Source organism: Bos taurus, chromosome 9, assembly GCF_002263795.3.
Source record: "Bos taurus isolate L1 Dominette 01449 registration number 42190680 breed Hereford chromosome 9, ARS-UCD2.0, whole genome shotgun sequence".
Taxonomy (NCBI): Eukaryota; Metazoa; Chordata; class Mammalia; order Artiodactyla; family Bovidae; genus Bos; species Bos taurus.
In genome coordinates this window covers 22739101-22962390 of record NC_037336.1, presented here as the reverse complement: position 1 = coordinate 22962390, position 223290 = coordinate 22739101, and the positions used below count along the sequence as shown (strand labels likewise).

General features: G+C 40.0%; 1 protein-coding gene across 7 annotated transcripts; it reads left to right on the top strand.

The window, feature by feature from the left end:
* The first annotated feature begins 3806 nt into the window (after positions 1 to 3806).
* On the top strand, positions 3807 to 183507 carry UBE3D (ubiquitin protein ligase E3D). Of its 7 annotated transcripts, none has more exons than XR_003036229.2 (11): positions 3807 to 3964; positions 14333 to 14529; positions 18439 to 18529; positions 30425 to 30656; positions 36437 to 36506; positions 44779 to 44848; positions 46149 to 46257; positions 50040 to 50203; positions 100998 to 101136; positions 180327 to 180428; positions 182869 to 183507. XR_003036229.2 is itself a non-coding variant. In XM_059889652.1 (11 exons), exons 1-11 carry the CDS (start codon positions 3888 to 3890, stop codon positions 170509 to 170511), a joined length of 1359 nt encoding a protein of 452 aa, XP_059745635.1. In that variant the 5' UTR covers positions 3807 to 3887; the 3' UTR covers positions 170512 to 170927. The 7 variants fall into 7 exon arrangements, 6 of the variants coding, with proteins under 6 accessions (XP_059745635.1, XP_059745634.1, XP_059745636.1 ...); XM_059889652.1 differs by lacking the exons at positions 180327 to 180428; positions 182869 to 183507 and adding exons at positions 170043 to 170106; positions 170366 to 170927; XM_059889651.1 differs by lacking the exons at positions 180327 to 180428; positions 182869 to 183507 and adding exons at positions 137007 to 137294; positions 170366 to 170453.
* The last annotated feature ends 39783 nt before the right edge of the window (positions 183508 to 223290 follow it).

Genomic DNA, 223290 nt, shown 5'->3' with positions numbered 1-223290 from the left:
TTTGGGTTAGCCTAAAGTTCCAGTTAAATCATGTATAAGCCAGCATGTTTCTTAATATGTGAAATTTTCTTCCATCAAAACCATCATCTTTTGTCACCATGGAGATGAAATAGCAGTAAACTTCTTTTAACTGCGCTTTTACCTTCATCCATGATTTTGAATTATTCTGATGGATACAGGAATTTGTGAGGCAAAACAATAAACTTTAATAACTCTAAATATGGATTTTAGAAAAAAATGTCTTGAACTAGTATCTTTAGGAACATGACTTTATTATTTGCTTACAAAATATTCAAATTAACCTGTTCAGTGTAATAATTATGACTTCAAAATGATAAAATGGAAAATCAATAAACATATTAATACAATTTTCTACATACAAGTAATCATTGTTTCTGTTTTTTTTTTTTTTTTTTTAAGCCTCTTGTTTTAAAATAATCGTTATAATTCTACCTTGGCCTTACATTTTAATATTTTCCCATGATAAGTACTTACATTATACTGGATCCTTTACTGGGTCAAACGTTCCAAAATCATCTGCCAGTAGTGAGACAGGCCTCGGACCCGGGACCCTTTGCTGCAGTGCTGCAATGCTTGCTCCTGGACACACCTCTCCTCCAGCAACAAAATACAAACAAACTATATGGGACTAAAAGTAGCTGTGTGCATGTGCAGTTAGGGCAAATTCTGGACAAGAGATACAAAGAGACCAAAAAGTGGGAGACCACTCCCTCTTCCTGCAACAGGGGGCCCAATAAAGCCTTGCCTGGATTTCTTGTCTGGCTTCAGGTCAATTTCTATTCAGTAAGGATACCAAGGGGAGAAGGCAATGGCACCCCACTCCAGTACTTTGCCTGGAAAATCCTGTGGATGGAGGAGCCTGATGGGCTACAGTCCATGGGGTGGTTAGGAGTCGGACACGACTGAATGACTTCACTTTCACTTTTCACTTTCATGCATTGGAGAAGGAAATGGCAACCCACTCCAGTGTTCTTGCCCGGAGAATCCCAGGGACGGGGGAGCCTGGTGGGCTGCCGTCTCTGGGGTTGCACAGAGTCGGACACGACTGAAGCGACTTAGCAGCAGCAGCAAGGATGCCAAGAACCCTAGCCAGTAACAGTAACAATGAGATTACAGATTTCCCTGAGTCCGTTTTTACTTTTGCAAAAGTGAAGAGTAGAAATGTACATATAGAGTCATTCTCATCTTCCTCTTTTCAAAAGTTATAGGAATGCTTATGGAGAGAGTGTGGAGAGAAGAGAACTCTTGCATTCTTGGAGGGAATACAAATTGATACAATCACCATGGAGAACAATTAAAGTTCCTTAAAAAACTAAAAACTACCAAATGACCTAACAATCCCACTACTAGGCATATATCCTGAGAAAACCATGTATCCTAATGTTCACTGCTGCTGCTGCTAAGTCACTTCAGTCGTGTCCAACTCTGTGTAACCCCATAGACGGCAGCCCACCAGGCTCCCCTGTCCCTGGGATTCTCCAGGCAAGAACACTGGAGTGGGTTGCCATTTCCTTCTCCAATGCATGAAAGTGAAAAGTGAAAGTGAAGTCACTCAGTCGTGTCCAACCCTCAGCGACCCCATGGACTGAAGCCTTCCAGGCTCCTCCATCCATGGGATTTTCCAGGCAGGAGTACTGGAGTGGGTGCCATTGCCTTCTCCTGCATCACTATTTACAAAAGCCAGAACACAGAAGCAATCTAAAAGTCCATCTACAGATGAATGGATAAAGAAGATATAGTATACATATATGATGGAATATTGCTCAACCATAAAAAGGAACGAAAGTGGGTCATTTGTAGTGATGTGGATGAACCTAAAGTCTGTCATATAGCATGGAGTCAGAAAAATACTGTGTATTAACGCATACATATGAAATCTAGAAAAATAGTACTGATTAGACTATTTGTAGGGCAGGATAGAGAGGCAGACATAGAGAACAAACTTGTAGATATATGTGTGTGTGTGTGTGTGTGTATATATATATATATATATACATATAATGTAAGGGCTTCCCTGGTAGCTCAGCTGGTAAAGAATCCGCTTGTAATGCAGGAGATTCTGCTTCGATTCCTGCGTCAGGAAGATTCCCTGGAGAAGGGCTAGGCTACCTAACTCCAGTATTCTTGGGTTTCCCTGGTGGCTCAGATGGTGAAGAATCTGCCTGCAATGTGGGAGACCTGGGTTCAATGTCTGGGTTGGGAAGATCTCTGGAGGGGGGCATGGCAACCCACTCCAGTATTCTTGCCTGGAGAATCCCCATGGACAGAGGAGCCTGGTGGATTACAGTCGATGGTGTCACATTAGAGTCGGACAGGACTGAGCAACTAAGCACAGCACCGCATATATTATGTAAATACTACTCTCTCTCTCTCTATATATATGTATGTATGTATGTGGAGAAGGAAATGGCAGCCCACTCCAGTGTTCTTGCCTGGAGAATCCCAGGGACGGGGGAGCCTGGTGGGCTGCCGTCTCTGGGGTCGCACAGAGTCGGACACGACTGAAGCAACTTAGCAGCAGCAGCAGCATGTATGTATGTATGTATGTATGTATGTATGTATGTATATGGGGCTTCCTGGGTGGCTTAGTGGTAAAGAATCCTCCTGCAATACAGAAAATGCAGGAGACGCCACAGGTTTGATCCCTGGTTCAGGAAGATCCTCTGGAGGAAGGCATGGCAACCCACTCCAGTATTCTTGCCTGGAGAATCCCAGGGACAGAGGAACCTGGCAGGCTACAGTCCATAGGGTCACACAGAGTCGGACAAGCCTGAAGCCACGGAGCATGCATGCACACATGCATGTATATTTCGTGGGATTGCAAAGAGTCGGACAGAACTGAGCGACTAACACACACACACACATATATGCTATCTTGTTTTTGAAGATATACACTACCATGTGTAAAACAGATAGCTAGTGGGAAGCAGCTGTATAGCACAGGGAACTTGGCTTAGTTCTCTGTTATGACCTAGAGGGGTAGGACTGGGGGAGACTCAAGAGGGAAGAGATACATATATATAGATAGATAGATAGATACACTGACACACACATAGCTAATTCAGGTTGTTGTTCAGCAGAAACAAACACAACATTATAAAGCAATTATACTCTAATCAAAAAAATAAAACATCAGAAACAAAATAACACAGGTTATGGGAATGCTTAATCCTGTGCTTCATGATACTGGACTTAACCATACTCTCTCTTGTGCAGACAACAGAGAACTTCTCAAAGTTTTGCAACCCTTTCCATTCTGGAGCCTTCTGGTCTAAATTGGGAAGCGGCAGCTAAGTCAGTCCTGGCCATTTGTTGCCTCAAGACAGAGGAGAACTATCAAACACAGACCAGGATTTATAAAAACAAAACAAAAAACCAAAGAGACTATAGTTCATTAAAACAAAACCAAATTGAAGGTAAAGTGCATCTGGGGTGAGGAATTGGGCTCTAGACCCTGCTGGGGATAAATGCTTGCCTACCCCTCTCGTCCAGTCTCATCTCTCCCCAAGCTACCCAAAGCAGTGTTCTGCGGTCCGACCTTGAAGGTCATTTACAGGGAGCCTGGTGCATCAGGTCGCGCCCTTAAGAAGCGGAGTGGAAGAACAGTTTGGCTTCCCCGTTGCCACCTTTTCTCTGAGCTCTGACCCAAAGGCCGGCTTTGAAAGCGCTCACTCTCACTGATGGAATCCACGCGGCGGCGCGCTCTCCGCCCGGCAGGTGGCGCTGTGGGCTGGCGGGCACCCGAGCTCCAGGTCCTAGAGGCCCGCGCGGCCGCCACCGCGGCCGCGGTTCCTGCTCAAGCCGCACGTGCAGCCGCTTTCCGGCCCCGGTGGCCGGGTCTCCAGAGCTCTCGGCTGAGCGTCCGCATGGCGGCGGTTGCAGCGGAGGCGCGCGTGTTCCTGGAGGTGCGGAGACGGCTGCAGAGCGCGCTGCTGATTCTGGGGTAAGGCGGGCGGTGGAGTCTGGCCTCCCAGGCGCAGCCGTCCTCGCTTTAACGCCGCCCCGGCCGGCTCCGCCTCTCTCGGAAGGATAGGGTTTTGAATTTCTTTTTTCCAGTTGCTTAGAGCGAGCCTCTGGGTTCCTTAAAGTGGAGTACCCTCTCCACACATGCAAACCGCGCGCCCCGGTTGCCCACCCCGCCTCACCTTCTTCCCAGTTAGCATCACCCGGGGGCTTTCTAGAAATGCATGGTCTCAACCCCATAGCCGACCTGCTGAATCGGAACTTCACGATTCCCGGGATTCAGATGCACATTAAAGTTTGAGGATCCCTAATGTGCAACACTTTTGACAGTGCCCCATGCTTCCAACAAAACAGTGCAAAAAATACGTTGCCCCTTTGGGATCCTCGTTATCTGTTCTAATATGAGAATTTCCTATTTTGTAAATATACTCCTTTTGTTGTTGGTTTGGTTTCTGCACAAGCTGTTCTCTATGCAGAGGAACGCACGCACCCGTTCAATAAATGTGTCTTCCGTGAACAGCTAGCAAGGGTTTCAGGCTTCTTTTTGGAGCTGTTTCTTTCTTTCATATTCGTAGTTCCAAGAAGAAATCTGCAATAACTTGCTGTTCATTACACAGACATAAAACTTTCAGGAAAAGTGTTCTCCTGTTTGGTTTGGTGATGTATGGTACCTCGACTGTTCACTGTGACCACTGTTTCAAGTAGAGTGAGTTAGATGTTAAAATCCTGAGAAGTTGATTACACAGAACCACTCTGAAGGTAGACTTCACTCTGATGCTTAGCCTTCTCTTTCCCTGACACCAGCCAGGTACCCGGTGTAGTGGTTTTGCATTTGGCATGAGCACTGGTTTCAATCCTAGCTTTACTTCACCAGAGTAGAATCCTTTAATTTGATTTTTTTCAATTGTAAAATAGGGATTCTTTCTTTCTCTTTTTCTGCTGTGTCTTCCCTTTCTCAAATCATGAGTTCAAAGAAGTGCTTCATGTCCAATTCAAATTCACCTTGTAAAGTTATTCTGAGCCCAAAACCTTAGGCAAAAGGAAACAAGACAACATCCTTACTTCCCCTCATCAAAGGAACCCTTCATGCTTCCCCTGGATAACTCTTCCTTCTTTAAGCTAGTTAAGAAACCTAACGTTTCATTGTCCCTAGTGTTCTTTGGCTGTTGAGCTTTACCACCAGTCAATTGCTCCAACCCAAAAAGTAACTACTATTCTAATTTCATTCAGCAAAGATCAGTTTGCCATTTCTTGAATCATGCATAAATGGATTCATATAGTATGTACTTGTTTGTTTCTGGTTTCTTCTACTGTGTTTCTGAGATTCATGTTTCATCTATTAATATGTTATCACATGGCTCAATAGTCCGTTCATTTTTTTCCTGCCAAGTAGTTTTCCACTGTATGAATATATGACAATTCATTATTCATTCTTCTATTGATGGATATTTTGTGTGATTCTCAAGCCAGCTTATTATGAATAAAACTTGTACATTGTTGTATTTGTGCTGGGTCATACGGTATGTGCTCAGCCATGTCTGACTCTTTGCGGCCCCATTGACTGTAGCCCACCAGCCCCCTCTGCCCATGGAGCTTTCCAGGCAGAAATACTGGAGTGGGTTGCCACTTCCTACTCCAGGAGATCTTCCTGACCCAGGGATCAAATCCATATCTCTTGTGTCTCCTGCACTGGCAGGCAGATTCTTTATAACTAGTGCCATCTAGATGACTTTACTTAATGGGAAACTGCTGAAGGAAGTGTTCTCCAAAGCTGTTTATACCAGTTTATACTCTAGCCAGGGGGAAAAAAAAAAAAAAAGAATTCCAACACATTCACTTTCTAGTCCGCATTGAGTGTTGTCAGTTTTGGATTTTAGCTAATCTAGTGGATTAAAGTCGGAGAAGGCGATGGCACCCCACTCCAGTACTCTTGCCTGGAAAATCCCATGGATGGAGGAGTCTGGTGGGCTGCAGTCCATGGGGTCGCTAGGAGTTAGACACGACTGAGCGACTTCACTTTCACTTTTCACTTTCCTGCATTGGAGAAGGAAATGGCAGCCCACTCCAGTGTTCTTGCCTGGAGAATCCCAGGGACGCGGGAGCCTGGTGGGCTGCCGTCTCTGGGGTTGCACAGAGTTGGACACAACTGAATCGACTTAGCAGCAGCAGCAGCAGTGGATTAAAGTAGTATCTCATTGTCATTTTAATTTGTATTAATTAAATACAAGATTTATTAATTAAATACAAGATTAATAATGTTGGGCACCTTTTCATTTGCTTTTTGGTCATTCATATATGTTCTTTTGTCAAGTGTCTTCTAATATCCGGTTGTCTTATTGTTGAATTTTAAAGAGTTCTTTGTATAGTCTGGAAATAAGATCTTTTTTGTTTGTGCCTGTGAGTATGAGACTATTCTCTCCTTATCTGTAGCTTTTCTTTTAATTTTCTTAATAGTGCCTTTTAATGAACAGAAAGTCTTAAGCATAGTGAAGTCCAGTGTACTGCACCTTTTTTTCTTTAACAATTGGTGTTTTTTGTGTCTTAAGAAATCTTTGCCTACCTCCAAGTCGTAAGACTTTTTCCTATGTCTATTTTCTAGGAATTGCATTGTTTTACCATTTACATTTAGGTCTGTGATCATGTCAAATTACTTTTTGCATTTGGCATCAGGTAGGTGCCAAAGTTTTTTTTTTTAAGAATATCTCCATTTGTTCCATCACCGTTAATTAAATACCTGTCATTTCTTTCATTGAAATAACTCAGTATATTTGTCAGAAATCAGCTAACTACACTGTTTTCATGTTATGTCTTTTTTACCCTTTTACTCTCAACCTGTGTCTTTATATGTAAAATTTTAAAAGCTTGTACTAAGTGGAGTTTAAAAAAAAAAATCCATTCTGACAGTCTCTTTATTTTAATTGGAATTTTTAGTCTATTTACAGTTAGTGTAAATGATATTATTATTCTTTTCCTAATCCTAAAAGAAATACTTCTAGCATCTCATCATTAAGTGTGATAATTTTGACTTTTTGGAAAAAGTCTGTTTGGTACATTGCATAGTCCCTTTCTGCTGCTGCTGCTGCTGCTAAGTCGCTTCAGTCATGTCCGACTCTGTGCAACCCCAGAGACGGCAGCCCACCAGGCTCCCGAGTCCCTGGGATTCTCCAGGCAAGAACACTGGAGTGGGTTGCTATTTCCTTCTCCAATGCAGGAAAGTGAAAAGTGAAAGTGAAGTCGCTCAGTCGTGTCCAACTCCTAGCGACCCCATGGACTGTAGCCTACCAGGCTCCTCCGTCCATGGGATATTCCTAGTTTACTAAAGGTTTTCATCATGAATAGACATTGTGTTTTCTGTAATGATTTCTGCACGTATTGTGATGGTCCTATTTTTTTCCCTTTATTCTTTATATATGTGAATTGCATTAGGAAAATCTATTTATGTTAAACCATCTTATCATTCCTGGGATAAACCTTGGCCATTCATTAAATCCAAGATGTTTACAGAGTTCCTGTTCTAGGGCCCAAACTAAGATTCTAGGTGCTAGGTATACAGCTAGATGAAAATACAGCAAAGATGAAAGTATTTGCTCTCAATGAGCTTATAGTCTAATGGTGGCAAGAGGTGGGCCGAAAACACACAAATATAAACACACAAGGCTTTAGGAAAAGTAAAACAGGAAAAGGGATAGGGAAAAAAAATTCCAACCCTTTATTCCAAATGAAAAACTAACATTGGAACAATAAACTGAAAGGGGTGATGTTTGGAAATGTACGATACCTAGTGAAAGACTGTCACCCTCCGAGAGAACAGAAATAGGAAGGGGTGCTTGGTTCAGAGAGATGTGGATGGGCCGGTGGAGCACATAGTAAAGGCTATTACAGTGATGTGCTCTCCAGGAAATGGAAATAACCACCAGGAAATGACCTACTCCAGGAAAACCAATGACCTTCCTCCAGGAAAACCAACCAAACAAAAATCCTTTCTGATCTGCAGCATTTATTGATTCCTGAGGTGTAAATACTTTCACCGTAGATGATGTCAAACTACCAAAGTGAGGTCAGTTGGTTTGCATAATACCTGGAATTTTAACAACTGCCTCTAGCATATCACTGGGTCTTAGAGACCATTGAAAGGACCCTAGCTTGGACTCAGTGAGATGCGAAGTCATTAGGTAGGTTCAAGCAGTTTCTGAAAAAACACAAGAGAATAGTGACAAAAGCCTCACAGGTAAAAAGTGTGGGCAATTAGGGTCTCAAAAACTTTGTTTTGAAACAATCGTGAACTTGAGGGTAAGTTGCTGTCACTCTTGAATATTTTTTTTTACTCTGAATTTTCCTACAAATGAGAACATTCTCCTACACAACCAGCATGCAACTCTCAAAACTGGGAAATGTGTTACTGCTGTCTTACAGTCTGACCTTATTCTGGTGTTTCCAGTTGTCTACTTAATATCTGTAAAAGCGAAGGAATCCAGTTCAGAGTGATGCCCTGCATCCCCATGTTTTCTTCATCTCTTTCAGTCTAGAAGACGTCCTCGGTTTTCCTTGACTTTAATGATACAGCTTTGAAGATTCCAGCCCAATTATTTTGTAGAATATCCCTCCATTTGGTTTTGTCTTATGTTTCCTCAAGATTAGATTCAGGTTGTACATCTTTGGCAGGAATATCACAAAATTGATGCTGTGTTCTCATTGCATCCTGTGGCACATGATTTTGATTTATTCAATTAAAGTTCATGTTAACTTTGAGAACTTAAATAAGGTGGTATCTGCCAGGCTTCTTCACCATAAATTACCCTTTTTCTTTTCATTATCAATAAGTATTAATTGGAGAGCTGCTTTGAGAGTTTGGGAATGCCCTATTCCTCCTCATACTTTCATTTTATTCAGATTTATTTATTTATTATTATTTTTAGTTAAGGTACAGTCACTCAGTTATTTACACCCATCTCAGTATGGTGGTTGTGTTTCATTCAGTGGGTTACTTTTTTTTTTTCCTCAAATTACAACCAGATATGGCCAGGGAAGTCCCTTCAAGATGATGTCTGTTTCTTTGCTTGCGTTTTTTTTTTTTTTTTTTAGTCTTTGATTTCTTCTTTACTTAGTTTCGGAGAAGGCAATGGCACCCCACTCCAGTACTTTGCCTGGAAAATCCCACGGATGGAGGAGCCTAGTGGGCTGCAGTCCATGGGGTCACTAAGAGTCAGACACGACTGAGCAACTTCCCTTTCACTTTTCAGTTTCATGCACTGGAGAAGGAAATGGCAACCCACTCCAGTGTTCTTGCCTGGAGAATCCCAGGGACGGGGGAGCCTGGTGGGCTGCCGTCTATGGGGTCGCACAGAGTCGGACACGACTGAAGTGACTTAGCTTAGCTTACTTAGTTTCACAGTAAGATATTCCAGACTCAGGCTCATCTCATTCTTTTCTTGTCCCAATCCTGGATGTAGTTATTTTTTCCAAGGAACTCTGTTTTGTTTCTTTTTTTTTTTTTCCATTTGTTTTTAAGTAGAAAATGACCTTTAGAAACCAAGATCTGGGTATAGAGTGTGCTCATTACTATTGGAGTGTCACTTCTCCCAGACCCTCTACTAGACAGAACTAGTCTGTGTATGGCATATGTATTATGCTTATGTATTCATGTATAGTGTGTGTTTGTAAATATATCATAATACACCTATATTTATTAACTTTATTTATTACTTTGGTGCAAATGTAATTTTGGTTTTGAATTATGAATTTTATATCAAGTTGCTCAGTGGTGTCTGACTCTGTGACCCCACAAACTATACAGTCCATGGAATTCTCCAGGCCAGAATACTGGAGTGGGTAGCCTTTCCCTTCTCCAGGGGATCTTCTCAACCAAGGGATCAAAGCCAGGTCTCCTGCATTGCAGGTGGACTCTACCAACTGAGCCACCAGGGAAGCCCTAAGAATACTGGAGTGGGTAGCCTATCCCTTCTCCAGTGGATCTTCCCAACCCAGGAATCAAACCAGGTTCTCCTGCATTGCAGGTGAATTCTTTACCAGCTGAGATACCAGGGAAGCCCTAGGAACCATTACAATCAATGCATTTTTGCCAATGAGAAATAAGTTTGTTTATACCTATAGCATAAAAATCTGTGCTTGGGGATTGGACAAACTCTTGGAAAGCATTTTCTGCCTCCTGCTGGTTGTGGAAGCATTTTCCCTGCAAAAAATGTATTGGCAAGAGTTCATGGGAATATGGCAGATGAGGCAAAACTTCAAAGACCAATCTGTTCAACTTTGAAGCATTGATTGTGTGATGTGCAGTCAGGCCTTGTTGTGGAGAAGAATAGGGCCCTTTTTGCTGACCCCTCCCTTTTGCAGGCATCCATCAGTTTGCTAAGCATAGTTCTCAGATGTAATGGTTTTGCCAGAGTTCAGAAAGCTGTAGTGGATCGAATGGGCAGCAGATCACCAAACAGTGGTGACCACTACCTTTTTTTTAGTGCAAGTTTGGCTTTGGGAAGTAGTTTGTAGCTTCTTCTCTGTCCAGCCATTGAGCTAGTTATTACCAGTTGTATAAAATCCATTTTTTGTTGCATGTCACAGTCCGATGAAGAAATGGTTCATTGTTGTGTAGAATAAGAGAAGACAGCACTTCAAAACAATGATTTCTTTGATGTTCAGTCAGCTCATGAGGCACTCACTTACCAAGCTTTTTCACCTTTCCACTTTGCTTCAAATGCTGAATGACTGTAGAATGCTTGATGTCCAGTTGTTCAGCAACTTCTCCTGAGGTTGTAAGAGGATCAGTTTCGATGATGCTCTCAGTTGGTTGTTGTCAACTTCTGATGCCCAGCCACTGCGCTCCTCGTCTTCAAGGCTCATCTCCTTTGCAAAACTTCTTGAACCACCAGTGCGCCGCATGATCATGAGTAGTTCCTGGGCCATGTGTGGTGTTGGTGTTGCAAGTTGTTTCCACTGCTTTACAAACCATTTTGAATTCAAATAAGAAAATCACTGGAATTTGCTTTTTCTGTAGCATCATTTCCATAGTCTAAAATAAAATAAATAGCAAGTAATAAATCATTGGCAAAAAATTGGGAATGTGCATTAAAATGATATATAACATAATCACATTTATTTAGAATGTAATCCAATATCAAATAGCAAATTTCAGCACTTGCAAAAGTGCAGGTACTTTTGTGCTAACCTAAAATATGCATTGGAAATCATGATTTTGCCCAAGTGTTTCAGATTCTAGTCTACTACCACAGGATCCATTGTGGTTTTCTCCCTTGCCCTCTTTGTAGCTGTTCTCCCCCCGTGCGAATCCTGGCTTCCACTATCCTCATGCCGTGTATTAGTATACTCGGTAAGTTTCACTCTGTGTAGAGTTTTCCACTGGCATTCTTTCCTACTTCCCTTCCCTCCACTCTTTATTGACACCTACCTCATCTGCTTGGCTCTGTTATAGACTGAATGTTTTGGTTCCCTAAGAATTCAGGGAATGCTGAAGCCCTAAATCCCAATGCCAGGGTGTTAGGAGATGGGGCCTGTGGGAGATAATCAGTTTTCAATGAGGTCATGAGGGTGGAGCCACTATGATGGGATTCCTGTCCTTAGAGGAAGACACACCAGAGTTTCCTATGCCTGCCATATGAGGAGACAGAAGGCCAAGATGGAGGCCCTCTCCAAGAGCGGAGTCTGTCAGCTTCTTGATCTTGAACTTCCCAGACTCTGGAACCATAAGAAATCAATGTTGTTTAAGCCGTCCATTCTGTGGTGTGTTGTTATGGCCACCTGAGCAGACCAAGACGGGCCCAGAAACTCCATGGTGAGACGGGGCATCCTCGCTGGGCGGCCCTCCTGGCTGCCACTCTCCTCCCCCTGTGGGGTTTCTCACGTCTACCCCAGGCCACGGTGGTGCTCCTGCCCTTGGTCAGGTGCCTACCTTTCTCTGCCCTGTGTAACTGAGTCTTTCGGGAAGGGGCAGGGATAGGGGCAAGTGTGGTAAGCCAGGGATAGGGGGCCGGAGACCTGGGAACCTGGTGGTTTCCTTTGAGACACTTCCAATTGCCAACTGCACGGTTCAGCTTGAAAGTCACTGAAGTAACCAACTGGACAAATGGTGTCTGTAGAGCCGTGGTTGGCAAACATGGCCCATGAGCCAGATCTAATCTGTGGCCTGCTTTGGAACAGCCTGTGAGCTAAGAATAGATTTTATATTTTTTAAAGGGTTGTTAAGAAAAAGAAAAAGTAGACTGTGCCTCGGAGACCATATATGATCTATAAAACCTGAATATTCACCATCTGGCCTTTAATATAGAAAGTTTTCTGACATCTGCTTTAGAGGATTATTTCTTCAACATCATTTCTGAAGACTAGACTTTTGACTAAGTTTGATATTGTCTTCTCTGGAAAAGACTCAGGTTTTTTTTTTGTTTGTTTTGTTTTTTGTTTCTTAAATAATTTCTTGTTTAATTTCTTTTTAAAGTTTCTTGACCTTGCCAAGCACGGTGCGGGATCTGACTAGGGAACAGACCCTCGGCCGTGGCAGCAAAAGCTCAGAGTCCTAACCATTGGACTGCCAGGAAATTCCCAAGACTCTAGTTCTTGATTCTGTATTGCCAATTAAGTGCAGGTCCACATGCTTCAAAAAGGAACTAGCCATAAAATAATCTTACACCTTCCTAAGGCAAAATAGGAAGCCTGGCCAAGATTCACACATGAACACAGGGTGTGACCTCTCTACTTGGATGACGTTCAGGCAGGTGGCCCACCTTCTGCACTCCAGTGACACTGAGCAGATGGGCTGCTGCTGTGCTTTGCTGCTCTGGTCCAATGCTAAGCATGTTCCAGCTTCACAGGGGGATCATTTCTAGATGTCTTTATCCCCTTGTATACTTTTGGTGCTTGGTAGACAGCAGCTGTATTTTACTCTGTTACTACATCAAGTGATCTGTGTTTGTAGTGGGTTGGATCCTTTCTTGCCTGGTATTCGTACATCACTAGATTGTTCTCTTCATTCTTTTTTTATTCTTAAAATTGACAGAGTTTTTTTTTTTTTTTTCTCCTGTGCCTTTTGTTTTACGTACTCCTGGCCTCCTTATCGGAGAAGGCAATGGCACCCCACTCCAGTACTCTTGCCTGGAAAATCCCATGGTTGGAGGAGCCTGGTAGGCTGCAGTCCATGGGATTGCTAAGAGTCGGACACGACTAAGTGACTTCATTTTCACTTTTCACTTTCATGCATTGGAGAAGGAAATGGCAACCCACTCCAGTATTCTTGCCTGGAGAATCCCAGGGACGGGGGAGCCTGGTGGGCTGTCGTCTATGGGGTCACACAGAGTCGGACACGACTGAAGCGAATTAGCAGCAGCAGCAGCAGCAGGCCTCCTTATCAAAATCCTGTATATCAAATACCAATGCTTTACCCTAATTTACTATAAATAACATAAAACATCATTGAAATGCTGGTCTCAGAAACAATATGTCACTGACTCATCCGTTCATTATTTACATAACATTTATTTAGTGCTTAGGCCTGGGAGAGTCCCTGCCCTTCTCCACTGCTTCCATAGTCCCCTATGTTTATCATGAGTAAGTACAGCGTCATTTTAATGCTGTCTTGATCATTCCTATTTTTCTTGCCTGTCCCCTACTTGGGGTGGGGGCAGCGTACAGAGAGAATGCCCTGTTAGTCGTTGTCCTATTCCCAGTACCTAGCACATTGTAGAACCCAAAAAAGGGGTGTTGAGTAAGTGAATAAATGTCCAAACCACGCTAGGGTCAAGGGAAACAAAGGTGAATAAGCCACTGTCTTAGGCAACCTTGTTGAATTTTCTGGCCAGAAGTACTCTGATGAACTAGGGAGTGATGTCTGACCGACCAGCATTCCGCTGTGCTGGTTCACAGAAGCTGAAGACAGAAAGAGTGGTGAGACAGGAGAGGGGGTGTCCGGAAAGGAAGTGGCCTGCTGTGCAACAGAATGGCTGGAGGCGGCGAGGGGGCGGTGTTCAGGCTTCAGTACAGGGAGGAAGCCCAGGGTTAGAGGAGAGATTGGCACTCAGGATCATTAGCAAGGGAAAAAAGTGCATGCTTTAAATGCATGGTTAACATTAAAAAAAAAAGAATAGAAAAGAATGAAAAATGTGTCTGTGAACTTTAATGTTACATTGACAGAAGAAAGTACTCTGACCTCATTTAATAGATCCGTTTCTTTTATGACAGGTTCACTGCTGTTTTTTTATCCTGGGACAGTGACTAGACTCAGGGCCCTGATTGAAGAACAGAGGGCTCCTTGGCCATTTTAGTTTCTTTCATCGTCTGGTTTTCATCCATGTGAAATCATCTCTCGCCTGTTATTTCTAATTCCCAGGGATTCCAAGGAAGGAGGTCTGCCCATGGCTGTTTCGGTAACGCCGTCCTCGCTCCGGATGCAGAGCCCCGGCGGCTGCACGGAGCTCCGGCTGCCGGCAGGGGTCAGGCTCGCGCCGTCCACCTGCCGCGGGCTGCAGCACGTGCCCGGGGACGGGCTGCACCTGCGGCTACACGCGCGGGCCGAGAGCCGCCCCGGTGAGTAGCGCTGGCCTTTCTGTCTCTGCATTTGCTTTTTCATTATAAATCAAAGGTGATTTTTTTTTGGGGGGGGGGAGTTGAACTTTTCCCAAGTGAAGGGATCAGGCTCATCACCTGCAGGAAAGAGCTGAGGGTCCAAAAGATCTAAGTTTGTTTTTTTTGTTTGTTTTTTTGCCAACTCTGCTCATTATTAACTGCATGCAGTTGAACAGGTCAGTTTGTTTCTTTCAGCCTTTTTTAAGAGTCTTTTTTTTTTTCTTTTTCCTATGAGACTGTGTTTTTTAAGAGCAATTTCAGGTTCACAGCACAATGAAGCAAAAGGTACAGAGGTTTTCCTGTGTCCTCCCTGCTTTGTTTCTTTAACTGTAAAATAACCTGGCTCACAGAGTTGATAGGAAGATGAAATCAGAGGGCGAGTGTGCCAGACCTGGTTGATTTTAAAGCCTTGTATGAAGGCATTCATTCATCCAGCAAATATGAACTTTTGATCTAGGTGCTGGGGTATGCAAGTAGATAAGCTAGACGATCTCTGCCCTCATAGGGCTTACATTCTAATGGTGGAAACAAATATTGAACACACAAGTTACTTGGATACAGACTTAGGAGGAGGAGTGCCGTAGGAGGAGTAAAACAGAATAACAGTGTAGGGCATGACTAGGGGCAGATGAGAGTCAGGGAAGGTCACTCTGGGAGAGTGATATCTGACCAGAGAATGCAATGATGGGAAGAATCCCATACACGTAGAGACATTTCCAACTAGAGAGAGTAGGACATTGGGTTGGCCAAAGAGTTCTTTTGGATTTTTCCAGAAGATGTTAGGGGAAAACCCAAGCAAGGGTTTTGGCCAGCCCAGTAGAAAGATTCCGAATTGAAGTTTGATGCATATTGTTGTTGTGCCTGTTAGATTTCCAGTATTCTGTTATTGGCGTATGGATTCAGTAAGACCATAGAATCGTTTCTGAAAATAATTTAATGACCTTTTTGGTACATTTCCTCTCTTGCCATTTGAGTACTGTGCTTCAGAGGATTGAAAATGCTGTAAAAAGGGGAAGCGGAGGCTGTAATAAATGGCTGTGATGCTCATTCTCTGAGAAGGATTAAAGTTCTTAACAGCTGCATTTGGGATTTCTCTGTTGCCATGTGGATATGAAGCCTTTCATCTGAGCTGCAAGGAGCCCTGAGGCAGAGTCAGCAAGATGGTAACCAAGAGCTCTTGGGGAGATGTCAGGCATTCCTGGAGCCTCTGTCCTGGCGTTTGAAAAGAAAGAGAAGTAGAGGGAGTTTCACTTTTTTTTTTTGCTAGAGAGTGATTTTTGCTCAAGTCCTGGATGAGTGAAAAATCAGTCTGAGTTGAGCAGGGTTGGTTATAGGAAAGAAATGTCCTAGAGCTGAAGTGGCATAGGATAAATCTAAGAATGACTGTTGGAATAACCGTGGAAGGAGGGATGGGCCTTTGAGATGGGACACAGACTAACAGATGCTCTGAGAGTACCTGATGATGGGCAGGGGGAGGGTGGTTTCAGGAAAGAGGCCTTGGGAATCAGACTCCTGTGACATCCTTGCCTTTCTTTAGCGATGATGAACAGTAACCACTGCAGGAATCAGGGGTCACATCTGGAAACTGGGGACAAGCAGGCGTGAAAGCCACAGTGGAGTGTTTTCAAATCTGCTGGTTTTCTGGGACCATGATTTTAGGTCCCATACCAAGGAGGCATGGAAACCTTCCAGAGACAGAATTAGTTTGTTGCCTGTGCATATTCTGTAACAGTTATTAGACAAATAGCAAAACTTGAACTATTTTTTTTTTAATTTAAATAAGCAAACATTATTGTTTGGTTTTAACTGTCAGACGAAGTAAATTGACTGCTGTGTGTTGGTTTGCATATTGTTTGGATCTCCAGTTTCTCTACATTTTTAACATATATTTTGCTTAACCATCTGAAAAGGGAAAACATTCAAAGTCCTGTTCTGCAGTGCATTAAGGGGTATTCAAAATAGATTCCTCAGTGCTTAATTGCTTTAGTGCTTTCCACATAATAGGTGGTGAATAAACTTTGATGCTGGGAGGGATTGGGGGCAGGAGAAGGGGACGACAGAGGATAAGATGGCTGGATGGCATCACCGACTCGATGGACGTGAATTTGAGAGAACTCCGGGAGTTGGTGATGGACAGGGAGGCCTGGCGTGCTGCGATTCATGGGGTCGCAAAGAGTCGGACACAACTGAGCGACTGAACTGAACTGAACTGAACTGAAACCATTGCTCAATGAATAAATATCAGATAGGTACAAAATATCAGATAGGTGCATACTATTGTAAACGTAAATCAAAATCTGTGGTAGGAAGCAAACAGTTTTAGCATTCAATCTTATGTTTCGAAATTTTTGCAAAGTAAACTTTTCGACTATAAGAATACTCTTTTAAGGACTACAGTAGACATACTGTTACACGGTTCTGAACACATAGGTCAGACGTGACCCTTGACCCAGAACTGGCTGCAGTAAAATTTGATGGAGCATCAGCATTGGATTCATCCCCAGGCAGCAGTACTTCCCAGGATGCCCCTGTATCAGAAGGTTCTGACTTGATCCTGAGCCTGCATCCCGCTGGGCGAGCAGCAGAGGGCAGTGTGTCGTTGAAAATTTGTTTATCCATCCTGAAAGGAAAATCTGGGGTGTCTTATTTTCTGCTCAGAGTTAAAGAATACTGTTGGGTTCACTTTAGTGCTACAGGGCAGTCTTAGAAATTAAACAGAATTTTTAACTCTCAAGGCTTAAACTTTCTAGCATGGATGTTTTTTAAAAGATCTTAAGATACAAAGTAACAACAAAATTCAAATGGCTTGATTCTAATGGATATAACCTCATTTCTTCAGACTTTTTCTTTTAATCTAATTTTTTTTAAGTTATTTTTTATTTTATTGATTCTTGGCTGCACAGAGCCTTCGTTGCTGCATGCGGACTTTCTCTAGTCGCAGTGAGCTGGGTCTACTCTCTGTGTGTGGGCGTCTCACTGTGGTGTTGCAGAGCACGGGATCTAGGCACATGAGCGCAGTTGCCCCGTGGCATGTGGAATCTTCCCAGATCAGGGCTTGAACCTGTGTCCTCTGCGTTGGCAGGGGGATTCTTAACCATTGGACTACCAGGGACGCCTCAGACTTTTTTAACAGATATTTTTGTGGATTGGGTTTTTTGTTCTTTGGGGTTTTTTGGAAATGAAAGTTTCCTTTCTTTGTGAATGAAATAGCAGAAACTAAGGGAACATTCTGTCTTACATTGCTCTTTCATATACTGTGGGAAATAATTTGTTTTCCCACAGCTTTAATCAGAAATTGAGTTTTGCTCTTGTAAGATGAAACTGTTCTTAGGAGCTATTTCATTCCCAGAGACCTGCCCAATAAAGACCAATTTCAAGATTGATATTGTTTGTACAGACTGATACGATCCAGACCGGACATCAGCTTTGTTTAAATCGAATTAAATTTAAGAACTCTGTTTACCAGCAGTCTCAGTGATGAAAAACTGTCCCTAAGTCTAGCAGAAGAAAGCTAAGGAAGGAGAAGCTGTGTGTAGTTAGCTCGATGTGGAAGAAATAGCTCCTTCTCTCTCACCTTTAGTATTGGTATTTCTAGAATGAGGGAGATAACTCAGTGCTATGTTACATACATAATTTTTAGGGCAATACCTAGCTGTGAAACATGTAGCAGAATCTGGTGTTTTTTTAAAAACATTCCCAATATTTGCTTGGCGTTGAGTCATCAGATAATACTAATTAAGTGTGTACTTCTGGGTAGATCATAAACAGTGTTTATTGGTGATAATTTATTGCAGCTATTAAACTCTTTAAGTATGTCAATATATTTATCCCAAACCTCTTAAGACACGCTGTTTCCTTGATTTCCTCTAGAACTGATTTCAGTGTTTAATCAAAGCTCACAAGACCAAGAATGTTGCACGTTTTATTGCCAGTCCTGTGGTGAAGTCATCATAAGGGACAGGTAAGGAGCACGATTAGCACTGACTTATTCTGCGCCTGGCAGTGGCTGTTCTCTTTTCCCATCAGAATTTTTGAAGGAACTGCCAAGAGGGCAGTCTGTAGCCTTCAGATGAGAGCCAGCTCAATGTCACTTTTTGAACCAGAGCAGCCCCCAGACTCCAGCAATCACGGGGCAGCTAGGTCTCCTCCAGCTGACAAAGGGGGACAGCAGGCTGCTGGCTTTGAGGGAGGGAGGCTTGTCTTGGGTGCAGAAGTCGGTGCAGACCAGCCCCGCTCCTCTGAAATCAGACACGACAGCTATCACACGTTGTAGGCGTCATCCTGGTGAATGAGCTTTTCCACATGAAGTGCGTTTTCTAAATAACAGAAGCTTTTGCAGCACGATTTTTTTTTTTTTACTTGAGCTATTTTTATTAGTGCCTCTCTAAAATCTGTTTCCTATTTCCCTGCTTATTAAAACAGCGTATAGAGCACAAATTAACCTTTTCTTGCTGCTTAGGTTAATCTTGTAGCCTGTTCTCGTGGTGTGCAATGATTTCCCCATCGTGATGGGGAGGGCCCTTTGCTGTACTCTTTGCATTCCCACGTTGTCTCTTTTATTTTTCCATCTTCTCCTCCTTCTGTCAGCCTCCTTATTGCCTGGGCATGAACCGTTCTCCCTGAATTTTCTATTCACTCATAGGCTAGAAAGACGGAGCAACCCTTATTACTGTTAACAGTACTATAAAGGAAAAGTTCAGAGCTCTTTGTTAGTGTTTCCTTAGAAATTTAGATGGGAGTGGACGCCTGTCCATACCTGAGACCCGCTCTGGCATTCAGGGTCTTGGTGGAGGGAAGACACCAGTCCTCTCTATCCCTGTGTGCCGGGAGGTGGCCAGTCACTGGGACTGATACTCCTTTGTTCTCCATACCCCTCCACTTCTTCCACCTCTTAGTCAAGGCCACGGTCCTCTCACCAAAGAGCACTTCCCAAAGGCAGCTGGGTTCCCCATTCAGAGCCTCCCCAAGCCTCCCATTTCTTCCAGGATAGATTCCACTAGCCCTCAGCATACCACACGGGGTGCTGGAGGAGCTGAACTCTGTTTACTACCGCACCCTCCTGTTTCAGTCTCCTTCCCCCAGCCCCTTCCTCCCTCACCCGCAAAACCACACACCGTTATTTACACACGTTCTGTGCACAGCTCTGGTGATGGGCTTGCAGTCCCACAGTCTTTTCACAGGCAGCCCCACCGCAGTCCTTAGTGAAACGTACCTCCTCTCTGAGAACATGCCCATCTCCCTCTGAATAGCTTCTCTCTAGAGTCAGCATATTCATTAGACTGAATATTCATTGGAAGGACTGATGCTGAAGCTGAAACTCCAATACTTTGGCCACCTGATGCGAAGAACTGACTCTTTTGAAAAGACCCTGAAGCTGGGAAAGATTGAAGGCGGGAGGAGAAGGGGACGACAGAGGATGAGATGGTTGGATGGCATCACTGACTCAATGGACATGAGTTTGAGTAAACTCTGGGAGTTGGTGATGGACCGGGAGGCCTGGTGTGCTGCAGTCCATGGGGTCGCAGAGTTGGACAATACTGAGCGACTAAACTGAACTGAAACTCATCAGACTGAGCATCTCCTGCCGGGAGCCTCCCCTGAGCCCTAGGTTGGTCTGTGTACCCCTTGGAGGTTTATGTGTTGTCTTCCCAATTAAACTGTAGGCTTTGGGTGTGGGGACAGTCTTACTCACATATCTCCCCACTCCTATTGAGAGTGCAGTGTGGTGTAACAGAGACCAGGAAGCCAGACCATCTGGGTTTGTGCCCACCATTTACTAGCTGTGACCCTGGGGAAGTTACTTAACTACTCTGTGCATTCATATTTTCTTTTTTGGTATTATTATTACAAAAATCTAGATAACAATATAAGCTACCTCCTTAGGGTTTTGGGGAGGCTCGAGTGAGTTTAACTGGGAAGCTTTCAGGATGTGACAGCTACTGCTGTGATTCTTACCCTCACCACCGTCTTCATCGTCATCACCAGCGGCAGCAGGCTCAGTGCGTTCTCTGTAAATTCTTACCGGTTTGAATGAGATAAATGTTAGGGTGCTTATCCTGGCCTTCCATCAGTCTGTCTCACTTGCTCTCTGATTCCTGGGTAGATAAGATCGCGGAAGGTCATGCTCGTGTAAGTGCGGGGTCCTGAGCAGAGCACAGTCCGAGTGGTGATCGTGGGGAAGCCACGGCGTTGCTCTGAGTCTGCAGAGGAAGGAGACGTCCTCGCTCAGATTTTCCAAAGCTGAAGTGGCTGCAGAGCGTGCTGTCGGGGACAGGCCTGCTTGACCCAGGAAGGTTCAGAGGATTCCAGGTTGCCCTGGTATTTAGTTGGGAAAGTTTTCCTCCTCTCTGTCTTTTTCAGGCTTCGGTTTAACTGTCATTCACAGTCTCTGACACTTGCGTGCCTCTGCAACAGTGAGAGACCTGGGAGTTACAGAGGAGCTTCCCTGGTGGCTTAGAGGGTAAAGCATCTGCTTGCAATACAGGAGACCTGGGTTCGATCCCTGGATCGGGAAGATCCCCTAGAGAAGGAAATGGCAACCCACTCCGGTATTCTTGCCTGGAAAATCCCATGGACAGAGAAGCCTGGTAAGCTGTAGTCTGTGGGATCTCAAAGAGTCGGACACGACTGAGCAACTTCAAAAAAGTTCACCAGAGGATTAGAGTTTCCTGGTCTGCCTGTCTTAAAGAACTAAGTTTGTTCTTTGTCAGTTGATACTGCATCTTCTGCCTTGTGTCAGTCCCGTTTATGACCTTGAGACCGTGGAACTGGGAACAAGGGCTGAGAAGCTGACGCTGATGGACCATACTCACTGTCCCAATTCTGACCTTTGGAAGCTGTGGACTGAGAAGCAGAGGGGAGAACGGGACCTGGGTTTGAACTCCAGCTCTACCCTCAGAGGCTGGGGAACCTTGTCCACATCACCTCACCTCAACCGTGTAGTTGTAAGATGGCCTATTTTCCTAACTTGTGAAGAGCGTTTAGAAAGTGAAAGTGAAGTCACTCAGTCACGTCTGACTCTTTGACCCCATGGACTGTAGCCTGTCAGGCTCCTCCGTCCATGGGATTTTCCAGACAAGAGTGCTGGAGTGGATTGCCATTTCCTTCTCCAGGGATCTTCCCGACCCAGGAATCGAACCCGGGTCTCCTGCATTGCAGGCAGATGCTTTACCGTCTGAGCCACCAGGGAAGCCCTTGTGAAGAGCGTTTAAGGCTATAACATAAATTGGAGTGAATACTTGGCAAGCTCTTTTTAATTGTCTTTACAGACTCGTTCTACCCCCTTTTCCGTAATTGGCCTTATCAGCAAACCAGCACATTAACCCAGTACAGTGTTTCAAACCTTTTTGATTCAGGACTCCAAATTTTTTAGGCATGCCAGGGAAATGACCCCCTCTTTCCCCTTTTCTTTCTGAGAAGATCCACAATGGATGTAACTCGCCCTTGCTTAACAGAAAGGCTTCCCTGGACGCCTTCGTGTGTCACAGCTGTGGGTCTGACACGTGGAGGCCTCTTGGGTAATGTGGAGAGATCCTTAGTGGGCAACTGAAAGCTTTGCTTCCATCTCAGTCGTAGGCAGCCGGCCCTTTGATGGAAAACCACGCTTCCTCCTGTGTCTGCACAAGGACGTCAGGCCGACCGATTGCATTAAGCCCCGTGGTCTTCTCATTTCTCCCTCAGTTACCTGTTCTGTGCAGGTGGAAAGGACAGCTGTGCTTATTAAGTAGATAGTGAAGCTGAAGGTATTTCAAAGCAGGCTTGTAATCACAATCAACTCATTGTTGGCATCCTTTTCAGAAAGGCATCTTGGAATATGGTGGTTTATCTTGGCAAGAGCTCTCGTGTTGGGAGAAATGGAGCCAAGTTAAATATCTGCTTGCTGGCTAATCTTTCTATCTGGGAACAAGTCACTTTGATTCTCAGTTTCCTCATCTGAAACATTGGGAGGTTCAGTTAGATAGACAGGGGACAGTCCTGCCAGCATGAAAATTCTGTGATTAGTGAATCTCAAAAAATTGCACCTTGGCTTCTGTGAATTATGACTATTTGGCTAGTACAAAACTCATGCTTGTTCTTTTTTTTAATGTAAAAGATTCTCATCAAGCAAATTATAGGTGCAGAAGACTGTTTAACCTATTAAGACTCATTAATGGCTTTTAATACTTACTAGCACCAGGGTGCACAAAATCTGCTAATCACAGCCATCTTTTTTTCTTCATTCAGAATCACACATTCCTAGCTGTTTGTTTTGGTTATTTACAAACAAAGAATGTCTTGTTTCTTTACAGTGAAATTCTCCAATTTGTATTCTTATCAGTTCAGCAGAGTTGTTTTGTAAAAATGATCCGAACATACACAATTTTTGATTATGCTCTTGTTGAGAGTGAAAGTCCCTAATACCAGGCAAGAACAATAATAAAATTTACTTCATTGTGATTAGTCTCAGAACCAGCTAAATGATCACTGTGTTTGGAATTTGGTGTGTCTTTTAGAAATAAATGCATGTCAGACTTGAGTTATATTGGTTGGCTAAGCAGATGACTTTGAAACCTAAGCCTGCTTTTCAGTCATTTTTGAGGTCTCCTGAGGTCTCTGGAAAGGCCCTCCCTGTTCTATCTGCACCACCAGAGCTGGGTGGCAGCCCAGCAGCTCTGAGGGCATTGAAACTCTAGCAGGTAACAAGCAGAATAGACTTACTGCCACATAAGAGATGTCAGAATATGCACCTAGTTGATTGGTCACCTTGACAGACAAGCTATTATTGCAGTCTGAAAATAACTACTCCTATGAATAGTCACAATTCTATGAAGGAGAACAAAGAAGTGAAAAGAGAGTACAGGCACACACTGAATTGGTTCAGTTCAGTTCAGTTGTTCAGTCGTGTCCAACTCTTTGTGACCCCATGGACTGCAGCATGCCAGGCTTCCCTGTCCATCACCAACTCCTGGAGCTTACTCAATTCATGTCCATCGAGTCGGTGATGCCATCCAACCATCTCATCTTCTGTCCTTTTCTTCTCCTCCTGCCTTAATCTTTCCCAGCATCAGAGTCTTTTCCAGAGGCAGTTCTTTGCATCAGATGGCCGAAGTATTGGAGTTTCAGCTTCAGCATCAATCCTTCCAATGAATATTCAGGATTGATAATACATTAAATATGTACATAATGATAATAAAATGCAAAGCTAGTTTCGTAGTATTTGTAGGCCATCAGTTAAATAATGCCAGCTAAATTTATCTAAATTCCAGCAGCTATGTTTTGAGCTTTAGATACTTGATGGCTTCTTTAAAATTTTTATCGTCCACTTGCTTCTAATCCAATGTGAAAGGTCTGTATTATTACCATTGTTATTATCAGTGATTAATGGTCACTTTTAAAGCTAAGGCATTTCATTTTCTTCTTTATGTTTAAGTTTTAAATAAGCACCATCAGTCAGTAACATTTATTAAAATTGTGCATTTTAAGTTCTTTTCCCCAAAAGCTTTATGCTTAAGATGCATTAAAAATAACTAGCACATTTATTTTTATTTTTAATTGGAGGAAAATTGCTTTATAATGTTGCATTGATTTCTATCATACAACATTGTGAATGAGCCATAAGTATACATATGTTCCCTCCCTCTTGAACCTTCCTCCCACAGCTTACTGCCCCCTATCCCACCCCCCTAGGTCATCACAGAGCGCTGGGTTGTGCTTCCCGTGTTATACAGTAACTTCCCACTAGCTATCTGTTTTATATATGGTAATGTATATATTTAAATATAACTAGCACATTTTAGGAGAAGGCAATGGCACCCCACTCCAGTACTCTTGCCTGGAGAATCCCAGGGACGGGGGAGCCTGATAGGCTACCGTCTATGGGGTTGCACAGAGTCGGACACGACTGAATCGACTTCACTTTTAATTTTCACTTTCATGCATTAGAGAAGGAAATGGCAACCCACTCCAGTATTCTTGCCTAGAGAATCCCAGGGACGGGGGAACCTGGTGGGCTGCCGTCTATGGGGTCACACAGAGTCGGACACGACTGAAGTGACTTAGCAGCAGCAGCAGCACATTTTAATTACTTATAATTATGTGTTGCTGTTCATCCTAGAATCTTAAACTGAGAGAAAGTTTAAGAAATTATTTCACTCTTTTTCTGAGCTTCAGCAGATTTTTACCTAAAAACTACCTTGAAAAAAATACGATATCTATTTTCTTCAGAAAGTTCTCTTGGGAAGTAAATCCTATCAAAGTCTTAGGGTTTTCAGTAGATATACTTTCAGGAGAGCTGTGATTTAAATACATCTTTTGTTCTTAAAGGATTTATGTTTTTTCCAAACATCAGAAAATTTCCTTCTGCTGTAAAAACACTTTTGTCTTTGCCATGACTTGTGAATTGGGTGTTTTCTTGCTCGATGTCTTACATAGGTAGCTATGGGATTACGTAGAACTTTTATTCACTGTGATTCCAGGTCAAGTTTGAAATACCACATTTTGGGTGAATGTGTGTGAAGTCCCCCAGATCTCTGTAAATCTCGGTGCAGTTTCATTTCTGATGACGTATGAGGTCTTGACATCGCTGCCTTGAGCACTGCACTGAGGATCTTGTTTATTGGCACTATGTGCAGAATGGCTGGGGACAGAGAATCTTAGCGAGCTTGTCCAGATCTAGAAGCCTGTCCAGGCCCCCCTGTTATTCTAAGCGGGCACCTTTGTTTGTCTTCCTCCTCTTTGTTAAAATCTGACCTGTAGGGTGGGATGATTTGGGAGAATGGCATTGAAACAGGTATAATATCATATATGAAACAAATCGCCAGTCCAGGTTCGATGCAGGATACAGGATGCTTGGGGCTGGTGCACTGGGATGACCCAGAGGGATGGTACGGGGAGGGAGGTGGGAGGGGGGTTCAGGATGGGGAACATGTGTACACCTGTGGCGGATTCATATTGATGTATGGCAAAACCAATACAATATTGTAAAGTAATTAGCCTCCAATTAAAATAAATAAATTTATATATATAAAAAAATCTGACCTGTCACTTCCCCACCTTCAATTCTGTGATGCTCCCCAACTGTCTGGAGAACCAGGTCCGCAGCCCTTAGACTGTTGTGTCACACCCCATGTGGTCTGTACCATCCCACCTTCCCTGTCGCCTTTACTGACATGTGTGACCAGGAGAGGGAGTATATTCCAAGGGAAAGAGTTTGGTACCTGGAAAAAAGTGGAAGTGTTAGTCACAGTCATGTCCAACTCTGCGACCCCATGGACTGTAGCCCGCCAGGCTCCTCTGTCCTAGGGATTGGTGCCTGGAAGACCTGGGCTAAGATCCGGCCTTCATTTATCATCTTTGACTCTGCGAACTTGTACAGATTAGTTAACATGTCTGAGCCTCCCTTTCCTTCTTTGTAACAAGAAAATGGAGATTCTCATCTCAAGAAATTGTAATGGGCATCACATGCAATAAAGTGTGAGTAGTGCCTACCTGAGGTTTTCCTAAGTTCAGCTGACCTTGTGGACTCACAGCACTACCCGGCCAGACCGTGTTTCTTGCCTGCAGACAGGGCAGTTGTCTGCAGCAGTTCAAGCAAATGGCAAGTCACGTACCCTCTGGGGACCCTTGTCTCCCCGTATGACACGGTTCCAGGTATGAAGTATAAGATTTATATCAGCAGGGGCAGGGGCTATCCTGAGAAGAAGCCTCATACCCTAGGCAGGGATCTCAGGATTCAAAGGGATCTTATGACAATTCTTTTCCATTGTTTTTAATTTTTAAAACTTATTTATTTTTATTTGGCTGCGCTGGGTCTTAGTTGTGGCATGCAGGATCTAGTTTTCTGACCAGAAATTGAACCTGGACTCCCTGCATTGGGAACACAGAGTCTTAGCCACTGAACTCCCAGGGAAGTCGCACCTTATGACAGTTCTTCGGCATAGTTTCTAGGGTTCCCTACAAAGGCCTGCATTCAGAGAAGTCCAAAGCATGACATCCTCATTGGATATTTACAGATCATTCAGACTTGCTCCTGGTCCAGATGCAATATGCCAATCAATGATCATTTTTATTACAGTTGGTCTTGACTAGCAATATATTCAATGCCTACCATCTACCTGGTTTCCATGGTAGCAGGTCTAGGTGGTTAAACTAAAGGTCACATCCTCAAGCAAGGAAAAGGTTTGGTAATGCTCTCAATTTGAGTATGCTGCAGTAACTGCCTCACATGTTACAGTTATCAACGTATGCTGTTAATATGTTTGCACCAACCTCATAGTTCATTCCTTTGACAAGTGAGAGCTTACACGGTGAGTCAGCCACTGTGGCTGGTGCTAGGACTACAGTGGCAAGTTAAGCATATATGGCACCTCTGTTCATATCGTTTCCTATGCTTGTTATGTGCTTGCTTAGTTCCTTTCATTGTCTGGAGAACTCCTATTCATCCTTCAAAGGTCAGCTCACATTTTACTTCTTCTCTGAAGCCTGTGTATACTCAACTCCCCTAACACTTGGTACATATTTCCCTGAGTTTGTTGATTGGTTTTGCAAATGCACAGATCCCCTAAGGTAATATACACATTTTATGTGCAGGTGGGAATGTACATTTGAAGAAAGAGGTGAAAAAGGGGATCTGAGCCATCCCGTACCTTTCCCCCCTCAACTCCTGAGAATTTAGAACTAGGACTCTGTTATGAGCACCTGTTATATTCTGGTTCTGTTATTCCTTTCTAGATATATATTTGCTCCTGGAATGTGAATACCTTGACAATGGGGCTATATGTATTGCCGCTGATATTTTGTGTCAGCAGAATACCTGACTCCTAGTAGGCTTTTAGAAAGTATATGTTGAAAGAATTGCTTCTTAATCTCCTTAACAGACTCAGCACTTTGAATGATGCTAGTGCTGAAGTATTGCTTAATTTGAAAGGGAATGTTCTTGCTCCTCTTAAACTAAAATCGGCCTTTCTTGTTCCTATTTCTGTCTTCTGGAATTATAAATTAAATGTCTGCCCTCCTCCATGATATGATTGCCCTTTTATGAGACTCAGAATTGATTGGGAAAATCAAAGAAAAAGAATTCACACATGGGAATCATTTAAAAATGATGCATTTGCATCTTAAATATTTTCATTTAACACATGCAAATGTACTTTAACTTAACTAGTCTTTTATTATGAAACTAATATCATTATGTTGAATGTGAGTCTGCTGCTGTGGACTCTTTTAGCTTTTTTCACTTATGCTATCCTAAATTCATTATCCAGAGTTTCCAGTTTAGGTTCTTTAAAGTCGAATGAGAAGTTAAACACTGAAGCAGTCTGATTGCAGAATTCTAGGTTTTTACTCTCCCTCACCTCAGTTTTTTAGAGTTGTGTTTCCCACATTTCACCAGTGATGTTTTTTAATAACTGACTTTCCTTTACTCTGAAATGTGTAGTTTTTAGAGGAATAGCAACTCATATTCCCTTGGTGTATGTGTTTGATTAAATTATATAAGTAAAATAACGTGTATAAGTGGCATAAACAGGTCTGTGATCAAATACAGTTGATCCTTAGCGGATAAATGGTCCAGCTGATTGGAGCTGAAGTGAACAAGTATTCAGGGTGCTTTAAGCTTTCACAGTATTCAGAAGCATTAGGAAGACCAGGAGCATGTTTGTTTTCTCTTTTTTTCAGGATAAGTTATTTTGAAATGTCCTCATCATCTTGCCACATTTCTTCTCCCCTTAGACTCTTCCCAATTTAGAATAGAATAGAGGTAAACCAGGCAAAAGTCTCAGATGTCTATATTTGTACAAGAAAAATATAAAACAAAAATAGTAGCAAATATAAGGGGCTTCTTAATTGTAAGGATGTTCTAAGTGTAAAAATAATGCCGGAGTGGAGCTTTGTTTCTCTCCCCTTGCGTGGGGCCTAGACTTCATGACTCACTTCCAAACAACAGAGTGTGCAAAGGCAGAAGTAGGAGCTTTTCTAGTGGAGGAGCATAGCAGATGCCACCTTAACCCAGTGATGGAGGTTGACATCCCCAGGGATAAGTCGTATTGACAAAGGGTCCCCTGTGGTGTGCTGTGGTAAGAAGAGTGCTTTACCTCAGGGGCAGACTCCCCCCAAACCCGTAGCCCCAGTCTGATCTCGAGAAAATATCAGACAAACTCAAGTGAGGGGTATTCTGTAAAATACACAACCGGTATTGGTGCTAGTGGTGAAGAACCCACCGGCCAGTGCAGATAGAGGTAAGAGACACAGGTTCGATCTCTGGATTGGGAAGATTCCCTGGAGGAGGGCACGGCAACCCACTCCAGTGTTTTTGCCTGGAGAATCCCATGGACAGAGGAGCCTGGCAGCCTATAGTCCATAGGGTTGCACAGAGTTGGACATGACCGAAGTGACCTAGCAGGCATTACTCTTCAGAAATCTCAAGGCCCTGAAAATCAAGGAAGGACTGCCCCAGAGCAGAGGAGATGAGAGCAACATGATGTTTCAATACAATGTGTTGGAGACTTCCCTGGCAGTCCAGTGGTTAAAACTTTGCCTTCCAGTGCAGGGGCCACAGGTTTGATCCCTGGCCAGGGAACTAAGATCCCACATGTCGTGTGGCGTGGTCGAAAATTTTTTTTTAATTTTGTTTAAATAAATAAAAATAAACACAATGTGTTGTCATGAATCAGATTCTGAAACAGAAAAAGGGGACATTAGTAGAAAACCTGGGGAAATCCAGATAAAAATAGTAGTTTTGGCAAATCTTCCCTAGTTAAATAAGCTGTTAACATCAGGGAAAGCTGGATGAGGTATATATGAGAACTGTGTGCACTATCTTTGTAACTTTTTTGTAAATGTAAAATTATGCTAAAATAGAAAGTTTATTAAAAAGTAGTAATGAGAGAAATCACAGAAGAAAGGGTTGGGTGATTTGAAATTTAAGGCATGGTGACGAAATGAAAGTCAACATCCCTGAAACAATATTTGTCACAGATTTTAGACCAAGGACTTATATTCTTAATGCAGAATATACTTGTACAGCTTAATAAGAACATAGTAATACCTCACCGGAAAACAGCCATTGATCATAATTTACAGAAAAGATACAGTGGTGAATAAATATAAAAGCTGGTTCAATCTCACCAGTAATTAAAGAATTGCCAATTATAGCAGTTTTGAAAATATTTTTATTTTCACCCATTACATAGAAAAATGATAATATTCAGTTCTGGAAAAGGTAAGTGGAAGAATTATAGATTGGAATAGCCTTTCTGGAGAGCACTTTGTCCATAGGGGAATTGGATTTAAAAATATGTGTATCATTTGTGCTTATACTCTCCCACTTAAAAGATTTCTTTCCCAAGAAAATAGTCAGATGTGTATACAGATTTTCTAAAAAGACTGTTCATCATAATAATTGTTATGTTGTTAATAATGCAACACTCAAAACCCAAATATCTAACAGTGAGGGAATGACCTAAAAAGTTTTGGCATACCTGTGGAATAGAATAGAGTCATTAAGTAGTCTGATATAGTTTAAAAAAAAAAAAAGCAGCAATGCAAGCAGGATACAGTTTGTGTATTTCCTTTGCTCTCAGACGGTGTGCATATGTGTACAGCTGTCTCTCTTGAAAGGCTGGCAAGGAGATAAACAATCATGTAAAAAAGCAGTTACCTGTCCTTGAGTGGTAAGGAAAAGATGGATTTTATTTGCTTTATACCTCTCTGTATTTTCACAATTGTCTATATTGAGTATATATTACTGTTGTCATCAAGGGGAAAAATAACACTGCAAGCAATACGGTTAATGAGTTTCTTTCATCTTGTATGCTGATTTAATTTTGAGATCACAGTTCCATTTTGTTCTGTAAACCATGATCTTTCCTCTTTCCGCTAGGATGCTCCTGAGAGTGCTCCCCCTGCCAGGCGATAACTGGGGCGCTCTGGTTGACGAGTGGTGTTGTCATCCTGACCCCTTTGCTAATAAGCCACTTCATCCACGAGAGAATGACTGTTTCACCGGAGACTGTTTCTACCTGGTGAATTTAAAGAGTGATTTGTGGCAGCCAAGACCTGAAGGAGCTCCAGTGGAGACACACCATCTTTCTTCTGAGAACCATCTAAAATTGGTAAAATATCTTTTAAAATAAATGCTTATTTAGAGATGGGTTTAGAAACTGGTTTCTCCAGTCTTTTCTTCATTCAGGGCATGTGAAACAGGCAGTCCTAAAGGCCAAAATCTTTGATTTTTCAACTGCTTCTATCAAGCCCTGCTCTTTTGATATATAGAAAGGGCTTGTACAGGCCTTAAACCAAAATAGTCACAGGGGCTGGAGGAAGAAGGGAAAGAGGCTTCTTTGTGCGTAGATTTGGGAATGTTAGTGTTTTACAAACCAAAGTGCCCTATTTCCTTGCTTTTAGGACAATATTCCATAATCCATGTGCATTTTATCCTCAGAGTCTGATTTAAATGGAAATTGTTCTTTGGTTGTAGGATATCTACTGTCCTGTGAGGTCCAGGTATTTCCCTGTGTCTTTCTGTAGTCTAGACTTCTGCGGGTGTCGTACGAGCGAATGCCATCAAGCAACAGAGGAAGTGCAGGAGTGTGGAAAGTAAGCTCAGGCCATAGGCTCCATGTTGATGCCTGACAAGTGAGATCAGGTGCTCCTGCTCTCAAAGTTGCTGGAGGGAGAAGGCTGTTTCCTCTCACTGCAGAGAGCAAGTGGTTTACCTTATTTTAAAAGAAAATCAATGGCATTGACTCGGCCCTTGTGAGAAATCGTTCCCCGGATGGCAGGTCAATACAGATGTGATTTAAAATGTTAAGAAAATCATTGCCAGAGAACCTTCCTTTTAACATCTGATTATTGGTGGGAACCAAGGCATTGTGTGTTAAATTTCATTTAGAGCTCCTGTAAATTTTATAGTAAGAACTAGACCACTCTAGGATATATGCAGCAGTCCAGAAGATCTTAGTTTGTCAGCTAGTTTATAGAACTGTTTCATAATTCAAGAAGGCAATGGCACCCCACTCCAGTACTGTTGCCTGGAAAATCCCATGGACGGAGGAGCCTGGTAGGCTGCAGTCCATGGGGTCGGTAAGAGTCGGACACGACTGAGCGACTCCACTTTCACTTTTCACTTTCATGCATTGGAGAAGGACATGGCAACCCACTCCAGTGTTCTTGCCTGGAGAATCCCATGGACGGAGAAGCCTGGTAGGCTGCAGTCCATGGGGTCGCACAGAGTCGGACACGACTGAAGTGACTTAGCAGCAGTAGCAGCAGCATAATTCGAGGGAGATTAAGCAAGTTTGACAAATGTTGAGGTTATCAGTTTAAATTATGTAAGTGTCTCAACTTTCACCATAAAGACAAGTCCCTTTAACTTTAGGTTCCATTTAAAATCATAATACTTGACTCTCTCTCCCCTCTCTCACCCCAACTCTCTGTAAGTATCTTAAGCTTTCATAAAGTCATAACCGTTTGTATTTCCTTTGATCTCCACTGGTTTTTGGGCTTCCCTGGTGGCTCAGAGGTTAAAGCATCTGCATCCAATGTGGGAGACCTGGGTTCGATCCCTGGGTTGGGAAGATCCCCTGGAGAAGGAAATGGTAACCCACTCCAGTATTCTTGCCTGGAAAATCCCGTGGATGGAGAAGCCTGGTAGAAGCCTGGTAGGCTACAGTCCACGGGGTCGCAGAGAGTCGGACACGACTGAGCGACTTCACCTTCACCACTGCTTTTCAGTGTATGTATGTGTGTCTATTATACAATATATATTAGATGAAGTATATGTATTCTAATATATGCATATATTAGAATACATATATATATATATTAGAATACCTCCATAATTATAGTGCTTTAGCCATCTATAGTTTTCAAAGATACATGGTAAGCACTTAATGTAAATCTGTTATAGTTAATATGGTTGCGGTAAAATTATATTTTAATCTAAATATACAAATGCTTTACTCTTTTACGTATATTTACTTTCATTTTTATGATTAACTATACATTTTAAAAATATTTGGAAGATGTGAGTAGAAGAGAAATGGGGAAAGATTAAATCAACAAAACCATGAGTTTCCCTTTTTAGATGAACTCTGTATTCTATATGAAAACAAGCTCCTCACATTTGCATCTTTATCAGTTATGATGCCACTTACAAGAATTTCTCTTAATTGTGAACAGCCATCCTATGAGTTGTGTCATAGTCACATATTGTGTTTTTTAAGTAACAAGGAGATGATGGGAAATTACTGTCATGACAAGCTACTGTTGACAAGATTGTTTTCAAGTTAGCTTGGATGGAAGTTTCACTTTAATTGCATATTGCAGCAGTTGAAAGAATATGCCTGTGACCAAAATAGTAACATAAATTTGGAGGGACTTCTTACACAGTGCTCTCATGGCTCCTGTGGGAACAAGGCTTCTCTGTGCTGTTGAAAACCTATTTCTCATATCGCCCCGTCTAGCCATCTAGCAGGGTTTTGAAATGTCACATGGTGACACAGCATCCTAATGGTATCTCTTGGGAAACATTTTTTTGGTGAGACAGTATCAAGGGTCCTTAGAATGGAAGCCACACAAAGGAAAGTAAAAATGAGGACAGAAGGCTAATCCACCTCTCGTAGCAGCAGTGCCATCGTGCAGATATATTGATTTAATTAGTCCACAACAATGTCTGTCTTTGATGTTTGCTCTGTAGAGTTCCTACACTGCTAGGCTGCTGCTCTGCACAACTTGCTTGATTATTTCCATGAAGCATAGGTCAAGAAAAATGCACTGCAAAGCAGAGTTTCTCTTTCACAAAATTGAAAGCGTTATAATATGTTAATTTCAAAGATCAAGACTAGTTGAGCTTATCGGACATGAATGATGCATTCTGTGTGTTATCTGAGTATTTGGTAGAAGTAATTTTTTTATCTCTACTTGTAGGAGATTATAAAAACGTATTTTATGAGGAGCCCACGTGGAACAGGAATTTATTTTTAAAATAAATGCTACTGGGACTGGGAACAAGTGAACCTTTATTTTAAAAAAATGTATTTTAACTGTGGGAAAAAATTTTAAGAGATAACTCACCTCAGCATTAGGAATGTATATTTTAATTCTGTTTAAGGCATCCTCTGCAATGAATTACTCAAAGCATATCTCTTGAATTACAAAATTCATAAATGACCAAAAAAAGAGCATAAACAAATGTAAAGTTCAACTCTTACTCCTTTCCTTCAATACCCCTGTGTGTGTAGCATTTTTTTGTGTGCCTCTGTGAATATGGCAGTATACCTTTTCTTTTCAAAAGATATCTATTGAAGATTTCCCTATTCTTAGATCTATTATCTCTTGTGATATTTTTTATGCCTGCCAATGAAATGAAAATTTTGCATCTGATAAGCAGATTGATAAAGGTGGCATCTCAACTTTCAGTAAGATTCATAATATTGTTCTAGACTTAGAAAGTAGCCACACATATGACTTCATCCTATATTTTAAAGAACAAATGAAATTGAACATTGCTATTTTTGCCAGTAAGTATGACTAACAGTTTTACCTTTTTTTTTTTTTTCTTTTTTGGTTGTTTGTTTTGTTAAGTTCATGAGGATTTCTTTTTTCTTAAAATAATGTGTTGAACTTTATAAACATTTGCAAATGTAAAAAAATAGAATTATGAACTTCCATCAGTCATCTTGATTCATATAGAATGCTTCATCTACCCCTTTTATTTTTAGTTTTTTGCTCAAGTGCTTTAAAGCAAATTCTAAACATTATGTCAATTCACTCCTATATAGATTATTCTTTTTTGCATGACCACAGTGTCATTTTCACACCAGACAAAATACACAATTATTACTCAGTGACACAATAGCAGGCCTTTAGCATCTGATGGGCATACGATCCTATCACTTCATGGCAAATAAAAGGGGAAGAAGTGGAAACAGTGACAGATTTTATTTTCTTGGGCTCCAAGATCACTGAGGACAGTGAGTGCAACCATGAAATTAAAAAACACTTGCTCCTTGAAAGGAAAGCTATGACAAACCTATACAGTGCATTAAAAAGCAGAGACATCACTTTGCTGACAAAGGTCCATATAGTCAAAGCTTGGTTTTTCCAGTAGTCATGTATGGATGTGAGAGTTAGATCATAAAGAGGGCTGAGCACCAAAGAATTGATGTTTTCGAATTGTGGTGCTGGAGAAGACTCTTGAGAGTCCGTTGGACAGCACAGAGATCAAACTAGTCAATCCTAAAGAGAATCAACCCTGAATATTTATTGGAAGGACTGTTGCTGAAGCTGAAGGTCCAATATTTTGGTCACCTGATGTGAAGAGCCAGCTGATTAGAAAAGGCCCTGATGCTGGGGAAGATTGAAGGCAAGAGGAGAAGGGGACAGCAGAGGATAAGATGGTTAGGTAGCATAATCAACTCAGTGAACACGAACCTGAGCAAACTCGGGGAGATAGTGAAGGACAGGGAAGCCTGGCATGTTGCAGTCTTTGGGGTTGCAGAGTCGGACACAACTTAGCAGCTGAACAACAACAACCAGAATTCCCTGGTGGTCCAGTGGTTAAGAGTCCACCTGGCAATGCAGGGGACACGGGTTCAGTCCCTGGTCTAGGAAGATTTCAGAAGCTGTGAGGCGACTAAGCCTCTGCACCTAGAGCCTGTGCTCTACCAAGAGAAGCCACCACAATGAGAAGCCCACACACCTCAAGAAGAGAAGGCCCATGCGTAGCAATGAAGATTCAGCACAGCCAAAATAAATAAATAAAAATTTAAAACAAACTGTAAAAAAAACAGTACCTCATGCATTCAATTGTGTGAATTTTGATTCAAAAAACCTGACACTAGATGATACTTCTAACAGAATTGGTAAAATCTGTATAATGGAGGACAAAGGAGCCTGGCGTGGTGCCATCCATGGGGTGGCAAAGAATCAGACATGACTCAGCAACTGAGCAACAACACCTTTTGACCACCTTCACCCATTTTTGCCCATCCCTGCAACCTCTAATAGCCACAGATCTGTTCTCTGTGTTTAAAAGTTTAGTCTTTTGTTTTCTTAATAATTAGAAAGAATTATTCTAATAATTCTAGAATTATTCTAGAAAAACTGCCTGCTGTTTTAATCTGTATCCCTATTGATAAAGTTGGATTTTTTAAGTTTAACAATGTTCCAGGAATTTGTTCTAGCACACTGTCTCTGTCTTTTCAGGTATAGTACATATATTAAATGGAAAAATAGAATTATATGAGTGGGTTAAGTATTTTTAATTTCTCGTGGTGGTTATGAATTATAGATTACTTTTACATAAGTTGCCCTGGACTGGGAGTCAGAATAATATGAGTTCAAGTTCTCATTCTTCTGTTTTCTAAACATATGAGTTGGGGCAAGTCACCTACCTTTCTACCTTTGTTGCCTGCCTATTTTATTCTAAATCCCCTGGAGGAGGGCACGACAACCCACTCCAGTTTTCTTGCCTGGAGAATCCCTTGAACAGAGGAGCCTGGCAGGCTGGCAGGCTGTAGTTCACAGGGTCGCAGAGTCAGACACAACTGAAGTGACTTAGAACGCACCCATACGCATTCTAATCAAGAATATTGAGGTGCTTTTTAGAATTTTTAAGATGCTTCTTGTTCAAATTACTTGGCACATGTAGATTATAAGGAAGTGATTTGGTTTGGAATAATTGTTCTGTTCATTATTTTGTCTCTAGACTTGAAAAAGAAAGATCTCTGTGCATGTGGTTTATGCATACAAGCTAAGTGTATTCCCAGTATTTAGTAGATGGCAAAATAAAATGTAAAGTTCAATGTATACTCGAGAGATCATGTTAAAATTATATATTCCTTTTAAGAAAAGCTGAATGACATTTAAATGACATTTTTCTATTCTACAGAAACCAAAGGCAAATACCAAAGTAATTTGTAAGCGTTGCAAGGTAATGTTGGGAGAGACTGTGTCATCAGGTAAGAATTTCATAATACAAAAAAGCCCAAATGACTGCCTTCTTGTTATGTATAAAAAAAAAACAAAACAGGGGATTTTATGGGACATATATATGAAAGAGATGACTAATACATGTTATAGAATTGAGAATTGATGCTTTTAAAAATAGAAATCAACTAATATATCATCAATATGCCAAGAAGTTTGTGTATTTTGACCTTGATAAGTACATCGTAATGAGTCTTAAGTATTCAGAATTTGGGTCGTTTCAATATTGTATATCTTCTTTTAGATAAAAAGTAGTGTAAAGTTTGTTTCTCAAAGAAGGTGGAAGCTTTTTTTTTAAATACAACTCCTCAGTCAGAGGAATTGGTTACCAGGGATAATGGAGGAGATGCTTTTCTTGGTTGTTGTCTGCCTTAGGGCTGTGTTTTGAGGCTTGGGAATGGGGAGGGGGTGGGGGGGTACACAGAAGTTGTTGAAATGGAAGAAGACACATTCTGAGTTGTATCCTCTGTTCCTTGTTCTTTTTCCCAGTAGTGTTAATTATATTTTGTGTAAAATCTGTGTTATGCCACTATAAAGTTTAATAATGAAAATCCTGATAATTAAAATTCATCACTCTTTATAGATGTGGTTTAAAAATGTCTAGAGAGCTCCAGCACATGTTAGCTTCATGGGTGAAGAATAAGTGTTTTTAATATAATTAATTAGAAGATGTGATTTAAGTGAAACTGCCACCCTCAAGGGAAAGCAGATGGTGGCATTTTTTGTTTGTTTTTTAAGATCATCAGACTCTCATAAGTAGTCACTTGCTCAGAGTGAACAGAAAAGGAATCATGAGTAGCAGTATAGCGTGCCACCCTCAATGTCATTTTTGGAGAATGAAAGCAAGTCCCTTAGCAACAGTTTAGAAAATCTTAAGGCTTCCAGCTAAATAAGGTGAATTGACTTTTTTCATGCTTTTCTCTCCTCCCTGAAGCCCAGTTAAAAAGTCAGTTAAGGAATTTAAAAAAAAAAAAAAAAGGACATCCATGGAGGCAAAAGAGAAGTGGAGAGGAGACAACAGTGATGTGAACCGGAGGTATAAGCAGACGTCTTTGGAAGCTGTAAAGCTGAGAGCGGGGTGGGAACACACTTGGCTGTGTGGAGGAGGCTGCAGCCATGGTGTCTGCAGAAGACTGATCATCTTATCACGAGGGAGCCAGAACTCAGCTGTGGAATCCCAGAAATGGACAGAATTGAGAGATAGCAGTTATCACGGACAAGGGGCTGAAAGCAGGAAGTTTTAATTCAAAGTTTGTGTAGGAGCCGTTAGATTCCTGAGACTCTTTCTCTCTTTGCAACTTGCTTGTACATTAACGGTAGGAGATTGGAGCAGCCTTTCTTGGAATAATGGAAGTGGACTAACCAGAGAAAAGATCTGCAGACACTGATTCTTAGGGATCATTCAGCAACAACAACAAAAATGAGCTTATATTCAGCCATTCTACTGTCAACAAGCCTTATAACCACCCAAGAGCTTTCTCTTAGCATTTTATTACTTTACATTTAAATATGAACAGATTGCTGAGAATCAATAAATGTTAAAGACAGTCCAAAGCAAATAAATAATCAAGTGCACGGGGCAGGGGCATTGAAAAGAAACAAATTATGTATAAAACAGAAAAAAAAAAAAAATCTCTTAAAAAACCATAATAAATGTCCTTGGAGAAATGAAATAATACTGCCTCTACAATTCAGAGAATGTCACATTAAAGATGTAATAGCTTAAAAAAAAAAACTAACCAAAAGAAGATAAAATTAAGGAATTATTTCAGAAATCAGGATCAAAAGACAGAGATTGAAAATTGGAAAGGAAATTAAAAAGAAAAAAGATCATGTAAGTTTCCTAAGGATAGGAATATTGTCTATCTCATTTATCACAATGAGTTTAGCCCTTAGAACAATATTTGACATCTAGTGGGTACCCAGTAAATATTTGTTGAATGAGTGAATGAAATGAGCCTTTTAGGACATCCAGCACCTAGCTGAAAATTCTAGAAAGAGAATAGAAACAACAAGGTGTGGGAAATCCATCATAACAAATAAAATATAAATAATATATTTATAATATATTATATATATATAAAATATTATATATATAAAAAATAACAAAAATCCATCAAGAACAAAAATACTAAAAACACACTAAAAAGATATTTCCTAGAACGAGGACTTATGGGCCCCAGCTGAAAACTGAAAGTATACACTAACTGTCTTAAACAATTAATGAAGGATGATGAGGAAGCTGCTTAAAGCCACATCACAGAGTAATCTCTGAACACCAAGGACGAAGCTTCTAGAGAGCAAAAAGCAGGTAATGTACAAAGGATTAGGAATTAGAATGGCACTGAACTTCTTAACAGCAGCATTGAAAGCTAGAAGATGATGAAAAATGCCCTCATAATTTAGAAGGAAAAAGATTTTCAACCCAAAATTCAGCAGATAGTCAAGCGTGAAGATTATAAATACATTTTTGGAGCTATAGGGCCTAAAAACATGGACCTCAAAGTTATATTTTCCTTAGGGAATCTACCATAGGGTTATGCATCAGCAAAAGTAGGAACTGAACCTCAAAAGAAAAAATGTGGGATTTGGGGAGCAGATTATTCAACACAGGAGAATGAGTTAAGGAATCCCACTGGGAGGGGTGTACAGCAGGCCCAGAGAATAACAGTCTGGATTGAAGCAAGCACAGAGAAGATTGTAAAAGAAAGATTTTTTTCAGTTATACACCGAAACTGATAGTCATTGAATTGTTTGACCACATATAACAAATAATCTGGAGATAAGCCATTTTGTCATATGGGCAAAGTTAGCTAAACGTGTTTGGAAAACAAAACACATGAAAAAGCAAGCAGTTATGCACTGTGGGAAACAGAAGATTGAACAAAAAAGGAGCAATCCCGGGGTATGATTATGGTTACAATCATGTGAACACTGAATAGCAATTTAACCAAAAACCTTTATGATGTGATACCTAAGTATATTAGGAGGTCATTGTATGTGAGCGTGTGTCAGGGGGTAATGTAAGAAAACGTTACCCACATCTACTCTAAAAGTAAATTAGTGGATCCCCAGTGGAGCTCCCCAGGTGGCACAGTGGTAAAGAACCTGCCTGTCAGTGCAGGAGACGCAAGAGACTCGAGTTTGATCCCTGGGTCAGGAAGGTCCCCTGGAGTAAGAAATGATAACCTGCTCCAATATTCTTGCCTGGAAAATTCCACTGATGGAGGAGCCTGGCAGACTACAGTCCATGGGGTCCCAAAGAGTTGGACGTGACTGAGCGACTGAGCACACCCATAGTTTCAAAAATGGTGGCATAAAGAGAATGCATAGTTCCCCTCTGAAGGAATCAAGTACAGAACTGTACAAGTTCAGAAGAACAGCTATTAGAAAATAACCGAAATGAAGCAATGATTTGAGAAATGTTCCGTTATCAAAAACTGCTACTGCTTTGGGCTAAAATGGCAAATTTGTGGCTTTTTTGCTTGAGGTCATTGCCATATTTTCCCTAGCCCCTGAATTTGGGAAGGAGAAAAAACACAGCTTTATTATTTATAGGTGGTTAAACATTTGGTTCAGGGTAGGCAAAGGAGAAAGTAGAAATTTAAGAGGGGATATTTTGAAAGCAAGAATGTCCTGGAAGGGCTGAGCTAGCATAGCTCTGACTGATTGCTAAACTCTACATACATACAATAGATGTCAAGGAGTCCATTAGGAACTGAAAGCTTAGAGAGACGTGAACATTTATTGTGCCTTTGGTTCATTCCTTAGTCCATATACAATTTGGGTAGCAGAAGGTGGAAGCCTTAGTGGTTTGAAGTATTTGAGAAGAACCTTGCCCTAGATTTGCTGATAGCCAAACTATGTAGAGATAGCAAATACTCTCTAGGGAGTCAAGCTAAGCAAAAGACAACTGAGCATAGACACGGTGACTACATACTGTGGCAAGGCATATTTTGTGGTTTTTTAGTCCAAGCTTATTAATTGACCTATAAACCAACAACCCTTCAAAGGATAAAAGAAAATCCAGAATTACTACAGTTCGATGGACATGAATTTGGGTGAACTCCAGGAGCTGGTGATGGACAGGGAGGCCTGGCGTGCTGCAATTCATGGGGTCGCAAAGAGTCGGACACAACTGAGTGACTGAACTGACTGACTGATTACAATAATATCCTATTTCCTTTTAGAAATTATTAGCCATGCAAAGAAAGAGACAGGAGTGGTTCATACTCAAGGAAAAAGCAGGACTCAACGGATGCTGAAGAAGTACAAATATTAAATTAGCAGGCAAAGATGTCAAAATAACTAATTATAAATATGGCAAAGAATTAAAAAGACAAATTAATAGCAAATCTCAACAAATTAGAAACTTCAGAGAAACACCCAGTTGGTAATTACAGAGCTGAAAAGCACAGTAACTAAAGAAAAATTCACTGGATTAACTAAAACCTCGTATTTGAGATGATAGAAACAAACAAAAATTATTGAAGATAATGAAAGTGTTAGTCACTTAGCTGTGTCCAACTCTGCAAACCCATGAACTGTAGCCTGCGAGGCTCCTCTGTCCATGGAATTCTCCAGGCAAGAATACTGGAGTGGGTTGCCATTCCTTTCTCCAGCGGATCTTCCCGACCCAGGGATCGAACCCAGGTCTCCTGCACTGCAGGCAGACTCTTTACTATCTGAGCTACCAGGGAAGATAGGTGAATAGAAATTAATCAATCCAAAGAACAGGCAGGAAAAAAGTCTCAAAATGAAGAGAATATCAGACTTGTGGAACGATGTTAAGTGTTTTAGTAAATGTGTAAGTGGAGCTTTAGAAGGTGAGGAGAAAAAACATCAGGGAAAAAAATGGGTGAAATGTTGTGAAATTTGGTGAAATATTTTAACTTTTGGATCCAACAACTGCAGTGAATCTCAAGTAGGATAAACACAAAGAACATTTCACCCAGGCATATTGTAGTCAAACTGATAAAAGCAAGAGATGAAGAGAGAATCTTGAAATTCAAAATATTGGGGGAGAAAACAGTAACACCTCTCAATTAATAATTCTATATCCAGTAAAGCACTACCTCAAAACTGAAGGCAAAACAAGGACTTTTTTAATAAATAGGTGGAAATAATGCATTACTAGCAGACAATACTAAGGACAGTTCTTCAGGCTAAGTGAAAGATAAGCAGATGCTAATTGGAATCCACAGGAAGGAATGAAGAGCAAGATAAATGGAAAATATGTAGATTACCACAAAAGCACACTCAACAGAGGTTAGCATAAAATTAAAAACCATCTTTTCCTTGCATTTGCTAGTGCTCTAAAATTAGAATTTTGATATCGAAGACTACACAAAGTGAGAATCTAACAGGTGACTGCACAAAAATATGAGACCCTGAATGACTACATGGCACAGTGAAGGCAAATCACAAGTGAATACAAGCCTGTGAAATTACAGACAAATATCAATCCTTTGAGACTGTAGGAATTTCAGATCTTGAACGTGGTTAGTCTGCTTAGAACTAGACATAATGCCACGGGCCTGGGAAAATCAATTGCAAGTCATCTCTGGAGGAAAATACCTCATTGTGAAAACTTATATTATTCCCACAAAGAATTTCTCAAGTACAGTGTGTACCATACAACCAAACATAAATAGTCACATAAGTAAACTAGACTTCTATCAGTGAGAAATAACAAAAACAGCAAATAGAAACAGACACCTGTTACTAGAATTATCAGATATAAACTGTAAAATGACCGTGCTTACTGTTGCTGCTGCCAAGTTGCTTCAGTCGTGTCCGACTCTGTGCGACCCCATGGACTGCAGCCTACCAGGCTTCTCCGTCCCTGGGATTCTCCAGGCAAGAACACTGGAGTGGGTTGCCCTTTCTCCAATGCATGAAAGTGGAAAGTGAAAGTGAAGTCGCTCAGTCATGTCCGACTCTTAGCGACCCCATGGACTGCAGCCTACCAGGCTCCTCCATCCATGGGATTTTCTGGGCAACAGTACTGGAGTGGGGTGCCATTGCCTTCTCCCATGCTTACTGTATTTAACAGCATAAAAGACAGGTTTGAAATAATCAAAGGGTAAAGGCAACTAAAACAGTAAGCATATTTGGAGAAGATCTGCAACAGAATTTCTTAAAAATATAATTGAAATTTAAAACTCAGTGGGTAGCTTAACAGCAGATTAAGCACAGCATGGAGCAAGAATTAGTGAACAGAAGATAGATGAGAAGAAAAATCTGTAATTCAGCACAGAGAGACAAGAAGGTAAAAAATACAGGAGAAAGGGTAAGAGACATAAAACGCAGAGGAGATCTAATGCATGTTTGATCGTGCTTCTAGAAGAAAGAAATAGACTAGAGCATAGTATTTACAGAGAGAATTGCTGAGGATTTTGCAAAAGTGACGAAGAACTACAATTTGTAGTCTGAAGTCCAGTGAATTCTAAGTGTATGAGGCCCAAATGAGAGAAATACATAGAAGTATATAGCTAGATACGTCACAGTGATACTGAGGGAAAATTAAAAAAATGGAAAACGAAAAATTCTAAAGTAACAAAGGAAAAAGACATTACCTTCAAAGGGACAGCAGAAATAGAGATCTGAAGACAGGAGAATGATAGTGTGCACAAAGGTTAAAAACTGTTAACCTAGGATTTTATATCAGGAGAAAATGTCCAAATACGAAAGAATCAAGACAAGGATAAATATATTCTCTGTCAAGCAAAAACTAGGATAATTCAATTCTAGTGATTTGGTTTCTTATGAAAAGAAATTTTACCAGTATATTAAGCAAAAGAAATGACTCCAGAAAGAGGGTCTAAGTTCTTGAAGGATTGGTCAAGAAAGTGGCCAATATGTTGGTGACACTAAGTGAATGTTAATTTTGTAAATTAGTACTACCTTGTGGGATTAAAATTGTGGAATTAAACTATAGTTTCGACAACAACTGGGACAAAAGGATCACTTTAGAATGTTAAAAAGTTCAATTCTGCATCTAATAGCATGATTTTAAATAGTAAAGTGAAAAATTGAACTTCAAGGGGAAATACATAAAGTCATCATAATGATTCAAAAAAAATAATCCTGTTTTTTTTTTGCCTTTTTCTGTGTGTTGCCTTGAGCAGTTGTAAACGTTTACAGAAGATCTACAAGGAACAATTTTTCATCTTATTAAAACAATTAAAAATTTGTTGGCACACCACTTTTAATGACTATAAAATTCTGTTGCTGAAATATATAGATGTTTATTTAATTCAACCATCCTCAATTTTTAGAAATTTAATTTTGTAGTATTTTCTATTAATATTATTGTAAGCACCTTAATAGATAAACGTTTACAGATATCTGTGAGTATTTCTTTGAGATAAGGCATTTAATTATGGTGTTAAAAATGTATGCATATTTTTTTTTCACTTTGATTTTCTCAACCAATTCTCAGCCAAAATGTATATATATTTTTAATGCCTTCACCAAGTGGCTTTCCAAAAATCTGTTATTTGCAATCCTGACAGCAGGAGGAGAATAAGTGTAACTGTTTCTCCATATCATCATTGCTGCTACAATTTATTTTTCAAAAACATTTTTCTATTTGATACTAAAAATATTTCATTTTAATTTCCATTTCATTACTAGTGAGTGAACATTTTTCATGGATTTTTTAAAAAAATCAAAAATGGTTATGTTTATGTTCATTTCTGTTAAACATTTAGTTTAAATTTTTCTGTAAATGAAGTAATCTGATAACCAGATTTGGTAAAAATTGGATATTAATACACTCATTGAGATTCTGGGTATATATTAATGTAAGGTTCACAGCTTCTGTGCTTGGGCTTTAGAATACTACGATTAAAGAGGCTTTTTCAGTGACTCCTAGGACTGTGGCTACTCTACAGAAATGAGGAAACCAAAAGACTGAGTTTTAGATGAGTGGACTATGGTTGTGATGTGCCTAGTTTTTATAACAATGCATATTTGTGAACAGAGTCTTGCTGCACCAGACTCATCTAGGGCATGCTCTTCTGAAACAACACTGAGCTATCTGAAGTCTCAGGGCTGTCATTTATAGTTTCATCAATCTTTGTCTTCTGAAGCTAAGTCACTTTTAGAAAAGTTTTACTGAATATTCATTGTACCAGTATATCAGATATTTATTTTGAAATGTCATAATTTGAGACCAACATGCCCACAATAGAAATACTAATTGTGGAGCTTTTAAACATTCTTATTTTTTGTTTCTAGAAACCACTAAGTTTTATATGACGGAGATAATTATTCTGCCATCTGAAAGAAATTTTCCCATCATACCAAGGTACAAATAGCAAATTGTTTGTTCTGTAATTTCACATGTAAAGAAAGATGGAAACAATTGATTATTTAGGAATTCATTTTTATTTTTGTTTGCTTGGAAAGGAAAAATGAAAGCCTTTGGAAGGGCTTTTAGGTAGTACAATGAAAGCACAGATATGAAAGATTTGAAGATTTATTTATGGTTTGTTTACATAATGATATAAACAAGTGTGCTCTTATAAATCTAGTTCTGAAATTTTTTTGTGCCCTTTCTATGTGCTAGATAGCCAAGGTCTTATAATCATCCATAGGTTTTTGAGTAATTATTTCTGGTTTTAGTTTAACTTACTTGCAACGTGGGTTAGTTTTCAAATGACTTCTGTGTTTTTAAAAGGAATATTGCATATCCACTAAATTCATTAGTATTTCTTTTCTTTGAATCTTTTTAGTTTTGCAAACGAAAGTTAACTGTAGCGTGTCTTTCAGTTCATTTATTGATGTCTAAAAATTATGGCCCTCTGACTATAACCTTGAACTGCGTCTTCTTATAAATACTTTGATTATGCATCTCAGATCTGACGCTCTGAGGGGAAGCAAATCGAAAACATTGGACATAATACTGTCTAATGTTTGGAAGGAAATTTCTCATCTTCTTTTATAACCTAGTTATTCACTGTTTAATTTACCACAGCTTAAATGGAATATTGACTAATCTGACAGTGTATTTTTTTAATTTCATGGAGGAAATACTTAGGTTAGGCTTCCCTGGTGACTCAGATGGTAAAGAATCTGCCTGCAATGCAGGAGACCTGGGTTCAATCCCTGGGTCAGGAAGATCCCCTGGAGAAGGGAATGGCTACCCACTCCAGTATTCTTGCCTGGAGAATCCCATGGACAGAGTAGCCTGGCAGGCTACAGTCCATGGGGTCACAAAGAGTCGGACACAACTGAGCAAGTAATACTTCTTACTTTTCACGTAGATAGGTTGGGGTGGAAAATGTATTAATGATTGAAGAATAGGGTATAGAAAGACTGGCTCAAGAACTTCTCTGGCGGTTCAGTGATTAGGACTTCATGCTTCTACTTCAGGGAACATGGGTTTGATCCCTGTTTGGGGAACTAAGATCTCACAAAGACGGGTACAAATACCAAATACGTTAAAAATAGATTAAAATGAGCGCAGATTGTGAGGGAATGGGCAGCATACAGAAAAATCTGGCATGCAGCCACCTCTGCTTCTTCGGTACCCTGTGGGTATTTGGGGCTCTTCTTGTTAGTTATTATGAGAGGCTCATTATGAAAATTGGTTTCTGTTCAAACAGGTCTCAGTTTGTACAGAGCGTTCTCGCCCAGTGTGTGGTGGAACTCTCCTCTGCTAGAAGCACTTTTAGATTCACTATTCAAGGTCATGATGACAAAGTGTACATTCTGGTAAGAAGTGATTTTTGCCCAGTTTTTTGTAGCCTACTAGTTCAGGGGCTCAGAAGTTCTTTGGGTTTTGTTATTCTTAATTCTCAGGTCTAGAAAATAAGTGATCAAAATTTTTAAAATTTTAATGTCAGCTTAATTCACAAATCAAGTGCCTTTAATTGAATAACAAATGATTTACCTGCTACTGTGTAGAAATCCCATGCACAGAGGAGCCTGGTGGGCTGTAGTCATGGGTTCGCAAAAAGAGCTGGACGTGACTTAGCGACTAAACAACAACAGTAATGTGCTAGGTACTAGGAATTCACAGAGAAATAAAACCTAATTCCTGTTCTGGAGAAGCTCATGCCACAAAATAAAGTTTTTCTGCTTTCAGTTTTTAATGGCTTTGTCAGTGTAACACAATTCTCTTTTTCACTTTTTACCTCTTTATTTGATACTCTTATGCTTAAAATATGTTCTATTGATCTTGCTTTTATCATTTTGTGTGTGTGTGTGTGTGTGTGTGTGGTAAGAACACCTAACGTAATCTACCCTCTTTACAGATTTTTGTACTATAAAAATATTATTTTATATGTTATATTCCAGCGTTGTTAATTATAGGCACAATGTTGTACAGCAAGTCTCTGGAACTTACTCATCTTTCCCAGCCATAACCTTATATGCTTTGATTAGCCACTCCCTGTTTCTCCCTCCCTCCAGCACCTGGCAACCACCATTCTACTCTCCACCTCTATGAGTCCAGTCAGTTCAGTTCAGTCACTCAGTCATGTCCGACTCTTTGCGACCCCATGAATCGCAGCACGCCAGGCCTCCCTGTCCATCACCAACTCCCGGAGTTCACTCAGACTCATGTCCATCGAGTCAGTGATGCCATCCAGCCATCTCATCCTCTGTTGTCCCCTTCTCCTCCTGTCCCCAATCCCTTGCACCATCAGAGTTAGACTATTGTAAATTCTTCATGTAAATGGAATCATGAAGTATTATCCTGCTGTGTCTTATTTTATTTATCATAATGTCCTCAGGGTTCATTTGTATTGTCACATATTACAAGATTTCCTTCTTTTTAAATGCTACTATTCCACTGGGTGTGTATAGCGCATTTTCTTAATCCATACATCGTTGGTGGGCATTTACATTGCTTCTGCATCTTAGCTATTGTAAACAGTGCTGCAGTGAATATGGAAGTGCAGAGATGTCTTCAGGATCCTGATTTCAACACTTTGATGTTTGAGAAGTAGTGGCAAGTTTTGGAGAAGAGGCTTCACAGCTAGCAGAATCATCCCCTACATAAAACACAGGCGTCTAATACTAAACTGCAGAAAAGAGTTTAGGACATTATGTAAAAATCCAAGACTGCGGGCCCAAGTCTCTTGTCTGCCTCCACATCAGTTTTATTCAACCAGTAAACATATATTGAGCACTTCTTATTTGAAAGACATTGTCCTAGATGCTCAGGATAGAACAAAAATGCCTTCAAGGACCACACGCTAATACGGGAGCATGGTAGCTAAAAGGAGGGAGGGAATTGAAGTTGTTACTTCATACTGCTTTGTGACTGATGATCCATCACAGGGACTTCATGCTTCTCTAATTCCAGATAATTTTTATTCAAGGTTAAAATATTTTCTAAGTAAGGGTGACACTAAGTCATAGTCTGAAATCAGCTTTAATTTTCTTTTTTCCACCATTTTTTTTCCTTTGGCCCCACCTCGAGTCTTGCAGGATCTTAGTCCTCCAACCAGGGATCGTGCCCCTGCAGTGGAAGCAGAGAGTCCTAAGCACTGGACTGCCAGGGAATTCCCTCAATTTTCTTTTCATCTTTTCAAGTTGAAAATCAGGAAGAGGAATTTTTTTAAACTTACTACTAGTGTATATTTAAGTTAAAATTTTTTTCTTTCTTATAAAAGTAATACATTCTCGAAATACATTCTGACAACATGGAGAACATAAAAGAAGGGCTCCTTCCTTCCATTTTGTCCCCTCTTCTGCCCTGCTGTGTCATACCATCCAGAGGTAATCATTAACAGTCCATTTTCCCCCTGTTTATATGTAATACACCCACAAGTATTTGTAAAAATAACACAATGCTGTGATTAGCATCATTCTTCAACATGTGTACTTGACTCAACCATGTATCATGAGTCCTGTTTCTTGTTAGTGTAAATATGGACTCTTATTAATGATTAGAATTCCACTGTATGGCTGGTAAAGACAGTGCTTCAGGGAAAATCATCTTTGCATGTGTATTTTAGTCCGTTAGAAACAGATTTTTCTCATCACTCTTGGAACTTGTGTATTTTAAACTCTGATAATTATTGCCTCCAAAGAGTTGGACTAATTTATCTTTTACAAACCTCCTTTATCCTCTACAGACATTCTTGGTACCCCACCCAGGTCCCCTCTCCTTGGCTGGTCCCCCGTTTCCCAGGGATGAGAGTTGCCTGCTCATGGCTCACAGCTGCCCTAGTTCAGAGACTTGTCCCATCTGGACAGATGAAGCCTGGCCTGGGGAGTTTCTTGTCCTCTCTCACCCCCACCCCTGTCCTGCTCAGCCTACTGCCTGTGACTTGACCCTGGGCTACAAAACTTGCCATCTCCTGTCTCAAAATGGGACTGATTCTGTGGGTGGGATTCAGGTTCCAGGGCTCCCTGTGAGATTAGGTTGAGTCCACATCACTGGCCAACTCCTTCCCCTGCCTTCTTCTCTTTCCCTTCCACCCTTTCTCCTGAGAGTAAATCCTCAACTAATCAACTGAATCCAAATCCAGAAGCAGTCTCCCACAAGCAGTGTGTGGGAAGACCTGCTCCAAACCCTTCTTCTGAGCTCGATGTTGTCAGTCTTTTTGTATTTGCCAATCTGATAAGTGAAAAGGAGTGGCACAAAAATTTTGTATTTCCTTACTAGTTAGAGTGACATTTTAATATATTTATTACTTATTTCTTCTGTTTAATTATTTTCTTATTCCTCACCTATATCTCTCTTGGTCTGTTTTTCCCACTTGCTGATTGCTGCTGCTGCTAAGTCGCTTCAGTCATGTCCAACTCTGTGCGACCCCATAGACAGCAGCCCACTAGGCTTCCCCGTCCCTGGGATTCTCCAGGCAAGAACACTGGAGTAGATTGCCATTTCCTTCTCCAATGCATGAAAGTGAAAAGTGAAAGTGAAGTCACTCAGTCGTGTCCAACTCTTAGCGACTCCATGGACTGCATCCTACCAGGCTCCTCAGTCATTGCTAGGAGCTCTATAAATTGTGGATAATAACTTTGTGTTACATATTTTCTCCTAAGCAATTGTCTTTAGAAACTATGTTATCATCGGCTCTGTAAACATTGTACTTTTCAAGTCTTACCCTACTTCAAAGTTGCATACATGATTTTTCAATTTTTCTTTTTTTGGTGTTTTATAGTTTTATCTTCTTTTAAAATAGGTTTTTCTTTTTTTTTTTTTTTTTCTTTTTTGAGTGGTGGTATGAGATATGGATAGGATTTCCCTGGTGGCTCAGACAGTAAAGTGTCTGCCTACTATGCGGGAGACCCAGGTTCCATCCCTGGGTCAGGAAGGTCCTCTGGAGAAGGGAATAGCAACCCACTCCAGTACTCTTGCCTGGAGAATCCCATGGACAGAGGAGCCTGGTAGGCTACAGTCCAGGGGTCGAAAAGAGTTGGACACGACTAAGCGACTTCACTTACTCACTTACGAGATATGGATAGGGTGGAGATAATTCTTTTTTTTTTTTTTTTTAAATACGCTTATGCTTAGACTTTTCTCTTCATTTCTTTAGCTATGGCTTTTAAACTCAGACAGTTTGGTGATTGAATCTTTGGGACAGTACACAAATATCAAAAAATTCCCTGTGTTGGAAGATGTATTGAAGCCCGATTCCAATTCTGCCTGCAATGCAGTCAAGGTCCTCTACCAGCCATGCATCAAAAGCCGGAATGCAGAGTAAGTCATGCTTTCGTATGCTCCCTCCACTTTGTGTTTTCCTTTCTGCTGCCATGTTAGTATTAAGAAATTAAGGAATTCAATGGGACTGTGCCACTTCCCTACTGGATGCTGCTAGCAATCATACTGCTACATATTGTGCTCTCAAAATAGATTGGATCATTATAGATTATTTATGCTAATATGCAGAAAGCTTACTTTTACTGAAAATAATTGCCCCCCCCCCCCTTTTTTTTTGGTAATCTCAGCTGTCTGTGCATATGGCTGCAGTACTAAATCAGGCTTCGACAGCTATGAATATTTACTGATAAACGCTTTCCAGGCATTTGGGATACAGTCGTGAACAAAACGCAGTGCCGGTTTCCTAGGGTTGTCATTCTCATAGGGGGAAGGCAGACTGTAAACAAAACAGACAAAACATCAAAGACTGATAGAGCTCTTACTGTAAGTCAGGTGCTCATCTGAGGGCTCCTAGCTCATTCAAAGCCTAACAGTAATCCTGTGGGGTAGGTGCATGTATCAGTTCAGTCCAGTTGCTCAGTCACGTCCGACTCTTTGCAACCTAGTGGACTACAGCACGCCAGGCTTCCTTGTCCATCACTAACTCCTGGAGCTTGCTCAAACTCATGTCCATCAAGTCGGTGATGCCATCCAACCATCTCATCCCCTGTTGTCCCCTTCTCCTTCTGCCTTCAATCTTTCCCAGCATCAGGGTCTTTTCCAGTGAGTACACGTATCACCCTGTGTTAAAGACAAGGACACTGAGACACAGGCATTAAGTTACTCTAGTGAACTATAAAGCAAGTTAAGATAGTTGGGGAGAGGAGGTGTGGGTGTAGGAGGTTGGCATTTTATACTGAAAAGTCTTCCTCAGATAAAATGACATTTAAGTGGAAACCGTGAAGGCAGTGAGGGGAGTGAACCGTCTCTGAGGAAGAGCATTCCTGGCAGAGGGAACAGAAAATGTTCTTATTTGAACAGATTGGAAGCTTATACTTGTCCTGTACTCGCTGATGGGTTTGATCAAATTTGTACTAAGAACAGAAAGATCCCAGTCTTCTGGGAAGTAAGTAAGAAATTCTTAAAAATTATTGCTTGTCTTTTCTTTGAATTATACAAGCAGTACAAGTCATAAAATATTCAAACAGTAGAGACTTACATAAAGTAAAATATGAAGGTTCTCCATCATGTCCCTCTTTAGAAGAAAAAAGTATGTTCTGTATTTTTCCACTTTGTTTTTTCTTTTTTGCATCTTAACGTAATTTGAATGATACATGTGTATTTTTTCACACTTACAACAACAACAACACTGTGTCTTGGAGATTCTTTCCATGTCAATGCTTGGCACTTTATGAAATGAATGTACTGTAAGTATTTAACCATATTTCTGTTGATAATATTATGTTTTTGCTGCTTTAAGTAGTATTGCGCTGTGTGTGTTGTACATTTGTTTTGTGATTATGTATAGTTTTTATGAGTTATTTCTAAAAGTAGAATTACCAAGTCAAAGAGTATGACTTTTAAAATTTTGATGGTAATATCAAATTATTTTGCAAAAAGGCATTGCAAGCTTGTCCTCCTACATAAAGTTTCTATAAATATCCTTTTCTCTATACCCACACCCAAGCTGCCACATAGATTTTATTTTTGCCCATCTGATGCCAGTCTAAATGAAACAGACAGTTGACTATCCTTGTGTTTTATTGAGGCATGATCAGAGAATATGGCTTATGTATTTGATGCCTTGGGGACTTTGTTGAAGAATGTGTGTATGTGTGTATTTTTGTTGTTATTTAGAACTTCAGTTGTGTCCGACTCTTTTGCGACCCCATGGATTGTAGCGGGCTCCTCTGTCCATAAGATTTCCCAGGCAGGAATACTGGAGTGGGTTGCCATTTCCTTTTCCAGAGGATCTTCCTGACCCAGGGATGGAACCAGAGTTTCCTGCATTGCAAGCAGATTCTTTACCACTGAGCTAGCAGGGGAGCTGCACGCGTGTGTGGGCGCCCGTGTGTGTGTGTGTGTGTGTGTGTACCTTTATATGTTTAGGTTTATATAGTCAAGTTTATTACAACTTTTTAGTTCACCCTTTTTATTTATTTGAAATGTGGCTCTTTTGCGAAGGGCATGTTAAATCTCACTATGGTTATGGAAAAGTCGTTTTCTTCTGGTTTTGATGCCTTTTTCTGCATAACATGTTTTGAAGCTACGTAATTAGGTACGTAAAAGGTTTGTGCCGTAACAACTTGACTGATTGCATGTTTTATCAGTAAGATTTTTCTCTCCTTTCACTTGATACTCTTTTTCTTTAATTCTGGTTTGCCTGATGTTATTATCACTATATTTACTTCCTTTTTTAAAAAATTATTGATTTGTTATCTTGTTTTTCATTTGTTTCTTTTCAGCTGTCCAATGTTATCTTAGGTCTATATCTTGTAAACATATACCTGGTAAGCAGCATGTAGCTGGATATTTTAAAACTGCAGTGTGACAGTCTGTTTATTTTAATAGTGAACTTAATTCTTGTTTATTGTGATTACTGATGTAGTTGAACTTAGTCTGCTTTTACACTGGTGGCCTTCTCTGTGTCATTGCTTTCCTTTGATGATTTGAAAGTAAAAAATGTCTAAAAAAATTTCAAAAAAAATTTGAAAGTAAAAATGTTTTTTAGTGGTTAATGTTAAATTTTTATTACACATCCTTAAACTTGTTTTTAACATTGGTTATCAATACCTATATCTATTTAGTATCCATTCTCTTCACCAAAATAAGAAACTACTCTTAAAAAAAAATTTTTTTTGTATATTCTTTTCCATTAGGTTTATCACAGGGTATTGAATATAGTTCTCTGTGCTTTACAGTAGAACTTTGTTATCTGCTAATTACAAGCTCCCAGTTCTCCCCTCCCCGACTCTCTTTCTTAACAAGGCTTCACGTTCAGTCTCTCCCTCCTAAGATACTTTCTCTCCTTTGGTGAGATCATTTATGATTCTGAATTCTGATGATGGAGGTTGCTTCTCCTTTTTTTAAAATATTTTATCTATTTATTTGGCTGCGTCAGGTCTTCATCGTGGTGCTTAATTGCTCCATGCCATGTGGGATCCTAGTTCCTCAACCAGGGATGGAACCCATGTCCCCTGCAGGGCAAGGCAGACTCTTAAGCACTGGACCACCAGGGAAGTCCCATGGTTGTTTCTTCTTAAGGAAGTATCAAGCCAAAGCTCTACCCCATTTGCTTACTTCTCACTTGTACTCCTGCATAATGGCTATAAATGGCTTTATATTTTTATTGTATAAGTGTGTTACCATAAAGGAGAAGGCAGTGGCACCCCACTCCAGTACTCTTGCCTGGAAAATCCCATGGACGGAGGAGCTTGGTAGGCTGCAGTCCATGGGGTCGCTAAGAGTCGGACACGAAATGTGCAGGATTATTTGATGGTTTTAAAAATATTTACAAATAGCATTATATTGTATGTGTATTTTTGCAGTGTTTTTAAAGTCATGATTCTTTGTTCCAGTTGTTTGATTTGATAAGTCTAATACTTCTTTTAAACTTGGAATATAGTCAATCCTTGAATATCTGAAACTGGCTTATACCTCTTTTTGTCTCTTGGAAAACCTTAGGATTTTTCTCTTTATCTTTGGTTTCTAAGATTTCATTCAAAGGTCCAGATGTAAGTGTTTATTCAGAATTTTCTCTAATGTCATAAACTATTCCTGCCTTACAGATGCAGTGTTCCCTCAGTCTCTGTGAGAATAATAATTAAAGTCTTCTGTTTTTTTATTAACTCTTTTTCCTTGAATATTATTAACTTTTCTCTTTCTGAAAAGAGACCTTGTGTTTGGTAGGGGCTTCCCTGATAGCTCAGTTGGTAAAGAATCTGGAATTTAGAAAGATGGTAACAATAACCCTGTGTACGAGACAGCAAAAGAGACACTGATGTATAGATCAGTCTTATGGACTCTGTGGGAGAGGGAGAGGGTGGGGAGATGTGGGAGAATAGCACTGAAACATGTATAATATCATATATGAAACGAGTCGCCAGTCCAGGTTTGATGCACGATACTGGATGCTTTGGGGCTGGTGCACTGGGACGACCCAGAGGGAGGGTATGGGGAGGGAGGATGGAGGAGGGTTCAGGATGGGAAACACAGGTATACCTGTGGCAGATTCATTTCGATATTTGGCAAAACTAATAGAATATTGTAAAGTTTAAAAAAAAAAAAAAAAAAGAATCTGCCTGCAATGTGGGAGACCCCGGTTTGATTCCTGGGTCGGGAAGATCCACTGGAGAAGAGATAGGCTACCCACTCCAGTATTCTTGGGTTTCCCTTGTGGCTCAGCTGGTAAAGAATCCACCTGCAATGTGGGAGACCTGGGTTCGATCCCTGGATTGGGACAGTCCCCTGGAGAAGGGAAAGGCTATCCACTCCAGTATTCTGGCCTGGAGAATTCCATGGACTGTATATGTATAGTCCATGGGGTCGCAAACAGTCGGACACAACTGAGCGACTTTCGATTGTGTTTGGTACTACCTTTCATGGTGTTGCTTTTGCCAAATGTTTGATAATTTTACTGAAATTCCTGCACTAGGATGTAAACTCCAGGAGAGCCAGGACCTTGATTGTCTCACTCTTTACCCCATCTAGATGAGTGCTCGAAGAAGTGCTCCAAACATGCAGTCTATGTTTACATCTAATGCAACCCATGTGAAATGAATCACACGTGGTTTTCTGTTTGTCCTCGTATTTCATAATCACTCTTTTAGCTATTGATGACTGTCGGTTTTCATTACCTTAGCCTGCCTTTTTGGACTAGGGAACGAGAACTCAGGAGATCCTAGTCCGGATGTGCCCATTTTTGGATAACTTTTGACTATTATGAAGAAGGAAGTAGTTCAGATTTATGTTATGGTGGTACATCTTGACTTCATCGTGATGAAGACTTTTTGTACTGCCTTTCTTTGGGAGGGTTAAACAAGGACTCAGTGCACCTGTCTCATCATTTCATGTGTTCTAACTGGAAATGTAGTGACTATAGTCCATTGTATTCTGTTGTATTTATTAGTGGACTTAAAACTTCAATCTTGGGGATAAGTTGACATCCAATAAATGAGCTTATTACTTTAGTTTGCCTATTCTGTAGAAGTACATTTGTTGTGCTTTTCCTCTGGCTAGTTTGCCTCAATGCCAAAGGTGGGGAGGAAAGTTCACAGGTTGGTAAACATCCTGTGAATTATTTACTTTTATCTTTTAAGGACATTAGTATCTCTGTTGGGGCATGACTGAGTAAATTGTAGACTCCCTGGCATATTTTTGGCACTTGGGGTGGTATATTAACTATTTTAGTCAAATTGGCTAGAATTTTTTTCTAGTGGAAGTGTGGATTGCCAGATGGCAGTCTAAAAGAGGAAAATAGCAAATGTAACTATGGTTTTATTTCCTTGAGCACATATAAAAAAGTAGCATGTAATATTTTTAGAATGTTCTTTCTAGCAATAGACACACATGTCTCTTAACATTTTGAAGTCTATTTTTTTTTTTTTTTTAATCTCTTTACCCCTGCCCACTCTCAGCCAGAGTTATCTTACAACTCACACTCCTTAGTTTGCATGTCAAAGTTTAGATCTGAAATACTAACTTTTTAGCTTTGGACTCTTAAGTTCACTTCTGCAGTTTAATTTTGTTAATTCATTATTTCACCTGTTACCTCCTATTCTTTAGATTGGGGGTAATTTTTTCCCTCAAGGGACATTTGGTAATGTCTGGGGTTATTTTTGGTTGTCACAACTGGAAGGACTAATGGCATCTAGAAGTAGGTGGCAGTGGGGTTGCTCTTAAATGTTCTGGAGCCCTTAAAACAAAGAATTATTTGGTCCCAAAATTCCAGTTGTGCCAAAGTTGAGAAATACTGTTCTTGATGATTTCCTGAAACCAGGCTGTGTCTACCTTTCCACTCTGGGTGTCACAGCCAGAACTTTTCTTGAAATGGTATTTAGTCCAGTGAATACAAGAAATTTTACTGTGGCGTTATAATAGAGCCAGGCAAGAGAAGCCCTTAGCATGTGTTTGTTGCTGTTACTGTGGGCCGTTACCCTGCTGCACGTTTCTAGGTAACGGTTACCACGGGGACCGTTAGTGGTCTTGCTCAGCCATTGGTTGGTGCCACAGTGGGCCCCTCCCCAAAGTAAGCCACTGTCAGTGAGTGACCCTTAGTGGTCCTGCTCAGCTATTGGTTGGTGCCACAGTGGGCCCCTCCTCCAAGCGACCAACTGTCACTGATTGACCGTTAGTGGGGCTTTCAGCCAATGGCTGGTGGAATGGTGGTCCTCAGGTGGAAAGTGAGGTAAGAGGTGGATCCTGGCTTTCTCCACAGGGCCCTCTTGCTTACCCAGCCTCTGGCCAGTCAGTGAGCTGGCGTGTCCAGGGAACAGGCTGGGAGCTGTGTCTTGTAAGACTCCAGAGCCCTCACCAAAGCTGCCCCATTGGCCTTGGCCCCGCAGTGAACGTCTCCCCCGTCCCTGTCTCTGCAGCATAACGGCAATGGCCGTCTGCATGGAACACAGTCTTTCTCTTTCTCCCCATCCCCAGTTTGCGCAGCCTGAGGGCCAGTTGGGTTGGGCCAGGCCAGTTGGCCTGGCTCCCTCAGCGATGACAATGGGCGAGGTCTAGGGCCCTGGTTCTGAGGGAGCCGCCTGCCCCTGAGATCTGCGTCCCCTTAGCCAGGACTGGACCTCCGAGGGTGAAAGTTATTCCTTTGGTATACATTTACAGCAACATTGTTACCTGACTGTTGACCACAAGAACAAAGGACCTGACAAGTTTGCAACAACTAACCACACCCCTCCCTCACCTTTCCTCGAAAAGGGCTTTGCTGAAAGCTTTTGGGGAGTTTTAGATATTTTAAGGTAGAAGCCACCCGTCTCGTTGCATGGCCCTCAATAAACCTTTCAGTTTGCTCTAAACTGACGTTTTGATGTTGTTTGGCCTCACTGTGCGACTGGCCAGACTTACATTTCAGTAACATCATGAGTCCAAAATCTCTGTAATCCCACGTGTTTATTTTATTTTTCCACATGTTAACTTTGTTAGAATAAATAGGCTAAATGGTAAAATAGTGTAACTATTGTTATACTGATTTCTGTTTCTTTGGGGCAGACATGAAGAATAGATATATTTTTGTTAAACAGGAAGGATTTCACAGGTATCAGGTTCTTTGTTCTCATATTTGTAAGAGAATAGATCTTAGGGGAATGTAATCATTAAGAGAAAATAAAGACTTTTTAAAGCTAAGTTGAATTCTCTTTTGTATAAGTTATATGAGTCCTACTGTTGGTAGTGGTTCTTTCCACCTTTTCAAAAGATACAATATCTGACTTAGGCATCTGGAAAATTTGAACTGAGAACTGTTCTATTTTCTCCTGTTAATAGCATTTTCTTGCAAAAGATATTGAGGGTTGAAATGTTGATGTGTTATATTCACCCCTAATGTTAGAGTTTAGAGGTTAAATTTTACAGACTAAGATTTCTCTCTGTTGGCTAAATTGGTAAATATTGGTTCTAAATTAGAAGTGTTATTTTTACCTTAAGATAGTTATCATTATTGCTTTTCCTAATGAAGTAAAGACACATATAAATCACACCCATATGCATTTCATATACATAAAATAGTATTACTAGTTGTTTATATTCGTGAAATGTGTCTTTATTCACGTTTTCTCCTTTATTTCAGAAGGAAATTTGAAATTCTGCTTAATTTTTCTTTCTTGTGGTAAAAATCACATTAAATTTACCATCTTAATCCTTTTTAAGTGTACAGTTTAGAAATGTTAAGTGCAGTTGCCCTTTGAACAACATAGGGGTTAGGGACACCAACTGTGCAGTAAAAAATCCACTTGTAATTTATAATCAGGTGTCTGTGTTTGTGGAGAAGGCAATGGCACCCCACTCCAGTGTTCTTGCCTGGAGAATCCCAGGGACGGGGGAGCCTGGTGGGCTGTCATCTCTGGGGTCGCACAGAGTCGGACATGACTGAAGCGACTTAGCAGCAGTCTGTGTTTGAGGTTCCTCTGTATCTGCAGTCATGAATTCAACCAACCACGGATTGTATAGTACTGTAGTACTTAACTATTGGAAAAAATCTGCATATAGGAGGACCCACACAGTTCAAACTCTCATTGTTCAGGGGTCAGCTGTATATTCGCATCATTGTAAAACCCATCTCCAGGACTTTATTATCTTACAAATCTGAAACTATAATATTTTTCTGCTTCCCCTAGCCTGTGGTAATCACCATTCAATTTTCTGTTTTTATGGGTTTGCTTTAGTGTCCTAGGGCTGCCATAAGAGAATGCCACAGACTGTATGGTTTAAACAACAGAAATGGCTTTCCTTATAATTCTGGAGGCTAGACATCCAAGATCAAAGTGCCATTAGGATCAGTTTCTCTTCCTGGTTTCCAAGTGAATGGTCATCATCTTGCCTGTGTCCTCATATGTAGAGAGAGAAGGAGGGGGAGGGATGGATCTTGCATCACTTCCTTCTCTGATGAGGCCTCATTCTTTTGACCTCCTTTAATTTAAATACTTCCTTAAAGGCCCTATCTCCAGACACAGTCACATTGAGGGTTAGAGCTCTAACTTCATATTCAGCATACGAATTTTGGGGAAGCCACAGTTCAGTTGATCACATTGGCTACTTCAGATGCTTCATGTAAGTGGAATCATAATAGTATTTATCTTTTTGTAACTGGCTTAATTCACTTAGCGTTCCTCAAGCTTCATCCATGTTGTAGCATGTAACAAGATTGCTTTTCAAGGCTCAATACTATTCTGTTATATGCATAGACCACTTTTTGTTTATCCATCCATTCCTTAATGGACATTTGGGTTGCTTCCACCTCTTGGATATTATGAATAGTTCTGCTATGAACTTGGGTGTGTAAATAACTGAGACCCTGCTTTCAGTATTTTGGATGGATACCCAGAAATGAGATTGTTGGATCATATAGTAGTTCTGTTATAATTTTTTGAGGAACCTCTGTAGTATTTTCCATGGTGGTTGCAGCATTTTATGCTCCCACCAGCAGTGTACAAGGGTTCTGATGTCTCCATATCTTCATCAGTATTGTCAATCTTGTTATCTTTTTTTTTTTTTTTTTTTAATAGTAGCCTTTCTAGTGGATATGAGGTATTATTGTGGTTTTGATTTTCATGTCTCTGATGATTGGCCTTCTTTTTATATACTTGTTGGCCATTTGTATATCTTCTTTGGAGAAGTGTTCAGGTTCTTTGCCCATTTTTTAATCTTTTTTTTTTTTTTTGATATTTTGGTGTTGAATTGTAGAGTTCTTCATTTATTTTGATATTAACCCCTCTTCAGACATATGACCTGAAAATATTTTTTTTATTCTGTAGGTTGCCTTTTTACTCTGTTGATTGTATCTTTTGATGCACAAAAATTTTAAGTTTGATATAGTTCCATTTATCTAATTTTGCTTTCTTCGTCTGTGGTTTTGGTGTCGTATTTGACAAATCATTGCCAAATTCTCCTTAATTTTGAAGCTCTGTATCTAGTGTGATAGAGACTATCATTGCCTGAAATACTTTGGAGTTAAAATTAAGTGATTTTGTGTTTTAACTGAGTTTGTATTTTTTACTGATAAAAACATAGATATTAGTTGATGCTAATTTTCTGTTCAACAGAACATCCAAGTTTGTTACTTACTAATTGCGTAGCCTGCTAAAACACTACACATGAACTTATTTGGATAGTATGTGAATACAATGCTGGAATGAATAAATAAACGAGCAAGTGAATGAAGGAATTGATATGTGTCACCAGCCCCTTAAGAGCACTTTATCATACCATCTCAAGTGGACATCTTCTGCTTCCCCACATAGGAGTCATGTGATCATGTCAGCGCACCCCAGTTAGGGACACTGACTCTGCAGAGTAGGTGAAACCTACACTTCAGAAATGAATGTCAAGTCTTACCTTTTATAAGTAAGGAAACTGAGGAGCAGTAAGAGAAATGAGTACAATTAAGTTTGTTAGGCAGTGAGAAAGCCACAATTAAAGACACATTATGATTCCAAATTCAGTGCTTTGTCATTACATTCTATAGTCCATCACCATAACATTTTAGGAGATGCAAAAATGTCACTCTAAATGTGTACTCTTTCTCAAGAACTGTTTTGTCCCTTGGTAGTTTAGAATATGTCAGCATTTTGATTACTCCTCAAAATACACTGCTTTCCCTACTATACTCAGTGAATATTTATGCATGTTAATATATAACTTCGGTAGCAAAAACTTCTGATTTATAATGTGTTCATATCTGATCTTATAGGTCAAAATTTAAGGTTACAAATGTAACTTTTTCAGATGTCCCTTGCCTTACCTTCTTAGGACAGGAAATCAATTGAAAGAAAGTTAATCCAAAAATATAGAAAAATAATTAGGTACCTCCAGGAAATATAAATGCTTCTCTGGAAAGGACTTTTTACACATTTTATCTTACCATATCATCACTAAGACTTACCCATCTAGAGACCACTCTTCATTATAAAGCAAGTTAAACACCCACTTTTTTGATCTATAATTGGAAAAATTCCTCTTCTGAGTGGACAGTGTTTTGTAAGGTGGCCTAAATTCAGGCTTGTTTTATTTGGAATTTGTGTATTATCTATGAATTTATTTATAATCATTAAAGAAGATACAGGAATACAGGAAATAAGGTAATAATTTATAATAAAAATGAACTTTTTTTACCTGGAGATTCTAACCAACCAGGTTTCCTATGAAAAGTAGTTCATCTCTTGGGATTTCTTTCTTAGGGGAAAATCTGGTTTCCTTCTTCTGGTGTAAGAACATGAGCCAGGTATTGTTCTGACCTTTGGAGGTAAGCAGGAGGTATGGGGTGACTGGGACTGGATAAAGGAAGGAAGGGGAATGTGTATATGAAATTGTTTCTTCACTTTTCTGTATTTTCTAATCATGTGTTAGGTTTTTTTTTTTTTTTTTTTAATCAAATCTGAGATAGTTATCTTAAACTTTCACATCTGAAGGGTTTTGAGTTTTTCTTTTTCCTCTTTTTTATTACCTCCTACTCTGTGCTCCACAGTAAGAACATAGCGATTTCTGCCATAGAGGAACTTGCAGTAAAGTTAAGGCAACATGGTAAACGTATCCCCTGCCTCAAATTCTTAAAAAAAAAAAAAAGAAAACTGCATACATGTTGAGGGACAGGAAATAGTATTCACTAGCTGTATTAAAGAAAAATGGGGAAAAGTTAAGAAATGTTTTCCTCCACTCCACCCCTATCCCAGTAAAAGCTGAAAAGGGCTGGCTGGTGACTGTGGTGGGTCCTCGGGAGCTCAGTGGCTGCTGCTGCTGGGGGTCCTTTGCTCACAGAGGGGCTGGGGTGGAGGGGTGGTCATCTGCCCCCAGAGATGCTCCCATTTCCTTGCTTAGCCTGTTAGAGTCTCCTCAGAAGTTCTCATTTGAAGAAAAGATTCCACAGCTGGTACAAAAATGTTTGAGAACAGCTGTTCTTTGGGCTATGCATTTCTCCAGACCCTGCTTCACTAGATCATGCCTTAGAAAAGGGACCCTATTTTAATTGTTAGAATGGCCTTCCTTTTTGGGGACTGAAACCTACTTGCCAGAAACTCTCATCCAGAGCTACCAAAAATTAATCTGCTAATTTTTCAACATCACAACTGTTGTAATATTTTAGATCATCTGACCCTCATTCCTAGCTTTTCTCTCCTCCAAGCTAGACCTTCCCAGATGGAATGGTTTGAAGCTTTCCTTTCCTCGTGCAGTCTCTCTTTTCACTTGGTCCCCTTTCCTGTTACCGTCTTGATTGCCCCTAAGATGTTGCCACAGCATCTTATCAGATTTACATAGACTGGGTGAAATGGGGAAAAGCTAGAGCTGGGAGTTTATTCTCTGTGGCTGTTTTAGGTAATTTTAGGTACAAAGAGGAACTAGACAGGAAAGACTGACTTTCAAGAATCCATTTGGATTTGGACATTAAAAGTTTCCAATGCACGGTGTTGAAAATGGTCATTTATTCAAGAAATACTACTGTGTTGTGTACTGCGAGGGCAATATTGAGCTAAAAGAGATCTGATGCCTTGCATGATAGACTTATTAGAGTCTAGTGGAAAATGCAAAGGTGTAACCTGATCAGTGCTATGAAAAAGATAAATGGTACTCTGAGAGAAAACTATAGGGAGACCAGGTTCAGATTCCATGAAGAATTCCATGAAGAATTGATGCTTAACTGCTGTCTATGTGAAGATTCTCTGGGCAGTGGGGAAAAGTCCATGAAAAAGGACCTGTGATGGGAGAGAGCACAGTGAGTCCAGGAGATAGGAAGAAGGCAGAGGTGGCTCTGCTGGAGAGAGAAACAGGGACAGGTAGGGAGGAGGCAGACCAACCCAGGATCCTGAAGGGCATTGTATAGAGTTTTATCTTTGTGTTTATCCTAATATCAATAAGAATTTTATCCACAGAGAAAGTGGTTTTAAGTTACCCTTCCAAGAATTTTCTGACAACCATCTAGAGAATAGTTGGATATGATAGATCAGATAGAAAGCTATGGCAGAAACTCAAAAGAAATGATGATAGTGGGTGATAGTAGGTAAGATAGAGTTGAGTTAGTAATGTTGCAGCACCTGGTGATTGATTGAATGTGGGAGATGAAATTTACTGAGATAGATAACACTGGGAGAAGATTGTGACATTCAGTTTTACACATGTTGAATTTGAGGTACACTTGGTGTTGGAGAAGACTCTTGAGAGTCCCTTGGACTGCAAGGAGATCCAACCAGTCCATTCTAAAGGAGATCAGTCCTGGGTGTTCTTTGGAAGGAATGATGCTAAAGCTGAAACTCCAGTACTTTGGCCACCTGATGTGAAGAGTTGACTCATTGGAAAAGACTCTGATGCTGGGAGGGATTGGGGGCAGGAGGAGAAGGGGACGACAGAGGATGATATGGCTGGACGGCATCCCCGACTCGATGGACATGAGTTTGGGTGAACTCCGGGAGTTGGTGATGGACAGGGAGGCCTGGCGTGCTGCAATTCATGGGGTCGCAAAGAGTCGGACACGACTGAGCAACTGAACTGAACTGAACTGATTCATCATAGAGGAAACAGCACATAGAAAGTTAATATATAGACCTGGAGTTCAGATGAAAGGTTTGAGCTGGATTTGTAAATGGGTGAGTCACCTGCATATTGGTCATAATTGAAGCCAAGGGCATAGATGAGATTGTTTAGGAAGAGAAGATAGAAGGACTGAGCTATGAAAGACTACTGCATTTCTGGGCCAGATAAAGGAGAATGAGCCTGCAAAGGAGACAGAGGAGTGGCCAGAGAAGGAGAAAAGCTGAAAAGTGTTGTTTCATAGACGCTCATGGTGGAAAGTACTTTAAGAAGGTGAGAGTGGTCAGATGCGGTTCAGAGACCAGGTAAGATGTTGAATCGTAGATATACATCTGGGTTGGAATGTGTGAGCAGTGAGTGTGAGGTGATGAAACAAAGACTACACGTGAGCAACTATTTCAAGGAGTTGGCTTTGAAGGGAAGGAGGAATAAGGGGATAGGGAGCTGACTGAAAGCAGGCAGGTTGGGGTCAGGCCCTCTTGAGCCTGTTTAAAAGCCAATAGATAGGATCCTGTTGAGAAGAAGAAATTGACTAGATAAGAGAAAGACGTTATGCCTGCTATGCTAAAATTCTGACAAGATGGGGATGGTACCCCAGGCTCAGATGTAGCCTCCAGCCTTAGAGGCAGGAATGGTTCTCTTTCTGTGATAGGAAGGAAGATGAAAACTGTGGAGGGTGGAACAGATTTGCATATTGGGTTTTGGAAAAATGAGAGAGACTCTTCTGATGGCCTCTGTTTTATTTGTAACATAGGAGTGATGAGGAACGGGCATGAGGGAAAGAGGTGGGGTCACAGACAGTGGAAGTAGAAGGAGAATGTTGTCGTTTAGTCACTAAGTCATATCTGACTCTTTGTGACCCCTTGGACTGTTGCCCACCAGGCTCTTCTGTCCATAGGATTTCCCAGACAAGAATGCTGGAGTAGGTTGACATTTCCTTCTCCAATGGAGGAGAACGGAGAAGATTAAAAATGGTCCTTTGGAGCAGATGAGGGTTTGGTAGGCATTGTTCATTGCCCATTTGAGTTTTGGGACCATGAATTCCTGGTGATATGAATCTTCCCCTCTGTGTGACTTTCTTCAACTTATCATCTACTCGAGAGTAAATTCCAAAGACAGAGTTAGGTTCACCAGCATTAAAGTCTATGCTAAGAGTATTGTGTTATTAGCAAAATATTAATATGACGGACCACAGAATGTACATGACCTGTTTTAACAAAGATCAAGTGTTGGAAAGTGGCTGTAGCTTCCAATCATTCACTGAGACTTAGTTGTTGTAAAGAAGAAATTTACTTTTAATTATATATTTAAAGCTTCTAAAGTCTTATGTTAAAGACCACCAGATTATTGATGGGAAAAGAACTCTTAAAATATATTAAGGAAAACTGTATACTTTTAAATAGAGCTCTTGCATTATTTAAGTATATACTCTGAGTTAAATTGTCCTCAAGATTTTCCATAGGATTTTTGTAATCCTACTTTGTGAGGAAATGTATTGGCCTTGGGATGATAATAAGGAAAGAGGTATATATACCTCTTCACATCTGCCAAAGTTTTAGTTGACATTTATCATGTAAAGTGACAGCAGTGGTCCTGGTTGCTTCTGCTCTTATTCTAGGCATCTGGGGTGAAAAATGAACCTTGGATTCTAAAATCATCTGGAGTAGAGGGAAAATGTCAGTTTCAGGATCACTTGGGGCCTTTTTTTTTTTTTAAATCCTGATGGCTGCAGGAGCCCTCTGGGTGCTTGCACCTATGTTGAAAACCAAGATAAATTGCACATTCCATTGTCAGCCTCCCTGTTGTTAAGGCCTGCTGCTGCCGTGACATCCACCCTACAGCAAGTGCTTGTCTCAGGACCCAGGCAGGGTTTCAGGCCGTGGGTCTCGGGCAGTACTGCTGGTCATGGAATGCCTTCCCACCACTGCACCAGGTTAACTGCCAGAACCCTCCTCTAGCCATTTTCTGTCCTGTCCTCGCACCTTATAGATCATTAGTGATTCCCCAGGTCAATGACGGAGAAGGCAATGGCACCCCATTCCAGTACTCTTGCCTGGAAACTCCCATGGACAGAGGAGCCTGGTGGGCTGCAATCCATGGGGTCGCAAAGAGTTGGACACGACTGAGCGACTTCACTTTCACTTTTCACTTTCATGCATTGGAGAAGGAAATGGCAACCCACTCCAGTGTTCTTGCCTGGAGAATGCTAGGGACGGGGGAGCCTGGTGGGCTCCTGTCTATGGGGTCGCACAGAGTCGGGCACAACTGAAGCTACTTAGCAGCAGCAGCAGGTAAATGAGGAAGCCATCATCCTTGAGAAATAAATTTCAGCATCATAGGATAAAACTCACATGTCCTCCGCTACCATCTCCAATTCCAGCCCCCTGACCCGACAATGAGTCACCACTGTAACCAGGTTGCTGTGTATTTTGCCAGACTATCTAAACATAGACATGTATGTATGTATGCCCTAGAAATACATGTGGAAATATTTTGTCTTCTCTTTTTTCTTATCATATAATATCTTTCTGCAATTTATTTTTTCTCTCAACATTATATATTCTCAGTGCATGTAGATACATATCATTTTTTTAAACTGCAGTCTGATATTCCATCTTGCAGATATTTTATGATTTCTTAAGACATTTATAACAATTATTTAAAATCTTTCCCTGATACAGTTCTGTAGTGAAGACTGTATTCATGCATCTTTATGCACTTCTGTAAGGATTTCTTTCAAGTGAATAGAACTGCAGTTGCTGCTCCTGGAATATATTTATTTTACATTTTTAAAAATAAACTTTTTATTGGAGTAGCCTTAGATTTATATGAAAGTTGCAAAGATAGTACAGATGGTTCTTGTGTACATAGCTTTCACCCATTTTCAGTTTCCCCTGATGTTATCTTAGGTTTCCATGGCACCTCTGTCAAAACTAGGAAACCAACATTGGTACATTGCTGTTAACTAAACTTTAGGCTTTATTTGGATTTCACCAGGTCTTCCACTAACATCTTCTTTCTATTCCAGGATCCAGTCCATGATATCACATTGCATTGATTTGTTGCATTTCCTTTGCCTCCTCTGGTCTGTATCAGCTCTGCAGACTTTCCCTATCTTTCATGACCATGACTGTTTAAAGAAGTACTGCTTAAGCATTTTCTAGAATGTCTCTTAGTTTGGGTTGTCTGATTTTTTTTCTCTTGCTTAGATTGAGGTTATAGATTTTGAAAAGAATACAGTTGTATCACATCATATCAGGGGGTACATGGAATCCACAGGCATCACTGACAGTGTTCACTTTGGTTACCTGGCTAAGGTAAGGCTGCCCAGTCTTCCTCACTGTGAACTGACTGTTTTTCCTTTTCCATGTTCTTTTCTTTGGGATTGAGTCACTAAATCTAGCCCACACTGAAAGAGGAGGGGGGACGATAAGCTTCACCCCCAGGAAGGGTGTACTATCTACATATATTATTTGAAATTTTCACTTAAGGAAGATTTGCGGTTTTTTCTTCTGTTTATTTATTTAGTTATTTTTATCTGGTGGACTCATATATTTTTATTTCGTACCTTAGGTTATAAACCAACATTATGTTGTTTATTTATATTTTCATATTCATAGCAGTTTTATTTTTAATAGCCCTAAACTGGAAATAACTCAAATATCCATCAATAGATAAGTGAACAAACATACTGTAGTGCCATGCAGTGGAATACTACTGAGCATTTAAAAATGAATGACTTCCTAGTCTACACAACAACACGAATACTTCTTTTTCCTTGTGAATTATTTGTTTTTAACTGAATTAAAGTTGATTTATAATATTGTTAGTTTCAGGTGTACAACATAGTGATTCAGTATTTTTACATATTATACTCCATTTAAAGTTATTATTGGCTCTATTCCCTGTGTTATATAGTATGGTATTTATTTATTTGCTGTTTATTTATTTTGTTGCTGAGGTTGTTCCAGCTTTGGCCATTGGGAGTCCTTTTCAGCTGGCTCCTGTGTACTTTGACATGTCCTCAGACTTTTTAATTTTTGATCACTTTCTTACTTTCTGATACTGCAAAGTGCTGCAGACTCATCTCATATTTTCCCTGCTGCAACCCTTGGATTAGCTGTAAAAGAAGCCCTGGTTCTTTTTATTGAAAAATGGAATTGATCCTTACTGCTGGTATTTTACATTTTAATAGATAGTGCTCAGTTGTTCTCCCAGGGGCTATTCTTTTTGTCACTTTTACTTCTCATACCTGTTCCAATACTTTATAATATCAGGGTTATTCATTTTGGCCAATCTGATAGAATTGTATCTTTTTTAAGTGAGTGTTTCCCTGATTCTGTGGTTGAACATGTTTGTATATGTTTACTATCCATTTGAGTTTTTTCCATGAATAGCCTGTTCATCTTCCTTTGCCTGCCTAAGCTGATGTCTATGAGTCTGGGTGGTTTTGTGTGTGTCTTTGGTATTAGAAGTTCTTATAGATTGTGGATATTAATTATGTATCTGTTGAAAATATTTTTCCACCCTGTAACTTAATTTTAAACTTGATTTATGATGCCTTGTGAAACAGAAGTTTACATTTTGATCATATCTAAATTAAAATTATAATTGGAAGTCTTTCAGTATCACCCTTAAGGAGATCTTCTTTTGTGTAACACAGCCAATCATGCTTTTACTCAAATCATCTACTGAAACTGCTCATCTAAAGATCTCAAGTGGTCACCTGCTGAGCAAAAGTCATTTGCTTTATCTCAATCCTTAGCACTGAACAGTGTTCACCATTTCTTATTGGAAATGGTTGCCTTGGCATCCTCTTGTTTTCATTCTGACCTCTTTGACCTCTTCCCTATACTCCTTTGACCTCTTCTCATCTTCTCCTGCCACATCTGCTTTGTCTTATACTTTACTGACAGTGATCTCCCTAATGCCGTCTTCCCCTTTGCAAAGCTCATCTGCTCTCATGGTAGAAGCTAATTTCAGCTGAGTAAAACCTTTCATGTCTACATTCTCAGTCCTCCCTTTTACTTAAGTTCAGTGCTTACATCTCCTCTTGTCTAGACTGTCTCTGCCAGAGATCCCTCTGATCTCATATCTCAGATTGAATATGGCCAAGGTTAACTCGTTAGCACTAGCATTCCTGGGGAATCTATGCTCCCTCTTGTTTGTGCCTCTGTCAGTGGCCACATGACTTTCCTAGTCAGCCAGGCTCAAATCCTAAAGTTGGCCTTTGATTGTGTCCTGTTCCCCCAACACCTAACCACTTATAAAGTCACATCCATTCTACCTTCAAAACCTCCTTCATATCTATCCTTTCTTTTCTCTTTATAATTACTATCAACCTAATTCAAGACTGTCACTCTTCATGTGAAGTTTATAAATGTTTCTTCAACCTATTTAAACTCTCTATATCAGTCTATATTCTGCAGCCAGAGCTGGTCATGCCAATCACACCACTCCCTTGTTCTCTTTCACGTACCCAGTCTTCATCTCTTTGGATTAGTGTATGAGGTCTGCTACAGCCGACTCTTCTCTCAAACTAAATGGCTCAGATGGTAAAGTGTCTGTCTGCAATGCAAGAGACCTGGGTTCAATCCCTGGGTTGGGAAGATCCCCTGGAGAAGGAAACGGCAGCCCACTCCAGTACTCTTGCCTGGAAAATCCCATGGATGGAGAAGCCTGGTAGGCTACTGTCCACGGGGTCGCAAAGAGTCGGACACGACTGAGCGACTTCACTTTCACAGCCAACTCTAACCACCTCAGCCCTGTCTTCTCCTTGCCTGTCACATGTTCTGTGTTGTCCAGTTACAATGGAATTCTACAACTTCTCCAATATTTATTCATTTGTGCAGATCATATAAAGTTCAGTGTGTTTGTTGTTGTTTAGTCACTAAGTTGTATGTGGGCTCAGTCACTCAAGTTGGGTCTGACTCTCTTGTGACCCCATGGACTGTAGCCCACCAGGCTCCTCTGTCTTTGGGATTCTCCAGGCAAAAATAGTGGAGTGGGTTGCCATTTCCTTCTTCAGGATATCTTCCTGACCCAGGGATTGAACCTGTATTTCCTGCATTGGCAGGCAAATTCTTTACCAGTGAGCCACTTGGGAAGCCAAGTATGTTTGTTAAGATACGTAATTACCCATAGGACTCTAAACTTTCCATTTCAACCTATATACATATTATTTTTGTAATATTCCTATAAGAAAGGAATTTATATGGAAATTGATATCTTGTTTATAAGTATCATTGCATGGGTAAGGTCTTCATTAACAAACCTGTAAATATTTTTTCTCTTATTATCCATGGTTCATAAACTATTTTTACATCTTAGGAAATTATATAAAAAATACATAGAAACTTGTTCTAGGTCCTGTGAATTTGGGGATTTTTTAAAAAGTTTTATTTCCATAGCTTCTTTTTTTTCCCATCCTTTTTTCTCATTTTAGCTGCATACAATCATAATTCCTTGACGGGTGAAGTGGCTTAACCTTACTAATTTTATCACAGAGTTTGTTTCTAAATCAATAAGGCCAAGAGGGGAAGATTGGGAGGCGTAGCTGACATTTTATAGGCTATGTTGTTCCAGTTATCTCTGAAAAGGGTTTTGGACATAGTTAAGTTTTCTGAATAGAATTGCCTCTAAGTTCAAGTAAGATTTATATAGATACTGTACATTACATTCTGACTTTTCCTTGGGGTTAATATTTTTTGTGGTTTCTATGCATTAGGTACTCTTATTTTTTGCAAACTTGATATAAATCCCTTCCTATTTAAAGTGTTTAAGGATAAATATAGTTTTAATGATCTAATAATAATAATATTACCCTCACTGATTGAAATTTTATTATATGCCAGACTGGTCCTAAGCTTTTCAATACATTATATCATTGAATCTTCATATCATCTCTGTGTAGAAGTGCTATGCGTGCATGTTAAATCGCTTCAGTTGTGACCAACTCTTTATGACTCCGTGGACTGGAGCCCACCAGGCTCCTCTGTCCATGGAATTCTCCAGGCAAGAATACTGGAGTGGGTTGCCATTTCCTCCTCCAGGAGATCTTTCTTCCCAACCCAGGGATTGAACCCATGTCTCTTATGTCTCCTGCATTGGTAGGCAGGTTCTTTACCTCTAGCGCCACCTGGGAAGTCCTGAAGTACTATGGGTATCATTATTTATAGAAACCAAGGTTACTTGCCCAGTGAGGCACAGCCAAGATGTATTAGACTTAGGATTCAAAAACAGAGCTGTCTTGAAAACCTTTGACTGTGCCTGCCATGTATCCTTCTTATATCAATATTAACAGACCAGCATCTAAAAAAAAATAGTGGTGGAAATGGATTTATTTACTTAGCACTGCTTTTGAATTCTTTAAATTTATACCCTCAAGCCTTGTTTAAACCCATAAGTAAGAGTAACTAATTCACTCTTTTTATCTACCTAATAAAGCCTAAACCTGGCTACTGTCTTTAAACCTGATTTCAATACATACTCTTTTTTTCCCTCCTGGTTGCAAACAGCAGCTTTAATTGGCTGCCCCTGAGCCCATCCAGGTTTATTTCTGCATTACCATTGACTCACTAATGGCTTCAGACTGTCTTGGTGATTTGGGGGCTGACCTCCTTCCCCTTCTTTTCCATATTTGACTCACAGGCAGGACTTCTCAGCAGATACTTTGTTTTTCCAGTATTCTCCACAGTGAGCCCTCATTTAGGTCTCCTGCTACATTTCCTTACCCTGGCCTTTGAACCTAATTCCAATAGCTACTTGTATATTCACCTCACTCTTTTCTCATCAAGGTAACTGACTTATTAGGCACTGTAACACCTGTAGATCCACCTTGGTCTATCAGCTACTTTTTACCTCTTTGGTGAAACCATTCAGTCTGTGTTTAAAAACAACTGCAACAAAAGTAGAACTTTAGGATAGGAGATGGTTTAGAAATGCTTTGTTTTTATCAAAACTCTTACCTAAATAATGCTTTAGATGGTTATGGATGTATTCAGGTAATTAGTTAAACTTACATATAACCCTGCAATGTGTTCTTAAAAAGTAGTATGAACTAGAACAGAGTAAAGTAGTGATCAGTTCAGTCGCTCAGTCATGTCCGACCCTGCAACCCCATGGACTGCACTAATGGCTTCAGACTAATGGCCAGGCCTCCCTGTCCATCACCAACTCCCACCCACTCAAACTTATGTCCATCAAGTCAGTGATGCCACCCAACCATCTCATCCTCTGTCATCCCCTTCTCCTCCTGCCTTCAATCTTTCCCAGGATCAGGGTCTTTTCCAATGAGTCAGTTCTTTGAATCAGATGGCTAGAGTATTGGAGTTTCAGCTTCAGCATCAGTCCTTTCAATGAATATTCAGGACTGATTTCCTGTTCTAATTTAAAAAGCTGGGCCTGGGGCTTCCTGATGCAGTTGTAGACATGTATTTCTTTCTTCTTTTTAGATTTGTAGATATTGTAGATTTTACTTAAAATTTTTAGCCATGTGTCAAGTGCAGTAATACAAAACTCAAAAGATTCACTGATTCAAAATTGTGGTGCTGGGAGACAGACTAAGTTAATATTACTTGTTTAGATGGCTAAAGCTTTCTATTAACTTTTTTCCATATAAAAATTCTTTTAATGAAGCTATTTTTGGAATCATTTTGTCTTTTAGAAGCTTCTGCATACAAATGAAAGAATGAATTCTGTTGCCTCCAGAGTTTCTGAAATTCTCTGTTTTTCTGGGCATTTTTCAGTTTAATCTTATCTGGTATGAGACTTCAGCATTCTGAAGTAGGACAGCCTACTTCACAGGAGAGATTCCCCCACCTATAGTTGGGGATGCTTGTTAGGGTGTTTGATATTGAGATGGCCTGAAATATTTGGGGTACTCAGGAGTTGTAGGAGGAGGGCATTTGACATTTTACAATGCGAAAAATATGGGATTGGAGTCAGACATGAAATCTAGTCCCAGATTTTCCAGTGACTAGCTGCAGTGACAGGACAAGTGACAGTCTCCTCCATGGCCTTTGTTTCCTCATCTTTTGGGGTGGGCATACTTCAACATTCTGCAATGCCACGACTTTTGGACACACACAAATGTTTTAAAGAGTGTGATCTCAAACTCTTTATTGTGTGTCCTTTTTTAAATAAACTGAACACTTAGTTTTCCTTGCTTATGATTGCAGTGTGTAGCCTCAGATTCATTTCAATAGGCATTCACTTAGGTTTCCTGTGTGTAAAACTTTCTGCTTAGAGGCATAGAAAATAAACATATAAATAAGACAGAATTTTAACTTCTAGACAAATTTCATAGAAGATACACGTGTTATGTCCTATGATAGACAAACAAGGGGCTTTCTGATTGCTTCTAATTAAGGAAAATTTCATGGAGAAGGTAGCATCTGATCTGAAAATGAAGAAATAGAAAGATAATGGGAACAAGAGGTTGAAGAGGAAAAGAGGCTGATCAAAATTGGGAAATTACAGGATATATTTCTCAAAATATATTTCAAAAGATATTAATAGGTATTTTGGGGAGAGAAAATGATGCCAAAGTCCAATAATACTAACACTAAATGAGAGTGTTACTGTGCAGTAATTGTTGCCTATTATTACTACCCTAACCATTTTGTTATTAAACAAATTTGTTAATCAGTGACTCAGTGAAACTGTGTATATAGATAGTTTTAACTGCTATCCTGCTCAGCACCCTAATATTCTAAAGGTAAATATGAGTTACTAAGAGTAACTTAAAGTACTTACTATTTATGAATCTTACATGTTCCATGGGAACACTGGGTCCAAAGAATATATTTTTGAGACACTGTGTAAGAAGATCCTATGTATCAATGGAGCAAAATAAATATAGAAAGCAAGATTTCCTGATATAAACTGAACCAAAGTTTGAAAATAGGAGTTTAAGGAAGTAAGAGATTAAAACCGAAGAATGCATATATGCACACATGCCATTTTCTTGTCAGCCAGTTGGTGTCAGTGTGTGCCAAGGGTAGCTTGGTTACATCCAGCAAGGGGAAGAGATTGGAGGGCAGTCACAGGTCTGTAATTTCCAGCAATGCCTGTTTACCAAAGGGAGACAATTCATAAAAGAATTTATATCTGTTTACACTTTTAAAATGAATATATTTTAAACCACTTAAATAATGAGTTGTACTTTGCTAACACACACTTGCAAGAACCCTACCCCACTGTACACACAGAGAAGATGGAAGATTTATTTATTTGTTTGTTCATGAATTCATCAAATAGATAGTATGTCAGGTGATAGGTACACATTAGCAAATAAAAACTACAAAACTGTTGCTCCTGTAGAATATGCAGTCTAGGAGTGGAACTAACCTGTATCTAGCTTTGTGTGTTTTGAAGAATATCACTACTTACCTGGTGACTACATGGAAGAGACCCAGAAGGCTAAGTTAGTTCTTAGTAAAGGACTCAAATAGAAGTAATCTCAAGAATGGTTCACAAGACAGAATGTGTCCAACAGTACTTCTGTGCCCACTAGCCTCTTGAATTGGACTCTGCCCAGTGTGCTGGCTTCCCAGGATTATAGCTACAGGTAAACTAGCTTGTGTAGAATTAAAACCACTGGGTTCGTTATGCAAGTATACACACACGGCTAGTGTTATTCACTCTAGTGCCCATGGCCCACAGAGTGGACAGATAACCAGCTGGCCCCAAACTGTCATCCCACTTCCAGCTCTCACTTCCATTGGAAAACTGAGTTTCTCCCACTTTATCTTCCCTTCCCTAAAGAATGCAGGTGTTTTTACAGAGACAAACTACAGATCCCATTTCTTTACCTTGGAGACACGACCTATAAATGTCAGAGGGCTTATTTGACATCTTAGCATATTTATATAGACTCTCTGTGTTTGTACTGAAATCTATGGCAACAAAAGAAAATTTAATAAAATTTTTTAATTTACTTTTTTTTTTAGCATGAAGATCTTGACTTTTTTTTAATTGATGCACTTAAAACTTTTGCAGGTGACACTAATTAATGCTACTGTGACTTGTATATTTAATTCTCTGGAACCATAGTGATTGTGCCTGGTAGCTCTGTTTCCTGAGGCTGTGCGCTTGGCAGATTTATGGCTAATCAGAACTTTGGTTTTAAAAAAAAAAACAAACCTTAAGGGAAAATTCCAAAAGTTGGGAATTCAGGAAATACTCAGGGGAAGATAGTTTTTGTTCAGCCAGTTTAGCAGGTAAATGTTAATTGATTATGGATTGCTCTGCTTGTGTTCTCTTTATTTTTAATCTTTAAAATGATAACTTTTTATGAGTAGAATTTATCCTTTTTACTTTCTTACATAAGATCTTCCTCAGCAAAAATTTTGGGGGATGGCAGATTTACTTATAAGCACTGAGGGCATAGTTTAGAATCATCATCCATTCTTCACTATATACTTTAACTCACTGTGAAAGCTAAATAAAGGGTCTATTTAGATACTTGTAAAAATGGTTTGTTATCCAATTCACAAGATTGTTATGAAAAAACTACCTAATCCTTACCTAACTCAATATATTAATAAACCAGTGCCATGTATTCATTTAATAACCATGGTACTAGGAAAAATGAGTTATTGCTGGCAAGTTAAATATAAAACACCACCTTCTTGGTATCATTTGGATTACTTGATGGTGTGTGATGATTTTAAAATGTCTACCCGTTCTTTATCCCTCCTTTTAAGAGATGAAGCTTAATTTTCTTGTCTCTTGGATGTAAGCTGATCTTAGGAACTCATTTCTAATGAGGAGAACAAAATGGATGTGCCTGGGGACCTCCCTGGTGGTCCAGTGGTTGAGAATCTGCCTGCCAATGCAGAGGACTCAGGTTTGATCCCTGGTCCAGGAAGATCGCACGTGCTTCAGAGCAGCTAAGCCCCTGCACCACAACTACTGAGCCCACACGTCACAGTGCCCTAATGGCTGGAGCCTAGGCTTCACAAGAGAAGCCACCTCAATGAGAAACCTGCACACTGTGAGAAAAGAGTAGCCCCTGCTTGCCACAACTAGAGAAAGCCTGCGCTCCCCAAAAGACCCAGCTTAGCCAGAGTAAATAAGTAAATAAATAAAATAAGAGAGACCAAATTCCATTAAAAAAAAATCAAAAAAAACAAAGTGGGTGTACCCAAGAGTGGATTCTGAGAGTAGGTTATGAAAGGCACAGAGGATTCCTCCTTGCTGTGGGTCTCAAATAACTGTCTCTGGGGGAATCCAGATGCCAGCTGTCAGATGACTGTCTTCCCTGCTGGCATCTTGGCTACCAGCTCGTGAGAGATCCTGAATCAGAGCCACTCAGCTCAGCCCTTCCCAGATTCCTGTCGCACAGAAACCATCAGGTATTTGTTTTAGCTGCCAAGTTTTGGAGTGGTTATTATGCAGCAGCAGATGACTAACTGCAGGGATAAGACAGAAACCTGGAGTCCCAGGACATACTGCCCTCACCTCCAGCAAATTTCAGGGGCTGTGAATCCCATGAAATTGGATAAAAAAATTTGTGTGTATTATGCATGGGTATTTCTCTTGGCAAGTATTCAAAGCTTTCATCCATTTCTAAGAGGAGACTTTAATCTCTGATAGGCTCCAAGTCTGTTTTTATTCAGAGGAAATAGAGCAGTGGGACCCAGAGAAAGATAGAAAGGTTTCGTTGTGGGAAACATCTCTTACGTGTAAGTAATTGATGGGTATTTGCTGACGAAAGCTGGACTGAATCAGGCTTTAAAAAGTGAAAAGAACTTACACAGCCACGTGGGATGGTTCTCTTTCAAAATGTGCTTGGTTTTTAGATCAGGGTGGGCAGCTTCCAGCTAGCAGGACAAGTTCAGGATGCCCCCAACTCTCTTGCTTTTGTAAATAAAATTTTATTGATACACAGCCATGTACATTTGTATAAACATTGTCCGTGGCTTCTTTTGCCATATAAGTTGTGACATATCCCATAAGCCTAATAAATTTATGATCTGACCCTTTGCGATAAGGTTTACTGACTTTTACTTTTTAATGCTGTGATGAGACTGGCATTCCTGGCTTAAAAATAGTAACTAAGATGCATGTTTCCAACTGGTGAGTGAGTACACTCCTTGCCATGTAGCAGACTATGTTACAGATAAATAATCTATTAACAGTTATTCTCCAGGCCCCAGAGGAGTAATTACCATCCTGATGTAAGGAAGAAGTGGCTGTCCAGACAGCCTCCTGGAGAAATGAGGTGTGTAGAACAGAGGGCCAGGGTTAATGATGCTGGATCAGAGGTGAGTACCCCAGAGGCCTTGACTGCTCACAATGGCTCTTTCGCCCTGAGGGGTATAAATAGGAGAGCTTGCTGTAACTTGTTACCCATAAAGGAGCTCTTGTTTCCTCTGTATGTGTGTCAATAACTTGACATCTTTTTTTTTTCCCCCTCAAAGAATTTTCTTTCTTTTTTTTTTTTTTTATTTTCTCCCATTCTGAAGGCTGTCTTTTCACCTTGCTAATAGTTTCCTTTGATGTGCAGAAGCTTTTAAGTTTAATTAGGTCCCATTTGTTTATTTTTGCTTTTATTTCCAGTATTCTGGGAGGTGGGTCATAGAGGATCCTGCTGTGATGTATGTCAGAGAGTGTTTTGCCTATGTTCTCCTCTAGGAGTTTTATAGTTTCTGGTCTTACGTTGAGATCTTTAATCCATTTTGAGTTTATTTTTGTATATGGTGTTAGAAAGTGTTCTAGTTTCATTCTTTTACAAGTGGTTGACCAGATTTCCCAGCACCACTTGTTAAAGAGATTGTCTTTAATCCATTGTATATTCTTGCCTCCTTTGTCAAAGATAAGGTGTCCATATGTGCGTGGACTTATCTCTGGGCTTTCTATTTTGTTCCATTGATCTATTTTTCTGTCTTTGTGCCAGTACCATACTGTCTTGATAACTGTGGCTTTGTAATAGAGCCTGAAGTCAGGTAGGTTGATTCCTCCAGTTCCATTCTTCTTTCTCAAGATCACTTTGGCTTTGTAATAGAGCCTGAAGTCAGGTAGGTTGATTCCTCCAGTTCCATTCTTCTTTCTCAAGATCGCTTTGGCTATTCGAGGTTTTTTGTATTTCCATACAAATTGTGAAATTATTTGTTCTAGCTCTGTAAAGAATACTGTTGGTAGCTTGATAGGGATTGCATTGAATCTATAAATTGCTTTGGGTAGTATACTCATTTTCACTATATTGATTCTTCCAATCCATGAACATGGTATATTTCTCCATCTATTAGTGTCCTCTTTGATTTCTTTCACCAGTGTTTTATAGTTTTCTATATATAGGTCTTTAGTTTCTCTAGGTAGATATATTCCTAAGTATTTTATTCTTTTTGTTGCAGTGGTGAATGAAATTGTTTCCTTAATTTCTCTTTCTGTTTTCTCATTATTAGTGTATAGGAATGCAAGGGATTTCTGTGTGTTGATTTTATATCCTGCAACTTTACTATATTCATTGATTAGTTCTAGTAATTTTCTGGTGGAGTCTTTAGGGTTTTCTATGTAGAGGATCATGTCATCTGCAAATAGTGAGAGTTTTACTTCTTCTTTTCCAATTTGGATTCCTTTTATTTCTTTTTCTGCTCTGATTGCTGTGGCCAAAACTTCCAAAACTATGTTGAATAGTAATGGTGAAAGTGGGCACCCTTGTCTTGTTCCTGACTTTAGAGGAAATGCTTTCAATTTTTCACCATTGAGGATAATGTTTGCTGTGGGTTTGTCATATATAGCTTTTATTATGTTGAGGTATGTTCCTTCTATTCCTGCTTTCTGGAGAGTTTTTATCATAAATGGATGTTGAATTTTGTCAAAGGCTTTCTCTGCATCTATTGAGATAATCATATGGTTTTTGTTTTTCAATTTGTTAATGTGGTGTATTACATTGATTGATTTGCGGATATTGAAGAATCCTTGCATCCCTGGGATAAAGCCCACTTGGTCATGGTGTATGATCTTTTTAATGTGTTGTTGGATTCTGATTGCTAGAATTTTGTTTAGGATTTTTGCATCTATATTTATCAGTGATATTGGCCTGTAGTTTTCTTTTTTTGTGGGATCTTTGTCAGGTTTTGGTATTAGGGTGATGGTGGCCTCATAGAATGAGTTTGGAAGTTTACCTTCCTCTGCAATTTTCTGGAAGAGTTTGAGCAGGATGGGTGTTAGCTCTTCTCTAAATTTTTGGTAGAATTCAGCTGTGAAGCCATCTGGACCTGGGCTTTTGTTTGCTGGAAGATTTTTGATTACAGTTTCAATTTCCGTGCTTGTGATGGGTCTGTTAAGGTTTTCTATTTCTTCTTGGTTGAGTTTTGGAAAGTTGTACTTTTCTAAGAATTTGTCCATTTCTTCCTCGTTGTCCATTTTATTGGCATATAATTGTTGATAATAGTCTCTTATGGTCCTTTGTATTTCTGTGTTGTCTGTTGTGATCTCTCCATTTTCGTTTCTAATTTTATTGATTTGATTTTTCTCCCTTTGTTTCTTGATGAGTCTGGCTAATGGTTTATCAATTTTATTTATCCTTTCAAAGAACCAGCTTTTGGCTTTGTTGATTTTTGCTATGGTCTCTTTTGTTTCTTTTGCATTTATTTCTGCTCTAATTTTTAAGATTTCTTTCCTTCTACTAACCCTAGGGTTCTTCATTTCTTCCTTTTCTAGTTGCTTTAGGTGTAGAGTTAGGTTATTTATTTGACTTTTTTCTTGTTTCTTGAGGTGTGCCTGTATTGCTATGAACTTTCCCCTTAGGACTGCTTTTACTGTGTCCCACAGGTTTTGGGTTGTTGTGTTTTCATTTTCATTCGTTTCTATGCAAATTTTTATTTCTTTTTTGATTTCTTCTGTGATTTGTTGGTTATTCAGCAGGGTGTTGTTCATCCTCCATATGTTGGAATTTTTAATAGTTTTTCTCCTGTAATTGAGATCTAATCTTACTGCATTGTGGTCAGAAAAGATGCTTGGAATGATTTCTATTTTTTTGAATTTACCAAGGCTAGCTTTATGGCCCAGGATGTGATCTATCCTGGAGAAGGTTCCATGTGCGCTTGAGAAAAAGGTGAAATTCATTGTTTTGGGATGAAATGTCCTATAGATATCAACTATGTATGATGCGTTCTTTTGAAATAAGAGGCTTGAGGGCTAGATTCTAGTCAATTTCCATTTTAGTTCTGTTTTGTATAGTATTGTGAACTCATCACTAAGTTATTGATTGATTCTTCCATATAAAAGTGATATTCAGGATACTGGGTTTCATTCTGGAACTTAAGGTTAGATTCTGTTTCCTTGAAGTTAACCTTTTGGAAACAGCTGGTTTTACTTTGTACTTTTGGTTTCACTGTGCAAAATGTTTATTTTTTAACGTCTAAGACACTTCTCAAGCTTTAACAGTAATCCAGTTTGGGATAAGTCTCAAAAGGAAATGGTGCATAGTCCATGTCAGTGTCTTGTACCGTTTTGTCTTCTTATTTCTGCTGTTACTGCCCAGATACTCTACCTCCAGCTTCATACCTGCTATACTGTTACATGTGCTCACATCAACCTCATGTGAACACTGTCTAATGTCCTCAGCAGAGAAGACCAGTTACCAGATTCATGCATCTGTATTCAAGCCGACTGTTCAAAGATTCTGTCTATGTGGCTGGTTAGGTCAGTGAAAGAGTATTTGTTTTCTCACATATTTAGTGAGGGCTTCTCTGGTGGCTCAGCAGTAAAGAATCTGCGTGCAATTAAGAAGATGTGAGAGATGCAGTTTCAATCCCTGGATCAGGAAGATCCCCTGGAGGAGGAAATGCCAACCTGCTCCAGTGTTCTTGCCTGGAGAATCCCATGGACAGAGGAGCCTGGGATCACAAAGAGTCAGACACGACTATCTGACTAACTTTCACTTTCTTTCAGTTTTTAATAAACCTTATCGTTTGACATATTTGTTATAGATAGATAGGCTCTAGATCTACAACTAGATCTAGAATATACACTACTACTTCCTCTTGAAAAATTAGACTATAATAATATTTTAAAATAATTCTAACATGGCTTAGAAAACCTTTAATGGGCTTTAGCCAAAAAAAAAGTGAAGACAGACTCTTCTCACCTATAAATGGGTATATACCAAAAGTTTCTTTCTGAGGCAGTTCCTTAGAACTAGAAGGATATTTCTCATAGAACTTAGTTCTCATAGAACTAATATTATAAATATCAAATAGATTTCCAGTCAAGTCCACAAAAATCTATTAATCCATAATATAGTATAGTCTACAAACTGACAAGATATTAAGGGTCAGTACAGGCAAAAATAACATAATTTTTCTGGGAAAACTCTTTTTCTTCTCATGTATGAAGTATGTTGATTCACAATATATATTTCTTTCAAGTATACAGCACACTGATTCAGTATTTTTGTAGATTGTATTCTAAATTAGTATAAGATAATGGCTATAATTCCCTGTGCTGTACAATATATCCTTGTTGCTCATCTGTTTTATGCATAGTAGTTGTATCTGTTAGTCCCTGCCCCTAATTTGCTCCTTCCTCTACCTTCTGCCCTTCGGTAGGCACAAGTTTGTTTTCTATATCTGTGAGTCTGCTTCTGTTTTACATATATGTTCACTTGTATTATTTTTTAGATTGCACATGTAAGTGATGTCATACAGTATTTGTCTTTACTAAGCATAATATTCGCTAGGTCCATCCATGTTGCTGCAAATGGCAGAATTTCCTTCTCTTTTTATGGCTGAGTAATACTCTACTGCACACATAGACATACACACAAACACACATAGACATACACATATACCATATCCTGGGGCTTCCCTTGGTAGCTCAGTGGTAAAGAATCCACTTGCAGTGCAGGAGGCATAAGAGATGTGGGTTTGATCCCTGGATCAGGAAAATCTCCTGGATTGGGGCATGGCAACTCACTCCAGTATTCTTTCCTGGAGAATCCCATCGACAGAGGAGTCTGGCAGGCTATGGTCCATAGAATTGCAAAGAGTAGGACATGACTGAAGTGACTTAGCACGCATGCATGCATACAGCATCTTTATCCATTTAGCTGTTGAGGGGCTCTTGAGTTGCTTCCATGTCCTTGTTATTGTAAATAGTGCTGTTGTGAACATTGGGGTGTGTGTATCTTTTTGAATTAGTATTTTTGTTTTTTTTTTCCAGATATATACCCAGGAGTAGAATTGCTGGATCATATGGTAGTTCTATTTTTAGTTTCTTTGTGAAACCAACTATACTGTTTTCCATCGTGTTCACCAATAGTGTAGGAGGGTTCCCTTTTCTCTGCATCCTCTCCAACATTTGTTATTTGTAGAGTTTTTGATAATAGCCTTTCTGACAGGTGTGAGGTAATATCTCTTTGTTTTTTTGATTTGCATTTCTCTAATAATTAGCAATCTTGAGGCTCTTTTCATCTCTATGTCTTTTGGAGAAATGTCTTGGGTCTTCTGCCCATTTTTTGATTGGGTTGTTTGTTGTTTTGATATTTAATGATCAGGAAAATGCTTTCTTTTTGAATTCAGAACTCCAAAAGATGAGTGACTTTCCTACATCTTTAAGGACTGAGTCTCGTAAAACTCCTGGATCATTTAGTTGCCATATGCTTTAAATTCTGAAAACAAAAGCAGTAACATTTATATCATTTGTGACTTGAACTTTTCTCACTCATAAATTAAGTACTTGAAAGAGCAGAGTTTATCTACATATGAATGATTTCAGTGATAAAAGCCTACCTTTTATGCTTTTTTTCATATATTATCTTATTTGATATTCACAAGAAAGCTTTGATGCTTAAAGGCCAAATATTATTACCCCTATTTTATAGCTGGGAAGACTGAGGTTCAGAAGAGTAATGGAAACACTCAGGAATTGGAGGAACTGGAGCTGAGTCTTGGTTCTTTTGTGAGGTCATATGCATGTCATTTAAACTCTTGAACTTCAGCCTACTTGTCTGTAAAGTTCATGTAATGAAACCAATTTTGGAATGTTATTATGAAGATTGAATGAACTGATATACATGAAATATTTTGATAACATAAGATATATTATGCAGACTTTCATTCTGCTCTGAAGATGAAGATCATGGTGGCGATATTTTAATAAATGGTCACCAAGTTGAAAAACTAGAATGATAATGAGACTCATCTGTATGATATAAGGAAATGGGGAATGTTTAGCTTAGAGAAAAATCAGGAGAAAGGATTAGATATTTACTGAAGGGCTCTGGTTGTGAAGCATAGATTTCACTCAATTTAAAGAATTGGGGAGATATTCAAGCCAAGACCATACAGTCACGTTAGGAATATTGCAGGGGGGTTTAATTTTTCTCAGGTTTCTAATTTTGAGATTCTGTTGTTGAAATCGAACAAACGTTTAGAGTTAGGCTGAAATTCTTGATCTCTGATTCCAATGTCTGAGAAGTATCAGTACTAGTGAGGATAGTCCTATGATGGAATAAAAATGGCAAAAAATGATTTTTAAAAATTGGTTCAACAAATATTTATTAAGCACTTACCAGCCATTTCTGGTGTTTCATTGTTTGAACATATGAGATTCTGTTCTGTTTGCAATCATTCTCTCACCTTTTAAATATATCCCATGTCAGTCTTGATCATTCTAGGTCTTGGAAGGGAGGTGATAAAATGTTAACATTGCCCACTACTTATGTTCTTGTTATTCCAACTGATTTATTTTCCAGTTTGATAGGAACTTTCTTGCCTAGACTTTAATTCTCCAGGGTAAAGTCAGAATGTGTTGAAATGACCTCCTAAAGAAAAAGGGAAAATAGATCACCTCATACAAAATGTGTTTTTGCATCATAGGCTCTGAGGATAAAATATGTGGTTAGATGAGTACCGTACCAGAACCCTAATGCTATTTAAACACACGGATGAGTGCATTGTGTGTATTTTATGTATTTAAAATTGAGATTTTTGTTTGAACAGTGTCTTTCATTTGGTGTATTTCATGGTGATTTATCATAATAGACTGCTTTAAATCATCTGAAATAGCAAGACATATGAATTTCAACAATAACTTCCCCAAGGCTAGAGAAGTCAGCAGGAGCTCAAACCGCTAGGTAGACAGATTTTTTTTTTTTTTTTTTTCCCCTAAACTCATATGCAAGTGTAAAACTTTTATGAGGCTGCTTTAACGAGGCCCTTTGGGATTTAGGGTTATTTATCTAAGCTCTTATTAAAAATGAAAACTTTTCTATGTTTAGCCCTAGAAAGCAAAACTGATCCTAACAATACTGAAAGCTGGGAGAATGAATCCTGTTCTGCAGACTGATTCAAAAATAAAGTACAGAAACTTTGGGGCTAGTGTCTTCAGCACTGATATGATAGGAAGGGGATAATAACATCAGAACCAGTGTTTCAAGGTCTCCTTTAATTAAAAATTTAACTCTACTATGCTGGTAATTTAGGGTGTGCATAACTTACCTAAAGGGCTTTCAGCCCGAGAGTCCTGTTTCCCAGAGCACTCTGGTGCCTCATTGAAGTTGAGTTGCCCCAGGACAGTATTACCTGATACAAGGTCTGTGGGCACTTTTCACTTATGGCATCTGTACTTGTTAAAGTTTTTGACTTCTCTCTTCCCTGCTGAGAAGAGGGCCATGAAAAGGATAATGTTTGTAAGATTAATGTGCCCAAATCGCTCTGTACATAACCCAGCAGAAGAGCCGAAGCTGCCGCAGGAAAAATTTTGCAGTCTTAAAACGTGTTCAGCTTCTTTGTAGGTATGTGCTGGTTTGATGAGTCTGGGTCCTGCAGTGAATCTATTTTTAGACCCTGAGAGTTAAGATTTTAAATTATCTGTGATGTGGTACAATTATGGGGAGTAAGGACCTTGTGAGGGTAGAGAGCAAATGTTAACAAAATCAGGGACAAGATCTTTTGCAGCCTTTAAGAACTTAGCACAGTCAATTTAGCTTGGGTGTGTTCAGCCCAGCTTGCAGAAATTTTTTTTTTTTTTTCCAGAAATTTTTGAGGAGAAGGTGAGTGGATAAATGGATGAATGTGTGGATAAAAAGGTGAAGTTGAGAGATGGATCGACAGATAAAACTTATTGTTGATAATATGATTGTTGGTGGATAGGTTTCTGTGTTACAGGGTGAGTATAAAGAATTGAACAAACAGACACGTCTGAGTGAAATCATGGCAACAAATGCAGAGTTTTAAAGACAGATCAAAAATGAGAACTTCTTGCCAGTGAGCATTTGTGAATTGTTTTTTAAGGGTGTTAGCTCAACAATTAACCTTAAGAGTACTAATGTAAGTCATTGGAAGTAGTATTTCACTTAGTGGAATCTGGGAACTTCTGAGTTTCCACCTCTGATTCTGAGACAGTACAGAGAAGAAAGAATAAGGGTGTGAAGCACACAGATAATATTTCTAATGAGGGAAGCACCAAACTACCAGCTGGCAATTATGATGCAGAGCATAGAGGAGACAGAGGGCAAACACTGAGAGAGATGCTGATGGCAGGAATGTTGGCTGAAGGCCAGAGGTAGATACAGTACAAGCATAAAACTTTAAACAGGTTGGGAAAATGTCAAAATCAACTTCAGTTTAGAAACTTCTATTCTGGAAGAATCTCAAAGCAGTTGCAAATGGGAAGAAGACTCTATGTACACTTGGTTTTAACTCTTCAATTTGAGCAGCTGTTGTAACAGTTGAGTTGCTAGGCACTGTCAGGAATAGAATATTTTAATTTTGGAGAAATCCAACTGTTAAAACAGCTGTTTGGTCTGATTAGACTTAGGCTGGCTCTGCTTTGGTTACATGACCTAATGGGATCATAGCACCAGGCAGATTGGCTGTTAATATAATTTTATTGGAAGTAACTAAAAAACGAATGGATGGTGGGTTGAACACTGACTTTCCAAAGAAACTACATTCCCTTCTTTATTTTGGCAAAGTACAAAAGCAAATAATACAGACTTTTACCTTGTTCTGACTTCATGGGAATTACCTGAAATAATTTTGCCTTATGTTCCTTTCATGCAACCTTTTTTCCTGTGGCACTTAAAAGAAGTCTCCCTAGTTTTATTAACATCTCTTTATTGTCTCCTAATAATATATCTATTCAGGTCACCTCAAGTAGTATCACTTGTGTGTGTGTTTTTTTTGTTGTTGTTGTTATCTAAACAAAGTGCTATTAACAGCAACCACCAAATATGTCAGTTTGTAAAAATCACAATTTTTTATATCTAGAATAACTTGAGTGACGCTGACAATGATGAAAATCTTGGATTCGAAATTTACCATCTCGAGTACTTTTTTTCATGGAAAAGACCACTGATTCAGTTAGTTTCAGTACATTTTTAAAGATTTAAAGTACTTGTAAGATGATTTGCTTGATTTCTTGCATTAAAAACTATATCTTAATATAATGTTAACACCTATTGTAAACATTCAAAAATAGGTTTCATGTATTTTCAAAGTGAAAATAGCTTTAACTTTTTATAGGATCATCAAAATAGTCATTTTCATTGTAAACATTTAAAACAATACAGGAAAATACAGTTGAAGAAAGCAAGCAGAATTCTTAGAATTTCAGTCTGCATAGGAGACTGCTATTAACATTTTTGGCACTCCTCCTTGTGTATATCTCTTTATGTATATATACACAAAAAGATATGGTTAAAAGATTTTGTATACCTGTGGCGGATTCATTTTGATATTTGGCAAAACTAATACAATTATGTAAAGTTTAAAAATAAAATAAAATTGGAAGATTTAAAAAAAAAAAAAAAAAGATTTTGTTTTACAGAAATTAATTTTAACGATATGAATTTTTCTTTATTTTACTTCTGTGTGTGTGTGTGTGTATGTGTGTGTGTTTTAACTTGTGAAAACATTGTGACTATCTTTCCATATCAGTATAGATTAGCAGTCATCACTTAGGTCCTGATTTTGGAGGGTTTCATATTCTGAAGTAGTGACTTATTTTTGCTAGTTTCTAAAACTCAGTGTTATAAATATTAGAAAGCAGAATTGAAGATGATGCCTGGGATGTTAATAGGAGATGAACTTTGGTACCAAAGTATTCTTCCACTGAAAATACATGTTTCTTTCACTAACTAAAGCAAGTTTGTAGGTTTTGAATGTTTATATCAATAATGTAACCAAAAAACCCAACAATAAACAAATGGGACCTAATTAAACTTAAAAGCTTTTGCACATTAAAGGAAACCATAAACAAAATGAAAAGATGACCCACAAAATGAGAGAAAATATTTGCAAACAAAGTGATTGACAAGGGATTATGATATCTTTAAAATGTACAAGAGCTCATACAGCTCAATATCCAAAAAACAACCCAATCAAAAAATGGGCTGAAGATCTAAATAGCCACTTCTCCAGAGAAGACATAAGATGGTCAAAAAGCACATGAAAAGATGTTCAACATTGCTCATTATTCACTTCAGTTCAGTTACTCAGTCATGTCCAACTTTGCAACTCCATGGACTGCAGCACGCCAGGCTTCCCTATCCATTACAAACTCCCGGAGCCTACTCAAACTCATGTCCATTGAGTCAGTGATGCCATCCACCCATCTCATCCTCTGTCGTCCCCTTCTCCTCCTGACTTCAATCTTTCCCAGCATCAGGGTCTTTCCCAGTGTTCATTATTAGAGAAAGGTAAATCAAAACTACAAGGAAGTATCACCTCACACCAGTCAAAATGACCATCATCCAAATGTCTGCAAGCAATACATGCTGAGAATGGTGTGGAGAAGAGGGAGCCCTACTACACTGTTGGTGGGAATGTAAATTGGTACAGCAACTATGGAGAACACTATAGAGGTTCCTTAAAAAGCTAAAAATAGAACTACGTTATGACCCAGCCATCCTACTTCTGGGCATATATCCAGAGAAGACCTTACTTTGAAAGGATACATGCACCCCAGTGTTCATTGCAACACTGACATGGAAGCAATCTACATGTCCATTGACTGGAGATTGGATAGAGAAGATGTGATACCTATGTATTAATACAATGAAATATTATTCAGACATAAAAAATAATGAAATAATGCTATTTGCAGCAAAATGGATGGATTAGAGATTATCACACTAAGCGAAGTTCAGTTCATTTGAGTTGCTCAGTCGTGTCCGACTCTTTGCGATCCCATGAATCACAGGATGCCAGGCCTCACTGTCCATCACCAACTACCAGAGTTCACCCAAACTCATGTCCATCGAGTCAGTGGTGCCATCCAGCCATCTCATCCTCTGTCGTCCCCTTTTCCTCCTGCCCTCAATCCCTCCCAGCATCAGAGTCTTTTCCCATGAGTCAACTCTTTGCATGAGGTGGCCAAAGTAGTGGAGTTTCAGCTTTAGCATCATTCCCTCCAAAGATATCCCAGGGCTGATCTCCTTCAGAATGGACTGGTTGGCTCTCCTTGCAGTCCAAGGGACTCTCAAGAGTCTTCTCCAACACCACAGTTCAAAAGCATCAATTCTTCAGTGCTCAGCTTTCTTCAAAGTCCAACTCTCACATCCATACATGACCACTGGAAAAACCATAGCCTTGACTAGATGGACCTTTGTAGGCAAAGTAATGTCTCTGCTTTTCAATACGCTATCTAGGTTAGTCATAACTTTTCTTCCAAGGAGTAAGCGCCTTTTAATTTCATGGCTACAATCACCATCTGCAGTGATTTTGGAGCCAGAAAAATAAAGTCTGACACTGTTTCCCCATCTATTTCCCATGAAGTAATGGGACCAGATGCCATGATCTTCGTTTTCTGAATGTTGAGCTTTAAGCCAACTTTTTCACTCTCCACTTTCACTTTCATCAAGAGGCTTTTTAGTTCCTCTTCACTTTCTGCCATAAGGGTGGTGTCATCTGCATATCTGAGGTTATTGATATTTCTCCTGGCAATCTTGATTCCAGCTTGTGCTTCTTCCAGCCCAGCGTTTCTCATGATGTACTCTGCATAGAAATTAAATAAGCAGGGTAACAGTATACAGCCTTGACATACTCCTTTTCCTATTTGGAACCAGTCTGTTGTTCCATGTCCAGTTCTAACTGTTGTTTCCTGACCTGCATATAGGTTTCTCAAGAGGCAGGTCAGGTGGTCTGGTATTCCCATCTCTTTCAGAATTTTCCACAGTTTATTGTGATCCACACAGTCAAAGGCTTTGGCATAGTCAATAAAGCAGAAATAGATATTTTTCTGGAACTCTCTTGCTTTTTTGATGATCCATCGGATGTTGGCAATTTGATCTCTGGTTCCTCTGCCTTTTCTAAAACCAGCTTGAACATCTGGAAGTTCACAGTTCATGTATTGCTGAAGCCTGGCTTGGAGAATTTTGAGCATTACTTTACTAGCATGTGAGATGAGTGTAATTGTGCGGTAGTTTGAGCATTCTTTGGCATTGCCTTTCTTTGGGATTGGAATGATAACTGACCTTTTCCAGTCCTGTGACCACTGCTGAGTTTTCCAAATTTGCTGGCATATTGAGTGCAGCACTTTCGCAGCATCATCTTTCAGGATTTGAAATAGCTCAACTGGAATTCCGTCACCTCCACTAGCTTTGTTCGTAGTGATGCTTTCTAAGGCCCACTTCACTTCACATTCCAGGATGTCTGGCTCTAGGTGAGTGATCACACCATCGTGATTATCTTAGTCGTGAAGATCTTTTTTGTATAGTTCTTCTGTGTATTCTTGCCACCTCTTCTTAATATCTTCTGCTTCTGTCAGGTCCATACCATTTCTGTCCTTTATCGAGCCCATCTTTGCCTGAAATGTTCCCTTGGTATCACTAATTTTCTTGAAGAGATTTCTAGTCTTTCCCATTCTGTTGTTTTCCTCTCTTTCTTTGGATTGATCACTGAGGAAGGCTTTCTTATCTCTTCTTGCTTAGCGAGGTTAAGTCAGAAAAAGTCAGACACATCATATGATGTCACTTGTATGTGGAATATAAAAAGATGATAAGAATGAATTTATTTACAAAATAAAAACAGATTTACAGACTTTGAAAACAACATATGGTTACCAAAGGGGAAAGGTGTGGGATAGGGGGGATAAATATGAGTTTGAATTTAACATTAACACACTACAATTTGAAACAGATAATCAACAAGGACCTACTGTGTAGCACAGGGAATTCTACTCAATATTCTATAATAATCTAAGTAGGAAGAGAATCTGAAAAAGAATGAATATATGTATATGTATAACTGTACCACTTTGCTGTACACCTGAAATTAATACATTATAAATAAACTATGCTGCTGCTATTAAGTCGCTTCAGTCGTGTCTGACTCTGTGCGACCCCATGGACTGCAGCCTACCAGGCTTCTCCGTCCGTGGGATTCTCCAGGCAAGAACACTGGAGTGGGTTGCCATTTCCTTCTCCAATGCATGAAAGTGGAAAGTGAAAGTGAAGTTGCTCAGTCATGTCTGACTCTTAGAGACCCCATGGACTTCAGCCTACCAGGCTCCTCCATCCATGGGATTTTCCGGGCAATAGTACTGGAGTGGGGTGCCATTGCCTTCTCCCAAAATAAACTATACCCCAATAGAAAATAAAAATTAAATTAAAAACTATAATAAAAAGTACTTTAGTTATAAATGAAATATTTTTGTTAATTTATTTTATTAATTTATTTTATTTTTAAACTTTACAGTATTGTATTGGTTTTGCCAAATATCGAAATGAATCAATATTTTTGTTATTTTAAAATGAATTAAATATAAGCTTTTTTGGTTTGACTGTCAAGAAACATTGTATTGCTATCTTTCTATTTTCTAGGTTTAAAAATGCAAGCTTCCCTCATTTTAACATTCACAAATAATTTCTCATTATAGTATAAATTTGTTCAGAGGATGGCAATATTTTTATAGTCACCATACATTTGTATTGCTATTAAAAATTTTTTTTCTAAATGGTTATACTCATTAAGATATGCTAACACAAATATTAGTGAAACTTTTGAAGTATTTTTATCAAAAATGGTAAATTAGAAATCAGACTTTAACCTAAAAAATGGTGATTCTTATTCTCGGATTCATGAATCTTAAAAACATGCTAAGTGAAAGAAGCCAGAAAAAAAAAAAGGCCATATATTGTATGATTTCATGAGTATGAAAGGAGGTCATTGGACTTGGGGAATTAGGTGGTCTGAGAAACACTCAAAATTCTGTGCAAAGTTCTCTTTGTATAAGTGAACACTGTTGTGGGGAGAGAGTCCATAGTTTTAATCATATTATGTAGATCTGTGACCTTTAAATGGTTTAGAAAGCACTACTTGAAAGCATTTTAAAAAATGAGTTTGCATTTTTTGTTCTCCTTTTATAAATATATAATAGTTCTTTGTATCACAATAGTTTAAGCCTTCTGCCTGTTAACTTTTAAAGATTTTTTTTGTTCCTTAACAATACCACTTTAAAAAATATAAATCTCTTATGGTTTATGAGTTTGGTATAATTTCTTAGATTTTTCTGGAAAGATTCTTTTTTATCAATTTGTTTTACGCCTATGCCATTAGTATATCTTGACTTTAATTTTGAGTATGACATAAGATTTTTAAATTAGTTTTCTTCCAGATATCCTTTTGTATACTTGACATTTTCTACGACAGAAAGTTTAAAAAAAAAAAAAACAACAGAAGGAAGAGCTGGCCTCTTTAGATGAACTTCTTCAAATTAAGACATCTTTAATGATATTACTTCTAATTAGGACATTTCTGCCAGGCATGTTTATAGAGTCAGTTCTCTTCTTCAGTGATAAGGATAATGCCAGTTGTGTGTTCTCAACAACTGGTATCTTGCAGTATTACAGGCATTTATAAAAAAGCAAAATCTCTTGACATGAATTAATACACTTAATTTTGAGATTGCTTTGTTGGTATCTTGTTTAAGCAGGACCATTTCTCCGCATATAAGAAGTCTGTATTCCTCTCTTGACAAGCTTGTAGGTCTTAGGAGCAAAGTTTGAAAGCCATAGCTTTTAGGAATTGTGTACCAAAATCTCTTCTCTCTGGAGCCCTTTTAATTAAAAGGAAATTGAAGAATTGTGTTGACATTTTTGACTTTTAAAAGCTCATTTTTTTCCTGTGATTTTCGAAGAAAACACTGTAATTTCAAAGAAATACTGTTCATTACTTAATGAACCTTATTTTGAAATTTATAAACAGTTGTTGGTATGTATATTTTTCAGGTTCTATTTTTAGAAATTAGTACTTTTAAAATATTTAAATATGGTGGAGTTTTATGCCAGCATATTTCGTTGTTTCAGAATTTTGTGTTCTTGATAATATATAAGAATTCAAATTATGTTTTAAATGGTAGTATTTTTTTTTAATGATTCTAGCACCAAGTTTTGATCATTTGCCTGATTTAATATCTTGAGTGCTTACATTAATGAGACTATCATTGTTATAGCTTTGAAATTGAACTTTAAGAATCTACAGATATAAACAATATTATATTTCAACTTCATTAATTGTCTATTTTTAAATCTTTTTTAGGACTGAAGTGTCCAAATCAACTACTAAAATATGAGAAACATGAGATTAAATATTTTCAAGTTGAGCTCTTTTATACCATACAGTATGTTGGATTCGTGATATAATTGTAATTTTTGGTAGAGGTATTCAGTTCAGTTCAGTCGCTCAGTCATGTCTGACCCTTTGCTCACCCCATGCATGAATCACAGCACGCCAGGCGTCCCTGTCCATCACCAACTCCCAGAGTTCACTCAAACTCATGTCCATTGAGTCGGTGATGCCATCCAGCCATCTTGTCCTCTGTTGTCCCCTTCTCCTCCTGCCCCCAATCCCTCCCAGCATCAGAGTCTTTTCCAATGAGTCAACTCTTCGCATGAGGTGGCCAAAGTCCTGGAGTTCCAGCTTCAGCATCAGTCCTTCCAATGAACACCCAGGACTGATCTCCTTTAGGATGGACTGGTTGGATCTCCTTGCAGTCCAAGGGACTCTCAAGAATCTTCTCCAACACCACAGTTCAAAAGCATCAATTCTTCGGCGCTCATCTTTCTTCACAGTCCAACTCTCACATCCATACATGACCACTGGAAATACCATAGCCTTGACTAGACGGACCTTTGTTGGCAAAGTAATATCTCTGCTTTTCAATATGCTATCTAGGTTGGTCATAACTTTCCTTCCAAAGAGTAAGGGTCTTTTAATTTCATGGCTGCAATCACCATCTGCAGTGATTTTGGAGCCCCAAAAAATAAAGTCAGACACTGTTTCCACTATATCATCTCTATTTTGTCATTTTTGCCTTTGTTACATTAAATGACCTATGTTTCCTAGAAGACTATATATCACCTTTCTATTTTCTCAGGTTCTTTTCTTAATATTGATTGGTGTCTGATTCAGTCTCAATTTCACCATTTTTATTAGAGGTGACTTTTTTCTCCCTTCTCATTGTCTCTTTAAAAATAGATAGGCCACCGTTTCTTCCCTAGGGAATTTTGGCAAGACGAAAGTTTGGAAATAAGGATGGTGTGTCCTCTGCTTGCATTTGATCTCTTAGACTAAGGTTACCTGGTTGACAGCTCTGGTCTCCTAGGAAAACTTGCCCTCTCCCAGTACTTTAAAAATCACAAGTTTAAATTGAAATAAGTTTCAGTTGATTTTTAGTTCATTATTCCATTTGAAGTATCTTGTTGATTTTATAGGTCTAACGTGATTGAGGTTTATGATATCTTTGTAGGAAATACCAGAAATAATTCTGGATTATTATAATCCTGTTGCTTAAATGTTGCTATCATTAATAGAATTTGTATTGATATTTGAGCTGAAGTATCATCTTTGGCTTAATCAATGTTAACACAAACAATGTTATGTGTTATTTAACCCTAAATAACACATAATGTGTTTGATAGTTGGTTTAAGATAAACTGAATTTTCTTCCTCTTTCCTTCTTGATCTCTTTTCTTCCTAAATTAAAAAAAAAAACAAAAACAAGTGAAAACATTAACTCAAGTTTTGGAGAAAAGTTACTTGTAGTTCTAACTTTCTAAAACAACTATTTTCATTTTTCATGTAGTACTTTCTCTCTTTATCCACGGATGTAATGTTTCATATGATTAAAGGAATACTTTATACAATTAAAATTATAAAGAAAATATGTAAATCTTAACATTAAAAAATAAGTCCTGGCCCAATAAAGTGTATAATGCAGAGTGGAGGGGAGAGGAGAAGGACAGGATGAATATTAGGAATTTGAGCCATATTAGTTCCAGCTGGATTGTCTGATTTAAAAAATAAGACTGTTCAAATTATTAAAAAATGACATGTTCTAAGATATCTAAAATTTATCCTGTTATATGCCTTTGGATTTCTCAGTTTTGTGTGTGTGTGTGTAGAATTTTTTTAAAAAATATCTAGTATGCTTTTGACTTGTTTAAGATATAATAAAAGAAGAATGAAATTTAGACAGAGAGAAACATGCTTGAGTTTCTTTTCCATCACTGACTGTGTGACCAGGACAACATTCTTCACCTTTCTGAGCTTCAGTAGGGATAAAAATTGTTAAATCACAGAATAATTTAAGAGTAGACTAAAAAGGTAAATTTTGGATTTACATACCACACAAATATTTGTAATTGTGTAGAAACATGAATAACTTTGAGGTTGGTACAAAAGTATTTGAGGTTTCTGACTGAATTTTAAATCATTATAACTTGGCTCAAACACATCTTTATTAATCAAAATAGGAACCATTACAGTCAACACATTTTTGCCAATGAGAAGTAAGTTTATTTCTGTAGCATAAAAATTCGTGCTTCAGGATTCAGCAAACTCTAGGAAAGCATTTCTTTTGCCTCCTGCTGGTTGTGGAAGCATTTTCTCTGCAAAAAGTTGTTGAGATGCTTGAAGGAAGTAGTAGTCAGTTGGCAAGAGGTCAGGTGAATATGGCAGATGAGGCAAAACTTCATAGCCCAATTCATTTAACCTTTGAAATGTTGATTGTGCGACCTGAGGTCAGGTATTGTCATGCAGAAGAATTGGGCCAGTTCTTGATCAATGACAGCTGCAGACATTGCAGTTTTTGGCGCATCTCATCGATCTGTTGACCATACTTTTCAGATGTAATGGTTTTGGCAGGATTCAGAAAGCTGTACTGGATCAGACAGGCTGCAGACCACCAGTGGCCATGACCTTTTTTTGTTGCAAATTTGGCTTCGGAAAGTGGTTTGGAGCTCCTTGGTCCAGTCACTGAGCTGCTCAACGCTGGTTGTTGTATAAATCCACTTTTCTTCGCATCTCACAATCCTATTGAGAAATGGTTCATTATTATTGCATAGGATAAGAGAAGACAATACTTAAAAACTTTTTTTTTTGATTTGCAGTCAGCTCATGAGGCACCCACTTATCAGGCTTTTTCACCTGGCCAGTTTGTTTCAAATGCTAAACGACCATAGAACAATCAACATTGAGTTTTTCGGCAACTTCTTGTGTATTTGTAAGAGGATCAGCTTCAATGATAGCTCTCAGTTGGTCATTGTCAACTTCCAATGACCGGCCACTATACTTCTTATCTTCAAGGCTCTCATCTCCTTTGCAAAACTTCTTGAACCACTGCTGCACTGTATTTTTCATTAGCAGTTCATGGGCCAAATGTATTGTTGATGTTGTGAGTTGTCTCTGCTGCTTTATGACCAATTTTGAACTGGATTAAAAAAAAATCACTTGTGTCTGCTTTTTGTCTAACACCATTTCTATAGTCTAAAATATAAAATTAACAATGGTAAACAATGCCATTAGCAAAAAAACATAAAGCAAGAAATGTTCATTAAAATGATATATAACATAGCCACATGTATTTAGGAATGTATTCCAATATCAAACAGCAAAATTCAACAATACAAAACCACAATGACTTTTTGTTGTTATTCAATAATTCAGTCATGTCCAAGTCTTCACAACACCACAGATTGGAACACGCCAGGCTTCCCTGTCCTTCAGCATCTCCCAGAGCTTACTCAAACTTGTGTCCATTGAGTCAGTGATGCCATCTAACCATCTCATCCTCTGTTGTCCCCTTCTCTTCCTGCCTTCAATCTTTCACAGCATCAGCCTCTTTTTTCTAATGAGTCAGCTCTTCCCATCAGGTGGCCAAAGTATTGGAGCTTCAGGTTCAGCATCAGTCCTTCCTATGAATATTCAGGATTGATTTCCTTTAGACCTGACTGGTTTAATCTCCTTGTAGTCCAAGGGACTCTCAAAAGTCTTCTCCAACACCACAGTTCAAAAGCATCAGTCCTTTCATGCTCAGCCTTCTTTATGGTCCAACTCTCATATCCATACATCATGGTTGTTGTTTAGTGGCTTAGTCGTGTCCAACTCTTTGCAGCCTCATGGACTGTAGCCTGCCAGGCTCCCCCATCCATGGGACTCTCCAGGTAAGAACACTGGAGTGGGTTACCATTACATCCATACATGACTGCTAGAAAAACCATAGCTTTGACTAGATGGACCTTTGTCAGCAAAGTAATATCTCTGCTTTTTAATATGCTGTCTATGTTTGTCATAGCTTTTCTTCCAAGGAGCAAGCCTCTTTTAATTTCATGGCTGCAGTCACCATCTGCAGTGATTTTGGAGCCCCCAAAATAAAGTCTCTCACTGTTTCCATTGTTTCCCCATCTATTTGCCATAAAGTGATGGGACTGGATGGCATGATCTTCGTTTCTTGAATGTTGAGTTTTAAGCCAGCTTTTTCATGCTCCTCTTTCACTTTCTTCAAGAGACTCTTTAGTTCCTCTTTGCTTTCTGCCATAAGGGTGATGTTTATCTGCATATCTGAGGTTATTGATATTTCTTCTGTCAGTCTTGATTCCAGCTTGTGCTTCATCCAGTCCAGCATTTTGCATGTTGTACTCTGCATATAATTTAAATAAGCAGGGTGACAGTATATAGCCTTGACATTCTCCTTTCCCAATTTGGAACCAGTCCGTTGTTCCATGATCGGTTATAACTGTTGCTTCTTGTCCTGCATACAGATTTCTCAAGAAGAAGGTAAGGTAATCTGGTATTCCCATCTCTTGAAGAAGTTTCCACAGTTTGTTATGATCCACACAATCAAAGGCTTTAGCATAGTCAATGAAACAGAAGTAGACGTTTTTCTGGAATTCTTTTGCTTTTTCTGTGTTCCAACAGATGTGGGCAATTTGATCTTTGGTTCTGTGTTTTGCATCAACCTAACAACATGTATAACTTACTGTCTTTTTCCACTATGATTATCATTTGTGAGATTGAATGTGTCCTTTTGTGTAAATTTTGATGACTGGATACATTGGATAGATTATGTGTAAACTCTAAGATCTCATGAGGAAACTTGGCTTGTCCAAGGTGACGTGCTGGTGGGTGACAAGACAGTACTAATGTATTTTATTTTCCATTTGAGTGTCCTCTTTGATGGATCACACCATAGCCATTTATCAGTATGTTGACACCTTAGAACAGCATTAATACATTTCTTTTTCCTGTACCACAGATCACATCAACATCATAATATAACTTGTTTCTGATTATAAAAAATAACACTTGGAAAATAAGAAAGAAGAAAATGTAAAACCCAGGTTATTATATTCCTCTCATGGAAATAACCACTTATATTTATTGTGTTACCTCTTGATTTCTTTTTTCTCACTGTAGAACTCTTTTCACTTACCATGGCATATGGCTGTTTTCCCTATGCCCATCTTACCACTTTTCTTTTCTTTTTTTTCCTTTTTTAAAAAAATTTAAATGTATTTATTTTAATTGGAGGCTAATTACTTTACAGTATTGTATTGGTTTTGCCATACATCAACATGAATCCACCACGGATGTACACTTTTCTTACATTTTAGAATATACGTATAATAAAGCAGCAGCTTAAGAACGATAAACTAACTTCCTACAGAAATGTGAAGATGCTTTCAACTGTATCTTTTACAACTAAAGAGTTCACATACAAAAAAACAGGCGTTGGTCCTACTCATGGTTTTCTTAGAGAGGATACAATGCTTATGGTGTCCTCAGTGTGACATCGTGGGGAGACAGCAGGCTCTGAAATCAGGCCTGCATGAGTGAATCCTGGTCCCATCACCCACTAGCTGTGTGATGTTGGACCATCACTTAAACTCTCTGACCTTTGGTTTCCTCAACTTTAATGGGTCTGCCTTTCAGGGCTGCTATAGGTTAGAGACAACAACCAACAAGAGAGTGCCTGGCCCTCTGAATGGGTAGGCACAGGTGAGACGGCACTCAGAAGCAATCTAAGGCTTAAAACCTGTCCAAATTAGGCATAAATATAGAGAGCACTTTCTCACCATAAGCTAACTCTGTTCTAAAACAATTTATTTGTGTGATTCACCATTTCCCTTTACTCCTGCAAATATAATTACTGGCAAAAGAGGAGTGGAAAATGATGAAAAGTGAAAGTGGCATGAAGATGATCTCTGATTGGCAGGAGCCTTAACTCTGAGCTACAGCAGCCCTGGTCCAAGTGGCAGTTTTCCCTTCATCTTGGGACATCCTTACAGGATGAGCCGGGTTAAGTTTTGCAGATTAGTCCCCAAGGGACATTCCTGCTCCAAGGCAGTTACTTGTTGAGGCAAGATCCAATTTAGAGAAAGCAAAGACCCTTTCAAGAAACTTAAAAAAAATTCAGGATAAAAATAGCTTTGCTGCTGCTGCTAAGTCGCTTCAGTCGTGTCCAACTCTGTGTGACCCCAGAGATGGCAGCCCACCAGGCTCCCCCGCCCCTAGGATTCTCCAGGCAAGAATACTGGAGTGGGTTGCCATTTCCTTCTCCAATGCATCAAAGTGAAAAGTGAAAGGTAAGTCACTCAGTCGTGTCCAACTCTCAGCGACCTCATGGACTGCAGCCCACCAGGCTTCTCTGTCCATGGGAGTTTCCAGGCAAGAGTACTGGAGTGGGGTGCCATTGCCTTCCCCTGTCTTCTCCTCTAGCCAGGTGCAAAGTGTCACCAGATCCTGCCTGATGAAAAACTGCTGAATTAAACAGAAATGTCATGGATTTACAAAAAGGAACTGAAATACTCACACTTGGCAAAAACCTGTTTATAGTACAGGAGTAGCTCTTTAATACTATGATTAAACAAGGTAATGGCTATTTTCTCCTATCTCCTGTGCGGATAGCAAGTTTCAAAAAGCTATCACCACAAGAACTGTAGAAAGCTAATCCTGGCTTAGAAACAGAAGTAACACAGCCCTGTGACAACAATGGACTAAGAACAGTCAAAATTTAGAAAATTATAAAAACATTGCTTTCTATAAAAATGATTCCCTTTTAAATATCTGTTTACTGTATATACTTTAAGGTCCCCACTATCACTACCCCTCAAAAAAAAAAAAAGGGTCAAAACCTCTAAACACTTTCTACCAAAGGACCCACTGGTTTATTCATTCAACTAACACAGATGGAAGGCTCATAATGTGTGAGGCACTAGGGTCTCAAAGAGCAGACAGATTTTCCCCTGCCCCAAGGACATTTCTGTCTCTCAAAGCGGGAGGCGGGCACATTACCAACCACAACACAACAATGAAAAGCAGGCGCCACTGCTTCCTTTCAACTCAAGAATAAAACGACCTATTGTGGGTGATGGGCCAGGGGGTATAGATTCTAAAAACTTAAGTTGTTTATTGAATATACAATAAAAGTGAAAAATTGCTATTGCTTTTAGCCAGCAAAAAGTCAATACCTAGGTGTGTCTGAGGAAAAACAACACTAATCTTTATTTCCACACTAGCTGCAGAATTAGAGAAATCCATAGGCCGTGGTTTCCATGTCTGATTTAGGATCAATCCAAGATGTAGACACATCCCAGATAAGAATACAAGGAGGGTGGTGGTGAAGTGTTGTAATAGGTACAAGTGTGGAGTGAAGCAAGTAGTTAATTCTCGTAAGGGAAAAAGGAGGATGTCCCCAAGGAAGTGATACCTAAGTGGATCTTGCAGGGTGAACAGAAGTTCACCAGGAAAGATAACAACCTTCCAGGTTCAGAAGACTGTTTGAGCAAGACACAGGATGTGTAGTATAAATCAGTTCAGGGAATGAAAAGGAACAGTGTGGTTTATGGAGCCTAAGGAGGGTGGAGGAGAGGTTGAGCTGCAAGCCACTGCATTAGTATGACATTGGGGTTTTACCAGAGACAGCAAGATTTTTATTTCCCGTGAAATATGGGAATGTTATATGATTAGTAAAAGTGGAAAGAATAACACAGCCATTAAACATAAAATCGTAATTTTTAAAACACAGAAAAGGCACTCAGCTTGCTGAAACAGCCATTTTTAGGAAAGTGGACAGTGTTGTATTCCAGTCCTGCTAGTAGACAGATGCTTCAGAGAAGAGTTAACTCCCCACCACACATCAACAATGCATCAGCCTAATAACCTGTGGACCATATAGCTAAACCATCTGCTGTGACTTGTCACATAAAGCGTTAACCCTGTATGCCCTCAACCACGGATGCTCTTTCAACTTCCAGAATTCACCATTGATTTCGTTAAAGGTGCCTTTACAGAGAGAGGTTTAGAGAAAGGCAAATACATATATATATATATATATATATATATATATATATGTATGTGATGTATGTGTGTGTGTGTATATAAAGAGAAATATATTTATTTAATATACACATACGTTTCTCTTTAAAAATTAAGACAGTGATAAGAGACACTTTGGTTAGGGGCTCAGGCAGGAAATACTTGAGTAAATAGAAGAGTTGATAAGAGTGAGACTCGCACTCTTGTTACTGTGTTGTTTTCTCCTAATGCTTTCCTGATTTTCCCTTTGCTTAAGCACTAGATGGGGGTCCCGGATTCAAGGACTATAGAGAACACCTTCTGATTCTGAAGTTAGGAAACCAGGATCCAGAGCCAGCCATAGTATTTTCTAAACATCTGCCTCATTTCAGACAAGTCTCTTTGCTTTTCTAGCCCTCAGCTCCCTCATGTTGCTGTGAGAGGAATTTCGAGTAGGTTCCACAGGGAGTAGCAAAGCTGCTCCATGGGCCTCTGTGGCAGATGAAGTGAGGCCTCCTGCCGACCTTTCCCCTTCCAACAGAGCAGCTTTGCTCTTGTTTGCATTACGAACAGGGCTTTTACAAGCTTTTTTAATAAAAGGATTCTGTCACGTTTTAAGTATTTGAAAAAAGCAGAACTAGATATTTCATAAGGCATATCCAGGTCAGAAACAATTTCTACATCTGGAGGATGGGATAACAATTGTTCCACGTCATAGCATCTGGGGGTTGAACAAGATACTGCATGTGAGACAGCACATAGAACAAAGGAAGCATTCAGTGTGTTATATTAGCACCCCCTGCATAGATCCCTCACAAATAAGACTGCATTTCATATGACTCTTCACCTTTGAGTATGAGATGTTGACCTGAAAAAAATTGCCTTATTCATTTGTTTTATATCAGAAGCACTAGAAGAATGCCTTGTTGATGTTCTCTGAATTTTTAGTATAACCGTTTTATTTCTGTTTCTTGTACATTGCTCTTTCTCTCCCACAGCAGAAAGTTTTCTCCTTATATCAGATTTTTGAAATACTTCTGGCTGAATGGAATGACGAAGTTGCACAAATCTGTGTGTTTCAGGCTCTCCAGCTTGTGGGAAAATGACCTCAGCGTACACTCCCTCACCCTGCCCTCTACAACCTGCCTGGAGCTGCTGTTGATACTGTCGAAGAGTAATGCCACACTGCCTCCATCCCTCCGCTGTATGAATTCTTTCCAGGTAAGGACTGGTTCCTTGAGGGTGTCATTTCTCAGTTTGACTTGTCATTGTGTTTTAAGGATCCTGACTTTCATAAGAACAGCCCATGGAAAGGTACATTTTCACATGATCATAAACATAATGCAAGTATTGCCTTCTCTGACTCATTCTAAGTAAATGGACAAATGGAACCTCAAAACTGATAAGGTAATTGTCAAGTAGTGGCCAAACCCATATCTCCCTAACCCCAGGATTGGTTCTCTTTATCTCCGTCTTTCCTGCCTCCAAGAGAAAAGGCAAGAACATTCAGCAAAGACACTTGTGAATGCTACTTCCCTTTTCCCAGCTTTGCCCTAGAACAAGGATTTTCAGCCATCATTAGTGTCATCTGCTTTTAGCTTGCAGTCACATTGCTGAATGGAGGATTAACAGTGATCATGTTCTACCCACTCTCTTTTCCTCTGTCCCAGTCCTTCCCTCCTCTGAGATTTATCTGTGCTCCTGGTATTGGATGTGGTCAAACAACATCACATGTAGACTGACCACTAGGAAGACCCCCTCCCTGGTAGTCAGCTAGTTGTCACCAAGGTGGCATATGAGAATTCAGATGTTGACTAGTCACTTCAGGTGTGACCCTGTAGCTACCAAATGTTATTGAGCTTATGTCTAACTCTCAGCAATGGAAAAATATTCCCAAGCCCTCTACTGCTGGTGAGCAGGCCACATGCATTGCTGAGAAATGAGTGAATCTGAGTGGTTGTTTCTACTTGTGAAGAGTTGCTGATGGCCTAAGATAACTTCCGAATCAGAGGATATTGTTTGGTGCATCTCTGTGTTAAAACAAGATGTGCGTTTTCCTGTGAATTACAGCTCAGGAATTTAGTTAAAAATAGTAATAACTGTTCCATAATAATTTGCAACTGTATTCTCCTGGAATTCTGTTACATTGATTGTCTTTGTGATTGTCTTCCTGATAACACATTTCAGACTTTGGCTGTGGCATACCTGTTTGTATTTATCATTACTCAACTGTTACTTCCAAGTTCTTGGATTCAAGGACTATAGAGAACAGATTCTGATTTTGTAGGAGAGGAAACTGAGATACAGAGAGATGGAGTCAGTTGGCCAGAGAACAGCCAGCATGTTAGAGACAGAGCTGGACTTGCCAGTCTTGTGCTGTGATAACCGAGTGGTCTCATCTACCTTGGAATGTCCACTATACCCCTTGAAGTGTTAGTCACTCGGTCGTGTTTGACTCTTTGTGACCCCATGGACTGTAGCCTGCCAGGCTCCTCTGTCCATGGGAATCTCTAGGCAAGAATACTGGAGTGGGTTGCCGTTCCCTTCTCCAGGGGATCTTCCTGACCCAGGGATCAAACTGGGGTTTCCTGCATTGCATGCAGATTCTTTACCGACTGAGCCACCAGGGAAGACCTAATTATGTACTAATTTATGTATAATTTATGTACACCCCTTTTATGTACTGATGTACTAATTTATAATTAATTAGTACTAATTTATAATTATTTATTTGTCTACTTCCCTGTGGGGTTTCCCAGGTGGTGCTAGTGGTAAAGAATCCGCCTGCCAATGCAGGAGACTTAAGAGATGTGGGTCCAATCCCTGGGTTGGGAAGATCCCCTGGAGAAGAAAATGGCAACCCACACCAATATTCTTGCATAGAGAATCCCATGGACAGAGGAGCCTGGTGGGGTACAGTCCATGGGGTCACAGAGTCAGACAAGACTGAAGCAACTTAGCACACGTGCACACATACTGCCCTGAACCAGAACTGATTTGAAATTCTATGTATCAATCCATATTTCTTCTAAGTTTTGCTCCTTGGATTGAACACTGAATAACATAGAAGTTTGCCCGCAAACTTTTATGGGAGATGCAAGGAACTTAATAGTGGTTATCTTTGGGGAGCGAGGCTGAAGACAATTATGTTTTATTTCACTCCCTCCTACACTGTTGGTTGTTTTTATATGACAGGTGAGTGGGGAGCAAAAGAGATGACTCGGACTTGAAGGATTTTATAGCCTACTGGGGAGATAGAACAGTCATCCATGGGTGATATAAATTGAGAGTCGTTTTATTACAAAGTATCCTCCACACAAGTCTTAAAGAGATTAAAGGTAAAAGAGTAATCTAAGCCAGGCATGGGGGATTTGAGAGGAGGCCCAATTGTATATCTTCTACAGGAGATGGAGGAAACCCAGCTCCCTTCGAGGATCTCACCTTGAGCACACATACACACACAGGCACAAAAGCCTGGCCCACCCTAGGTACCATCAGCATTTGCTCCTGGCACCTCTCATCACAGGAGCTCTCGCCGTCAGGATGTTAATTACTGACTGCCCCCTTGTTAGTGACTGATTTCAGTCCATTTGCCAAATATGATTGTCAGGAGCACACATGCTTTCCCAGTTTCAGTGGTATAGATAAGCTAGGCACAGGTTTGTGAACAGTGTCTGCTAAAGAGATGTTGTCCCTGCTGCTACCCCTGGAAAGACTCACCAGGAACACTGCAGGAATCAACTTCCCCATGCAGGTCTTCACTCCAAGATACAGGATCAGTGAAGAGGGTAGGATGTCTGTCAAGATTAGAAAGGGATGCTCTGCTTTTTCATCTTTGAAACACCTACCTCATCATTTATTACAATGGCAAGGAATGGGGCTGTTAATGTTGCCTGCACTGATCTTTTCAATTGGAAACTCACTTTAGTATACTTTTTTTTTTAAAGGCCTGTATTGGCAAGAGCTATAAAGTAGTAGGATGACACTTGTTAAAGATACCATCGTTACATTTTCAGTTCTCTAACTTTCTAGGCCGAGTAAGTTACTGTGAGCAATCCTGCTTTTTCTGTAAAAATGTTATTCATTCAGACTGCACTGCTGCCTGAGCTCTTATCACTAGCAAATCCCAGAAGGACTGACTATTAGTTAGAGCTAATAATGTATCTGAAATTCTAACTTCTTAAGTTCTTAAATTGCAGTGTAATTCCCAGCCTAACAGGGATATCATTGGGTAGTTTTGTTATAATTTTCACTTCAGCCCTGGTCCAGTATCTTAATATCCCTGGTATGATGATGAGCAAACAGAATGTAGAATTTGGTTGAGAATCACTGATGTATTGCTAAGCACATACTATAGTTGTATTGTTTGGGAACACATGCCCCAAGAAGAAGGATGGATTTACCATGTCACTACCTGCTTACAGTTGATTCCTATCACAATGAGAACAAAATTCAGGCTCCTTAATCTAGACCTCCATGGGCCGGCAACATCTGTCCCCAGTCTCATCTACTCACTCCCTCTCGCTCTGTTCCAGCTGCACTGCCTTATTTCCTCCTCCCTTTCCTGATCTGGTCCTGGCCTCTGAGTGTGCACTGGCTGTTCTCTGTGCTTGCAGGAGAACACTCTGGACAAGACCTTTGCAAGGCTGGGTCCTCTTGTTTTTCAGATCTCACTTCATCTGTCAGTCTCTCCCATCAGGAAGCTTCCATAAGCCTCTTTTCCTTCTCTGTCAGAGGGCAGACAGAATGAAAACCACAATCACAGAAAACTATCCAACTGATCACATGGACTGCAGCCTTGTCTAACTCAGTAAAACTATAAGCCATGCTGTGTAGGGCCACCCAAGATGGACGGTTCATGATGGAAAGTTCTCACAAAACGTGGTCCATTGGAGAAGGGAATGGCAAACCACTTCGGTATTCTTGCCTTGAGAACCCCGTGAACAGTAAGAAAAGGCAAAAAGATAAAACACTGAAAGATGACCTCCCCAGGTCAGTAGGTACCCAATATGCTACTAGAATTCAGTGGAGAAATAACTCCAGACAGAATGAAGAGACAGAGCCAAAGCAGAAACAGCAACCAGTTGTGGATGTGACTGGTGATGGAAGTAAAGTCCGATGCTGTAAAGAGCAATATGGCTTAGGAACCTGGAATATTAGGTCCATGAATCAAGGCACATTGGAAGTGGTCAAACAGGAGATGGCAAGAGTGAACATAGACATTTTAGGAATCAGTGAACTAAAATGGATTGGAATGGGTGAATTTAACTCAGATGACCATTATGTCTACTACTGTGGGCAAGAACCCCTTAGAAGAAATGGAGTAGCTATCATGGTCAATGAAAGAGTCCAAAATGCAGTCGTTGAGTGCAGTCTCAAACACGACAGAATGATCTCTGTTCGTTTCCAAGGCAAACCATTCAATATCACAATAATCCAAGTCTATGCCCCGACCAGTAATATTGAAGAAGCTGAAGTTGAACAGTTCTATGAAGACCTACAAGACCTTCTAGAACTAACACCCAAAAAAGATGTCCTTTTCATTATAGGGGACTGGAATGCAAAAGTGGGAAGTCAAGAGCTACTTGGAGTAACAGGCAACTTTGGCCTTGGAGTACAAAACAAAGCAGGGCAAGGTTAACAGAGTTTTGCCAAGAGAATGCACTGGTCATAGCAAACACCCTCTTCCAACAACACAAGAGAAGACTCTACACATGGACATCACCAGATGGTCAACACCGAAATCAGATTGATTACATTCTTTGCAGCCAGAGATGGAGAAACTCTATATAGTCAGCAAAAACAAGACCAGGAGCGGACTCAGATCATGTGTGGTTCAGATCATGAACACCTTGTTGCCAAATATTGGCAACAAGTCAGTTTAAGTCAAATATTGACTTAAATTGAAGAAAGTCAATTTAAATTGAAAGAATAAGTCAATTTAAGTCAAATATTGACTTAAATTGAAGAAAGTAAGGAAAACCACCAGATCATTCAGGTATGACCTAAATCAAATCCCTTACGATTATACAATAGAAATGACAAATAGATTCAAGAGATTAGATCTGATAGAGTGCTTGAAGAACTGTGGACAGAGGTTCATGGCATTGTACAGGAAGCAGTGATCAAGACCATCCCCAAGAAAAAGAAATGCAAAAAGGCAAAATGGTTGTCTGACTGATGAGGCCTTACAAATAGCTGAGAAAAGAAGAGAAGCTAAATGCAAAGGAGAAAAGGAAAGATATACCCATTTGAATGCAGAGTTCCAAAAAATAGCAAGGAGAGATAAGAAAGCCTTCCTCAGAGATCAATGCAAAGAAACAGAAGAAAACAAAAGAATGGGAAAGACTAGAGCTCTCGCCAAGAAAATTAGAGATACCAAGGGAACATTTCATGCAAAGATGGGCACAATAAAGGATAGAAATGGTATGGACCTAACAGAAGCAGAAGATATTAAGAAAACATGGCAAGAATACACAGAAGAACTATACAAAATAGATCTTCATGACCCATATAACCACAATGGTGTGATCACTCACCTAGAGCCACACATTCTGGAATGCGAAGTCCAGTGAGTCTTAGGAAATATCACTACGTGCAAAGCTGGTGGAGGTGATGAAATTCCAGTTGAGCTATTTCAAATCCTAAAAGATGATGCTGTGAAAGTGCTGCACTCAATATGCCAGCAAATTTGGAAAACTCAGCAGTGGTCACAGGACTGGAAAAGGTCAGTTTTCATTTCAGTCCCAAAGAAAGGCAATGCCAAAGAATGCTCAAACTTCCATACAGTTGCACTCATCTCACATGCTAGCAAAGTAATGCTCAGAGTTCTCCAAGCAAGGCTTCAACAGTACGTGAACCGCGAACTTCCAGAAGTTCAAACTGGATTTAGAAAAGGCAGAGGAACCAGAGATCAAATTGCCAACATCCATTGGATCATTGAAAAAGCAAGAGAGTTCCAGAAAGACATCTACTTCTGCTTTATTGACTATGCTAAAGCCTTTGACTGTATGGATCACAAGACACTGTGGAAAATTTTTCAAGAGATGGGAATATCAGACCACCTGACCTGCCTCCTGAGAAATCTATATGCAGGTGAACTGCATATGCAAGTAGAACTGTATATGCAAGTAGAACTGGACATGGAACAAACAACAGACTGGTTTAAAATCGGGAAAGGAATAAGTCAAGACTGCATTTTGTCACCCTACTTATTTAACTTATATGCAGTGTACATCATGCAAAATGCTGGGCTGGATGAAGCACAAGCTGGAATTGAGATTGCTGGGAGAAATATCAATAACCTCAGATTTGCAGGTGACACCACTCTTATGGCAGAAAGTGAAATAGAACTAAAGAGCCTCTTGATGAAAGTGAAAGAGGAGAGTGGAAAAAGTTGGCTTAAAATTCAACATTCAGAAAACAAAGAACGTGACATCTGGTCCCACCACTTCAGATAGATGAGGCAAATAGATGTGGAAACAGTGGCTGACTTTATTTTGGGGGGCTCCAAAATCACTGCAGATGGTGACTGCAGCCATGAAATCAAAAGATGTTAGCTCCTTGGAAGAAAAGCTATGATCCACCTAGACAGCATATTAAAAAGCAGAGACATTACTTTGTTGACAAAGGTTCATCTAGTCAATGCTATGCTTTTCCAGTAGTCATGTATGGATGTGAGAGTTGGACCATAAGGAAAGCTGAGCACAGAAGAATTTATGCTTTTGAACTGTGGTGTTGGAGAAGACTCTTGAGAGTCCCTTGGACTGCAAGGAAATCCAACCAGTCAACCCTAAAGGAAATCATTGGATATTCATTGGAAAGACTGATGGTGAAGCCTAAACTCCAATCCTTTGGCCAGCTGATGTGAAGAACTGACTCACTGGAAAAGACCCTGATGCTGGGAAAGATTGAAGGTGGGAGGAGAATGAGATGACGGAGGGTAAGATGGATGGCATCACTGCCTCAATGGACATGAGTTTGAGTGTTTTCCTCTACTAAAATATGTGTCGATGGGAACAGGGAGAATGTTTCGGCTCATCATTGCATCAACAGAACTTAGAAGTTTGCTTGCATGTAGGAATCATTCAATAAATATTGGTTGGCTTGCTAGAGATGGATAGATGGATTCACAAGTAAAATTCACAGTGGTGTAGCCATCTGACATTCTAGAAAATTCCAAAAGACTAAACTAGGAGAAAGCAGAGGTGTGGACAGGACACCCTCGGGGCAGAAGCAGCAGCTTTTCCCCTGCTGGGACAGGGTGGACTCCAGAGATAAGGTCCAAATTTGAGATAGGTCAACAAGATTGAGCACAGATGAGTATCTGAAATTACAGCCTAGAGCTCTGTACAAATGAGGAAGATGCGAAGAAGAGTTCGGCCCTTGGGAGGAGCACGCAGTATCTGAGATAAGCAGAGTAGGTGACCAGTGGACAGGTCCAGGCACCTCCTGGGCCCTGGAGACCACAAGAGGGGAAAAATTGGAGTGATACTTTGGTGCAGAAACTGAGGCTGAGGGGGCTGAAGCGACTGTGGAGCAGGTAGGTGGCAGCTGCTGCCACTGTAACTGCTGTCAGTTTGATTCCCTGCTGAGTGTTTCGGAGCTCTGCGGGGAGGTGACAGAATGCAGTTTCCACATTCATCTTGCAGAGCTGCAACTGGTTCCTTAACCTGAAGTCTTGCCATGGCAACTTAAAATTTGAACGAGGTCTCTGGAAGGTACCCAGGTTGGATCCAGGACTGAGAAGGGGACGTTGGGTTTAATGGTTCTGTGCCTCTTTTTTAGAATCTTGGGCTATTGTAGCTGGAAGGATCAACTAGTCCAAAGACCTTATTTTTATAAATAAAAAACAGGAAGGGGAAGTCGACATTGGAGACTGAAACTCTGATTCCTCTGCTAGACTTTTTGTGCTACAAGTGATTTTACCTAGTCTGTTTCCCTATCCCATGGGACACAAGTTGCTTAGGATATAAGTAAGTGTCTTAGAAAACAGATAGTTAATCATCAGATAGCTAATATTTATTCAGTGCTTTCTGTATTCTAGACCCTGTTCTCAGCGATCTGTACTTTTTAGCTCATTTCATTTTCATGAAAAACACCATGAGGAAGATGTATTATTATTCCCATTTTACAGGCACGAAAACTGAGCCAGAGAGATTAACTTTCCCATGCTTATACAGCTGGTGAGTGGAAGAACATATGGTTCAAAGCCTGGCTGTAGACACCCATACCTCCCATTCTTAACTGCCAGATAATGTTGCCTGTTAAAAGAAGTTTGGTTAAATAAAATTAGATTTTGTTTTTCTTAACTTCAAGGTTTTTCAGGGCCTTTTCATGTGTATAAGGGGCAATATGACCCTTCTAGCTGAAGAATGTAGAAAATATTTTTGAAATGTGATACCAGGAAGACTGTCCAGAGCATTTCATAGGATTAATGCTCTCAAAACACAAATGAGGAAACAGTGTCCTGCCCAATCTTGAAAGATTTGGATGACCATGACGCACACAGCACTCACATGTGCTTCAGAGACTTGTTTATCTCTGAAAGAAGTAGTGCTGCAGATTTAGCAATGGATTGTAATAAGGTGAATGTCTCTCCCTTTAGTTGACTAGGTGGCTCTCCTCCTGGTCAGGGCCACCTTGCTCAGAAAGACAGAAATAAGATGTTCCTTCAGCACCTGACAGGGCACACAGGACCAGTTCAGACCCCCTGCAGGCCCCTGGCTGAGCATTGCTTTGTGGGTCTGCAACCTGCTGCCCACTCTAGTCAGCATTGCTGGGTATTGACAGTAATGTGGCAAAGACTTCCCGTAATAGAGGGAGCCATCTAGCTGAAGCTTCCCAAGTAATTCAGTGGTAAAAGAACCTGCCTGCCAATGCAGGAGATATGGGTTCAGTCCTTGGGTTGGGAAGATCCCTTGGAAGAGGAAATGGCAACCCACTCCAGTATTCTTGCCTGAAAAGTCCCATGGAGGGAGGAGCCTGGCAGGCTACAGTCCATGGGGTCACAAAGAGTCAGACATGACTGAGAGACTGAGTGCACACATCTGGCTAAACTGTCTCTCTCCTAACTGATGGGTTGACTCACACTGAGAATTCCCAAGGGGAGTCTGTTGAAAGCTTATACCCAACTGAGATGGCAGGACTGTTCCATGGCCTTGAGTGCCAAGTTGGAGAAACCCCTTCTCTTCACTCTAGCACCTGACCTCTAACTCCAGCTCTACCCACTGCTCCAGACCATCTAATCTGTGTGAATGAGGTTTTGAAGGGTTTAGCTCTCCAGAATTGAGGCTTCTTTTTCTTCCTCAGATAAATTGCTGTATTCTACAATAATTTCAAGTATTTTCACAAACATTATCCTTTTTAAAATCCTCAAAACAACTCCGATATCAAGGAGGCAGAAGGTAAGCAGGATAGGCAAGATCATGACAGCATGTAAATGCAGGGCTGTGTTTCACACCTAGGTTTTCTGGTTCTGAAGCTATTATGTATTCCATCCCATGGCAGTTACATCAGAGAAAGTAGCAAATGGTCCCCTTTAATGGTCTGGGGTCTTCTACATCTTATTTTTACCATATGGCAGCAACAGTATCTTTTATTAATATCATCCTTTAGAGAACCACAGCCTTCAGCTATGGGAGTATTCTGAGCTGTATGGATCCTGGCAAATACGTTGAACTTCATGAAACTATAGTTTTATGTATATACTATGTGGTTGCATAAGACAATGAAATTATGTAGAAGAGAAGAAACAAAATAGCTTTTAATAGAGTGTGTCTGTTACCACTTGATAGGCTTGGTCAAGGGTGTTTCCTCAGCTCTTGATGGGTTTGAAATCATACACTCTCAATTGGGGAAAGGTGAAGCTAATGAAGCACCTTAACCAAGGGTCTCATAAACTATTCCAGAGCAGGAAATTCTTAGTTCATTATATTACTTGTATGTAGTTTGGTTTTAACTTTAAGAAACCCAATGATACTTAAATGTCACCCTTTCCATAATATAAAAACCATATACAGTTGACCCTTGAAAAATGTGGGATTGATCCACACAATTTCTCTTATACATAGTATATTTCAGTGGTAAATACCACAGCACTATGCAATCTGAGGTTGGTCAAATGCACTGATGGGAAGAGGAACTGTGGATACAGAGGGCCAGCTGTAAGTTATACACAAATTAACCCCCATATTCTTCAAGGGTTGACTTTATTCAACTTCTCAACTGTTCAGAAATTAATAATTTTACATTACCATCTGGCTACTTTTTCAGTACCTGTTTTAATATCTATATCAGAACAGAGGAGGAAAACAAAATAACACATAAAAATTTGGTTTAGTATGGAAGTTTGAAGTTGTGATTTAAACTTAGGAACTTTTTTTAGATATATGCAGTCTCCAAGGACTCCAACAAATGGGTAGGCAGAGGCCCTTGAACTTTACAGATGAGTTGCAACAAAGGGGCTACCAAGAAGAGAAAGAGAAGTTTCTGACTCTATACTGCTTTCTTCTTGTCTGCTTTAGACACTGCACGACATAAATGGCCTTGTCTGTCATATGCCATGTTCACATCTAGGTAAATTATAGCTATTAATATCCTTTAAGGTAATGTTTTATTAAATGATTATAAAAAAGATAATCACCTTGATGATTAAAAAAGAAATTGGAAAATGCCAAAAAATGTAAATGGAATTAAAATCACCGGGCATCAGCAGTACTGACAAGGTAATTCTTGTTAATGTCTCTCTCTATATATATATATCTTTATATACACAGAGAAAATATATTTTAGCATAAAGTTGGCCTCACTGGAGATGCTGGGACTCTGTTACTGGCAGTATTCTGCTTTTTCCTCTGTCATCACTGGCATGAAGACAGCCTTCCTGGTGACTGTCAAGGACTTTCGGGGGCTTTATAAACAACGGTCCTGTCATTAGGTAGGAATGGAGGGGAGGGAGGCTGGAAGCCACTCCAGATATCCAGAGGTTGCTGCAGATGGAGTCAGGAGGCAGGCAGACCCTCATCAAGACGGCAGCCACTTGCTGGATGAAAGTTCCTCTGGGGATCCTCGTGCACGTCCCAGAGATTCGAGAGGGTTCAGCTTGGCACCCTCAGGTCCCGAGGTGTGACCATCTTTCTTTCCTGCTGACATTTTTCTCCTCAGTGGGCAGAGATAATCCCGAGTTGAGTGTCACTTGTTATATTTAAAGAATCCAGGCTCAAAGGTAGTGATTACTGCTCTGGCTATTTTCAATCTGTCTCCTTAAAACGGTCTTCTGAGAAGTGCCTCAGCAATTTGGATGCAGAAAGGATGTTGCCTTATCCTTCCTTTCTGCCCCTCAGGGCCTGCTGTGGTTTGGGGAAATAAGCAGGAATCCTTAGATTGATACAGTTCTTTAATTTGAATGCTGCTTCCTCCATCTCCTCTCATACTGGCTGTTTGGCCACATTCTAGAGAAAACATGGAGGGGCCCAGCAGGAGCCTGGAGGCTTCCCTTGGGGTCAGCCAGCCCACGGGTCTTCCAGCTGCTATGATGAGTCTTTCAGGCAGCTGCTGCCTGCACCGGTATCTCCTGCCACACACCCTGCTCCTCAGAAATTTCTGTCCCTTCGAAAGAGTTGGATTTGTAGGCAAAGTGGGATAGTGTCTGGGCCTCCCATAGTCTAACCTCGTGACCTGTACTCCAAGAAGCTGCCACTTGGTAGGGGAGCCTGGTGGGGCCGGGTACCCTGACTTGGGCATTATTGACAGAAGTGTAACCCAGAAAGTCAGTCACTCTGTCTCTTGTTTGCAGTAACTACCCACCTCCCCTGTGACTTTGAAGGGAAAAATACATCCTGATGATAGAAAAATTTGATATGTTTTTCATTAGCAGAGCAATACTTGTTTGCAGTTTTAGCATAAAAATATAGAAATCTTCAAATTAAACCAGTTCAGTCCTTCAGGGCCTGGCTGGGGGATAAGACCTGGCAGGGCTTGGGAGCCTCTGATTGGAGGGCACTCACTGTCTTGGGCTGAGTCTCTCTGAAGTGGGCGTGGGGAGGCCTGGAGGGCAGATGGAGTTCAACTAATTCTCCGATGAAGGGATTATGAATGGTTTTGGTTCTAAAGAAGCTGCTTCCAGCTGAAGAAGCTGAAGTCGAATGCCTCTATGAAGACCTACATGACCTTCTAGAACTAACACCCCAAAAAGATGTCCTTTTCATTACAGGGGACTGGAATGTAAAAGTAGGAAGTCAAGAAATACCTGGAGTAACAGGCAAATTTGGCCTTGGAGTACAGAATGAAGCAGGGCAAAGGCTAACAGAGTTTTGCCAAGGGAACACACTGGTCATAGCAAACACCCTTTTCCAACAAGACAAGACTCTACACATGAACATCACCAGATGGTCAATACCAAAATCAGAATGATTATATTCTTTGCAGCTAAAGATAGGGAAGCTCTATACAGTCGGCAAAAACAAGACTGGGAACTGATTGTGGCTCAGATCATGAACTCCTTATTGCCAAATTCAGACTTAAATTGAAAAAAGTAGGGAAAACCACCAGACCATTCAGGGATGACCTAAATCAAATCCCTTACGATTATACAGTGGAAGTGAGAAATAGATTTAAGAGACTACATCTGATAGAGTGCCTGAAGAACTATGAATGGAGGTTCATGACATTGTACAGGAGGTGGTGATCAAGACCATCCCCAAGAAAAAGAAATGCAAAAAGGCAAAATGGTTGTCTGAGGAGGCCTTACAAATAGCTGAGAAAAGAAGAGAAGCTAAATGCAAAGGAGAAAAGGAAAGATATACCCATTTGAATGCATAGTTCCAAAAAATAGCAAGGAGAGATAAGAAAGCCTAAGAGATCAATGCAAAGAAATAGAGGAAAACAATAGAATGGGAAAGACTAGAGATCTCTTCAAGAAAATTAGAGATACCAAGGGAACATTTCATGCAAAGATGGGCTCAATAAAGGACAGAAATGGTATGGACCTAACAGAAGCAGAAGATATTAAGAATAGGTGGCAAGAATACACAGAAGAACTATAAACAGAAAAAATCTTCATGATGGTGTGATCACTCACCTAGAGTCAGACATTCTGGAATGTGAAGTCAAGTGAGCCTTAGGAAGCATCACTATGAACAAAGCTAGTGGAGGTGATGGAACTCCAGTTGAGCTATTTCAAATCCTAAAAGGTGATGCTGTGAAAGTGCTGCACTCAATATGCCAGCAAATTTGGAAAACTCAGCAGTGGCCACAGGACTGGAAAAGTTCCGTTTTCATTCCAATCCCAAAGAAAGGCAATGCCAAAGAATGCTCAGACTACCACACAATTGCACTCATTTCAAATGCTAGCAAAGTAATGCTCAAAATTCTCCAAGCCAGGCTTCAACAATATGTGAACTGTGAACTTCCAGATGTTCAAGCTGGATTTAGAAAAGGTAAAGGAACCAGAGATCAAATTGCCAACATCCATTGGATCATTGAAAAAGCAAGAGAGTTCCAGAGAAACATCTACTTCTGCTTTATTGACTACATCAAAGCCTTTGACTCTGTGGATCATAACAAACTGGAAAATTCTGAAAGAGATGGGAATACCAGACCACCTGACCTGCCTCCTGAGAAATCTGTATGCAGGTCAAGAAGGAACAGTTAGAACTGGACATGGAAAAACAGACTGGTTCCAAATCGGGAAAGGGGTACTTCAAGGCTGCATATTGTCACCCTGTTTATTTAACTTATATGCAGAGTACATCATGAGAAATGCTGTACTGGATGAAGCACATGCTAGAATCAAGATTGCCAGGAGAAATATCAATAACCTCAGATATGCAGATGACACCACCCTTATGGCAGAAAGCAAAGAAGTAGTAAAGAGCCTCTTGATGAAAGTGAAAGAGGAGAGTGAAAAACCTGGCTTAAAACTCAACATTCAGAAAACTAACATCGGGCATCTGGTCCCATCACTTCATGGCAAATACATGGGGAAACAATGGAAACAGTGACAGACTATTTTTTGGGGCTCCAAAATCACTGGATGGTGACTGCAGCCATTAAATTAAAGGATGCTAGCTCCTTGGAAGAAAAGCTATTATCAACCTAGACAGCATATTAAAAAGCAGAGACATTACTTTGCCAACAAAGGTCCATCTAGTCAAAGCCATGGTTTTTCCAATAGTCACGTATGGATGTGAGAGTTTGACTATAAAGAAAGCTGAGTGCCAAAGAACTGATGCTTTTGACCTGTGGTCTTGGAGAAGACTCTTGAGAGTCCCTTGGACATCAAGGAGATCCAACCAGTCCATACTAAAGGAAATCAACCCTGAATATTCATTAGAAGGACTGATGCTAAATCTCCAATACTTTGGCCACCTGATGTAAAGAACTGACTAATTTAAAAGACCCTGATGCTGGGAAAGATTGAAGGTGGGAGGAGAAGGGAACGAAAGAGGATGAGATGGTTGGATGGCATCACCGACTCAATGGCCATGTGTTTGAGTAGACTCCACGAGTTGGTGATGGACAAGGAAGCCTGGCATGCTGCAGTCCATGGGGTCGCAAAGAGTCAGACATGACTGAGTGACTGAACTGTACTGAAGTGAACTAGTTCTAAAATGTCAGCGTCCATAGGAAGCTTGCTCACAATTCAGATTTCTTAGTGAGAGCCTCAGAGATTCTGGTTCAGTAACTTGAAGGAGATCCCGGCATCTGCATTGTAACAAACATCCAAAATGTCTCTGAAAAAGGCTTTCAAGAACCAAGATGAGAAACACTTAAGTATAATGGAATATATTCCCACTGAAGTGAGAAATGTACAGGATGAAAACCTTTCTTTTTGATGAACACCTAGCTCAAATAGCTTATTTTACGCTTTCCTTCACTGTTTCTTTTTAATCTTCACATAACACAGCCCCTAACGAATGAAGTAAACTGAATCATAGTCATACAATTTGTAGTTTTCTGTTTTTCTATCTTTTTCTTCTGCCATGATAGTTCCCTTCTGCACTGAGATGCTTGGTAGAATCCAAGTGTCAGTTATCTCTGTGAGTTGTCCTTCTCCTCTGCCGTTTGTGAACCTAGAATCTTCCCTCGGTCTGGGCCATGTAACCCTGATAGCCTCTCCTGCTCATGGCAGCGCTGACTTCCTAGGACCCTGATGTTGGACACTCAGGGTCTAGTCTGAGATCTGCCACCACCTGGGTTTTGTGACCCTGACCTAGCCAGGTAACCTGGTTTCTGGGTTTTGGTTCTTTGTACTGTGAGGGTGTTGGGTTAAAAGACTAAGTTGCATTGAAAGTAGATGCACATAGAGTCATTTTGTCTGTTTCCTGCTGTTCCTAATGTATTCACCTAGACGGAACAATATAACTCATTGTTATATATATAAGTTATATATATACATATGTTGTTCCTTTAAGGGACTAGTTCCAAATAGGAAAAGGAGTTCGTCAAGGCTGTATATTGTCACCCTGCTTATTTAACTTATATGCGGAGTACATCATGAGAAACGCTGGGCTGTATGAAGCACAAGCTGGAATCGAGATTGCCTGGAGAAATATCAATAACCTCAGATATGCAGATGATACCACCCTTATGGCAGAAAGTGAAGAGGAACTAAAAAGCTTCTTGATGAAGGTGAAAGAGGAGAGTGAAAAAGTTGGCTTAAAGCTCAACATTCAGAAAACGAAGATCATGGCATCTGGTCCCATCACTTCATGGCAAATAGTTGGGGAAACAGTGAAAACGGTGTCAGACTTTATTTTTCTGGGCTCCAAAATCACTGCGGATGGTGACTGCAGCCATGAAATTAAAAGACACTTATTCCTTGGAAGAAAAGTTATGACCAACCTAGATAGCATATTCAAAAGCAGAGACATTACTTTGCCAAAAAAGGTCCATCTAGTCAAGGCTATGGTTTTTCCAGTGGTCATGTATGGATATGAGAGTTGGACTGTGAAGAAAGCTGAGCGCCGAAGAATTGATGCTTTTGAATTATGGTGTTGGAGAAGGCTCTTGAGAGTCCTTGGACTACAAGGAGATCAAACCAGTCAATCGTAAAGGAAATCAATCCTGAAGGATTGATGTTGAAGCTGAAGCTCCAATCCTTTGGCTATCTGATGTGAAGAACTGACTCATTGTCAAAGATCCTGGTGCTGAGAAGACTGAAGTCAGGAGAAGGGGACGACAGAACTTGAGATGGTTGGATGGCATCACTGACTCGATGGACATGAGTTTGAGTGAACTCTGGGAATTGGTGATGGACAAGGAGGCCTGGCGTGCTGCGATTCATGGGGTAGCAAAGAGTCGGACATGACTGAGCAACTCAACTGAACTGAACTGAAAGGGACTAGGTTCTTATTTCTTTTGAACATATTGGAAATGTTTAACTGAAGGAAAGCACAAAGAAAACCACATAATGTAGTTTTTTTTTTTTTTTTTTCCTCCTCTCCAAGAGAATGGGGTCTCTTGTCACAGGACCTTCCTACCAACTACAAAGAAAGGTAAACAACAGGGTTAGGGTGCTGTCTGGCCCCCAGCTCTTACTGCCTGAGACACCCTGGCTTACCCCTTCATCTGAAGGTGGGCAAATGCAAAACACCGTCTGGTAGACTGAGTATCAGAGAAGAGAAAGAGAGAGAAGCCTGGGATATTCTCTGCACAGCCTTTGATTTCTCTGCTTCTCTCCTCTTTACCCTCCTTCAGGCTACTCCTCCTTTTGGTTTCAGCTTCTGTTTCTGACTCTGGATCCTGGTCCACACTGAAATGTCTGTGGCTTAGGAATTTTCCAGTGGTTTCGTCTTTGCATTATTTTACTTGTAAGTATGGTTACTCCAAGAAAATTTTCTGAAATGTGAGCTTCTCCCCTTGCCCAGAGCTATAAACAAAGGGTCTTAGTTCTTTGCCACCAAGCATGGCTGTGTTTAATCAGATGACTTCCTGGTCTTACTTCCTGAAGAGGAGGCTAAAGGTGTGTGTCAGGTTTTAGAAGCAGAGTGATATCGAGAGTGAAGTGAATATACTTGTTTCTTCCATGGAGGAAGCCACTGTGTTGTTTGAAGGAGCTTTTTAGGCTTTAGGAGAAAACAGAAGTGTGGGAGGGATGCCAGCCTTTAAGGAAACCATGAATCCGAAGGGAAAGTCTTCTGAGCCTCTGTTGAGAACCTACCTAGTAACCACTGGTTGCTCAGTAGAGAGAAAATTTAGAACAACAGGAGGTGTATGGGACCAGGCCGGAGGAACTGTGAGGAAAAACAATGAAGTGACTTTAGGATTCTTCTGGTTCTCGCTCTTGATGACCTTACCTATGATGTAATGAGGATAATTTCTGATACAGAGGTGGAAGATGGGTCTAAGTTCTCTTCTTGTGTGCTGTACCTGCAACCGGTGCAGAAGGCAACAAGTCACTTCCCTCTGAGATTCCAGGTTTCTCATCCCATCAGCTCAAAAATCCACTGATTCTAAGTGTCAGGAGTTGAAGGATTCACAGAACTGAGAGAGCTTGTGGATGAAGTTGCTCTAAAGAACACAGGCTAGTATCCAGCCCGAGACTGGCATCCCTCTTAGAGATCAGCACGTTGCTTCCTTCTAGTGACAAGTTGAGAATGACAGTCCCAGAGAAGTAATGACGCTGGGACAGCAGAGAGAGTCTTTCTGTAGTGTCAGCCTGGGCTTCACGCAGTGAGCATCAACAGTCAGTCTGTGATAATTTAAGGCAGTTTGATTAACGTGTAACATAAAAGAAGATGGCTGGTGTTTTGTCAGAAGCTGTAATAAGAGAACACAAAGTAAATTAAAGAATTAGCCAAGTAGTGTTTAAATGCTGGTGCCTTTTCTTGTCTCTTTAGAGCTGAATGAAATTCTTTATAAGCAACAACATTTGTCGATAGTCCCAATATTTCTGATGCTGCCCCTATTGGCCTTATTATCTCCTTCTCATTACCTTCAATTTGACAACCATTTGCAAACCGGTTGTCATAAACATTTCAGAGATTGTCCATCTGAACCATCAGCTGCTTTTCAACACTTCAGAGTCCCCCAAGTGTACTGATAATCTTAGCAGAAATCAGAGTATTGCAAACAGAAGACATGGTTCTCGGTATTTTATTTTAAATAAAGTAGTTAAACCAACTTGCATTACTGTGATTAATAATACAGTTGGATGCACATCTACCATCTTTGTGGAGGAAGTGTGGAGTGTGTGTTTTATGGTTGTCACGCTTGATCGTTTCTTTTTTTTTGTTTCTTGTTCTTTGTTGTCTTGAGAGTTTTCTCATCAGTTTCTAAAACATTTCCTTTGCTGGCCTGGAAGCAATAGCTTGCAGGTTTCCTCTTGTAGTGGTTGCTCTTAGAATTTTTAAACATATGAAGTGTTGTAGAGTAAAAGCAAAACTCTTCAGTATCTTTACCTTTTTCAAACAGGCAAGCACCTTATCGTATTCTAACTACTCATTTAGCACATTTCTTCCCCTTACCCCACATCTGCCCCATTGTTATTATCTACTGTTGCACTTAAAAACAAATAAGTTGTCAATTTTAATTATTTTAATATTCATTGCATATATACACCTTAGTAACATACTTTTTGTTTTTTCTTTCCCTGATATTCCATATCCTTTGGTATTCCTTTAACAGACCTTCTCTCTGAAATGTTTTCATTCTCTTCTTGAATGATGGTACAGAATTCTGTATACCTTTTCAGTTTGAAGGTCTATCACACGTTGCCTTCTGCCATCTCTCTCTGTTGATAAGACAGCCTTTGTAACATTATTGTCTGTTGCTCTGCGGATGGGGTCCATCTGTTTTCTCCTACTGGTCTGTAAGATTCTATCGTTATGCTTGATGTACTGTAACTTTAGAGTGGTGTCTTGGTGTGCATTTTTAAGAATGTATTCTACTCAGTATTCTGAGACTACTCCAAGTGAGGACTCCTGTCTTTAGTTCTGGAAAATCACTAGCCATTATATAAAATCTCTATGATCTCCCTCCCCCAGCCTATTTCCTTCTATTGACATCTTGTTAGACATATATTAGAGTCTTTCAGCGGAGAAGGCAATGGCACCCCACTCCAGTACTCTTCCCTGGAAAATCCCATGGATGGAGGAGCCTGGTGGGCTGCAGTCCATGGGGTCGCTAAGAGTCAGACACGACTGAGCGACTTCACTTTCACTTTTCACTTTCATGCATTGGAGAAGGAAATGGCAACCCACTCCAGTGTTCTTGCCTGGAGAATCCCAGGGACAGGGGAGCCTGTTGGGCTGTTGTCTATGGGGTCGCACAGAGTCGGACACGACTGAAGCAACTTAGCAGCAGCAGCAGAGTCTTTCAGTCTATTCTGCTTATCTCTTAAATGTTATTTCTTATGTGTGCATTCAGGATAAATTCCTTGCTACTAGGTTGTCCAGTTTATTCATTCTGGTGTCTTTCCCAACTAGAGTTTTAGTTCAGTTAATATTTTTTTTTATTTCCAGGGTATCAAGGTTTTTAAAACTGAGGTATAACCGAATATAACATTATGTTTCAGATATACAATATAGTGATTCAATATTTATATATACTGCAAAATGATCACCATAGTAAGTCTAGTTAGCATCCATCACCATACATGGTTAACAAATTTTTTTTTCTTGAGACAAAGACTTTTAAGGCCTACTCTCTGAGCAAGTCTCAAATATACAATACAGTTGTTAGCTATAGTAACCATGCTGTACCTTATATCCTTGTTGTTGTTTAGTTGCTGCGTTGTATCCAACTCTTTTGTGACCCCATGGACTGTAACCCACTACTTTGGCCCACCTCATCCAGCACTGAGTCCAGAATGGTAGAGCTCTCTGCTGATCCTGGGTGCACATCCACCCGCTGACCCAGTAGGCAGCCTGGCCTCTCGCCATTGCTGCAGAGGCAGAGTCCGTGTGAATCGTAACCACCAGCAGGTGACAGCAGCAGCTTTCTTGGGTCTCCTTTGGTGAACATTACTCCACCCTGGAGCCTGGCCTTGACTTCTGCCTCAAGACAGAAGGCCCCTCGCTTTGGCCCTGACTCCCCACTTTGTGCTTCTGGTCCAAGAAGATGCTTAGCTTGTTGAGTGTAGCTATGATTTGGAACTTTCTCTTATATTTTATCCATCACTGCCACATATTTGAAGAATTCAAGACAAGGACTTTCAATGTCATCTTTGGCTCTCTGTGATATAACCTTGGTGTTTTACATCCGTGGTAGGAGAATAGCAATTACCCTTCCTGTGTGAAAGCTCTTTGTAAATAATGAAAGCAAGGTGTGGCCATTTTATAATTAATGTAATTGGTATCACATTTTACCACTACTCTATTTCTGGAGTCCAATTTTCCTTTTCGTGGGTGAGCGGCATGGTGAGGAAATGAAGTACCTTAGGTCATAATAGAATTAAATATCCCCACTTTTTTAGTTTTCTACTAAATGTTGTCAGCAGTTCAGGTCACAAATTACACAGTGGTTTCTAGAGGCAAATGGATTGTGGCTTTGTTTTTACTTTTAGACTTGGGTGAAATGGAAAGGAAATTGTGTTTAATTACAGTAGAACTAGCTCAACCATTCGCTGGATTTTCCATTTTTTCTTAACTTTATTATTTCTTTTATAACCCAGTGATAGTATCTGAAACACAATTTGCAGTCATATTTAGGTGCTTTAAAAAATTTGTTTAAACTAATCTTGCCCTGGTATTTAAGAGTTTTTAAATTTCATCTCATCATGTAGAAGGCTTGGAGAGTCTCACTGTGAAGATGATGCTTTTTATCAGTTTTGTAAATTATTTTGTTTGTGTCTTTCCCTACCCTACAAAAAAAAAAAAAAAACACCTCAAAATTGTGCACTGTCGGGTATTGAGAACCTGCCAGAGAAGCCCCAGCCTGAGTTTGACCCTGGATACAAAACTTAAAGGTTTCCTTCTCTCCTGTTGCTATAGTCCTGGCAACAGTAAGCTAGAGCCCTGCTTTTCTACTGGTCTTTCTTTTTAATCTTGTCTCCCTCTCTTTCTCCATTCTCTGATCATCCGGAGTCTAAAAATGCTCCCTGCACATTTCCATATCGTAGAAAACAGTGACAGCCACGTAGTAATCAGCCTCCCAAAGTGAAAACAATAGGAAACAACTTCGAACCATGAAAATTCTACACAGAACCACACCTTTAGCATTAACATTAGCATTATTCTGGAGACAGAGAATGCTAGAACTGCAAAGTGACTGTGAGTAAATAGGAAAAAAAAAAAAAAAAAATCAACAGGTTCCAGTACTTAGTTTCTTATACTTCTGCCCCATCTCCACTCTGCCACAAAGCTTTTGATGAAGCAAAGCAGACTTAAAAATACTGCAGAGGAGATAGGGAAGACTAGCAAAGGTACCTAAGAGCTTTTTAGAATGGCCACTATAAAGATTAAATCCAGCCTAAATTTTATAATACTAGAAAAATGTACAAGAAATGTACAAACAGATCAGAGTATGGAATTTAGCGAAGGGATTTAAAGGGCCAGATGCAATACAGGTGCACCATTTAGAGGCAGACACAATATAAAGGGGGCAGGCATGATTTAAAAGAGACATCACTTAATGGAGCAGTGTTCTAAAAGTATAGCTTCTAAAAATAAATAAATAAATAAATAAAAGTATAGCTTCTGGAGGAGAAAAAGCAAAAACAAAAGTACTTTGTAAAAAGAGAATCACACCTCTTTCCTACCACTGAAACACTGACAGAAAACCCCACTAAAGCTCTGGGCCTTTCCTGGACTGACAGGAAAGGGCATCTTTTAAGATGGGAACCTTATAAAATTTTCCAGTATCATAAAAATGAACAAAAGGAAAGTCAGTAGAAGGAATTTTATAAAATCAGACAATGAAAAAATCCTAAGTATCATCTCAGGAAAATTATCCTCATAAAGCAAAACAAAAGTGTAAGTTCACACTCCAAACAGAATTAAGAATTCTCAAACAAGCATTTGTGAATATGAAAAGCCACTCTAAATCAAATGCAAAATGGACAAAACCCTGGATAAATAAAGAAGGAGTTCATTGAACTCGGGAAAGAAATGAAAGAAAAAGATAACATTACTTCAGAAATGAAAAATTAATTAAAAAGTGCCCAAGTGAAAGTACTGTAATGAAAATTTAATAAGAGGTTTGAAGAAAGATAGGAAAATAACCAAGAAAAGGGAAAATGACATAAAGAAGGATGTTAAAAAGTAGCTGAAGGGGAGGTAGATTTTTACTTCTACCCTCTTGGGTTTTTTTGGCTGTCTTTGAGAATTAAATGTGGATGGTAACTGCAGCCATGAAATTAAAAGATGCTTGCTCCTTGAAAGAAAAACTATGACAAACCTAGACAGCATGTTAAAAAGCAGAGACATGACTTTGCCAACAAAAGTCCATCTAGTCAAAGCTATGGTTTTTCAAGTAGTCATATCTACTTGATATGAGTTGTACTGGATACAACTCATATCTGTACTGTCCAACTCTACTGTACAACTCTACTGGATATGAGAGTTGTACCATAAAGAAGGCTGAGCACTGAAGAATTTATGCTTTTAACCTGTAGTGTTGGAGAAGACTCTTGAGAGTCCCTTGGATTGCAAGGAGACCAAACCAGTCAATCCTAGAGGAAATCAGTCCTGAATATTCGTTGAAAAGACTGATGCTGAAGCTGAAGCTCCAGTACTTTGGCTACTTGATGTGAAGAGCTGACTCATTAGAAAAGACCCTGATGCTGGGAAAAATAGAAGGCAGGAGGAGAAGGAGATGACAGAGGACGAGATGGCTGGATGGCATCACTGACTCGATGGACATGAGTTTGAGCAAGGTCTGGGAGATGGTGAAGGACAGGGAAGCCTGGCATGTTACTGTCCATGGGATCGCAAAGAGGCAGACACGACTGAGCGACTGAACAACAATAACAAAGACAGATTATCAGGGGAAAAGTATACAAATTTATATACATTTTACATGGCATAAGAGCCGTCATAAGGAATGAAGATCAAAGAAATGGCAAACTCACATGCTTTAATAGTAGGTTGAACAGAGAGAAGCATTTGTGGAAAAGTAACTAACGACTGAATATGTGGAAAAGCTAAAAGAAGGTAATTATTTTAACTGGGTCTGTTGGCATACAGTTCGTTCAGTCTCAACTTTCTTTGATGATATGTCCCAAAGTTGAATGCTGTAGAGTGATCCCATATGCCCCTAACTAGCTTCCCCCTGATATTAGCATCTTTTCTCTAACTCTCAAATTATCTGAAGATAAAAAAGTTTTAAAATAATGGGTGTCATACCAAAAAATGAAAATAAAGATATTCTAAAAAAAAAATAAAGATATTCTGTGCAAAGTGGGAGGCTAGACCAGGGCTTATCTTTTGAGCCCTAAGAGAGGGAATGTCTTGGTACCACCTCAGGAAGAGAGGTGTTAGAGGGCAGCCAGACTCCCATCTGAGGGTCCAGGCCAAGAAGTTGTAGGGATGCAATTCAGGAAGTCCTCACATACTGACATGGGCTTAGTTTCCAAAATAAATGAACAGTTCATACAACTCATAACAACAACAAAACCCAATCAAGAAAATGAGCAGAAGATCTAAATAGACATTTCCCCAAAGAAGACATACAGATAGCCAATAAGCACATGAAAAGATGATTGACTTCTCTACTTATTAGGGAAATGCAAATCAAGACAACAATGAGTTATTACCTCACACTGGTCAGAACTGGCATCATCAAAAAGTCTACAATTAAATGCTGGAGAGAGTGGAGAAAAGGGAAATTACACTATTGATGGAAATGTAAACTGGCGCAGTCACTACGGAAAACAGTTTGGAGATTCCTTAAAATTTTTTTTTAAATAGAGCTACTGTATGATCCTGCAATCCCACTCCTGGGCTTATATCTGGAGAAAAAGCTAATGAAAAGATACATGCAACTCAGTGTTCATAGCAGCACTATTTACAATAGCCAAGACATGGAAGCAACCTAAATGTCCATCAGCAGATGAATGGACAAAGAAGATGTGGTACATATGTATGATGCACCTATTACTAAATCATAAAAAGAGTGAGATAATGCCATTTGCAGCAACATTAAAGTGAAAGTGAAGTCGCTCAGTCATGTCCGACTCTTTGTGACCCCATGGACTAGCCTACCAGGCTCCTCCGTCCATGGGATTTTCCAAGCAAGAATACTGGAGTGGGTTGCCATTTCCTTCTCCAGGGGATCTTCCCGACCCAGAGACTGAACCCGGGTCTCCTGCATTATAGGTAGACGCTTTACCGCCTGAGCCACCAGAGAAGCAGCAACATGGATGGAGCTAAAAATTATCATAGAAGATGACTTCACTAAGTGAAGTAAGTCAGGGAACTATATTGAATATCTTTTAAAAAACTATAATGGAAGAAAATATGAAAAAGGATATATATACACACATACATATATATATGTAAAACTGAATCACTTGCTATGAACCAGAAATTAACATAACATTGTAAATTTACTATACATCTATGAAAAATAAAAAATAAATCACACTGATAGTAGGTTACTTTATTACTATGATATGTAAGATAATTTATAGATGGAAAGTTTTAATATATGCACAATAATTAATTGTTTTTAGTGTGGCCACCATTTATTTCAAAGGTTTGAAATTTCTTGATGGTATAAATTCACAGCTTGAGGGATTGGAGGATGGAGGGAAATGCTAAAGAAGTAAATGTTGGTTATCTTCATCTTAAAGATATCTATTCATTAACAGTAGGGTTCATAGTGTAGATGGTGGTGTTAAGGAACTGGAATCTTAAGAAAATCAGAAATCTTCTTTTTATAGTTACAGAAAGCCCTTTTATAGTCCTTTAATTATAAAAGAAGTTTAGCAAAAAATGGCATTTTCTCAAAAAGCATAAAAGTGATCCTTTCCTCCAAAAAGTCTTAATTCCATGATGCAGCAGACAATTCTAGTTAGTCAGAATTTATTCCATTAGATGGAATCAAGGCCCAGGATTATGCAGGACAAATATGACTATTAAACAGCCATGCCTAAGAACTAAGAAAGTCGTTAAGAAAGGGTTCATTGGCTTGTGGGCTAAATGGATATCTTACCTTTACCCAAAGAGAGATTTATTTCTTTGAGCTCTGATTTTTATCACAAACCCAAGCAAGAATCATACTTGACATAGTTTTATTATTTTGGTTGCCATATTGGTTTTTTGGAATCATGTTTGAAGTAATGCAGAAGAGTTGATTAAATAAGACGTTTGTAGTCATATATTTAAAGTTGGAATAGATTTAGTTACTTAAGCCTTTGTTATAATAGTGTTTCCACAAGAAAATCAAATTCACATTACATCACCTAACATACAACTTCCTCCACCTCAAGAACATAATTTACCATATGTAAAAATACTGCTGCTATTTGGATTCCCTTGGATATCTTTATCCAGCATTTGTCTGAGAGAAAAATTGCCTTATGCATAATCTGAAATAATTGAAATAATTGGAAGTATAATGAGAGCCAACATTTAGAAGCTCCCTTGTGCTTCTTTCTGCTCTGCAAAATAAAATTATCACTGAATGTGTTCATGTTTTAAAATTTAAGCAGACTTGGTAGATTAATCTTGTTTTCTAAATGTGCAGAGGTAGTTATATAAGGTGGTTGGTGTCCCTAAAACAGGTGTTAAAAAATCTTTTTAAGCTTCCCGATATATTTGCATATTTATTATGATGAAGTGGTAATTTGCATTATAGAGCTGATTACAGAAATCAGTATCTCATTGAGCTATATTTTTAAAAATTCATATTATTTCTTGTTTCTCTGCTTTTTACGATACATGTAACACCATTAATAATGTTTTTAGACATCCCTGAGAGATTTGTAGACTTGTTTTAGTTTTTATTGTTGATAGCTATTGGCTTAAAAAAGAAAGTCATTCCTGTGTGTGGCTCCCAGGATCCATTTTAGCATCTGGCCAAATGTTGCACTTTTTACATGGATTCCACTCCATTTCTACATTCATGTTTAGAAGTCACAGTGAAAATTAAATGAAAAGTCTGAGAAAGAGATTGGGTAAATACTTTGGCCACCTGATGGGAAGAGCTGACTCACTTGAAAAAACTGATGCTGGGAAAGATTGACAGCAAGCGGAGAAGGGGGCAGCAGAGGGTGAGATGGTTAGATAACATCACTGACTGAAGGGACATGAGTTTGAGCTAACTCAGGAAGATCGTGAAGGACAGGAAAGCCTGGTGTGCTGCAGTCCATGGGTTCACAAAGAGTCAGACACAGCGTAGCTACTGAACAACGAAAGCAAGCTGAGATTTCCTTCTTTAGGCTTCATAAAAGATTGGGAAAGTGTTCTGTCTTCTGACCTAGGGAACTAGGGAAGAAGGACCAATAATAAAGAAAGAACTTTCGTAAAAATTGCAAGGATGTTCAAAAGGTGCTGGGCAGGCAGAAAATATGACAGCGCTCCAGGGACATTTTTGTTAAAGTAGATTGAGTCATAAAGAAAATATATCCAGATTAAAAGAAAGGCGACTTTATTATTCTTTCTTCAAATCATATATTTTATTTTTTAAAGGAGGCTTTGTTTTCAGACATATCTGTGTCACTTAACCTTATCATTCAAATTTCTGTCCCCATGTGCATAGCAAATCTTGACTTTGGTAGGCCATAAACACAAAACCTAAGCAAATTAAATCTGGGGGGAGAAACTCATTTTCCTTATCCCCAACCTTGTGCTGACTTTTATCATGAGTGTCATCACTAGCTAACCCATTTCTCTACATGGAAAAATGGAAATTACTTTTCTCCTCCATGATGTGGGAACCTGCCAATTTTTCCTTTCTGATATAGGCTAGTCTCCTTTAGACATTGTTCTGATATTTCTGATATGTTTTTCTTTAGTCATCATTCTCTTATCTTACCAATAACCTGAAAATCATGTCCCTAAATTGGATCTCTTTGAAGAAAAAAAAAAAAGATGAGAACGTGAGCTCTGAGGCAGAGTGCCATGGTTCAACTGGAAGAAACAAGAATCCTTTAAAAAAAAAAAAAAGCATTTCTCTCTAATTTTAAAAGAAATATATAGTAACTATTGGATATTTAAAAACAAAAATACCTAAAAAGGAAAAATAAAACTTCCAGAATCGTATCCTTCAGTATTAGCATTTAGTGTATTTCCTTCTGAAGTTTTCTCTACGTGCATGGATGGGAGAGCTCATGGTGTGTGGCGGAAGCTCAAGAGAGAAGGTAGTTGGTTTTACAAAACTAGTATATTTTTCATAATGTTAAATCCTGCTTTCTTCTTTTGTGGATTTAAGTTTCTTGTATCATTTAATAGATGTAGATTATTAAAAGAGGAAAGACTAGAGATCTGTTCAAGACAATTAGAGATACCAAGGGAACATTTCATGCAAAGATGGGTTCAATAAAGGACAGAAATGGTATGGACCTAACAGAAGCAGAAGATATTAAGAAGAGGTAGCAAGAATACACAGAAGAACTGTACAAAAAAGATCTTAATGACCCAGATAACTACAATGGTGTGATCACTCACCAGGAGCCAGACATCCTGGAATGTGAAGTGAAGTGGGCCTTAGAAAGCATCACTATGAACAAAGCTAGTGGAGGTGATGGAATTCCAGTTGAGCTATTTCAAATCCTGACAGATGATGCTGTGAAAGTGCTGCACTCAATATGCCAGCAAATCTGGAAAACTCAGCAGTGGCAACAGGACTGGAAAAGGTCAGTTTTCACTCCAATCCCAAAGAAAGGCAATGCCAAAGAATGCTCAAACTACCCCACAATTGCACTCATCTCACACGCTAGTAAAGTAATGCTCAAAGTTCTCCAAGCCAGGCTTTAGCAATACATGAACCATGAACTTCCAGATGTTCAAGCTGGTTTTAGAAAAGGCAGGGGAACCAGAGATCAAATTGCCAACATCTGCTGGATCATGGAAAAAGCAAGAGAGTTCCAGAAAAACATCTATTTCTGCTTTATTGACTACACCAAAGCCTTTGACTATGTGGATCACAATAAACTGTGGAAAATTCTGAAAGAGATGGGAATACCAGACCACCTGACCTGCCTCTTGAGAAACCTATATGCAGGTCAGGAAGCAACAGTTAGAACTAGACATGGAACAACAGACTGGTTCCAAATAGGAAAAGGAGTACATCAAGGCTGTATATTGTCACCCTGCTTATTTAACTTATATGCAGAGTACCTCATGAGAAACGCTGGCCTGGAAGAAGCACAAGCTGGAATCAAGATTGCTGGGAGAAATATCAATAACCTCAGATATGCAGATGACACCACCCTTATGGCAGAAAGTGAAGAGGAACTAAAACTCTTGATGAAAGTGAAAGAGGAGAGTGAAAAAGTTGGCTTAAAGCTCAACATTCAGAAAATGAAGATCATGGCATCTGGTCCCATCACTTCATGGGAAATAGATGGGGAAACAGTGGAAATAATGTCAGACTTTATTTGGGGGGCTCCAAAATCACTGCAGTCACTGCAGATGGTGACTGCAGCCATGAAATTAAAAGACGCTTACTCCTTGAAAGGAAAGTTATGACCAACCTAGATAGCATATTAAAAAGCAGAAATATTACTTTGCCAAAAAAGGTCCATCTAGTCAAGGCTATGGTTTTCCTGTGATCATGTATGGATGTGAGAGTTGGACTGTGAAGAAAGCTGAGCACCGAAGAATTGATGCTTTTGAACTGTGGTGTTGGAGTAGACTCTTGAGAGTCTCTTGGACCGCAAGGAGATCCAACCAGTCCATCCTAAAGGAGATCAGTCCTGGGTGTTCTTTGGAAGGACTGATGCTAAAGCTGAAACTCCAATACTTTGGCCACCTAATGCGAAGAGTTGACTCATTGGAAAAGACTCTGATGCTGGGAGGGATTGGGGGCAGGAGGAAAAGGGGACGACAGAGGATGAGATGGCTGGATGGCATCACCGACTCAATGGACATGAGTTTGGGTGAACTCCGGGAGTTGGTCATGGACAGGGAGGCCTGGCGTGGTGCAGTTCATGGGGTCTCAAAGAGTCAGACACGACTGAGCAACTGAACTGAACTGATCATTTGATAACAACAATAGCTAATATTTATTGAGTGTTTACAATATGGTAGTCACTCCTGTAAGCACTTTATACATATTAACTCATTGAATATTTTCTAGAGTCCCTAATATAAGTACTGTCAATGTCTACCTTTGTCACATGAGGAAACAGAATCACAGAAAGATTTTAAGTCACCCAGGTTCACAAAGCTTGTAAATGAGAGGGGTGAGATTCAAACTCAGATCTCACTCTAGAGTCTGTCTGTGGCTTTTCACTTTAGCAGTTGATTTCTGTCACTTTAAAACATGATTTGTAATATCTATATGATATTCAATCATAAATAGTATTGATTTTTCTTCTTTTCCTTTAATGTTATATTTTTGTGAATAGTTTCTCTGGCCATTAGTGTGATTTTCAAACATAATATTTAGTGACTGCATAATGTTCATTTGTATGAATATTTGCATGAAGCCTGAGTCTGTTTCCAGTTTTTAATATGATAAAAACAGAGTTGTTCTCTGGGCCTGGGGTTAAAGCATCTTTGGGGTTATGGTCTCCCCACCATAGCCATGACAAAGGGCCTTGTCTGAGGAGTCTGTGCCAAGGGAACAAAAGATGCTCCACAGTTTACATAGACAAGAGATAATTGTGATAAACCGATTTCTGGAACATCAAGAGAAATTTGATCATTCTGAACCACCTCCAAAGGCAGGCAAAACAAACCTTTTATGGCCTGTGTCCTGGCTTCCCTACCATCCTGCAAAGAGGCAAATGGAACAAATGAGCAGGAAAATCAGAATATAGGCAAAGAAAATATCAGCGTTGCTTTCCCAGCAGAGTGCAGGCAGCTTTGTGACAAAGATAATTCATACAGAGGAGGGTCTTGGCGATGCCCGGCAGTGGAAGGGGCATGTCTTGATCTTTAAAAATGTGAAAAGCTGAAGCAGAAAGAGAAGACTCTTATTTGCCCAGATAAACGGAAAACAGGGATCAGGAGGCCTGGCACAAAGGAGTCCTGTTAAATTCTGGGCAGAACTTGGCCTGCTGTTTGATGGGGACTCCAGCTTACCATATTTACAGAAATAATTGAAAAGAATCTCTGAAGTTCTAAGAATAAAGCTCAGGTCCAGATCACACTGAAGTCTTGGACTGAAGACTCAGGAATTGGGTCTTTTTAAAATATGGCCAAAGGATATAATAAATCTCTGGTCCTCTTATAAACTCACTGCAGGGGCAGTCTCAATGCAAGTAAAGCACCACTCGTATTTTTGGGAAGGTGGTGTCCTTTAACCCTAGTGGTAACCTTATCAGGATGTCCACATTGTCTTCTTGAGGGCTAAGAAGGGAGGAGGTGCTGTACTTGTAGCCACTGTCACTGCCTCAAGCTTGCATTGTTGGTTCAGCTGTGTTCAACTCTTTGCGACCCTACGTACTATAGCCCACCAGGCTCCTCTGTCCATGGGATTCTCCAAGCAAGAATATTGAGGTGGGTTGCCATGCCCTTCTCCAGGGAATCTTCTTGACCCAGGGGTTTAACCCATGCCTCATGTCTCCTGCATTGGCAGGAGGGTTCTTTGAGATGGATCTGGCCCTCTTTGTGAACATAACCTCAGGCATAAGCCCACCAAGCCAGATGTCATTAGAGCCAAGAATGGGGAAACCATTCAAGTCAATAACATTGATGCTGACCGAACGATGGTAACTAACATTCTCTATTCTATGATATTCTCAATGCACATCTTCAATCCACAGTTCATCAGAAATGAACTGTGTTCATCAACCTTAGCAAGTGCCATATACATACCTTTGTTGAATGGTGAGGAGGACAAGTATGACTGGAATCTTACCAGTTCACACTGGTGGTATACCAAACTACTTGAGGCCAGCATTGAACTGGATTACCATGTCTGACGGATGTCTCTATTTGAATGTCATATAAGGCAGGTTACAGATTGTCAGCTAGTTACTGTTAGTAACAGTGGATAGTGTAGGTCTGTAGGGCCGTGTCACACCACAGCTGAATGGGACTCATTCTCAATGGGCTCATTTAATAATGACCAGTAAAGATGAGACCAGTGATAACCATTAAAGATAAGATTCCATATCTTAGGAAAAACATGACCAGGAGGCCAACAAGGACTCTGACAGAGTTCTTAGTTAGGTTCAGTCAAGAACAAGGTGAAGGTTTAATTTAAATACTATAAAATTTCTACAGCCTCACTTAAATCAGGCAGTTAAACTTCAAAATATTTTTGAATGGATGGAAATTTTTTAAAGGAAACAAGTGATGACATTTTTAAAACGTAGAATAAGATGAAATATGTATATCTTAGGTTTACTTTTCCAGTTTATGTGAAGATTCTGTGATTTTAAAAATAAAACTAGTATCCTTCTGGACAAGGAATTTTTTTTTTTTTTTTTTTAGCAGTTGGTCCTTTTTGTTTATATGTGTGTGTGTGTCTGTATGTATATATATATATATATATTTTTTTTTTCTTATTTTAATTTTGGCCACACCCAGTGATATATGGGACCTAGTTCCCATCCAGGGATCAAACCCAGGCCCTCTGTAGTAGAAGGCAGAGTCTTAACCACTGGACCGTTGAGGAAGTCCTTGGGCAAGGATTTTTTTTAAACATACTCTATAACCAGTAATTAATTGCTTACAAATTGCCTAGTCACTTTTCAGGTTATACAATAGAATTGAGAAGCAAAATACAGTGTTTAGAATTTGTGCTACTAGAGACTGAACAAACTAAAGTTACTCAGCAGTTTTCAGAAACAAATACAGCTTTTGGAAAAAAAATTAAAATTGTACTATAGGAATGTTCCTTATCTATAAGCCTTAGCTGAATATATAATCATTTTTGAAGTCAAGGGTTATGAATATTTTTAATGTTTTTTATTTTGCTACATTTTACCAAATTACTCTCCAGAAAGTTAATATCAATTTACTTTTCCACCAAAGTATGTTGTTTTATCAGTTAGTAGTTGAAAGCTCTTCAAGAGAAAGGCTGTACCTTTTTTGCTTTTATTACTGTGCATCTTGTCAGGTACAGTGTCTCACTTTATAATAGAAAGTCAGTAAATATTTTTGAATAAAGAAAGAAATGTGTTTAACAATGGCTGTTTTAAGACTTTTAAGTAGTTTTTTACCCCTCTGGCTTTTCTTTATATGCTGTATTGCATATGCATGTTTCTACTTAAGAAAGAAATTACCCTCTTTTCATTGCTTTACCTATTTTGAATTACCAGGTATGCAGGGAAGGTATAATTAACCTACAAAGAGTATTACAAAGCTTAATTTAAGGGGTTACAAAGAATCCGACATGACTAAGCAACTAGGCACAGTGTGGTACAGTACAACTATTGTTGTGTTGTTTGGTCGCTCAGCTGTGTCCTACTCTTTGCAACCCCATGGACTGCAGCACACCAGGCTTCCCTGTCCTTCACCATCTCCCAGAGCTTGCTCAAACTCATGTCCATCAAGTCAGTGATGCCATACAACCGTCTCATCCTCTGTCGTCCCCTTCTCCTCCCACCTTAAATCTTTCCCAGCATCAGGGTCTTATCTAATGAATCAGCTCTTTATATTAGGTGGCCAAAGTATTGGAATTTCAGCTTCAACATCAGTCCTTCCAATGAATATTCAGGATTGATTTCCTTTAGGATTGACTAGTTGGATCTCCTTTCAGTCCAAAGGACTCTAAAGAATCATCTCCAACAACACAATTCGAAAGCATTTCTTTGGTGCTCAGCCTTCTTTATAGTCCAACTCTCACATCCATACATGACTACTGGAAAAACCATAGCTTTGACTATATGGACCTTTGTCAGCAAAGTGATGTTTCTGCTTTTTAATACGTTGTCTAGGTTTGTCATAGCTTGTCTTCCAAAGAGCAAGTGTCTTTGAATTTCATGGCTGCAGTCAATATTTGGAGTGATTTTGGAGCCCAAGAAAAATAGTCTGTTGCTGTTTCCACTGTTTCCTCATCTGTATGCCATGAAATGATGGGACTGAATGCCTTGACCTTAGTTTTTTGAATGCTGAGTTTTAAGCCAGCTTTTTCACTCTCCTCTTTCACCTTCATCAAGAGGCTCTTTATTTCCTCTTCACTTTCTGCCATAAGGGTGGTGTCATCTGCATATCTGAGGTTATTGGTATTTTTCCCATCAGTCTTGATTCCAGCTTGTGGTTCATCCAGCCCTGCATTTCACATAATGTACTCTGCATATAAGTTAAATAAGTATGAACTGAAAGTCACTCAGTCATGTCTGACTCTTTGCAACCCCATGGACTGTATAGTCCTTGCAATTCTCTAGGCCAGAATACTGGAGTGGGTAGCCAAGGGATCCAGGGCATTATCCCACCCCAGGGATCGAACCCTGATCTGCACTGCAGACAGATTCTTTACCATCTGAGCAACCAGGGAAGCCCAAGTTAAAGAAACAGGGTGACAATAGACAACCTTGATGCACTTCTTTCCCAGTTTTGAACCATTCTATTGTTCCATGTTCAGTTCTAACTGTTTTCTTGACTTGCATACAGGTTTCTCAGGAGGCAGGTAAGGTAGTCTGGTATTGCCATCTCTAAGAATTTTCCACAGTTTGTTGTGATCCACATAGTCAGTGTCTTTAATGTAGTCAGTGAAGCAGAAGTAAATTTTTTTTTAAATTCTCTTGCTTTTTCTATGACCCACTGGATGTTAGCTGTTTGATTTCTGGCTCCTCTGCCTTTTCTAAGTCCAGCTTATACGCCTGGCAGTTCTTGGTTCATGTACCATTGAAGCTTAGCTTGGAGGATTTTGAGCATGACCTTGCTAGCTAGTACAACTATTATTTCTTCTTAATCACTAGTTAACCACTTCAGTGATGTCCCATCTTGTGTTTTGCCTTCTCCATTATATTTCTGATGTCAATTTTTATATTTTTTGTTTTCAGAAATACTGTTAGGTTCTTCAGATCTACCTGTAAGTTTTGAAAGTCTCATGTTCCCTGGGCATACATTTGATACTTGTTTTATTTCTTTATACATACTTATTATCTATTTGTCCATAATTAAAATCCCTTCCGCTCTGTGGATCTGATTCTATGCCTTGTTCCTGCTAAGCTGCTCACGTATAGGATAACTGTGCCGGCAAGCTCATGCTCTCCTTGAAACCTCATCTGTGGGAGTTCTTCGAGGCCTGGGTGGAAGGTATGATCCTGCAGAGAGGATTATTTGTGAGGCTCCATAAACATGGTGAATTCTAATTCCAAACGTGCACTAGTGTTGACCTGGGATTAGGAATTATCAGGGGTGCCTTTCCCCTGCTCCCCATGCCAGGCTCTGAGTCAAGACCAAGGCAGGCAAGCAGGCTCACCCACTGTCTGCTTCTAGAACATGGGTTTTTTGTTTCCCCAAGTTGTTCATTGCAAGGGAGAGGCAGGGATTCTGACCCAACCTCCTATTTTGCAGGGCCCCAGGCTTTTCCTCTGACTACCAAAATCCCACAAGCTAAAGCTCATACTCTAGACCTTCAAAATGGGAAGAGGCCTTAGGGAAACTCTTTCTTCAGCCCTGGCTTACTAGGAGGCACCGGATTCTTTTCCCGCCAGGGGATTCAGTTCTTCTTCTAACAGTTAAACTATGGGCTTTAATTTTTTTTTTTAATGTTTATTCAGCATATTTAGTCTTTTATACTGAGAGGACTTCTTCTGACATCAGGTCTACAGTATTGGAATTAGATCTTTTGTTTTCTTAAAAGAGAGATCTTTCTAAGGTCTTTCTGACCTACACTCATAGGTCAGTTTAATTTTCTAGGTCACAACCAAGAGCAGAGAAATATGTTAAAAGTAGCAGTAGATACCATTTTGAGTATGGAAGAATGCAGTGAGCTCTATGCCAAGTGTTATACAGGGGTGATTTTATTTAATCAACTATTACCATCACTATTCTGTGAGAGAAGTACTGTCATTCATGTGGCAAAGATGACACCTAAGCTTAGCAAGTTTCTTATGAATTGCCCAGGACCACAGAACTAATTGAAGGCAGGAGGAGAAGGGGATGACTGAGGATGAGATGGTGATGGCATCGCTGAGTCAATGCACATGAGTTTGAGCAAGCTTCGGGAATTGGTCATGGACAGGGGAGCTTGGCATGCTGCAGTCCGTGGGGTCACAAAGAGTTGGACACAACTGAGCGACTGAACTGAACAGGACTAATGGGCTTCCCCAGTGGCTCCGTGGTAAAGAATCCACCTGCAATGCAGAAGATTCAGAAACCCAGGTTTGATCCCTGGGTTAGGAAGATCCTCTGGAGGAGGAAATGGCAACCCATTCCAGTATTCTTGCCCAGAAAATCCCATGGACAGAGGAGTCTGGCGGGCTATAGACCATGGGGTCACAAATGAGTTGGACACGACTGAGCAACTAAACAACAACAAACATAACTAATAAGAAATTTATAATCTTGACCTTGGATCATCATGAAAAGGTTAAATTATGCCTGATGAAATCTTTTTAGACTTGGTACATTGCTATTTTTAAAGGCATCAAAATGTGTAATATATCTTAAATTTCCATTTAAATTGTGTTATTATAGATCAGCATGCTGTTACCCTATTAAAAAGATAAGCATATCAAAGGAGTAGTGAAGGCAATTTAACTTCCTTTCTTTACTACTTTGCCTCCTCAGAGAAAAATTACTCCTAGAATACTTCCCAAGGATTTTCTGAATATCAAATCCCAAAGCGCATTTATTAGCCTGGATGGGAAGGGAAACTTTGGTCACAGATTTTAGAGATTAATTGTGGATCCCTTTTGGTCCATAATTCATCCCAAAACACTTTTCTCCCACAACTTTAGCCAACTGTGTGGTATTTGGTTATAGTGTTAATATATAGTAGTTCTCTTTATGAAAATGTGTTTTTTTAATTTATATACTTTTTTTTCCCCAATTGAGCCTTAATGTTAGAAATCAGACTTGGAAAATGACTTTTCTTAGTAATTTCATATGGTGTTGTTTGAAGTCCTGTCTTCTCAGGTTGCTGCTGCTGCTGCTAAGTCACTTCAGTCGTGTCCGACTCTGTGCGACCCCCAAAGACGGCAGCCCACTAGGCTCTGCCGTCCCTGGGATTCTCCAGGCAAGAACACTGGAGTGGGTTGCCATTGCCTTCTCCATTGTGTGAAAGTGAAAAGTGAAAGTGAAGTCGCTCAGTCATGTCCGACTTGTAGAGACCCCATGGACTGCAGCCTACCAGGCTCCTCCATCCATGGGATTTTCTAGGCAAGAGTGCTGGAGTGGCTTGCCATTGCCTTCTCCGCTTCTCAGGTTAGTGAATGTTTATATTGAACCTTCTTGTGTGTGTGTGACATTGTTTCCTGTTTGGCAGTTTGGGGGTAGATGTTGAAATTGCCATGTCTGTGTTTTTCTCAAGCAAGTTTTCTCTCTCCTAGTCAGCCAGTTGTTTCTCCAAAGTAACCAGTCTTTATCAGTCCAGGAAAATGAAGAAAAAGGTTTCTGGGAAGACACTCTGTCCAAATCCAGAAAAATGGTTTCCCTAGGGTTTTGACTTCCTCTGTGCCAGGCTAGTCATTGAGATCCATGCTGCTGCCTCTGGGACCTCCACTGATGACCTTGACCTTGTAGTCATCTGCCCTCCCAGGTCAGGTTACTTTTATGGCCAGAAACTATAAAAAGAGCAGGAGTTGCCACCACTTTGGAACTTAACCCACCCCTCCCCTGACTTTCATCTCAGGAATTCTGTTTTTTCCTTGTGGGGCCGCCAACTTCCCTAGCCTTGGAAGCTCTTGCCTCAAGAGTAAGGAAGGCCAGGAGTTATGCTCATTAGGGTCTTTTCTGCACCTTCTATGCATGAGGTAAGGCCAGGACAGCAAAAGCCATCTTATAAGTTCTTTTATGAATGAATCCGTAGTAGCAAATAAAGACAGTGCACTGGTTTGTATCTCATTATACCGTAGTCCAGGAGATAGTGGAGGACAAAGGAGCCTGGCGTGCTGCAGTCCGTGGAGTTGCAGAGAGTAGGGCATGACTTAGCAACTGAATAACAATACCAAACCTTATGCTTCTGTGGTACTTTATCTAAGCTAAACTCGGAATCTGTTATGGAAAATGCTTTGGTATTCTTTTGAACTTTTTCATCAAGTAAACTCAGGTGTGTTTCTTAATGCCTGATAGCATCATTTTCTCATTTGTAAAGTGACTTTTAAAAACCTCATAATAGTTATGTCATGCATGTAAACAGCAAAAAAAGCTCAGATTTGTGAAGGGCTTGTGTGACAGTAAGCTTCAGTAGAGAAAAGATTTTGGCTTACCCTTTATTTCCCTGATAGAAGGGTAAATTTGTCTTGTCCCTTCAGAAACTAAATGATGACTCGAAGAGAGATATAAAACTGCAGCAAAAACTCAGTCATTACCTTAGTTTTCTTCCTGGCATTCACTGCTGTCTGTGCACTGGTCCCGCCTCCTCACTTTCTCCTCTTTTCCTTTTTCTTTCTTCCCGTTAGAGCCTCTGTGATCTCTCGAGAGAAGGTGGACATTCATTTTCTTTATAAGAATGTATTCCTTTCAATGCTAGGAAAAAGCATTAGAAAAAAAAATTCTCATTTTGTACTGTCATTTTGTTCCACGTCCTTTAGAAAAGGAGGAGAAAGCAAGATTTTTGAGGCAGAATCTTAGCTTTTCTCTTGGTCTCTAAGCGCCCCCTGTATCACTTCTCTACAGTCATCAGTGTTAGTTTTCAGGATCAGTGGGTAGAAACCAGATTTTAATAACTTCCGTGTCTGAGGTTGGCATGGAGGTGGGACAACTGAACATGCACAGGTGTTACCTGTAACTCCCCCAATTGGTTGTGGCATCCAGATATGAGCATACCTTCAGCTAACTTTCTCCAAGCAACAGATGGTACCTGTGTAAGTGCCCTTTCCATATGCTGGGGGTAGATCCCATTGTATTTGTTTTTCCTGTTTTAAAGTTATACTTGCAGTGTGTGCAGATGATATGTGTTTATAGTCATTTTCTTAAAACAGTACCATAAAATCTTTATCTGACTTGTATCTTCTTTTACTCGCCAACATCATTTTATCCACCCCAATACTTATATATCTCCCATTCAAGTCAGTGTTCCATACATGGGAGCTAAATAAAATACTAAGTAATTTACCAGTTATTAATATATTCTGAATGTGCCAGCACTCTATATGAGTTTATGGAAACAAAATGTATGCCCCATGGTCTTCTTTGTTGTCATCTTAAGGATGCTCTAGTAATATTCTTTAAGGTGTATTAATGTGAGGAGTAGAAAATTATTACATACTTAGATATTAGTAAACTTTCTACAGAAATGTCTGAATACTTTATGAACTTTGCTATATTTCATAATTAAATAAGACATCAAATACTAGATATTTAACGCGCAGAGTCTCGGAAATGATAGGTTCAGTAATCGATCCTTTTTTAAACGTGGACTCAGAAATCAGACAGGTGTGGTATGAAAGCTAAGCCCTTCTACATGCTGACTGTAAGACCCCTCTGAGCTTCTGTTTGTTCATCTGTATATTAATAGTATTAGTTACTTTATGAGAATTGTAATTATAAAGTCAAAGAGTATATGACAGGTGCTTAGAGAAAGATAAATGCTAAGTAAGTGGTTCTTTTCTTTTATCCCTGTGATTATTCCCTCTATTTCTAATTTTGATCATCAACTTCTATTACTCTTGGAGACCTGGTCCCTAGTCTCTGCTGTCTATATACTACTCTAGTTCAACAAGCTATGTTATAAACCTGATATTAGGATCTATAAAGGATCCCAAAAAAGACTAAAATTAACTCCTGTGCTTTTATCACTTCCTGCTCAGGCTGCCATTGCCTACTATGACTGTAACTGCTGAAGTGTAGTTCCAAAGTTTCCAATGAGATCATAAATTCCTTGAAAACGGGAACATCACCTTATATAATTCACAGTGTCCAGAACATTGCTGCATGTCGGCCCAACTATTCAAGGAGAGAATAGCTTTAAAAATTCTAATTCCAGGGGACAGACCATATGGACAAGTAGAAATGGTTAGACTTGTGGAGAACTGGAGAGAGAGAGAGTGAACCAGCTGATTGCTGAGTACCTCTTAAACCCTGGGCTCTGTCAGCCTTCATTACCACGTGAAGTCAGAAGGTAAAAGCAGAGAAGAGAGATAGCAAACTTCAAATATAAAAACATCTTTTGGGGTGATCATTTTTCAGTACAATACTTATTTTTGGAGTGATACATTTGCACTTGTGTCTGTGTGTATGTGTGTGAGCATGTGCACGCACTCAGTTGTGTCTGACTCTGCAGCCCCATGGACGTATCTCGCCAAGTACTTGTTTTTAAAATCATCTAATTGTACTTGAATTTCGTACAAACCCACTCAGGCCCAGACAGTGATCCTGATGTTTATAACTGAATCTGTAAGAGTGATTGCTTAGCAAAAATATTCCTGCTAGCTGCTGCTAAGGTTTTAGCTTTTTTTTATGTGATCTCTTATAATCTACTTTTGCCATATTATAGCTTTAGGTTAATGCAACAGAAACCACATTATTTAGGCTCGTATCTTAGGGGCACAGAGTTCTAATTTGGGGTGAAAATGACCAAATATATTGCTTTCTAAGCTTTATTGCATTTTGCTAGTTCTCATTTTTTTCTACATCTCAAGTTATCAAACATTACAAAAAGGTTAAATGTCTTATTTATAAATATATGCCCTCACATCTTTATTGCCTGAGAAAAATGGAGGGGAGAGTATTTTTGGGGTGATTTTTAAAGAAAAAAATGTGGGCAACCCCTGGGGGTTTCTGATACATCTGTAAGCAGCACCTAGACCTCTGGGACGAAGATGAGCCTGTGAGATGCCAGGCAAACAGAAAAGATAATTTCCATTATCCTCTCAGAATGAGAAAGAATGGGCTCGGGCTCTTTTTTCCATGGCCACTTCCAATGCCTGGTCCTTATTTTCTTGCCACCAGCAGGCAAACATGAAGATGTTGAGAAGGCACGATGTATCTGTCATTTTGATTGTTAAACATGAAAGTAATAGAATGGCAACAGAGACAGTCAGGCGCAAGAGGGCTCTTGGCAGAATGCTATAAATTATTATTATTATTATTTCAATGAACAGTTTCACACCTTTGTTGAGATTTTACAGGGTATATTCTAATGGTAGTTTCAGCCTCACTGCTCTCAGCAGCAGAAGCCTTTCCTTGGGCAAACTAAGCAGACCACAGATTTCAAAAGCAGGTAGAAAGTAAAGCCACACTGCCTGAAGCCAAGTTAGAGGGTGAAGTCCACTCTGCGGGCCAGCTCCTCGCGCACCCTCCTCGTCTGCCCTGGTGTTTCCGACCTGCAGCCCTACCTGCAGAGCGTGGAAACCCTGGGCTTGCCGTTCCTATCTCTGGCCCAGTCTACTGACTTAACTTTGTTTTGCTCACTGGCACCTTTGGGAGTATGTTAAAGTTTTGGATCCTATCCCTAGAAAAATGTCTATCCACTTAGAATTCTGTCTGCAATGTCAGGGCATAGACTGCTCCACCACCACCATGGAACACATAAAGTAAAGCCCACCAGTCCAGACCCATTTATTCAGACTGCATCTTTTTCATGGTACACGAAGACCATGGCAGGAGACAAATGGAGACAAAATATGATAACCTCAACCACCTAAACATACTACACCCAAATCATTTAAGATTCTTTTTGGAATGAAACTGTAAGAGACGTAAAGTCTGGTTGTAGGTCTGTAGCCATGAGCTGGGTTGCATTTAAGACTTCTCTGGGCCTCAATTTCTCTAAAAAGATGGGATTAGACTGAATGTTTTTTGAGATCTTTTCCAGCTCTACAATACTCTCCAGTATTCTACAATTCAGTGAGCCAAATTGAGGTGAACAATGAAATCAATAATCCTCTCTGCAGCCAAGCATCAGTTCCTTTTGTTAAGTTTGGATTATTAAGTCTCGTTTTTTTTAGTCCAGTTATCTGTGTCCTTCTTTTCCTCTTCCATCATCTCCATCCACAAGCAAAAAGAAAATTGATTTTTATTTTCTTCCTTTTGTTTGACTTGTTTAAAGTGGTCGGCTATTTCCCCGAGTTAAGCTATCTCTAAATAAGTTTGGGCTCGATAGAAGGAAATATCATTGTGACAGGGAAGGATCACTGACAGGGTGCTGATGTAGAGGCTCATTCATGGAGGTAATGAATAATTGGGGTACATAAGCGAAGGAAGTAGGCACACAACTCAGAGAAGAGGGGGGAGGCTAGGACCGAGGGATGCACTACGATTTTCAACCCAGGTCTCCTCTACCTCCTTGAAATTAGTCTTGCCATTCTCTTTCTGAGAAAAAAAAAAAGAATGCCTGATTTGGATCAGTCCTATCTCCCAGGCTGTAAACTCCAGTCATGATAATGATGCTGCTAAAATTAGAATTTATGGTGCATTGACTTGGCATCAGGCACGGTAAAAGAAACCCTGTCAATTGGATCTCATTCAGTCCTAAGAACCACTCTTTGGGAAATGCTAGTCCTGCTTTTCACAGGAGGAAACTGAGGCTCAGAGAGGCCAAGTGAAAGCCAAATGAGCCTCATACCACAGAGCAAGAATCCTGGGCTGTTTTTTTTTTCTCCCGATGTAGCCCAAGCCCACTGGGCTGCCAGTTAATAACTAGCAAACAGTTGTGGATTTTACAGAGTGCTGTAAAACCACATCTGCCTTAGTGAATCTGCCTGCAGGCAGGTTTATTATTACTGCACCGCCTCATTTTCTGCAAGTAAATACAATTTGTGAGATAATTTTTGAAGTGAGAGCCTCGCCTAGAATAGAGGATAATTATTGACGTGTTTTTCAGGATAAAAAGGATTGCTTTTTCTTTTTTTTTCTTTTGGTTTTCTTTTAATTCATCACCCTGCCTGACACATTGGAGGAACCCAGTGAATATAGGGAGCAGAGACTAAGTGGATGCATGCATGGAGGAAAAGCAGGTCATTCTCCAAAGTTTAAATGAGCTGATTTTGCAGTAGCGAAACCAGAAGGCAAAACTTTGGCATTCCACACCAGTATGGCTTTATTGTCTGTATTGCAGGAACAAAATATCACATAACTTTGCACATAACTCTCTAAAGCTCTTGATAGGTTTTTTTAATATTCCATTTCCTAAATCCCTTTGTGCAGTTACAAGTAAAGTATTGTACCACTTTCGCTGGAAAAAGGACTAATTTCACATTGTAATGATTGCACCTGCTCTGTGACAAAACCTTGATGTTTTTTTAAAAAGCCATTTTCCAACTTAATAGCTCAAGGAAGAAGATTGTCCCTAGGGGAACTGGGACATAACTTTACAATTTACTCATTGTACAACTGTCCTTCAGTGCTGAAATGGGAGAGAAATAAGGATGAATGTGGAAGGAAAAAGCATAGAATAACTGACTAAGCTCGAAGGTCATTAATGACACTGAGAGGGGTAAAAATGATAAAGCGGACACAGAAAATCGTATTCTGTGAAAAATGAAATAGGATTGCTCTGAGCTGAAAGAAAAGTAAGGTAGAAAAAAAGGACAGTGGAAAGCTTTTTAGTGTGTCGGGGGTGGGAGGAAAGGGAGGACGGACTGCACTAAATGAGGATCTCTGAACTGGAGCCAGGGGACGGGTCCTAGCCCTTACCAGAACTTCAGAGCACATCCCTTTAAAAGTAGGTAAAAAACTAGTGAATATAACAAAAACAAATGGACTCACAGATACAGGGAACAAACTAGTGGTTACCAGTGGAGAGAGGGAAGAGGGAGTGGCATTTAGAGGTAGGGGATTAAGCATGCATGCTCAGTCATGTCCATCTCTTTGCGACCCCATGGACTGTAGCCTGTCAGGCTCCTCTGTTCATGGGATTCTCTAGGCAAGAACACTGGAGTGGGTTGCCATTTTCTTCTCCAAGGGGATTAAGAGGTTCAAACTATTCCATATAAAATTAGCTACAAGGATATGTTATAAACCCAAGGAATATAGCTAGTATTTTATATTACCTGTAAATGGGGTATAACCTTTAAAAATTGTGAATCACTGTATTGTATACTACAGCTTACATTCTATTGTACATCACCTATACTTCAATTAAAAAAATAAAAGTAGGTCTGAAAGGACACAAATTAGGAGAGAAGCCTGGTGTCCTGGAAACAATTTGTCTGTTCCCTAGGAAGACAGTCCAGCATTAGTTGGTCTGAACACAAGTGCCTGATTGATGGTCAGGAGACATAGCATTAGCCAGAGAAAGTTGCAAGTATAGGATGTGGGTTGAACCTTTCTGAGGGATAACAGGATAAAGCTCTTGGGCAGGTGGATTTCAGCCCTCTGATCACACAATGAGATCACACAATGAGTGTGAATGTCACGGTTCCACTTCTCGCTCCTGTCCACCTCTTGTTTCTACCTTCTTCATCCTCATTGGGAAAAGCAGTCATTGTTTAGAAGGCAGTGATGCTAGGGAAAACAGACGTCACTCATGTTGTAAAGTCTGACTGGTTGAGTTTAAATACTAGTCTCACCAGAAATAAAATGTCCCACATGGGGGCCGTATGCTGAGTTTAAAAGGCTGCTGAGAGAAATGCAGTAACCTTTCCTCTTTGCCTCTGTACTGCCTAGCTCAGATTCCTGATCGGTGTGCTCGTTTATGATGGTCGTTTTTATTTTCATATCACTGGAAATAAAATCAAAACCCAGTGGCTGCCTGAAGTGCTTGAGCCCTGGTAATTCAGTGTAGCAGCAGTATTCTGGCAGTGGGCTTTTTGCTCTGTCCCCTAATACTGCATTTCCAAGCCTCATTCTGGTCCTGTTACCAAGGAGGGAGATGATTAGCAAGTACAGTGACCCAGAGATTGTCTTGCATCGAGCTGAGAAATGAAAAGACTGTGTCACAAAACCCATTCATGTCCACTCTGGTTTTTCTTTGCCAAATGTTCTTGCTGTGACCTACTTCTTCAGGTAAGAAAAATGATTTTGCCAGCCTTCTGTGACACGGCGATGGTTGAACTGTTCCCAAGTGCCTTGGTGTAGGTGGCCTTGTGAGGATAAGCATTAATTATTTTCAGACTGCTGATGCATCACCTCTGGTGTCTATATTTGTCTTCTAAGAATGCATCATCACTCTCTAATTATAGGTGATCTTGTGGGATTAGATCTTTTGAGTTAGACTAGGATGACACAAAATGTGCATGGAAAGCAAAGCCTGGAAAACTTGCTGAGCTGTGGTCACTGTGTTTTGTGTGTGTGTGTGTTTATTGGAGTATAGTTGATTTACAATATTATGTTAGTTTCTGCTGTAAGTAAAGTAAATCAGTTATACATATATCTGTTCTTCAGATTCTTTTCCCATGTAGGTTATAATGGAGTATTGAGAAGAGTTCCCTGTGCTCATGGTCATTGTTAAGACCCCAGACGATGCCTTGGTGTTCAGAATAACATTTGGATCATCTTCACATTGTCATTGTCACCACCCGCCTAAATTTCTGCATGTTAGATCACTTGATGATTGTGCATGTCTTTAAAGTGTGCATTTTTGTCATGAAAATGGTTATCACCCAATTCTTATTCTTGGACTCTTATATTACACCAACTAGTAACTTTTTTAAAAAATCAAAATAACCATGGAATCCCCAGGACCCCACTCTGTCATAGTTACCTCCTCACAGGGCTGTGAAGGGCAGTGAGGGTCTCTGCACCTCAGTCTCAACTTTGAGGCCTGTGAAGCAGTGCTGGGCAAAGCTGTAAGCAGTATAGTCTAAACCAAGTTCCTTTTCTGCCTGGGTGCTTTGCCCAGCAGGAGGGAAGTATTAGGAGTACTGGAGTTGAAAATATCAAAATTCCCAGTCTGTTTTTACCTCCATCCTATTAAACATTTTCTTTTTTTGATACCTGCATAGAAAACAACTAAGCCTGGGTTCTAGTTTTACTCGTTAATTTAATCATTTTTTCAATCCAGCTAACAAATATTTATGGAAAGCCTCCTGTGTGCAAGACCCCATGAAGGGATAGACAGAAATTTAGATAAGACATTACCATCCCACAAGCAAGTTTGCCTTTTGTGGGGGTGGATAAGAATGATTTTTTTTTACTGAGAAAACAAAAATGCCAAGTGTCAGCAGGAAGAGGCATGTTGCGGCAAGGGCTGTTGAACATTCCATGGGGCTGTTGTTGCATGCAAGGTTTGGGAAATAAAAATCACCAGTGCTTTGTCTTTCTACAAACCCACCCTACAAGGTAGCTCCCTGGAATCAGCAGTTCAAGTGTTGAATGGATGATGAACAATGTTGAAGATGGTGGCCAAAGTGTAACAATGCTTTTCTTGCCTACCACCTACCACATCTAAAACTGTGCCGTTTAAACAGTGAAGTTGGGAAGTGGGGGAAGGACTGCATCCAATTTCACTCCCCTACTGGGCCGCAGATGTGCCCACAGGAACCAGGGTGCAGTGTGAGGCTGTCAGATTTCCAAAAGAACTTAGCTAATGGTCTTCGTTGCTCAGAGAGCTTGCCTCCCAGAGAATCAACACTAAGGTTAGAGACAAGCATGGAATTTCGGGCTTCTGAGAGCCTGTGAGGGATGCGGGTTTTTGAGGGCCATTTTTCTAACTTGGAGAGTTCTCATTTGCCCCTCCCAAAAGTTGAAGCAGCTAGTTATTCCTGCACAAAGGGAGAGAAAACAGACATGCATGCTTGTGTTAAAAGTCAGCTAGTTCAAACCTCAGGGAGAAGTTCTTGGTTGGGGAGAAGGCCAGAATATTGAAGAGGCTCAGCAGCATCTCCTCCAGAGGTGTTTCTTTTTTTTTTTTTAATTAATTTTATTTTATTTTTAAACTTTACATAATTGTATTAGTTTTGCCAAATATCAAAATGAATCTGCCACAGGTATACATGTGTTCCCCATCCTGAACCCTCCTCCCTCCTCCCTCCCCATACCATCCCTCTGGGTCGTCCCAGTGCACCAGCCCCAAGCATCCAGTATCGTGCATCAAACCTGGACTGGCATCTCGTTTCATACATGATATTTTACATGTTTCAATGCCATTCTCCCAAATCTTCCCACCCTCTCCCTCTCCCACAGAGTCCATAAGACTGTTCTATACATCAGTGTCTCTTTTGCTGTCTCATACACAGGGTTCTTGTTACCATCTTTCTAAATTCCATATATATGCGTTAGTATACGGTATTGGTGTTTTTCCTTCTGGCTTACTTCACTCTGTATATTCTGTCTCTCGGATGGCTTAGGTGTATGGGTAATGGGAAAAGCTGACTCAGGGCTGCCTCCAGGCTTAGCATAAAATGTATTCTGGGTGCCACTGTAAGCATTAGGCAATGAAACTCACTGGCAGGAAGGCTAATAGTATACAGTTCAGATTCCCCCAAGGGAAAAATGTTTATGAAATTCAGCTTTAGTAACCTGAGTCATGAACTTGCTTTCTGCAAACATCAGAGTTAACAGCACCTGTACCATAAACTAGTTCATGCCATTGCATTTCTGGATCCATTTTTCTTTCCACTTAACAGCTTTTTACTTTGTACCAGAAATTCTGAGATGCAGAGAGAACCATGGAAATCAGCTGCCAGCTTGTTATTTGTGACCTATGAGACATAAGGAAGTCCTCACCCAGCTCCAAGCCCACCCCACCCCTTGGCTGCCTTGCATGAGACATTCTTGAGCTCAGAGTGATGGGCTGGAAAAAGCATGGTGTCCAGGGTGGATGATCAGATGCTTGGACTCCTGGGCCGGGCGGGCTCTCTGCCCCCACAGCTTCTTCACCCAGTCTGTCTGTGCACTGACTGCTTCGACATTTCCCCAAGGCCAAAATATAATTCATTCAAGAAGTTTTAAGTAGAGTAGCCCATGGCTTAAATTATACCAGTAGAAGAAGTGGGAGATGGAAGGGTATGTTTGAAGGGAGAATTGTAAAGATGACTTCTGATACCCCATCCATCTTTCCCCATTATTTTTTTGGACGTTTTTATGACAAGTTTTAATTTGTCTCTCCCTCCATTCAGTGAGACACAACAGCTAGATTGGACTGGAGTTGGTCATTTACCTTTCCCCAGGTCAGTTCTGCTCAAATACCCAGCAGGTTAGATTCTAGTTACAGGCTTCCCTGATGGCTCAGATGGTAAAGAATCTGCCTGCAGTGCGGGAGACTCAGGTTCAATCCCTGGGCTGGGAAGATGCTCGGGAGAAGGGAATGGTAACCCACTCCAGTATTCTTCCTGGAGAATTCCATGGACAGAAGAGCCTGGTGGGCTATTGTCCATGGGGATGGAAAGAATCAGACACGACTGAGTGACCAACACTTTTACGCTCACTAGATTCTAGTTAACTAGTTTTCCCTGAGTGCTCAGTTCATTTCAGTTGCTTAGTTGTGTCTAGCTCTTTGCAACCCCATGGACTGCAGCATGCCAGGCCTCCCTGTCCATCACCAACTCCCAGAATTTACTCAAACTCATGTCCATTGAGTTAGTGATGACATCCAACCATCTCATCCTCTGTCGTCCCCTTCTCCTCCTGCCTTCAAATTTCTCAGCATCAGGGTCTTTCCAATGAGTCAGCTCTTCACCTCAGGTGAGCAAAGTACTGGAACTTCAGCTTCAGGATCATCCTTCCAGTGAATGTTCAGGACTGATTTCCTTTAGGATTGACTGGTTTGATCTCCTTGCAATCCAAGGGACTCTCAAGAATCTTCTTCAACACCACAGTTCAAAAGCATCAATTCTTCGGCACTCAGCTTTCTTTATAGTCCAACTCTCATATCCATACATGACTACTGGAAAAACCATAGCTTTGACTAGACGGACCTTTGTTGGCAAAGTAATGTCTCTGCTTTTTAATATGCTGTCTAGATGGATCATAACTTTCCTTCCAAGGAGCAAGTGTCCTTTAATTTCATGGCTGCAGTCACCATCTGCAATGATTTTGGAGCCCCCCCAAAATAAAGTCTCTCACTGTTTCCATTGTTTCCACATCTATTTGCCAGGAAGTGATGGGACTGGATGCCATGATTTTAGTTTTTCAAATGTTGGGTTTTAAGCCAGCTTTTTCACTGGCTTTTCAGTTCCTCTTTGCTTTCTGCCATAAGGGTGATGTACTCTGCATATCTGAGGTTATTGATATTTCTCCTGGCAATCTTGATTCCAGCTTATGCTTCATCCAGCACAGCATTGTGCATGATGTACTCTGCATATTAGTTAAATAAGCATGGTGACAATATACAGCCTTAACGTACTCCTTTCCCAATTTAGAACTAGTCCGTTGTTCCACATCTGGTTCTGTTGCTTCTTGACCTGCATACAGGTTTCTTAATAGGCAGGTAAGGTGGTCAGGTATTCCCATCTCTTGAAGAATTTTCCACAGTTTGTTGTGATCCACACAGTCAAAGGCTTTGGCATAGTCAATAAAGCAGAAATAGATGTTTTTCTGGAACTCTCTTGCTTTTTCGATGATCCAGTGGATGTTGGCAATTTGATCTCTGGTTCCTCTGCCTTTTCTAAATCCAGCTTGAACATCTGGAAGTTCTCAGTTCATGTAATGTCGAAGACTAGCTTGGAGAATTTTGAGCATTACTTTGCTAGTGTGTGAGATGAGTACAGTTGTGCTATAATTTGAACATTCTTTGGCATTGGCTTTCTTTGGGATTGGAATGAAAACTGACCTTTTCCAGTCCTGTGGCCACTGCTGAGTTTTCCAAATTTGCTGGCATATTGAGTGCAGCACTTTAACAGCATCATCTTTTAGTACTTGAAATAGTTCAGCTGGAATTCGATCACCTCCACTAGCTTTGTTTATAGTAATGCTTCCTAAGGCCCACTTGACTTTGTGCTCCAGGATGTCTGGCTCTAGGTGAGTGATAACACCATCATGGTTATCTGGATCATGAAGATTTTTTGTACAGTTCTGTGTATTCTTGCCACCTCTTCTTAATATTTTCGGCTTCTGTTAGGTTCATACTGCTTCTGTCCTTTATTGTGCCTGTCGTTGCATGAAATGTTCCCTTGGTATCTCTAATTTTCTTGAAGAGATCTCTAGTCTTTCCCATTCTGTTATTTTCCTCTATTTCTTTGCATTGATCACTGAGGAAGGCTTGCTATTCTTTGGAGCTCTGCATTCAGATGGTTATATCTTTCCTTTTCTCCTTTGCCCTTAGCTTCCGTGAGTGCAGACCTTGTTAAGAATAGAGTGTTCTGGTGTTTTTCTGAATGGTTACTATTCCCCTCTCCTCTCTGGAGGTTCAAGGGGATTTTTCTCCCATTTTTACTGTGAGAACATGGGTGGAGCCTCAGGAGGTAAATCTCATAAACCTGTAGGAATCATTATGACTGGATCCTTCCACAGTCCTTAACTCTGAGACTTTTCCACACTCAGCCTCCAACTGTTCCTCAACTGTGGCACAGGTTTCCTACCCCAGCTCTGGTTCCCTCTAGTGAACCTCTCCTCCAGTAAGCCGTGACTCCCTGCATTGCCCTGTCTCTCCAGCCTCAGTTTGCCCTGTTTCCTCTTCTTGCTTATGGATAGAAGAAAAGTTGCTAATTTTTAATTCTGTTCACCTTTTTACTCGTTAGGGTGGAGTAGTGACTTCCAAGCACCTTACATGTACAACTGGAACTTCCCCCAAGATTTTAAAATGTCAGTCAACATTAACTGAGCATGATTTGGATATGAAATGTGTTTATTGAACAGTTTAACTCATAGAATTGAAATATGAAAAATTTCCCCCTGATCTTGCCCTTTAGTTATACTTTGGGGTAAGGAGAGAGATTATTGAGTTCTTTTTTGTTTCTTTTGGTAATAATGAACATTCAGTAAGATGTTCAAATTTTATAATCGTTGTTACGTTTGAGTTTTGACCACTGTGTGTACACTAGGTTTCTCAGCCTTGGCACTGTTGACATTTTGGAATAGGGAGCTGGCCTATTAATCCATGACCTCTTGTCACTAGATGCCAATACCATCCCCTTCTGGGGGATGACAATCAAAGTGTCTCCTGCCATTACCACATGTTCCCGGGGCACCAAAACTGCCCCTGGTTGAGAACCACTGATGTACAAACACCCATTTAACTACCACCCAAAAAGAAGATAGAAATCATTTCCATTCCTCCAAAAAGTTCCCTTCAGGCCTTTTCATTAATCCTCCCTCCCCTGAAACCACTGTCTCTCATTTCTATCATCACAGATTCATCTTGCCTATATTTGGACTTTGTAAATTAAATTATACAGTGTATACTATTTTTTGGGGGGGGTGTCTAGTCTCTTTCACTTAACATAATGTGTTTGCAATTATTCACATTATTGTGTTTATCAGTGGTTCACTCATTTCTTATTTTGGAATAGTGGTCCATTGTATGAATAAACCACGTTTTGTTAGTACATTCTGTTCTTGATGGACACTTGGGTTGTTTCTAGTTAGGGGCTGTTTTGATAAAGTTGCTATGGCTAGTCTGGAAAAGTCTCTTTGTGGACGTGTTTTCCTTTTTCTCAGTAAATATCTAGGAATGGAATTTCTGGGTTGTAGGGTAAATGTATCTTTAACTTTTAATAAATTGCCAGACACTGCTGCAAAGTGGTCATACCATTTTACACTCCCAGCAACTGTGTATGAGCATTGCTGTTCCATATTGTTACCCACGTGATCATCATGTGTTGCCTATTGGTGTTGCCAATTGTTGTTGTTTGCTTTTTTAAAAAAGTAGAGTATAGTTATTTATAATGTTGTGTTATTTTCAGGTGTACAGCAGAGTTAATCAATTATACATATACATATATCATCCACATTCTTTTTTTTTCTAGATTCTTTTCCATATAGGCTATTACAGAATATTGAGTAGAGTTCCCTGTGCTACACAGTAGATCCTTATTAATTATCTGTTTTATATATAGTAGTGTATATATGTCAATCTCAATCTCCTAATTTATCCCCCTTCCCTTTTCCCCTGATAACCATAAGTTTGTTTTCTACATCTGTGACTCCACTTCTGTTTTGTAGATAAGTTAATTTGTACCCTTTTTTTCTTAATATTCCACATAAAAGTAATATCATATGATATTTATCTAACTTATTTCACTCAGTATGACAATCTCTAGATCCATTCATGTTGCTGCAGATGGCATTTGTTCTTTTTTTTAATGTGTATGAATATATATATTTTAATGAATTGAGAATAAGTTGTATATATGATGATTCTTTACATCCAAGTACTTCAGTGTGTATTTCCTAATAATAGGTGTCTTCTCTTAAGTAACTATGATGTAGTTATCCACTTTATAAATCTAACATTGGTACAATATTTTATCCAATCTATTACCCGCATTCCAATTTGTCAGCCTATCTAACAGTATTTTTTTTTTTTTTTACTTTACAATATTGTATTGGTTTTGCCATACATCAACATGAATCCACCACGGGTGTACACGTGTTCCCAATCCTGAACCCCGCTGAGAAGTATTCCATTGTATATATATGTTACACATCTTCTTTATCTGTTCTTCTATTGATGGACATTTTTTAGGTTGCTTCCATGTCCTGGTTATTGTAAATAATGCTGCAGTGAATACTGGGGGGGCATGTATCTTTTCAAATGGTGGTTTTCTCCGGGTATATGCCCAGGAGTGGAATTGCTGGGTCATGTAGTTCCAGGTAGCATTAGTGGTAAAGAACCCATCTGCCAATGCTGGAGATGTAAGAGATGTGGGTTCGACCCCTGGGTCAGGGAGATCCCCTGGAGAAGGGTATGACAACCCACTCCAGTATTCTTACCTGGAGAAGCCCATGTAGAGGGGAACCTGGTGGGCTACAGTCCATAGGGTCACACAGAGTCAGACACGACTAAAGCGAGTTAGCATGCACACACACGGCAGTTCTGCTTTTAGTTTTCTAAGGCACCTCCAAACGGTTCTCCATAGTAGCCGCACCAATTTACATTTCCGCCAACATTTCCTACCCTCTCCAGCATATTTGTAGATTTTTTTATAATGGCCATTCTGACCAATGTGAGGTCATTGTAATTGTGGTTTACATTTCTCTAATAAGTAGTGATATTGAGCATCTTTTCATGTGCTTTTTGGCCATCTGTATGTCTTCTTTGGAAAAATGTCTATTTAGATCCCTTGCCCATATTTTTGATTGGGTTGTTCTTTTAATATTGAACTGCATGAGCTATTTGTATATTTTGGAGATTAATCCCTTGTCAGTTACTTCATTTGTAGATATTTTCTCCCATTCTGAAGTTGTCTTTATGTTTTATTTATGGTTCAGTTGTTTTCATTTTAGCTCTTCTGTTGGGCATTTCGTTAGGATTTTTATTTGCATCTCCCTGGTGACCAGTGATACTGAGCACCTTTTCATTTTTGGTTACTTAAATGCTTTTGTGAAGTAAGACTTTTTATGGTTTGATTTGGAGGAGTCCCTGTTACAACCAGACTCCACTCCTGATAATACGTTCAGGTTTTACAAGAACCTGCTGCTGCTCCTCAGTAGCTGGGAAAGGTTTTACATCTGAATAAGGTTGCTCTAAATTATCAAAATTACCATGAAACATGCCCTTCCATTTCTTGTTTTCTTCTCTTTTCCAAAGATACTGTGAAGTTATAGGGTATTTTCCTTTAGTGATGTCAGAAATACTCCTCCGAATTAGCCAAACAAGTAGACAAAACTACTTTTATTTTCTTTGGGATAGACTTCCAGTACCCACAACCTTTGCAACAACTGTCTCAACCTCATCCTTCCACAGCTGTGACAAACAAATTAATGCAGGGACCTGTCCCACGCAAGGCAGAGTCACCTCTATCATTCCATGCCCAAGGGGTTTCTTGGTGAGCCTTTTTCAGGAAGTATTTTTCTTTTACTTATACAGGAAAGTCTTTACCTAGTTTTGTTTTTTTTTTTTAAAGTAAGTTCTCTATCTAGAAAGATTCCTTTTTCCATTTAAGTTCTGGTAACAGAGCTTCGGAGAAGGCAATGGCACCCCACTCCAGTACTCTTGCCTGGAAAATCCCATGGACGGAGGAGCCTGGAAGGCTGCAGTCCGTGGGGTCGCTGAGGGTCAGACATGACTGAGCGACTTCACTTTCACTTTTCACTTTCATGCTTTGGACAAGGAAATGGCAACCCACTCCAGTGTTCTTGCCTGGAGAATTCCAGGGACGGGGGAGCCTGGTCTACGGGGTCTATGGGGTTGCACAGAGTCGGACACAACTGAAGCGACTTAGCAGCAGCAGCAGCAGCAACAGAGCTTAACTTTTTCCTTTTAGTTCAAATGGGAAAGGAAGGGACTCGTGAGACTTCTTTGGTTGGAGTTTCTCTCTCTGTTGCTAAGGATGTATTTTTCTAACCTGTTTACATTATGTAACCAGACAAAGGTTCATCTCTGAGTGGTTGAGGACCTGGTTTCTGAATAGGATCTGAGTGCACTTTGAAAATGGAATATGGTGATAACCAGAGTTGGGTAGCAGGTGTGTATGTGTACACATAAGGTAACATGTCCAAAGCACTTTAGAAGCAGTAAGACAATCTCTAGTTCTTATCTCCAAATTCCAGTCCTCACTGAAGGACCCACTTTCTGTGGGAGAATGTCCGGGATAAGACGAGTCTGAGTCCTGTCCTACCAGAAAGCAAACCAACCAACCAGCCCAACAAAGAAACAAAGAAAAGACAGTGTAAATGACTGGGATCACATCCTCAGGACTTAGCCTCCAAGTTGAAGAGGTTCTCGCTGACACAGATGGGACTATGTGAGCATTAATACAAATAATGACTATAGTAGATTAAATAGTATTGGATGAATTTTACATCCTTGAGTTTATAATCACACTAAAAACACAAAACACACTCTCCACATTCTAGTGTATGGAAAACCAAGAGGGTGAAAGATCTGATTTCTTCAAAACATAAAAATCAAAGGGAGAAAAAAGGAGAGAAGAGGAACTTATGATTTAAAAGAAAGTTAAAAAACATATGAAACCATTGTAACACTACTTAGACATGTTGGGATTCTAATTTGAACAAACAGCAGCTGTTAAAAAATTTTATGAGCTAGTTGGGGAAACTTGGTCCCCGAATGGGTATTTGACTATGTTAAGGAATTATTATTAATGCTCTGGATGTGATCATGGCATTGTGGTTTTATTTTTATACCAATCCTCCTCTTTTAGAGACACATACTGAGTTATATACAAAATATACATCTGTGATTTGCTTCAGCAGAGTTCTGTGGCAGAGCTTTGGATGAAATGAAATGACCATGAATTGGTAATTATTAGTTTCTGGATAACATCTGGAGATTTATCAAAATACTATTCTCTTTACTAGAGAATGTTGATATTTGAAATCTTTCATAAATTGAAAACAAACAAAAAACAGCTAAGGGCCCTGCAGATTGGTCACTGGCTGAAGTCTGAACAGTGAGAGGAGACCATGGGGGATGCTAGGACTTGTGTGAGGAGCCCTGTCTTTTTTCTTATTATTATTGAAGTAAAATTGACTTAAAGCACAAGTTTCAGGTGTACAACATCATGATTTAATAGTTTTGTACATTACAACAAGGAGCCCTATGTTGACAGGTTTTGTTCATAAGTTTGTCAGAATGAAAAGATAATAATCCACTGATCTGACCTGTCCTCAACATTTTTCTCTCCACATTTGTTCATTGGAATCATACTAATGTTACGAACCAAGCGTTCTTGAGAAAAGGAATGAGATCATGCACTCTTATCTCATACAGCATTCTTTGTCTCAAAACCCTTACTGAAGGACCCCCAACTGGGCCTACTTTCCTTTCCTGTTTGTTTCTCATACCTTAGAAAGATGACCTCAAAGAAATTTGGGGGAAATTTTAAATATATATATATATATATATATATATATATACACATACATATATATATATACTTTTTTTTTCCTCAAATAAAACTTTTTTACCCCTAAACCATTGGAAAATAGAGAACATTTTTCAAAAATGTTTATAGGCCTCATCTTTCTGAGAACACAGCAGACTCATTGGAATAGTTGTTTATGCTCACAGCCTTTTAGCAAGTTAGTTGCGTTAAAGACACCTAAAACAATAAAAAAGTTTCAAAATTTTCTCTACTTTCCACCAAAATATAGTGCATTTCTTTCTCATGGCTTTCCAGTCCTTATTCTCCTTAGGTCAAAATTTATGTTTCTGTGTCTTATCTCAGAACTTCCCTGAAATGACTCTTTCACATTTTGTTGTGAAGGACCGATAGGTATTTAATGTTAATCTTGCAGTTCATGAGGTTCAGACCCTACATAGGTAGGAGGAGCGAGGCTTTTGGCTGAATAAGCTTCTCTCCTCATCAGTGTGGAGGAGGAAGAGAGGGTCTTCCTGGGGCCAGTCACAGACAGTGTCTCATCCAGTCCTTGACCAGCCAGAGGAAGAGGGAAGCCCCAGACTACAGATGCAGCAACTCAGGCACGGACGCTCAGTAACCTGACTGTGTTGCCTTTGGAAGACACTTATGCTTCTTCTCCTAACTCAGGGAGCATTCCCAGGTGTAAATTGTGCCAGCTGTGACTTGACTGAAGCATGCAAGTTATTCATTCATTTTGTGACGCCATCTCATAGCACATGCATTTCTGTGGAAACCTGGCACCATGAACTCAGTGAACTCTGGAAACCAGCATTTTAAGGCAGTTAGCTGATTTTAAAGGTTTCTAATATTTCCTAACAAAATATAGTTAGAGACATTGGTCATCTCCCAGGTATTCAATAACCCAGAAGCCAGAAAGGACCAATCCACATTGTAATACACTAGTGATTGAGTGGTTATAGGTTGTATTTATGTCCATCCAGTCATTCCCACTGCTTTACAGACTGCTTTGATGAATTATCAGTCATGCTTCTTTATAGTTAATGCTGTGAGTTGGATATATTGGGGAAAAGCTTATTTATTGGTAACTTCAGCCAGATGGTTTCATGTATTAAAGACTCATGGCTTAGTCAATAATACTGGATTCAGAACTGAATTTCTATGGAATGAATCATGTCTCTAACCAAGGATGTGCTGGTTTGAACCCCATGGAGTTGGAGTTACACACCTTCCTTACATAATCCCTATCAGTGGCCTCTGGGCTCAATTATTTTTCTAGTAGCTGGTGATTTTCAACTAAGCCATCTACATTCTTCTGTTTGCAAACCCTATAGGCTTGCAGTTTTTTCTTCAGATGCAGCATCTGCAGTTTCATTCCCTGCCACTGGTAGATAGTATTGTCCTAGGGTAGTATAAGTGAGAGAAAGCCTTATGTAAGCCTTGGAAATTTCATATACACAATCAGCCATTTGTGCTTCTTCCTTTAAAAATAATTAAAGAAGCATGAATTTATTCATGAATAGCAGAGAAGATGCATTGGTAGCAATATTTAAAATACATAAAACATTTATGTATAGTTATAATAAGGCTTCACCTGTCTGCACTTTCCTCGTATCTACCTGATTTCTTCTGTCTCCTCATGGAGCTTAGATGGCAGGTGCAAAAGTTGACCACTTTGAACCCTGGAAACCCTTGATAAGTATGTGCCCTTTTCTGAGCTTATATCCTGAGCTGTTCTTAACTTGGAGACACTGCACCAACAACCCCTTTTTGCTTTCTGTGTGGTTTAAAGCAAAAAAAAAACCAAAAAACCAAAAACCCTCAAAACACTGTCTTCTTTGATGTGCTCCTTTCCACAAGCACGCACTTTTGTTTCTTTGTATAGTTGTAAAATCCTCATGCACCTCCTTTAAAATAAATAAATTACAGTTTTATGAGCCTCGTTTATTTCCAGCAACTCCAAATAATAGGCTTTGGAAATAAATGGTGTTTATTTTAAAATGAATATAGTAGCATGCTTTCCATTCTAAAGATTTGTGTATCTTCAATATCATATTTTCAAAGTAATGTCTAGGTAGTAAGTGGCTAAAGAAGATAACATCATCTGATCATAATTTGATCCCTTTCTTACTTGGCCTTAACTATTATTTGATTATTCCAAGTCATAATCTTTTCAACTGAACTGATTATGCCAGTGTAACTTATCCTGTTTGCTAAACTTTCAGACAAAAAATCCTTTCTGAGATTTCAGGCCGATTTCTCATTTAGCCTGTTGGCTCACTTTACTTGCCAGAGGTTTTCTTCTAATTGAAGAGTTATTTTCTCTTTATAAGTAAGGCTTTAATTTGCCCTTCTATCTTTTTCTTTCTCCTCCTTATGTCTAACCTAAAAGAAATAATCTACTTTCTTCTTAAAACATAAGACCGACTGCATCATTTCAAGTGCTACTAAGCGTGGCTTAAAAATTTGGAATATGATGGATTCTTTCTTCAACTAAAGTTACTATAGCAATTATCTCTCACCATAATTAGATGGAAGGGAGCTTTGACGATGAAATGAATACTAGGCTCAAAAAAAGGCCCGATTGCACACGCAGCCTTTTGACTAGCTTGTAGCAGTGAGCAGAAGTTACTCATCTTCTCTAGTAGGAACACCTTGGTTCCTCATTTATGATCTAGAGACAATTAAATTAGAAATTTAATTCAGGTGGATTTTATAAAGATTTAGTGAGATGATGCCTGGCACTTAATTTCTTCACTGCATGAAAAACATATTAACATTTACTAAAGGGCTTGTGCTTGTGTGTTAGTTGCTCAGTCACATCCGACTCTGCGACCCCACGGGCTGTAGCCTGCCAGGCTTCTCTGTCCATGGAATTCTCCAGGCAAGAGTACTGGAGTGGTTTGCCATTCCCTTCTCCAGGGGATCTTCCTGACCGAGGGATCGAACCTCGGTCTCCCACATTGTGGGCGGGTTCTTTACCGTCTGAGCCACCAGGGAAGCCCCAAAGGGCTTATACAAACGAAAAAATTAACCCCCCTGTTGGTAGATTAAAAAAAAAGGACATGAACTCATAATTAATCAGTTTACAAGAAAAACAATTATTAAGCATCTGGGGAAATGTTTAAACTCATAGCAGTTAAATAAAATTCAAAAAGCACTGAGATGTCCTTTCCTTTTACTAAATTAGCACTGCTACTGCTGCTACTGCTAAGTTACATCAGTCGTGTCTGACTCTGTGCGACCCACAGCCGGCAGCCCACCAGGCTCCTCTGTCCCTGGAATTCTCCAGGCAAGAATACTGGAGTGGGTTGCCATTTCCTTCTCCAAAATTAGCACTAATTTAAAAAAATAAAAAAAGTCAGATGCTGGTGGCATTACCAGTTGGTACAGCTCATTGAAAAAAATATGCATCAAATTATATTCATACCTTTCAATCTAATAATCCCATTTCTGGGACTCTATTCTGAGGAAATATTCTGAAGTGTTGAAAAAAACTTATAAACATGATAGTGATTATTTCATCATTACTTTTGATCTTGACAAACCTGGGAAAAACTTAAGTTTGTAAAAGATTAAGTTATGATAGACTTCTGCAGCTATTAAAAGAAAGATTCATTGAGCAGCACCTAAAAATGTTTATGATGTAAAAAATATGCACACTGATAATCAACATGAGGGAATTCACAGGTGACTCAGTGGTAAACCTGCCTGCCAGTGTAGGAGACACAGGTTCGATCCTTGGGTGGGGAAGATTCCCTGGAGGAGGAAATGGCAATGCAATCCAGTATTCTTGCCTGTAAAATCTCTTGGACAGAGGAGCCTGGTGGGCTACAGTCCATGAGATTGTGGAGTCACACACAACTAGCAACTGAGCATGCGTGCACAGCGCAATCACTATGAGAACAATTCATCTTAGAACCATGTGGGAATAGACCAAGTGATGTTAGGGTATTAGAGCATATTTTTTTCTTCTTTCCTGTTTCCCCAAATCTTTTGTAAGATACTATTACTATTAAGATTAAAATTAGAGTTTTAGTTTAATGTATTCACCCCCAAAAAATATTTGGCAAGTGCCTCTTATGTGTCCAGAAAATTTGGTATAGCAATTTGGGCTTTAAAAAAATGCCAGAATCTTTTTTCGTTATTTACTCCAGGGCAATACAAAAGCAAAGAAGTGTGCTTAGTGAACTCTTTACAGTAAGTACTTCACATACAACCTAAGATTAAGGTTCTATTGTGTGTAACCTAAGCATTTAATGCCAGACCGTCAGCCCAACCCATGTTAAACATAGCGGTGTTGAGTCTCACTGTGGCCATCTGCTTCAGGACTCATTCCAAAATTAACTCACTAGCTTACTCAGGTCATTCCACCAAGGAAAATGGGATCACAGTGATATATTAACCATAACATCAATGTGAACAAGACTTTGAATAATGCATCTCAGAGCAACACTCTAGGTAACTGAATTAGAATAAGCCAGACAAGGTCATTTGCAAAGTACTGTGGCATTATTTAAGCTGACATTTTTGGTGAAATAATTGCAGAGTCACTGAAAGCTGTAAGAAAGAGTGAAAGATGGCTTGTACACTTTCCCCAGTTTCCTCCAGTGGTAGCATTTTACAGAACTGTGGTACTGGGCATTGACAAGGTACAGTCCTCCCATCTGAGTCACATCTCCCTGGTTGTATTTGTACTTCTGTACGTCTGTGTGTGCAAATGTGTGAGATTCTGTGTAATTATATCCCTTGGTATGTTTGTGCATCCACTGAAGTCAAGATGCTGAGCAGTTCCATCGGCACCAAATCCTTCCCGTTGCTCCTTCATAGTCACACCCTTCCTCCACTCCCCACCATCCCCAACCCCTGGAAACCACTGCCTTGTCCTCTAGTTGTGAAATTTTGTCATTTCAAAAATGATACATAAATGAAACCATACAGTATGGAAAGCTCAACCCTTTGAGCTTGGCTCATAACTCCCTTGTGAATCTTCCAAGTTGTGGCATGTATCAATAGTTTGCTGCTTGTCAGTGCTGCCAAGTAAGTATTCATGGTGGATATACCATCATTAACCATGCATCTGGGCTGATTCCAGGTTTTGGCTATTAAAATAATGCTGCAATGAACATTCACATACAAGTGTTTATGTAAACATAAAGTTTTCATTTCTCTGGGATAAATGTCTGAGACTGGAACTGCTGGGTCATACAGTGATTACATGTTTAGTTTTTAAAGATGCTGCCAAACTGTTTTCTAGAATGCCTATACTGTTTTATAGACATACTCCAAGCAAAGTATGGGAGGCTTTTTCTTTTTTTCTTTCCCAAATTATTCTGAAGTCCTATTTGTGACAGTTTTCTGAACTAACCAAATAATTTTGCTAAAGATAGCCATGTTGAGTAGGTAGATTTAGAAAAGAGAACTTTATCAGGGCATGTCAGAAGCTCCTCCCTCCAACCCCCCTCCCCCCCAAAAAAATCACTTAATCTTCATAGATGAGCTTTACATAGTAGGTCAATTCGAAATATTTGACCCCTTTAGTCTTGCTCAGATGGTGAAGAATATGCCAGCGATGGGAGAAACATGGATTCGATCATTGCATCAGGAAGATACCCTAGAGAAGAAAATGGCAAGCCACTCCAGTATTGTTGCCTGGAGAATCCCATGGATAGAGGAACCTGGTGGGCTACAGTCCATGGCATGGTAAAGAGTCAGACACAACTGAGTGACTAACACTTGAACTTTTCAGTCTGTAGGCAGCTAGCAAAATAGACTCAACCCTCATTTCATAGCTGTTGGGCTCAATCTCCTATACCCATAACAGAATATTGGCCTGGACATAATTTGTTTCTCCCTTGTGTGACAATCTTTCTGTCTTCTATAAGGGAAAAAAATGTTTTTTAAAGGATTTCTGGATACCCTAGATCAGCATCTTCACTTTACACTGGCCAGAAATGAAGGCCCTGGACTAGGAGTTAGAAGACCTGTGTTTAAGTCCCTCCTCTAATAAGCTGTGTACTGTAAACACATCCCTTACCCTCTCTAAGTTTGCTCAGCTGAATAAGCTAGATGAATTCCCAGTGGAACCACCCGGAGGACCTGCAGGACCCAGTTGCTGGCCTGCCCCTGGAGGCTCTGGTTGAGCAGTTCTAGAATGGAACAGGAGAATCTGCCTGATATACAAGTTCCAGGAGATACCAGTGAGACTGGACCAGAGATGACACCCTGAGAACCCAGGCCAGATTATGCTAAAGTGCCTTCTGGCTCAACACCATCACCCATCCGCCTCCAAAGGACCCCTCAGGTTTGCTTTCCAGAATGAGTTATTCGTTTGACCCTTTTTTAAAGTGACCAGATATATAGTGGAGCATAATGCAGCCATTTAAACTGTCATAGAAGAATATTCACTGTCATGGGGAGTTACATACGATATCGTTAGGTTATAAACCTACAAAACAGCATATGCAGAAATGTCCAGTTACACACAGAAAAGACATCTAAAAAGATATATCTAAAACGTCACTAATAGTTATCTCTAAATCATAAAGTTGTAAAAATTTTATTTTCCTCTTTCTATCCATTTCTGTTTTCTAATTTTGTCTGTAACTCATATTTATTGATAATTTATGAGAACAAAGAATCCCCATGAGCAGAACAACTCCTGATTTCTCTAGGTTTTAATAATTATGGTTAAATACCAACCAGCACAAATAAGGCTCTTCAGGTATGAGATAAAATTGTCTAGGAGGCTTTAGAGAGGTAGCTACGACCTTCCTTAGCCTAAAAAGTATGGGCGATCACTTTGTGCTGTTCTTCTTACTCGACAGAATTCTGTACATGTGCACCTAAGTAGTCCTGCCCCAGGACCACTTGTTACAGCATCTCATTATTGCCTGGGTGATGTTTCCATAGAGCTTTCCACGGCTAACTAGTAGGATCAACAGCTATAGCCTCCCAAGCTAGTCCCTCCTTCATCCTTGACGATGGGTTGATGTGTTTAGACGAAGCTAGTTCTTCCTTTGGGACTAGGAGGGACTAGCTAGTATCTCTGTTAGAAAAATTAATATTTACTCCTAAAATAGGAATGTTAAATTATCCCTGACATAAATTTATATAGATGCCAGAAACCAGTTACCTTCTGTGGAAAGCTGTTTTGTTCCTCATGTGGCTTCGTGTCCCCTCCTGGAATTTCTAACTATACTGATGTCCCCAAAACATCGTTTTCTTCAACACCCACACTTCTCAAGGTTAAGATAGATTAGAATGAACATGACTTCCTTGAAATACTATTTATTAAAATGGTTTTGCTGTTAAAAATTTTAAGGATTAATATTATAGAAAAACGTTCCATATCTGAACTCTAGTAACTCCATTTCTGAATAAACGTGTTTGATTGGAGGCATGGTGTCGAAAGGGCAGTGCAGTGGTGATTTCAAAACACCACTTCTGTCCAGAGCTGCAGCAGACCACTGTTCCTTTCTGCCAAGTTCCCTCCTGTGCCTATCCCTTAAGAATGAGAAATTCAAAGGACTTTTTGATTTATGAGTGATAGTGTGTTTATTGGGGTAGCACTATTTACCATTTTACATTTAACACCCACCCATATTGGTATCTATCATAGATTTTTTTCCTTTTAACAAATGTGATTTGTGCTTGAGAAAATATATTTTTATGTATGACCTCAAGACTGTTGCCATCTACATGTCTGCCCCATGTGTTTGCTATCATGGGTGAAGCTGCTGGGTTTGCCTTATGTAACTGGGAGCTCCAGCAGCTGCATCCGGATGCTTGTTCACTGCAGTGCTGTTGTAAAATAGCACCATCCCACACCAGCAATGCTTCCACAACCCCCTTACTGTGAAAGAGGTGATGGGAAGGTTACATCTAGACATTTCTCGCTTTGTTGAAAAACAGGCTCAAGACCCAGGAATTGCTGCATTTGTCCATATGTCAAGCCTCATAGGGAAGGAAAGGGCCTCTCTTTATCTCACTCACATCTCTGTCTTCTGGTACTTCACACACTGCCCTTGACTAGAAAACATAGCTGTGCTTTGCTTTACTGGTTCTGGTAGGTGAAAAACACAAGCTTTTGATTGATCTGTAAATTTTCCTACTGTGTTGTTCTTGTTGTTGTTCAGTTGCCAAGTCATGTCCAATTTTTGTGAATTGTGTGACTGCAGTACCCAAGGCTTCCCTGTCCTTCACAGTCTCCTGGAGTTTGCTCAAATTCATGTTTGTTGAGTCGGTATGCTATCTAACCATCTCATCCTTTGTCGCCCTGTTCTCCTCCTGTCCTCAGTCTTTCCCAGCATAAGGGTCTTTTCCAGTGAGTTGGCTCTTCGCATCAGGTAGACAAAGTATTGGAACTTCAGCTTTAGCATCAGTCCTTCCAAAGAATATTCAGGGTTTAGGATTGACAATTTGATCTCCCTGAAGTTCAAGGGACTCTCAAGAGTCTTTTCCTGCACTACAGTTCAAAAGCATCAGCTCTTTAGTGCTCAGCCTTCTTTCTGATTCAGCTCTCACATCCATACATGACTACTGGAAAAATCATATCTTTGACTATACGGACCTTGTCAGCAAAGTGATGTCTTTGCTTTTTAATGTGCTGTCTAAGTTTGTTATAGCTTTCCTTTCAAGGAGCAAGCATCTTTTCATTTTATGACTGCAGGCACTGTCCACAGTGATTTGAAGCCCAAGAAAATAAAATCTGTCACTACTTCAACTTTTCCCCCTTCTGTTTGCCATGAAGTGATGGGACCAGATGCCATGATCTTAGTTTTTTGAATGTTGAATTCTAAGCCAGACTTTTCACTTTCCTCTTTCACCCTCATCAAGAGGCTCTTTAGTTCCTCTTCACTTTCTGCCACAAGAGTGGTATCATCTGCATATCTGAGGTTATTTATATTTCTCCAGGAAATCCTAATTCCAGCTTGTGCATTTCACATGATATACTCTGCATATAAGTTAAATAAACAGGGTGGTGATACACAACCTTGTCATACTCCTTTCCCAATTTGGAACCAGTCAGCTATTCCTTGTCCAGTTGTAACTATTGCTTAATTGACCCACATACAGGTTTCTCAGGAGGCAGGTAAGATGGTCTCGTATTCTCATCTCTTTAAGAATTTTTCAGTTTGTTGTGATCCACACAGTCAAAGGCTTTAGTGTAGTCAGTGAAAAGTAGGTGTTTTTCTGGAATTCTCTTGCTTTTTCTGTGATCCAACAGATGACGGCAATGTGATCTCTGGTTCTTCTACCCTTTCTAAACCCAGCTGGTACATCTGGGAGTTCTTCATTCATGTACTATTGAAGCCTAGCTTGAAGGATTTTGAGCATTACCATGCTAGCGTGTGAAATGAGTGCAATTGTGTGGTAGTTTGAGCATTCTTTGGCATTGCCCTTCTTTGGGATTGGAATGAAAATCGACCTTTTCCAGTCCTATGGCCGCTGCTGAGTTTTCCAAATTTACTAGCATATTGAGTGCAGCACTTTAACAGCATCATCTCTTAGGATTTGAAATAGCTCTGCTGAAATTCCATCACTTCCACTAGCTTAGTTCATAGTGATGCTTCCTAAGGCCCACTTGAATTCACACTCCAGGATGTCTGGCTCTAGGTGAGTGATCACACCATTGTGGTTATCCTGGTCATTAAGAGCTTGTTTGTATAGTTCTTCTGTGTATTCTTGCCACTCTTCTTACTTTTTTCTGCTTCTGTTAGATCCTTACCATTTCTGTCCTTTATTGTGTCCATTCTTACATGAAAGTTGCCCTTGATATCTCTAATTTTCTTGAAGAGATCTTTGTTCTTTCTCATTCTTTTGTTTTCCTAGTGTACCATGGCCTAAATAAAATACAAGGTAGAGGTTTAAATGACATTAAAGACACTGATTTTACTTGCTTTTTTCCTACTTTCTAAAGGCTCTTACAGAATTTGAGTTGGAAGGCTTCACTGATGTTTGCTTGGTCTAGTATTCCTGTCTACATTCAATGTACACATACTTATTGTCCTTTTAGAGGGATAGGATCGTCTTCCTTATTGTATTGCTTCTCACATCTTTGGTCCTTTATTCCATCCTTCCTATTAGCTAGTAGTTCATTTAGCAAAGCCAGCTTCTTTTAATGGGAAAAAAGGTATATCCCACTGTGTGCCATGCCAGGCTTTATTACCACACAAGTTTTCCTAATTAGAATAATAACTACCTCTAATAATAACTAATTAGAATAATAACTTCTTGAGAAATCTTACTTCCTTTCATAACCCAAGAATGGTCTTTTTTGTGTCCTCAGGTGTTAGGAGTCCATCCTAGACTTATCCCAACCTACTAGAATCATCTCATTACTCGACTGTCTCCCCCACTCACATATTAGTGCCACGAGGGAATGCCTTCTCAGTGTGTTCTCTGACTGTCCAGTCAGACAGACGTATAGATGGTATTTAATCATTTAATCATTTACTAAACTGAGTGAATGAAGCCAGCTTGCCAGCCCAGTAGAGGAAAATCTCATATTATTTATTCAGTGCCAAGAGTGGAGTCCACATGTCATCAACACAGGCCTGATTGATGCTAAATTAGCAAGTTAGGAAGCATTTTGTACCCTGTTGTCATTTAAGACTCAAAATAATGTGATTGAAAAAGTAATTTTCTTTCATTATTTTTATATTTACATTTACATTGTATATTTTATTTTGTAAATGAAGCTTGAGCCTAGAAACTGGATTTTATAATATTAATATAAAATTTGTTTCCATGTCATAACATTTATTTCAGAACATAACTTTGAACATGAACCATACCTAAACAAAAAATATATTTAAGGCATAGTTTTTTATATTTACTTATGAAGTCTACAGTACCCTTTAAAAGGAATGTTTGTGTGTGGCTGTGCTACTTATTCTGAAGAGTCTTTTCTAAAGCTCAATTTTACTATGAAACTCACATTTTTCAGTATTTTACAGTTTTATCTGTCTTGTATTGTGCACCTCAAAGCATTTATGTAGCATTTTTTAAAATGTTAATTTTATCTTGTGCAGGCTGCCTTGACAGCATGTCTTTCTATTGATTGAAATTCCAACTCTATGCTGAGGAATAGAATTCATAGTATAATTTTGTTAACTAAGACAAAAAGAGCATTCAAAAGTGTTTAGCATATTTACGCAATTGTACCGAAGCATTATAAACTGAACATTTGGTCAACTATTACTGCAGCCTGGCCCTGCTTATGGTGGCTTAAGATTGTTTTTAGATGGTGACTCAAAGCAGAGACAGTATTTTTAGACAGTTTCACTCTCCCTCCCCTTTTCCATTCCCCAGTGTCCACTTTCAGGAGGAGAGAACAAAGAGGGTGAAACCTTACAGCAAACTCCAAAGAGCCCTATCTCCCTTGTTTCTAATAATTATTTATACTTTTGTAACTAGATCCTCCAGAAATGCAACAATGGAGCCTGAAGCTGTAGCTGTACTCATAGACTCTGCAAAGCTTTAAAACTTTTTACTTTGGGGAATAAAACTAAAAAGATGAAATACGGAGATTTTTCTCAGTGTAATGGAACAAAATAAAATTATCCTCTCTTAAAATAAATGGCAGGTAGGGAAAGCAATTTTTCCTGTCACGGATAAAAGCTAGGGAAAACAAAATCTGCATTTGAAATATGTTATCTCAAAATGTTTTAAATAAAAAGAAGCTAAACTACATTGTACAGTACCTGTTCCCAAGGATGATTGCAGTTTCTTGTTATTAAGTCCTGAGAAACACAGAGTGTCCTTGGCAGGCGGCACTATAAAAACAAACAAGAAAAAAAAAGACGTAGGTCAAATTAAATTTTTTTTCTCTTTTGACTGAGGGGCTGCATTTTGCATTATTTGTTTTAATGAGCGCAGCCTCTTATGTAGTTTTCTCCATCTTGCACCCATGTTCCCAAGCATGCAAAAGAAAGTAACTCTTTGATATATGAGACAATATGAAGATTAAAAGTCCCCCAACCTGTGCAATTTTACCTTGATCATCTATCTGTAAACTTACAAGGGGGAAAGCATGGATTAGAAATAAAAATTTCTTCCTAAACCCATCACTGCTGCTGCTGCTGCTATGCTAAGTCACGTCAGTCATGTCCAACTGCGCGACCCCATAGGTCGCGACCCCACCAGGCTCCTGTCCCTGGGATTCTCCAGGCAACAATACTGGAGTGGGTTGCCATTTTCTTCTCCAGTGCATGAAACTGAAAAGTGAAAGGGAAGTTGCCCAGTCGTGTCCGACTCTTAGCGACCCCATGGACTGTAGCCTACCAGGCTCCTCCATCCATGGGGTTTCCCAGGCAAGAGTACTGGAGTGGGTTGCCATTGTATCCTGAGCAAGTCACTTAGGTTTTCTGAGTTTCCGTTTCTTCACTTTTAAAAGTTTCAGATGCCTGCTTTACCTAAATCATAAAACTGCTGAGGATGAAAAGAATCAAAATAGGAAAGTGTTTTACAAGTTTCTGGTAGGTCCTGTTATAGAGTTTAATGAGCTTGTTGAAGGTCACAGAGACATCTAACTGAACTTCTTGTTGAAGGTCACGGAGAGATTTAAGTCTAAACTTCAGCATTTTTCAGCACTGGCACTGTTAATGCTTTCAGGCTGATTGTTCTTTCTTATGGGGAGCTGTCCTGCGCATTATCGGAATATCCCTCCCTCTCTACCCACTAGATGCCTTTAGCATCCCCCAAATTGTGCCAGCCAAAAATATCTCCAGGGACTTCCCTCGTGGTCCAGCAGCTGGGACTCCGTGTTTCCACTGCAAGGTGCACGGGTTCTGTCTCCGGTCCCAGAACTAAGATTCTGCATGCCATGACAAAAAAAAAGAAATCCTCAGACACTACCACATGTACCCTGGTGGGCAAAATTGTCCCAAGTAGAGGACCACTGATCTGTGTGGTTCTAGGGCAAAAGTTCTTAACCATTTTTATGACAACATTTGTCACCATCAGTTATTCTAAGTAGTTCTGGTTGGAATACTCCATGACATAGCAGCTTTCAGAATTCAAAAAGGGATAACTGGTTTTCATCTGTCATCTTTGTGTCTCTGAGTATCAGCAGTGGCATTGGTTTCTTGAGAAGGTCCCTGTGAACTGCTGTTGAAGAAGCAGTCTCCCAACAGAGATACTGACAACAGTGAGCCAGAAGTCAGACTCAGTAACCCCTGAAACCTCTTCCTGGGATTCTGTCATCATCCCCTAAGGGGCCCAGCTGGTCTCTCTTCAGCAGCCCCTTCTCATCTGAATATTCATGGGCTTCTAATATCTGTTACCAGCTGAGAGGCCAGGGAGAGAAACACAAGTGTTTTCATAACTATTATCACAGACTCTTGACTCTAAGCCCTTGAGGTTTGCACCAGTTGTCCAAGTTTACATGTTCCATAAGAAGAGGTGAGCTCATGTCCTTCTACTCTGCTATCTGTCTCCTCCCCACCCCATGTTTATATTTTGTTTAGGAATCTTAACCTCTCTTCTTTGCCTGCTCCTTCAACTTTGTTCTCACTGCAGAACTTGATAGAGAAACTCAGCTGGAAGTTGATACGGAAACGCAGCAGGGGCTTTTCTCACCAGCATCGTATGAAGAGTAACATCCTTCTGAATCACTTGACAAAAAGCAGATGCCTTCTGCCCTTGCACGACTCTTTCCTTTTCCTTTCCCCTTTACAGGGCTCATTAAATACACGCCTCCTTCAACTGCGTTTGGGGACTTAAGTACCAGCTGTCCAAGAGTGGAATATTTTCGCTTCTGTTGCTCACTCTTTCCCCCAAAAAATGGCCCAGGACAAACTTCCACATCTTTATCTCTGACTGCATGCTGCTCTCTTCCAGATGCTGGCACTCTCCGCAATTTATTATCACCCCTGAACTAGAACTTTCAGAGCATTTATGGTTGACTTTATTATGTTTGTTTCATAATTATCCAAAACTATTGAGAAATTTGATGCATTTGATCTGGGCCTTATTAAATACTCTGAAATGATTTTGTATCTATATGAATTAAATTTTTTGAAACAACTAAATTTTAAGGTAACTTGCGCTGACAAGCCCACGTATATAGTCAAGTGTGGTTAAAAGCATTGGCATAACCGGAAGAGATATTAGTGTAATTAACAATCATGACAAGAACCTGGAATTGCCCAGGAGTCTTCAGGATTTGGAACTCTGTTCACAGAACATCCAAAGCAGCTGTTTGAACCATTGGGAACGAGAACTGGATTACTTCATGGCAGTACAATGTTAGTGTCAATTTAAACTTAATTTTTTTTCCCTTTAAAGTGCATGTGAATTATTTTAATTACTGTATGGTTTATTTATGGAAGGACTAATTGGCTCCCTCAGTAAAATAGCAGCGTCTGGCCCAACCAGGAGTCATTTTCTTTGTAGACCAGTGAGCATCCTTACTGACCAGACCTACCTGATCCAGGTTTGATGTGTACTCAGCCATTTCATCACATTATATAAGGAAAGCACTGTGGGTTTTTCTTCCTTTTCCAGGTGGCCTTTTTGAAGATGTAGCCAAGGGAGTCGACACATTCCTCTCCTCAGCACGGGTGCACTGGCAGCCAGCAGTCAGCCCAGTGGGCAGCAGTTACAGAGACAAAACTCGGCTACAGAAAGAGAACAGGGCATTGCAGTTCTGAGTTTACTTGCTCGCATCTGTTCTCTAAGAGAAGAGTTAACTTTAAATCTTTGAAACACCGAGGCTGTGAAGAAAGTCATAGTAGCAGGTTGAGAGATAAGTATAGAATTTTCATCTCTGTTTCCCGCCGAGAGGAACATTCAGATGTGTGCTGTGTCAGCACCACCTGGAGAGAGAGAGCTGGCGAAGACCCATCTGTCCTGTGTGGAGGCAGCGAGGGGCTTCACTGGTGGAATTGAATGTTAGGTGCTGTAAATCTTAGGACATAAACTTGCAGAGAACTTCTCAGATTTGTTTAAAAAAAATTGTTTAAGAAAATATGAAACTCTGTATACCTTATTCAGAGGGGATGCTCAGTAAATAAATGTCTGTTGAATGCCTGATTGTCAAATTAAAGGGTTTCCCATTTATGCAAAACTGCTTGTGTTCCTTTTCTTCTTTATTCCCTTTACCATTACCAAGTACGCTGCAGATCAAGAAATATACCTCACTGGCATCCTGTTACAGAGTTGTCTGAGTCCTTGTGTGCTGGAGCATGTGGTAAGGGAACCGCTGAGAATGACAGAGCTGGAGGGGGTCCTACAGGGCACAGGACCACCCCTCATCTTAGGGAGAAGGTTTGAGACTTGCCAGTCATCTCACAGAAGGAGCCACCTCAGGGCTGGAGGCAGGCAGATCCTTCCTGCTCACTCCTTATTCAGGAGGACAGTCTCTGGATCTGCAGCTGTACCTGCTTCTCACCAAGCCTGTTTGCTACCAAACTCACGTTAGGCTGCTCGCTGCTTGAAAGTCAACACTCCAGAGACAAGCGTTGATTGGAACAGAAAGCCTGCTTTATTCATGAGGTTGGCAGCCTGAGGAGGTGGTGGACTCATGTCCAAAAACTAACTCCAAAGATGCCACTCGACCATTGAAGTTTTTAAAAGAAGAATCATTTGGGGAGGAGATCAGAGTCTTTTTATCTTCCCACACATGCAGACTTTCTTCTGACTGGCTGTTGGTGAGGTCACAAGTCTGTGCTCCAAGAATCCTGTGCTCTCCCTGGGGTTCCCATCCCCCACCAGGATGGGGCCTTTAGTTTCTGTGTGCATGCGTGCATGCTTAGTCACTCAATCATGTCCAACTCTGTGTGACCCTATGAACTGTAGCCTGCCAGGCTCCTCTGTCCTTGGGATTCTCTAGGCAAGAATACTGGTATGGGTTGGCAGTGCCCTTCTCCAGGAGATCGACCCAGGCATCGAACCCACGTCTCTTATGTCTCCTGCATTGGCAGATGGGTTCTTCACCACTAATTCCACCTGGGAAGCCCTTTGTTCCTGCAGAAGAACTCAAGCATATTGTTATGTATGTCCCTTCAGAAGGAACTAGGATCCTGCCTTAATCACTGCACTGTATTTTTTTGATGGGTCCTCCTTAGTTTCTGCATTCCTTCCCTTCTCTGATGAGAAATTGAATCTGCCCTTTGGAGTTCAGGGAAGGTCAAGGAGGCTGAATGACGCCTATACCCTACGAACAAGAAACTGGAGACAAGGAAAGAAGTTGTATCCAGGAAGGCCCCACAGAGCCCTCCTCTGATTCATACTGGCACTAATTCTACCCTGTGGACTATCTAATACCTTTTTACTTAAACATTTTCCTGTCTCCTAATTTCCTAACACCCTTAACATAGGGGTCACTGGCACTGTAATTTAGTGAACCTTTCATAATTTCTTCTTCCTTATAGTTTAACCAAAACAGGGGTCCTACTAGCAGAGCAGTGGTGTAGCACTCTTAATTCTGCAACTGGTGGACATAGGAATAAAAACCCTGGTTTTGATCCTGCAGAGTCATTTTATTAAGCACAGTTTGAAGCACTGTAGTTCTTAGTGTTTTTTCCAAGACTCACAGTCATAAAGGAAAATTGGTTTGACTTCACTTACACTACTAAGCTGCCACACACCTCAGTGACTTTTAATGCTTTAGATTTCTACCTGTCGATATAGAACAGCATTTCTCAACCTTAGTACTATTTACATTTGAAGCTGGTTAAGTTTTTGTTGTGGAAGACTGTCCTCTTCTGTAGGGAGGAGAAACTTTTTTTTCTATACACTTCTAAGTTCAGTGGTTGGGGCTTGCAAATCAAGCTGAGAAAAGACAGATTAATGATAAAGATAAACCAGTTTAATTATGTACATCTGAACAGAAGTTTCACAAAGAAATGAGACTTTAGGAAGTGACCAGATGATTGAGATTTATATACCATCTTAGACAAAGAGAAGGGAGTTTAAGGCTACTGGGCAGGGGCCATTAAGTTCTAGGAAGGTGAGGGGAGGAAATACATCAGAAACAAGGGTTGTCTTGCGCAGATAATGACAATAAGAGTTGTCTCCAGCTGTGGCTCTTTTCCTAGTTCAGAGACACCTTTACAAATGGAAATTTCCTTTTATGAATCTAAGTTTCCTTTACAAATGGGGAAATTTATATTTTTACTCAGTTAAGGATAGAATAAAAAGCTTTTCTTGCTTCTGCCGGTTCTCAGTTGTCTTTAGCTCAAAATAATCCTTATGCCATAGTGGGATATTTGGGGTAACATATTCTGGTGCCCTTCAGTGGATTGGAGAATGTTTAGCAGCATTCTTGGCCTCCACATGTCAGTTGCCGCCTCCCCTAGCTGTGACAACAAAAAATGTCTGCAGACATTACCTTAGTGGCTGAAAAAAAATGTGAAAGTGAAGTCACTCAGTCATGTCTTGACTCTTTGCGACCCCATGGACTGTATACCAGGCTCCTCCGTCCATGGGATTCTCCAGGCAAAAATACTGGGTTGCCATTTCCTTCTCCAGGAGATATTCCCGACCCAGGGATTAAATTTAGTGGCTGAAGTTGACCTCAATTTAGAGCCACTGCTCTTAAGGCTGTGTCATGAGAATGAGATTTGGTGGTTGCCTACAGTGGTGCATCATCAGTGAAACAGTCATTACAAAACCTGAGTCTTTTTCTGGCACATAACTTGGTTTTAGTATACTTTGGTTTATGCAGATAAACGCTGCTGCTGAATACCTATGTGTGACTATTTCTTAAGAGTTCAGTTTATTTTTATCTAATTGTTGGAGATTGGAATAAATTTGATGAAGCAATGGAATAAATTAGATGTGCCTAAAGTAGAATTCCCTTGAGATAGTTTTTCTTCCTCTGGAAATGAAAGGAACTCTTCCCATACTGATATGTGTTTACAGTTTAGATGGTAAAGGTGATCATGATTTCAAAGATAACTTTGAGAAACATCCCCCATAGAGTGTAAGCCTTCTCTCAGAAGGCGAGAAAGAGAGCATTGAAATAAGGCATGGCTAGTTTCTATAGGCTGGATAATTTCATAGGCTAGTGAATGGGGAGATTTTTGCAATTATTTTGGGGAAGGGGCGGAGATTTCCGGAAATGGCAGAAATGGAGCCACCACCCATTGTGGGGCCTTGTACTGTCAGCCTCAAGCTTCCCTGGTGGCTGATCCTTTTCTTCAGTGGTAAAGAATTTGCCTGCAATGCAAGATATGTGGGTTTGATCCCTGTGTTGGGAAGTTCCCCTGGAGAGGAAAATGGCAACCCTCTCCAGTATTCTTGCCTGGGGAAATTCCATTGTCAGAGGAGCCTGGCGGGCTACAGTCCTTGAGCTCTCAAAAAGTTGGACACAATTAATGACTAAGCAATAACAATAACCATGGTCAGCCTCAAAACTGTCGTGGCACTGGTAAGTGTGTTGTTTAGCATATGCTAATATATTATAATGAGCATATTAATGAGGCTCCGGGTCTACTAGAAATCAAATCTGCCATCTTGGACCTAGTTGGTTCTAACCAGTTTTTGTCATGTTCTGTAGCCATGTCATTCGTCTAAAGGTTGTGACCTGCTCCCTTCCCTCCTGTTTTGGAGTGGCTTTGAAAGGCAGGAGCAAGATGAGGGGACACACACACACAGGGAAGATTTCTGTCCACACACTACACTTACACGGGTGAAGTTACATCTATCATGTCACCTGCAATCTTGAGATGGTGAAGTTCTCAACTGAAGCTCAGTCAGTCTCCATTGGTTCTCCCAACAGAGGGAAAGTTCAGCACAACTGTGCCAGTGTCCAGAGTGAGCTATTCTCGTCCAGTCACTGGGTAGGTCCAAGAATGACATGTCTAAACCTGGGAGAGTGTTTCGGGGGGCCACAGAGGGTGAGGAAAGAAGGGAAGTGGGACCTTTTCTGCCTTTCTTTTATACAGGGAAAATTGGATGTCGGTGTGTGAGAGAGAAAGAGAAATATCCAGCATTAGAGACCTGTTTTAGTAAACCACATTAAGAAGACTAAGAGACTTGAAACACGCTGTACAGCTGTAATGTTTGCCCTTGCAATTCATTCCACATTAGCCTCCTCTGTCTTGTGAATACAACTCCAGACCTTATTCCATGGTATTCCTAGATAATGGTACAGAGAATTTTGAGACACTATTTAGAGGCTACCAAGGACCAGAAGCATAGTGAAATATCAATTCCCAGCCCATCTTTTATACCTCTAAAAACTTAAACCTAAGTTGTGAATGAAGATCAAAAAGCATTGCTCACCTACTAAGGTTAAGTGGTAACACACTGCACTCACACCCGGAGAGGAATTCAGGGTGAAAAACAAAATGAGGTACTCTGAGCTTTGGACGAGCAGACCCCTTAGAAACTTAGATGTATATCTCAGGAAGGAATTTTTTTCTTTTTTTTTTTTTTTTTGGCTGTGCAACGTGTGGGATCTTAGTTCACCAACCAGGGGTCAAACCTGTGTCCCCTGCATTGGAAGCATGGAGTCTTAGCCACTGGGCCACTTGGGAAGTCCCAGGAAGAACTTTAACAAGTTCTTTCCATACAAGCTTTCATCTTTCCATACATAGGAAAGCACTAAATCATGAACAAGCTTTCATCTTTCCATACATAGGAAAGCACTAAATCATGAACTCAAGATACCTATTCTTTGCAATTAGCAGTAATCTTTTACTAAGATGTGTGCTTGACTACGTGTATTCCCTCACCAAAAGTCACATATAAACAGGACTCTCCCCTACCTCTCTGAAGCAGTTTCCTCAGAAGTAACTGGGTGGCTGTCCTCTGGATTATAGTCCTCAATAAGACCCTGAGTAAAACTTCAGCAAACAACCCTTATGTTGTGTGTTTTTCTTTAAGTCGACAAAGTGGTTATCTGTTAAATCACATATAACTTAAATAAGTGGCTTTGTGAACCTATTCTCACCTAGTGTAATTACAGTACATATACCCTGTTGAACATTTCTATTGGCCACCCATTTTGCAAACCAGTTTCTGAACTTTGTTCATTTAACGTGCATTTATCCAACGCCTTCTATTGATACATGCAGAGCACAGTTATGGATACAACAGAATCAATAAAACAAAGTCTCTGCTCTCATAGAGCTCTCATGGGGGAGCTGACCAAAAAAAGTACTGCTGCTGCTGAGTCTCTTCAGTCGTGTCCAACTCTGTGCGACCCCATAGATGGCAGCCCACCAGGCTCCCCCATCCCTGGGATTCTCCAGGCAAGAATACTGGAGTGGGTTGTCATTTTCTTCTCCAATGCATGAAAGTGAAAAGTGAAAGTGAAGTCACTCACTTGTGTCTGACTCCCAGTGACCCCATGGACTGCAGCCTACCAGGCTTCTGTGTCCATGGAATTTTCCAGACAAGAGTACTGGAGTGGGTTCCCATTGCCTTCTCCGAAAAAAGTACTATATGTTACTATAAAATACTATGTTATGTTATGTTATGGCACTTCCCAGGTGGTGCTAGTGGTAAAGAACCCACCTGCCAATGCAGGAGATGTAAGAGACTCAGGTTTGATCCCTGGGTCAGGAAGATCCGCTGGAGAAGGAAATGGCAACCCATTCCAGTATTCTTGCCTGGGAAATCCCATGGATAGAGGAGCCTGGGGGGCCACAGTCCATAGGGTCACAGATGCAGACATGACTGAAGTGACTTAGCACGTATGCACGTTATATTCTACAGCAGTATAATTTTTAAAAATAAGTACAATGAGAAAAAACTGGATAAAGGGAGAGTGAAGGGAGGTGCAAGCTGAGCCTAAAATGTACAAAAGGTTTCCACTCTATTAGGACTGACTGTGGAGATACATTGTTAAATGCCAGCAGATGAAGTAGAAACCACAACCATATATCTGTTGCCAAAAGTGGCTTGGCTAAACAAGGATACACCTGGATATTAGTAGAGCTTGTTTGATTCCATTGATTATAGAAGAACTGACTAGAACCCAGATATAATTGGGTTTATAGTAACCACTTTGGTAATTAAACCCATCAGTAAGCCCTTGTAGTAAAAAGTGCTGACAAGGTTAAATGGTTTTGCCTGATAGATAAAGCCAGGCTAATTGGTGACCCTGGAACATTTGTTTTTGTTCTTAGTGTATAACAAAGATTAATTGGGTTCATATTTTGTTGGAATTCAGGATGTGGGAATGAGTGGTACATCTTATTCTGCAGTTAGAAAAGTGTTAACATTTATCTTACAAATCAGAGGAAGGGTTACCACTAATTGCTTATCTAAACCATTATCAGTTCAGTTCAGTCGCTCAGTCATGTCCGACTCTTTGCGACCCCATCAATTGCAGCACGCCAGGCCTCCCTGTCTATTACCAACTCCCGGAGTTCACTCAAACTCATGTCCATCGAGTCAGTGATGCCATCCAGCCATCTCATCCTCTGTCGTCCCCTTCTCCTCCTGCCCCAGATCCCTCCCAGCATCAGAGTCTTTTCCAATGAGTCAATTCTTTGCATGAGGTGGCCAAAGTATTGGAGTTTCAGCTTCAGCATCAGTCCTTCCAATGAACACCCAGGACTGATTTCCTTTAGGACGGACTGGTTGGATCTCCTTGAAGTCCAAGAGACTCTTAAGAGTCTTCTCCAGCACCACAGTTCAAAAGCATCAATTCTTCGGTGCTCAGCTTTCTTTATGGTCCAAATTTCACATCCATACATGACCACTGGAAAAACCATAGCCTTGACTAGATGGACCTTTGTTGGCAAAGTAATGTCTCTGCTTTTGAATATGCTATCTAGGTTGGTCATAACTTTCCTTCAAAGGAGTAAGCAATCTTTTAATTTCATGGCTGCAGTCACCATCTGCAGTGATTTTGGAGCCCCCAAAAATAAAGTCTGAAACTGTTTCCACTGTTTCCCCATCTACTTCCCATGAAGTGATGGGACCAGATGCCATGATCTTCGTTTTCTGAATGTTGAGCTTTAAGCCAACTTTTTTTACTCTCCTCTTTCACCTTTATCAAGAGGCTTTTTAGTTCCTCTTCACTTTCTGCCATTAAGAGTGGTGTCATCTGCATATCTGAAGTTATTGATGTTTCTCCCGGCAATCTTGATTCCAGCTTGTGCTTCATCCAGCCCAGCTTTTCTCATGATGTACTCTGCATAGAAGTTAAATAAGCAGGGTGACAATATACAGTCTTGACGTACTCCTTTTCCTGTTTGGAACCAGTCTGTTGTTCCATATCCAGCATGGACATGGAACTGTCGATTCCTGACCTGCATATAGGTTTCTCAAGAGGCAGGTCAGGTGATCTGGTATTCCCATCTCTTTCAGAATTTTCTACAGTTTATTGTGATCCACACAGTCAAAGCCTTTGGCATAGTCAATAAAGCAGAAATAGATGTTTTTCTGGAACTCTTTTGCTTTTTTCTAAACCATTATATGCATTCTTAAATATAATCTTAATACTCAACAACAGTCAGTGTGACTTTATATAAAAATTTCTCTTTGATTGCCTCTTGAGATACTTCAAGCTTTTATCTGTTGACTGGAGCTCACCATTCCTTAATCTGAGAGAAAAAGTTGTGGGGACTTAGATGGAAGTAAGTTATTTTAAGAGATAATTTCTCTAGTTTTAAGAAGAATGACAAGAGAAACACTTGATCAATACATGTTTAAAAGCATCCAAACTATACTATTTTCTTTATTTAAAAAATGAGTCCATTTTTATTGGGAAATAGACAAAACGAATCTGTTCTCAATCCTGTTACAGATAAATTAAGAAACCCATTTTCAAGGCTTCACATTTATTCTAGGGTCCTTGGACTATAAGGTACAATTAGAGTGCAGGATTTGGGTCCCCTTTCTGCCTTGTGAGGTAATCTGTGACCTTCCACAGCCTTTCTTTAATATTTTTATTTGATCTCTTAACATTTCATAGATTAAAACTTTTTCCTGCTATTTTATTACTTGTTTTGGACGCCAAAAAAAAAAAAAAAAAGATGAGAAGACTCTTTATGGCCAAAATTTGTTTATATACACTCTATCAGTATTTTGGATGCAGATTTCAATACATCTACTAAAAAGACCCAAATCGGGAATACCATAAATGAGTAACCTAATTGAAAACCATTGCAAGAGTAAACTACCTATTGCAGTTTCTGGCTGAACCTTTTCTAAAGGTTTTTCAAGAAAAGCATGACTTGTTACCCTTTGCCCAGAACCCTCCCAGGAGGGTTCAAGAGGCCATGTCAGGCTTTCTGCAGACTTAAGTGGGGAAAGGAATTATAGAAACAAAGCGTTCTGTAAGTGCTGATATAATAATGGAATCTCTATTTCTCCATTGAGTCTTAGGAAACCAGTGTTTGGAAACAGGACATAGATCTCTGACCTATATTTCCCTTTACACTTCCCACCACCACCACCCTCTCATTTCTCCCTAAGGAGTACCATTTCCAGGAAAATGAGCCAAAAGCACCTGCCTTGGTTACTCTTACGTATACTCCCTTCCAGAATCAAGACTTAGGGTTGGAAACTGGTGTGGCCTCTTCGCATGAAGCTTTCTCTTCATAGGATGGTGACAGTACAAAATCAGTCACCACTCGTTTTATGTTCCAAATAAAGCCCGTATTGGGCTTCCCCAGTAGCTCAGAGGTAAAGATTTCCATAAAGCCCATTTGGGCTTCCCTGGTGGCTCAGCAGTAAAGAGTCACCTACAATACAGGAGACGCAGGGTCGATCCCTGGGTTGGGAAGATCCCCTGGAGGAGGGCATGGCAACCCACTCCAGTATTCTTGGCTAGAAAATCCCATAGACAAGAGGAGCTTGGTAGGCTACAGTCCATAGGGTAGCAAAGAGTCAGACATGACTGAAGCGACTTAGCAGGCACACATACACAGTAGTACAATATGTATGTATGTATGAGTACATATTGGGCTCAGAAGGTATACCATCCACTTCAGCTTTTGGAAAAAAGTTACTCATTTGCAGCTCCTCCCCGACCCCTACAAATATTCTGAATAATAAACTTGACAAAGGGCACTATAAATCCTCTCACTTGTTCATATGATTACAAAGTTTAGTGCAAATGTTAAGAGAGATTTCTTGAAATAATGTACCTAAAGTAACAAAGGGATTGAATTAAATTTCCACATTCTAATTCAATTAAATCTGAGAAGCAATGTCAAGATAAAAGAAAAACTGGCCAAGGTTCTTTCTCATCTAGCATAGCAGGGTATGCTGTTTTATTTTAACAAAAATAAGTTGAAATATATTTCTAAATTTTTGTAAAGAAATCACAAGCAAATTGAAAATGTATGTGTTAGAAATCACTAGAGGAAAAAAAGAGACTTGATCAATAAAACATTCCCTATGTATCTTTTCAACCCTGTGATAATTGTTCAAGGCAATTTTAGAAAACACTTGTATTTATGTGTTCTTTTGCTTTGTTCTGTCAAACCAAGGATTTCTTCTCCATAAGGTCTGCTGCCTGAGGCACATTTGATGATTATATTTCTTTCACAATCAACAGAGTCTCTTTGAGTGCATACTGTCCTGAGACCTTATTTTGAAAGGATTAACATTTAGAATGGGAGGAGAGAAAAAGCACCTGAGAAGAGAGCCTCACAAACCGGTAAGTGATGATACCGAATCTCTGGTATAGACCACAGTGGCTGTAGGAGTCCAGAGAGGCCCCTCCCAACGCACATGGCTAAAGGAGATGTGCTTGTTGGATGAGGCAGGCTTTGATGGGGGCGTAAGTGATCATTAACAGCTGTAATCACAGGAAGATGAAGACACTCAAGAAGAAGAGCATTTCAGGGTGGTAAGAATATTTGGCTAGATTGGAGGAGTTGAGATGGGGGAGTAAATGATAAGACAGAAAAAGAGTTCTTGTTAGATTATATTAGTAGAAAGCACTGAATGCCATCAGGAAACCAGAGAATCTTCCCTCTGACTTTTCAGGACTGAGCACAGCATGATTAAGGCACACATTTTTCTTTTGTGCCTCTGAAGGCCTTTTGAGCCCTGGGGTTCAGCGGCAGTGTTTAATAGTGAAAGCGCACTAGAGTCTTGACTGCCTGGTTGAAATGTCCCCTGTGAAATCATGCTGCTGCTGCTGCTGCTGCTAAGTCGCTTCAGTCGTGTCCGACTCTGTGCGACCCCATAGACAGCAGCCCACCAGGCTCCCCCGTCCCTGGGATTCTCCAGGCAAGAATTCTGGGGTGGATTGCCATTTCCTCCTCCAATGCATGAAAGTGAAAAGTGAAAGTGAAGTCGCTCAGTCGTGTCCGACTCTTAGCGACCCCATGGACTGCAGCCCACCAGGCTCCTCGGTCCATGGGATTTTCCAGGCAAGAGTACTGGAGTGGGGTGCCATTGCCTTCTCCAGTGAAATCATGAGCAAATTACTAACTTCATCTTTAGTTTTTATTTGTTTTGTTTCGAATTTGGAGTATAGTTGATTTACAATGTTGTGTTAGTTTCAGGTGTACAAGAAAGTGAATCAGTTATACATATACATATATCCACTCTTTTTTAGGTTCTTTTCCCATATAAGCCATTATGGAGTATTGAGTAGAGTTACTTGTACTATACAGTAGGTCCTTGATTATCTATTTTATATATAGTAGTATGTATGTGTCAACCCCAATTCCAGTTTATCCTTCCCCTTGTTCCACTTGGTAACCATAAGTTTGTTTTCTTCATCTGTAACTCTATTTCTGTTTGGTAGGTTAAGTTCGTTTGTAGCCTTTGAAGATTCAGCATATAACCAATATCATATGATATTTTTCTTTCTCTGTCTGACTTTCTTCACTTAGTATGACACTCTAGGTACATCCATGTTGCTGCAGATGACATTATTGTGTTCTTTTTATGGCTGAGTATTCTTCTGTTTTATATATGTATCACATCCTGTTTATCCATCCCCCTGTTGATGGACATTCAGATTGCTTCCGTGTCCTGGCTATTGTAAATGGTGCTGCAGTGAACATTGGTGTGTGTATTTCTTTTTAATTTTGGTTTTCTCCAAATATATGCCCAGGAATGGGATTGCTGGATCATTTAGTAGTTCTATTTTTAGTTTTTTAAGGAACCACCACGATGTTTTCTGTAGTGGCTTCACCAATTTACATTCCCACCAACAGTGTAGGAGGGTTCCCATTTCCCCACATCTTTTCCAGCATTATTGTTTGTAGACTTTTTGATGATGGCCATTCTGACTGGTATGACGTGATATTGTAGTTTTGATTTGCATTTCTCTAAAAAATTAGCTATGTTGAACATCTTTTCATGTGATTTTTTGACCATCTTTAGCCTCATATTCTTTTTTTTTTTTTCTGTGCCACATGGAAAATCTTAGATCCCCTACCAGAGATGGCACCCTTGCTGCCTGCATTGGGAGCTTGGAGTCTTAACCACTGGACTGCCAGGGAAGTCCCTGTAATCTCACCTTTAAAATGAGGTACAAAAATTAGTATCTATGTCAGGAATTTTTGAGTATTACATGGGTTAACACATTCATAGTGTTTAGAATATTGCCTTGTGAACCATACATTTTAGCTATAATTATTATTCCATGAGTTAGCTATTCTTTGCCATTCCTCCTTCCCATTGCCTATGAAATTTATTTTCTGAAATTTTAAACAGGAGAATGATATGATGAAGGTGATACATTAGGAAAATTAATCTGGTAGCAAAGCACCCGGTAGATTGAGAAGAAAAGGATGATCTATTGTTACAAAACAAGAAGTGGCTTTCCAATTCCCAAAAAACTGTCAAAGGACATCTTCACCATAAAAATTTTGTCAGTGCTTTTTCCTTTTCTACTGTTAATTATTTTTGAAGGCCATTAAAAGTACAGTAGGATACATACTTTTCCATATGCAGTCAGCTCTGATCTACCACGGTGCAGGATAACCTATTCTCAGCACTTTCACATAGACCTTTTACAATGAGTTCTTTTTCAGTATTCTCTTATGAGCAGAAAAACTTTCAATAATCTTTGAGAGGAAAGGAAGCCAACCCAGAAGTTTCTAACCAGTTCAATGTGCCTTTTATATAATTTCCAGAAGTACCAGGAGTTCTTTTTTGCTGCTCAGTGTCACTGGTTCTCAGGAGAACAAGGTGAAGTCTTCATGGTGAGCAAGCCATTCCGTTATATTCTTAATTCTCTTGGGTATTTTTCTCCCTCCCTTATGTTCAGCATCAAGCTATAGGGCTCCAGCAGTGTAAAATACTTAATCAGAAGTTAAGATGGGAAAGAAGTTGTTGAATATGTTACTAAATTTCAGATAAGTGAGCCCTTTTCTTCTTAGAAAATAATTCAACATACTGTTGAAATGAAGTAAGACCTAATATTTGAGTAATGTAACCCTGGTGGCTCAGATGATAAAGAATCTGCCTGCAATGCAGGAGACCTGGGTTTATTTCCTGGGTCAGGAAGATCCTCTGGAGAAGGGAATGGCTATCCACTCCAGTTTTCTTGCCTGGAGAGTTCTATGGATGGAGCCTGGTGGGCTACAGTCCATGGGGTTGCAAAGAGTTGGATATGACTGAGTGATGAACCACACACTTTCATATTTGTATAGTCTACTGTATCAACATCAGCATAGGGAAGTAGACAAATGGGGTCAGATGAGTAGGAGTAAACCATAATTCTCTGGTTCTTATCCTCACCTGCTACTGAAAATTCTGCAGCTCCCGGCAGAATTCTTTCTAAGGGGTGTTCATATGTATCCCCTACAGTCTGTCACCTTCCCTGTGGCATCTGCATTTTCATTTTGTTTTATCCAGCATCAGTTGGATAATCTCCATTGCCAAGGTATCCATGGTGGAGCTCTTGTGTGTGAGTATAGAGTCTCTTCCTCCTGGATGTCCCCCACTGCAACAAAAGGGTGCAGTTGTCTTGGAAACTTGGATAAGCCATTCTCCTACAGAAAGAGGAAAACGTTGAATCTCTCTATTTTGTGTTTCATTTTGTGACATAAATCCCAAAGCAGTGTTTCCCTGAACCCCAGTGTCTATAGTTTGTACTTAGTGAAAATTGATTATCAATTTTAAACATTTAAAGTCCCCATGCCATGGCTAGACTTAATCAAAATTTGAGTACCACACACTAAAATGCCACTTTTGAGCCAAGCCCATGTGCAGAATTTCGTTTTTGAATTGAATTTCTTCCAGGAAGTTTCTTGTCCCATGTGATGGTACTGTTTGAAGCTGGGACTCCAATAGAGTTACATATTTTTGAGTATTCTACCCTTGCTAAGTCACTTCAGTCGTGTCCGACTCTGTGCGACCCATAGACGGCAGCCCACCAGGCTCCCCCGTCCCTGGGATTCTCCAGGCAAGAACACTGGAGTGGGTTGCCATTTCCTTCTCCAATGCATGAAAGTGAAAGTGAAGTCGCTCAGTCGTGTCTGACTCTCAGAGACCCCATGGACTATAGCCTACCTCTCTCCTCTGTCCATGGAATTTCCAGGCAAGAGTACTGGAGTGGGTTGCCACTTAGCATAGCATACCCTTACTAAAGTGTTATACGCATTAACCAATTTTTTTCTTTCTAGTTTAAGTTTCAAGCAGTTATATAGAATTACTAATTTTGTGGCTATGGCTATGGTGAAAATTTATTGAATTCAGCTGATTTTTGCAGTTATATTCTATCCTAGAAAAGCTGTCTTCAAGCTGTATGATATCACTTATATGTGAAATGTAAAAATGTCAAACCTGTAAAACACAGAGAGTTAAATGGTGGTTACTAGGGACTGGGCACTGGGATAATAGGATTGTTGTTGTTTAAGGGTGCAAACTTATAAACAAGTAGTAAATAAGCCATAGAGATCTAATGCACAGTATAATGAATATAGATAATAATATTGTACTAATTGTGTAAGGTGATACTACTTCATTGGCAATATTAGATATAAATGTATCAAAGTAACACATTGCACACCTTCATCATATATAATGTTACACAGATTTATTAATATACTTTTTTAAATTAAAAGAGTATGAAAATTTAAAAAGAAGAGCCATCTTCTTTGTATCTTAGGTCATTTGATTTTATTTTCAGAGAAAATTGCTGTGAAGCAAAAATTTCATGTAGAGCTTCCAACCAAATGTCAAAATCAATTTATAATGATTTTTCTGTTTCATTTTGTATAATAAAGTTAAACTGGAGTTCGAAGCGTTTGAAGGCTACAAGTCCCTTGAGGGCAGGCCAGGTGTTTCATCAATCTCCTTAACCCTGTGCTCAGCATGGTATCTCATACAGAGAGGGCATTTATTAAGTGTTGTCATCATTAATTACGCTCTTGAGGACATTAATATGGAAAACTAGTAAACTTGAATCAATTGGGCACAATCCTGTAATTTGAGTCAATCCATTTTTACAAAATGTGCATCTCTGTTGAAAGCTCCTACATCCTTCAGGGCTGTTTTCAATATCAGTTTCTCTTAGAAACATTTTCCTTACCAGCTCAAAAATATTTCTCTTTTGAAAATATATTTTTCAGAAGTACAATGATTAAATCTTTGGTTCTATCAGAAATGCATTTGAAGACATTAACCCATGGCTGTGAAATGCAGATGAAAATCCAATCTTGATTGAATCATATGCTCTTAGATGACTATAATGACCAGGTTTGCAAATCCATTCTATGTCCTGACTCTTTCCTGACCTGGTTTGGAAACTTTGTGTAAAGTGGCGCTTTATCTCTTATTAATTCCAAAGATGACAGACACAGGATTTCATTGTCTAGTTAGTGGAAGCTGCGTTCTCTGATTAGCTGCCTTGCCCTTTTTGAAGCTTTGATTTATTGGGGCAGAGCAAGCACTGGCTTTTGTGTGTACTGAAAGGAAACTAGGGTAAGGAATAATTTATGGTTCTCTCTTTGCAGCTGGAAAAAAAATAAAGGTTATTTTCATTATATCGCTATAGGAACTGTTCGAAAACAAAAGAAAGATACTGTAAAAAGTAGAAACCCAAAGAATGACATTGAGCCACTGTTTCAGTTGACTTAAAAATTTTGTTAAAATCATATTTGGAAGCAGATTGGCTCTTCTGAACGCTTATCTTAATTTTACAGAGAATAGTCTCTTCCAGTTTGGCATGAGGGCTGTGCAGAGCAGCATTTCTGAAGCTCCCGGGCAAGTTATATTTGCCAAAACAAAGCGTGGGCGGAAGGTAGCAGGAAAGAACTGGCTGGTAGCACTTTCTACCTGGGAAAATGCTGCCAAAGAGGAATCCGCAACAGAAGTGCCGAGGAAAAAGCACTCGACTCTCCACAAAGATTGAAGCATAGCAAACATTAGACAACACCAAACTTGTTTGGGCTTCCCAAGATTTCATTTTTGTTCTTTTTATGCTCAATAAAGCCTGTGTTTGGTGAGATGCTCGCTATATAATCCTTCTAGTAACACATATTAGGAAAGCCTCACAGAGTCAGAGTATTTTCTGTAAGAGAACAAAGTCTGCATTGCCTCTTGTGAGCCAGCCAAGACTCTTTAATCGTCACAGTGAGTGTGCAAACTCTTCCAGTCGAGTTTATTCCAAATTCCAACCCCAGCTCTTACAGTCAAGGAGAAATAAGATTTCAAAATCTTGAGTAGGAAGCAAAGTGAACAGGTAGAGTGACGTCTGTTGGTGGATGGATTAGGGTCAGGTAGAAGAACATTCTAAGCAGAGAACAGCAGCAGGGACCAATGACCAGAAGTAAGAGAGTTGAGGTGTGTTTGTGGAATGATAAGCCATCTGGTTCAATAACAGGTAACATTTTTAGGCATTTACAATATGCCGGGTAATCACTCATTTATTTGTCAAATGGTTTTACTGAAGATACTTTTTTTTTAGCACCATTTTGTAGATGAGGAAGCTAAGACTTGGAGAAATCCACTGACTCACCCAATGTCATACAACCAGAGAAAGGCAGAACTAGGATTGGACTCTAACTCAATCATATCCAGAGCATGAGTTCTTATCCGTGGTGCTACGTTCAGTAACCATGGTAACCTTTCAGTCCTGACAGAGGAGAGGTTCTTGGAGGAGGAGAGGGTGGTAGAGAAGTGACAGATAATCTGGAAAATTTTGAGCACTCCAGCCCTTTCTTCTAATTGCTTGCTGGACATCTCCATGTGCATATAGTACCTGTCTTTCAAATCCAGTTGGTCTGAAAACCAAGCTCATTATTGCCTCCATCTTCCTGGGCAACCCTCTCCTGGTAATTGGTATCCAGGCTACAGTGTTGTCACCTTACTCAGGTGTTCAGGCGGAGTCCTCCCTCACCATCCTCCTCCTCTGTCTTTACCCTCTTCTTCCAGCCCAGCTGCTGCTGCTCTGTGTCCCAGCCTCACCTGGGTGCCTCACCTGGAAGTCTCATCTGGGCTGGTATAACCACCTACGAGCAGAAGTGTCTTTCTCTCTACCTGTGCATCCAGCAGAGGTCAGCTAGAATGTTTTCCAAAACCAGGACTCTGATCATATCACTCTCCTCAAATTACTGACTCAGTGCATATGAATTTGAGCAAACTGGGAGACAGTGAAGGACAGGAAAGCCTGTTGTGCTACAGTTCATGGGGTCACAAAGAATTGGACACAACTTGGTGACTGAACAGCAAAACTTCATGACTTTCTGCAGAATTGCCTCACAGTCCTGTCAGGACTTCTCAGCCTGGCTTTCAAGGTCCTCCGTGATCGGGTACCAACCTACCTTTCCAGCCTCACCTTGTCCCCATCGCTTCACTGATGTGAAATTTCTGAGACCATGGGCAAGACTTTCCTATGGCCAGCCTTACACTTTCTAGCTTCCACTTTGTCCCTGTTGATTCAGTGCCTGAAACACCCTCTCCCACTTCTCAAAACCTTTCCTCTTCTCCCAGGTCAAATGAGTTCTCCCCACAGAAGCTCTCCCACAGCATTTTGCTTGTACCTCACCCTTCAGATTCTTCCATTCCCTGCACAATGTCACAGTCTTTTAAGTTTAAAACATTCTCTCCATTTAGATGACAAGCCCTTTTTGATGAAGGACCCTCATCAACTGATCATCACTCATCCATGTGATTCTACTGCTTAGAAGTAAGCTCACTGAAGTGAATTATGCTGAAATGAAGACATGTTCAATTGGTCCTAAGCAGAGGCTACCTTGGAAAATAGACTTAATGGGTTCCTTTTTTCTTCTCTGAACCAGAGGATCATCCTTGGTTATAGACCATGCCTTAAAGGAACAAGTGATTATGAAGCTATATAGAAACACTTCCAAAGTGTTTCCTCACACAGAGTCCAAACCAAACTAATTTGTGGAATGAAGAAAGAAGAGTTTAGAGAATTCTTTACCTTGGCATATTCTTAATGTGGAATGTCTTTTCAAAAAAAACGGGATCCCAACATTCCCCATTTGTGTGCATGTATGTGTGTGTGCAATGGCACCCCACTCCAGTACTCTTGCCTGGAAAATCCCATGGATGGAGGAGCCTGGTGGGCTGCAGTCCATGGGGTCGCTGAGAGTCAGACATGACTAAGCGACTTCACTTTCACTTTTCACTTTCATGCATTGGAGAAGGAAATGGTGGCCCACTCCAGTGTTCTTGCCTGGAGAATCCCAGGGACGGGGGAGCCTGGTGGGCTGCCGTCTATGGGGTCACACAGAGTCGGACACGACTGAAGTGACTTAGCAGCAGCAGCAGCAGTATGTGTGTGTGTGTGTGTATGTATAGAAGTGGCCTGGGGAGTATTTGACAGGCAGACCAAGACACCACACAGAAATGAAATCTGTAGATATGATAACCTACATATATATATATATAATTTTAAATAACCATAACGTACTAACTTCAATACAGTGAAGAAATGAAAGAAGTAATTTATCATAATAATAACCTCCATTTCATCAGGCAAATACTCAGTTTAGGACCACCCTGAGGGCCTGGTGGAGAAGGCAATGGCACCCCACTCCAGTACTCTTGCCTGGAAAATCCCATGGGTGGAGGAGCCTGGTGGGCTGCAGTCCATGGGGTTGCTAGGAGTCAGACACGACTGAGCGACTTCACTTTCACTTTTCACTTTCATGCATTGGAGAAGGAAATGGCAACCCACTCCAGTGTTCTTGCCTGGAGAATCCCAGGGACAGGGGAGCCTGGTGGGCTGCCGTCTCTGGGGTCGCACAGAGTCAGACACGACTGAAGCGACTTAGCAGCAGCAGCAGCAGAGGGCCTGGTGAAGCCATCTGTGCTTGCACCATGGCATTCCAATTCTGCAGGTGGGTGGGTGGGTTGTCTCAGGGACTCAAACACATGAGCAGCATTGCTGGGAAAGTGCCAGGCAAGACAGCGTGCAGTCTTCTCTCAATTACATAGCAGTTGTATATCTGGAAAATTCCACATGTATTAAAATCATGCAAAACGTATGTTGTTTTCATGTATAAAATAGAGTTTGCATCTAGGCTCAGTTAATTATGAACAGGTGTTTCACCTAAATGAATGTCTGGTAAAACATCCAAAAATTGCATATAGGATATGGAACAATTCTTCTCTGAGCAGTTCTGTGCCATGGCTTGTGGGACATTTAAAATCCCAGACTCTACCTAAATGTCAGTACTCTCAAAAGTTACGACAACAAAAAATCACCCACTCCATTTCCAAAATGGCCTCTCATAGGCAACATCACCCCCAATGAGAACCCCTGACCTATGTCACTGGATTTGTGAGGAAGTAGGTTCAAGGAAATGAATGAATCACCAAAGTTGTCTTTCTAGAAAGTAGTCAAATCAATTATACCACATCTCTTGAGTCCTAAGCTAGTACTCGTTTGATAATCAGGTATATTTATAAATATATAGCTATATATACATATGTTACATTTATTCATATTTATACATTCTCACATATAACGACATTTCTTTCATTCAAAAATCATGTAGTCAGCATTTGACTGATTCATAAAAGCCTGTTCCAACATTTTGATTAAAGTTAATTCAGTCATGTTATTTAACTCAAGTCAACAGTTTTATATGAAAATATGGACTAAAGGTAGGTAAATGCATTTGTCATCATTTCAGACTTTTTCATTTCCAGTCATATGGCTGGCTAGGTAATGTGACTACCTTTCTATTGAAAGCAACAACTTTCCACTGAAAACAATTGCAGAGTTAGGGAATTTCCCAAGACCACCCTTACTTCTAACACCAGTTGGAAATCTGGGGCTTCCAAGATATGCACAGGTTTGATAATTTGCTAGAAGAACTCACCGAACTCAATGGAAGCTATTATAGTTATGGTTATGGTTTATGACAGCAAAAATACTCAGATTAGAATCCACCATGAGAAGAGACATAAGGTCAGAGTCCAGGGAGGAAGCTTGTGTGAAGCTTGAAGCTCTACCAGTTGAGTAGAAGCATGTGAAGCTTCCCTTGCTCTACCAGTTGAGTCACATGTAGGGCTAACTTCTCCCAGACCAATGTATAACCATATGCACATGGAGTATTGCCAAGCAAGGAAGCTCACCCAAGCCTTGGTGTCCAGAATTTCTACAAGAGCTTGGTTACTTAAACATGGCAGACAGTCTGTTGGTTGATACCCAGGGACTTGCATCCCCTACCATGGACTGTTGGTGTGACCCAAGGCGCTTAGAAAACCAAGACACACTTGTATCAGGCAGAACATTCCAAGAGTTTAGAGATTACCTCCCAGGAGCCAAGACCAAAAGTCAGACCCTCTTTGAGTAAGGTTAATTCTTTGCTATACAACTATAGGAAAATACTAGAGAAAAAAGTATTATAAAATATAAGAGCCCTCTTTTTAAGACCATCAAAGACCTAACAAGGTAACAGAAATAAATGGACAAAATTAAGTGAAGGTGGGGTGCAGAGAGGCAGAAAAATTCCTGAAGCCACCCCTGCTTTAAGGAAAATTGCTAGTCCTGATGGGCTGATCCAGCTGATCTAAGATATATGGGGAACAAGACCAAGCCCACTATGGGAAATATAATAGCAGACCCTTCACTCATCAGGCTGGGACCTCAAAGGGAAAGGGTAAACCACAAATATTCAATTCATATCCTCCTCCAAGTGAACACAAGGATATTTATCTTGACATCAAGCAGTGATGGAAAGAGGGAAACACAAGACATAATGGCAAATTGATCTGAACACAGATTTGCAGCCCAAACTCCCATATTTGAAGTCTAATAAAATGCAGGCTGTGAATTTTGTTTATATTGACCTTAAAACTGGTGGTCCTTCCAACCACTTGGCAGAAGGAAGTTCCATTGCTCTTCAGAGGACTGCACCTTCATCCTAGGCCTCAAAGAATTCTCACAAACAATTTTCTGAAGGAAATGAGCATCTTAGAGTAAAAGATATCTAAGCAGATAAGGAGGTCAGACACAAGAGGAAGAACCCACCGAGTAAAAAACAAACCCCACAAATATTTCAGATATTGGAAGGATGAGAGAAATGACTAAGCAACTCTGTTTCCTGTTTAAAGAAAACAAAACCCTAATTACTACCAAAGATATTAGGAGAGCTTAGAAAAATGAACCTACATCTTAAGACTATTCCAAGATTTGAGCCTTTTCACACAATACATACACACACACAATAAATAAAAATCATTGATCTTCTGGAAATGTTCACAGACCTGTGGGTGAGCTAAGTTGGCTCTAGTCAAAAGTACATTCTCTTAACCTTTGATGTTTCAAACAAAGAAAGGTGGAAATTTTATGATTTATATCACTCAGTGCTATTTACAAAAGAAGTGTAAATACAGCTATTCCTCAAACTGCCTCACTTTAAAACAATTGGGGTCTACCATTTACTAGTTCTTGGGCATTGGGAAAGTTATTTACTACTTTCAAGTCTAGGTTTTCTGTGAAATGAGGACAATGATAGCAAGGACTCAGGTTTTAGTAAAACAAGGAAAAGAATAATGTTGATTCATAGCAGTATCATGCGGGGTGAATGAGAAAATCCATGTAAAGTACTTAGCACACCCGGCATAGAATGATCGATCAACACGTGCAGGCTTCTTTTTGAAAAAGGAAGATGCAGTGTCTAAGTTATGGGCCAACTATTCACTTGACAAGTATACATATGGCATCCTTTTTTATTGGAGTCTGGTTGATTTACAACGGCGTCCTCGTTTCAGGCATACAGCACAGTGATTCACTTATACATATGCATATACATCTCTTTCCGATTCTTTCCTACGTTGTTACAAGCTACTGAGTATAGTTCCCTGTGATGGCATTCCTTTAAATAGTGGTATACCTAAGACACATGGACGAAAATATTTCCTGAAAATATGGTCCTGAATAGACATGTGTGCCGCAAAAACTGGGAGGAGAGCCAGCAGGGGGCATGTTTACAATTTTTTATGTCGTCGGGCCATTCTATTCATCGAGTTCCATTTCCTCCTCACATCTCACTTTCCCTGTCTCTTTGCTTCCATGTCTCTCTACTCAGTGAGCCAGGAAAACAGCTGGACACATCCTCAGCAGAAGTGACACTTCAGACACATGAAAACTATTTTATTACCTTTTCTCTGTTGTGTTGAGTAAGTCAACTCATTTAAACTCTCCACTTGGTCAGTTATCCAGAGCTGTAATCATCACTAGTTGAGAACTTTTATGCATATGTGATACTGCACTTACGTGTGGAGCCCAAGGAAAATGTATCAAGTGATAGTCTGACTAGTGCTGACTCATTTAGAAAATGAGTTTCCTGAGTCATTCAGATGATGAATTTCCTGCTCCTGCTTATGTTTTCTAGTCCAGTCTTATTCCTGCTTTTAGTCTTTCAGGGGTTGGCGACTGAAAGAATTTGGACTGCCGGCTAAGTCCATCCAGTACCTGTTTTTATAAATAAAGTTTTATTGGAACACAGCCACATGCATCATTTAAGTATTGTCTGTGACTGCTTTCTTGCTACATCCGTAGAGTTGAGATCTTGGGACAAAGACCTTATGGTCCACAAAATTCTAAGCTATTTAATATCTGGCCCTTTGTGGGGAAAGTTTGCTGACCCCCTGCTTTAAAAAAAAATTTTTTTTGGCCATGCCCCACGGCATGTGGTACCTTCCTTCCCCAACCAGGAATGGGATTCACAGCCTCTGGATTGGAAGGTGGAGTCTCCCCCGCTGGACCGCCAGGGAAGTCCCTGATTCCTCCGCTTTAAAATGTTACAGTGCTGCTGATGCATGTTTACCTGGATGCTTTCCCGATCCTCACCTCTCGCTACCTCTCTCTTGTTTGCTGTGTTCAGACCACACTGATCTTGTCTCAGTTCCTAGACCTTTACTGCCCAGGTAGTAACCACAGGATGTTCACTTGGGCTGGAACGGTCCTCTGTCTGGAATAGCCTCCTCCCTGCAGCTGTTTCTCATCATTTATGTTCCAGCTCATGAATGTCACCTCCTCAGAGAAGCTTCTCTGGCCATTCTACCTAAATAATCCCTCTTCTCTCAAGCCAAGGTGTTCTTTTTCACATTCCTCTGCTCCTTTTCCTTCAAAGCACATATAACAATTAGAAATTCAGGTTTTATTTGTTTGCTTACTTGTTTAAGGGCTCTCTCCCTCTCTCTTGTCTCTCTCTGAGCTCCATCAGTGAGAAACAGGGTCTGTTTTACCCAGCGCTATATCCCAGAACCTGGCAGATAGTAGGTGTTCAATAATTAATTACTGAATAAGTGGCAAACTTGCTTATGTACTGACCTTTCTTTTATTTTGCAATCTGTATTTTCTTTTTCAGTGTAGTACCTTGCTTGGATAGTGTTGCTATATTTTCTCTCCTTTACTCCAAATTACCAAGGTCGTGCTGTATTTTTTTTTCTCCTTTGGAGTAATTCTCACTTAACTTGATGCCACCTGCAAACTTAATGATTGCTATTTGGTTATTCATGTGCTTTGGAGCCCAATGAATATAGGCTGTACTGATGACTCTTGTCTTTGGGTCATTTCGGGAATAGGAACAGTGAGTCTTCACAGAGAAAGTATCAACTCATTCCTGAATGAGATGCTGGAAATAGTATATTTGAATATTGATGAATACCTTGCCAATTGCATAATGTTTGTTTCTGCAGTATTTGTATTTTTATGCCAGTGTGCATTTTGATTTCTAGAAAAGCCTTCCCATCAGCCAAAATTGATTACACTTATAAAGCATTCTCTAATTATAAAAATTTTCCTTTAAAAACTATCTGCAATAAATGTCTCTTCAGAGTAAAATGAGATGTAGCAGAGTAAATGAAAATCCTGGTGCAATGTACCAATTATGGCTCTGATTAAACTGTGTTTCTGTTTTGCAGTGATGGCTTTATAGAAATGAAAGCTTTGCTATTGCCAATTCCACTGCACACATCCCCTCACCAACCACTCCATCAGGCCAGCCTGAGGATAAAATCCAGCAGCTCCTTAACAATCCAAGAACAGGATCCAGAGGGGGAGAGAACTTAGAGCCTGTAGGTACAGCCAATATTTTCAGAGTGCAGAGTGTGGTTCTCAGTGCAACAGCTTCAGCATCACTGAGAACTTGTTACAAGTGCAAATAGGTGGGCCTAGTGAATCTGGAACTGGGTGGGTATGGGGATGGCAGTCAGCAATATGTATTTTAACAAGCTCTCTGGAAGAATCTGAAACAGGTCAACTACTGAGGAAAGCAGAAAAAAATTACCCCCGAGTAAACCCGGGGTGTGTTAGTGCTAGTCACTCAGTTGTGTCTGCCTCTTTGCAACCCCATGGGGGTGTTGCCCGCTAGACTCCTCTGTCCGTGGGATTCTCCAGGCAAGAATACTGGAGAGGGTTGCCATTCCCTTCTCCAGGGGATCTTCTCCAGATTCCCTTCCAATCTCCAGGGATTGGACCCACATTGCGGGTCCCCACATTGCAGCCAGATTCTTTACTGTCTGAGCCACCAGGGAGGCTGAAGACACCCAGCTTGTATTTAGGTAGGAAGCTTGTTTTAACTCACTTAGGTGAAGAGCAGAGCTCCCCCAGCTGAACACCAAAGATGAGGCTTTCCAGTTGGATCCATCCCATTGCTTCTGGGATGAGTCTCAAAAAGTCAGTGAGCTTCTCCTCTGTTTTAGAGAGACTGTCTGCAGACAGGTTTCACAGTCACTTCTTGTGACTCAGATGTGAGCAGTAATCAGGTAAGGGGTAAATAAATGAGACTTTTATTCTCTACAGTGTGCATTACTTACTTACTAACTAGACCTATGACCATTTCCTGCCTTTTTTTCCCCCATTAAAATTGACATTGGCTTCCTCTCATAAGATTAGCTTTGTCTACCTTGATTTCTTTACCTTCACAGTGCTGAAATGGAAGAGAGATTTTGAAATTAGAAACAGAATCACCTAGAGTCTCATTAAAACATTAAGACAATGATTGCTGACCTCCCCCCGGCCCCCCAACCACCACCATCTTTCTAATTCAGTAAGTCTGGGGTGGGGCCCAGAATTTGCATTTGTAACAAGTTCCCAGGTGATGCTGATATTGTTGGCCTGGGGACCACATTGTGACAACCACTGATCTGGATGAACAAAAAAATAAGTTTAATTCATCAAACAGTATGTGAGTGTTTAAAGCAGATATGTTTCCTAGTTATTCCTCCAAAGTTAATCCAAGAAGGAGGATTTTTTTAGTTTATTTTTCCAGCTTGCACTAGTCAGTATGGGAGTATGCTAAGCACCCTGCACCAGACAGAGAAAGTGAGCCGTACCTACACATCTCTTTCCAGCTCTGTGTTCAGTGTCCTCATCTCGGTGGCTTGAAATTATCCATGGTAGCAGGATTTATGCCTTGGAAATCAGATGAACACTACAAATCAGGGTTCCTCTCCCAAGCTCTACTCCCGAAGTTGATTGTTAAATATTTACCAGGACACCCCTGGGAAGAACCATAAATAATGAGCATACCGGCGTAATAAGATCTGACATTAGTTTTGCAGGGGTGTAGATCTAAATGGGAGGGGAGTTGGGGAAGGAAATCAGTAAATATTTGTATCTTGCAAGGAAATGTGAAAGGAAACAGTGAGGTTAAAAGGGTATTCAGCAGCGTTGGGGATTTCCCTGGTGGTCCAGCGGTTCAGACTTCACGCTTCTGCTGCGGGGGGGTGTGGGTTCAGTCCTTGATCGGAAAACTAAGATCCCGCTTGTCGCAGAGCACACCTCCCGCCAAAAAGTTATTCAGTCGCTTTTAAGGAAAGTTGAAAAGGTAGTGAGGTGATAGTATTAGAATTTGCATGGTAGGCTTTGGAAACATAACCCCTGGGACAGAATCTGGCTCTCTCATTTATTGGATGTGTGATCTTGGGAACGGCACACTTAACATTTACAAAGTTTAATCTCCCCATTGGTTAAGTAGAAATAATGTGTTGCTATGAGATTCACATGAGAGAAGTAGTTTTAAACCTACCACAATGCCAAACACAGAGTGAATTATTACTTTCCCTCTGGAAATGTTCATTATTATTTCTGTTATTGTTGTTATTAAGCCCAGAGGTAGTCACAATTCTGTAAATAAATATTTACTAAAAGGAACACCTTTTAGTGCATGAACCCAACACTTTGCCACACACCATTAATAAGTTGTTTTAAACTCAAGGAGTTTACACTTTTAGGGTGCCATCACATTTTCTAATCAGACTGAAAAAAAAAAAAAAGAACTGAAAGGTATTTATTTAGGTGAGCATACTAACACTTGAAGTATAAATATTTACAAAAAAGGAAGTAGACCAAAAGGATTCCTAGAATCACAAACTAAAAAGAACTTTGGTTTTAAAATGTAATGTGAAATGGTTGCTCTTTCTGATCGTGATTTAGGATAGCTGAAATAATTTCTGAGACCTAAAACACTTTGCAAAGAATACACAGAGAATAAAAAACTCTCTTGTTTAAACAAGAGAAAGTGTTAGTGTATAATTTTAGATGATTAAAGACAAGGACTGGGCTTCCTTGGTGGTCCACTGGTTAAGAATCTGCCTTGCAGTGCAGGGAATACCAGTTCAATCCCTGGTCTGGAAAGATCCCACATGCCCCTGGGTGTGCGTGTGTGTGTGCTAAGTCGCTTCAGTCATGTCTGACTCTTTGTGACTCTATGGACTATAGCCTGCCAGGCTCCTCTGTCCTTGGAATTCTTCAGGCAAGAATATTAGAGTGGGTTGCCATGCCCTCCTCCAAGGGACCTTCCTGACCCAAGGATCAAAAACCCAGGTCTCCTGAGGCTCCTACATTGCAGACAGATTCAGTACCACTGAGCCACCAGGGAAGCCCATAGGTTTGTCATATATGGCTCTTATTATGGTGATGTATTGCCCCTTTATACTGCTTGAGAGTTTTTAATTATAAATGGACATTGGATTTTGTTGGAAGCTTTTCCTGCATCTGTTGAGAAGAATATATAATTTTCATTCTTTAATTTGTTAATGTGGTATATAGTATTTATTGATTTGTGTATATTGAACCATCCTTGCATCCCTGGGATAAATCCCAGTTGATCATGGTGTATGATCCCTTTAATGTATTGTTGAATTTGCTAATGTATTGAAGGGTTTGCTAATATTTTGTTGAGAATTTTTTCATTTATGTTCATCAGTGATATTGGCCTGTGATTTTGTGTGTGTGTGTGATGTCTTTGTCTGGTTTTGGTATCAGGGTGATGCTGACCTTGTAGAATGAGCTTGGAAGCATTCCTTCCTCTTCAATTTTTTGAATAGTTTGAGAAAGTTGGTGTTAACTGTTCTTTAAATATTTGGTCAGATTCACCTGTGAAGCTGTCTAGTCCTGGACTTTTGTTTTGGGGGAATTTTAAAAATTATTGATGCAATATCATTACTGGTTATAGGTCTGCTCATATTTTCTGTTTCTTCTGGATTCATTCTTGGGAAGGAATATTTCCAGGAATTTATTCATTTATTCTAGGTTGTCAATTCATTGGTATGTAACTGTTTACAGAAATTTCTTAGGATTCTTTATATTTCTGGGGTGTTGGTACAAGCTTCTCCTTTTTCATTTCTGTTTTATTTATTTGAGCTCTCTCTCTTTTTGATGAGTCTGGCTAAAGGTTTATCAATTTTATTTACCTTTTCAGTGAACTGGATCCTAGTTTACTAATCTTTTCTATTTTTTTAATCTGCATTTTATTTGTGAAAGTGAAAGTAAAGTGGCTCAGTCGTTTCTGACTCTGCGACCCCATGGACTCCTCTCTACCAGGCTCCTCTGTCCATGGGATTTTCCAGACAATAGTACTGGACTGGATTGCCATTTCCTTCTCCAGGGGATCTTCCCAAACCAGGGATTGAACCTGGGTCTCCTACATTGTAGACAGACACTTTATCCTCTGAGCCACCAGGGAAGTCCTATCTTATTTGTATCTGTCCTTTATTTCTCTCCTTCTACTAACTTTGGGTTTTTCTGGTTCTTCTTTTTCTAGTTCCTAAGGTAGGCTTGTATCACTATAAACTTCCCTCTTAGAATTACTTTTACTGTGTCCTGACTGTGAAGAAGGCTGAGCGCCGAAGAATTGATGCTTTTAAACTGTGGTGTTGGAGAAGACTCTTGAGAGTCCATTGGACTGCAAGGAGATCCAACCAGTCCATTCTGAAGGAGATCAGCCCTGGGATTTCTTTAGAAGGAATGATGCTAAAGCTGAAACTCCAGTACTTTGGCCACCTCATGCGAAGAGTTGACTCATTGGAAAAGATTCTGATGCTGGGAGGGCTTGGGGGCAAGAGGAGAAGGGGACGACAGAGGATGAGATGGCTGGATGGCATCACCGACTCGATGGAGGTGAGTCTGAGTGAACTCTGGGAGTTGCTGATGGACAGGGAGGCCTGGCGTGCTGCGATTCATGGGGTCGCACGGAGTCGGACACAACTGAGAGACTGATCTGATCTGATCTGATCTGATAGATTTTTAGATCATAGATCATTTTCATTTGTCTTCAGGTATTTTTTTTCTCTTTGATTACTTTATTGATCCATTGGTTGTTTCGTATCATATCTTTAGCTTCCATGTATTTATTGTTTTTTTTTCTTTTCTAGTTAATTTTTTAGAGTTGATTTCTTGCCGCATACTTTTGTGGTTTGAAAAATTGTGTGATATAATTTCAGTCTTCTTAAATGTATTAAGAGACATTTTGTGGCCTAACATGTGATCTGTCCTGGAGAATGTTGCATGTGCACTTGAAAATAATGTTTGTTCTGCGGCTTTTGGATAGGCGTCCTTTATCAATTAACTTAATCTGGCCTAATGTGTCATTTAAGGCCAGTTTTTCCTATTGATTTCAATCTGAATGATCTATGCATTGATGTAAATGAGGTGTCAAAGTTCCCTACTCTTATGTGTTATTGTCAATTTCTCCCTTTATGTTTGTTAATATCTGTTTCATATATTTACGTGCTCCTATTTGGGGTATATACATATTCACAATTTTTATATATTCTTATTGTATTTATCCCTTAATCATTATATAATGTCCTTCTTTGTCATTTATTACAGTCTTTTTTTCAAAGTTTTCTTTGTCTGATAAAAGTATTGCTATCCCAGCTTTCTTTTCATTTCTACTTACATGGAATATCTTTTCCCATCCCCTTACTTTCTGTGAGTGATTTTATAGATTTGAATTGTGTCTCTTGTGATTTTGTTTTTGCATCCATTCAGCCTCTCTGTGCCTTTTTATTGAAGCATTAATCTATTTACATTGAAAATAATTACCAATAGGTGTGTACTAACTGCCATTTTGTTCATTATTTTGGAACTGTTTTTGTAGTTCTCTTTTGTTCCTGTCTTCTTCTGTTGCTCTCTTCCCTTAAGATGACTATTTCTACTTATGTTTGGATCCGTTTCTCTCTCTCTCTCGTTTTTTGGTTTGTATCTAGCATGGATTTTTGGTTGTGGTTACCAAGAGGTTCTCAATACAGCAGCTTACATATATGTATGTGGTTATTTTAAGTTAATGATCTTTTAAGTTTGAATGCATTCAAACAACCCTGCATTCTCTCTCCCATATTTAATGTTTTTGATATTATCTTTTCAATCTTTTGGGTCTTTTTGGTTTTCATTTGTTTGTCCCAGAGGTCTCTTAAACTGTGTGTGTTTTTTTTTTTCAAATCCAAAATGGTGCTTGCCAGTGTCTGTGTCCTCCTAGCAAAATGAGCTCCTCCAAATGCTTGCCACTAGTGTCTAAACCCCAGGAAGAGTTCCACCACTCTGGGAGGTGTTCTAAGAGCAGCAACTGGGGCTGATCAGGCTTCTTTCAAATTGCTGACTCTTTTTGGAACATGAACCATGTGAGATTTTACCTGTGCTTTTAAGAGTGGAGTCTGTCTACTACAGCCCTCCTGCTCTCCCATAGGCAAGCTCAGTTCAGTTGTGTCCATCTCTTTGCGACTCCATGGACTGCAGCACACGAGTTTCCCTGTCCATCATCAGCTCCCGGAGTCCACCCAAATCCGTGTCCACTGAGGCGGTGGTGCCATCCAACCATCTCATCCTCTGTCATCCCCTTCTCCTCCTGCCTTCAATCTTTTCCAACATCAGGGTCTTTCCCAATGAGTCAGTGCTTCACATCAGTTCAGTTCTGTTCATTTCAGTTGCTAAGTCACGTCCGACTCTTTGCAACCCCATGAATCACAGCACGCCAGGCCTCCCTGTCCATCACCAACTCCTGGAGTTCACTCAAACTCATGTCCATCGAGTTGGTGATGCCATCCAGCCATCTCATCCTCCATTGTCCCCTTCTTCTCCTGCCCCCAATCCCTCCCAGCATCAGAATCTTCACATCAGGTAGCCAAATTATTGGAGTTTCAGTTTCAGTATCAGTCTTTCCAGTGAACATTCAGGACTGATTTCCTTTAGGATAGAATGGTTTGATCTCCTTTCAGTCCAAGGAACTCACAGTAGTCTTCTCCAACACCACAGTTCAAAAGCATCAATTCTTTGGCACTGAGCTTTCTTTATAGTCCAACTCTCACATCCATACATGACTACTGGAAAAGCCATAGCTTTGACTAGATGGACCTTTGTGGTAAAGTAATGTCTCTGCTTTTTAATATGCTGTCTAGGTTGATCATAGCTTTTCTTTCAAGGAGGAAGCATCTTTTAGTTTCATGGCTACACTCACCATCTGCAGTGATTTTGGAGCCTCCCAAAATAAAGTCTCTCACTGTTTCCATTGTTTCCCCATGTATTTGCCATGAAGTGATGGGACCAGATGCCATGATCTTAGTTTTCTGAATGTTGAGCTTTAAGTCAAGTTTTTCACTCCCTCTTTCACTTTCATCAAGAGGCTCTTTAGTTCTTCTTCGCTTTCTGCCATAGGAGTGGTGTCATCTGCAAATCTGAGGTTATTGGTATTTCTCCTGGCAATCTTGATTCCAGCTTGTGCTTCATCCAGTCCAGCATTTCTCATGATGGACTCTGCGTATAAGTTAAATAAGCAGGGTGACAATATACAGCCTTGATATACTCCTTTCCTGATTTGGAACCAGTCTGTTGTTCCATGTCCAGTTCTAACTGTTGCTTCTTGACCTGCATACAGATTTCTCAGGAGGCAGGTCAGGTGGTCTCATATTCCCATCTCTTTCAGAATTTTCCAGTTCATTGTGATCCACACAGTCAAAGGCTTTGGCGTAGTCAATAAAGCAAAAGTAGATGTTTTTCTGGAACTCTCTTGCTTTTTCAATGATCCAACGGATGTTGGCAGTTTGATCTCTGCTTCCTCTGCCTTTTCTAAATCTAGCTTGATCATCTGGAAGTTCATGGTTCATGTATTGTTGAAGCCTGGCTTGGAGAATTTTGAGCATTACTTTGCTAGCGTGTGAGGTGAGTGCAATTATGCAGTAGTTTGAACATTTTTTGGCATTGCCTTTCTTTGGAATTGGAATGAAAACTGACCTTTTCCAGTCCTATGGCCACTGCTCAGTTTTCCAGATTTGCTGATGTATTGAGTGCAACACTTTCACAGCATAATCTTTTAGGATTTGAAATAGCTCAACTGGAATTCCATCACCTCCACTAGCTTTGGTCATAGTGATGCTTCCTAAGGCCCATTTGACTTCACATTCCAGGATGTCTGGCTCTAGGTAAGTGAGCACACCATCATGGTTATCTGGGTTATGAAGATGTTTTTTGTATAGTTCTTCTGTGTATTCTTGCCACCTTTTCTTAATATCTTCTACTTCTGTTAAGTCTGTACCATTTCTGTCCTTTATTGAGCCCTTCTTTGCATGAAATGTTCCCTTGTTATCTCTAATTTTCTGGACGAGATTTCTAGTCTCTCCCATTCTATTGTTTTCCTCTGTTTCTTTGCATTGATCTGAGGAAGGCTTTCTTATCTCTTCTTGCTATTCTTTGGAACTCTGCATTCAGATGGGTATATCTTTCCTTTTCTCCTTTGCCTTTAGTTTCTCTTCTTTTCTCAGCTATTTGTAAGACCTTGTCAGACAACCATTTTGCCTTTTTGCATTTCTTTTTCTTGGGGATTGTCTTGATCCCTGTCTCCTGTACAGTGTCACAAACCTCCATCCATAGTTCATCAGGCACTCTATCTATCAGATCTAGTCCCTTAAATCTATTTCTCACTTCCACTGTATAATCATAAGGGATTTGATTTAGGTCATTCCTGAATGGTCTCGTGGTTTTCCCTACTTTCTCCAATTTAAGTATGAATTTGGCAATAAGGAGTTCATGATCTGAGCCACAGTCAGCTCCCGGTCTTGTTTTTGCTGATTGTATAGAGCTTCTCCATCTTTGGCTTCAAAGAATATAATCAATCTGATTTTGGTATTGACCATCTGGTGATGTCCATGTGTAGAGTCTTCTTTTGTGTTGTTGGAAGAGGGTGTTTGCTATGACCAGTGCATTTTCTTGGCAAAACTCTGTTAGCCTTTGACCTGCTTCATTGTCAATGTTAGATTTCTAGGTGCTCATCTTCCCAGTTCAGGACCTCCAGAGTGGGGATCCTGGTGTGGGGCTCAAAACCCTTAGTCCTTGGGGAGAGCCTCTGCCTGGTGATTATATTCCCATTTATATTCATCCCTGCCGTGGCCTTGACTATCCCATGTCTCTGTGCCTTTTCCTCATTTTGCTGCAATTCCTTCTTTTATCTTTCATTGTGAAAAATCTTTTCTGCTAGACTTCTTCTAACTTTACTTTCTGTTTGTTTTGCCAAACTTTTCTGCTCGTCTTCTGGTTGTTCTCATTAATAGTTGGTCTGTAGATAGTTGTAATTTTGGTGTGTTTACGGAGGAAGTGAGCTCATGGTTTCCCTGCTCTGTCATTAACCCTATTGTACATTTTTAGAGCTTAAGTATATGCATTAGCTTTATATATTTACTATTGAGTGGGGTTCTGATGTCAATATCATGTTCTTTTTTCATTAAATATTGGATGTTTATCCTTATCTAGGTGTCCAAGAAGGATCTCTGTTTTGAATTACTCCTCTCCTTTTGTTACCCAAATCACGTTATGTCGTCTACTTGTCTCCCGTGAATCTAAACCAAGAATGTAGCTTTGTGTTAAAATTATCTGGATTCTGTCACATGTATACTGTGTGATTTTTGGCAATTCACTTAACCTCTCTGATCGTTAGTTTCTTCTGTGAGATTGTCAATAATAATTCAATTTCATATGATTGGTGTGAAAATTAATTAAATAATGCATGTGAAATATTTTGCATTTTGCCCAACACATTTGATAAACATTCAAAAAACAGTGTTGAGGTTTGGTTTTTCTTTTCTTTCAGAGTTCTTATTATTAATTGCAAATTGCCTCTGGTCAATGTATATGCAAATGATAACTGTTCACTTTAAGTGTTGTCTTTAGAGATTTTTCTTTCACTGCACTATGCAAAATGCCTGCCTTACTGGAAAACTATAACATGAAAAATTGCCTCTTGCTGTTATTAGACCCTGTTGTACTTCTTTCTCACCTGAATGTTTCTTAGCTGGGTACTAAGGACAGTGCTGGGCCCCCCATTTTGACGGCTGGGGTTTTTTCTTGCTGAGGGATTTTTCGTTTGGGGGCCTTTAAATAAAAATGTATGTCCATACATAGGTTCTGAGACTTCCTGGATCACAGCCTTAAATATCCCTGCTGTGTTCCATAAGCAGTTGAGGGAAGAACAATCTGAAGTCTTTGAAAATTAAAATGTATATTACCAGCTATAGAAGCACTTCTAAAGATTGTGGGTGGGGTGGATGGAGGTGATGAAATTTAAGTCAAAATAGTAAAAATTAAAATAGAAGTTAGAAGTTTGGTTAGAGTCCAGGAGAGGAGAAGAAAGAGAAGTTCCGGCAACAATAAAGACTCTATCTGCACTGTGTAAGGGGCAGAGAAAGGAGGGCAGAGATTTAATAGGAGAAAGAGGGAAAATGAAGATGGTGGCAAGAGTGATTTCAAGGGAAAGAAGCATAGAGTGTATGGCTCACACCATTAGGTGGATCTGAGAAGAACTGAGCAATGAGCTGCAGCTGTCAGGCAGCTTAACTGAGTTGCAGATAGGGTGGGTGCTTGTGAGGGGGATATAAAAGCTATGCATGTATGTATAGCTCTTTGTCTTCCCTCCCCGAACCCTGACCTCCTACTATTCCGGAGAGCATTCTTTGTGTTGAGAAGGTTGGAGATTATACTAGCAGGCAGATAAAAGGGGACAGAGGTGTGTCGAGGTGAGGGTAGAGGGGTAGGATAGTGGGAGGGTGGAGCTAGGTAGGGGGGAACAAGGGGAAAGAAAAACAAAAAAAATTTAAATTAGCACCTGAAATCTGAAGTAGTGTTTTGCAAGAAGATACTTTCAAGCTGGTTTTAGAAAGGCAGAGGAACCAGAGATCAAATTGCCAACATCCGCTGGATCATAGAAAAAGGAAGAGAGTTCCAGAAAAACATCTATTTCTGCTTTATTGACTATGCCAAAGCCTTTGACTGTGTGGATCACAACAAACTGTGGAAAATTCTGAAAGAGATGGGAATACCAGACCACCTCATCTGCCTCTTGAGAAACCTGTATGCAGCTCAGGAAGCAACAGTTAGAACTGGACATGAAACAACAGACTGGTTCCAAATAGGAAAAGGAGTACGTCAAGGCTGTATATTGTCACCCTGTTTATTTAACTTATATGCAGAGTACATCATGAGAAACGCTGGACTGGAAGAAACACAAGCTGGAATCAAGATTGCCAGGAGAAATATCAATAACCTCAGATATGCAGATGACACCACTCTTATGGCAGAAAGTGAAGAGGAACTCAAAAGCCTCTTGATGAAAGTGAAAGAGGAAAGTGAAAAAGTTGGCTTAAAGCTCAACGTTCAGAAAACTAAGATCATGGCACCTGGTCCCATCACTTCATGGGAAATAGATGGGGAAACAGTGGAAACAGTGTCAGACTTTATTTTTTTGGGCTCCAAAATCACTGCAGATGGTGATTGCAGCCATGAAATTAAAAGACCCTTCCTCCTTGGAAAGAAAGTTATGACCAACCTAGATAGCATATTCAAAAGCAGAGACATTACTTTGCCAACAAAGATCCGTCTAGTCAAGGCTATGGTTTTTCCTGTGGTCATATATGGATGTGAGAGTTGGACTGTCAAGGAAGCTGAGCACCGAAGAATTGATGGTTTTGAACTGTGGTGTTGGAGAAGACTCTTGAGAGTCCCTTGGACTGCAAGGAGATCCAACCAGTCCATTCTAAAGGAAATCAGTCCTGGGTGTTCATTGGAAGGACTGATGCTAAAGTTGAAACTCCAATACTTTGGCCACCTCATGCGAAGAGTTGACTTAGTGGAAAAGACTCTGATGCTGGGAGGGATTGGGGGCAGGAGGAGAAGGGGACGACAGAGGATGAGATGGCTGGATGGCATCACCAACTCGATGGACATGAGTTTGGGTGAACTCCGGGAGTTTGTGATGGACAGGGAGGCCTGGCGTGCTGCAATTCATGGGGTCGCAAAGAATCGGACATGACTGAGTGACTGAACTGAACCTAACACCCTTAAAAGCCAGACATTTTAAGACAAAGGCAATTTCTAATTCTTAATGGATCAAGGCTTAGTGAACTTACCCACAGAGGTGCATTCGACAGAAGTCCCTGCAGACAGGAAGAAGGGCCTGAAGTGGAGCTCCTTTGAAAAACGCTAGATACTTGTGTGACCTGGCAGGGACAGAAAAATTCCTGCTTGCTCCCGAGAAGGGAGAGAAGGGTGTGGGATATAGCCAGGTGGCACCTCTTGGATAGGAGAAATCATCTGCCTGACAGTTCTGGGGGGACAGTCCGGCCAGGAAATGGATGGGCACTGTAAATAGCCCTCCAAGGTTGCACAGGCTGATGGGGGCCGGGGTGGAGCTGACTCAGCGGCAGAGCCCCTGCCCTTGGTGGCATCCTAAGTGGCATGCAGAATAACAGTGAGATGGCAAAGATGGCAGAGAAAGACTCTCTGTCATGGTATTTTCTTAAAGATGAGAGATGATGTTAGGACTGATGGATATTGGTTTTACTAAATCAGTTTTCCAGATTTTTATTGAAATTGTGCTTCAAAGGTAAATAGCTAAAAATACAGAGGACAGGATACATGAGATTTAGCCTGTGCAGCAGGAAAAAGGAGTTAAGAGAAAGTTCAGGGTACATCCTAAGAGTGAGGCTCACAGTTTATTTATAAGCTGCAGATCAAGAAGAGGCATAGACTATTCAAAAGGAGAGAGGTATTTTTCTTCGTAACCAGGCAAATTTGTGATCTGCCAGATCAGATGTATGAATGTCATCAATACCTGCCGCACCTCCCAGCCCCACCAAGCAGTACCCCTGGGATGAGCTAGTTGCTGGGGAAAACTGTAAGTGACTAGGGGAGAGCTGCTGAGCAAGGCCACTCATGAAACATATATGTGGACACTTCTGTAAAAGCACTTCCCAGATGGCCCAGTGGTAAAAAATCTGCCTGCCAATGCATGAGACACAGGAGATCACTGGGTGGGGAATATCTCCTGGAGGAGGAAATTAGCAACTCACTCCAGTATTCATGCCTGGAGAATCCCATGGACACAGGAACCTGGAGGGCTTCAGTCCAGGAGGTCGCAAAGAGTCAGTCACAACTGAGCACCCACGCCCTTTTCCCTTCTGTGAAAATGTTGACCCTGGATCAGAAGGTGACTAGAGGAAGAAGAAAAGGGGAAAGCAATTTGAAGGTAGAATAAGTCATAGCTTATGCAAACATCGTCACTGATAAAAGCCAGAGAAGGGTTGACTTAATAACCTTCCTACTCTGTCAACAGTTTTATTTGCTGACAAAAAAACGGGCATCAGTGAAGGAGAGATTTATTCCTACCCTGAGTCTAATAGGACTCTCCTTTCAGGGGCACATGGGCTCTGGGTCTTTGATGAATCCATCTGCTAGAACTGCCAGCAAAGGAAAAAAAGGAGATACAGCACAGCAACTACAGGACTACCGCAGCAGCCTCCTCTGTGAATCACTTGACCCCCTGGGCAGAGATGGGCACCTTGCTGCTTCCAGTCACTGCAGGGCTATTGGCTTTCAATAATCATTAGCCATTTCCTGTTCACTGGATTGCATACAAAACAGATTCAGCAAAGGGTTAGCTGCCTACCCACTCTAGGACTCTCGGGAGTTAACACTCATCTGGGCAGTAACTTTCCATAAGGGCAGCTGGAGGACTTTTTTTTTTTGGCTAAGTAAATTGTGTGGCTCACGTTTGTAAGGGGGATGGGGTTTGGTGGATACCCAAGTGTGACAGGTGTTTATTTTGTATTAAGCTAGGATAATTTGTTATATGAAATGGCCCTGGAATATAAAAATGGCCTCAATTCAACTTTTGAACCAAATATTTGCACTTTGAAGTAATTAGCAGCTAGGACAATAACATCTGGGACATTTGTAGCATATTTTAAGGAAATTTATAGTCATGGGCTCAATGACATTTATTGAACTCTGTTAGCCCAGTTTCAAACAACTGCCCACTCTCACTCTGCTGATTGAAAAACAGTTAGAAAGAGGGCAAATGACCTGCTCTGGATGAGTGGCTTAATGGCAATGAGGATTAGAACTCAGAGACGCTGATCAGGTTCCAGGGATGCGACCTTTGAGGCATAGCAGAGGTTACATTGCCAATGCCAGCCCCTGTTTGCCATGAGTGATACCTGGAGAAATCTGTGGACTTCAAGGACATGATGTTGCTTCCATTAATAATACTTACCAGGTTCTTTATTCAGGGGTTATGGATTATTCACAGGTCATCATTGTGAGTGAAGCCATTGCACTGATCATATGGTAGTGATTAATATTACATTAATACCTAGGATAATAGAATAAATACATTTTGGCCAGAAAGGTTGTCCAAACTGAATGGATGGTGCATGCAGCTTCTAGAAAGCAGCAGATTTGCCAGTCTTCTCCTCTAGGTCTTGCAGTGAATATGTTAGGGAAGCCTGAGGACACAGATAGGGAAGAGCATAAAATAGAGCTGCCTGTCAAAGAGAACCGAGTTCTCATTTGGAACAGGAATAACTGACTCTATTATGAGCTGGAGGACTTGAGAAAGAAGCTTGCAAGGTGATAATCTCATAATCCAATGCATTACTGTGCATGAGTCCTGTCACAGACCTTTACTCTCTTCTCTTCTCCACCTATGGAGAAAATCTGCATGCATTAGCAACTCAGTGTAACTTCATCTTACTGCAACACATAAAGATATTTATTGGCGAAACACCTCACTGGGGTGTTTTCTTAGAAAAATGAAGGCCATCTGTGCAGGCGTCTCCGGGTAGCACTTCTTTCTTGTCTTCTGTTCTGCAGAATTGCACCACTTTGTACTTGCTCACTTTCGGCACAGAAGCAATTTTGTAAATGGTGCACTCAAATGCTCTGATGAAGTTATAACTGATACAGGCACTGAGACGAAGACGCTGCACTGAAAAATGGGGCACGTCAAAGGAAACTGATTCGTAATCATAAAATGTGGATGAGGAGGCAGAAGTGGTGAGTGTACTGCGGGCTGTCAGTTACCCACTTCCAGGTTTGTCCACAGCCCGAGGGAACCCTATCTTGTCAGAAGTGCTTGCGGATGCTAATCTGTCTACACTTGTTCAATGTCAAACTGTATCAGAGGGTTCAGTCTCCTTTTGGACTTCAGCAGTCACCTCCTAGCTCTGTTAGATCTCCTTTGGTCAAATGAGCTTTAAAGCTGTCAGGCTCTTCTGTCTCTTTCCCCATGGAACGGGAAATGTGGGCATGTGCTGTTTACCGCTTTTAGCTGTGACCTGATAGATCTTTGATATGAAATTCCAGTCACCTCCCGGAAAACACACAATCCCCCACACGCCATCTTTCCATGCCCCTCTGTCTAACAACCTTTCCTGCCTGGGTCAGTGATTTTCCTTCTGGTCGTGGGGTACAATTGCTTTACCTTTTCCTATTGTATATTTTTCTTATAAGTGCTACTCTTCTCCCTGGGTACTTTTTCCTCTTTACCTCCATGCATATCCCTTTCTCTTTTTCTCAGCAAATCAAATCCTTCTCTAAGATGAATCATCTCACAGACCTTTCAATTTCTTACTATCTGAGACTTTCTTTTTAGATGTTATTTTATATGAAATAACCTACAAATCCTACCATGACAAAATACTGAATGAACAATTTTTTTTAAACCTCTCCTATAAATGCATAGATGAGTTCACAAGATGTAATCTTTAGCGAGCAAGTGAATTAAAAAGCCCTATCTGACACTGTGTGTGTGTGTGTGTGTGTGTGTGTGTGTGTGTGTGTGTGAAGGAAGGGTGGTTTCCAGAAGTCATGATAACCTGGAAATTTAGATGATAGCACCATGGGGGGACCAACGACAAGTTTTGGGCCCTATATGAGGTAGCAATTGGTACTGAAACCTTTATGGTGGGACTCTTGAAGGCAGCACCCTCCATAAAAGAGTGACTAAAAAAATCAATCTACTCACCCTCACAAGGAGTCTTCTAAAACTAAGCATGTTTGCTGCAGGTCAGTCTCTTATGAATAATTTTATAGTCGTTGCCTTGTTGTCTCATAGATTTATGGTTCAGATGTATACTGCATTGCATGATTTATGAACCCACAAGTTGAAAACCAACAGGTCAGTGAAACCCAGGAACTCATGAACACCTGGGAAAAATCAACACTCAACCCAGGTCACAGAAGTTTCCCACAAAAATGGACACTCTAAAGATGAGCTCATGATTGAAGAGTATAAAACATTTAAGGAAATAATTCACCCTGAACTAGAATTGGCAAATTGGCAAATAATTCACCCTGAACTAGAATTGGCAAAGATAATAAACAATCATCAGGATCATAACCTGAAGAAATTCAGATTATGAAATTAGATTACATATATTCAGATTATGAAATTCAGATTATGAAGATAGATTACATCCATCTATTAGACTTTTAAAAGGTGAATAAAAATGACTAAAAGAAAAAATATAGAAGAACAAGATACGGATAGTATCAAAGAGACAGAACCTCTAGAAATTTACATGTCATCATTTAAATAAAAATACAGTGAATATATTAAACCAAATATTAGATACAGCTGAAAAGTGAATTAATGAACTGAAAAAATATATCTGAAGAAAACTACTTATAATGCAACTCAATTAAAATTATGGATAATGTGCCCTTATATGTGGAATCTAAAATAGGACACAAATGAACCTATCTATGAAACAGAAACAAAATCAGAGACATAGAGAATAGATTGGTGTTGCAAAGAGGGAAGTGGGGTGAGAGAGGGTAGGAGTGGGAGTTTGGAATTAGCAGATGCGAATTGGTATCTGTAGATAATGAATAAACAACAAGGTCCTTCTGTATAGCACAGGGAACTATATTCAATATCCTGTGATAACCCATAATAGCAAAGAATATGAAAACAAATGTATATTTATCCATTTGGAATCTGTCCACAATGTGGGAGACCTGAGTTCAATCCCTGGGTTGAGAAGATCTCCTGGAGAAGGGAATGGCAACCCACTCCAGTATTCTTGCCTGGAGAAGTCCATGGACAGAGGAGCCTGGAGGGCTACAGTCTATGGGGTCTCAAAGAGTCAGACACGACTGAGCGACTAACACACACACATACACATATACACACATACACACATACACATACACATATATACACACACACACACACAAGTCACTTTGCTGTGCAGAAGTAGTTAACACAACATTTTAATTCAACTGTATTTCCATAAAAAATAAATATATAAGAATTACGGATGATACGAACTAGCAATAAACATAAAGAATAGACTGAGATGCTTTAACATATATGTCTAATACAAGTTCCAAATGGAAGAAATAGAGTAGAATTCTCCTTAAAAGAAATGATTACATACATTTCTTCTTTGCTGTAACTACATATCACATACATATCACTACATATCATAACTACCGATCCGTTTAGCCATCTATTCATCCATCTACCTTTTCATTAATCCTTCCTTTCTATATATTCACTCAATAAACATTTATTCAGGTATATACTTGCCTTTTATGTTGTGTTATGTGCTTTGTGCACAGAAATAAAAATCTAATCCCATACTTACACTTCCAAAAATTGCTTAATGTTGTGTAATCATCCTTAGAATGATCAGAAACTCTCAAAGGGAGGAAACTAAAGTTTAATTAGGATCTCAGTCAGGTTACCACTCAAATGCTACATTATAGTACAAGTACAAAAGAGTAAAATTATCCGGAGGGAAAATGAAAAGAGAGAAGGACATTTGTGTAGGTATATAAACGTGTGCATAAACACAGCAAGAAGAAAATATCCAAGTGCCATGAGCCATGGATGATGTTGCCTTCAGCAAGTACCTCCGAATGTTGGGTTTCTTACTGAAACCTTCATTCCTGAGGAATCTGAGTTCTTGATGTCCAATCTGTCTTGTAAGACTCTTCCACTAATTTTTATTCTTGACTTAATAGAGGCACCTTAGGATCAGCTGAGTTCTAGCCACACTCCTTCATGCCCCCATTTTGTAGCAGGATCAAACATCTTTTTTTTTTTTTGCTGTTTTATCTAGTGTCTTCAATAGGACTAAATGAACACATGAATGTTGCCACCTGTCTTATGTGGGATTATTGTTAAATCCTTTGAGAAAATAATTCTCCTTTGGATATTTAAAACTCCAAGTCAACAGAGTAAAAAATCATGGAAACTGGGAGTAAATATTTTGTAAGTCTTTGGGTATAATTGTAAGAGATGCCAATCTCATCCATATCTGGATGCTGGGACTCATGTCATCTAGCCAGTCCTCTTCAGAGCATTTACCATATCCTATAGGACAGCATTTCAAGCTTGAAAACTGTTATGTACAAGTTGACATGATGACTGAGTATTTAATAAGCAATTCCAGCTACATCTGGGTGATGGGGAAACAGATATGATTAGTGAATTTTTAAATGCATTGGTTTATTTCTATTTATAATAAAAGGACTTTCTTGGCTAGAAGCAATGTTGTGTGGCATTCCATGAGAATGAAAAAGCCATCTAGTGAGTCCATGGCTGGTGTTACTTGAAAAAGACGCTCCAATATCGAAGTAATATCCAAGTTCAGAATAAGTATTTGTTCCAGGGGATGTAGCAGGATTCAGCATAATCAGTCTTCCACAAGATAACTTCATGATTCAATTAAGTATTCTACCATATTGAAAGGTGTGGGCTGTTTTTAGCAGATTTGGTGGGACAATAGCCAGAAAACCATAGTGAGAATAGGTCCTACTTGATGAGTCTGTGTATTACCTCTGTCCCTGCCAATGTGGATGACTGTGCAGAACCCCAGTGAACAAGGATAGCAAACTGGATAAAAGGCTAACATACCACAGGGTAGTTGAGCTCCACCTAATTACCAAGGCTCTTCTATGCAGTAAAGGCATTATAATCAGCATCAGTATGAGATACAGATACTCTCTTTGTCATCAATCCTCTGATCCTGTCTCTTCTAAGAACTTGACAACCCACCAAGTCAAACCAATCAGGATCTTTTGGGCAACATGGACAAAAAAATGTACTTGGAGCTCTGCCGGCTGGAAATATTTCTTTCCTTTACTTCCTTTCTCTTCAGGGCCACCCCAGAGTGGGCTCTAATATCCTGGTGGTGGACCTCTGCCACAGATCTCTCTTCCATATCACCCAGTCGTAGGAAACTTTCCATGAAGCAATATGAGCCCATGAAGTGAGCTGAGGGAGAGACACCCGCTTGGGAGGTGTAGCCCTGCTAGAAAAGTGGGCAGTGTCCTTTTTCAGTTTTTCCCTTGAGGATCATCCTAAGGCTGGTCTCTAAATACACCAGCTTCTCCTTGATTGTGTAGTACACTGCTTACACTTGTAGAGCTAGCTCTATCTGAAAACTCCAAGTTTATGACAGTCAACTTAGGAAAGAACCTTTGTATGCTATTACAAGTTAATCGCTAAAGGGATGTTGCCTATAAGCTTAAATTATATTTAATGGCCCATTTCTAGGTATCCTGCCTCCCAGGGAATGAACATTAAGCTAAAGTACCTTTGTTTAGCTCACGGAAAACATCTTGACCAGGCCCATCTGTAGGCCCAAAGACTGTAGGAAGGAGGAAATTAGCACATCCTTTCTTGAGTCTGACCGGAACCAGGAAATGTTTGACTTTAACCTTCCCCCTTTAAGTATAAAAGAAGCCTAAATTCTAACTCAGGCAAGATGTTTCTTTGGGTCATGAGTCCACCATCTTTTCAGTCTGCTGGCTTTCTGATTAAAGTTGCTATTCCTTGCCCCAACAGCTCATATCTTGATTTATTGCCCTGCTGTTCAGTGAGCAGTACGCATTTGGACTCAGTAACAAACTGAGGTTGCTGATCAGCAGATGTGCTATGTTAAGCAGGACTCAGTGACAGGCAAAGAATCGTTTTCCAAAAAAGTAGCTGCACACTTAAGAGGACATGGCTTTCTTCAAAATTCTTGGGAGCCTTCACTGTGACTCTTCTGCTGGGATTTTGACACAAGCTTAATACATTATCTTAATCTGCACAGGGTATTTAAACTGCCATAACATTGAATTGGATGAGGCACAGGGACCAAAGGACAGAGCTTTTACAGTATAGCTGGGACAAGACAAAAACTCTTCTCTTGCTCTAGGCCTTATTCAAATTAAGTAGAGTTTCAGGTCATCATATAAACTTGTTACTTTGTAAATATAGTATATATAGCTTCCCAAATACAAAAATCCCACCAAAAGTTGTATGTACATGAAACTGCAACTTATTTGGGGGATATATAAGAGGAAATCCTGTCTTGTACCAGGTTGCCTATCTGTCAAAAACTTTACTAAACTATCAGATCCTTCTAATTTTGTGACACCTACCTCCCATCTATGGAACCTATGTCTAACTTGGGCCTCCAGGCAACTTGCTATTTCATGCTCTTCAGGTTGTATTATTGTTATCATCAAAATGGTGGACCAGTGAGATGTTACAGAATAGGAAAAAGTCAAGATCCTTGAGTACTAAATTGTGGCACAGAGCTGGAAAGTTGAGATATCCTAGGGCAGATAACAAAGACATACTACTGTCTATTCCAGGGGATTCTAATGGTTTCTGGTATTTTTTTCTGCTTATAGAGATTTTAAAAAATTACTGGATCAGTAGCCGGTTACCAGGTACCATTGGCTATATTAATTTAGTCCATTAAAAAGATTATATCTGGAACAGCAGCATTTGTTGACATCTTCAACTAACTCACGTTATGAAAATTCACTTTTACTTTCTAGAATAAAATGTATTTTGCATAGCTAAACTAGAGAATTAATTGGGCATGTTAGAATTACACTCTGCATTTTCTAGCCTTCAATGGTAGCAATAATCTCTATGCTCCTAGGGGTATAGTATGGCTTTTGACTTACTATTCTGTACAAAAAGAGAGATACACAGGCTCCAGGTGGACTTATTTTTCTCTAGCTCTTACTGTATGAATTGGAAGTCTACTGTGATTATTTTTCCAGCTTCTGAAAGGTATGCAGACATTATGTTCAGGACCTGGGGAAATAACCATTGTAATGGGCTCTGGGTCACACATACCCAACTGTGAGAGAGTCTTGGGTGAAAATTTTCTTCATAACTTATAGTTCTCAAAGTATAATGCATTGAATATTTATGTCTGTGTATATTATAGAGGGGATTTTCTCACTGGGGAAAAAGCCTAGATACTTCATGAGATATAATTATTGGTATTTGGGGACTTGAAAGAGTTCAAGGAAATCTCAAAAGATGTAGGGTAAAAAAAAAAAAAAAAAACCTGCCAAAATAGGAAAAATTGTGAGGAGTCAGCAAATAGCAAACACACGTGAAAGCAGGATGAAAGTAAGGATTTCTCCAACGTCAGGAATTGAACTATCACCACTTCCAAATAACTGCATTGGCCTGGAGTAAGCTGGGGATGGGAATTCCCTAAACCTAAGTGTCTAGATTAAGCCTGGGAGGCTTGAAGGTGGCCTAAGTGGTCACAGGTTGGTAGCCTATTCTGGATCAAGGCTGAAGGAAAGCAAATCCTTGGTAAAATACCTTCATTTTAGACTCTGGTTTTCCACTCATTGTTGTTGCTTAGATTTTTGTGACGCCATGGACTGAAGCCCACTAGGCTCCTCTGTCCATGGGATTTCCCAGTCAAGAATACTGGAGTGGGTTGCCATTTCCTTTTCCAGGGGATCTTCCTGACTAGGGATTGAACCCTCGTCCCCTTCTTCAACAGGCAGATTCTTTACCGCTGAATCAGCAGGGGAACCCTTCCACTCAATAAGATCAATCAAATATAACCCTACAGTCAAAGATTTGCCAAAATGCAAAGGAACAAGCTACATGAGTGAGACAGCCTAGATAATCTATGATGTATTAGACCCTGAAGACTTTTGACATGGGAACAATAAAATAGACTTCTGTTAAGATGTGGAGCATAAAATGATATTCTATAAAATTAAAAAAACATAGAAGATGGAATAACCTAAATGCGCAAGCTCCAAGGCACTGTTTGACATGTCTGGGCAGGGTGGTGGGGATGAATTGGGAGATTGGAATTGACATATACTCACTTCTATATAGAATAGATAACTAACCAGAACTAGTGTATTTCACAGGGAACTCTACTCAATACTCTGTGGTGACATAGAGGTGATATTATGTATACGTATAGCTGATTCACTTTGCTTTACACCAGAAACTAACAACATTGTAAAGCAACTGAACTCCAATAAAATGCATTCATACATATATCATTCTTTTGTTCTATAAATCAAAAAATAAAATGTCTGGGCACATATACAAGATTATGAAATACAATTTTTGGAAATGAAAAGTGTAATTGTTGAAAAATGAACAGATGGGTTAAAGAACAGATTTAACATAAGGTAAGAGAAATAGTTACCTGGGAGGCAAACCTGAGGGAATTAGCTAGAATGCAACACAGAGAAGTAATGAGGTGTAAAATCTGAAAGAAATGTTAAGAGATGTGGAGGTTAGGAAGAGAAGGTGTAACATCATGTTACTTGAAGTGTAATATATGGAACAATAGCAATAGTTTTCCACTCGGAAAACTCAGTAGTGGCCACAGGATTGGACAAAGTCAGTTTTCATTCCAATCCCAAAGAAAAGCAATGCCAAGGAATGTTCAAATTACTGTACAATTGCACTCATTTCACATGAGAGCAAGATTATGCTCCAATTCTTTCAAGCTAGGCTTCAGCTGTACATGAACTGAAAACTTTAAGATGTACAAGCTGGAAATGCAGAGGAAGCAGAGATCAAATTGCCAACATACACTGGATGATAGAAAAAGCAAGGGAATTAAAAAAAAACATGGACTTCTGCTTCATTGACTACACTAAAGCCTTTGTCTGTGTGGATCACAACAAACTGTAATATTCTTAATGAGTTGGGAATACCAGACCACCTGATCTGCCTCCTAAGAAAGCTGTATGCAGGACAAGAAGCAACAGTTAGAATTGGACATGGAACAAGAGGCTGATTCAAAATTGGGAAAGGAGTATGTCAAGGCTGTATATTGCCACCCTGCTTATTTAACTTATATGCAGAGTACATCATGCAAATTGCCAGGCTGGATGAATCCACAACTTGAGATATGCAGATGATACCACTTTAATGGCAGAAAGTGAAGAGGAAATAGAGAGCTCTTGATGAAGGTGAAAGAGGAGAGTGAAAAAGTTGGCTTAAAATTCAACATTCAGAAAACTAAGATCATAGCATCTGGTCCCATCACTTCATGGCAAATAAATGGGGAAAATGTTGAGACAGTGTCAGATTTCATTTTCTTGAGCTCCAAAATCACTACAGATGGTGACTGCAGCCATGACATTGAAAAAATGCTTGCTCCTTGGAAGAATAGTTATGACAAACCTAGACAGTTTATGAAAAAGCAGAGAAAGGTCCGTATAGTCAAAGCTATGATTTTTCCAGAAGTCATGTATGGATGTGAGAGTTCGACCATAAAGAAGGCTGAGTGCTGAAGAATTGATGCTCTTGACTGTGGTGTTGGAGAAGACTTTCAAGACTCCCTTGGACAGCAAGGAGATCGAACCAGTCGATCCTAAAGGAAATCAGTCCTGAATATTCATTGGAAGGACTGATGCTGAAGCTGAAACTCCAATACTTTGGCCACTTGATGCAAAGAGCCAACTCACTGGAAAAGACGCTGATGCTGGGAAAGATTGAGGGCAAGAGGAGAAGGGGATGACAGAGGATGAGATGGCTGGATGGCATCACCAACTCAATGGACGTGAAGTTGAGCAAACTCAGGGAGACACTGAAGGACAGGGAGATTGGCATGCTGCTGTTCATGAGATGGCAAAGAGTAGAACACAGCTCAGTGACTGAACAACAACAACCACCACTTAGAAGATTGTCAGGAATTCAGACTCAGCATCCCTAATGAATTCTTGAATTTGAATGTGCATTAGTTAATAAACTCCCCAGGTGGTTCATATGTGCCCAGAGGTTTGAGAAACTGTGTGAACAAATGCATGGTTTGAATCTCAGACAGAGACTATAAACAGAATGGAGAAGCAATGTTCTGATAGATAGTGAATTGATGGATGACATGAATTTACTTACACCAAGAAGTTTAAATCAGAGGAAATTTACACCTCGAAAGATTGTAATCAAACTAGAACACCAAAACCCAAAAATAAATCCTAGAGAGAAAAGACAGTTAGAAATTTGATGTCTATAGTGACTTCAATAGCAACAATAGAAGTATAAAAATGTGGAATGATATCTTCAAAGTGCTGGGCGGTGGGGGTGGGGTGGGGTGGAGGGGGGAAGATATCTTTCTTGTATCCACCAAAACTAGCTTTTAAGAATAAAGGCAAAATAAAGACATTGTCAGATAACCAAAAACAAAGAGAATTTATCAACAGATCTATACTTAGGAACTTTTGAGGGAAGCATTGAAGGAAGAAGAAAGATTATTCCAGAAGGGACGCAAGGAGTAGTGAGCAAAGAAACTGATAAACTTGTAAATAAGTCTAAACAAACATGATCTGTATAAAATTGTATCTAATTTGTTAGAATTAAAGAAAGAACAGAATTAAAATACTTGACAACTAATATTATGAAATTGGGTGGAGTAGTTAAAGTATTTTTAAATCTTTGTGTCATCTGGGTTAAGTTCAATATGTTAACCATGCACTGCACTGTGCTAGGTATTCACTATGATGTTCCAAGGAAAACCCCTAGAAGAATAGAAATGAATGGTATACATTTTCAAAAGAAAGTGCAATCACCTGAAGAGTGCATAACTTCCAGTTTTACTTTAAAATAAAATTGTTTACATTGATTTTAAATGTATCTAGTATGGAATCAAAGTAAGATAGCATTTGAGAGACATCACCACTTGTTTAAAAGATATAAGAATAAGATTTTCATTAATAGCCGGAAATTTTATATTGTTCTAGTTTTCATTTTAGGCTAGGTTTGCATTTCCTCTTTCTGAGATATATATATATTTTACTGAAGTATAGTTGATTTACAATGTTGTATTCATTTGTTCTGTAAAGTGATTCAGTTATACATGCATATGTATGTATATATATATTCTTTTTTACATTCTTTTCCATTATGGTTTGTCATAAGATATTGAATATAGTTCCCTGTGCTATAGAGTAGGACCTTGTTGTTTATCCACACTATATAATACTTTGCCTCTGCTAATCCCAAGCTCCCATTCCTTCTCTTCCCTACCCCACCCCCTTGGCAAGCACAAGTCTATATCTGTACATTTCTCTCTTCCTTCAAAATTTATAGTAATATATAGCCGACCCTCTGTATCTGCCATTTTCTGCATCCTCAGATTCAACCAACCGTGGATCAAAAGTGGTTTTAGTCTGTGGATGTGAAACCCGCAGATATGGAGAGCTGGCTGTATTCATTGTACTTCAAGGGACTTGAGCAACTGTGGATATTGGTATCCACAGAGACACCTAGAACAAGTCACCCTCAGATACTGAGGGACAATGGTATTTCCTGGTGGGAGGGTTTTAACTGGTCTATCACAACTCTTCCCATAATTAAAAGTGCTTCACTCAATATGTCAGCAAATTTGGAAAACTCAGCAGTGGCCACAGTTCTGGAAAAGGTCAGTTTTCATTCCAATCCCAAAGAAAGGCAATGCCAACGAATGCTCAAACTACTGCACAATTGTGTTTATTTAACATACTAACAAGGTACTGTTCAAAATCCTTCAAGCTAGGCTTCAGGAGTATGTGAACTAATAACTTTCAGATGTACAAACTAGGTTTAGAAAAGGCAGAACTAGAGATCAAATTGCCAACATTTGTTGGATAATCGAGAAAGCAAAGAAATTCCAGTAAAACATCTATGTCTGCTTCATTGACTATGCTAAAGCCTTTGACTGTGGAAAATTCTTAAAGAGATGGGAATACCAGATCACCTTACCTGTTTCCTGAGAAACATGCATGCAGGACAGGAAGCAACAGTTAGAACCGGACATGGAACAACAGACTGGTTCAAAATTGGGAATGATGTACATGAAGGCTGTATATTGTCACCCTGCTTATTTAACTTCTATGCAGTGTACATCATGTGGGATGCAGGGTAGAATGAATCACAAGCTGGAATCAAGGTTGTCAGGAGAAATATCAACAACTTCAGCTAATGCAGACGATACCACTCTAATGCCAAAAAGTGAAGAGACCCTAAAGAGCCTCTGATGAGAGTGAAAGAGAAAAGTGAAAAAGACAGCTTGAAATTTAACATTAAAAAACTAAGATCATGGCATATGACCCCATCACTTAATGGCAAGTAGAAGGGGAATATGTGGGAGCAGTGACAGATTTTATTTTCTTGGGCTCCAAAATCACTGCAGATAGTGACTGCAGCCATGAAATTAAAAGACACTTGCTTTTTGGAAGGGAAAGCTATGACAAACTTAGCATATTAGAAAACAGAGACATCACTTTGCTGACAAAGGTCCATATAGTCAAAGGTATGTGTGGATGTGAGAGTTGGAATGAATAAGCACCAAAGAATTGATACTTTCAAACTGTGGTGGTGCAGAAGAGCCTTGAAAGTCCTTTGGGCTGCAAGGAGATCAAATCAGTCAATCCTAAAGAAAATCAACCCTGAATATTCATTGGAAGGACTAATGTTTGAAGCTGAAGCCCCAATACTTTGGCTACCTGATACAAAGAACAGATTCGTTGGAAAAGACCCTGATCCTGGGAAAGATTGAAGGCAAAAAGAGAAAGGGGTGGCAGAGGATAAGGTGGGTAGATAGCATCACCAACTCAAGGACATGAATTTGAACAAACTCTGAAAGATAGTGGAGGACAGAAGAGCCTGGAGTCCTACAGTCAATGGTGGGGAGGGGGTCACAGAGTCACATGACTTAGCCACTGAACAACAACAACAGTTTTTATTTCCTATGCCACTTTATTTTACTAAAATTTAAAATCTCATTTCCATTACACTTATTAGTGCACAGTTGATCAAAACAAGACATGTATTCCATCAGTTCAGTTCAGTCGCTCAGTAGTTTCCAACTCTTTTCGACCCCATGAATCACAGCACGCCAGGCCTCCCTATCTATCACCAACTCGTAGAGTTTACCCAAACTCATGTGCATCGAGTCGGCGATGCCATCCAGCCATCTCATCCTCTGTCGTCCCCTTCTCCTCCTGCCCCCAATCCCTCCCAGCATCAGAGTCTTTTCCAATGAGTCAACTCTTCACATGAGGTGGCCAAAGTATTGGAGTTTCAGCCTCAGGATCAGTCCTTCCAATGAACACCCAGGACTGATCTCCTTTAGGATGGACTGGTTGAATCTCCTTGTAGTCCAAGGGACTCTCAAGAGTCTTCTCCAACACCACAGTTCAAAAGCATCAATTCTTCGGTGCTCAGCTGTCTTCACAGTCCAACTCTCACATCCATACATGACTACTGGAAAAACCATAGCCTTGACTAGATGGACCTTTGTTGACAAAGTAATATCTCTGCTTTTTAATATGCTATCTAGGTTGGTTGTAACTTTCCTTCCAAGGAGTAACCATCTTTTAATTTCATGGCTGCAATCACCATCTGCAGTGATTTTGGAGCCCAAAAAAATAGCAAGAGAACTCCAGAAAAATATCTATTTCTGCTTTATTGACTATGCCAAAGCCTTTGATTGTGTGGATCACAATAAATTGTGGAGAATTCTGAAAGAGATGGGAATACCAGACCACCTGACCTGCCTCTTGAGAAACCTATATGCAGGTCAGGAAGCAACAGTTAGAACTGGACATGGAACAATAGACCGGTTCCAGATAGGAAAAGGAGTACGCCAAGGCTGTATGTTGTCACCCTGCTTATTTAACTTCTATGCAGAATACATCATGAGAAACACTGGGCTGGAAGAAGCACCAGCTGGAATCAAGATTGCCAGGAGAAATATCAATAACCTCAGATATGCAGATGACACCACCCTTATGGCAGAAAGTGAAGAGGAACTAAAGAGTCTCTTGATGAAAGTGAAAGAGGAGAGTGAAAAAGTTGTATTAAAGCTCAATATTCAGAAAACTAAGATCATGGCATCTGGCCCCATCACTTCATGGGAAATAGATGGGCAAACAGTGGAAGCAGTGTCATATTGACCAATATAGTTAAACACACAAAGTAAAATTTTGTTGCTAATGCACCCTTTATTGGGACAGTACTGCTCAGTTTCAATGAATTTATGTATCCAAGAGTTGCTGGAAAGACACAAGATTCAGCAGTTATTGTATTCCTGTTTTGTGTTTTTTAAGATACAAATCCTGTGACTTCCCCGGTGGTCCAGGGGTTATGACTCCATGCTTCCTCTGCAAACGATCCCAGGTCAATCCCTGTTTGAGGAACTTAAGATCCAAAGGAGCCAAAAAACAAAATTTCTACTTTCCTTTCCTTCCCTTGTTGAATGTTTGTAAATTATCTGTGAGGAATAAAATTAAATGGTTATGCTTTTGAGGTGCCAGACTATAGGAACACCAGTGACAGTTGCAAGTCCAAGACACTCCAAGTGAAAGAGGGATTTTACATGGCTGAGAAATCTCCTGCCCAGCAGTGCTTGCTTTTCCAAGCATCTCTAGTGTATTCTGCAATGGCTCAGGGGGTATAGAATCCAACTGCAATGCAGGAGAGACAGGATTTGCGGGTTTGATCTCTGGGTTGGGGAGATCCCCTGGAGGAGGAAATGGCAACCCACTCCAGTGTTCTTGCCTGGAGAGTTCCAGGGACAGAGGAGCCTGGCATGCTACAGTCAATGGTGTCGCGAAGAGTCGGACACGACTGAGCAACTAAGCACGCACCAGTGTATTCCAAGCATAATACATTCCTTACTACACCCCACTCTTGAAGAATGCACTGACTTCCTCCGCTTCTGTGAATGAATTTTATCAGTCCTTGTATTAGTTTTCTATTGCTGCATAACAAATTACTACAAATCTAAAAGCTTAAAACAACATTCACTCTTGAGTGCACAGTTCTGTAGATCAGAAGTCTGGGTGGGTTCAACTACATTCTATGTAAAGATCTCAGAAGGCTGAAATCAGGATCATAGCTAGGCTGGGCTGGACTCTTATCTGGAGTCTCTGGGAAATAATCTACTTCCAGACTCACTCATATTGTTGGCAGAATCTAGCTCCTTGAGGCTGTGAATCAGAAGTTCCCTGTTTCCATGCTGGTTGTCAGTAAGAGGTGGGTCTTTGCTCCCAAAGGCTATTTGCATTCCTTTTCATGAGGCCATTTCATCTTTAATTCAGCAATGGCACACTGAGTTCTTCCCATTCTCTAAATTTCTCTGACTTCTCTTGTGCTTTTGGTTGGAGACATGATTTTAAGAGCTCGTGATTAGTTCGGGCATGCCTTGATCATCTTCCTTTCTTAAGATTAACTACGCCAGCATTTATTGCTTGTAGACTTTTGGATCGCAGCCATTCTGACTGGCGTGAAATGGTACCTCATTGT

What these genes read in the sequence shown, in the direction of transcription:
- UBE3D (XM_059889651.1), top strand. Translation starts at nt 3,888, where the DNA reads ATGGCGGCGGTTGCAGCGGAGGCGCGCGTGTTCCTGGAGGTGCGGAGA. An exon ending in GGGAGAGACTGTGTCATCAG is followed by an intron (nt 36,507 to 44,778) that starts GTAAGAATTTCA and finishes TTTTGTTTCTAG; the next exon opens with AAACCACTAAGTTTTATATG. An exon ending in ATGACAAAGTGTACATTCTG is followed by an intron (nt 46,258 to 50,039) that starts GTAAGAAGTGAT and finishes TCATTTCTTTAG; the next exon opens with CTATGGCTTTTAAACTCAGA.